The sequence below is a fragment of the Onychostruthus taczanowskii genome, unplaced genomic scaffold (assembly GCF_017590055.1).
Source record: "Onychostruthus taczanowskii isolate IOZ18803 unplaced genomic scaffold, ASM1759005v1 scaffold63, whole genome shotgun sequence".
In the NCBI taxonomy this organism is placed as follows: Eukaryota; Metazoa; Chordata; class Aves; order Passeriformes; family Passeridae; genus Onychostruthus; species Onychostruthus taczanowskii.
In genome coordinates, this window is record NW_024504012.1 from 4,695,708 (window position 1) to 4,972,834 (window position 277,127).

General features: G+C 50.6%; 13 protein-coding genes across 31 annotated transcripts in view; 10 read left to right on the forward strand and 3 right to left on the reverse strand.

The window, feature by feature from the left end:
• The first annotated feature begins 2,281 nt into the window (after positions 1 to 2,281).
• LOC121344340 (nitric oxide synthase 1 adaptor protein) lies at positions 2,282 to 44,337 on the forward strand. 8 transcript variants are annotated; one of them, XM_041420211.1, is made up of 13 exons: positions 2,357 to 2,414; positions 12,041 to 12,112; positions 16,104 to 16,228; positions 30,995 to 31,087; positions 31,469 to 31,542; positions 32,123 to 32,231; positions 32,412 to 32,553; positions 33,768 to 33,907; positions 34,452 to 34,619; positions 36,494 to 36,659; positions 37,216 to 37,365; positions 42,246 to 42,498; positions 42,598 to 44,337. In XM_041420211.1, the coding sequence occupies exons 3-13, from the start codon at positions 16,226 to 16,228 to the stop codon at positions 43,088 to 43,090; spliced, it is 1,791 nt and encodes a 596-aa protein (XP_041276145.1). In that variant the 5' UTR covers positions 2,357 to 2,414; positions 12,041 to 12,112; positions 16,104 to 16,225; the 3' UTR covers positions 43,091 to 44,337. The 8 variants fall into 8 exon arrangements, with proteins under 8 accessions (XP_041276141.1, XP_041276142.1, XP_041276143.1 ...); XM_041420212.1 differs by having other exon boundaries at positions 2,358 to 2,414; positions 31,484 to 31,542; XM_041420207.1 differs by lacking the exon at positions 16,104 to 16,228 and having other exon boundaries at positions 2,282 to 2,414.
• A 414-nt stretch (positions 44,338 to 44,751) lies between these two features.
• UHMK1 (U2AF homology motif kinase 1) lies at positions 44,752 to 60,196 on the forward strand. The gene is made up of 8 exons (XM_041420215.1): positions 44,752 to 45,161; positions 46,152 to 46,444; positions 49,156 to 49,347; positions 50,115 to 50,209; positions 51,192 to 51,268; positions 54,599 to 54,697; positions 55,558 to 55,646; positions 56,110 to 60,196. The coding sequence occupies exons 1-8, from the start codon at positions 44,870 to 44,872 to the stop codon at positions 56,254 to 56,256; spliced, it is 1,284 nt and encodes a 427-aa protein (XP_041276149.1). The 5' UTR covers positions 44,752 to 44,869; the 3' UTR covers positions 56,257 to 60,196.
• An 885-nt stretch (positions 60,197 to 61,081) lies between these two features.
• Positions 61,082 to 68,448, forward strand: UAP1 (UDP-N-acetylglucosamine pyrophosphorylase 1). 2 transcript variants are annotated; one of them, XM_041420179.1, is made up of 10 exons: positions 61,082 to 61,413; positions 61,490 to 61,694; positions 62,390 to 62,565; positions 62,789 to 62,961; positions 64,039 to 64,232; positions 64,599 to 64,742; positions 65,056 to 65,244; positions 65,679 to 65,726; positions 67,600 to 67,666; positions 67,889 to 68,448. In XM_041420179.1, exons 1-10 carry the CDS (start codon positions 61,107 to 61,109, stop codon positions 67,979 to 67,981), a joined length of 1,596 nt encoding a protein of 531 aa, XP_041276113.1. In that variant the 5' UTR covers positions 61,082 to 61,106; the 3' UTR covers positions 67,982 to 68,448. The 2 variants fall into 2 exon arrangements, with proteins under 2 accessions (XP_041276113.1, XP_041276114.1); XM_041420180.1 differs by lacking the exon at positions 65,679 to 65,726.
• Positions 68,449 to 70,457: 2,009 nt separating this feature from the next.
• Positions 70,458 to 83,129, forward strand: DDR2 (discoidin domain receptor tyrosine kinase 2). The gene is made up of 17 exons (XM_041420200.1): positions 70,458 to 70,554; positions 74,021 to 74,124; positions 75,954 to 76,056; positions 76,176 to 76,407; positions 76,491 to 76,638; positions 76,776 to 76,881; positions 77,245 to 77,428; positions 77,499 to 77,742; positions 77,862 to 77,924; positions 78,051 to 78,181; positions 78,670 to 78,880; positions 79,359 to 79,582; positions 79,693 to 79,829; positions 80,201 to 80,392; positions 80,561 to 80,789; positions 81,318 to 81,467; positions 81,887 to 83,129. Exons 2-17 carry the CDS (start codon positions 74,031 to 74,033, stop codon positions 82,022 to 82,024), a joined length of 2,586 nt encoding a protein of 861 aa, XP_041276134.1. The 5' UTR covers positions 70,458 to 70,554; positions 74,021 to 74,030; the 3' UTR covers positions 82,025 to 83,129.
• A 517-nt stretch (positions 83,130 to 83,646) lies between these two features.
• On the forward strand, positions 83,647 to 90,586 carry HSD17B7 (hydroxysteroid 17-beta dehydrogenase 7). 3 transcript variants are annotated; one of them, XR_005953820.1, is made up of 9 exons: positions 83,647 to 84,068; positions 84,460 to 84,663; positions 84,773 to 84,865; positions 85,705 to 85,819; positions 86,278 to 86,472; positions 87,365 to 87,469; positions 88,503 to 88,559; positions 89,099 to 89,423; positions 89,614 to 89,684. XR_005953820.1 is itself a non-coding variant. In XM_041420198.1 (9 exons), exons 1-9 carry the CDS (start codon positions 83,800 to 83,802, stop codon positions 89,707 to 89,709), a joined length of 1,233 nt encoding a protein of 410 aa, XP_041276132.1. In that variant the 5' UTR covers positions 83,648 to 83,799; the 3' UTR covers positions 89,710 to 90,586. The 3 variants fall into 3 exon arrangements, 2 of the variants coding, with proteins under 2 accessions (XP_041276132.1, XP_041276133.1); XM_041420198.1 differs by having other exon boundaries at positions 83,648 to 84,068; positions 89,099 to 89,197; positions 89,614 to 90,586; XM_041420199.1 differs by lacking the exon at positions 83,647 to 84,068 and adding an exon at positions 84,317 to 84,366 and having other exon boundaries at positions 89,099 to 89,197; positions 89,614 to 90,586.
• Positions 90,587 to 103,059: 12,473 nt separating this feature from the next.
• Positions 103,060 to 117,011, forward strand: OLFML2B (olfactomedin like 2B). Of its 2 annotated transcripts, none has more exons than XM_041420016.1 (8): positions 103,060 to 103,315; positions 104,400 to 104,663; positions 107,995 to 108,102; positions 111,005 to 111,175; positions 112,820 to 113,048; positions 113,968 to 114,453; positions 114,912 to 115,088; positions 115,375 to 117,011. In XM_041420016.1, exons 1-8 carry the CDS (start codon positions 103,172 to 103,174, stop codon positions 115,974 to 115,976), a joined length of 2,181 nt encoding a protein of 726 aa, XP_041275950.1. In that variant the 5' UTR covers positions 103,060 to 103,171; the 3' UTR covers positions 115,977 to 117,011. The 2 variants fall into 2 exon arrangements, with proteins under 2 accessions (XP_041275950.1, XP_041275949.1); XM_041420015.1 differs by having other exon boundaries at positions 103,062 to 103,315; positions 112,820 to 113,057.
• A 290-nt stretch (positions 117,012 to 117,301) lies between these two features.
• On the reverse strand, positions 117,302 to 191,837 carry ATF6 (activating transcription factor 6). 3 transcript variants are annotated; one of them, XM_041420018.1, is made up of 16 exons: positions 191,677 to 191,837; positions 191,514 to 191,578; positions 189,771 to 189,858; positions 189,357 to 189,451; positions 188,752 to 188,881; positions 188,300 to 188,506; positions 185,589 to 185,809; positions 180,058 to 180,243; positions 179,571 to 179,662; positions 167,854 to 167,997; positions 165,978 to 166,097; positions 164,554 to 164,656; positions 163,127 to 163,191; positions 159,043 to 159,154; positions 135,243 to 135,327; positions 117,302 to 119,473 (listed from the first exon to the last, which is right to left on the reverse strand). In XM_041420018.1, the coding sequence occupies exons 1-16, from the start codon at positions 191,744 to 191,746 to the stop codon at positions 119,265 to 119,267; spliced, it is 1,992 nt and encodes a 663-aa protein (XP_041275952.1). In that variant the 5' UTR covers positions 191,747 to 191,837; the 3' UTR covers positions 117,302 to 119,264. The 3 variants fall into 3 exon arrangements, with proteins under 3 accessions (XP_041275952.1, XP_041275951.1, XP_041275953.1); XM_041420017.1 differs by having other exon boundaries at positions 159,043 to 159,157; XM_041420019.1 differs by lacking the exons at positions 189,357 to 189,451; positions 191,677 to 191,837 and having other exon boundaries at positions 159,043 to 159,157.
• Positions 191,838 to 192,454: 617 nt separating this feature from the next.
• On the reverse strand, positions 192,455 to 202,923 carry LOC121344299 (P-selectin-like). 4 transcript variants are annotated; one of them, XM_041420121.1, is made up of 12 exons: positions 202,831 to 202,923; positions 201,420 to 201,507; positions 198,123 to 198,512; positions 197,918 to 198,025; positions 197,628 to 197,810; positions 195,469 to 195,654; positions 195,151 to 195,336; positions 194,190 to 194,375; positions 193,834 to 194,019; positions 193,572 to 193,691; positions 193,153 to 193,183; positions 192,455 to 192,952 (listed from the first exon to the last, which is right to left on the reverse strand). In XM_041420121.1, exons 1-12 carry the CDS (start codon positions 202,915 to 202,917, stop codon positions 192,898 to 192,900), a joined length of 1,806 nt encoding a protein of 601 aa, XP_041276055.1. In that variant the 5' UTR covers positions 202,918 to 202,923; the 3' UTR covers positions 192,455 to 192,897. The 4 variants fall into 4 exon arrangements, 3 of the variants coding, with proteins under 3 accessions (XP_041276055.1, XP_041276057.1, XP_041276056.1); XM_041420123.1 differs by lacking the exon at positions 195,469 to 195,654; XM_041420122.1 differs by lacking the exon at positions 193,834 to 194,019.
• A 6,085-nt stretch (positions 202,924 to 209,008) lies between these two features.
• Positions 209,009 to 211,548, forward strand: HTATIP2 (HIV-1 Tat interactive protein 2). The gene is made up of 5 exons (XM_041420124.1): positions 209,009 to 209,230; positions 209,307 to 209,414; positions 209,501 to 209,638; positions 210,404 to 210,465; positions 211,044 to 211,548. The coding sequence occupies exons 1-5, from the start codon at positions 209,069 to 209,071 to the stop codon at positions 211,267 to 211,269; spliced, it is 696 nt and encodes a 231-aa protein (XP_041276058.1). The 5' UTR covers positions 209,009 to 209,068; the 3' UTR covers positions 211,270 to 211,548.
• Positions 211,549 to 215,743: 4,195 nt separating this feature from the next.
• Positions 215,744 to 227,228, forward strand: RGS5 (regulator of G protein signaling 5). Its single transcript, XM_041420127.1, has 5 exons — positions 215,744 to 215,899; positions 220,942 to 221,052; positions 223,333 to 223,394; positions 223,523 to 223,689; positions 224,188 to 227,228. Exons 1-5 carry the CDS (start codon positions 215,856 to 215,858, stop codon positions 224,347 to 224,349), a joined length of 546 nt encoding a protein of 181 aa, XP_041276061.1. The 5' UTR covers positions 215,744 to 215,855; the 3' UTR covers positions 224,350 to 227,228.
• Positions 227,229 to 228,755: 1,527 nt separating this feature from the next.
• RGS4 (regulator of G protein signaling 4) lies at positions 228,756 to 235,722 on the reverse strand. Its single transcript, XM_041420125.1, has 5 exons — positions 235,543 to 235,722; positions 233,058 to 233,162; positions 232,010 to 232,071; positions 231,119 to 231,285; positions 228,756 to 230,626 (listed from the first exon to the last, which is right to left on the reverse strand). Exons 1-5 carry the CDS (start codon positions 235,584 to 235,586, stop codon positions 230,375 to 230,377), a joined length of 630 nt encoding a protein of 209 aa, XP_041276059.1. The 5' UTR covers positions 235,587 to 235,722; the 3' UTR covers positions 228,756 to 230,374.
• A 28,736-nt stretch (positions 235,723 to 264,458) lies between these two features.
• Positions 264,459 to 274,013, forward strand: LOC121344274 (regulator of G-protein signaling 18-like). 2 transcript variants are annotated; one of them, XM_041420083.1, is made up of 5 exons: positions 264,459 to 264,782; positions 265,465 to 265,566; positions 268,559 to 268,623; positions 269,651 to 269,817; positions 272,056 to 274,013. In XM_041420083.1, the coding sequence occupies exons 1-5, from the start codon at positions 264,664 to 264,666 to the stop codon at positions 272,308 to 272,310; spliced, it is 708 nt and encodes a 235-aa protein (XP_041276017.1). In that variant the 5' UTR covers positions 264,459 to 264,663; the 3' UTR covers positions 272,311 to 274,013. The 2 variants fall into 2 exon arrangements, with proteins under 2 accessions (XP_041276017.1, XP_041276018.1); XM_041420084.1 differs by having other exon boundaries at positions 268,562 to 268,623.
• Positions 274,014 to 274,118: 105 nt separating this feature from the next.
• Positions 274,119 to 277,127, forward strand: part of RGS21 (regulator of G protein signaling 21) — an 11,238-nt gene continuing 8,229 nt past the window's right edge. For both annotated transcript variants that reach the window (XM_041420085.1, XM_041420086.1), the window contains exon 1: positions 274,119 to 277,127. This exon is cut by the window's right edge and continues 310 nt beyond it. The gene's annotated coding sequence lies outside the window, so the exon portion shown is untranslated.

Sequence of the window (277,127 nt, forward strand, 5' to 3'; positions counted from 1 at the left end):
GATCGCAGGGGGGAAAGAAAAGAAAAAGAGACCCCGCTGATTTTCGTAACACAAGGAGAAGGCGGAATCGCGTGGAGTGCTGCAGGTGCCCTAAGCTGCCTGTGCGAATGGCTGGAGCGCTGCCTGACGCAGTATCCCCGGTCACACCGAGCCGCCAGGCAGCTGGCTTTGGGACAAACCGGTCACAGCACAGCTGCTGTGCCCCCACGCTACTGTTTTGCCTGCCCGTGGTGCGAAAGACCCGCGAGTAACTGCAGAGGGAGCCTTGTCCCTTGGTCCAACCCCAATGTTTTAAGAGCTGGCTCCAGGCACTGCAGCAGGCAGTGAGAACAGCTACCACACTGGGGGAGAAGCCAGAGGAGCAGGCTATGGACTGCCCATGTCAGTCAGGGCAGTCTGTCAGGAATTCCAGTGCTGCCAGGCAAACCCACTAGGACTGGAAGGAGCTGGTTTGTTCCCCAGGCTCCGAAGGCTTTCCATCAAATGCTCATGGCTGCACCTGGGGGAACACCTCCCCGAGGGCACGATTCACTGGAGAGATGCTAGCAAGCCCTCCCACATGGAATTCAGTTCTTCCCCAAATCCACAGGGCTTTGGAAGGCTGTGGAAATTCTACAGTCTGCAAGAATGTGTCTGTAATCAAATTTAGCACAGGAACAGGGCTCCAGAGAGGCTGTGAGATCTCTGTCCCTGGGGATACTTGCAATATGCCTAGACACAGCCCTGAGCTGCTGCTCTAGTCTCGAAGCTGAAACTTACCCTGCTTGGAGCAGGCGTTGGACGAGAGACTCTCAGGGGACTTATGTGGTGTCTGTATCATTCCCAGTGCCTGTCAGCCAAACCGTTGCTAAACAGAAACCTTCAGCAAGACCCATGGAGCAGATCCAGGCTCAAGAATGTTCCACGACCACCTTCTGCCTGCCCCAGGCCGAAGCGAGTTCAAGCAGGTGTTCAGTTCTCTGCGTTGTTTTCCCCCATGGATCCCTGCAGGTGCAGTCACAACTGCAACAAACAGCACTGATCCCCTGCCCTTTCCCAAAACCAGGAGTAAAAGGTTTCAAGAGCCCAGGGCTCGCTTGTGTCTTGCTTTCAGTGGGAAGTCATCCCTTGATTCACTTGTCCAAGTGCTGACAGCTCTGTGAAACCCACCCTGGGCCTGGCACAGGGAAACTGGCAGCATGACAGCTGTTCACATACACCTCTCATGGCACAACGGAGCACAGGGATTTCTCAGCTTGTCATACAATTGTCTGTGCCCAGACTGTCAGCTGAACCCCGGGGGGTAGGGGGAAGCCCACTCCATTTTGACTGTAACAATACATTTTTCAGATGTGGCTGAGGTGCTGTGGCTGGCACTGAACTGTGTTATAAACCCAAAGGAAGTTTCACTGCATTGATTCAGGCTGAAAAATCAATGGTCCTGGATCTGTTCTGCCCAGGGAAGGATCAACAATCAGTGCTGCTCTCTGCACTGGAGTCATTTGGAACCCTGAGGGAAGTGGGCTCTGGCTGTAGGAACATGCAAGCATGGCAAGGCAAGGGCTTTGGGAATTGTGGTTCTCTTGTGGAAAGGAGTGCCTCTGGGGCCCGTGTTGGTTCTTCAGGGACACTGTGGGGAAATGAGCTACGCAGCATCCGTGGGTATCCAAACACAGAAGGATGGAGCCCTACCTTAGAGTGCACTGTGCGTGTGAGGGTAAGGGATGCAACAGCCTGGACCTGAGATCAGATCTATGCGAGTTGGTCCCTGAACAGCTGGGAAACAGCTCTGGGCTGCTTTCGGTGGGTGGGAAGTGTATTCACAGCTTTCGGGAGTTTGGAAAGGGAGGGCCCAGTAGGGACGGGGCCTAGTCTCAAGAGCTGGTCTTTCTTTAAGTGCAAGACTGAGATTTTCCACTTCCAGCGTGCTTGGTTTCCACCTTGTCCGGCGCTGAGACACAGATTTGCGTGCGGCGTTCCTTGGCGCGGCTCCCCAGCCCGGAGGAATGCGCGCCCGCTCCCAGCGGCCTCGCCACGTGCTGCCCGGGGGGGCGGCCGGCGCTGCCCACCCTCCCCGAGCCGCTCCCGAGGCATCGTTTCCCATTATCCCTTCTTTGGTTTTCCACGTATTTGAAGTTTGGCGGCGGGGCGCAAGCCCGGCCCCGCGCACTAGGTGTCAGCCGCTGCCGGCCGGGGAGGGGCACGGAGCCCCACGGCCCGCTCGCTCCGGGCCCGGTGCCGGTGTCGGGGCCGGTGTCGGGGCCGGCCGGGGAGGGGGCGCGGAGCCTCCGCCCCCGCCCGCTGCAGGGCTGCCCGGCCGCGGGGCCGCCATGCCCGCCAAGTCCAAGTACAACCTGGTGGACGACCGGCACGACCTGCGCATCCCCCTGCACAACGAGGACGCCTTCCAGCACGGCATCTGCTTCGAGGCCAAGGTGGGCAGCGGGCGCGGGGGAGCCGCGGGGGTCGCTGCCCGGCGCTGCACCCCGGCGCTCCGGGATGCCCGGTTTTCCAGCTCTCTTTTGGCATAGCTATGGAGGTTTTCTGCTTTCCCCGGAGCCCTTCCCCTTGGCGTTGCCTGGTCTCCCCTAAACTCAGCTGCGGAGTCGGGCGAGGCTTCCCGCCTGTCCGGTAGGGATGCCCAGACTGTGGGATGGGTCAGGCTGGAGTGGGGTCACCCTCCTGCTTCACCCCAGCATCCCTCCCTGGCCCTGCATCCAGCCAGGGCTCCGCGTGGTGTTGCTCGGGGACGCTGGCCCCCAAAGCGGGGTCCGTGTGCATCTCACCAGGCAGGGAGGAGCAGAGGGCTCGGGCTGTGCTCTGCGGCTCCAGCGCTGTGGGCAGTGCCGGAGCGCCGCTGGGATGGGGCACGGCTGCCTGGGGTCTGCAGGGTGCCTTGGACCCTGGTGCTCCTCTGCCGTGAGCAGCCGGATGAACTGTGTGCCATTTGCGGTGCAGGCGGTCAGGGACACGCACCCGAAATAAACGCTTGCTATTTCTCTTTACGCATATAAACCGTCCTTGCTAGTGGATTTGGCATGGAGCGCTCTTGGCTTTTTATCTTTTCTTTTCCGTTGGGACTTTTCATTCTCTTGCTCCACGTCGGCTGTGGCTTCCCGCGGGCTGGCGCTTGCCATCTCGCAGCAGGCTGGCAAAAGCCAAGCTACCGAGCAAGGCATGCTGGCCAGCAGGAAATTGGGAAGCAGCTGGCCGGGAGATTTGGAAAGGGGAAGCAAAATTCTGCCCCGTTTTTTCTTTTCTTGGGGAATACGAGTATCATGCTGCCAGAGGTACTCAAGTGAGGCTGACCTAGGAGAGCAGCCTGGTGTAAAACCTGGTGTTTTGAGCGGCAGGAAGGCAGGCGTCTGTCACGCATTGTTGTCTTCGGAGAACATGGGCTGTCAGGGGAAGAAAATTTGGTATCTAATTGTGTGCGATGCCCTCGGGGCAAAGGCTGGGGCTCGTAGGAAGGTGTCAAAGTGTTATTTTCCACCTTTTCTCGGGGCGAGGCCATCACCTGCCCCATGGCACCCACTGTGCTGCAGGGAGCAAAACAGTTGTTTATGGAGCAAACTTAAACCTGCCTTGCAACTATTTCCTGGAAAAGGCTGTTCAAGCTCAACTTTGCAGCCTTTTGCTCTTGGGTGATCGGAGCTGGTTGCTGTTTTACTGCCAGCACTTGCTCACCCCCCACCTGCGGGGAGGCTGCAAAGCATCTCACCTTCTAAATCCTGTGTGCCTCTTCCATGCCAGCTTTGGGTGACCCGGCTTGGAGGCTTGGCAGTGGGACAGGGCATCAGCAGCCCCTGGGTGTGCTCATGGCTCATCTCTGCTCCACGCTGCAGGTCTGGCTGCATTAATGCAGTGCTGCGTATTAGCCTTTGTTAGCTCCTCTTTCTCTTATTTGGTATCCGGTGGCACGCGCTAACGCCAAGCACAATCCGTACGAAACCCAGCCTCCGAATTCCTGGGTTTCTCCAGCAGCCCTTGATGCCAGATACAGAATGCAGATGGCTGAGGCAATTACTCTATCATTTTATTAGATTGCTCAAGATTAATTAAATGCTTACATTCCTTCACTTCCTTTTATCCCCAAGAATCCCAAGTGCTTATACCCGCACAGCTCTTGTTGCAGCCAGGCACCCAGCATGAGTCACAAAAATGTGGAACTCTGATTTAGAGCAGAACTTTGGGGGAAGATTAAACCAGAAAAATGCTCATCTGGGGTGTCAGGTCTTGAGTGGCTGTCTCCTCAAATCCTCCTGGGATAGCTGATAGTGCAGGCAGCAGGGACCTGGTGTTACAGCACCGGACCAGTGCTCTTTGCTCCAGCAGCCTGAGATTCCTGATGAGCTTGCTTGGGGCTCACTGCAGGGGGTAGTGTGGCCCTGAGACAGTGTGTGCTGATTTATTGCTTTAATTTTTAATTCTATTTTTACACTCGGACCTGCTGGTGTCTTTAAGTGGCACATGTGATGGGTGTAGTGCGTGTTTTGGTCCATCTGTAGGAGCAGGCATCAGTGCTGTTGTTCCCCTTGTCCCTGACCTGAGGGAGTCTTGGCATCCCAGGTGACTGGGTGGCCACAGGCAGTGAGAATTTGAACCTTTGTCAAGCAGAGGGTGATGGACTTGATGTGAGGCGAGCGGTGCTGTCACTTGAGCTGTGACACCAGCGGGAGACCTGTGCCTCTTGTCCCCACTGGGGCTACTCGCAGCCGTATGTGCTGGCACGGGTCGCCGAGTCAGAGCAAAGTGTCCCCTAAGGATTATGTAAATCCATTTTCTGGAGATAAATCCAAGAGATGGAAAATCCCCCTCCATCTTCTTAAGAACAGTAATGCATTTCACACTTTCGGATCTGTTTTCATTGGCCGCTTCTCTTGGCACCACCCCGCTGTATCCCAGAGATGCCTTGGTCAGGCTGCAGGGAACCAGAGGAGCTGGCTCCAAAGGGAGGCAGGATGTTTGTTTTCTTCTGTGTCTTGCAGTCTGAATTGTTGATTAAAATCAAAAGCCTGGCCTCTTGGGTTAGCTGGAACATTTGGATGAAAGAACTGGGAGCTGCAGCATAGTGCAGGGGAATGGACAGAAATTCCCACTTGTGCAGTGGTTTTCTGGTTAAATAAACGGGGATGTAGAGAGGAAAGACACCTCCTGTTCTCCTCCACCTCCATGAGAAGGAGGAGGTGAGCTTTCTCCTTATCTTCCCAAAGCCCTGGTGCTGCAGGACAAAACCCAAGGGCCACCTTGTGCAACACCAGCAATTCTGTGTATTCAGAAATTGTGACTCAGGCTACCCCAAGGCCTCCAGAGAGCAGCAGGCAGAGGGAATGGAGTGGGGCAGTGGAGCCTGGCACTGCCACACCCTCCTCTGTTGGACTGCTGGGTGCTGCTGGGTTTGCTCAGGGAAGTTGTTACTGTCCCTCTCCTGGGAGCTGGTCCTGGGCTGGGCTGGGGTTTCCTCCTGCTTCAGAGGTCTTGTGGTCCACAGCCAGGTCCCACCTACCGAATGCCCATTGTTTGGGAACAGCTGTTACCCCTTCAGTCCCATTAATCCCTTGATGTACATGGTTTCCAAAGAAGGGGCAGGTGGGTGTGAGGACCCTCTCTGCTGCTCCCCTGTGTGCAGGCACGGGGAGAACTGGGTGCCCAAACACATCTCAATCCTTGGTGCACCCAGTGCCTGTGGTCTGGGACTGCCATGTGCCTGGGCATCCCATGTGCTGAAACCTTCTGTTCCTGATACCAGACCTGCTCACAGGTAAAGGTGGGACTGGAGGTTCGGGAGGGTTGCTGTTCTTCTATGAAACACGTGGGGTTTTTGTGTTTGGCTGGTGGGGTGGTTTTTTTTCCATTAAGTGGTCTTGGCAACCAGGCACTTTCTCTCATTTTTGTCAGTGCTTTTCTCTGCTTCCGTGCGTGGGAAACTGAAGTTGAACTGAGCATCTGCTGCTGTCTATGTTTGGAGATGGGACATGGAGGAGACTTGAGTCTGATCCGTTTTGTCCCTTCCTCTGAACCTCTCCAGCCCACCTGCCTGCCACCTTCCAGGGGCTGCAGGCACTGGCAGGCACTGCCAGTTGTCCAAAGCAAAATCCTTTATCAGGAAAACTATTATAGCCTCAGGTGAGCACTGAGCAGGGAGTACATGTGTGTTTCCACTTGTGTGTATATTTTTATGTACATAGGGGCTGCAAATAACAGCACTGGAACTGAACTGAATTGCAGTCAGCCCTGATCGAGGAGTTCAGTTCTCCTCCACTGCTTCAGGCTCCCTTGCCAGCAAGGGTCCCTTTCCTGGAGGGCTGGGAACCAGGAGACAGGTTGTGTGATGCTCTGCACCAGTCTGGCTGGCTGGGAGAGAGTTGGCAGCTCTGTCTGGGGGCTGTTTGTATTGGCAGCTCTGGTGTGCTCTCTCGGGGCTGCTCAGCCCAGAGCAAAGCTGCAGTGAGCCTGAGCCTGGGATTGCTCACCCCAGGCTATAAATAACCTTCCCAATTCTACAAAGGTTCTCGTCTGAAACAGTGGCATATTTCTGCCATGCTTGTTAAGTCGGTTCATGGGCTGCTCAGTGGAGCTCTTAGCAAAGAAAACTCCGTCTGGCTCTGGCAGAGCCGTGTGTGCCCAGGCTGTGGGGCCGGGGCACGTGGGCTCTGCAGATGCCCAGAGGTCCCGTGGGAGCAGCAGCGGGGCTGGGATGCTGCCAGCCCTGCTTTCTGCCAGCCCTGCTTTCTCTGGGCTTGCACAGCCCTGATGTGGCTGCGTGCAGGTGCAGGAAGCTCAGGCCCAGAGTGGGGACAGCCTGCCTGGAGGGGGTGGAAACACGGCGAGTGGACAGTCCTGCTTCACTGGCGTGGAAAAACTTCATCCCTCAGCACCCGCTGGGTCTGGGCCCTGCTGCACTGTCACCTGCAGCACAGGTGTCTCCCCTTTTCAGGTGAGCTTTGTTTTGGCTGGTGGGAGGGGAGAGTGGGTGTGGTGTGTGTCCTGGAGCCCCCAGAGCTGTGTTGCTGGCACCTGAGCCCTGGGGCAGCTCCTAAGCAGGGCAAGTGCTGCTAGGATCAGCAGACTCGTAAGCACAAAATCGAGTGAAATCCATCTGAAACCACCCAAAACTGAATGAAAACAACCCAAAATGGAGTGAAAATGACCCAAAATTGAGTGAAACTGACCCAAAATCGAGTGAAATCCACCCTAAATTTACTGAAACCCATCCAAAATTGAGTGAGACCACCTAAAACTGACTGTCCTTAAGGGCTCTGCCTGCCTGCTGGCAGGTGCCTGCTGTGTCCATGCCCAGTGTCCAGCTGCATGCTCTGACACATTGCCTCAGGCTACCTGGCTGCTGAAGCTGTGTTGTCCTTGGGATGCAGAGCCCTGCTCAGGGAGGAAGTGGGCAAGGCTAAGGTGCCCAGCTTGGCAGAGCACCCATGTGCTGGACCCAGAATAGAAGCCAGGGCCTTTTTCCATTAAAGTTGGCTGGCATCGTGAATTTTCCATCCCTTTTGGCCTCTGAGCCTGCACCACCACAGTGTGAGTAAACTTCCCCCTTTGCAGCCAGCAAGGCAGCGTGTTCCTGAGGTGCAGGGCAGAGCTTGCCAGCCTTGGCTCCCCGCGCTGAGGCCACGCCTGGGCAGCTGGAGAGCAGGAACAGTGGGACAGCCAGAGTCCTGGGAATGGGTTTCTGCCTGCTTTCCCTGACAGCAGCAGCCTGGGGAGAAACCCTTATCAGACAGACTGCAGGCAGGCTGGGTGTTCCCCGGGTGCTGGAGGAGTAAGGAGGTTTCAGACTGGTGCCCGAGCACTTTGTCCCTCACTTTGTGGCACAGCCACGTGTGGCAGGGTCGATGTCCCAGTACCTGGTGCAGCCTCACGCCACCCTGGACTCTGTAGAAATCTGGGGACCCTTGTGCCCTGCATCTGGTGCCTCCCATCTGGCTGCTGGTACCTCTGGTAGCCCCTCCCTAGCTCGGGGGTCAGACAGGGCTCTCCTGGCCTGAGGCTGGTGCCAGCGTGTCCCCCCGCCCTGCTGCCTGCCTGCAGCTCCTGGAAAGAAGCAGTGGCTCCTCATCTGTGGGGTCTCTGGCTCGGGCTGGCTCTGGAAGCTGGGAACCGGCAGCCAGCCAGTGCAGGCTCCCCTGTAAGCTGGGGATGATTCAGCCCTGACCTTTGCACGCCGTATCGGGCTGTTGGAGCAGCAGGAAGGCTTTGGCTGCCCACCTCTGCCTACCACCGATCTCATCAACGCCCCTTCCAAGGTGTCCCCCGGCAGTGATGCGATTGGCCTTCAGTTTTCCAAAAATATCTGCCACCTGCTGTCACAGAAAAAGCAACTTCTCAAGAAAATTCATTTCTGACGGAGCAGAAAAGGAGCAGTATTCAACAGCCTCGAGGAAAAATGAGAAACTGTGCAAACAGTGCTTTGGCAAAGTGCTCCCCTTTGTTTTCTGTTTAAAAAACAAATTTTTTTTTTCCCCCTGGCATTTCCCAGAACTGGGCAGATCTTTTGTAAGCCGTGGGCAGAGGGTGCAGTGGTGTAGGCTGTGTGCAGGGACCCCTGCCCACTGAGAGCCTGTTTGCACTGGGAGAGGACAGCAAGCAGAGCCCCTGTGGCTGCTGAGAAGCCTGATGGGTGCTGCCACCTCCCACGGTGCGGGGAGGGACTGCCCTTTCTGGGGCCCTGGAAGGATGGATCCCATCATGGGGATGAGGAGCAGCAGGGCATATGAAGGACCAAAAGCACCCTACAAAAGAGGTGCTCAGCGCTGGCATCCCAGCCTCGGGCAGCGCTGCCCCTTGGCAGTGTGAGGGCTGCCTTTGTGGGGCTGCCTGTGGCACCAGGGACCCCCTTGGCTGCCCATTCATCCAGCGGATGGCCTTTCTTCTCCTGATTGGGCTGGGGAGGAGGAGGCTGCCCAGGACAGCCCGTGGGGATTTGTGACCCCCTGATCACACTTGGCTCTTGGGTGTGGATAGGGGACTCCAGTTCTGTCCCTTCATCCCTTGGCAGGGTGGTGGGGCTGTGGATCTGGAGGTGATTATTTGGAAAAGCCACATCCTGCTTGCGTACACATGTTCTCCCCCTTGGTTCACGGGGGCTTGGGGAGGGCGAGTTCTTTCACGGGTTTATTTTCTTTGTCAGCTCTTTTGCACAGCTTTATTTTCTTCCCTTTTGTCTCGGGCACCTTCCTTTCTCCTTCCCGCCTCCCTTTGCCGTGGGGTCAGCTCGCTGCCATGGATGCTGGCCTGACCCTGGGAGCCAGGACAGTGGCCCCTGCAGGGGCCGGGACCACCACTGCCTGCCTGGCACCTCGCTGGGGACACTTGTGTGTTAAAGGAAGGCAAAAATCTGTGCCTGGGAGTGCCCGTGCTTGGGGGTCTCTGAGCTCCTGCCCTGGCCGAGAGGGAGCTCAGTCTCAGGGGTGAGGTGAGTGGGAAGTATTGCACTGGGGAAGCTCTGGCTGCTTTGCTTATCCTTGTCTTTGCCTCACCTGCTTGTTCCCACACCTATTCCCATAATTGAAATTGGTGCTGTGAGTAGGAGGGCTGGAGGAGAGTGGAGCAGGAGCAGCCCTCGTTGCCTGCAAATCATTGCTGAATATGGATGGTTTCTCAGACCATCCCCCAGCTCGCCTGGGAAGTTGTTTAGCTGAAAGACCAACCCCCAAGTCCACATTTTGAGGGAATATTCACCACATTGTGAAGGGTTACCCTTCCGCAGTGTACTTGTCACATGTGATTTCTGCCCTGAAGACAAAAATAATCTGGAGAGACTTTGTCCATCTGCTGAGTTGTGTGAAATGTGTAAAAAATACCTGCCTCCAGAGTGGAGGGAGAGTGGGGTGTTTTTAGAGCTGTGAGCATGGTCATTGTGAGCAGTGAGCCTACACTGGGTGGATATGCCATGGGCTCTGGTGGGAGCACCCACAGGCTGTGGGATACAGCAGGATGCTCTGGACCAGGCTGGGGAGCAAAGGTGAATCCTGCAGGCTTTGTGACCCGTGCCCCTCGGTTTGGGGGCATGTGGACATGAGCTGGAGCACAGAAAGGACAGCATCAAGACAACCCCACTGCTGATGCTATTTTTCAGGAGACCAATCCAAGGAGGCGGTGCCTGGCCCAGGGTGGTGTCTAGTTGTGCTTGCAGGGCACCCCAGCCGTGCCGGGCTCGCACACCCAGTTGTGGCCATGAGGTTGTGCTGAGCAGCCAGGGAGCTTGGCATGGCTGCAGTTCCTGTGGCCATGGAGCCTGCTTTCCTGCCCAGCTGGCACTGCCTGCCCTGTCCTTGGCCATGGCTGTGTTCTGCACCTGCCTGGGCAAGGAGAGCACAGGGGAAGGAAAAGGATTTCCAGGCAGTGACCTCATGCAGCTGGGAATAGCTGGAGGAAGATGAGCTTCCTCGGGCTGCAAAAGTCTGCCCTTCTCATATAGGATAAGAATCCTGCTTCCCCAGGTGATCCCTGGCAGAAAAGTGATGTGGGAAGGCTTGGTGGGGAAGTACAACAGGAATGTTTGCCTGGCAGAGCAGGATGGGGAAAGGCTTCTTCCTTAGGTCCTGCATGGTGACTGCAGGTTCAGGGCTCCAGCTGCCTCTGCCCTCCTCCTCAGCTCCTGCTTTTTCCTGATGGTTTCCAGGCCGTGCCTCAGACAAGGGGATGTACTGATGTCTGAGATGCCTCTCTCAGATGACCTGTCCCTGTGCAGGGGATGTGACAGGGCTCGGAGCTGTGTGCTCCCAGCAGGGCACTGAGGGGCTGGCTGGCCTGGGCTGTAATTCCTGGTTACGTAAGGCTGCCCTGCACCGTGCAGCCTGCGCGGCACGTGATGGACATGCCAGCTGTTTGGGGTTATTTTTATATCCTCTCTCTGCACATCTCTTGGCACCAACTGCCCTGGGCTGGTCACTGGACACTGCCTCTGTGTCCCCCAGGCAGGAGCTGCATGCCTGCGGATGGCCTGGCTGAGCTGCCGGCTTGGGTGTGGGGTCTTAGCAAGGAGGGCTCTCAGAAACACGGGGCTCCCTGAGCTTCTGTGCCAGAGGGCCCTCTGGGGCAACTCATTCACAAAGCCCAGGCGTGGTTGTGCATCCCCTGCACCGTGCCATCCCTCCTTAGAGGTGGCGATCGCAGTGCAGGCAGCTGGAAGTCTTGCAGCGATGCTGGGAGAGAAATAATCCCTTTCAGCAGCCTCTGGCTGAGCACTCGTTCAGACATCTAGGCACCCATGTCGGTGCTGCTGCTGGGAACCAGCCACCTGGGCTTTCCTGGTGTCAGCAGAGGTTGTGGCCATGTTCCCAGGAACACGTAGCCCTGCTGGGTTTGGTGCCCGTGCTGCGCTGCCGAGGGTTACGTCAGCCCTCGTGTCGAGATGAAGCGTGGGAGCACAGAGGGCCAGTAAATAGGCTCAAAATGCTTTTCTTCTAACGACACGTTTTTAGTGCTCAGCATTGACTCTTCATTGCTTGTCTGTTTTCTGATCCTTCTTCAGAATCTGCCCTCTTCCATTTTATTTTTAAAAAGGTTTTTGTTCCACATCTCTCCGTGCTGGGTCGCAGTGGCCCTGCCTTTGGTCCCCTTTGAATAGCAAAGCGGCTCCTTTATTCTGTAGGCTTGGCCTGGAGGCTCAGCATTCCTGCAAAAACAGCCACGGGTTTGGCAGAGCTGCAATTAAATAATGGAGGGCCTGTCACCGGACAGGTTGGTCCGGCTATTTTAGGGATATTCCAATATCCAGGTCTGTAATAGATGACTCACTGCAACCGAGGGGATATTTGCTTATACCTGTGTGCTTTGATCATGGCCTAGATGAGTGAGTCCTGCTGACCTGACGGCTGAAGTTATTTTATCGCTAGAAAAAGGATTTTTGACTACTTGCAGTGGTGTGGTGAGGGAGCAGCTTCATGGCTGGAGGCATGCTGGCATTCAGGTGCAGCAGGCAAAATGCTGCTCATTCCCCAGAAGTGACTCTGGGTTCCCTCTGTGGGTACCACCGAGGCCCTGGTGGGACCATGGGGTTTCCAGGGCTGTAGGAACTGGACTAATCTCCTTTCTTTCCTTGCAGTACATCGGGAGCCTGGATGTGCCGCGGCCAAACAGCCGCGTGGAGATCGTGACGGCCATGCGGCGCATCAGGGTGAGTGTGGCCAGGCTGCTCCTTCCCCTTCCCATCCCAGGGCCTGGCCTTCTCCTCCATCTGCACCTGCAGCTTTGTCTTGCATAAATCCTGTCCTCCAGTGTATTCATAACTCTGTTTTTCATTGTCCCTCTCTCCTCTGCCCTCTCCGTTTCACCTGGGCACGGCGCCTGCAGGCTGAGCGTGGCACAGAGTCCTGTTTGCAGCACGGCTGTCCCCGTGGTACCCGGGCACCCTGTTTGCCCTGGCTGCAGCTGAGCAGCAGCAGGGCTGTGCCTGTGCTCACCGTGCTGCATCCCGTGCTGCCAGGCAGGGATGGGCTGGAACATGGATGTGGGATGTGGCACCCGATGTTAACTGTAGCGTGCCCATGGTTGGGAGCGTTTCCTCGTTTGTCAGACCCCACAAGCTACTTGTGCAAGAGGTTCCTTAGGGTTTTACTGCTTGTGTAAGAGTTTCAGCAGCGTGAAAATTCAGGTGCTGCCTGGGTATGGCAGCAGGTTAGTGCTAAATGGCAGTGTGCAAGGTGGAGTGCAGAGTAAGCTCTGAGGCTGGCCAGCAGTGAGCTTGTTTCAGGCTGAGTAGGTCAGGGGGTATGATCTGGTAATGAAGTCATCTGGCTTCCCAAAGCACTTGCAGCCAGGATATGGGACACCCTTGCTGTATAATGCTTGGCCCATAACCAAGAGAGGAGCTTTTCTTCTGCTTCCCAGCCTCTGGCCAGCACAAGTGCAAGGTGTTCAGAGGGGGCTGGGAGGTGAGCAAACCATGCACCCCATAACTTGCTACCCCCAGGCTGAAAAAAGCAGGAGCTTGACTGCTCTTCAGCAGGGGACAGCCCTTGGGGCTGGGCTGGCCCTGTCTGTGGTGTCTGCAGGCGCAGGTGGCTTGGTCTGTCCTTGGGCCACAGCAAGGAGTGTGCCCTGTCCTCCAGAGATGTCTCTCTCCTGGGAATAGCACCCTGAACTGGAAGGGCCTGGAGGCACTCATAGGGACATTGGGTGAGGAATGAGCTGACTTTCTGCTGGTCCTGTGGGATCCCATAAGCTGCTCCTGTCGCTGAGCAGCTGCACCTGAACTCTGCTCCTCTCAGCCCTTCATGCAGACTCTTGCTATAATCTCATTTTCTCTTTCACCAGAGCAGGAGAGGGGGATCATATCCCGAGATAAGGAGTTCAAAGGACTGACATTTCAAGGCTCTTCTGTTTCAGATTTTCAGGGTGTAAATCGTTTGTGGGCTTTCCTCAGCAGCTTTCCTACCTGTTCTCCTGTCTTCTCCATGGGGGTTAATGTTGTGACTGGGACATGAGATGGGAAGGCCTTTATGGCATTAAGTTTGCTCACCTTGTGTCCAGACAGTTTGGGACAGAACAACTATTATGTCACCAAGAGCTCTCAACAGCAGTTTCCTTCATTGCCTTTCAAAATAAGACTTTTGAACAAATGCACTTCCAGCCCCAAAATCACAGAACTCCACCTCAGTGTGGAAGGACTGGCACACCTTGAGGATTTAAGTAAACCCTGGGGGAAAAATAAGAACACCAGAACGTCCTTGTTGATCAGGATAAATAAACTCAAGCACAGTCTAGAAAATTCATAGTTACAGCTCTGAGTGGCAGTGAAAGGACACAGAACAGGGTAAAATAATGGTTTCTCATGGTGACTGATGTGTTTGAAGCATGTGCTCAAGCTTTCTTCACCTAGTGTAAGACAGGAGAGATGCAAGTCATGAAAGGCCATGACTTTGCAGATCAGATCTGCCAGAGAGACTTTGAATGTCTGTTTATTTGTCAGGAGGTGCTATTTGTGAGCAGGATGCCAGGATGGTTGGTTTGATGGCTGTCTGCATGCAAAGCCCTCCCCTGGTGTGCTGTGTTTTGCCCTGGCTGTGTGCCTGGCAGCAGGAGGGACCACGGCATTGCTGAGGACATTTCTGGCAGGGCTGGGTGCTGGGGGCTGCTTTCAGCTTGGCTGGGGCTGAGGTAACGCATGTCCTCCTTACAGAGCACAGCCACCCTTCTGCTCTAAGGCATAAAATAATCCCATCATACTGGCATGGGGAAACCAGAGGAAGAAAAACGTTTATTTGGGCACAGAAAGCAACAGTGGGAGATCATCAAGTGCAAGCAGCAGCTGTTTTATGTGTAGGGTGTGAAGCAGCTGCTGACCCTGAGGTTTGTGTGGTTTTTAATGCAGTCCCTGGTTTAGGGGCAAGGTGCTCTGTCTCAGTTTGTTCCAAGTTAATCACTGCTGATGAAGGTGGGGGAGACCCTCACCATCCCCTCTGCTGCCTCAACTCCCCTCCCTCAGAGCTACCTTTGTCATAGCTGCTCTCTGGGCTTTGCCTCTATTTACGGAGTGATTTAAAAAATGACCCTGCAAAGAAATGAGGATGCTGTCTGCCTGAGAGTGGAGATCCCAGTGGGGAAAATGCCCTGGAAGTCCCCCGTGACTGCCTGTGCTGGGTGGGAGCAGGGAGGGGCTGGGACAGCAGCATCATCATCATCCCCTGTAGCACTGCCTCCCTTCTACTCCCCCACACTGGTGAGTGCTGGCTTCCTGTTCAGATGGAGAGCTGACCCTTGGGGGCACGGAGGAGGACAGTGCATGGCTGACATTGCTGGGATGCCTGCCCCAGGCAGGCCCCCGGCGGAGCAGAGCCATGGCTGTGGGCAGGACAGCTCCACCTGGGCAAGAGCGGGAGGTTGAGCCCAAAGCTGGTCCCTTTTGTGGGTCAGGGGTGAGAGGAACTTTAAACAAGGGGCTGGTGTTGCAGGCCATCCCCACAGATGCCATCCCCTTCTCCCCACTGCTGAAGGGCTGGTGGTGCCATGGCCGTCCTCATGGTCCTGGCCAGAGGGAGTTTCTGTCCAGAAGCAGGAGAATGTGGAGAATTCCTGGGATTCTCACAGCCCGGGGTGAGCAGGGAAGGGGAGGTGCTCAGCTGACTGTCTCTGCTTTTCCTTCCTGCATGGGCTGGGCTTGCTGGGAACACAGCCTTCTCTGCGCTGCACCTTGATGTAAATCCCTGGCCCTGAAATGACTCGGTGGAATGGGACATTAGCCATGCTAAAGATGCACTTGGAGAGCAATTTTGTGAGCATCTGCTGCAGCTTTCCTCCAAACCCTACATGTCTCCTGCAGACCACTGATGGCTGCATACACAATAATTACAGTAGACTAGGGTTTGTTTCCTGGGCAAGCAGGGGGGCTTCTGTTAGTACAACTGGCTCCTGTCTCCTGCTCATCCCAAACTGGGTGACCCAGTCCATGTTGCTTCATGCCCTGAACTGCTGGAGTAGGTTGGCTTTCCAAATGCTCCTTGGCTCCTCGGGATACAAGATACAAGGAACTGATATGTAAGTCCAGGAAGTCACCTGAGCATCCAAAAGCCCCAAACTAAGAGTGGTGTGTCTTCCCAACCATAAGATTATGAGCTGTTGCAGATTTCAGTTGAAAGTGCCTGAGCAGGTGGCAAGATATCTTTTTCTTTCCCCTCCCTTCCCAGTGAGCTCATGGGCCCTAAATGACAATGACAACTGTGTATTTTTTGCGTTGTCATGATGTAAATTCATGCAAGTGATTTCCTTTCCATGCCCCTGGCATGTCTCCAGCACAGCCAGTGCTGCCTGGCTGGAGCTTGGTGCCGTGGTTCTAGAGAATTTGGAATCAGCCCTTTTGGATGCAGCTTTGATCCAGGTTTTCTTTGGAGCCAGAAAGGATGAAAGCCTATATAGGCACTTCTTAAAAGCTGTGGAAGTCTTCTGCAAGGCTGTTTCTGGGAAGTGTCCAGCTGAGTTTTGCAGACTCAAAACAGGGATGCATTCCAAGCACTTGAAAACCTTGCTCCTCTACACCTCCTACTCTGCCAGGTACATCTGATTTTGTGGGACTTCTGCTGCTTTGCATAGCTGAGCTCAGTTTTAGCAAATTGGCAGGATTGCTGAATTTCTACAAGCTTGTATAAAGCAAGATTTCACATCCTCTGCAGGCCACAGGTGCAGTTGGACTGGTGTGAAAATTGATGTGCCTGGCCAGTTACTGGTGCAGAGCTCCTGGTGTAACTCTGAGCTCGTTTAATGAGAATATTTCTCAGCTATCCCTGCTCCTGCCATGGTGAGTTTTTAAAAGTGTGCAGCCATTTAGAGTGATGCCTTCCTTCTTTTTCTTCTTTTCTCTCCCCGTGCATGGGTGTCTCTTCTGTAAAATGGAGCAGGATTTGGGAGCAAGCTGACCCTGCATGTTTGGGACCGCCCACCCCTGTCTGTCTGTGAGGATCAGCACAGTGGGAAGTGGGCTAGCCAGGAGATGCTCAGGTTTTGGCCACATGAAGAGCACAGCCTGCCAAGTCATGGCACTCGGTGCAAGGTGAATTATTGGCAAGCTAATGACTTGATGTGGTTATCCAAGATGAACAAGATTATGTTGTATTAGATCTGGGAGGAACTGAAGGGATGTTTGTAATAATTTCAGTTGCTCCTTTAGTTCTTTGACAGACACAATAAAGGGGTGAAGCCTTCTGGACATGCTTGTATTTCTCCTGGCATCACCACTGCCACTTAATGTCATAATAAAATAATGGCTAGTCCAGCTACCAGCATGGCATTAAATGCACCAGGATCTCATCCTGTGGATAGTATTTAATCAATAAACTGGTTAAATTAGTACCCAGATTGATTGGAGCAGCTTTTTGTCCAAGACTGCCCACGTTTCCAGGAGAGCTGGCCAAAGCGTGGTGACCGTGCTCTATTGCCATGTGCCATGGCCAGGACAGGGCAAGTGCCTTGCAGTGAGCTGTGGACTCCAGTTGGGCAGTGAGTCCTGTGAGATACAATGCACACACAGTAAAATGAGGAGTTCAGGGAGGTAAATGACTCTGGGCAGAAGACAGGCATCTGGCCTGTTGAAGAGGTGGAAGTGTGAGCTATTAATGCTGGAAAGCAAGGACTGAGCCCTGGGGGAAGGCAGTGAGGGATGGGGCTGGGGCACTGCTTGCTGGAGATGCTTCAGAAAGGCCCCGAGAGTGCTGAGAGGGGAGCAAGCCCTGCCTGTGCCGGCTGTCTCCTGAGCGTGCTGGCTCTTGCAGGAATGACTGGGCTCAGCCAGACTTGTGACCCCATGGGTGCCGAGGAGGCGAGGAACAGGCACGCTCCTGGTCCCTGCTAGCTGGCTGCATGAATGAGTCGTGATAAGCTCATTGCCTTTCAGCTTCCAGCAATGCCCTGTCCAAGAGTTCTCTGCCAAACCTGGGACAGCAGCATGTCCCTTGTGGCCAGGCTGGGGCAGGAAAGAGCAGGGGGCTCCCAGCTGGATGGACAGCACGGTCATGGAGCCAGTGAGGATGAAGGAAACCGTAACCAGGTGGGGAGTGTGGTTTGGGAAAGCTCCTGAGCCAAGAGCCGCAGCCATGTGTGGTCTGCCCGCACCTCCTGTGTCCCGGAGGAGCTCAGCTCTTCTGCTCTGGGCCAGTGTCCCGCAGGCAGGGCTCTGGCAGGACACAGCAGCTGGCGCTGGTCGTGCCAGCACAGGCAGCAGCGTTCCTGGTGGGTGATGCTGGTCTGGAGCCAGCCCAGTGCCTTGGAGAGGACTGGAAGCCAAGTAGGCACCAAGCCCAGGGCAGGACTGGAGCTGCTGGCAAAAAGCTGGGAGGCAGTAGTGCCTTCTCTCCTCTTCAGCCTGTCATGCATCCTGTGTGCCTGGGCTGGACTCTGCTCCTTCTCTGGGAGCCTGGGGTGTCTCCCTGTGATTCATGTCCCTCCCTGCCTGGGGGCTTTCCCCACGGTGCTCCCACTGAGTCACTTCTCTGCCTTGCTGTGCCACTGTCTGAGCCATCAGCAAATGTCCTCAGGGAGCTCAGGGGAGAGGTGGGGAATGGTGTCTGCCAGGCTTCCTGAACGTGGTGGGAGGGCAGACCTTTGCTGTCACTCCTTCCCAGCCAGGGAATGCTCTGCTGGCCCCCACCCCTCTCTAAGTTCATGGCCAGCATGTAAAGCCATTACACCAATGTCCGTCCTCTGTGTGTCCTTGTCCCTCTTCCTCCTACTTCCCACTCATTCTTCCCCAGAAATGGTCCTTCAAGCATCTTTGAAGGACTGCAGTGGTGGGTTGCACAAGCTGTGGGGCACAGCATGCTGCCCAGGTAACCCTGGCTTTCCTGGCTCTTTCCTGTGTTGCACAGATGGTTCTGGCAAGGCAGCAGGCTGAGCCCAGTGCCAGGGCTCAGCTGCACGAGAAGCAGGGGAATGTGGCATTGCAAACCCTGCTCCTGGAGCCCAGGCACACGAGCAGTCTGTGGGACTGCAGATGCCACAGGAGCTGCCGATGGGGCTGGCTATTCCTCTTGTCTAGAAAGAAAGGATGTGTTGCACACTCTGCCTCCCAGGCATGAATGGATTCAGCCTGGCTGTCAAGGAGAGGAGGTCTGCAGCTTGTTCTGGGAGATCTGGGTCATGTTAGCACTGGTGATTGCTGTTTGCGAGGGTTGAAGGGTTCCTACAGAAGCCACCATCCTCTGTCACCTTCTGCAAGGTGACAGAGCTGCCTTTGATGGCCTGAGTCTCAGGCTTGCATAAACCTCTGCTGAAGGTGTTGTTACTGTGGGAAAGGGCTGTGTTCAGTGTCACCAGCTGTCACACACCCAACTCAATGCACAGCAGGTGCACAGCAGTCCACCAAGAGGGGACAGTCTCTCCTGCTGCTGGAAGATTGCTGGTGAAGATAGCCATCTGCACTTCCCTTTGCATTTTGGAGTAAATTTCTAACTGTGCCTAGGAGTAAGCTCCTGGCTACCTGAGAGGTTGTTGATAAGAAAATATAGGTTTGAGAGAGTTGTGCTGAGGTTTGGCTGATTTCAGGCTCTGTCACTCATTCTAGCATCTCTCAGCAGTATCTGGGCAGTGCAGTGAAGAACTGGACCTTCTCCCTGAGTTTGTGTCTCCTCTCACCCTTGGCATTGCTATTGTTTGGAGGTTTTTTCCCTTCTTACTTAATACAACATGGAATTTTCATGTGTGTTTTAACAAATCAGTGCTTTCATCATTTTCTGCCATCATGGCAACATTTTACTCTCGGGATGGAGTGGGACCAAATGCTCCCTGGTGCTGAGTGCTGATGCTGCAGGGGTCTGAGCAGGAGACATGCAGGCAGCCTTATTCTGGGCAGCCACATCTTCCAGCCAGGCTGTAATGTGTCCAGAGACAATACCTCACTCCTGCTCCATGGTTAAAGGGAGAAATAACCTCCAAAAAGGAGACCAAAGAGTTACTAAAGCTCACAAGCAGGGGTTGAGCAATGTTTGGTATCCATTTTATGGGTGAGAACCTAAGGCACAGGGAGGCTGTGTCTTGTCAGACTCCTTCTGAGGGAGACATCCCTGTGCAGGGAACTGGGCTGAATTAAAGTCAAACCAAACTGAAGTCAGCTTTGAATGCTACTCCGGTGTATGATCCTTTCTGCTCTTGTGCTTCCCTGCTGGTCCTCAAAGGCCAGGGATCCTTTAATTTAATCTGTTGTGGTATTGTCTGCTGCCTCACCTCAGAAGAGAGACAAAAGCCTGGGGCTACAGCCTTCCAAAAAAATGCCACGTGCCCCAGTTTCTTCCCTGCTAAAATTAATTCTTGGTGGTTTTGGCTCCATGCAGCAGGAAGGTGTTCCAGGGGATGCTGTGCCCTGGGGAGGTGCAGAGTCAGAGCCTGCCCCGCCTCCTGCAGCAAGGCGAGAGGGATTTGGGGTGTCACTACAGCAAGGCAAGAGGGATTTGGGGTGTCCCTACAGCAAGGCGAGAGGGATTTGGGGTGTCACTACAGCAAGTTTTTCCCCCAGCCCTGCACAGAAGTGAGCCCTACCCTGTGCAGGAGCAGAGGAAAGCAGCACAGCTGGTTAAAAGGAGAGGTTCCAAAATCTATTGTGTGAGCTGGTCTGTGGAATGGGAGTTTAATTAGGGAGTGGGAGGAAAGGATGTATCTATTGTAGGGCAGCAGAAGGAGCAAGCACTGGCCAGGACAAGGGAAAGGAGAGGAGGAGGCTGGAGCCTACAGAGTCTGCTGAAATCCCTGGAGACTCCCTGCCTCCTCCTGCCTGGTCACCTCACAGGGAGGCTGCCAGGGCCGCACAGGGCTGCTGCTCCTCCACGTGGCACTGTGGCCACGGCTGCTCTGGTGTCTCTGCAGACAGTAGTTGGTAGGTGATCTGCTTCAACTGGGATTTTTGGAAGGCACGGACTTTCCCATCTGGAGTAAAGTCTACCCAGGGCAAAGACTCTAGACAAAGAATTTTCAGAGTAGAAAATGATTCCTTCTCAGGCCAGGCTTCGCTGATGGAACACGAGGATCCCAGTGATTCTTAATCTCTCGCTTGGTTTTCAGCAGTAGGAGTGTAACACGATAGGGAAAAATCCCCAGCCAAACCAGTTCCCCATGTCATGGGCTTGCATGGAAACTGCGCTTCTGTTCCAGCAGAAGCTGCAAAAGCCAGCCTGAAGTGTGTATTTGCCACAGGAAACTTCAGCAGAGATGGTTAAATTTCAGCTTAACTCTTTAAGAGGAAACAGCCAGACCTGTGATGTTTTAGTGTTGTTGTTGGATTGCAGTAGTGATATGTATCTGAGAGAGCCATCTCTTTCTTTTTCTCTCCAAGGCCTCCAGTTTTGTTTTAGCATTTTGCTCCAATGACATTTTCTTATTCCCTCTTAACATGATGGATGGGACTGGTCTGTACTCCTTCAAACAGTCCCTGATCCTTGGGAACGTGGGGGATGTGTGTGTATTTCCAGCACAAAGAGCACATCTGTGCTGACCTCTACTTACATGCTAAGAAATCCACGTTATCTAAAAGGAGAAGAGAAATCCAGAATAACTGGCCAAAGCAGTTGGTGAGTGTGACTTGGGGTGCAGGTCCCTTTGAGCTTTCTGTGAAAAAGACCTGTCTTTCTGTGGTTTGAGTGGATCCAACTTCAACTCCTAGCTAGCTGATTTTGTGCATTTGCCTAAAGCCAGAGCCTTGATGTGAGAAAGCTCTTCCCAAGTCCCACGTCTGAGCTGTGGACAAGTGCCCACCAAGCCTGCTCTGTGGATAAGCCGAATGCAGAGAGTTTGTTTTAACCTCTGGGATGTAGGAGTCTGGGGAAACTGCCTCATGTTCTTGTTGATTTCTCTGAACTGTTTTCTGTTTCTTCTTTGAAGTGTGTTATAAAGCAGAAGATGTTCTGTAGGAATGGATTGGCAGTGATTTCAGTGGTGCCACGGTCTGAGATAATGCCACCTTTCTGTTTTGCTGCATGTTGCCCAGGATCACACTCTTTTCACAGTGCCCTCTGAACTGGGCTGACACCTCGCAATGCCTCCAGGGTCTTTTTAGGATACATTTCTGCATCTTGGCAGGTGCAGCTTCTGTTCCTTTTTCCTGTGAGAGGCTGCTTGGCCAATGCCATATAAAATCATCCTGAAATGAGTAGATGCCAGATTCTTGTGCACTTGGCCTGGATAGCAAATGCTCTTTTTTTTTTTTTTTTTTTTTTTCCCCCAGCCCTGCACAGAAGTGAGCATTGCTGTGCTCTCCTCACAGGGGCTTCCTGGAAGCACAGTGGCATTCTGTCCTGTGTCTCTTGTTGCTTCATCTGGGGCTCTGCTGCTGAGGTGGATTTCAACCCCTTTTTTCTAATTCCACCTAAAATCCTGATACTTTTATTACTTGGAAATTTTTTCTGTGATTTTGTCTAAATCACTCTGAAGGACATTATTCCTGTTGCCTTTAACATGTAGAATTTAGTGAATGGGTTTTAATACCTGCATTAGTTGTTTTTGAAATAGGAACTGTAAAGCAAGAGTGATATGAATAATTACCTCTTTTCTCCAGTTACAACCCAGAAACATTGCTGAGCACCACCAGCATCTTAAGAGCCCCACAGGGCTGCCTTGTTTCTGATGCACCGAGAGTTTAATGCTGCTGCTCATTCATTCTTTATTAATTGTCTGAATTTCATAATTGCTGATTTAGTTACAGTATTACCAGCCTGCCTTCCTTGGCGTGTCACTGCTTCTCTGCCTGGCTATTCTTATTTGCCTTCTCAACTGATCTTACTCAAGCTTTTTATGCAACAGTGGGAGAGCAGCTCTGTGGTGAGCAGTAAAAAAAATACCAAAATAAATCCTGTATTTCACAACTTGGAGCGTAAATATCACCATGCTGCAATTTGTCTCACTTTGCTGAGCTGACACCTTTCTGAAGTGCTGTGTGGGTATCTTCTTAGGCTGCCCCTTGCTTTGTCACCTGCCCTCAGGTAGATTTGGGATGACTTTGTGCTCCTCTACAGTATCAGCCCTGCCTTCGACCCATCCATGTGGGCAAGGAGTACCTCAGCTGCCTTGAGGCAGGGTCTGTCTTTGAAAGGGTGCATTTGGGGGCGAGAGCTAATTTTGAAATAGGAATTTTGTTTTCCTTCTCAGATGGAGGGAGGTGCTGGGCTGGACATTGCCTGTACTGCTCAGCCCAGGGGTCCCTGAGGCATCAAGGCTGGCTGGTGCTAGAGAGAGGCAGGAGTTTATCAGGGCTTACTGTAAAGGGGCATGATTGAGCTGCTGCAGATGGCAGTGCTGCTCTTTAAGCCAAGCTCGTTCCAGCACAGGGGCTCAAACCCGCTCTGGGCTGGAAGAACAGAAGCCATTCCCAGGCTCTTGCAGTTCCTCATCTTCTTCAAAGGGCGGTTGCACCAAACAGTTTGTGTCGCCTCTGCCTGCACAGGTCAAACCAATGCACGTCTAATTAAAAATACCACAAATTCCAGTCAGATGTGGGCTTTCCAAGGAATGCACTTCTGCTTATTCTAGCAGCAGGTGGTAAATATTAAAACGTGTACAGCTCACTTCTTGTGTTCTCCCTCCCGGGCTGTGAAAAGCAGTGCCTGCAGATGCACACAGAGCCCATCCTTGTTTTCCTTGATTGCAGGAAGCAGCTCAAAGCCCGGCTGTTATTTCTATAACCAGTTTGACCAGTGTCCCCGATGCACCCACGCACCGGCTCATTCACACCCTGGCGTGGTCACCAGGGATGGCAGCGTGTGAAGGCGGTGGGGAGCTTGCCACCTCCCACACAGGTCCAGCCTGTGCTGTTGTCACTTCCTTGGATTTCTGAAAGGAGTTTGGAGATGTTTCCAAGGCTGGGGGATAGTGTGTTGCAGGGTCTCCACTGCCCTTCATGCCTGGCTGAGAGGTGCTGGTTTTCCCAGCCCGTGAGCACTGCTCCCACTCAGAGTTGTCACTGAATGTGCCCAGGCTGGAGGAGAAATTATATGGCTAGGCTGGAGTCCCCAGCTTTCTTTCATAAGCTTGGTATTAGTCAAGCCCCCATGGAGTGAACAGAAACACTTGCACAGGGACCTTGGTGGCTTTGGTGAGCTGCTGGTGGAACTGAGGGATGAGGCTGGGAAGTGTGCTCCTGCTCCAGCACCTGCATCCCTCATGACACAGTGCTGCTGCTGCATCCCCCGTGGGCTTCCGTGGCACACAGCAAGCTGCTGGTGTGCCTCAGGTCTCCTTTGAATCTCTGATTTAAGGGTGTTAAAAAAAAAAAAACCAAACTAACAGAGAGGTATGGAATGCCTGAGGATTTCTTGTAGGGAGGTAAATCATCTTGCAAATGGAAGTCTTCAAAAGAAAGGGTTAGCATAAGTTGTTGCTTGTTAACTTTCTCCATTTAACCCTGTGACTGATAGTGATTTAATTCTTACCAGTTCTGATTTCTCTGAGCTTCCTGTGAAGCTGCTTCTCCTGCAGATGGCTCATGAGCGTGTCCCAGTTTGCCACCTCAACTTGTGAAACTCGGAGGTAGTGAGGGGAGGCTGGAGGAAGCGGATGGAGGCAGCTCTCTGGGAGGAAATAGCAAACCGAGCAGAAGGCATTTATTGTGAAGCATTTGATGTTATTGGAAAACATATTTTGTGTGATAGATGGGTATGCTGCAATCCTGGGGTGGTTTTGAAGCAGCAACCTTAACTTTGCTCTACTGCTCTCACAACACGGGTATTTTTAGCCTGATTCCCATTTATACCCATTGGTACGCACAACCATCACAGACGGTTACCAAAATTAAACCTGAAGTTGGATGGGAAAATAGGCACTGACCTTGTCAGTGCAAACCAAAATCACATCTATTTCAGACAAACACATGTACCTCAGAGCTGCATTTCCCATATGTGCAAATGCAAATCCAAGGAACTGTGGAAGAGTTTTAAAAAGCATCATTAAGCCCAAGAGCAAGCATCCACTATTTCAGTATTCTTCCTCTCTTCCAAATTACCGTGGCCCTAAATTTAAGTCCAGCTCATGCTAAAACCACCAGCAGTCCGGTGTAGGCAAGAGGACAGGGGGAATTTAATCCTGAGGAATAGTTTAAACCCCAACTATCAGGATAGCAGAGGTGTCCAGCATGTTTGGCCATGCCATGCTGGCAGTCTGCCAGTGGAGTGGCTGAGAACCGTCATCCTGGCCCCAGATATCTCCATGTTTCTGTGCCCCACAATGGGACCCATCCCTGCTCCAAGTGCGAGTGCCACAGGCTGGTTTTGTCCTCAGATTTGGTGGCAGGAGCAGGGAGCCCAAGCAAAATGACCACACTGAGGAGATCCCCAAATTTCCCTGCTTTTCTCGTCTTTTTGTATCCCAGCTCCTGGAGGGAGTAGGGAGGTGCTGCTGGCATCCCATGGCAAGTGCCCTGCTCGTGTGTGGAGCATGGGCATAGTCATGGCCAGATTTACAGATGCACAGAGGAGTTGGGGTGCAGTGAGAGCCCACAGTGAAGGGCGTGGCAGTCCTCAGACACAGGCAGCAGCACAGCGCTTTGGTAGGACGGCTCTTAGCAGTGTTTTAAAAATGGCTTCCAGTCCTTTCATTGCTGATCACATTAGTAGGCTAAGCAGGTATTTCAGTGTGCTCCCCTTCAGCAAGCCTGAGTCCCCTGGGGGCATAAAGTACAGCCCAGAGCAGTGGACTGTCAGATACTGTGCAGCCTTGTTCAGAAATGCCTTTTGGATGAAGCTGTCTGCCCTCCTGGGAGGTGCCCTGCTTTCCAGCCATTTCATCCCCTCACACCAGCTGCTGCTTCCCCAGAAGGGCCGAGGAGCCGTGGGCCAGGGCAGGCTGGCAGGTGCCTTTCTGTTTTGGGGGCAGCAGGCTGCAGCAGCAGGGACTGATGGATGCTGCATGGCTGGGGGCCCCTGGCAGGACTCTGGCTGTCTGTTGCCCTACCTTTGTGACCCTGGGCTCTGGGGAGAGGCCGTGCTGCCTCTGCTCCCTGCCCAGCTGGCTGCTGGACACCACACAGTATCGCAGCTCGCATGGTTGCAACTCTTCTACCTGCAAGGCTGCTTCTGGCCAGGTTACATCTGCCTGCTACTTTTCAAATCCAAAGCTGTATCTAAAATCATTCCCTTCTCTCCAATGCTCTTTTCTTTCAGTTAACTGAAAGGCACACTTCTCCTCCATTTAACCAGAAGAAAAAAGGAAGACAAGAGGTGTCCTGACTGCAGTCTGCTCCCGGTGCTTTGGCAGGACCCCAGCGCTGAGCCCGGGGTGTTGGTTACCCCACAAAGGGCTCGAGGGAAGCTGGCGCTGCCTTCCTGCTCCTCTTGCTTTCCCTGCCCAACCCCAGGGTGGCTTGGCACCCCGGCCAGGAAAAAATGGCCTTTTCCTCGAAGGGTTCCCATTCCTGCACAGCCCACAGGTGGCTTCTGAGTAATTCCAGGGCTCTGGGGCTGCTGCCGTTTCTTTGTGTGGTTCAGTGAAGCAAAATCCTCCTGCCCTGTACAGAGCTGTGTTTGCCATTCCTCCCAATTATGGCTCTTAGGATCCCAGCAAGGTTTCTCAGGCTTCCCTCCTGGGAAGCTCCTGGAGGGTTCTGAGGTTTGCTGTCATTCCCCATGTTTTCAGCAGCAGGAATTGTGAGGTATGTGCCTCCCCCGGCCGTTAATTCCTGGCGCCGAGGAGCCTGTGCCCATTGAACTCGATCCCGGCTGTCATTTTGTAATGAGTTAATTCTTCACCCGGAGCGCAGCGCCACTCCTCCCCCCGAGTGCTGGGGAAGCGGCGCTGCTCTGCCATTAGCCCGGGCTGACCCGGGGTTAAAATCTAACTCGGCAGGTACTTTATTCGGTATTTTATGAGCTGCTGTGCCAGCCAGCTGCAGGAGGAGCTGGGGGCACGGCCGGGGCAGGGCAGCTCGGGGCTGAGGGTGCTCCCGGCAGGTCCTGCCCAGCCACCCCTCTGCGTTCGGCCTCGGGGGACCCAGCTCTGCTCACCGTCCCACGTCCTTTCTGCATAAACACACAGAAATACAGCTTTCTGGCAAAAATTACATCCTCTTCTGTGCTTTTTCTTATGGCAGATTTTCATCTCCTGCCTCCCATCCTAGCAGAGCAGCATTGAGTTTTGTCGGAATTGCTTTTTCCATGGTAATTGAATTCTCAAAACACTGCTCTTTCCCCAATACAAGGTACAAGCTTGTAACGCTTTTCCTCTTTTTTCTTTTTGTTTTGTTTTGAGGAGGGGGATAGAGGGTGGATGGGAACTGGGGCAGCTCGATGCACTTAGACCAACTTCATTAAAAAAATATTGGTGTTTTGTATTCTGCTGCCACAAAGTGACCATAAAACATTCCTGGTACCTTCCCTTACTTACAGACAGTGCTAGTGGGCAGAGATAAATTTTACCTGAGGCAGTTTAGATGGGCTGGAATGAAATGAGGACATTTTAATTCAGGTTAACATTTTTCAGATGCTTGTGAATGTGGGGGGATGATGGATCTAGAAAGACATCATCTCTCCTCCTCAGTGCCTGATCTGCCTGACCTTGCGTGCAGTGTGTGGTTACAAGTTTGCTCACACTTCTGCTGTATGGAAACAGCCTGATAGGGATGGGTAGCATCTTTCTAGGGATGCTGAGTTTTCCCTGCTTTTCACACATACCCATCGCTCTCGGATTCATACATAATTTTACTCCAAGCTGACAAGGTTACATGCACTCTCTATTAAGCAACATATGTTAACTCAGTTCTCCAGAAAGGGCAATTTTAATACTCTGCCAGTAGGAGTGCGTTGTGCAATGATGCATACACCAGCTGGCTTCTTTTCCTTCCAAAGTTATTTAAATACTGAACTCTGCACAAAAGACAGATGTTGAAAATAGCCTCCCAGTAACCTGAGGTCGATGGGAAGGCTCCTGTGCTCTGATGGAATAGATGTTTCTCTTCCGTTTGAAAAGATGAATGTGGTTTTTTGTGGCCAGGGTAAAATCAAGGGATAATCTTTATTCACTTAGTTGGTTGGATTTTATGAGTGATCTTGTACTTCTTTTGCATTACTGAGACCACCTTTGATTTTCTTCTCAAATAGTTGCAGGGCTTTTTAACTGATGTATCTCAGATGTCCATTTTCAGTCTTTCCTCAAAAATTTTAATGCAGCTCTTAGAGCTTCAGTGGGAGACCAACTGTGGAGCTGTGCAAGTCTGGGAACAGATGATTTTGTTGTTTCCTTTTCCATTTTCTGTGTATTTCCCTGAAATGAATTCTTCTCTTTCTTCTGGCATTGTCACATTGCTATAAACAAGAATTAGTATAATTAACCCAAGCTTGTAGTATTATTACAGCTATTTAGAGGTCCAGAAACACACCCAAGATGGGCAAAACGGCTGGGTTGAAAGCTAAGAAAGCTCTTTTGTTATGGCATTTAATTGGTTATAAGTAGTACAGTGAAATCCTGCATGGTGTGAAACCAGAGGGGATCATGGGAATGCTGTGCAAATCCTCTTTCCTTTCTTGATTTCAAGTTGGATAATTATTTCTGTATCAGTTCTTTATTGAGCCGTAGGCTAGGATTTGGCTCTCCAAGAGGGAGCCATGGGTGGCTGAGCTTATCACATATGAAATGTGATTTTTCTCCTGGGGCAGTCACCAAATCCCAGTGCAGTGCCCAGCAAGTGTGGGGTGAATTGCTGCCACCCAGCTGCCTGCACCCAAATACACAGACGCTCCTATTGCACATCTTTGGGAATGCAGGATATACGCCCAGCAAGGATTGGGTGTTATTTCCAACCATGCCATCATCACCTCTGCTCTTCTCCCAGCAGCGAGAACAGCTAAATCCTAAGGCTTTGCAACCCTCTTAAGCTTTCTCTCTTTGTTTTGCAGCGGAAGGAGGAATGTTGACAAAGATGGGCAGGCACAGCAGATCTCTGTGCCTGGGCAGAGTAGTCGTCAAGAACGGCTCCAAGCCAGGGAGGTCCTGATCAGTAGCACAGAGATGTTCTTCCATGGCCCCATTAAGTAAAGGGTTTTGGTTTCAACCCCTTGCAGTCTCTGTGGTTCAGAGCTCACTCAGAGGAACTGCACAAAGCTGACACTTCCTTAGACCAAATTAGGAAGCCCCTCAAAATCAGCAATGGCATCTCCCGGCCAGTGGGACTCAGCGTGCTTTCTGTGCACAGCCCCGGGATGTGAGAAGCAGCTGGGCTGAACTGCTGTCCTGTTGAATGCTCCCCCTGGCTGATTTGTTACTAAATCACGGTTAGTGCTGCATGGGAGCCCCAGGGGGCCGGTTCATTAGCGTTCTGCTGGCTGGAACTGCACTGCGGAGCGCGGGGAGCCGGTCCCGGAGAGCCACGGGCTCGCTGGGCTGATTGCTCTAATGAGCCTGGATGGGCAGCAGCGCTCTGAGCACATGGCTCAGGCTTGCAAAGGAGCTTGGCTCTGCAGTCGGTGTCAGGATAAAGGCCTGGATTTGTGGAAGAGCTTAAAAAAATCTGTCTGCTCGGTCCTTCTCAGAATTTGACTTCTTTGCTTCCAATGGGTTTTGCAGTGACCCGGGCACTAGGGGGCTTTGGCTTCAGCGTGGCACAGGCTCAGCAGCTCTTCCCACAGCTCTCCCCAGTGCCAGGCTCAGGGCGAGCCTGGGCAGAATCCCTTGCCTGCAGCTAGGGATTGTGGAAGGCTCAGCAATGAGCTCTGCATGATTCTATGCCTGAAATGTGCCAGAACTGGGTAGCATCTTTGCTGAAACCTCCTGGCCTGTCTGCATTGCTGTCCTCGGGCTGTTGCTCACTCAAAAAACATACTAAAAACAGTCTGTCTTACCCTGAGATATTTTTCTCTCTTCCAAGCCCACATCACTTGCACTTGGGGTAGCCCAGAGTAGAAACCCCACAGCACCAGGAGTTCCAAAATGCAAGTGGATGTGTATAGTCAATGGTTGTTAGAACCAATAAATCAGGCATCAGCAGCCAAGGTGCCATGCAGTCACCCTGGATGCTGCAGAGAGCTTCCAGATCAGCCTGCAGCTCCTGGAAAATCACATGCAGAACCTCAAAAAGGACTGGGATAATTACTGCAAGGTAGTCAGGCCAAAGCTCACCTTTTCAGGGCTAAATCAAGAAATTTCATTAGTGTTAGGTACCAGGCACTGGTCTAGTGTCCTGACAAGACACAAAGAAGAGGGTCTTGAATGCAGTTTCATCTCTGCTGGTAATGATAGGGATGGCACTTGGAAGCCTCCACCTGGGGGTTCTTCGGTGAGACCCTTCTCCATGAGGAATAAGCCATGCAAGCAGCATATGGGGATGTGCTGGGGGCTTTGAGGCTGACCAAAGCCATGGTGGGAGCCTGACCTCTGCTTTCTCCAGCCCACCACCATGGCTTCAGCCCCAGCATGGGTGGCTTTGCCTGGTCAGTGCTCAGGGGAGGGCGGAGATGCATTCCTCACACTGTTTCCCAAGCCTTCTGAATCTCCCATCCCCTTCAGCCACTTTAAATGGTTTTGAGGAATTGCGCTTTCGGGTCTTTTATCATTTGATCACAGGTCAGGGCCAGCAGCTTTTGCTGCCTGCTGGCTCTGGCTGCCAGAGCTGATGCATCACGCGGTGCTGGAAATGTCACAGCGAGGCTGGCGCGGGCCGCAGGCAGGGCACCGCTCCCTCTGCAGAGACACTGCCGAAATGGTGAGAGGATAAATCAAATCCTCTGCCTCAGGCAGGCAAGGAGCAGGATGCAGGGCTTTTTCTGGGCACAGAGGGTCTGTCCCCATGGCTGTGCACAGCTCCCTGCAAGTGGGACCAGCATATCAGGTGCCTGATGTGGCTGCACCTGTGGCAAAGCAGTCGTGGGACTCCTCAAAAGTCCCACAGCAGGATCAGCCACAGCAAGTGGCTTATTTAGCCTACTCCTCTGCCAGCTTTCTCCCCACTTGTAACACTCTAAATGCCAGGGTGGGTGGATTTGGGAGAATCTCATTCTCTCCCCAGGCCAGAGCAGAGCTTTGTGTTTAGTCACTGATCTTTGGAGGTTCCTGTTGGGATTTTTTCCTGTCCAATGACTTCTAATTGAGGTGGGTCATTGCATTATCCCATCTCCCCTGGAGGGTTTACAGAATCCTCAGCAATCATCTTCAGTCTTATACTGAGCCCAAAAATACCCAGCTCAAAATGGCATTTCACTTTCCAGAGCTCAGCAATGGCCACAAGCCAGCGGGGCAATCGCAGGCAGGCTGGGGATCCTTGGGGGCATGGTGGTCCCTCTCTGGGGAGGCACAGCCCTTCAGAGGAGCAGACCAAGTGCCTTTGAAATACGAGCTAACATTCTCAGCAGCATCCTGAACTGGGTAATGCATTATCCACATCCAGGGACTGGATTGCTTTGGTGTGTGCTCCTCCAGATGCTGGGCACAGGAACACTGCAGGGCAAAAAGACCCCTTGTCCTGTCCTAGCATGGATGTACAGGTTGATGTGGGATCAGGAGAACCTGCCCCTGTCCCTCTTGCCCCTTCCTACCATAGCCTCTTCATCCCTCCCTGGGGCTGTCCTGGCACAGGAAAGCTAATTCAGGTGTTTTCTGCCATCTCCCGCAGTATGAGTTTAAAGCCAAGAATATCAAGAAGAAGAAAGTGAATCTCATCGTGTCGGTGGACGGCGTGAAGGTCATTCTGAAGAAGAAGAAGAAGGTAGGCAGCACTGGTCCCTGGGGCAGCAGTGCCTCAGCAGCTGGACCCCTCCCTTCATGGTGCAGGGACCTTGCAGCATCCTTGAAGTTCTGGGAAACTCTGGTGGGCTGGGAAAGGGAGGCATGGGCTGGGGTCAGCCTTGTGTGAATCATGTTCCTGCAGGGTGGCTGAGCCAGTCTTGGTGTGGTGCAGAAGGAGCTCAGGGGGCCCTGTGGGAGGCGATGTGGGATGTGGCTGGTCCCCAACAGGACCTGACCCTTGGCAAAGGGTTGCAGGGGAGCAGTAGCAGAGCTGTGACACGAGCTTCCCAAGTATGTCCCTGGACTGTCTCTCTGCCCTGTCCTTGTTCTCAAGGACAGCATCTGACGTACTCATTTTCAGCTTCTTTCATTGCAGAAAAAAGAATGGGCCTGGGACGAGACCAAAATGCTCGTCATGCATGATCCCATCTACAGGTAAGGCTGTTGGGTGAGGGAACAGAGGCTTGCGTGGCTCTGCTGTGCCCCTTACCCACACCACACAAGCACCGTGCTGGGCACTGGAGAGGGCAGCTCATGGAGCTTCCTGGAGCCTCCAGCTCTCCTCCTCCATCTTCTTCCCAAAAGCCAAGAGCAGGGGTTGTCTGTCCCAGGGAGGCCAGACTGGAGTGAGAGAGGCCCCCAGCCATGTTGGAGAGGGGGTGGCAGGCACCTGGGCAAGGCATCCAGCTCTGTGAGCAGGCCAGGAGTGGGGTTTGCTCTTCTCCATCCCTGGAGGGCTCCTGGGCCACTGATGCTGTCCCTTGGGGCTGAGCAGAGAAGTCCTGTGCTGCCTTTGCAAAGTGTTTGTTGCTGTTGAATCAGCAGGCAAATTTTCCCAGCTGAGGTAAAACCACTGCCAAAAAAATTTCTAATGGGCTTTAGCAGTGATGTGCTGCAGACGTTGGGCATCTGCAGCACCCCGTGCCATGGGAAGCATTGGTTGTGGCCTTGGCAGTCTCCTGGGCGTGTGGGTAATGTGTATGCTTATATCCTCCCTTCCATTCTGTCCTTGCAGGATATTCTACGTATCTCATGACTCCCAGGACCTAAAGATCTTCAGCTACATTGCCAGGGATGGGTCTAGCAATGTCTTCAGGTGCAATGTCTTCAAGTCCAAGAAGAAGGTAAAGATTCCAGGATGCACATCTCATGCTGGTGTACTCCAGGTGGAGCAGCTGGGGCAGGACCCCATGGATCTGAGATCCTGTGGCAGCACAGAGACCCCTGAGAGCTGTTCCAGCCTGGGGGGTCACCATGCAGAGGCAGCTCAGCTGAAGTTCCATGTCCCCTCCTCTCGCCGGCAGAGCCAAGCCATGCGCATCGTGCGGACGGTGGGGCAGGCGTTCGAGGTGTGCCACAAGCTGAGCCTGCAGCACACCCAGCAAAATGCCGACGGCCAGGAGGACGCAGACAGCGAGAGGAACGGAGATGACCTGGACGTCCCAGGTATTCCACAGAGCTGGAGGTGTGGGGATGGCGTGGGGCCCCCAAAGCCCGGCAGATGTAGTTCACAGAGGCACTGTCTTCCCATACTGCGCCTTGATGGCTGACACCTCTGGGCAATGGATTTGCACAGCAATCTGGCCTGCTGTGCTCCAGGCTCAAGCTGGGATCTTGCCCAGCAAGGAACCTTCTCTAGGTGTTAGCCATGATCCTCTCAGACATCCCCCTTGCTGAGAGCCCATTAGCAGTGCCCAGGGCTCTGCTCTGTGCTTGGCTGCACACACTGCAAACGTTCCCTCGCTGTTTCCGCACAAGGGGCCCCAAGCACATACCTTCCTCCTGTCCTCTCTGCAATTCCCAGAATGGACATAGCCGTGTTTGTGCTCTCCTATCGAGCTGTCAGGACTGCAGGCAGGCTACAGACCCAGCTCCTTCTCAGGCCTGTGTGTAGAGGGGGCAGGGATGCCTGGCTGGGGGGGCTCCTGGTCCAGCCCCATCATCCTGAGCTGTGCAGGGTCCCAGGGAGCAGCCTTGCTCCTTGGCACCGGTGCCTGTGCTGGAGGGGAGGCAGAAGTTCTATGAGAGGTTAGTCAAACTCTTCCAGTGCCAGGTGGGACACTGGCAGGTCCTGCTGCCTCTCTGTGTGTGGATTCCCTGCACTGCCCCGCTCTGTCCCCCACTGCCATGCTGTGGGCTGGATCCCCCACATCCCAACAAGGGCAGCCTGGGCTGGGCTGCGGTTTCCTGCTTGCCTCTGTAACCAGGGCTGTCCTGATGACCTAATCACTGGGCTGCCCTGGACCGGTCATTGTTTGGTTTTCCTCCACACAATGTCCCGGCCACAGTATGCAGCTCCCTGGGGAATTCAGAGCATCTGTTTTTTGTTTTTCTTTCCCGTAATCTCTTGTTTACCTTTCTTCAGCTTTATCTGTGTTTTCTGTTCTTGGTGGCCCGTTTGTCCCACATCAGGGCTTTTGGCTGCCCTTCCCCAGGTTTGGTGTGCTGGGGCTGGGTGTGTTTTTAGCTGCAAGCCTCCTCCCGAGCAGCAGCAGGAAGAGCAGCCGTGTCTCTCTGTACCTGCTTCCCACCAGGGCTGGAGGGTGGGCGGCGGGAGGGCGGTGGGACCCACAGTGGGCATCGCTGCCCACGCCCCGGGTGAGCCGTGGTGAGCTGCAGGGGCAGGCAGGCCGTGCCCTGCCCTGACCCTGCTCCCGCAGCCTGTCGCCTCTCCGGCGTGGAGAGAGCGGCCGCCTCTGCCGAGGAGACCGACATCGACGCCGTGGAGCTGCCGCTGCCCGGAGCCGACATCCTGGACTTCAGCCGTGGAGTCACTGACCTCGATGCTGTGGGCAAGGAGGTGGGTGCCACACCGAGCCCAGGGTCCTTGCCCTCCGCTCTCAGGGGGTGGCACGGCCACAGCCCCACGACTCTGCATCCCGAGGGCCCCGGGGTCAGGAGGGATTGTGCAGCATTCCTCAGCTCCTGGATCAAAGCCATCTGCCGCTGAAGAGCTGCCCTTTGGCTGGGGCCCAGGGGAGAGCACTGTGCCGAGGCTCAGCTATGTGCAGCCACACGGAAAGGGTTTGGGGCAGAGCTGATAGGGACTTTTTTCCACCAAAACCACAAAAATAAAAGACTTTTTTGATACAGTAGAAATTCCCATGGGAAGCATCAGCCTTTTCGGGAATTTTCTACAAAAGTATGTGGGTTGTTGTTGAAACTGAAAAAGTATTGTTTTCAAAGGTTGGAAGCACCCTTATAAAAGTGTACATTAGCTGTGAATGCAGCTTCTTCTTTTCTGGGTATTTAGCGTGGCTGCTCTGTGCCAAAGCTCATGTGTGTCCAGTGGCTTTCTGAGGTGAGTGCCAGGGCATCACATCTTCAACACTGGTGTTTTGCAGAGCTGCCTCCACCCTGAAGATATCCTGACAGCGTCACCCAAGATGCTGCTGCCCTCATCTGCCCAGCTGCCTGACCTGGGAACACCCCTCTCTGCCCACCACCAGATGCAGCTTCTCCAGCAACTCCTGCAGCAGCAGCAGCAGCAGACACAAGTGGCAGTGGCACAGGTTCTCCCCTCCATTCTTTCCCAGTGGCAGTGGCAGGGCTGGGCACACTACTGAGCCCCTTGGTGCTGCAGAAGTCTCCTGCCTGGAAGCAGCATTGAAGGCAGGCAGCTCCATGGGGAGGGAGCTCCATGAGGTGCTTGCCACCAGGTGTCTGGGGCCTTTGGCCCCTGTCTGCTCGCCAGTGCCCTGCCCCAGTGACTGGTGTGCCTGGACTGTGCAGCTGGCAGCTCATTCTCCGTGCAGCTATTTCTCCTTGAAGCAGCTCTGGCTGCTTTATCCAACTCATTACCTGAGCTTTACTTGTTCTCTGACCCTGCACGGAGCTAGCTGCAATTCATCAACTTTTTTCATGGTCCCAGGCAATGGGCTCCAGCAGCCTTTCTGTGCTGTCCCATAGCTTTGCTCCTCTTGCATCAGTAAATCAGTATTTGTTGATCAGTTCTGGCTGAGCTGCTGCCTCCAGAGCCCACATTCCTTCTGGGGTCACAGACTGCCAAGTTCCTTTCCCCTCTGGAAGAGGGATCTGCATTATTGGGGAACCCTTTGTGTCTGTCCAAGTATAGTGTTGCTCACAATCCAAAAGGCTCCATGGTGCCTGCTTAAAGTGTGAAATATTGCACCCCTTGCTCTTGGTCTGGCTTAGTGGAAAGTTGTAAATCCCAGTCCTTTGCCTGGTCTCCTGTCATTCCGAGGCTTGCTGTGCTTTAGCTCAGCTCTGCCAAAGATGCTGCTGTGCCACCTTGCTGACCACATTTGGGCAGCAGCTGCCTGCTGGCACAGCTGGCACTGCCTCCTGGTACCCACCTGTGGGGACAGGTGGCCCGCAGCTGGGCAGCTTCAGGGGCCCTGCAGCAGCAGCTCACAGCTTGGCAGGTACAGAGAGCTTCCTCTTCTTCCTCAAGGTCACTTTCTGGGCCTCAGTAAAATAGCCTTTTGTGTTTGATGGGGATATTTTTGTTTTCGGGTTATTTTTTGTTTGGATTTTTTTGAGGGGTTTTTTTGTTTGGTGTGTTTTTTTTTTTTTTTGTTTAGTTGTAAATCTGTGCTTTCCTGGTTCTAGTCCTTGCTGGAGCAGTTGTAGGAGCTGTGGGTGTGTGCCAGGAAGAGGTGCTGAGCCAAAGTGGCCCCCAGTTCACTGCTGTTCCTTTGTGCAGTGTATGTTTCTGGTGTTCTTCCTGCTCAAACGCAGATCAGAAAGCTGCCCTGGGCGGCAGCTCTTGGCTGTCTGCCCTCGGGGGCATGGTTCTGGGGACACAGATGTTTGCACTGAGGTAGTTGTGCTGAATGCAGTGGTGGTCTTGCCTGTGGGCTCCCCACAGGCATTGCTTCCCAGAGCCAGGCTGAGCAGTCAGCTCGCACCTGAGAGCCGGCCCCTGTCAGCATCAGCCTGCCTTCTGTGGTGCTCCAGCCCCTCCTTGCGACGGAGGCCACTGGCTGGGGCCTGTTTCTGGGGAAGCTGCTCAAAAAGACAGCTTTTCTAGGGCCAGCTCCGCTGCACGGCTGTGCCCTCGCACACCCGTAGCACCATCCAGTCGGTCGAGCGCGTCTCCTCTGCTGCATCCATCTGGCTCCTCCTGGGCTGCCCTTTCCACGCACATCTGCAGCTCACGTGCACCACTGACAGTTCAGCCAGTGCTGCCCTCCTGGCCTTGAGCTTTTCCATCAGGGAGGCCAGGGGACGATGTGCTGAGTCCTGGTGTGACACCACCCACACGCTCCCCATCACATCTGCAGTACCTGCAGGGAATGGCTGCTTCATCACATCATGGGTTGGGGTGCTGGTGAGCCCTGGGAGATGGGCAGGGATGGCCAAAGTTGAAGCCCTCAACCCTCGAGCAGCATCTACCCATGCTCACCCGCTCTATCCTGTCCAGGTCCACCTGCTGAAGGACCAGCTGGCAGCAGAAGCAGCAGCACGGCTGGAGGCCCAGGCTCGTGTGCACCAGCTCCTGCTTCAGAACAAGGACTTGCTGCAGCACATCTCACTCCTGGTCAAACAGGTGCAGGAGCTGGAGCTGAAGCTGGCGGGGAACACGACTAGTAAGCGCTGCCGCCCATTCCTCTCCCCTCGCAGCTAGGCAGTGCTGTGGGGGACATGCATGCGGGTGTTTTTCTGGGGTTTTTTTGTGCATTTCCAGTTACTTTGTTCAGAGGGATATTTGTGCCCTTCTGGCCTGGCTTGTGTGTGTGCAGCAGGGTGCTTGCATGCAGTGTGGGAAGGGGCTTGGGGAGGGCTGTATGGACAGGTAGTCACCTACCTCCATCAGCTGTATGTCTGCTTTCCCCAGTGGCTGCATGCTCCAGGCCAGCTCCATGCCTGCCCAAGAGCCCCTGTTTGACCTTCCTCTCCATCAGCTCTCTGCAGGAGCTGGGCTGGAAGATAGTTAACTTCTTGTCCTGGAAAATTTGGCCTTTGTTGGCCAGCGACAGCTCCTGGCATTAGTGACACCAAATAAGCCCTTTAAAACAGCAAGAGTGGAGAGGTTGACACCCAAATGACCCCAGATTGTCCTCCTCTGGCCAGTGTGCAGCCAGCCGTGGTGGCCAGGGGATGCCCAGGCAAGCTGGGCCTCTTAGCCGTGCCCTTCTCTTGCAGCAGGCTCCCAGGACAGTTTGCTGGAGATCACCTTCCGCTCCAACGTCCTCCCCGTCCTCTGTGACCCGACCACCCCGCAGCCCGAGGACACCCACCCGCCGCCGCTGGGCCCCAGCTCGGCATTCCCCAGCGCCATGGGCAGCCCCATAGGTAGGAACGACTGTCTGGTGAAGCTGGAGTGCTACCGCTTTCTGCCGGACTCGGGGCCGCCCGCCCCGGAGCCAGCCCTGGGCAGCCTGGAGCTCATCAAGTTCCGCGAGTCGGGCATCGCCTCCGAGTACGAGTCCAACACGGACGAGAGCGAGGAGCGCGACTCCTGGTCCCAGGAGGAACCGCCGCGCCTGCTCCACGTCCAGCCCAGGCAGGACCTGGGTGACAGCCTGGAGGATGAGATCGCGGTGTAGGGGTCAGCAGGAGGTGGTGCAGAGCAGCCAGGACCTGCTGGAGCTGGGAAGGACCCTGGCCGCAGCCCCATGACCCTGGCAGGGACGGGACAGCCCAGAGGGAGGGGGGCAGAGGAGGGAGCAGGAGGATTCCAGCGCCCAGTCGGGAGTGTCTGGAGGTGAGGATGGAGCCGTGCCCAGGGCGTGCCGGGCGTGCTGTGCTCCGGCACGCGTGGGCTCGTGTGCTGAGCTGCAGCATCCCTGCTTTGCAGCACACAGAGCTGACAGCTCCTTGTGCTCCCCCCTGGCCCTGTCTCCCTTCAAACTGTGCGTCAATGTCAGGCAGAGGTAAGGGACTTCTGGATTAGCCTCTGCTGCTGCTGGGGAAGCAGTAAAGCAGAGGAAGGGTTTTACTGGGGGAATGGGAGAGCGGTATAGGGCAATGAGCAGGGACAAGAGGGACTGAGGGGGCAGCTCCAAGGTGGTGAGCAAGGACAGAGCAGCTGGTCTAGCTCTCTGTGTGGTGGGCAGGGTGGGGGACAAGTACAGGGCCATGCTAAATGAGGGTTGGTGATGGTGCCCTGTCAGAGTGGGTCTGCGGGTGAGAAGTGAGGCACTGAGGGACAGTGGGGATGAGCCTGGAAAGGATTTGAAGGGGTGACGTGAGGTTGCACAGGCTGTCCAGGTGCAGGTAGTGGTTGGCAGGGGGATGTGGTACTTTCAGGACAGGGTTTATCTGTGCCAAGGCAGGTGGAGGGTGTGCAGGCAGAGCCCGCTCCTCTGCCAGGCTGTGGAGCAGAGAGGAAGGCACAGCACAGTGTGGAGCAGGGAGCCAGGGCATGCAGCATCAAGCTGTGGAGTGTCCTCCCCCTCATCATCTAATCCTTCGGTTCCTTGGCACAGCTGCCAGGTTTCAAAGCCTTTTTCATGCTCTCAAGTCACATTTTCAAACACTTCCAATCACCACAAACTGCCTGCTTTGCTTTATAGACAAACCCTCCCATTTCCAAACAGTTGTTTTGCCCCACACCAAGGCTGAGAGCTGCAGAGCTGGCACTGGCATCTTCAGGGATCAGCACACTTCCAGCCCTCAATGGGGAGTGAACTGCTGGTGTCTGCAGGGGTGCTTCATCATACCTCTGGTTTGCACACTCTGGAAAAGTGAATCCAGGATCTCAGGGGTCCCCTGCCAGCCCTTGAAACACTTATGGCTGAAAGCCATCTGTGGGTGCCTCCAAGGGATCCAGAGCTTGTTCCTTTTCTGCAAACACTTTTATCACCTGCCTGGTGCTGAGCCTCTAAGGGGCCAAGATTGGAAGGGGTATGAACCAAAGTCCTGATGTCCACCCTGCTTCATGTGGAAGCACTCGATGAGGTGGGGATTTGGCACAGTTGTCTTCCTCCCCATCCTCCCTCCTATCCTGCTTCTGCTTTGCTTTATTGCTTCCTTACTGCTCTCACCTTTGCCAGCTCTGTCTCTGCTCAATCTGGCTGCAACTAACCCCTGGCTGACACCACCTCTTGCTCTCCTCCAGGGCTTAGCCTGGCTGCTGAGGAAAGTCCATGACTTCTCTTTGCCCTGGTCCCCTTGGGACTGAGAGCTGCTGAGGAGTGTGTGGATGCGACCCCCAGGGTCAGCACGAGCTATGCTATGCACCTTCTACCACACGGCAGGACTGGGTGGACTTGAGGAGCTAAGGGTCTAGTCGGAAGGAAGGGACATGTTTCAGTGTCTCCAGCAGTGCCCTGATGTCCATGGGAGCTCTGCACCAGCCACAGAGCAGGCAGAGTGGGAGAGGGTGCTGTTTGGTACTCCTGAGTGGTGCTCCTGTCCTCTAGGCACCACTGCCTCCATACACCCTGTCCCACACGTCTGTGGGGACAGCTGTGTGCCAGCCCCTCTGCTGGAGACCCGACATGCCACTGCCAGCTTGCAGCAGTTGAAGGTGAAAGCAAGGGGGGCGAGGTTGGTGCAGCTAGGAGGAAGAAGTGGGCATGACAGCATGTGCAAGGCATGGCACTTACAGGGTAGGGATGGTTGAGCTTGGACAGGGATTTCCATGTGGGCAGAGAGATCGTTCAGGGGAAAGAACAGCAGGAGCTCATGGGGCAGATGAAGGGAGAGCCTGAGAGGAGCAACAGCAGGCCAGAGGTCTCTTCCAGGCTGGGCTGCCTCCAGAAGCAGGTTGGGGGAGCCATCTGCTGAGCCACCCAGGAGATCCTGAGCAGCCAGGTCCATCCCTGCTGCACACACAGAGCTCAGTCCCGTGAGGAGCTGTCAGTACCAGATGTGGCCTCGGGCTCCTGCCCCACGCTCTGCCCACAGGGAATGGGGGGGTGCTGCCGGGACCGGGTGGGAACCTGCCAGCCTCATGCTGCACCATGGGTGTACACATGTAAATGACCCCTCCTAAATCAACGCTGCCTCCAAGACTCCTCTCTAGCCTCTCACTTTTGTTATGGACCTTGACAGGGGTTTTATAGCTATATTTTTTGTCCTTTCTTTTCCTACAACTGTCATATTACTAACTGTTGACTCAATCTATCTGGGAAGCCAATCTGTCAATGTAAGTGCACTTAACCCTTGGGTGTTGTCATTAGTCAACTGGCTTTTGCTAAATAAATCTTTCTATTTCTCAAGGCTTTCTGTTGTCTCTTTCTTCTCACTGACTCTCTCTTTCTCTACTTCCTTCCCTCTCCATGCTGGGTGCCAGCACCAGCGGTGGCATCCTCTGGCCTTGTGGAGACCCCCTCCAACCTAAGCTTCCTCTCCTGTGGGACCCCTGCTTGTGGTGCTAGCCACAGGATGCCCACGAGAGCAAGGTGCCCAGAATGTTGCTGGGAGTAGAGGTGTTTCAGTCTTGCCCTTCAGCCACTGCACAGCACAGGCTTGTCTCAGGGCTGATCCAACAGCTGGAGGGTGCCAGGGGCTTCCTGGCATCTGCAGAGCTCCCCACAGAGATGCAGAGATGCTAATCGGCACTTCCAGGGGCTTGGGAAATATTTGGCAGCTGGAGAAGGAAAAATAGGGAAGAGCCTTTCTCAAAGGATGGCAGAAGTGTTGTGTAGGCAAAAAAAAGCAGTGCACGGGCAGGATCTGACTGCTTCTGAAACAATTAATTCTGCTGCTGGCAGGAGTGATGGAGCAGTGCCCTCCCGTGGCAGCTGCCTGGCTGCTGGGGCTGCACGGACACCCTGAGGGCTGCAGCCTCCTGTGCCTTGAGCTCCTGCTCCCCCAGGACCTCGGGCCTGCAGTAGAACCCCTTGCAGCTGCAGCCCTCCTGGGAGCTGTGCTGGATCTGAGTCGTGAGCAGCCACAGTGTGGGGAAGATGGGGCAGCACAGCATGCACTGGTAGCCACGCTGGATCACAGGCTGGCACTGGGAAGCAGTGAGTTTGTCCTGGACCATAATTCTGGCTCTGCTGCTGGCCAGCCTGTCCCTCTCAGGGGCTGGAAGTCATGTGAGGAGCCAGAAGAGAGGTCTTCAAGAGGTTGCCAGGTTGCTCACACTCCTGAGAGCTGGTGTCCAGGCTGGAGAAGAAGCTTCCCATGCACTGCTGGGTGGCTGTCTTGGTGCAGATGAATAGCTGTGGGATGAACCCCAGGGCTGGTAGATGCTGCAGGTGCAGGCAGGGAGCTGTTCAGCAGGACTGTGGGCCCTCAGAATGCAGAGAAAAGGGCCTGCAGTGAGTTGGAGGTCCCTGTAAGAGTCCAGCCCCCCACGAGATTGGAGCAGCACTGAGAACCCTTCCTCTCTGCCTGTGCCATGCAGTGTGGAGGTGGTTGTCTCTGTCCCAGTATGTGACCCCGGGATGCAGAGGTGGAGTTGGGCAGAGGATGCTGATGGGCAGCGAGGCCCCAGAACAGCACCAGGCTCACCCAGGAACTAGCTGGAGCCATCACACAGACCCAGTCTGACATGGAGGCAGCCATGGGGGTTTGAGCTGGCACTCCTGGGGGCAGACCCCACAGCTTCAAGGAGTCTTGCTGGGAAGACATGGTGGAGAAGCCAGTGTAGCTCATAGGTGGGGTTTGATTGTAGAGCCCTTTCCTCTGCAAGCACCTGCTGCCACCCACCACAGAGACCCAGCCTGGGCTGAGCTGAGGGAGCCATGGTGGGGTGGGCAGTGCAGAGCCCACACCGTGGGTCTCCCAAGAGAAGGCCCTGTGGCTTTACCAGGGTGTGGCTGACAAGGGACCCACCCCCATGTGAGTCCCATCTCTTCAGGCAGCATGACATACCTGAGCAGGGGGTTGGCAACACACCTCACCTGGAAGGGACAGGTGTGGAAGGGACAGGCCTCTTCCCTTGCCATTCCCCTGGTAAATGCTTGCTCGCTCTCTCTTCTTCCACAACCTGCTTCCCAAGTCACTTGGTGTCAGGTAAGAGAAGCTCTCAGTGTGTTGCCAGTGCCGAAGTGGGGCCCTGGGCTCACTGCTACCCCCTCTTGCCCCACAGTGGTCCCCTATGTATCATTGCCCTGTGCAGCCCTGGCATAGATCCTAGCTGCCCACAGCCTCTGCAGGGCTGTAGGAACATCCTCCCAGTCCCCAAAATTGTGTTCCCACAGTGCTGGTGGGCCAGCCCTGCTGGGATCACCCCTCCAGCCTGACTCACATCCTCTCTGTTCCCTTACCCCTTCCAGTGGACCAGAGCATGTTTGAGAACGCCAGCGCTGGCACAGCACCCACGCCACGGGCACAGCACGTCACCCTGCTCCAGCCCTGCCGGCCCGCTGGCAGCCAGCACCTCCGCAACCTGGGCAAGGCTGTGGGCGCCAAGGTGAACGACCTGCTGCGCCGCAAGGAGCCGGCCAGCCTGCCTGCCGTGGGAGCCATGGAGGTGAACGCCAGCGTGGGTGCTGTGCTGGGCACGGGACAGCCGGCTGCTGAGGACGGGTGAGTGTCCCCGCAGCGTGTACCCCGTGCCAGGGTCGTTGGCGCGGGCTGGAGGGGCCCGGCATGGGGCTGTTTGCAACTGTCCCTCTGTGCTTGCAGGGCTGTGGGGCTGGATGCCTTTCCCCGGCTGGACCCCCCGCCCGCCATCACCAAGAAGCGGACACCGCGTGCCCTGAAGACCCCCCAGGACATGCTCATTGCTCCGCAGCCAGAGAGGACCAGCACGAGGAGTGGCACTGATGAGCCTCCCGAACCAGCCACAGCTCACCCTGAGCCCACAGAGGAGCAGCTGGGGATGGGGGACCCGTCTCCTCCAGAATGCCCTGGTGTCCTCAGTGTGACGGGTGCCCTAGAGCCCAGCGGGGACCAGCCCACCAGTGCCTTACCCGTGCCTGACCTCATCCATAAGGGCAGCCAGGAGAGCCAGTGGCAAGTGGGTGAGAGGGCCACTGAGATGTCACCCAGCACAGAGAAGACCTCACGGAGACCAGGGCTGGAGCACGAGTCACCAGGGAGCACAGGGCGGCCAGAGCCACGTACCCCTGGCTGGGAGGTGGAGGGGGCCCATCCCGACCTACTGTCCTTCGAGTAGCAGTGGGTAGCTGTGACAGGGGTGCCATGGGGGCTGGCTCTCCCAGACTTGTCTCTCACTGCCACTTCCCTTTTTTGGGATGATTATTTTGGAAAGGGGGAAGCCTTAGAGTGGAACAAGCCATTTTTTCCCAGTGTGGGCTCTGGGGAGCCATGACAACCTGTTTCTCTCCAAATTCCCAGGAGGGGCACGGCCTGTCCTGCCATGGCTTCTGCAGCCCCATTCTGGCCCCCTATTCACCGTGGTCAGTGCCACTGCCACCCTGTCTGCAGCCAGGAGCCTTGCTGAACTGGGAGCCAAGGGGATGCGTGGGGGTAGCAGTGCCAGCCTGTCCCAAATCCTCTTGGCTCTGCTGGAGCGAGCATCCTGTGAACATCCCACAAGCGCCACAGAGGATTTCCCAGCTTACACCATGTGCTTGCTGAGATACCCCATCCTGAGGTACCAGCAGGCTCACCAGCCCTGGTTCCTGGTGAGCCAGGACAGCAGATGTGTCCAGGGCCTTCTCCAGGTGCCAGCCTTGTGGTGTTACTCTGCTGAGTGCCATCTCCTTGCAGCAGAGCTCCAGATGCAGGAGACCTGAGCTCTGGCAGGGTGAGATGGAACTCTTTGCTTAGAGCTTTTGTGTACATCCTCACCACAAAGGTGGTTTTCAGAGGAAAAGCTCCAACCCAAACGTTGGGTTGGAGGAACCCAGGAGCTCATGGATGGGCCTGCTCACAGCTCCTTCTGGGCCACACAGGGTGGTTGGGCTGAAGAAGTGTCTTCCACCACCCAAAGCCATGCTATCCCACTGAAGGAAGGAAGCTGCGAGCATGGATCCCGTTGCCCTCGAAGCAGCCACCAGTGTCCTTGGTGTGGTGATGCCACGGTGGCACTGGGGCCCTGCAGCTCTCCACTCTGGGAAAGAGTGAAGGGACGCAGAGTGGCACAGAGCCCATGTTCAGTGCTGAGGTGTGACACACCCTGTGACAATGTGATCACGCTGTGCATGGCCACCTCCACCCTCAGATACAGGTGTGTGTGTGTGCTGCCCAGGTCTGCACTGCAATGTAGGTGTTGATGGAAACCAGCACTTGTAGCCCCTCTCTGAAGAACCAGCGACTTCAATCGCTGTGATGCCAAGGTAACTTTCCCCTTAAGGGAGGGTTGTCACTCACAGCCGGTCTAGTCCCTCTATTTATGTTATCAGGGTGCGTGTGTGTGGTTTGGGACAAGAGATGCAGATTGCACAATAAATTTTTTTTCTTTTGTACCCACTGATGTGTGGCATCCCCTTGATGGGAGAGGACACCCTGCACGACCCTGGCGCCATGGCGTCATCCTGGTGGGGAGCCAGGGGGCAGAGGGGGAGTTTGGTGGTGTCCAGATTGGGGTGGAGAACGTGGCTGCCGTGCTGTGCTTGGTGCCACTGGGTGGCGGCTGGCCGCGGGTGCAGGGGACCGGATCCCGTGGGTGCTGTGATAATGGGAGCCCGCCGGTGCCCGGGCTTAGGGGGTACTGGGGAGGCGGGACCCCGACGGAAGCCCTGGTTGGTGTCTGGGCTGAGGGCCTGCGACCCCCGGCAGTGCTGAGGGCGCTGGAGCCCGCCCGTACGGGGGCAGAGAGCACCGGACCCGGGTGTACCGAGGGCCCCGCCCCGCCGAGGGCGGAGCCGGCGCCGTGCCGCCCCGTTTCCGGTGTCATGGCGGCCGGAGCGCGGCGGCGGCAGGGGCTGGGGCCGGTGCCGGAGCAGCGGCGCGGCGGCGGCGGGACGGCGATGTGAGGCGGCACGGCGCCATGTCGGGCTGCGCGTGGGGAGCGGCGCCGCCGCTGCTGGAGGCGCTGGGCCGGCTGTGGGAGGTGCAGGCGCCGCTGGGCAGCGGCTCCTCGGCCTCGGTGTACCGGGTGCGCTGCTGCGGGGACCCCCGGGCCCCCCCCGGCGCCGTCAAGGAGTTCGTGCCGCCCCCGGGGCAGCGGCCCGGGCCCGCTCGCCGCCCCGGCGCCCGCCCGCCCGCCGCCGACTGCGCCGAGTACGGGTTCCGCAAGGAGCGCGCCGCGCTCGAGCAGCTCCGCGGGCACCGCAACATCGGTAACGGCACCCCCGCACCGCGCCCCGGCAGCCCTGCCCCCCGACCCCAAACACCCCTGCTCGGGCACCCCTTGTCCCTAGAGCACCCCCCAGGGCAGTCTCCCCCTGCCAAACCGGTGTCTCCAGACCGCCCTCCCAGCCAGAGAAGGGAACTCCCAACTCCTTTGGGAATACAGGCAGCCTCGCCCCCAATACAGGCCAGTGTGCCCCTCGGATTGGCAGATTTGAGGGACCCTAGCCTGGACACCCCAAAGCAGCTTCCCTGCAGTGGGTGCTCCTGGGTACCCCACCCCTTCCCTGAGTGGGAGCTCTGCAGGTGACATCCCCAGGGTGGGCAGGAGAGATGGACAGAGCGGGTTCCTGCAGGCAGGGCACCCCAGAGTCCTCCTTTGGGCAGCGTGCCAGAGCACCAGCAAGGACTGGGTTCCCTGTGGGACAGCCGTGGGACGGTGTGTTCCCACTGTGCTACAGCTCGAGGGCTGCCTTCCTGGGAAGGGAGGAAGCCTGTATGTCAGAGGTGATTGCTGGAAATGCCAACGTTCACCAACCACTGATATTTTTTGTCAGAGTGAGATACTTTTCAATGCCATAGTGTGCCTGGACACCCAGACAGCACCTGGGTTCCCACTTTGCAAAGTTTGTCTGTTGTGGGATGAGATTGACAGGTCTCTAAAGAGTGGCACTGTGTCCTGTTTGCCCACTGGGATGTGCTTATCCATGTCCCAGAGACTGACCTTCTGAGCAGGAGTGCTCAGCCCTGTCACTTTAGCAGAGCCTGGGGAGTGTTGTAAGACTAGCCTGTCCTCTGAAGCTCGTGGCGTGAAGTGACTGCTTTTCCCTTGCTTCTTCTTTCCTCCCTGGTTCTCCATCTCTCTGAACATCACCCGTTAAAAGCATCTGAGCTGCCTGCCGCAGCTTTTGTGGTGTGGAGCAGTGGAAGGTGCTGGCTGCGTGCTCGTGACCGATGCCTGTCCCTGTGTCTCATTGTAGTGACGCTCTATGGCGTGTTCACCAACCACTACTCTGCCAATGGGCCGTCTCGCTGTCTGCTGCTGGAGCTGCTGGACATCAGCGTGTCCGAGCTGCTGCTGCACTCCAGCAACCAGGGCTGCTCCATGTGGATGATCCAGCACTGTGCCCGAGATGTCCTGGAAGCCCTGGCTTTCCTGCACCACAAAGGCTATGTGCACGCAGACCTCAAGCCACGCAACATCCTGTGGAGCGCAGAGGAGGAGTGCTTTAAGCTCATTGACTTTGGACTTAGCTTCAAAGAAGGGAATCAGGTTTGGAATGTGCTACTCTTGAGGCAAGATGTCTCTGTGTTGTTGCGTCGCTCTGTGATGTTTTCCAAGTGACCTGATCAGAGCAGGAGCTGAGCTGGTGCTGAGGGTTAACTGCAAAGGCTGAAATTATGTCTGCCCCAGACACTGAAGCTGTTTCCATTCTGCTTGCATGTCTCTGGTTTCTGTTGATGTCTTAGCCTTTGTGCTACAATTTCCAATGTTAATTATGCACTGAGAAAAGTGGCGTCTCAGCTTCCTGGAAAGTTTGCTAGTTTTTATGTGGTCACGTGAGTGGGAGCACCCAGAAATGTAGAATTCCCTTTTATCATCCCTTACCGTGTGTCATAGTAATCCAGGCTTTGCCATCAGCCTCCCTAGCCAAGTGTGTTATCTCTGGCAGTGTCCTTGTGCTTGCCTTTACTTTCACCCTATCTTCAGCAGCCTCCCTTCCTTGGGAAATCTGGATGTTTCTTTCCCACATGTATAAAAAGTCCATGATCTGGTCCTGAGTGGGCAGTATCTGTTCTTTACTGACACAGACAATTTCTGCCTGTTCTACTCTTTGTCCCATTTGCTCGTCTCCTGCTCAGTCTTCTTGCTGTCACTGTTGTTTTGGTGATACTGTGTTGTTTGTCCTTGCCCATTTTACTCTCTTCCATGGCTTCTGATGGAAGCAGAGAGCCTCAGGAGGTTCTGGTGTTGGCTTGATAGATCTTCCTTTCACTTCTCCCTCTCTCAGTAGTGACCTGTGAGGAGTCTTAATAAAGCTTTTCCATCAGGTAACCTTGTAGCACACTTGCCTTTAGTCAGTGGGTGATAGATGGTAGTTTTTTCTGTGCCTTCCTACAGTGTCCTGGTTTGTCCTTATTCCATGCACTTTACCCACTTAGCAGTTTTAAATTTATTTACTTTTTTACTGGTTTACCTGATATTGACAGCACAGCCCACTGATTGTGAATATCAGAGGGTTGTGTGGGTGACCTATCTCTGAATTCTTTGGTACAAGAGTTGTTTTCAATGTTTGGACTTCTTAACTCCCCCGTGTTGTCTTCAGTTCTCCCACATTCTTCGCTGAGTTTCTGGTGGTAATCTGTTGCTGTCTATCAGCAAAATACCCACTCTTGGTGTCCTGTGTCTAAAGCAGGTATTTTTATTTAATTCTGGTCTGTGTTTTGCTGCTTGCTATGTGAGTTGCCTCATAATAGTTGATGGGGTTTTATTTGCTTCCATGGTTTCTTCCAATCTGCTTTCTTTGGGCTGAGTTTCCTTTGTCCTTTCTCAAAAACACACTGGTTGTATGGGTGAGCTTTCTGACCTTGCTTTGAATGTGCACCAGGTACCAATATCCCGTCCCCACCCCTGACTTGGGCCACAGCCTACATGTGTAATTTCCTTATCTGAGTCAAAGACTATGCTACTTTTATTTATGACAGGCCTGCCAAGCTTATCCTTGCACAAAATTTTCTGCCATTGCTGTTTAGCAGGGAATGGTTGTACACAGAGCAAGGTCTCAACCACTTAGAGCTCTCAAAATGCTTTAGGTGGTAAGAGTGAAATTCCCTCTCTCTCTTTTTGCTGGTGCCATTGATCACAGTGTTTTCTCTATCTCTAAATGTTGTTTGGGGCCCTGCCAAGTTGCTGCTATTGCCATGCTGGAGGTTCTGCTCCCTACTGATAGGAGGAGGGACGAGGATGAGCAGTTTGTGTATCATTTTTAAGTTCATAAACCACTTTTGAGCTCTGTTGCTGAAAGATGTCTTCTGTAAACTTTATTTTCAGTCACAGAACCACATATTCTTGGTCTGAATATATTCTCGTGGTAAGAATTCCTAATCCTATGCCTTATCCAGGAGGAAATAGGCTTGCATATTCTTCTGTCATTCCTTGTGTTGCATCAGTGCATCTAAAATGAGCCCCCACGTGTTAAAAAGACCCAGTGTGCAGTTTGTCTTTGGACACTTAGAAGGCTTGGCTGGACAAAGCCACAGCTGACTGATTGGGTATTGCCTGAAAGCAGGAGACTGGACTGGAGCCTTCAGAGGAGCCCGTCCAACCAGTACTGGTGTGATTCTATAATTCCCTAACTTCTTTGGAGCGGGCAGCATGTGGGCATTTCCTCTCACTGTGCCAGCCTCGGCAGCTGGGCAGGTACTGATTGTGCAGCACTTGAGGCTTCAAGGGGAGATGGAAGAGGTGCCTTTGATGGGAAGTGCCTTTGGTGATTTCCTTGTCTGAGCATTTTAGCTGCCTGCTTCCAGACAACATCAGCACTTGAACAATGGCAGCAGCTCCTGATGCTCACTGCTCACACAGGGCTGTCTGTGCTCTCGGGCAGCCGATGTGGGAGCGTATTGGGGGTGTCCAACCCTTATTCCAAAATTTCTAGCATCGTCTGCATGTAGGAGAGGTTCAAGGGCCAGTCCACAGGGACATCCAGCCCCTTCCACCCAGCAGTGCTGTGTTTCGGTGGTCAGATGTTAGTGCTGTTTTGCTGGGAGATGTTTTTCTTCCAGACACTCCTGGTTTTCCCTCAGCACAGCAGTATAGGAAGCTGAACTGCCTGCCTTGCACAACTGGCTCTACAATGCTTTCTGTCAATTTAGCAATAGTATTTTGGGGACCCTTTGAAGGCTATCAGAACTGATTTAAGGATAGAGTGGAGAACCTGAGTGTGGAAAATCAACTTTTCCCCTGTGTTTTGTCTGCTGTAGGATGTGAAATATATTCAAACAGACGGGTATCGGGCTCCAGAGGCAGAACTGCAGAACTGCCTGGCGCAGGCAGGGCTCCAGAGCGAGACGGAGTGCACCTCTGCTGTGGATCTGTGGAGTCTGGGAATCGTTTTACTGGAAATGTTCTCAGGAATGAAACTGAAACATACAGTCCAATCTCAGGAATGGAAGGTGAGACAACTTCTTGCACCAAATGAATCCTTCTGCTTCTTGTTCATAATCTGGATTTGCAAGGTAGCACCGGGCAACTAGGTAGTGTTTCCAGGATCTTTATCTAATCCTATTGTCTTGAGAATTAAGACTGTTGAGCCTTAAAGACCCACCTGCCCCATGGGACTGGCTTGTCTGAATGCTCCTTGTGTTCAGGTTCCTGAAATAGGAGTGTTCCAGGAGTTTGGAGTCTGTGTCTTGCGTAGATTTGGTAGGTAATGTGTGCTGGCTGTAGTTGTGGCATAGGAAGAAGAATAAAATGAGTAGCTCATGACTGTCAGCTAGTTCAGCAGCACAGTGGCAGAGGAATTATTTGCTGGGTTTAGTTTAATGTTAGCTGTAATTTGGGGATCTTCTTGTAAGTCTGTATCCTGAGAGAACAAGAGGAAAGCTCTGTATTGTGAGCCTGGAACCTGACCGTCCTCTGTTCTCTGTGAAGTAACTTTTTGTGCTCCTCTTCCCAGAAAGAGTGTCCTTTCAGCATCAGAATCTCCACAGCAACAGAAGTTCCTTGCATGTGGAAACTTGCAGCTTTTGCTGGCAAATGGGAAAAAGTAGACTTGATGTGAGCCTGCTAGTTTAACATGTGAGGCTTGGGCATTGGGGATCTCTCACCAAACCCCAGAGAACCACAGCCCTCTGCATCCACTCTGCAAAACGATGGCATGTTGCAAGCTTTGCACAGTCTGGTTTGTACCTCCCTAATCACTGTTTCTTTTTCTTTCCAGACAAACAGTTCTGCCATCATTGATCGCATCTTTGCCAGTGAGGGGGTGGTTAATTCAGCCATTCCAGCTTATCACCTCAGAGACCTTATCAAAAGGTACTGCAGCATATTTGATAAATGTTGCTTACAGATGTGCTCTGTAAAGTCAAGCCTTGCTCTTAGCAACTTAGAGCCCACACCTAACTCCTTTTTCTTTTCTTTTCCTCTTCTCTTCTCTTCTCTTCTCTTCTCTTCATTTTATTTTTTTAAATTTTTTGGTTTCCCACTGTGCTGGTAACAAGTGCAAGCATTAGCAGAGATGTTTCAGTTCCTCTGATTTTGGCACAATTTGGAGTAAGCACATAGAGAGCGTCAGTCATGGTGTTGATCATTTGCTGCTTCAGTGCTTTGCACTTGCATCAGAGAGATTGCATTTGGAGAAAACTGCACACTTTGCTGCTTTTGGGGATTGATATCATAAAAATGAGAGAAGGGGCAGAAAGTGCTGCTGTCCACTGCTGCCAAGATTCAAAGGCACTTTTGCAACTCTCCTGGGGAGTCTGACAAGAGGGTTGTTTTCACTGTCTTGTGACTGTGCTCCGAGGCTACAGAGGGAAGAAGACACAACTTGGCACAAATAGCATTGGGAGCCCCTGGTAAAGCCAAGTTAGGGATATTCTCAGGCAAGCTCTGGGTTTTCACCTGCTTTGAATCCCATTTGAGAAAAGCTATGGGAGCACCTTGCAGTGTGATAACTCTTATGAGACTGCATGTATGCCTGAAATGTGGGATGAATGGCCTGAGGATGTGGAGCTGGAACATTCTGTGCTCCTTTTAGCTTTGTAAGTGGGCAATTTTCATTGCTTGGTGCTGAGAGACATCAAGAAGGAAAGCCTGCTCCGCCATCTACGCAAAATGCTTTCAGGGGATCCTTCTGGTGCACTTCAGCTGCAAATTGCAAGATATGCTTCCCACTCTTCTCCTTGTGCCATAAGCACCCCAAAGATAGGGTGTTCCTCTATGCCAGCTTCCAGCCTGAGTGGAGTGTGTCAGTGCAGGAATGTCACATGCATGAACATAAAGGTGTCTTCTCTTACAGCATGCTTCATTGTGACCAAGGAAAACGAGCCTCTGCTGAGAAGGCTTTATGCAGCCCATTCTTCAGCATTCCCTTTGGTAAGCTGTGGCTGTGGCCCCTGCTCAGGACTCTCTCAGCATGTGCTGGAAGCAGCACAGAGGGCAATTAACTGTTGTTGTTGCTCTGGCCTTGTCGCTGCTCCTCTGTGGCACTTGCCAGCTCTCCGTGGCGTCACAGGAGGGAGGTCAGAGTGATGCCTGTGCTCCCAGTGCTGCTCTACTCCTCCAGCCCCACAGGCTGTCACTTTTTCCTAGCTGAACTCTGATCAAACTCTGCCCCCAAGAGTGTATTGGCAGCAGCATTCATCTGAGGGCACAGAAATAACCAGGATATTTACCTAACATTCTGACTGTTGAGGTGCATTTGAAGAGTGCAGTGCTATTTATGGTGAGGGGATGGCTTTTCTTACACCAGCTGTTTCCCAGTTCAGAAATCACCAGGAATATGAGCACCTTGGGCCTGGGCTGATGGTGGCATCTGCTGCTGCCTCTGCACAAGTGGTTTGTGGTGGCAGCCTGTTTCTGCAGTGACTGGCCTGGCTGGCCTGCAGTAACCTGTGTGGCAGATCATGGACAGATGTCACTGTCACTTTCATCTAGTGCTGTCCCTTTGATTTAACAAAATAGTGGTATTTCCTCAAGACCTCCCCATGTGCATTGCAGGCAGTCAGCAAGGATGGGCTGAGACGTCCCTATTTAGGCTTGTGTCCTTCCCTGTTTTCTGTTCCAAATGCAACTGAGTAGCATTCTCCAGAGCTTGTCTGCTTTCAAGAGCACCAGGGAGGAACTGTGCATCCCGGTTTTCTGAAGCATAAATTAATGCTTCAGGATGAGCTAGCATTTCCCCCTGAATCTTAGCCCTGCTTTTCTTAAGCTCCTTGGTGCACCTTGCAGGCAAGATTGTTAAGTATTGCTTCTTGTAGATACTGATATTTCTGTATGTCAGGCAAAGGTAACAAACTCATTCCTGTTTCTAAACTTCACATGTGTCTCAGAAGCTGGAGCTGTTCTAATCAAAGCTGCCTTCCATGGCTGAACCTTGCAGCCAGTACTGCTTTAGAGCAGAGGGAATTGTATATTGGCAGTGCTTTCTGGGCTGGTTTTAAACACACAGACCTCTAACTGTACTGAGAAAGGTGCTTCTGTGGTTAGTGCTTGGAGTTTTTAGAAGAGCTTCCATTTTTCTTAGTTCTCTTTGCTGCTTCTTTGACAGACTTGCACATATGCTTGTCTGCACAAAGAAGCATTTACTGCTGCTTTCCCAGCAAGTCAGAAAATGACCAGTCATTGCCTTTCACTTGGACACAGCTTTTCTGTTTAGAGCAAAGACAGCTGAGAATAGCTTTCCTTGTCATATACAGCTAAGTCCTGACTTTCCAGTTCATCAAGCTCGTTCCTGTGTTGTCAGTGTGATTGGTGTCACCTGGCATTTGCAGAGGAGCTGGGCAGAAAGTACCTCCTAGGGCAGAGGGGGATTGCCAGAAATGTTTTTGTCACTTGGGTACAAGAAGACCAGGTGTCTCAGTTCTAGGGGCTAGTTTGTCTCCCTCTCTCGAAAAAGACATATGAAATGAAGGACAGATTTACTTTAGTGTCTGTCTTTTCTCCCATGTAGCAAGTAACAGGAGAAGAAGAAACAGCCTCAGGTTGCCCTGGAGGAGGTTTAGATTGGTTGTTAGGAAAAATTTCTTCAGGGAAAGGGTTGCCAGACATTGGAACAGGCTGCCCAGAGAAGTGGTGGAGTCACTATACCCATTAAAAGATGTGTAAATGTGTCACATCTGGGGACATTGTTTAGTGGTGGGTTTGGCCATGCCAGCTTGGAGTTGATAATTTAAAAGCTCTTTTCCAACCTAAACGATTCTATGATTCTGCAAATAAAAGGAGTAGCATATAAGACCATGGTGACACTTAAATGTTCTTTCAGTCTTCAGTTCATCTGATGTGTCTTGGTTGCAAATAGTCCTATGGAGGAAGTCCTAGAGGTGCACTAGGGGCTGGAACATGCCTGGTTATGTGAAGACAGCACCTTTCTTCAATGGGCTGCCCTGAGAACTGTCTGGGCATCATCTCTACTGATAAGGCCTTCCACACTCTGAGCTTTTCCTAACGGCTCTTCCATGACAGGCAGGAGATTTACAGCATCTCTGCTTGCCTTGCATCTCTTCCTGCACTGTGAGATCAACATCTGACTGTCAGCTCCCTCACAGGCATCGTGTGCTTAGCTGGGAAAAGCATTTCGTAGAAAATAACAGCTCACTTTGCAGGCATGGTCAGAAGGCTCAGACTGGAGAAATGAAGCCATTTCCCTTTTCTCTCCCCTCTCACTGTGAAGTGGCAGAGCTGTGACATCCTGCTATTTATGTTCAGCTGTTGTAGCTGCCAAGACAAACAAACACATCAACACTCTCAGAGTACTGCAAGTTGGGTGCCCAGATCTTAAATTCATTAAATGGCCTGTCACTAGTGTACAGGAACATGAAATCAAGCTTTTTTTCCTGTAGAAGTCCCTGTGGCTTTAGGTTTCTGGAGGGCTGATTATCCTCCAAATGTGACTCTCCTAGCTTGTCATTAGCCTTTTCTCCTTGCCTGTTGCCTTCTCCCACAGTGGCATCTGTGCTACCCTGTTCCAGGCCATCCTGGAGCTGCTTGTTTTCTAGAGCCAAGTGCCCCATGCCCAACACCCAGAGGGTTTTATTTCTGCTCCTGTGAAGTCCTTCAAGGATCACTGCTTACACACCTTGGGACCGTGCCTGATCCTACAGCATTGCATTGTTTAAGTAGCTTAAGTATGGGGGTCTTCAAAACAGTGGATTACAGCTGGATTTTGGGGGGAGGAGGATTTAGATGGTGTTCAGGGAAGAACTAAAAGCTATTCTACGGAGATCTGAGGCCCATGCTGTAGCAGAGCTGAAGAATTGGAATTAGGGAAGCTGGCCAGCCTGTTTTCAGCTTGTCTGGGAGCAGTGACAGGAGAGGCAGTTGCAGAATATTCCTTTGATCTTCTCACATCTCCATATATATGGGGTAGTTTGTTCAACTAGCATAATTCTTGAGGTCACATCAGTTTCTGAGACTGGGCTAAGTAGACACAATTCTAGCTTTAATTTGAAAAGCAATTTCAGATGCTAGCCACAGAATAATTGCAGAGTGCACTGAACCCTTTGGAAGTGTCTCTCAGTGCACAGGTAAAGATAGGCTGGAAATGGAGAATTCAGACTATAAATACAGTTAATAGTGGAGAGAAGCAAAACTGTAGTACAGAGAGCAGTAAGTGCTTGAGTATCACAATGTGTATTGAGTCAGCTTCCTCTTTGCTTGCCCCTTTGACATTGACTTTGTTTCTTTAATTCTGTGGGTGTCAAACAGCTCCCCATATTGAAGACTTGGTGATGCTCCCCACACCTGTGCTGAGGCTGCTAAATGTTCTAAGTGATGCTTCTCTGCAGTGTGAAGAAGAATATGAAGGTTGGTGCAATTTCCATATAGCAATATTGTCTTACAGACCTTGTTTTCTGTGGCTCTGGGGATGTGAGAGCAAGAACGAGAGCAATTAATAGGCACAAGAACAGCAAACAGCTGCCCAGCTGAGCTTTGGTTGCAAGGGGTCAACTGCACCAACAGAGAATAGATTGAGACAGAGAAAAAGCAGAGCTTGTAGGGAATTCTTGAAGAATCCCAGATTTTAAAAAAAAAAATTATTTTCTTCTTTGGTTAGATGCCCACCGAGTTCACAGTGTGTCTGTGGCTCTGAGCTTCTGCTGGATATGTACAGGACTCGGAAGCCCAATAGCACAGATCCTTAAAAATTTGCTGATGAACTTACTCAAGATCTCAGCAGAGAACTAAAATTTCTCACTGGAGTTCCTAAAGTGTGGTGGATGGAAGGCATGGTGGTGGGATTTGTGTTTCTGCGTGCTGTCAAATCCACGTGAGCAGCACAAGTGAGAGGGCTCTGGGGACACGAGCTGAAAGGCCGAGTTCTGCTCACACAAAGAAGGGATTGTGCCAGCTCCTTCAGTTCCCCTCCTCCAAGTGCCATGGCAGGCACTCCTAAATCCCCAGTGTTTTAGCTACTGGAACCTGCTGCTGGAGGTTCACTGCCTGTGGGTCTCTGTTCCTGAGCCTCAGTTCAGACACTTCCATCTCATTACATGGCCATCAGTCAGTGTCAGCTTCTGCTGTGTCACCTGGTGCTTGTTTATTTTAAATTGAGAGGAAAGCAATATTTGTTGTCCGGGCTGTGTTCATGTCGCCTTCGCTTGTTTCTTGGCTCAAGAAACAAGTGGTTTGCAAAGTGAAAGACAACCAGCTCTTTCCTTTCCCAGATATCCTGGAAGACATAAAGGAGGAGTGTCAGAAATACGGACCAGTGGTTTCCTTGCTTATTCCAAAGGAGAATCCTGGTAAAGGCCAAGTAAGTGAATGAGGGGAAGGAGCTTTGTGTTCCTACATACACTCCATGCTGCAGGACTGCTGCTCAGTGCCTGGAAATCTCCTGGCTGATGGCAGTGCTAAAAATAAATGACTGTTTTGAAGGACAGCACAGGTTCCTTCCTGGTTATGTAAGGTTACCTAACCTGGGAGGTGCCTAGTCAGCTTTAGCATGAATAGAAGGAATGAAGAGGAGAAGCCAATGGCTGGGAGAGGAGCTGTGGAGGGTATAGACCACCAGCATACTTTCTCCCACCTTACTAAATGGAGGAGCAGGAGATGAAATCCCAGTTTAGAGATTCAACTCTTACCTCCAGTGCTCTCTGTTCAACCAAGGGTGGAGGGGAAAAAATCTGTTTAGGAATGGTTTCCTCCATTGCAGAGGTGGAAGGGGGCGAGTGGCATGGTGCACTGGAAGTCCTACTTCTCCTCTCTCTCTCTTTCAGGTCTTTGTTGAATATGCAAATGCTGGTGATTCCAAAGCTGCCCAAAAAATGCTGACTGGAAAGATTTTTGATGGCAAGTTTGTTGTGGCTACGTTTTACCCACTGAGTGCCTATAAGAGAGGATATCTGTACCAAAACTTGCTGTAGGCAGTAGCAACAATCAGGAGAGTTGTCTTGCTCCTCTTTCTCACGTGTTTTACGACTGAATGTGCAAAAGAGCTTCCTAGCCCTGCTTCCAAGTCATCTGTGAAGGAGAGGTGCAAAGGACTTGAATGGGCTTTGGAACTTTACTGCTGCTTTGTGATGTGCTGAGGAGGCCGGGAGGCTTTCAGCGCTGTGTGTGTGCTGTGCTTGCTCATTTACAGGGGGTGTGGCTCTGCCCGAGGGCATCTGGGGGGCAGGAGTGGGGACAGGGGGAGCCCCGGAGGCCGAGCAGATCCTGGCAAGGGCTTCTCAGTGATTTGAAGCGAGACCAGAGTCTTAGCCTTAGTGCTGGGCTTGGCTCCGCGGAGAGGATTTCTTTGTTAAGCTTTCCTGTAACCAAATCCTCCTCTCCAGTGTTGGAGGAGGAGGAAGGCTTGCCTGCTTTTTGTTGATACCTGTTATAAATAGAGAAGCAGAAACACCATCCTCTCTAAACCAGGAGGACTTTTGAGTCTTCTCCTCGCATAGAGCAGAGGAAGGCAATGAAATTGGATCTGCTGAGCCTGTGGGGTTACCCTGTCCTCGTGACCTGAGCAGAGCCACGCAGCTGATGCTGGGCTGGGCAGTGACATGTGGATGATGCTGCCTGTGGGGAGCTGAGCTTGCTTGTATGCCTGGGGTGGGCTGGGACTGGTGGTGGAGACGTGGTCAAAGCAGTGCCAGCCTCAGTTCCAACACAACCTGTAAGCACTTTGTAGCCTGAGTAGATGTGAAAACCCCGCCGCGTGGATTCATCTTTCTAGCACGTAGCCTGTGCTGGCCCTGATGCTCCCTAGCTCTGATGCCAAATGATCTGTGATGTGTAAGCGTCTTTCGGTGATATTTTTGGAAAGGAGTGCTGCAACACACAGTATTCTTTGTGTCACAGCAGGACTCCTGCCTTGGGAGTCTTATAAGAACAAATATTTGTCTGCTGTAGGTCCCACGCTTGGCTTTTCTGTGTTGTGCGTTTTGGTTTTGCATTAACCCAGTAAGACTTGTAGATTAGAAGCACTGACACTTTTGGTCCTTCAAAGGTTACAAAAAGGGCTTGAGGCAATCTGAGATCCTGTAGGGAAAGGGCTTAATCAGTCATCAGGCTGGACTGGCCAGGAGAAGGGCTTTCACAGTGTCAGGGACAACAGCCACATGCCTTTGGGGAAGATACTGTGGTGAGCAGCATCACTTCCCCCAGAGCACGCTCTGCTCCTGTGGCTTCAGTCAGCTGCTGCCAAGGGGCAGGCAGAGGCTCTTTGCCAGGGATTTCCAAACCCATGCACCCGGCAGAGCCTCTCCCTCCAGGGTGGGCACTCTGCTCCTGATGGGCACAGTGTGAAACAGCCCTGTTTAGAGAGTCACCAGTGTGACTGGCTTGTGGTCTTGGCCCAGTTTTAGTGAGGAGGAAAGCCTTCCTGAATTCTTTTCTCCAGATGAAATACTTGCGGACAGCTGCCAGAACCATCCCTGACCTTCCCTGGAATACCTGAATTACCTTGCAGTTTACTGTTTGCATCTTGCTGATGCTGGACTTGATGGAATCCTGCACTTAAAAAGTTCCTCTTGATTTTTTGCCCTGTGTGTGGTGTGTCAGGAGATCCAATGTCTGTAGCATTTCATGAGTCTGAGTTGCTCTCTGTGCTGGTGTATAGTGCTTTCTACTGTGGCCCTTACCAAACTCCCTCAGAAAGGACCAATCTCTGAATTCTTCTGTTGCCTTTGAGATGGTGGGCTTGCCAGGGAAAAGAAAAAAATAAAATTCCACAATGAGTTTTAAGGTGTGATTTGCTGATGAGATTTTTCTGGGAATGATGCTGCTTTGGTGTACATAGCTGTTCAGCAGCCTTTGCATAGGTGGGGTGTGTGACTCGTTGCTTTTAATTTAACTGTCCTGTGAGTGAAGCACCTTTTAGTGTCTGGGAGGAATTGAATGGTAACTGGGTGAGGGTTTCTCCTGTGTGGAGAGCCGTGTTTAAAGTATGGTTGGGTCTTGGCTGACTTTCTCAGCTCTGCATTACTGCTGTCCCTGGGGGTTGAGCCAGGGATCGGAGCGCTTTGGTGCAGACATGCACGTGTTGAATGCTGCCATGTCAGCAGCACTGAGCTGGCAGGAGCAGCCCAAAGCTCCTGCTCTGCTGAGTGCCAGCCCAGGTGGGGCCACAGGGAGCTCCCCTGGGTGCAGGGTGTGATGTCTGTCACTTTCAGCAACACTGGGACAGGGAGATGCTGGGATGCAGGTGTGGAACTTAAATGTCTTCAAAGTTCTCACGTGCATTTGTCTAGGACTGTGAGCTGCTCTGTCATCTTTCAAGCATGACTTTCAGTCAGAATTCTTTCATCTAAAGATAGAGCCGTGCCAGGATTGATCTTCGGAAAGGAGCTACAGCCTGTTCCTGCAGCATGGCAGCTCTTCCCACCAGAGTTTGGCTGGGGTTTTGTTCAGCTTCTTTAACAGAGGCTAAATAAATCCTCATGATGCAAACTCCTGCTACTAGACATTTTTCTCCAGATGTTCATTGACCAGGCTTGAGCACTGAGCTGGGTAAAAAACCCCAAAGCTGCTTTTCTTTATATTCCTCCTGGCGAGAGCTGAAGATGTTGATCTCTGTCCTGTCACTGGATCCACCCTTCTGCAGGCTGTGGGCTGCAGGGAGGTTTAGAAGCATTGTATTGTTACTTCTCACACTCTGCCTTCAAAGACTTATTCTATCAAGATGAAGCTCACTTTGGTGTCTCAGTGACCTGTTGGTGTCTTGGCATAAGTTTTAGCCCTGCTAAAACCTTTGAGTTCCTTAACTCTAGATTGTGTCTGCAGTATGCATGGTGATTCGGTCCAAGGCGCCTGTTGTGTGTCTGGGATGGGCCTGGCTTTCCTCATCTCCAGATTCCTGCTTGCTTGAGGTGCACAAGTGTTGAGGCTTTCCGCTCACATGCTCGCTGGGTTTCCTGGTCTGTGCTGCTCCCCGCAGTAACCCTCAGTGTAGCACCGACCTACATAGTCCTACCCGAGTTGTAGGGTAACTGCTGTTTAAATCACTGGCCAAAGCACAGGTCAGCTCCAGTCTTAGCTCTATTCCTAATTTTGTTCTCACTGGTCTTCAGCCTCGTAACAAACATAGCCTGAGCCCCGTGCTGTAGCCAGGTTCTCTCCAGAGGGTTCAGTACAGGTGCTGCTGCTGTGCCGGATCCTGTAACCACGTGCCTCCCTTCGGGTTCGATGTCAGTCGTGGTATCGCGTCACGCACCATTGCTGAGCAGTGTGCTTGGTACAGGTGATTAATAAACGATGCTTCAGTACGAGGTGGTTGTCCAGCGTGCCCTTCTTGTGGGACACTGAAATGTCGTGTAGCTGAGCAAGTTCTCTGTCACCGAGCACCAGGGCCTCAGTCTGGGGGACAGGACTGGGACCCGGCCATGGCAGTGTTGGAGTTTGTCCTGGGAGACCATGGCTGTCAGAACTTCCAGTTCCAGTGAGGGGTGGTCGTAGCTTGGAGGCGGGGAACCGTGGGACGGAGGGGGCTGTTAACATTATTATTAGGCTTTAACGAAGTAAGTTCATCGAAGGAGGGGAATTTCACCACAGCTATTGGCTCAGCAGCAGGACATCTTCCCCTTTCTCCTGTGGCTGGAAGGGAATATGCAAAGTATCACCTGCAAAGTACCATCGAGTTCCCCCTCCCTGCAAGGGTTTCCACGGAGCCTGGACGTGCTGTCTCCACTCTGCTTCCTCCATGCTCCTTAGCATGTGTCTGTATGGGCAATCACCTCGGAATACGTTTCAATTCATGCCAACTGCATTCCATCCAGTAATTGTGCTTTACCCTGTAAAGCAGTAACTGTGATTTCCTGTAATTTCCATACTCCTGTTATAACTCCTGTTAAGACACTAATAAAAATCTTCACATTCCTCTGGTTGCACTCGCAGTTAGCTGTCCTCAGCGTCCCGGGGCAATCTCCCCAGCCCCACACGCCGGGGTGGCCTCTGCGTGGCCGGAGCGCACCGTGTCCCCTCCCGGGCACTCGGGGCTCGGCTTGCTGCGGCAGCCCCGCTTACCCACGCCCCAAGGGGCACGTCCCACCCTGGCGCTGGCGTGAGGGTTCCCCGCACGATGATGTCCACAGGCGAACCGCCTGGTGAGGCAGAACGTCCCCGGGAGAGCTGCGGCTTGCACAGCGCCCGGGGCCGCCGCCGGGGCCCGCGTGGGCCGGGGCGGCGGCGGGTGAGCAGTTTTTTGGCTGCAGCCCGCTCTGACACTGGCCCGTCCCGGCACCGAGCCGGGCAGAGCTCCAGGGGCTCCAGGAGCTCAGGGTGCGGCTCCCGGGGGTGCCCCGTGCAGGGCCGGCAGCTGGACTCGGTGTCCCTGAGGGTCGCTTCCAGCTCAGCGCGTCCTGTCATTCTGGGGGTACCACGGGGCCCCGATGACGGCAGGAGCGCTGGTGCGTGTGTCATCGCTGCTGACGCCTCAAGGCTGCCGGGCCTGGCCGGGCTGACTCCTCCTCCGCAGGGACCTCGCCGGCGCATTTTGGGGTGGATTTGGGGCTTTTCCCTCCCCTCTCGCCGCCCCCGATCCCGCCGCGGCCGCGCGCTGACGTGGCGCGCGTTGCCATGGCAGCCAGCGGCGCGCGCCCCCGCCGGCGCAGCAGCGGCTGCTCCGATTGGCGGGGGCGCCGCGAGGGGGGCGGGCCGTCCCGCCCCTCCCCCGGCGCCCATTGAGTGAGCGGCGGGCACCACGTGGCACGGGCCCCGGCCATTGGCCAGCGGGGAGCTATAAAGGGCGGCGGCGGGCGGCGGCGGCCCCGCGGCGACGGCGGGCGGCATGGAGGCGGTGGCGGCTGAGGGGGACGCGGCGGCGGAGGAGCTGCGGGAGCGGCTGGCGGCGGGCGGACAGGACCATGTGCTGCGCTTCTGGCCCGAGCTGGACGGCGCGGCCCGCCGGGCGCTGGCGACCGAGCTGTGCCGCATGGACGTGGCTGAGATCAACCGGTTCTTCCTCCGCGCTCGCGGGGACGGCGGCGGAGCGGCGGCTTCAGCAGGGCTGGACGCGCGCATGGAGCCGGTGCCGCGGGACGTGCTGGGCAGCGCCTCCCGCGACCGCGGACTGGTGCCGCGCTGGGAGAGCCGCGGTAGGTGCGCGGGGCGGCGGGGCTCGGCGCGGCGCGGAGCCGGCGCGGAGGGCCCCACGCGTGTCTGCTCCCCCAGGGCTGGCGGAGATCGCGGCGAGTCGCGTGGCCGCGCTGCTGCTGGCCGGCGGGCAGGGCACCCGCCTCGGCGTCCCCTACCCCAAGGGCATGTGCGACGTGGGGCTGCCCTCCCGCAAGACCCTCTTCCACCTCCAGGCCCAGCGCCTGCGGCGACTGCAGCAGATGGCGGAGGAGCAGCACGGCACTCCTTGCCACATCCCCTGGTGATTCCCGGTCTCGGGGGGACAGGGCTCGTGGAGTGGTGTCGGCGGGGTCCGGCTGGCTCTGGTGGATCAGGGTCCTGTAGATAGGCATAGCCCTCTGGGTGTCAGCAGCCCGCGGTTTTCTGGGGTGGTGCAGTTCCCTTTGGCAGCCCGAGGTTAGGCTGGGTTGGTGCAGAGCCCCTTGGCAGCCCCTGGGTTGGTGCAGAGCCCCTTTGCAGCCCCTGGGTTGGTGCAGAGCCCCTTGGCAGCCCGAGGACCATGGACTGGCATTGCCCCTGTGTTGGTGTCAACACTTTGCAATGGGCATAGCCCCTTAGAGTGAGTGGTTTCAAGGCTCAGGGTGGCACTGACGGGTCCCACATTGTCAGACTCAGTCCCATGGCCCTTTGGGAAAGGTTTTCATGTCCCCATGCAGGACAGCAGCCATGAGGTGCTGAGGTGCTTTGTACACAAGGCACGAGCTGGCCACTGCAGCTGGGTGTCCCATGCACGGTGTTGTATGGTTTTGGAGATACGTGTTGCAAGGAAGGGTGAAACCCTTCACTGGCTTGTCAAAATGGTGGGTTCACAGCAGGTCACATCTTCTAAGTGTGGAGTAGGGGAGGCATGTCCTGGGTGTTCTCCACATTTGGAATGAGGGGTGTGAGACCCTGCTTCTCCTCCCTGCTCATTGGGTGTCTTCTACTCTGCAACAGGTACATTATGACAAGTGGCCGCACTATGGAGTCCACCAAGGAGTTCTTCCAGAAACATCGGTATTTTGGCTTGAAGAAGGAGAATGTAATCTTCTTCCAGCAGGGCATGCTGCCTGCCCTGGGATTTGATGGGAAAATCCTGCTGGAGGAGAAGGGCAAGATTGCTATGGCACCAGGTTGGTGGCCAGGGGTGAGGCATGGTGTTGGGGAGCAGCTTTTGGAACTGCTGTCTTCACTGTGACCTGGCCCATGGCTGACTCAGGCTGGGAGTTGTCTGTGTCTGCCCTGGCAGGGAGGACCAGGGTGGGGTATGGCTGGGCTGATGGCCCTCCACATCAGCCCGTGGGGAAGGAGGATGAGCGTGGGTGGCTGACAGACAGTGGGGCGTTCCCTCTGCAGATGGCAACGGGGGCCTCTACCGGGCCCTGGGCTCACACGGCATCATGGACGATATGGAGCGGAGGGGGGTGCAGAGTGTCCATGTCTACTGTGTGGACAACATCCTGGTGAAGGTGGCTGACCCCAGGTTCATCGGGTTCTGCTTGGAGAAGGGAGCAGACTGTGGGGCCAAGGTATGGTTTTGGGAGTAGGCAGGCACTGCTTCTGCACAGCTGGGTGGGGTCTGTCCTGCTCCTTGCCTGCCTTCCCTGACTTTTCACCCTTCGTTTGCTGGCTTGCCACAACCAGGAGGGATAGCTAAGTACCTGGAGCTCGCTGGTGAAGTAACACGTGCTGCCACAGTCCTGCCTGCCCCTGGCATCCTGCTCTTCTGCCTTGCACAGGAATATGACACCAACAAGCCCAGGGCTTGGAGGTGCCCCTGGGGTCAAGAGGCTGCTTGAGAGCCCTGTGTAGCTGCCTGGCACACACTCAGATGCTGGGCAGCTCTTCTCTGGGTGGCTGTGGCTAGCACAGGCAGACAGGATCCTTGCCATAAGCTGCCAGGTGTCCCCAGCCTGACATCCTGGGCACCAGCCCAGGACATGGGTGCAGCTGACACAGAACCCAGCCCCATGTCTTGTGTATAGAACACTGCACACTTAAAGCTTTACTTAAAGACTGACAGCCAAATGTTTTGTTTGCATTGGGCTCGGCTCTGGCAAACAGGCGAAAGGACTTACTGGTCTTGCAGCTTTCAGAGGGTAAGCTGAGAAAGGGAAGGCAGTTTCTTCTCCTGGCCTGCATGAAAGAAAGAGGAAATAAACCTTAGCATGCAGAAAGGAGAAAGTCCTGTGCCCCTGCTCTGTGGTGACAGCGGTGGGATTTGCTGGGGTATCTCATAACCCAGATGGAGGTGTGTGAGGTGCAAGGAGGAGAGGAAGGTCAGGGGGATGGCTCTGCTGAGCCAGCAGCCTTCTGGTTGTGAACAGCAAGCTGACTAAAAATATCCATGCCTGCTGCCAGCTGCACGTTAGCTTGGTGCCACATCCTGCTGTGCCCTCTGGGTGTGTCTGACACCTGTCACCCAGCCCTGCCATCAAAGCCTCCTCTAATCCCCACTGCCAGAAGCACCTGGGAAGGGAGAGCTCCAGCATCACCATCCCAGCAGAGGAAAAAGCCTTTCTAAGTAGGGCCCTCTGTTTCCAAGGGAGTGTGTTTGAAGCGTGGGGCTTTGGGTGCCTTTCCCTGACAGTGCTTTCCTTGGGCAGGTGGTGGAGAAGACCAACCCCACGGAGCCGGTGGGCGTGGTGTGCCGGGTGGACGGCGTGTACCAGGTGGTGGAGTACAGCGAGATCTCCCTGGCCACTGCCCAGCGGCGCGGCCCGGACGGGCGGCTGCTCTTCAACGCGGGCAACATCGCCAACCACTACTTCTCCACTGCCTTCCTGAAAGATGTGGTCAAGTAAGGGCCTGCTGGAGCTCCAGAACAGGAATGCTGGCGCTGAAGTGCTGCTGCCGAGCAGAGCTGGCTGTGCCTTGCTTGCTGCTGGTTGAGCTCCAGGCGTGCTGGGATGAGGCCCCTGCAGAGCTGGTCCGACCCCTACCTGTCTGCACAGCCCCTTCCTTGAGATAAGGGTGCTCTGGGCCGTATCTGGATGCTGCTTCCAGGGTGCAGGCATGTGGGGCTGTCTCCTGCTGCTGTGGGGATGAGCAGCCTGTGCCTTGGGCAGCTGGGGTCAGAGCAGGGCAGCCATCCTGCTGCAGCCGTGTCTGAGCCGGGGATGTGGCTTGCTGGGACAAGTGACATCTCTGTCTTGGCCCGTTGCAGCACTTACGAACCGCAGCTGCAGCACCACGTGGCTGAGAAGAAGATCCCACATGTGGACATCACTACAGGGCAGCTAGTCCAACCTGAGAAGCCCAACGGGATTAAGATGGAGAAGTTTGTCTTCGACATCTTCCAGTTTTCCAAGTATGTCCTTTGCTCTCCATGGGGAGCCTCTGGGGTTGTGCCAGGGTGTGCCCACTGGCGATGCCCCGGGACCAGGATAGGGTGGCAGCTGGAGGCATGGGTGTTGCATGCCTCTTGCTGGTCTGAGCCCTGCTCCTGTGCCAGAGGGACATCTGTTGACCCTACAGGCCAGGCCCTCCCCTCCCTCCTGCATGGCTGTGGAAACAGCCCGTGGGTGTGGGCTGGGGGAGGGCTGTGGGCCCAGCTCAGTCACCCTGGCAGGAGAAGCAGGCACAGTTTCCAAACCTGACCGTCCCATGCTGTGTTCCCGCAGGAAGTTTGTGGTGTACGAGGTGCTGCGTGAGGATGAGTTCTCTCCCCTGAAGAACGCAGACAGCCAGAATGGCAAGGACAACCCCACCACAGCCCGACATGCCTTGATGTCCCTGCACCACTGCTGGGTTCTCAATGCAGGGGGGCACTTTGTGGACGAAAATGGCACACGCATCCCTGCCATCCCTCGGTGAGTTGCTTCTCCTGTCACTTCTGCTCTTTTTTGGGCTGGATATTAAGCACAAGGCAATCCCAGCACTGATAACAATGTCACAGAAGCAGCCAGCTTTGGGTCCCCTCTCCTGGGTGATCTGTGGAGCAGAGCTGGGTGTGAGCTCTGTGGTGACAACAGGAGTGGTGCTCAGTCAGCAGCAGCTTTCCTTCTCAATTCAGCACCTATGAACTGAATCCTGTCAGCCTCCATTGCACAGCCAAGGTCGCCTCTGCGGGGAGGAAGTGGCTCCCTAAAAACAGAGCACGCCAGCGGGTCCATGCAGCAGCCAGGCTGGCAGCAACGCATCCCTCAACCACGAGACCTCCCACCACCCTCTGTAGGGATCAGTAGACCCCAGACTCGTTTTGCTGTTGTTCCTCCCTTGCTAACCCTTGTTTATTCCCATGTAGCATCACAAACGGAGGGTCAGCTGCCAGCCCAGCAGATGGCAATGACAAGTAACTATCCATGTCCCAGGTGCATGGTGGCGGGGCTGTGCTTAGGGACTAACGGGCTGCGGGCGGAGCGGCGTGCCAGGCTAACGGGGTGGGGGGCGCATGTGGGCGGTGGGGCATGTCACCCCTGGGGACAGGGGATGCCGCTTCTCATGGTGGCGGGCGCAGGCAGCGCTGCTCCCTGCTGGGCTCCTTTCCGCAGGGATAACTGGATGGGGCTCATGCTGTTGGTACAGATGCAGAACGGCAGCAGCCTGATGCCGACTGCACGCAGCCCCCAAAGGTCACCCCGCAGGCAGGGTGCTGTTGGCAAACACCCTGGCGTGTCCTTTGATGCCACTCCCCTGTTTGTCACGGCACGGCAGGGACTGGTCCCGGCCGGTCCCAGAGCTGGGGATGGCTGCCATCTCCCGATGTCCGCCAGGCGTCCAGGCAGACCGAAACGGGATTAAAAACATGAAGCAAACGTCAGGCAGGCTTTGATGTAGCACGCGTGAATCTGAGCACAGCAGCCAGCTGGGCTTTGTGTGACTCCAGCTCTTGAGTTTGGAAGATCCAGAGTGTGACACTAGGGAAAGCCCCTGGCTCAGTGCTTGAAAGTTTACAGGAATACACAGGGAAGTTTTAACTCTTTCGTTGTGTTCTGTAGGCACAGGCATGCTGGGACTTGGAGCTGGTGAGTGTAAATGACTCACAGAGTAAGCAATCTTGCTCCCTTCCCCTCTTTCGGAAGCTTTATCTTCACGTACTTTCTGGTGGAATACAGCTGTTTTATCTCTTTTAATTCCAGACTCCAGGTGTTTTCAGGCTTATGAGTAAGCCATCACACTAGTTAACATGCAGGAGAAAGGCTGCACTTTGTCCCACATTTACCCTTCATTACCAGTTAATGCCAATTTTTTTTTTTTAAACTACTATCTTGAATCTAACGCTCAAGGTAAATACCAGTGTGGGTTGGGATGGGTGAGTTTTATTTACTGACACCTGCGACAGGAGGGGGCTGAGTGACTGCGTGGCAGAGGAAGGAGCTTTGACCTGAGTGAAGGGAGCATTGTCACAGATGGCATCCTGCCATGTCTGCCTGGCTGCTGGGGCCCCTGGCTGGGAAGGGCCAGCACCCTGGGGTGCTGTTGCCATGGCTGCTTGTTGGGTCCACACAGCTGCACCCCCACATTTACATGCCAGCTGGATCCAGGGATCATCCAAGCGTGTCCTATGAAGGCTGGTGGCAGCAGGAGCAGGGTCAGGGACCCCACACAGGCTCCTGCCCAGCAGTGCTGCTGCAGTGGGCAGCACTGCTGTGGTTCTGACATTTTGCTCACCAGCTCCATCTCACAGGCAGAGGAGAGGAGCCAAGATAGTTGGTCTAACAGGCTAAGGCAGGAGGAGCAGACAGTGCTGCAGGGAGTGTTTCTGAATGAGCAGAAGGGCTTACCCTGTGCCCTCAGGTTGTGCTTTAAGCTAGAGAGGGCTTAAAGCAAGACCTCTTGCTTTATGGGAAGGTGCTCTGGGAGTGCATCTCACGTCACCCCAGGGCTGCAGGAGGAGAAGGAACGGGTGACTCGTTTCCATGCAGCATCAAAAATAGCGGGGCTGATGGCACAGGCACTGCTGTAGTTACACACATGGAAAGGCATCATGAAAGCCCCATCTAAAGCTCTTTTCCCTTTCAGTCGCTGGTGGTATCTAAACTTTAGCTGGCACCTCTGCGGAGATCGCGCAAGGCTTCACTAACCCAGGGCAGCTGTGCGCTGGTGGGGTCTGTGTGGGCCCCGGACAGCCCCTGACCCTCCGCCTGGCCTTGGCAGATGTTGGGCCCTATCTGTGTTCCCCCAGGCTGTACCTAACTCTCCTGACTGAATATTTTCCTTTGCAGCTTGAAGGATGCAAATGACCTGCCAATCCAGTGTGAAATTTCTCCCCTTGTCTCCTATGGAGGAGAAGTGAGTACTGGCTCTGCAGAGCTCAGGGGCCCAGCCCCAGGCGGATGGACTGGGCTGGCAGGGCACATACCTGAGGGACAAGCACACAGGTGACTGTAACTCACCGGGGAGCTTTTTGGGGCGGTGCCCCCCAGGTTGCCAGCACAGGAGGGGAGCGGAGGCAGCTCAGCAGGGCGGGTGATGTGCAGTATGTTCCTGATGAGCCACGTCTCATTCCCTCAGGGCCTGGAGAAGTTCGTGAAGGACCGAGAGTTCCGCACACCTCTGATCATTGACGAGGATGGGATCCACGAGCTGGTGAAGAACGGGATGTAGTGGCAGCGTGGTGCCCAGACAGGGCTGCCCGTCCCTCCAGGAACTGGGGCACATGAAGGTTGATAGCTGGGCCTAGCAGGGACTGCTCCTGCTTGCTCTGGCCCTGTGCAGAGGAGGATTTGACCCACTCGGTTCTTGGCATGTTGTATGCTTCTATTTATATTTTAATTTAAAAACCAAACACTATAGATTCCCCTGCCACAAAACACAGCTGTGGTGCTGCCCTTTGCACTCCAGGCTGTGGGTGTTTATTTTTAAACGTGTGTATAGTAATAGTCATTGTACATGCAGAGAGGGGATTTTTATTATATGGGGCCGGGTTTAATCTAGAATTTTTATTTTTCTTAAATCCACATGACTATGTTTTTTTTTAAATAGGGTCCTTGCCATTGCCCATGTCCTCCCTTTTGGTCATCCTTTGTATATTGCACAACTGGAAGCACACAATTAAACTCTTGAGTCGCTCCTGTTTGTCTTCTGGTGGTGTTTGAGTGACAATGACTTTGCACCAAGAGGCTCATGGAGTAGAGAGCTGACTGCATCATGCCAAGTGCTCTGTTCAGTGCAGCAAGGGTGGCTGTCTGGAGTGGCTGCAGACAGGGCCTCTAGCCTGCAGTGCTCATTTGGGGTGTTCCTGGAGGAAGCAGAGAGTTGTACCCTCTTACATTTCTGCCACAGAACAGTGGCCATTCTTGAGCAGGTAGGAACAGGCAGGTGTGCTGCACTGCTGGAGTGCTCAGGGTGAAATCAGCCTGGCACTGAGCCCTCCACCATGTGCCCTCTGCTTTTCCTGGAGGGGCTCTGGCTCCTACATGAGCCCACTGTTGAGGAGTGTTGTGTCCTGACTGCCTGGGGCAGAACAGCTGTGTTGCCCCCACTCCTGTTTGGGAAGAAGGACGTAGAGCTTGGCCAGCTCCTCTCCTGATCCTAATGTGGTCACAGCCTCTTACTGCCCCATGGCTGCCTGGGGAGGGATTTTCCCTTACTGCCCCATGGCAGGCCTGGGAATGGGACTCCCTCTGGGGGAAGTCGCCATGTGCCCCCCAGGCACAAAGGTGGCACTGGGCATCCTAGGCTCAGCCAAGCACTTGGTTCCCCAGGCACTGTGCCTGGGCCACCAGGGCAGTGTGGGGGGTCCTGGCCGGTGCTGTGTCTCCTGCTGGCTCAGTACAGGCTGGCTGGGCTGTGCGTGGCCAAGCCTTTGGGCTTTGCAGACCACTACCTTTGCATTAGGTCCTGGGACAGAGTGCCAGGGTGCTGGCTGCTGCCAAGTTATTTGAGCAGCAATTCCAGGTAGCAGGAGGGGAGTGGAGCAGAGCTGGCTGGTGTTTGTGCTGCTGTGCACGTAGGGCAGCCTGTGCTTCTCCCTGCCAGCTGATCTGGAGCAGCACAGAGGGCACTGCTCAGACCTGCTCCCTGCCAGCCCAGGGGAAGCTGTGCTCTGCCTCTGTCACCCTGGGCAGTGCCGGCTCAGCTGGCGCTGCAGCCCCTCTCTGGTGGCACTGACAAGGATCACCAGGGTCTGCTGGGAGCAGTAGGTGGCTTCCCCTGCCTGATTCAGTTGGTTTATCTGGAGACTTCATGCTGCCAAAGAGTTTTAGGAGCAAGGCTACAGCCCTGGGGCTTTGGGGTGTCTAGTTGGACAGGAAAGCTTTTTAGGGAGTTGGTGGCCTGCTGCCAGGGGTGCTATTTCCTTCCCATAATGTGAGCATGGAATTCACATGCCAAACAGCCAAAACAGTCTAAAAACTTTTTTTCAAAAGTTCTTTAATTGTGGTTTTTGATGTTGCACGAAAACTAATGTGAGCCCATTATTATTAGCATTAGCAGTATTATTATTATTATTTTCTCCCTGCCTCGTTGCGTAGCCAGTGGCCGCCGTGCCAGGCTAGTGCCTGGAAATGATGTCAAACCACCAGCTCTGCGTGGAGCTCGGGGAGCTGGAGCACTGAGCCCGTGCTCTGAGCCAGGCTGGTCCTTTGGCTGCTGTCCTGGCCACGTGTGCCCATGCAGGAGTCCCAAATCATTCCCCCAGGGGCCTGGAGAGGGGCAGCCTATGTGGGACCCTCTGGGCCAGTTCTGGGGTCTTGTGGAGTGTCCCCATCACCCACATTTTGGGGCTGTCCTAGCCGGCCCCACAGCGCAGGACGAGGATCCAGGACGGGTGTGCCGTGCCACAGCCACGAGGCAAGCACTGGAAAGCGAAACGTTGCCTATTGCTTTAAGTTCCCTTGCTGGCCACGGGGACTTTTTTATTTTTTTCTCTTGAGCTATGAATGGGTTTTGCTGTAAATTATAGCTCTGCGCACATTCCCTCGGGCCGAGGAAAATAACCTCTGCCGAAACGCCAGCCCGGATCGCTGACTGGCTCCCCTTCTCCGTTCCCTAATTGAAACCAAATGTGCAAGATGTAGGATTGTGGGATTTCTGGCCGGCTCCCAGGAATCTGCAGAATGCGAGCGAGCTCCCAGAGGCATCTTGCATCAGCCCGGGGAAGTTCGCTCCTCACCTGGCTCCCCCGACCCCGGCGAGGGGCGCGGAGCCCACCAGCCCTGCGCCGCTGCCCCGCTCGGGTGAGTGACCCTCGGCTCTGGGGACGTGCGGGACCCTCCTGGGCCCGGGGCTGGGGGGATACGGCTCGAGTGCGCTCCGCGGCGGAGCCCAGGCAGAGGGGCTGGGGTGCACGTCTGCCTGGGAAGGCTCTGGGGTGCCAGCAGGGCACTGTCCTCACTCGGGGAGGTGACAATTGGCCCCTGTTCGCCGACTGACCCCACAGTGCCAGCGTTTCCCCCTGTGCCTCATGCCAGGCCAGCGTTTCCTGGTGTCCCTCCTCAGCTCCCGCCTGTGTGTCTGCTGGCAGAGCTGGCGGCAGTGCTGGTCAGCCAGGGAGGCCCTGCTGTCCCCAGGGTCCACTAGCCAGGCACCAGGTGACACTGGGAACGGGAGCATGAGGCCACTGCCCTGCTGCTCGTGAGCATCGTGCCCCGGTGCTGGTACTGGGAGCCCACGCGTGGCTGCCGGCCCTGGCCGGGCTGGGGTGATGCTGCGGAGCCCTGCTGGCAGTGAGGCGAGGGCTGGGAGCAGGGCTAGGAGCTTTTGGCTGCCGGGGAGCACTTGCAGGATGCAGCACCCGCAGGATGGTGTCCCCAGGCCCCCAGCTGTGCTCCTGGGCAGCTGGAGCCATGGGGACGTACTGGCTGCTCCTCGCACCCCGGACAGCCGCGATGCCCCGGGCTGAGCCAGCGAGCCCGTGGCTGGGGAGGCGCTTGTTGCTGCAGGAAATGGGGCTGCATCCAGCCCAGAAAAAAGTCTAAAATGGCATTTTTGGAAGGGAGGAGGACTACGGGTCCCGGCATGCTGCGCTGTGCTCCCGCCAAGGCTGCCAGCAGCACGGCATGCTGGGGGCTGTAGTGCCAGCTGGGGCAGGGATCCCGAACCCCCTTATCCAAACACCCTTGGGCCGGGTTCACAGCGAGCCTGTCATCACTCAGGGACATTCCCTGAGTGGCCTTGACCTGTCTCACCCAGCAGGACGGCAGCCCCAGTCCCCTGCGAGGACTGGGGCTCTGTAACAGGAGCCCTAGAAATCCTGGCAGACTTGTGACCAGGACCTGGTGTGCACGAGCGGTGCAGGCCGCTGCCGTCCAGCCCCCTCCCCATGGACGATGCTCCTCCAGTGCCAGCAAAGGTGGCAGTGCCCACCTGGGAAGCAAGCTGGGGACCTCACCCAGCTGGGGGCCTCACTTGGAGCAGGCTGATGGCAAGAGGGACCACGGCTCAGGTCGGGGTTGTCTCTTAACAAAAGTGGATTTAGTTTCTCCCTCAGTTAATTCCTTGGTTATTTCAGTAGAATAAGGAAGGAGGGAAATAAGAAGGGAGAACAACAAAAAAAGCAGCAGCCAAGGGAAACTCAAAGCCCAGGCAATGCCAGGGAGGAGCTCCAAAAACTGTCTGCACTAAAACTTTCCAGTGATTGAACATTTTCAGCAAACATTTTCAGTCAAAGCATTGCAAAGCCATCCCTTTTGCAGGGCTGGTGGAACAAAACTGATTTCCAGCTGGGCTGCCAGTACTGCCCCTGTGCTTGACCATGTGTCCCCTAGCCCTCAGCCTTGTGGCTTGAGTCACTGTCCCCCAGCCCCACAGCCCTGAGGAGCCATGAGCACTTCCCAGTGGCTACGTGGGGATGGTTTCCTTATACCAGGCTAAATGTAAATGCATTCCCTGAAGGAGATTACAGCATGTGGTATCCTGATGCTTAAAGAGTTTACTCAGCCTGAAAGAATAGTAAGGAAATATATCCCTGGATATTTTTTGGAATGCAGAAGGAAATTAAGGTTTTAATGTTGGAGGGGAACTGGCTGTCATCAAACGCAGGAACCTCTTGTGTGTGCCTCTGGGCAATGCAGCTGAAATTCCCAGTTGCAGATGAGTTAGTTGCAGCTAGCTACAATTTCCCAGCTGGGAACAGGGGGGAAAAAGGCAACCACATATGTGCTTTTCGGAAAAATTTAAAAAAAGAAAGTAAAGGGGGGGAAATCATCCCAAGTGCAGGTGTTTACTTGTGCCTCCTGCAGAGATTGTGGTGCTTGGCAGAGTCCCCAGCAATCCAGCAGGGTGCTGTGGGGTGCAGAGAGCTTCTTGCAGAGTGCAGGTGGCAGTTCCTGGGGTTCTGCTCTTCCCCTGGGTGCTCGTGTGGCAGCAGCAAGCCCCGGTCTCGCTCCTGCCATGCCAAGCCCCAGCTGGGGCAGCTACCAGGGCTGTATCCAGCACCTCCCAGCTGGCTTGGTGGGATGTGGGCAGCTGGTTTGGGTGTGTTTAGCCTTTCTCTCGGTGGTGGGGACAAGGCCGTGGGGTGATGCAGGGACACAACCAGGCATTCACCTGCAGCATCAGTGGGGTTGGGCTGCTTCAAGGATGATGGTGGTGCCAGCCAGGACAGACATCCCTGCTGCAGTGGGCTTGGCTGGGATTTACCCCAGCAGCCAGGCCCCATTTGGCCAGGAGCTGTGGTCCCTTTAACCCCCAGGTTAGAAAGATGCTCTCTCAAAGGTTAATGTGCATTTAAACTAGATTAAACCAGCCTTTTTTAATAGAAAGAGAACTGATTGCATCTGGTGCTGGTGTGAAAGTATCCTCTTGGCAGGTAAGGGGAGCTCAGGGAGCCTGGGGCAGGGCTGGTGACATTTAGGGATGTCCCTGGTGCTTCCCCTGGCATGGTGCCACACCCCATGGTGGTCACCCAGAGGTGTGTGGGCACAGAGGGAGCTGCTCGGGCTCTGGGAGTTCCTGGCAGCTGAGGGCTGGCCAGGGCCAAGGTGATGGCTGTGGCGACAGCCCTGACAAAAGGGCAGGTGCGTCCTGGGGAGGTCCCCTTGTCCCCTCTGAGGAGAAGCCCCAGCAGCACCAGTCCTTTTCTCCCCATGCTGTGCCCCAAGCCCCATTCCCACGACCCCCAGGTCCCCTCCAGCCCCATCCATGCTCCCCTCGAGGCAGAGGGTGCAAGCTGGCTCCCACGCCCTCTGTCACACTTTCTGTGTCACACATGGCCCTGGCATCCACTCTGCCGTGGGGAGCTATCCCAGTAAATGCCCTGTAAATCTCGGTGATTATCTGCTCTCCTCTCTCGGAGCCAGCAGGCAGGAAACCGCTCTGGCACCCTGCTATTATTGCCTTATGTGATGGGGTTGTGCAACTTCTTTCAAAGGCAGCCAAGGGTGGGCGGCCAGGCCAGAGCCTTTGTGCCCTGCGGTGGAGGCAGCCAGTGCTGGCCCCAGGCAGAGCCCAGGGAGCTTCCCGCGGCTCCTGCGGCCATTCCATGGGGATGCGGCACACCGTGGCTCCCAGGGGTGCTGTCTGGGATCCCTGTGACCACCACCACCACAGATCTGAGCTTGGGGCTCTGCTCCTTCTCCACAGCTGAGGTGGGGACACGGGTCTGGTGCAGCTCCCACCCTCAGCTGGCTGCCCCAAGCAGGGCTGGTGTTCGCCCCCTGCTCGGCCGCCTCAGCGTGACGAGCCCTGGTTTTGTCTCCGCAGGACTGCCGACATGTCGGCCACCCCCAGAGCGCTGCCACTGCTGCCGCTGCTGCCGCTGCTGCTGCTGCGCCTGCCGCTCACTGCCAGAGCCCAGGTCAACCCTGGTAAGTCAGACAGGCAGCTGCAGGTGCCATAATTTCATTTCCCTGGTCTCTGCTCCTGCCAGATGGCCAAGTTTGGGCTTGCATCGTCTCCATCATCTCTGGGATTTTCTCAGCTCTGGGAGCAGTATGTGATGGCCCCCAAGCCTGCACCTGCCTGGTCACTCTGCCGTCCTGCACCTCACTCGGGCACCAGCAGTGACCTCCAGAGCCCCTCCCCAGCGTGCCACAGGTGCTGTCTGGCCCCTGGCAGCTGGCAGGGTGCTGGACATGGCAAAGCATTACAGCCCTGGGCTCTGAGCAGGGCCCTTGCTCACTGAGGGCTGGAGGCTGCCAGGTGCCATGGGGGCTCACTGAGGCTGGAGGCTGCCAGGTGCCAAGCTACTGTTTTCTCTGCTGGGCTGTGCCTTCTCTGGCGGTTTTGCAGGAAACCAAGGCTGGCTTTGGTGAAGTGGCTTGACTGGGTGCCTGGCTTCTGCTCAGAAACCACGACACTGCGCCGGCCGGCAGCAAAGTGTGTTTAGATGGCTGTTCCTGCAGGGCTCAGCCCCCTCCTGTGCTGCAGGGATGGACAGAGCCCACGTTTTCCCAGGGTTTCCCAGGGAGTCCCTTTAACAAGTCCCTTCAAAGGCTTCTTCCATTTGTGGGAGGAGTTAGCTGGGTCTTGCCTGGAGGTTGCACGGTGCTTATTTAGGAATGCAATCCCGTTTCTCCTGCAGACATCAATGGCTGGCAGAATTGGATTTGCCTGGCCAGGATTGTTGTTACCAAGACAAAAACACAGGGCTGGCTCCATGTTTGGCAAGAATTAAATGGGAATTCAGTGGGAGCTGTGCTCTGCAGAGCATCACGAGTGTGAGAGCAGGAGACAAGAAGAGATGCTCCCACTGTGCCAATGCTGACGATGAAGATGCATTCATTCCTCTGCCTGATGCAGGATACGGTCCCTGGGTGTGGTGTCCTGGAGATGGTGACACAATGGGATGTGGGTTCTTTGTGGGTGCAGTGCCAGGCGAGCCAGAGGCTGTGGGGTAGGAGGTGGCCCAGGCACAGTGTGCTGCCCTTGCTGGTCTTTTCCACCTCGGTGGGGGGGTTTGCTCGGGGTGGTGTGTGGCAGGACCGCGGTGGGCTGGAGCCGGCAGCCAGACGGTAAACATGGCCAAACAAGCTGCCCTTTCAGCAGTGCTCTTGGCAGCCAGGCATGAAAAAATAACTCCTGTGAAGCAGTGAGGATGCGGTGCTGAGGGAGTCGGCTGCCACTTGGGGGTGCAGACTGCCTGCCACCCCGGGTACTTTTCCACTTGCAGCCCAGCCCGGAGCAGGGCTGGTGCTGGGAGCTGAGGGGTCATCAGGGAGGACAAGTGCCTGTCTTGGTCACTTCTTCCCCCAGGCAGGGAGAGGGAGCAGCAGGGCATCAGGGCACAGTTGCTGCTGGTGAGGTTTCTGGGCAAGTGGTCTCTGGAGTGAGCCCTCTGGAGCATGGGGACAGCAGTGCCAGCTCACAGCCTCTCCACCGCAGCCAAGATCCTTGCCAGCAAGGCTGAGGAGATCCCTGGGGACAGGGCCTGGCGTGCCTGTCAGCCCTTGGAGCCACCTCCCCTTCTTTCCACTTCACTTGGAGCTGGGCTGGCATCCGCTTCTGGCCAGAGGCTTCACTTGCTTGGGAAGGTGCCTGCTTTGGCAGGACTGTCCCCCTCCTTGCTTCGTCCTCTCGCTGTAAGCTCAAGGATGGAGAGTGAGTGCTGCTCTGGGGCACAGTGGATGTGCCCCAGCCCAGGCCATTGCCACGGAGGGATTCTCTCCTGCTCAGCGCCCTGCTGGTGTCATTGCAGCGGTGTGTCGGTACCCCTTGGGAATGTCGGGTGGGCACATCCCTGACGAGGACATCTCAGCCTCCAGCCACTGGTCTGACTCCACGGCCGCCAAGTACGGACGGTGAGTGTGGGCTCCCTCCTGCAATAGCCACAGCAGGGTCTGGCTGGCATGGAGGGAGAAGGACGACATGGGGCCGGCCTCAGCCGTGTGCAAACAGCTCCTCCACTCTGGGCTCACAGGCTGGACTCGGAGGAGGGCGATGGAGCCTGGTGTCCCAAGACTCCAGTGGAGCCAAATGACCTGAAGGAGTTCCTGCAGATTGATCTGCAAGCCCTGCACTTCATCACACTGGTGGGCACCCAGGGACGCCACGCCAAGGGCCATGGCAATGAGTTTGCCCCCATGTATAAAATCAATTACAGCCGGGATGGCACCCGCTGGATCTCTTGGAGGAACCGTCACGGGAAGCAGGTGAGGAGACGGGTGAGGGCTACATTGGATGGTGGGTGAGGAGGCTCCTCCTGCCCATCCCCACTGTGCTTCTCTCTCTCCAGGTGCTGGATGGAAACACCAACACCTACGACATTGTTCTCAAGGACCTGGAGCCGCCCCTCATTGCCCGCTTTGTCCGCTTCATCCCCGTCACTGACCACTCCATGAACGTCTGCCTGCGTGTGGAGCTGTACGGCTGTGCCTGGCTGGGTGCGTGGTGCGGTCCCGTGCCTGTCCCCGTGTCCCCAGCGCCCATGCTGGGGTGCTGGCCATCCCAGTGGGGGCTGTCTGTCCTGCAGCACCGGGATTGGCAGGGTTTCCATGCACTCACCCTTCCCTCCCTGCAGATGGGCTGGTGTCCTACAACGCGCCGGTCGGGCAGCAGCTCATCCTTCCTGGGGGCACCGTCATCTACCTGAATGACTCAGTGTACGATGGGGCCTTCGGGTACAGGTGAGGACGGGGTGCCATGCTGGGCAGCGGGTGAGGGGCATGTTTCTTCCCTGCATTTTTAGTCTGGTCCTTAGCAGAGGAAATGCTTGCGGTGCCACGGAGGTGGGGGACATGGCCAGCCTGGGAAGGCTGCACATCATGAGGGGGTCAGTGTGATGGGGGAAGCAGCTCCAGCCCTTCCCTTGGATTTGCTCTAGCTGCACCACATGTTCAGTGCCCCATAGTCTTTTCCAGAGAGAACATCAGGAACAAAATCCCCCCGAGTGTCCCGGGGCCCATGAGGAGCTGCTAGGGGGTGCTGGGTGGTGCAGTTTTGTGGGGCTGGCAAGAGTCACGATCCTTCTGTCCTTTTGCACATGCCAGCATGACAGAGGGCCTGGGCCAGCTGACGGATGGGGTGTCGGGGCTGGACGACTTCACACAGACCCACGAGTACCACGTCTGGCCAGGCTATGACTACGTGGGCTGGCGCAACGAGAGCACGGCTGGCGGCTACGTGGAGATCACCTTCGAGTTTGATCGCATCAGGAACTTCACCGCCATGAAGGTCCTCACCCCCCCCGCCCTGTCACCCTCCCCGTGCCCCTCGGTGGCCGTGCTGACAGGCTGCCCCACAGGTCCACTGCAACAACATGTTCGCCAAAGGTGTGAAGATCTTCAAGGAGGTGCAGTGCTACTTCCGCGCCGACGCCAGCGAGTGGGAGCCCAGCGCCGTTTCCTCGGTGCTGGTGCTGGATGATGTGAACCCCAGCGCCCGTTTCGTCACCGTACCTCTGCTCCACCGCATGGCCAGTGCCATCAAGTGCCAGTACTACTTCGCTGACACCTGGATGATGTTCAGTGAGATCACCTTCCAGTCAGGTACCTGTCACCATGAGCCCCACGGGGGGACCAGGCTCTCCTGGGTGGGAGGCTCAAAGAGATAGCGGGGCTGTGGGGCATCCACGTGCCCACCCTGATGTTCTCTTCTCCCTGGCCAGATGCAGCCATGTACAACAACTCAGTGCCCCCCGCCGAGGCACCCGTGGTCCCCACCACTTATGGTAAGCATGGGAAGCGTGTCACCCTGTGCTGGGTGGGCACTGTGCTCCCATCCCACAGAGGAAAGGGGCAGGGTGTCTCCCCACGCCCCACTGTGAGTGGCCCTCTCTGTCCCCTTCTCCGTCTAGACCCCACGCTCAAGGTAGACGACAGCAACACACGCATCCTGATCGGGTGCCTGGTGGCCATCATCTTCATCCTAGTGGCCATCATTGTCATCATACTGTGGCGGCAGTTCTGGCAGAAGATGCTGGAGAAGGTGGGCAAGCGTGGTGTGGCTGGTGATGTGCCTTGTGGTGGTGTGGTCATTCTGAGCAGGTTCTTCTGGGACCTCAGCACGCTGAAAACAGACTCCATGCAAAGGCTGATGCTCCCTTTCCCTCTTCAGAAAGTCTGTGCTTTTCACCCATCTCCAAAGCAAGGGGACTTAGCTGGGCAGGGTGGTGACTTTGGGACTTGCCTGTTTGTCCATCCCTCTGTCCTGAAGCTGATCTGGGGAACAGGAGCCTGGGTGTCGAGGGTCCTCACTACAGCCACCACCTAAACAAGGTCACTCACAGAACTGATGAAGCCAAACCTTTTTCCATAGAGGCAGACAACAGAAGGGGGGAATATGAGGACAAACCCAGGCAGAGGTTGCAACCCAGGGACGAGGCACTAGAGAGGAGGTTTGGGCACACCTCTGGTACCATCCTGCCCATGCTGTGGGGAACCCCACCTCTCTCCTCCCTTGCCCCGCTGTCACAGGCATCACGGAGGATGCTGGATGATGAAATGACCGTCAGCCTCTCCCTGCCCAGTGAATCCAGCATGTTCAACCACAATCGCTCCTCCTCCCCCAGCGAGCAGGAGTCCAGCTCCACCTATGACCGCATCTTCCCCCTGGGACCTGACTACCAGGAGCCCTCCCGCCTGATCCGCAAGCTGCCTGAGTTCACCTCGGGGGAGGAGGACACAGGTGAGAGCCAGGACACCCTGCGTGCTCACAGCCATCTCACAGGTGACAGCCAGGACACCATTCACTGAGCCTGCTGCAGCCTCCCTCTCTCCAGCCCCAGCTTTTGGCCACTCTCCAAATATTTTGTCACAGAGGGGAGAGGTCACATAAGTCCCCATGCATCTCGCATGAAGGTCACACAAAGCCTGTGACTGAGAGCCATCACCGACGTCCACTAAGCTCTGTCTCACTATCATCCTTGGGATGCTCTGGCACCTCTTCCTCAATGATCTGGAGGTCAGGCATCGATCTCTGCTCCTCTGGTGCTCGGGGCTTGACTGGTGTGTTTGCTGTTGGTGGGGAAGGAGTGGAGCAGCCTGTGCTGCCTGCAGGAACGTAGCCCTGTGGGGGCTCTGGGGCAGAAGGGACAGAGTGTGGGCAGCCACCAGGGAGCAGAGGGTGCAGGGCAGGACACCCACGGCAGGGTGTGTCCCCCCAGGCTGCAGCGGCCCCACCAAGCCACCCCAGGCCAGCGTCCCCGAGGGCGTCCCGCACTACGCCGAGGCCGACATTGTGAACCTGCAGGGTGTGACAGGCGGCAACACCTACTCAGTGCCAGCCCTCACCATGGACCTGCTCGCTGGCAAGGACGTGGCCGTCGAGGAGTTCCCCAGGAAGCTGCTGACCTTCAAGGAGAAGCTGGGGGAAGGCCAGTTTGGGGAGGTGAGTGGAAACTGGGCCTGCTCCGAGCAGGGCTCAGGCAAAGCTCTTCCCAGCTTGCAGGGGCTGTGGAAAGCTGTCAGCGAGGTAATGGCTGCCCCTTGCTCCCCCAGGTTCACCTCTGTGAAGTGGAGGGGATGGAGAAGTTCACAGGGAAGGACTTTGCCCTGGAGGGCTTGGATGGCAGCTCTGACCACCCTGTGCTCGTGGCTGTGAAGATGCTGCGAGCAGATGCCAACAAGAATGCCAGGTAGGGGCTGAGGGGGGCACACACCCCAGCTCTGCCCCCATGCAGAGCCTCACCAGGAGAGCTGGGATGCTTGGAAAGCATTCCCTCTCTCCATCAGCCATACGCTCAGTGCAGCTGCAAGGACCATACACCCGAGCTCTCTGGGGATGCTGGGCTATCACATGTCAGGATCCTTGGTCCTAACCAGCTCCCCAGTGCCTCTCTGCCTGCTGAGCCCACCCTGCAGCTCATCTTTTCCAGTCCCAGGGGAAGAGACCCACAGGTCCCTCAGGAGGCTTGGGTGGGCGGGTAGCACTCTTGGCCAGTCTGTGCTCACCTTTGTGCCCCTCTGGGTCTGTCTATCCCATCCGTGTGGTTTCTGTTCCGGAAAGGAATGATTTTCTGAAGGAAATCAAGATCATGTCGCGGCTGAAGGACCCCAACATCATCCGGCTGCTGGCGGTGTGCATCACAGATGACCCCCTGTGCATGATCACCGAGTACATGGAGAACGGGGACCTCAACCAGTTCCTGTCCCGCCAGCAGGCAGGTGGCCCCGCTGCTGCTCATGCACCCACCGTCAGGTAGGGCTGCCTGGGAGAGCAGGGACAGGCTGTGCTGCTTGCTCCTGGGACACCCTGCCTGGAGCTGTGCACCTTCTGGCTGTTGTCCTTCCTTCCTTCCTTCCTTCCTTCCTTCCTTCCTTCCATCCTCCCTCCCTCCCGCTCATTCGCCCCGTGTGCCCCCGACAGTGACCTGCGGTTCATGGCCACCCAGATCGCCTCGGGCATGAAGTACCTCTCGTCACTCAACTTCGTGCACCGGGACCTGGCCACGCGCAACTGTCTGGTGGGGAAGCACTACACCATCAAGATCGCCGACTTTGGGATGAGCAGGAACCTCTACAGTGGGGACTACTACCGCATCCAGGGCCGGGCGGTGCTCCCCATCCGCTGGATGTCCTGGGAGAGCATCCTGCTGGTACAGGGGGCCTGGGCTCCTCTGATGGACACTGACAAGGCTCTGGGGATGCTCACTGCCCTGTTTCCTTGGGCCGGGGGGTGCAGGAGGGATGGCGAGGTCTCTGCTCACTGCAGCCCAGATTTGGGGTGAAGCATAGGGAAAGCGGGAGTGGTGGCAGCTTTTCGAGGCAGGCTGGGGGGACTATGGTGATTTTTGATGTCCAGTGCAGGACATCCTTTAAGTGGGATGCTTGGCATTTCATCCTGGCCATGATCAGGCCTGGAAGAGGGAGCAGTGTTGGTTTTTACCTTTCTCAGGAGCTGGGTCCTTGGCAAGCCCCAGAGCAGTCACTGCCAGCCAGATCTGGAACTCACCAGGCTCTGGCCCCAAGCAGAAAGCAGGTCTGTGGGGGGCCAAGCGCCTCTCTGGGACCAGATCTGGATGCTGAAGCATCCGGAATGAGGTTTTGATCCTTGAGCACCTACAGCTTCTGGAGCAGGATGGGGTAAAGCCCATGCCTGACCCTGCTCTGCTCCCTCTGGCCAGGGCAAGTTCACAACAGCCAGTGACGTGTGGGCGTTCGGAGTGACACTGTGGGAGACCTTCACGCTCTGCCGGGAGCAGCCCTACTCCCAGATGTCTGATGAGCAGGTCATCGAGAACACCGGCGAGTTCTTCCGGGACCAGGGCCGGCAGGTGGGGACGGGACAAGAGGAGCAGTGGTGCACCTAGGACATTAGGGGTCTGGGGAGAGACTTTAAGGTGACCACACAGGGAGCTTGGCTGTGAGGCAGCTATGGGACAGGAATTCCTCTGGGATGGAATCCTGGTGAAGGGCCCATGGTAGCAAACACTGCACTTTACGCAGCCCAAGGCATTGCTTGCTCACTGACCCCACTGCAGCATTCAGGGCCTGGGGGACAGAGGCAGGTGTCCCCAGCTGCCTCACTGTGCCATCTGGGAGCCACCTTGCCCCTGGGCACACGGCAGCGCAGCCCCCACCCCGGGCCATGGAGAGATGGGGCACCCTGAGAAAGGGGGCTCTCCAGGAGCAGTTTGCACATCGGTGTCTGTGGCACTAATTCTCTTTGCCATTTCTGCCTCTTGTTTTGCAGACCTACCTTCCCCAGCCCATGCTATGCCCTGACTCAGTCTATAAGCTAATGCTCAGCTGCTGGAGACGGGACACTAAAGATCGTCCCTCCTTCCAGGACATCCATCGCCTTCTGCAGGACTCAGCCAACGAAGAATGACCCTTGGCTCCCACCTGCCCTGGTTCCCATCCTTCCCTGTTCCCAGAGGAGCCCCAGATGCAAACCGAAGCCACTTCACTCAGACTTAGCCATAAACCCTGAGCAGCTGCTCGTGTTCCCATTGTGCAGTGAGGCCTCAGAGGAGACCCCCAAGGACAGCAAAGCCTCACGGCGTGGGACAGCTCAGACCTCCCTCTTCCTGCAGACCTGAGCCCGGCAGCAGCGCGGGCCTGGGGAGGGTTATTTATTGGTGCAGCGATAAGGACTGGTGACAAGGACTGGGACAGAGCGGCTTCTCTTCCCTGGCTGAAGGGGACGAACTTCAGCGGGACTTTCTCTGTGAGGAAGCTCAGCCCACACGCAGGGCAGGTGCCTGGGGAAGGGATGTGTGCAGGTGTGTGCCCACTGGAGCAGGGACAGACTGGCAGCCACCACTGCTTCAGGAGGAGCAGAGCTGCCTCTGGCCCTCAATGGGTTGTGCAATCAAGGGGTGAAAACAAAGACTCCGCGGACATTTGGGGCTTTGGACACACCACATGGAGAGGCAGGAAGCGCCCTCCCTGCTAGCCAGCCCCAGCTGCACAGGGCGACGGCTGGGGGTGCTCCAGGCACCTCACCCAGCTGCTGGAGCGTGCAGCCAGGGAGGAGCGGGCATCCTGTGCCGAGGGGACATTCCCACACTGACCACAGCCACTCCAGGGCAGCTCAATTGCCCAAGAAATGCATTTTGGATGCCCCACGGGTGATGCATGGCAGCTGGCAGCAGGATGCTAGCACCTTTTAGTTCCATGAGGAAATCTCCAGGTCCTCCTCCCCCAGGGTTAACCCACATCTTCATCTGCCAGGAGAAGAATGCATGCAGCAGAGTTTCATTGGCAGCTGCCCGCTGCCCATGCCTGCAACAAGGCCACGGGCATGGAGCAGGGTGCTCCAGCTCTCCCTGGTTCTCAGACTGGGGTCACGGTCCAGCTGAAGCACCTGAGCTGGGCTCTGCCACCCTGAGTGTCCCACAGCATTCTGGCACCCGTCCGTGCTCCCAAAGCTGCCAGCATCCTGAGCAAACCGGGCAGGTGCCAAAGCCACGTGCCCTGGCAGGTGACCCACCACGCCCCAGACTTCAGCATCTTGAGCAAACCGGGCAGGTCCAAAGCCACGTGCCCTGGCAGGTGACCCACCACGCCCCAGACTCGGACCCTCCTGTGGCTGGGCAGGAGGAACTGCGGACTTGGAGGGTCCACGGAGCCCTCCACACTTTTGTACGCACTAGTTCAGCACCAGCAGGCGCGCGTGGCGCAGCTCCCAGTATCCCATGGCTAAGGCATGTGTATATTCAGTAGATGCACCTATGTGTAGGGGCCAACCCGCTGAAGAGACACTCGGTATGTGATGTGGCTGCATGGTTTCCTTGTGGCGCTCTGCAGGCAGCTCAGCTCGCCTGCCCCAGGGCACCCCGGGGCTCCGTAGCTGCACTGTGTGCCGGGATGTGGTGTGGAACACAGGAAACAGCCTGAGCGCTGGAGCAAGGATAATCAAGAGAGCAGCTGGCTGACCCACGCCAGCGGGTGGGAGGGAGGATGCTCGGAGGCTTAGCATCCACGGCAGCACACGTCCTGCAGCACGGCCGGGGCAGGCCCGCGGGTCGGGAGAGGGGAGGGCAGGGATGGCGGGCTGTGCCCCGCAGAGAGCGGCTGGTGTCCCGCGTGCTCCTCCTGGCTGCGACAGAGGATGGATGTCTCATCCCTGCTGAGCGTGCAAGACGAGGACGGGCTTTGTTCATGCCACGGAACCCGTGTCCCTCTGCCTGCGTTGTGGCCCATCCCAGCGGCGCCTCTGCAGGCTGGGAGCACTGGGGCACATCTGCAGCTCCCACTGCCCGGGCACTCCGCACGATCTGCACGGCTGGGGGGTCTGGGGGGCAGCTGTGGGGTCCGGTGTGTCCATGCCCTGCTCCCGCTGGGACCCCGCCAGGTCTCCCGTTGGGGTCTGCGCACCCAGACCTCCCCGCCAGGGAACGGCGGCCGGCTGGGCACTTCTGCCTTCCTCGGTGGGGGGCTCTCTGCGGAGGGGGCGGGCCCTGTGCGGAAGGGGCGTGGTCAACACGATGTAGGCGTGACCTACGCAAGTCCCTGGGGGGCGTGGTCACGGGCGCGTCCCTGTGGCCCCGCCCCCCGGACTCGGCTCACCATCACGCCACCGGCGGCATTGGCCCCGCCCCCCTGCCGCACGCCGATTGGCTGCGGGGCCGGGCGGGGCGGGGCCGGGCGCGCGCAGCGCTTATAGGGTGGGGGCGGCGGGCGCGGGGCAGTGATGGAGCGCGTGGTGCTGGTGACCGGTGCGAGCGGGTGAGCGGCACTGCGGGCCGGGCCGGGCTGGGCCGGGCTGGGCTGGGCCGGGCCGGGCCGGGCCGGGCTCTCTCTGACACCATCCCGTTGCAGCGGTGTGGGGCTGGCGCTGTGCCAGCGGCTGCTGGAGGAGGATGGCCGCATCCACCTGTGCATCGCCTGCCGCAACGAGCAGAAGAGCGAAGCCACGCGGGACCTCATCCTGGCCACCCACCCCGCCGCCCAGGTGTCCACCGTGGAGGTGGACCTGGGTAACCTGGCCTCCGTCCTGCGGGCCGCCCGTGAGCTCCGCTGCAGGTATGGGGTCTGTGGGGTCTGCCCCCATCGGACACCCCCTGCCCGCGCTGCGCCCCACCGGGCACTCGCACCCCCTCCGACCGCCGCTCCTGTGCTCTTCTCCACGCAGGTTTCAGCGCCTGGACTTTGTCTACCTCAACGCTGGGATCATGCCCAACCCGCACGTGAACTTCAAGGCTCTCTGGCACGGTCTCCTCACCGGGTAGGAGATGTGGCCGGGGCTTCCAGCCCCGCCTGTGGCGGGCACGGGGTGCTGGCACCGGCGAGATGTGCCCGTGGGTTCCGTGCTGAGGAGCCTATCTCCCTCCCTGGTGTGGGACAGAGCACATCCCTGGGGTGCACTCTTGTGTGGGGTGGGTTTGTCGGCTGAGTGCCGTGCTGGAGTGGTGCAGGGCACTCGGTGCCGCTTCTGCTCCCTGCTGTGAGGCCCGCTGGGCTCGTGGGGAGGGCAGGAGGTCACCCAAAGCTTGCAGCCCCTGCCACTGCATGGGAGATGCTGCTGTGGTGAAGTCTGGGTCTCCTTACTGTTGTTGTGATGCCAGCGTAGGTTTCTGTAGCTGCTCATAGCTGTGGCTCCCAGTATTTTGTGAAGCTCGTGGTTGGTGTGTAGGCAGCACGGGGAGGCTGAGCTGAGGAGCAGTGACCTGGGTGAGTCTAACAGAGCTGCTGGGCTGTTGAGCACTGGTGCCAAACTGGTTTCCTTGCCTGCATTAGGCATGGCCTGAGGGCTTGGCTCAGTGCTGGAGCTTAAGTTATCTGAGCATGAGATGAGGCATGTGTTTTTAACAGTACTTGACCATGGGAAAGTGAAGGAAGGGATAAGTCTTCTCTCGTCTAGTCAGTATCAAGGCACTTGCAAATAAAGGGCCTGGGATACTCTCTAGACCTTTCCCATCTATTTTTTTCATGGTTTAATGTTGCCCTTGAAGGTGAAGCTGTGCAGAGCCCGTGAGGTGAGGGCTACTGCTGAAGGGCTGAAGTGGGGGAGTGGTGGATTCCCCCTGGCAGTGTTCCTCACTAACTCCTGTTCTTGGCTTCCAGGAAGGTGCTCCACATGCTGACCACTGCGGAAGGCATCATGACCCAGACGGACAGGCTGAATGGAGATGGGCTTCAGGAGGTGTTTGCTACCAATCTCTTTGGACACTTTATGCTGGTGAGGCTTCGTGTGAAGATTGAACCCTCAGTCTGATATTTGATGCGCGTAGGGATGGATCTGGGCAGTACAGAGCTCACAGGTTCAGATGCTGATGGAGGCTGCAGCCTGATCGATAAAGAATGACAGGGCAAAGGCCTTGACATTTGTTGAAATAGCAATAAATGGTAACTTTTGTTGCAAGAGTTTATTATAATTTTGTGAGCCAGAAGATAGAAGTCAATCATATGTAGATCTCCATCCAGGACAAATCATAAGGGTTGGCTGTATTAAAATTCTGAGGGGCTCAACTGAGCTGTCCAGCAGAATGACAGCTGCTCATACAAGTGTCTGCTTTTGGTAGTCTAGGAAAAGCTGGCTGAGAGAGCTGAGAAAAGCTCACAGTCTTAGGTGCTGTAAAGTTACACCCTAAGACTGGGAAACTGCTGTGTTAAATAAGTTAACAATTCCTTTTCCAGGTTCGTCAGCTTCAGTCTCTACTCTGTGGTAACGAGAAGCCCTCACGACTCATCTGGACCTCCTCCAGCAATGCCAGGGAGTCTGCCTTCAGCCTCTCTGACTATCAGCATGCCAAGGGGCAGGAGTCATACAGTTCCTCTAAATATGCTACTGACCTGACAAGTGTGGTTCTGAACAGGAAATTTAATGACCAGGTGATGATGGGGTTTGTGTTGCAGAAACCTAATAAGCTGCTACTGTTTGTAATTAGCATGACATTGTTGTTACCTAGTTGCATTCATTCCCTCATAGCAATCTGATGCATTCCTTAGTGCACAGGTAAGAACTAAACATGGCTGAGGTTGAACTGGTGGTGTAGGGGGTAGAGAATCTGGCAGAGAGATTGCCAGATTCTGGAATTCTTGCCAGAAAAACCTCCCAGAGCGGGAGATTGTGGGAGTGGCGCTTACCTTGCAAGCTGTTCTCTTTAGATCAGAATTGATGTTAAAGAGCAAAGGGCCTCTGCTTTTTCAGGTTCCCTGCCTGTCAGCACGGGGCTGCTCTGGCCATGCTGCCTGCAAGCACTGGAGCTGCAGGCTCTGCTGATGGCTCTGTGCTGTGGCTCTGGTTTGCCAGTGAGCTGTACAAGCAACCTGCCTTCCCTGTCCTGGGGGATTGATGGCTTGTGCTGGCAGCTGCAGCCCTGGTCCAGCAGTGGTTTTGCCATTCTCAAACACTTCTGGAGAAAATGGTTTAGTCCTAAAAGGCTGAGCTCTTACATATTAAAGAAGATGTAGTCTTTAGTCCAAGTGGACTGTAATTTGTGGAATATCTGCTGTGGCTGCTGAGCTGCTTGGAGATTACACCAGGAGGCTGCATTTTCTACCCTGGGGGTTTGTAATGGGCTTGCATCTAACACAAACCTTTCCAATTTGGACCTCTTAAAATCACTACCTCTAATTGGTCTCTGCTCTGGTACTTAGTGGAGTATCACAGTCTGATGTCTGTGCACACCCTCTCTGGCTGAGGAGTACTGGGAGGGAAGGAGCGTGACCCATTCTTTTAACTGTGGTGTAATTGCACACTGACTTGGTTTCTTCTCTGCAGGGTCTATATTCCAGTGTTGTTTGTCCTGGGCTCGTTATGTCAAACATGACATACAGAATTTTGCCTGTTTTTCTGTGGAAGCTGCTGATGCCCATCATGTGGTTGGTGAGTGGATATCCTGGCTGGTTTTGGGCTGTGACACGCTTCACTGCAAGTGATGTACAGCACACTTCTGGCTCCTTGCTGCCTGTGTTGGTACAGATGTCTTCCTTCTGTTGGGCTGGGCAGGCTGGGCCCTCTGTAAACCTTCTCATCTTGGGGCCCCAGCTTCCAAGCTGAGTTTGGAGGTTTGGTGCTGGACTCTGCAGAGGGGCAGGGTTAGGCCCTTCAGCTGCAGCAGTGTTTGTCAAAGCTCCCCTTGGAAGGCTGGCCAGTTCTGTTTGGGATTGTGAAACACCATTAGCTTGCTGGCAGCAGAGCTCAGGATGTGGCCCCAGCTTGGCTCCTGTGCTTTGAGGTGCCGTTCATTTCTAGAACAACCAGTTTTCCAGTGTGTGCTTTTCATTCCTCTAGAAGGCAGTGTTGTTTTTTTGATTTCCAACCCTATGAAAAGCAAAGCTTCCTGCTCTCTATTGCCTCTCCTTCTGCTTCCCAAGAAGTTTCCTTGCCTTTCCTCCTCTGGGCTTCAGCTTTTCAGGTTCACTGCAGTTCTGTCCCTGAAGGCTGCCTGCTCTGAGCCTTGATGCTCTTGCTGCAGGAGTGGCCTTTCATCTTAAGCTGTCCCAGTAGCAGCAGCTGATCCTGGTGGATCACATTTCTCCTGGCAGCAGAGAGGCAATGCCTTCTCAGTTATCCTCAAAGCTGGCAGTCCTGCAGGTCCCCTCTGTCTCCTGCCATTCCTGCCCTTGAGACCCTTCCAGAAGAGGCACCTGCAAGGTGTGTGTGGCCTGTTGCTCCTGCCTTGGGGTGAACTCTGTGTGGGACCATGGAGTGACACTTGCTGACTTGCTGGGGGGCTCCAGAAAGCAGTTTGTGGTGATAAAGGGATGCTTTAGGCGGTGTGCTGTGTTACTTATTGCCCAGTCTGAGAAGCATTTGTACCTCTGGTAGATTATCTGGAGTGTTTGGGCTCCTCAGGGCTTGCCAACAAACATTGGGCCACAGTACAAACTCTGCCATGTCCTTCTTTTCCCCTCAGATCCGATTTTTTGCCAAAACTTATACTCTGACACCCTATAACGGAGCAGAAGCTCACGTAAGTAGTTCATAACTTGATTTTCACATTGCTTCCTTCTGAGTAGCTTCTGGGGTCTTGTGGCTGGAGCAAAGAGCCACTCAGCAAGGCTGGTGGGTAGGAGCTGTACTTGACCCCCAAATACCACACAGCAGTGAGTGTGGGGAAGAAGCTGTGCCCAGGGCTGCTCAGCCACATGGAGCTCTAGGACCTTCATCCAGTACCCATAAAATAAATGATTTTGGGAAAAAACATCCTGACCATGGAGAATGATGTGCAGCACAGGGGATGGAGGTGGGTGATGGGGGGCACAGCGTGTCTCAAGCACAGTGGGAGCAAGTTCAGCCATGCTGAACTGCTTCAGCAGAAACCTCCATTACTCTTGGCTCAGGTGGGTCACATCTGAAGGAGCCAGCCCAGAACTTTACATATCACATCTTCCCCTGCTTGGTGGGAGCACCTGTGGTGTCTTCTCCCGTGCTGCTGGCAGTCAGGTCTTTCCCAGTCGTGGCTGGGACAGTGTGTGCTGGACTTGTACAACTTTGTGCTGTTCTTCCCAGGTGTGGCTGTTCAAACAGAAGCCAGAGTACCTGGATTCTCTTGTCAAATACCACAGCTGTACTTCTGGACTGGGAAGATGCTACGTGGAGCCTCGAAAGGTCAATGGAGAGGGAGCTTCCTGCTGCAGGGGGCTTGGCTGGGGGTCTGCCATCTGCTTTGTGTAGGAGGGCTGGTGCCAAGGGTGTCGTGTGCCTGGAGTGGAAGGAAGATGCTTGTTGAATGCTAAGTACCAGGAAGGGATGTGGGGTTATCTGCAGTGTTTCCTAGAGTAACTCCTGGCTTAGGCTGGAGTCTGGAAGACAATGGAAGTGATGATCAGAACAGGTTAAGTGTGTAATGATACTTCCCCAAAATGTGTTCTGGCTTATGCCCTGGTGACAGATGTCTTTAGCTGGCTGTTTGTGAAGGTAGAAGCTCTGGAAATGCACCGTGCTTATCCCCAGAGCTGCCCCCGCTGTCTGCACTGGCTACCACCGGGGTGATGGTCTCACAGTGCTGTTTCCTTGCCTTCCAGATGGATGTGGATGAAGACACTGCTGAGAAATTTTACCAGAAGCTGTTGGAACTGGAGGAGCAGACTCTAGAGAAATACCATGATCTCTTAGATTAAGTAAAGCTGGTCTCAGTGGGGTGAGAGTCTTGTATCAGTAACGTGGGGTTTCTTCATTCTGGTGCTACCTGTGTTGCCAGCTGTTCTGCAGGCACATGGCTTCAGACACAATCTTCCTTCTCGACAGAAGGTGAACAGTTCCTGAAAATGGAAGTGTGAAAACTGAAGAGAAATACTTAGACCTTTTGCTATGGGATTTTTCTTTTGGCGTAAAACTGGAGACCTCGAGCAGGCAGAGTCTGTCTTAACACAGTTGCAAAGCGGTGTCTTGCAGAAGCATGACTGAACTGTGTGTGGTTCAGGAACAGCCTCAGAACTTGTGGTTTCCATCTGGCTCAGTGCAGTAAAGGCAGCAGTCTGGGGTGTTGCGCTGCATCTTGGCTCTGCTGGTGCTTGCAGATGGCTCAAACACATCACCTGTGGCTGATCCTGATGTACTTGAAGGCTCACCTTCAGCAGGGCTGCCCTTACACTTGTTCACCAAAGCTGGGCTGGCTCTACAGACCTGCTCAAAGACATTGAACCTTACTGGCAGGCAGGGTCTGCACAGCAGCTGAAGCCAAGCTCCTGAAGAGCTGGCCTGAGAAGCACACACCTGCCTCAACTGTGAGAACAGATGCCTTACTGTCCCCTGGGTATGGGCACTTGAGGGTTTTAACCATGACTGGCTTGAAAGGATGCTGTTAACCTGGACTCAGGGCCAGTCTGCTCTGTTTAGGGCAAGAGTGAGAGGTTACCATCTTGTTTTATCTATTTAACTCTTTTTATATATATCTATTGTACCAACCATTCTTCCTGTTGTTTATCTGGAGACCTTCACCATGTACCTGCCACCACGTAACTTCAAGTGCTGTAATGAATAAATGACTGAAATTGAGTTGTCCTTGATGCAGTGGTGTTTTTACTCCAATACTCATCTACTTTTGCTTGGAGGCTTGGAAGGAAATTTCATTTGTTGCCTTGTGCCGTAAATCTGTGCATACCTGGGAAGTGTGGAGTCTCTGTGCCACAGAAGAGCTGTTAACCACCTTTTTGGCCTATTTCTTTAGTTAAGGAAAGACATGAGTGATTTCTGAATACTTCAGTGTGGTTTTGTGTGCTGAGCACCTGTGGGAAGTCTATTTCCCAGCCTTAGGCTCTTGGGAGATGTCTCTGGTGCTGTGTCATGCCATGACGGGGTTGTTGCTCCCTGGCAGGGGAGCCGGGCGCTGCCCTGGCGCTGCTGGCGGGAGGCTGTGCTGCGTGCCAGCTGCTGCCTCCGCCCAGGGTGCCCACAGAGGGGCTCAGGGCTCTGGTGGGAAACCTGCAGGGCTGGCAGCAGACATGTCTCAGTCTTGAGTTTGGGCTGAGGAGACCCTTCCAGCTCAGCCTGGTGTGAAGACCCGAGTCCACTGGCGCTGGTGTGGGTAGGAATGTACGGGGTTTTGGCCTGGCGGTAGAACAGAATGAGGAGCTGGCCATGGTGGGGTGGTGCTGCCCTCAGCTGTGGCTGGAGCAGTTCAGAGCTGTGAAGCAGACTGGGCTGTGCTTATGTGGGTGTTAATTTAAAAGCTGGTCCCGGCACCAGATCTGGATTCTGTGGCTTTGTTCAGCTGTGTCCTAAAACACCCTGGGACCCAACCCCTCTGTTTCTGGTGGAGTGCCTTCCCTTCTCCACAGGAGAGTCAGTGGCTGGTTCTCTTCCCCACACCGTCCTGCAGCAGTCCTTGGCTCCTGGTTCTGGAGGAGATGAAGCACGTTTCCTTGGTTGCTTGTAGATGAGTACCTTGAGCTTTGCTGTGCTTCTGCCCTGGGCTGTAGCAGGTAACATTCACCACCTCCACCTTTAGGATTCTCCCCTACCCCAAATGCAGAGGCACTCATTCATTTGCTATCCCTGCCTCATTTTCTCTCTGGGCTGAGATAAATGAAATAGCAAGTGTTACTCAGAACAGTCTGACACAATGCTTCTGAGCTGAGTGCAGCTTGGTGGGGAATGGGAGGGGCAGGGCTCTTATGCCAATCTGATCACCTGTACTGCCCTGTGCCAGCTGGCACTGCAGCTCTGCCAAGCTTAGGATTTGAATGCAGTGAGGTCTGGAGATCCTAGAAGAGGTAGCTTTGCATAATCTAGCATACTTAAGGAAAATAAATGTTTTCTGATATATGGGTTTACTGGTTCTGTTGGGATTTTTTTCTTAAAGCTTGGAAAAAAAGGGGAAAATTTCTTGGATGGGCAGAAGTTGATGACAAGAAGTAGGACCTTTTAGGTTTTATCTCAAGTGTGCCTGTAGGATGAAGTTAGACATTTAACAGGAAAAGTAGGGATGGGATGGGACAGGTGCTTTTTGCCTATGCAGCATGCAGTGGCTGATGAGGGGAGGGGATGTGTGACCAGTCTTTATCCATGACACTGGTGTCAATAAAGCTATACATTTGTTTCTGGTTCATCTTAAAAGCTCTCTCTAGCTGTCTCTTGGGATTTGCACCTCAGGGTTAGAGCAGACGTGTTTTTCTGTCCTGCTGTGAGCTCAGCCTGCTGCGTGGTTTAGCTTCCCCTTGGTTGCTGTGGTGGCACTTGGTGCACTGAGATGTGTGTTCCATCCTGGGAGAGGCACCTGGGGGATTCAGGAGCAGTGAGGGATCAGCTGCAGCCCATGGTTGTGGGTGCAGAGCGGCCTCTGGAGACCTCGAGCTCAGCTTCCTGATCAGAGTGACATAAAGAAGGAACAAAAGGTGCTAAAGCACAAGCTGAGCCCTGGAAAGACCTGGAAAGATGGGATACACTTGTGATTTCCCACAAGTTTGGTGCTGCACAGAGCTGGAGAGGCACAGTCAGCCCAGGTGTCTCCAGAGGAATGCTATTCAGTGGGAGGAGGTGCCCCACTGTTCTGGAGCCCTTGTCACAGGTCCCTGCTTCTCTGCAGGAGTTCCTGCCTGCTTTTGTGACCCCAGGCATCATTGTCCACGCCTTTCTGTAGAAAAAAAACTTGGCTGTACTCAACCTGACTTTCTGCCCCCTCCATGTGGTGAGAAGCTGGATGTTGTTGCAGCCAAAGGAAGGGACTGTTTTGTGGGGTGGGAACCAGAACCACCTCCCACATTTTTTCTTTTGTCCTGAAAGCACAGGTAGGAGCTGCATCCCTGGAATAGGGGCTTCCCAAAGGGTGGCTCAGGTGTTGGCTGCTCCCAAAGTTTGGCTGTCCACCCCCCAGCTGGCTGTGAGAAGAACTGGCCCTTGCTGTGGATGTGCCAGTCTGCAGGGGAGGATGGCTCCTCGTGCTCTGCTCCAGGCTAGCAGATGCCTGTGCATGGAGCTTAATCCCTTTCAGCTGGACCCAACTCCTCTGTGCACTGAAAACAGGTCCTGTCTGGAGCACAGGGCCCTGTGGTGCAGGGTGGTGAGAAATTCCAGCTGGGATAGGGAAGAGCTGGCAGTGGCAGCCATGAATCACTGCTAACACAGGAGCTTGCTCTTTGTGATCCTTGGATATGGAGCTTTCCAGAGAACCTCCAGGGCAGGTCTTCAATGTGAAAACTCATTGTGGTTGCTCTGTGAAACCCTGCACAACCAGCAGCGTGGTCTGATATCTCACAGCTGTGCCTCATCCTGAGCCACTGGTTTTTCACCTTTGTGAGCAAACACATTGCCTTGCTCCAAACACAGCTTGAGTTCTCCATTGCTTTTCAGCTCAACTGGCTTTCAGCTGTGTAGGGCATGGATAACAGGAGGGTGGGTGGAACTGAGCCCTGGCCAAGGGAGGAGAAAGCTTGAGATCGGTGTGTCAGAGCTGAAATCCCACGGCTGGGTGACCTTTGCCTCTCCAGGAGGGGAAGGGAATGGGATGGAAGAGAACAAGGACTGGCATGTCCCTGTATATAGGTGGGTGTAATACAGCCAGGCTGTTTGGAAATATCTGGGCTTAGTGGATGGCAACTTTGATGTTGAAAGTCTTGGGAGCTGCCCAGAGTGGGGAGAGGAGACACATAGCTCTGAAGGGCTGGGTGAGAAACAGGGAGCAGAAGCCCCTCTGAGAGTGTTGCAGCAGCATGACCTGGCTGGCTGGCAGGGAAGAGACAAGAGGGACCTGGATTTGGGTGGGTTTTGCTGAGAATGGGCAAACTGTAGAGTCAAGACTGCCTCTAGAGTCAGGTAAGATTGTCAGCACTGCTTCGAAAGATGGAGCTGTGCTCAGAGGAGAAATCAAAAAGGGAGCTGGCAGATGAGTTCAGGAACGACTCATGAGAAGAATCAGAATGAGTGGTAAATTCCTTGTTAAGCTCATCAGTCAATGCTCCTGTGTAAGAGCAGAGCTTGGAGAGGCTGTGATGGTGTAATTAACATTTTTGGCACCAGTGCTCAGCAAGAGGGTCCTGGAAAGGCTGCCCTGCCAGAACCCCTCTGCAGACTCAAGGGTTTGTATCAAACCAAAGTGCTAGCAGGGGAGACGACAGGGCAGGCAGATGGCATTCACCTCGAGGCAGAGCAGCTGAGCTGCTCACTGTGCATTCATTTATCCCTTCAAGCTGCCTCAAGCACAGCAAACTAGAGTGTGGCTGGCTACCCAGCCTGGGTTCAGGCTGTGCAAGGCAGCACAGATGCTGAACGTGTGTGTAGGACCCTCTGGTGAAGGAGAAGCTACTAAAGACAAAGATGGTGTACCATGGAGGCACAGCTCCAGACTTGGCCTTCTCTGTGTTTCTGTCTGTCTCAGCAGAAGCTGTGGTCAGCTCAGCTGGGCTTTGTGGGACTCGTGTCCCTTGGAAGCTCCATGAGTCACCGTGGCTGGCACCCCTCTGGGCAGCACATGGCAGGTGCAGCAATATTTTGTGTCTTTGTCATCGGAGCAGAAGGTAGCTCATTCCTGGTGAGCCAGCAAAAGCCAAACTGCCTGCGATGGTTTGGGTAAGTCACTTCCAAGCAGCAGTGTGTGAAGGCTGTAGGGATGCTGCCCTGTCCTGGCTGGCCTGTAGAGCCCTGGGATGTGTGAGCATGGCCTGCAGGTGCCAGGGGTTTGTTGATGGTCACTAACACCCCTCAAAGCAGAGCAGAGCAGATCCTCACTCTGCCTCCTCATGCTCTGCCTGGCAGCAGCTGCCACAGCTCGGGGTTCAGGAGGGCTGCACCACATCCCTGCCTCAAATTCCTTGGATACCTTTCAGCAGGTCCTGGCTTCCTTGGCTTTGGGCAGCTCTTGGGTTGACTCAGGCTTTTCCTGCTGTGCCCAGCTCATGATGGGGATTCTTGTCTGGAGGGGAATGTGTTGTCTCTTGTGTCTGGGCTCTGTGGATGGGAGCAGGCAGAGCGCTGCAGGAGGCACGACTCAGGTGCATGTGATGGCAGAGATGCCAGAGAACAGAAGGGCTGGAGGCCAGCTGTGAGGATGGCTCCTCCTCTGAGCCCTGGGCTCGCTGCCAGGCAGTGGCAGAGGGCAAGGTCAGTGAAGCTGGGGAGAGGAGCCCATTGCAGACACGTTGCCTCATGTTTAGGCTGGGAACACTGGAACAAGGTCAGAGAAGATGGAATGGCAGGAGCAGTTGGCAGCTTGGGCACGGCTCTGTACACAGGCACTGGGTCACATCTGCAGGTGTTTTCTTACAGCCTGTGGTGACATGGGCTTTGGCAGTCCCTGGTCAAGGATGTCCCTCCTGGGGCAGGAATAGACAAAGCATTAATAACCCACCTCTTGGCTCCCCGTAGGGCCACAGGGTGCTGGCCATTCTCCTGCTCTCCTTTCATGCCTGAGCTGTGAGGGTTCTGTGTCCAGGGGTTTTATGTGCTGGCCTTGGGCACCTGAGGGAAGAGGTCCATCATCTTAACCATCTTCTGCTATAGGGTGAGCTGTCTCCAAGAGGGACAGTGTGTGGGGTTAGTGTAGCACTAGAGTGCTCAGCCACGATTGAGCTCCCTGCTCTGCACGGGGTGGGTGCTCTGGCATATACCCTGTCCCACAGAGGGGCTTTGGGGGACTCCTCTGCCATATGCAGAGAGCCCAGAAGTCCTGCTAGGACTGAAGCTTTGCCTTTCTGAACCCCAGGTATGGGGCCAGTGAATCAGCCAGCAGCAGGACAGCCCAGCAGGGCAGCTCTGGCTGGATGCAGCCACCTCATGGGCATAAGTGGCTTCCTCCCATCCACGTGGTGATGGCCTTTGGCATTTCCATCACCAACAAAACCCTTCCGGTGCTCCTGGTGTCACAGGCACAGTGTTTAATGAGGAGGGACAATGAGGGTAGGACATTCCTTCAGGAAATGTTGCTCCTCCATGGGCAGTTATTCTCTGTGCAGTTTGGGAGCTGGGTCCAGCTTCTGCTCTTGTCTCTTTCCCCAAACCCAAGGACAGCACTGTTGGGGTGCAGAGCAGCAGAGTTGGCAAGGATATAGGGGAGAAGGGGGAGCATGAAGCCAAGGTGGTGGGGGTAGAAGCTGGTGTTATGAAGGTGTCCTCTCCAACACTTCTTGGGCCCCCAAAAGCCCATGGGATCTTCAGTGAGGTGTGGGCACTGACCATGGCAGAGTGACCTGCTGTTGGTATCCCATGGCAAACAGGGAGCATATTGGAACAGGTTCCATAGCATCATAGAGTTGGAAGGGACCCACAAGGATCATCAAAGCACAACTCCCGACCCGGCACAGGGCACCCCAAGAATCACACCATGTGCCTGAGAGCATTGTCCAAACACTTCTGAAACTCTGGCAGGCATGACCACTTCCCTGGAGAGCCTGTTCCAATGCCCAACCACTCTCTGGGTGAAGAACCTCCTAATATCCAACCTAAGCCTTGCTGGACACAGCTTCTTGCTGTTCCCTCAGGTCCTATTGCTGGTCACCAGAGAAGAGACTGGTGCTTTTCTGCTTCCCCTTGTAAGGAAGCTGCAGACTGCTATGAGGTCTCCCCTCAGTCTCCTCCAGGCTGATCAAGCAAAGTGACCTCCCTGCTCCTCGCATGGCTTCACCCCCAGGCCCTTCACCATCCTCCTTTGCACATGGACAGGACCCCCAGGTGATGCTGGGCAGGTTTGGTGACGCTGTTGCCATCTCCGGATGTGCTGCCCAGGGCACCTCAGTGGCAGGTGCTGCTGGTATGGTGGTGACTGCTGGAGAAACCTGTCCCAGCACATCCCACTCCATCAATCACCTTCCCTGAATGCTGCTGGTCAGGCTGGTGCTCACAGATCCCTGCCTGAGGAGCTGAGCTCATTCATTCCCCAGGGACATGTCAATACCGTCAGTTGTGACACGGGCTGCTGTCAGAGAGAGGTCATGTTTTTATCAGGACTTGCTAATACCTATTTTCTCTCCACCTTTTCCCCCTGCCCATGCATCCTTCAGTGAGGTGTTCATCAGGGATCTGATTGCTGCAGGACAAAGGTCAGCATTCCCAATGTTTATCAGAGCACTGCTGCGTGAACTGTGGGTCCAACCATGGTGGCCCAGACACCTCAGAAGTGCCACATGGAGCAGGACAGGCTGTCCTGGACCTGGCCCGTGCTCATGTTGCCAGCAATGCTGAATGTTGACCTCCAGCAGCCTCTGCAGGGGCTGGCTGGGGTGTGCAGGCTCTGCCCGGGTCTCCCTGCACATCCCCTGACCTCTCAGGTCCATGGTTCAGCTCAGGAGAGAGCAGAGCAGGATAATAACAAGGGGGACATCCCAAGGTGGGTACCAACACAGCTGGGAGTCGTGTGGGTCAGCCAGGCTGGTTTCCCTGGAGCCAAAAAAACTGAAGCCAACCAGTCCTCAGAGCCTCACTTTTGTCCAAGTTGGAGGCTTCCCCAGAAACTTCTAATGGGGTTTTCTGAGAGGCTGAAACAGAAGATTTTGCTTCCTTGCTTTGTCCCTGAGCAGTCCTATGACTACCACAAGCCCCTGCTTCCCTTTGAGGGCAATTCTTGTCCCCTGCCCGGTCTTGGCAGGGCTGCTCTAAGGCCAGCAAGGAGACAGGGGAATGTGGAGGGGTTCCAGGGAAGGGGGAAGGCGTGTGGACAGGGCAGGGTGCTCCAGCCAGGGCTGCATGGAGAGATTGCTGTCCTTCTGCAGCAGCACGGTAAACCAGGGCTTGTTGGTAAATCAGGTGCTGCTGGTTGTGTGTCGGGTCCCAGTGCTAGCTGTGCAATGCGCACAGGGTGCTGGTGCAGCCGCCGTGCCAAGGGCAGCGAGGGCACACACGTGCAGTGCCTGGGCATGGCACTTGCCAGCGGTGAATCCTCTGCACACCCTTCCTGTCACAGCCTCCCGCTGAAGGGTGGGACGTGCAGACAGAGAGCAGCAGGAGGACATGCTGATCCTTCCCAAATGGCCCAGAAGCCAAGAATCCCCGCATGTCCGAGTGCTGATGGAGCAGCCTGGCAGTGTGTGGGTGTGCTGGAAGTGTGCTGCGAGGCAGGGCACTGATGTTGGCTAAGTGGCCTCAAAACCCAGGGACTGTCTTGCACAGCCCCACGCGGCACAGAGGGCACGTGCCTGATGGAATGGGATGTGTGTGCTCAAGGAGATTTGTATTTTGAAACACAGCAAGGCAGAATCTTGCCTTGATCACAGGGGCCAGGGTTAATTACAGTGTAAAGTGGGGATGGGTACAATCCGCTGACATCTCAGGGAGGCTGGATGGAACAGCTGCACCCCTGAAGGTGCTGGGTATGAGTTAGGGGTCAGAGGTATGGACACACCCTTATATTTACCTACTGGATTTCTTTGTCATCTTCTGTGCTCTTCTGTTCAAACCAGGACTAATAGCCAGAGCTCTTTTCCTGGCTGTGCCATGCATGGGATAGCCATGGAGCAGGGGCTTCCATGGTACTCTGTAGGTACCAGTGCCAGCATGGGACAGAATGCCTTGATGTGTAGGAAAGCCCAGGTGAATCCCAGAAGTCTTTGACACTGGTGGGAAAATATCAGGCCCTAGCATCTGCCACGGTTTGGTGAATGGGAACAGGAAGCCAGGAATTTCAGCATAACATCATTATAAGGCAGAACTTGTATGAAGTCCCACTTTCCTCACACTGCAGTAATCTGTCCTGAGCTTTGTAATCAGTGCCTTTGCAGCTCAGCTTAGTGCAAGTTCTCCTAAACCCAGCCTTAAGCTGCTCTCATAAGCTCTTACAGAGGGAACAGACCTGCCTAGGAAGCCTGGGGCTCATCCCAGCCAGCTAACTCACCTGACGCAGTGCAACTCACCTGGCCAGCTCCTGGTTTTAAATACCGTTCTTGGAAAGTTCTGTTATAACTGCTTTTAGGAGCTGAGGAGCTGAGCTCATTCATTCATTCCATATTTTTAAATACATTTTTTGTTGTGGCTTGGACAGGCCTCCTCCCCCTGCACAGGCGCTCTGGCAGAGGAATGCTGAAGGGTCAGGCTTGGGGCAGTTGTGCCTCCTGCTCTCGTGGACATCCCGGAATGGTTTCCGGAGCATGTGTCTGCTCACCCAGGTATCATTTGACTCACAGACATAAACAAAAATCTCACTGCTGAGGTCAGTAGGGAAACCTCTCAAATTGCTGTGCAGCTCAGGGTCATGTCACGAGTTTTCCTGCCTGGCTAATTCACTCCATGGGATGGACTTCCTCCTTCAGCGGATGGACGTAGGAGGGAGCTTCCCTCACCCTGTGGCAAGCCTGTGTGGTGGAGCTGTTGCACGAGGCGCTGCCACTGATTACTGTGGCCTCCTGCCATCCCAGCCACAAGTTGTGTCAGGTGAGTGGCAGCTGCTGTGTCCACCTCTCACTTCACACATTCACCTGTCTCCTTGGCAGCTCCAGAAGCGTTGCCTTCAGGAGCCCTGGCTGCTGCTCGCAGCTGGCACGGCACTGCGGAGCCCAGGAACGTGGGAGCATATTCCACCAGCCTCTCTCTGTCTGTGACCTCTGGTAGGCACACTGCCTCACGGAGTCCAGCGTGGCAATACAAACACCACCCGCCTCCTGAGGCTTTGGTCTCTCTCAGCAGGATGTGGTGCTAACACCCAAGGCCATGGGACCAAAAGCCATATGAGTTGAGGCCACAGACTCTGGAAAGAGCTCCAGCACACACCAGGAGCACGCAAGGATCAACCACAGCCTGTAGCTCAGCTTGCTCACCTCTGGGCCAGATAAGAAGGAAGATGATGTGTCCCATCCATGTGATACTAGGGATCTTTCAGGTTTTGACCCTAAGTTATCTGACATGTGTCCTTTTGGACTGGCGGGAGTACCTGGCAAGCCAGAGGCTTGGTCTGCCCTGCAGAGACAGGCTGGGGAAAATGGGGTGACAGGGACCTCATGCAGCTCAACACGGGGAAGGGCAGAGTCCCACTAGGGACAGGAACAGCCCCTACACCAGTATGTGCTGGGTCACCCAGCTGGAAAGGAGCTTGGCAGAGAAAGCCCTGAGGGTGCTGGCAGGAAACCGGCTGGGCAGGAGCCAGGAACACACCTTGGGAGGGAAGAAGGTGGATGGTGTCTGGGTGCATTAGCTGAGGGCTGATAGCAGGCACAGGGAGGATCCTTCCCCCTACTCTGCATGGGTCACACCTGGAGTGCTTGCATGCAGTGTGGGGCTGGCCGGCAGCAGGAGAGACCCTGGAGAGCTTCCAGTGGGGGTCACTGCCATGGAGAAGACACTGGAGCATCTCTCCTGAGAGGAAAGGCTGGGCGCGCTGGGGCTTGTGCCGCCTGGAGGAGGCTCGGCGGGTCACGGGCAGGCCAGCACGGCTCTCTCGCCCGGGCAGGAAGCGTTTTAATCGCGAGGAGCTGAGAGGAGCCCGGCTCCGAGCGCCCGTGTGTCCGGGCCGGGCGATGCCGCGCGGGGGAGCTGCGGCCCCGCCAGCGGGACGGGCGGGCACGGAGCGGCCGAGCGCCGGGCATCCCGCGGGGTCCCACCCTGGGCATCCCCCGGGGTCCCATCCCGGGCATCCCGCGGGGTCCCACCCTGGGCACCCGTCCGCAGCCCCCGGGAGCCGCCCCGGGGTGCCCGGCAGCCTCAGGTGTCTCCAAAGGGCAGGATGTGCCGCCTGTGCCGTCCGTCTGTCCTGCCGATCTCAGCACGCCGCGGCATCGCAAGGAACGGCCCCTGCATGCCGCACCCACCGCCCACCCCTGGCCTGGTCTGACTCGCAGTGTCCCCGAGCTGAAGGGCCCCCTCGAAGGGCACTGCCCTCGCAGGGGCCCAGACAAGCACAGAGAGGTGAGGCACCAAGGACGTGCTTCCAGGGGGCACGTTTTTGCACTCACAGCTTCAGGCACAGACACGCTCGTTGCCTGTCTTGAGACTGTTAAATTCCCTTTTACCCAGACCTGGTGGTGTTTGTTCTTGTTGCACTTTGAAGAGCGCTGTCTACCTGCATCCTTGGGCAGCCCTGGCTTTGCTCGAGCCCAATAACATAGAATAGGGTCAGGTATGGGGATACTGGGGCCTCCTGCTCTCATCAAAGTTTGGGCCAGTCTCCATCAGCGAGACAGAAAAGCCAGAACCACATATTCTTGCTCTGCTGTCCTCCTCAATCTGTGTATTTTTCTCCTATGTGGCAGGAGACCACACAGGCTGGCAGGGGCCTCCTTTTCTTGAAGGAGGAATATTCAGACTCTAGAGATGACTGCTCTGAACCCAAAGTGCCTGTCAGTTTCTCTCCTTGCCTCCAAAGGACAGGATTAAACCCATCTTTAACCCAAACTAAATAGCACCAGAAATGCTTTCTTCCCCTTAGAAATAAAAGAAATTGGCAAGGTATGTCAGTAATATATGAAGTCCTTCCTTTTAGTTTTGAAATACCATGGTTGATTTGTTTTCATTATGTTTTTCCAGCTTTTGAAAGTGAAAGCCTTGAAAGGAAAAGGCCTCCACAGTTTTAGATGCTGTTTGCTGTGGCAGCTCTCCGGGCTGCTCTCACTGCCAGCCCTGGCAGTGCCATGACTGCATGGGGGTTGGGTGCTCTGGGCCAGCTGGGCACGGGCTGGGGACTCCCGAAGCGCTGGCCTGGCAGCCTCAGGACAGATGGGGTAGCTGTCCTCAGGGAAGCTGAGCCATGGAAACAGAAGTGAAGGAGCTCAAGGGACCTATTATCCTTGAGAGAGGCTGGTCGGGGGAGGCTTTTAGAGGTGCCTTTGCCTCCCACTGCTCTCCAGTTGCCAAAGATTGACCGTCCTTCTCCTTCCAGCCTCCCTGGTTGCTTCCCCTCCTGCTCAGCTCTGCTCAGCCCTGCTGCAGGGATGCACACGGCCCTACCCCTGCTCCGCAGGCTTCCCTTCCCAGGGAGGCCAGAGAAAAAGGAGGCACAGCGCCATCCCACACGAATCCTGATGTCAGCATCGTCCGCCATCCCCTGTGCCACAGCCGCTTCCTCTCTCACACGAGATGTTTTCTTTGTGTCTGGCAGCTCAATCCCTGCAGAGCTACTGTGGGAGAGAGGGGTGGAGGAGCTGGAGTCTCCCTAAGGAGAGTGCCTGCTCCCACGGCTGCAGGCACCAGATCTGGGGTGGTTTTGGGACACGTGTGCATTAGGGACAGGGGGTGCTTGGATTGTGCACAGCCTTGCTTCAGCAAGAGCTTACGTGGACTCTCGTGCCACTTGCTGTGCGTGTGCCTGTGACCTGTGGGCATGTTTGGAGGAAACGTGGGTCTGTTCCATGTGGGAGATGGTGCTGGCCTGCGTTGGTGTGTTTATAAGGGCACCTCACGTTCCCCTCAGTGTCGGTGAGGCCCAGCCATCGTCACGGCAGTGCAGACCGCTCTGCAGTGCAAGATGCTGTGCCTGTGGGTTCCCTGGGAACAGCGTGTTCAGAACATTTCCGTTTGGCAGGAGGTGCACAAGGATACAGGACTGCCAGAGCACAGCCGCTTCCTGACGGCATCAGCCTGAATTGCAGTGAGCACACAGAGGTCCGCACTCCTGGCTGGGAGCCTTTCTTGGAACACGCTGCCCAGTGTGGGCAGTGCGACTGAGAGCCGCGGTGTGCCGTGCCATGCCATCGGGACCACTTCCCTGCCACACAAAGGATGGAGGGTAAGAGCCAGGCTGTTCCCGGAGGTGGAAAAGGAGCCAGGCAGGCCGTAAGGACGTTTCTCCATCTGCCCCAGCTCCCTGGCACACGGCAGGGATGGGATGATCAGGTTCGCCGGGTGCCGACCGGCAGCACAGGCCCTTTCGGGAGGTGGGTGGCGGCTCCCCACAGCAGCCCCGCGTGCCGGGGCTCCCCGCAGGCTGCTCCGGGCGGGCGATGACCGAGTGTCCCGCGGAGCCCCCGGGAGCAGCGGGCTGGGGCTGTGGGGAGCCCCCGTCGCAGGTGGGAAGCGCCGCCAGGGACTCGCTCCGCCGCCGAAGGGGAAAGGACCGCGGGAAGAACGGAGGGAGGAGCGGAGGGTGGGAGGGAGGAGCGGGAGGGAGGGAAGGAGGAGGAGCGGGGCGGGAGCCCGGGCCGATCCCGCCCGCCCCGCCCCTCCGCACCTGAGCGAGCAGCGGCGGCTCCGCGCCGGCCCCGGCCCCGGCCCCGGCCCCTCCGACGCCCGCCCATGGCTCGGCCGCTGCCGCTGCTGCTCTGCCTGGCCGCGCTGGGCGCCGGCTGCCGGGCAGGGACCCACCCCGCCAGCACGGCCGGGCCCTCCGCCGAGCCGCTGCAGGACGAGGCGGACAACCAGGAGAACATCCTCTCGCAGGTACCGCGGGGGCTGCGGGCACCTCGGCGTGCGGCTGGGCGCTGCCGGGCGGGGCTGTGCGCGCCCCGCGGGGCGCTGGCTGCTGCTGCGTGCTGTAGGTGCTCGACAGAGCTGGGTGCTCCTGAGTGTAGACTTCTCGGCAGCGCTGGGTGGTACTGTGCACACTCTCAGTGATGCTGGGTGTACGCTGTCGGTGGTGCTGGGTGATGCTGCGCACGTCCTGGGTGATGCTGGGTGAACATTCTCGGTGGAGCTCAGTGATGCTGTGCACTGGAGGAAGTTCATCACGGGGGGCACAGTGAAGTCACTGAAGCCCATCAGGGAGCACTACACAGACTCCATCCTATCATTTCTCCAGGGGGACTCAGAAAAGGGAAACTCCTTGAGAGGAGAGCTGTTGGGGCCTCTTTGTGTGCTGAGGGGAGGGATCCGGGCTCTTTCCCTGCCAGTGGGATGTGGTGGAGGTTTCTGTTAGATTTGGCTGATCAGGCAGTGTGTTATTATCTGCCCTCGGAAATGGCTAATGCAGAGACTATTGCAAATGTACCGCCAAAGTTATTTTTGTGCTTGGGCTTCCAGAAGCGCTGTCTGCAAATCTCCGTAAAGGAAATTCCTGGCATTGTATAGGGCTAATCAGAAGTACTGCTTCACCACCAGGTTACGCCGCTTATAGGGTGGCTTTCAGTCACTCTTCCAATGTACCCTTGCCCTGTTGTCCTGTGTGAAACAGTCTTGCTCTGGGTAGCAGGTGGCTTATTCGGTCTTTTGCACACAGAGCATTAAAAGAAAGCAGAAAAATTAAAAATTCTTGTATTTAAAATTCAAAGTGGTGTTCTGCACACAGTGCAATAAAAAATACCCTTTTGAAAGAAGCCAGGTTTTATTCCCCTTGCAGGTAGTGATCAGCTCTGTGCTCTCTAGAAAGCTCCTTGGCTTGGCAGATTCTGGAAGAGCTGGCCAGTTTCCTCGAGACTCAGGGTATCCAGAGTGTCCTTGTTTGCACCTTGAGCTCTAGGCCTTGCTTGTCCCTGGGCGTGCAGACAGAGGACGGGAGGTTTGCTCACTGCTGGTGACTTGTGCTCAGCTGCTAGGTGACTACGACAAGGTGAAGGCGGTGTCCGAAGGCTCCGACTGCCGCTGCAAATGCCTGGTCAGACCCCTGGGCCGTGGCGCCTGCCAGAGGATTAACGAGGGCGCCTTCAGAGCGGAGGATTTTTACACGGTGGAAACCATCACGTCAGGACCCAGCTGCAAGTGTGCGTGCGTTGCCCCCCCCTCAGCTCTCAACCCTTGCGAGGGCGACTTCAGGCTGAAGAAGCTGCGGGAGGCAGAAAGCAGCGACCTGAAGGTAGGAGAGCAGCTTCAGCTCCTGACTCCTTGGGGACGTGATCATCTTACGAAGCCTTTTTTTTTCTGAGCTTTTTCTGAAAAACCCTCTATTTCCTAACCTTTTTTCTTAAACCATCTCCTTGTTATATTTATATCTGCATGTTTGATATAGAAATCAAGTTCAGCTTAAGGGATTGAGTTGAGCAGCTGCAATGGATGATTCACTTGATTCATGCCGTGCTGCCCGGGATCCACCATGGCTTTCTGTGCTGAGAACCCAGTAGGGACTGGGCTGCTCCCTGCCCTCTGTCCAGCTCCAAATATCCCTGGAGGACAGCTCTGCTCCGCTCAGCAGCTGCCAGGTCTTTTTTCTGTTGCAGACAGGGACTCCCAAGGACCCACAGAAAAAAGCTGATTTGGCTTCCATGTGCCAAAAGCTGCTGATGTGTCAGCATGAGGGTGTGATACACAGCTGGCTGAGGCAAGATGGATTTGTTGTTTTAAATGCTGACACTTCTCTACTATTTAGTATTATCTCTCTAGTAATATATCCCTCTTTTCCAAAAGTGACAGTGTGTGTTCTAAGTACTCCTGACTTTTACTGGGTGCTTCCTTTTGCTGGTGTAGCAGCTGGCAGCAGACCCTGCTGGGTTTTCCAGTTTGCTTCCAGTGTAGGGCAGCAGAACAAGCCACTGGCTTGGTCCAGTCCTGGCGAGTCCCTGGAGTGGCAGGTTGAGTGCTGGTGGCACTGGTGTCCCTAAATCGCTCTCAGGTGGGAAGGGGGGTGGCGTGCAAGGTGCTGTGGGGCAGCTGCCATTGAGGCCACCATGATGGGCTAGTTCTAATTAATTTGGAGCTTGAGGATGTGTTTCATCTTGTCCGACTGCAGACAGTTAGCAGCTTCTTGTCCAAGCTCCCCTGCAGCTAGGGAAGATAAATAGGCACAGGCAGACAATCCATCATTCCAGGGGAGGAGGAGTCCCAGTCTGGAGTTGTTTGGTGGTCCCTTGTGTGGGGAAAAGCCAGGAGGTCCCACGTGGCCTTAGATGAGAGTCGTGAGCTCTCTGTGGTTAGGGGAGGGGACACCCCCGAGGCGACAGAGCCACCCCTGTGGTCCCTTGCCGGGAAGCAGGCAGAGGTCCTGCACCAGCAGCTCCCTCCTCGTTCTCCTCCAGGAGGAGCAGAACTGCCTGGCTGTCCCTTGGCTCCGGCTGCGCTTCCCCTTGGGGAGCAGCTCGCAGCCAGCTGTGGTGTGAAAGGCTGTCCTCTAGGAACTGGCCCCGGCTCCCCCGCTCGTTTTGCAAGGGCTGGCGGCCAGGCGGTTGCACAAGGTTTGTCCAAACCCACATACACGGGGGTTTTCTCTGCTGCCAGGCATTATCCCTGGAGCTGGGCAACAGGATTGCCTTCCCTCCAGGCACAGAGCCCCTCCTGGGGTCGGGATCACTGGGAACAGCCCTTTCTTGTAGGAGAGGCTGGGAAGAAGGAGAGGACACAGCTCCAGTTCTTAAGCTACTCATGAGGAGCAGCTCCCACAACTCATCAGTGAGTGAACAGCACAGCTCTGAGGAGCCCCAAAGGGTTTTACTCTCTTTGCTGGTCCAGCAAGCGTTGCTCTTGCCTGGTCCAGCAGCAGGAAGGGCACAGGGTCATTTGTATGTTGTGTTTTACCAGACTTTCTTATGAACTGACCCAACAGCCCTGGGTACTGCATGTGTGGGAGAGCCGTGGGAAGGTCCCTCCCTTGGGTGGGCTGGAGGATGAGTCCCTGAGGGAATGGTGAGAAAGAGAGAGAAATCCAGGCAGCAGGAACACAGCCCATGGCAACCAAACTCAGTCGAATGCCTGCACTGGGCTTCCCAGCTGAAGGTTTCAGTCCCATCTGTGCCTTTAGTAAGGTCCAGTGGGAATTTGTGGACCATCAGACCAGTGGGAGCCAAAGGCCACAGTGGGTGAAAGGAGGGAAACGGTGAGTTGATAGGAACATCAGTATGGTCTTTGGGGAAAGGTCAGCGTGGTGTTGGCAGGGAGTAGCTTTATCTCAGATCTATTTTTGTGAAATGGCAGCATGCTGCCTGCAGGCACAGTGTGAGTTTTGGGGGTCTTGGTGCAGAGTCAGTGCAAGGAGGCTGTGCTCAGGATCATTTGGAAGGAGGTTAATGCAGTCTGCAACCTTTGTGCATTGATGGAAATTCTCCAGCCTGGAGGGAAAGTGGTTGTCTCCAGTGGCTGTCTGGCAGGCAGTGTGCATTGTATCGGTCGTCTCCATCCAGCTCTCAGTGGAAAGTGGATGCACAGCCATAAAACAGCTCTTGTCTCTTAATGCTGTCATTTTATCTGGCCCAAAAAATCTTTCCTTTGCTGTCAGCTCCACAGGGAGGCTGCAGAGGCTGGGGTGGAAACTCCAAGTGCTGCCAGCAGTGCTGCCTGCGATTCTCCCATGTTTATGAAGCTCTGCTGACCAGTTTGTAGCTGCTGGGAGAAAATGTCACTGCTCTGTAATAATTCCTATGCACTGAAGATCCTGCTCAGCCATCGGGGTTGTAGAGTCTACAGCACCACGCTGGACATGTGGGGGCACATGGGGACACGTGGGACCAGGGGGAGGTGGCCCAGGAGCCCTTCCCACTAGCTGTGCCATGCTTAGCACTGTCCTCTGAGGCGCAGCACCAGAAACCAGACAGAATGCAGAACAAGGGCTCTGCTGTCCAGATCCCCAGGGGTGACCAAGGGCTGATGCTGGGCAGGACACAGGCACAGGGGTGTCTTAAATGCAGGGTGTCTGTGAAATGGGTGGCTGCAGGAGAGAGCAGCATCCCTCTGATCAAATTGTTTGTCAGAAAGGCAACTGTTGTCAGGCTGGCACTGAATTTCTATTTCTTCGCTCTTGCAATTTGAGAGTATTTTAAAAATTTTTAACAAGTTTCTTCTTGTTCCAGGAAAAAGAGCACAGGATGGCACAAACTCAGAGTCTGACCTCAAACTGAGCTGCCTTTTTCTTGTTGCCTCTTGCTGGCAGTCACATCACTGGTGGAGTGGTTAAGCCTTTGGGCTTGTGGGAGAGCCTGCCTAAAGCTGGCAAAGAGCATTTTACCTTGCTCTGCTACTAATCCCCAGCACCCAAAATGTGCTGCTGAAGCCCTGAGGCTCTGTGGAGGTAGCAAGTGTCACTCTGCATGCCGTGCTCTGACCAGGGCAGCAGTGCAGCAGGGCTGCGTAAGGAAAAATTTGCTTTTTAATCCAAATTCTTGCACTCAGATGGAGTGCACTTGACTTTTCGGCTGAAGAAGCTACATGGGTGTATGTTACAGCAAGTGCTGCTGCCTGACTGTTCTCCCCTTGCCTTGTAGCTCTCCTCCATCGTTGAGATGCTGGAAAGTGCCTTTTATGGCTTAGACCTTCTGAAGCTGCACTCAGTCACGACCAAGCTGGTGGGTCGGGTGGAGAAGCTCGAGGAGGTGAGTCCTGCTCTCCTGCAATGTCCTTGCCCTCGGTGGGACTGGCCTCCAACCGAGTTCCTGCTACCTTTGGTACATTCAGAGCCACATTGCTTGGGAAAAAATGTTAATTAACTATTTGGCTTAAACCAAACCAGACCAGACTTGGATCTGAACCAGTCGGGATCACAGGCAGTGCTCAGTGCATCCCCACCCCATCAGCCTTGCCTGACCCTTTCCAGCTCTCGCAGTCCCTCGGGGCTCAGACTGGGAGTTGGATCCCAGCTGTGGCCTCAGCAGGAGCAGCATCTCCTTTGGGTCAGAAGGCCCTGCTGTTAAGTTTTTCCTATTCTCAGTTTTACTTGTGATGGTTGCTCTCAACCAGGAGCTTTTGTGCTGTTTGATGTGGGGGCGAGAGGTTCAAGGCTGGTGCAGGGGTACACTCCGCAGGACTGTGGGGAGCCAAGGAGCTCACATTCCTGAAGGACCAAGTTACGTCTTGGCCTGTGTTAAAACAGAGCAGAACTCTCAACCTTCCATTTAATTTTAGAGCAGCCTTCCAGTGAAATAATTTTCACTTCCATACAGTTTAATATTTCTTTGGCTAGCACAGCGTAAGGTTTGCAGTTTAAGCTGTGCTCGGCTATGTAGCAACAGGTTGCCAGATTAAATACTGGAGTTTTCTCCCGTGGTCCGTATCTGGGACAGTAATTCTACATTCTTGTCGGAGTGGAGCAGTCCTGTTCGTCTGCAGCCAGGAGCTGAGAGGCAATGATTTATAAAGCCAAAATTCCACTTGCAAAGTGTTTCGGGAAGGCACAGCGTGCTCCATCCTGGGGTCAGGAAGGAGACTGCTGAGGGGAGCACGCTTGCCTGGAGGGCTTTGAGTTTCCAGCATGGAGATTGACCCAAAAGGGGTTTTGAGGCCTGAAAATAACAAAGCACCAATGTTGCTCTTTGCAATCCCACCCCCTTCCTGTGGTTTAGTGTGTTCTTCGTTACTTGGGTTTGCCAAGGGATTGTTTCGGTGAGGTTATCACTGCACTCTGCTCCAGTACCAAAGTGACCCTGCCTGCCAGCTAGTTTCTGCAGGGGAGTTTAGAGCCAGCAGTGCTGGTGGCACGTTGGGCACATGGGGTGACTTTTGCAGCCTGGTCACTCTGCTCACAGCCTGTCACAGAGAGGCAGATGGCAGAAAGCTGCGTAGAGCTGAAGGAGTTTGGTCTGGGATAGAGCTGTAGAGGTGTAGGAGCAGGGAATTCATAGGGGCCTCTAATTTCCCAGAAGTGAGGCTGCAGGATCATGTAAAAGCAGCTGAAGCTGCCTGCAGGCACTTGGACAGGATGGAGAAAGGCAGGAGAGGCCTTGGTTAGAAGGAGTTTGCTCAGTGCTTGGGGCAGAGCCGAGCTGATGCAGGCAGCAGGTGTGAAACGCCTCTTGCTGCTGGCTTAGCACGAGAATTCCTATTGAGAGGATGTGGAGAGGCTCACACCCCGCGCCAGCCGTGGGCTCTGACAGCACGGACAGCTGAGATGCTGAACTGGAGCCTGGCATGGCTTCAGAGCATCCCCCACCCAGGCGGGTGTGCTTTTGGCAGCTGCTCCCCTGTGCAGCAGCTGAGCAGCCTCAGCAGCATCACAGGGCAGGCTTTGGTGCTGCCTCTCCTCTCAAGGGGATTTTATCCCTAAGCAGGTCATAAGCCAAACGTTACAGAGGAGAAGCAGTAAGGGCACAAGGCTGTTGGAATCAGTCATCCTTTCCAAAGGAGGATGGTGTTGAGAGCTGCTCCTGTGCTGCTCCTGGGAGAGCATCGTGAGATCCCCTGCTCCTCTGCTTACTGCAGCAAAACGCTTGCTGGAGAGTCCCTGTGTCATTGGACTTGGCCTCAAAGTGTCCTGGTAAATCTGTGACTCACGATTCTTGGGTAAAGACTGGGAATTCAGATGCTGGGGGTTAACCCCTCTGTTTTTGCAGAGGTTGGAAGGTTTCATGAGTTCTTTGCAGTACAACAAGGTGTTTTAGACCAATGGTGTCAGTAGAAGGAAGGAACCCCCAATTCCTGGTCCATGGAGTGCTTTCTCTAGTGAGGCAGCTCCTCTGCTTTGTTTGCAGCTCACAGCTGTCGCATCAGCTGGCAATTTTGAGGTCACAGATGGAGGTCATGGTGGGTTTTAGGAGAAATTAATGACAGAACAGATTGAAAATGAATGATCAGGATAACCACCCCCAGTGCCTGTGCTAAAGTGCTTTGACTGATGTGCCACCCATCCAAAGCAGTGGCTGTTTGAAGTGTAGAAGCCCACGGAGTGATGAGCAGAGGCTGCAACAATCCCTTGGGCACGGGGTGTGCCTGTGGCTGGGGGACTGAGAAGGGTGAAGGGTTTTGCCTGCTGGGTGAGTTGCAACCTGCCCCGGCTCTGTCCCTGTCACAGGACAGCTCTCTGACAGTCACTGGCTCTTGTCCTGTCCCCAGATTCTCAGATTCTGTGGGAGCAGAGGGTGCTGGGGAGCAGCAGTCCCTGAGTGCAGGCACTGTGTGGCCAGGGCAGGAAAGTGAGATTAATAAATGCAAGATGAACTTGCTGCCACAGGCAAAGGATACCAGGCTGACTTTAAGGTGTTTCAGCTTGTCGTTTCCTCTTCCTTCTGTGAGCTGGTGAATGTGGCTGAGGGTGGGGGTTGAAGAGCCCCAAGGCCACTCTCTCACTCCATGGGAACCTGCAGCAAAGAATGGATATGTACACCAGGGATGGGGTTCCTGGATCCCACTGGGGTCATGGGCATCTTCTTAGCAGCTGAAGTGCCTAGCCTCATGGAGAAGCCCCAGCTGTGAGCCCAGGATGGCAGCACAGAACTCCAGGGCTGTGGTTTGGGGGCCACAGAACATCCCTTGTCGTTGAAGTGTCCTCTCTTACTTTCCTAGGGCATGTCCAAGAACTTCACGCAGGAAGGCCAGCGGGCAGGAGCCAGCGGGGAGGAGGGTCTGCAGGATCCCCCTGGCAGGGAAAACTGCTCTAGGCTCCTCACCAACAGCCTGGCCGACATCGAGAGCTCTCTGCAGCGGGACGCCGAGGCTGCCTACGCTCACTCAGAGGTACAGCTCAGCGTCACTGCTGCTGCTCGCGCTGCCCCGCGGTGATTTTCTCCTCACCGGAGTGACCCTGTTTATGCACCTCCGACTCCAAGCCTGGGTCTCAGCACAGCCCAGCTGCTGCTGGGACGGGATGTAGGTGGAAGCAGAGGGAGCTTGCTCCCTCGGCCTCCCCCCTTCCCACGGGGTTGTTGGTTTTCGAGGTCAGCGGTGGCTGAGCTGCTTGGAAAACGTGATGTCATTGCGGGGCTGGCTGGGAAGCGCTGGGAAGCAGAGCCTTTGATTAGCAGGGCTTGGGGCTCGGTGGAGGGACAGCCTGTCTCCTGCCTCCCCTCCCTCCCAGCCAAGAAATTACCCCTCCACCACCAGCCCCTGAGCCTGGTGGGCTCTGGGCAGGGGCTTGGGCATCCCCCTGGTTCTGGCACCCAGCACCAGACTGTGGGGGTCCCCATGGGTCTGCCCAGCGTGGGGACATCCTTTGCCTGGGGGAGCAGTTTCTGTGCAGCCGCAGAGAGATGTGAGCGGGGTGTTTTGGGAAAAGGTCTGTCCAGGGTGTCCTGAAGTTCTTGCTGCTTCAGTGGTACTATCTAGGATGGCCCCCGCTCCTCTGATCCCTGCTGGGCAGCTCCTGGAGCATACTGCCCTCACCCCAGTGTCCCTCTGCAGGGCAGTAGGAGGTGTCTGGCAGTGGGGGGAACAATTAGTTAATAATTTCCAGCTCAAGCAGGGGTGCTCAGCTGCAAAGGATGGCAAGAGCCTGTGCTTGCCTTCCACCCCTGCTCTGCAGATCCTGTGTGGGGACGGGCTCCCCAAGCCCCTGGGGACAGGGGTGGGCTCCCACACGTGCACTGTGTGTCAGCAGGTAGGGAAACGACACCAAGTGTGCTGTGCCAGTGCTCCCTGCCCCAGGGAGAGCCGTGCCCAGCAGGGGTGTCCGGCCGTGCTCCCAGCCCCACTCCCCTGCTCCCCACACCATGAGCTGAGCAGCTGCTGCCTGCTGGAGAGGAGCCAGCCCCGGCCAGGCAGGGGAGCAGAGCGTGAGGCTTTTATTACCCCGAGTGACCTCATTTCCCAATATTCCCCTTTTCTCGCTGCTAATTGCAGCAGGGCCCATCTTGTCAGCCAAATGGGCACCGCTTCAACCCTCAGGCTGGCTTTTCGATTTTCTTTAATGAGATGAAATCCTTCAGACCTGAGCTATGGCAGCTGGTCCCTGCCCGGGGGGGGTTCCTGGTCCCTGCCTTGGGAGGTTCCCGCTCCTGCTGGGAAGGTGCCTTCAGCCTCTCTGCCCTGTGAAAGCTCAGGGCACATTGCACACTCTGCAGATCAGCTGCTGGAACCAGCCCCTGGCATTCCAGGGAGTGACCCTACTTCTCCTGCCTGCCCTGCATCCCACAGCATGTGCCTTATAGAGCTCTTGAGTCCCAGAACTGCAGGGTGGCACCAAGGATATGCAGGAGCAGTGCTGGTCTGCCACCCTGCTGTGTCCTGAAGGGTTTCCCATGGCAGAATGGACTGAGGGAGACCCTGAGGAAGGAGGGAGCTCAAATCCTCCTGCCCAGCATGGGGCTGTGCAGCCTGACCTCCCTTTCACCAAAACATGGCATTTCTAGCCCATCTGGTAACAACCTCCTGTGTCTCTTCCAGGGAAGATATGAAGAAAGATTCCTGAAGGATGAAACCATCTCCCAGCAGATCAACTCTGTGGAATCCCTCCCAGAGCTGCACCTCCCTCTGGAGGACAAGAAGCCTGAGCAGCTCTTGCAGAGGAAGCTGCGGGTGAGGAGCCGGCCTCCTTCCAAGCCCACTATTGTCCGAGGGGTCACCTACTACAAAGCCCAGTCCACCGAGTCAGAGAATGACATCGAGGAGCAACGTGAGTTGGGTATGCAGACGTGCTTGGTGGGATGGTGGCTGCATCCCGCAGCAAAGCCAGTGCCTCATCCCCTGCAGTGTGGGGGCAAAGTGTGTGTGAGCAGCAGTGGGAGGAGGGACAGCTGGTACCTCACCGCTGCGCAGCCTTTGAGCTGAGTATGCGGGGCAATGTAGCATTGTTATTCCATGGAAAATCCCTGGTAGCTAAGGAAATAGCTCACTGCTTTGGTTCAAAGCACCCAGCATCAACACCTTTCCAGAAGTAAATGGAGGTTTAGTAAATATGCTTGTGTTTCAAATCCACCTGCCCGATGGCATGCTGGGAGGTTTGCGCAGTATTTGCTGTGGTGGAAGGCAGCTCAGGGCTCATGGCCCTGGCCGTGCTGGGAGCAGGGGATGAGCCCTCACGGACCAGCGGAGCGGTCAGCACGGGCAGGGCAGAAGGACAAGTGCCCTCGCTGTGCAGACTGGCTCAGCAACGAGGACGTCCAGCCCTGCCTCTGGGGGTTGTGAGCTCCTGGAGATGAGGAGGGGCAAGGGGTGCCTGTGCTGCCTGGGGAATCCCACTGATCCCCATGCCCTGGCTGAGGCTCCTGCTTTGGCCTCCTGGATTAGGTGAGTGGGATCTGGTTTGGAATGCAGCTGGGTCTCCATCCTGTCCAATCTCTGGGAGGTGGCAGGGCAGAATTGATCTCCGTCACCTCCCGCTCTGCCTGGCCTGAGGTGGTGGATGTCACTTGATGAGGCCTCACTCACCTCCTGACATGGGCACTCTCAGCCTCTGCAGTTCTCTGAGGGGACATGGGCAGGGAATGCAGGTGGATTTAGGACCAGCCAGCCTGCAGCAGTGGCCAGGGAGCCGGCTGGAGGGGCCTGACTCTCCTGGCTGCAGGGCTGACACCTGTGCCTGTGTTTGGCAGCGGACGAGCTGTTCAGCGGGGACAACACGGTGGACCTGCTGATAGAGGACCAGCTTCTGAGGCCCAGCAGCAGGGCAGGCGAGCCCATGAGAAAGCCCTCCCCAGTGGGGTGGCCGCCCACCCCTGGCACAGCTCCCACCACCCTGCCAGCTGCTGGCACTGCTGCGGCATCCATGGTGCCGCTGTCCCCTGCCACACCAGACCCCACGGCCGTGAGCTTGCTGATGCCCACCCCGGAGTCCGTGACTGCCCCGGCAGGGCTGGCAGAGGAGGGGACCCCACAGCTACCGGCAGGCATGGCCAGCACCGTGGTGGCCACAGCCACAGAGAACTTGCTCGTGGCCACCCCCGCTGGAGGCTGGAGTGACGTGGAGCACAGCCCAGGAGCTTGGGTCCAGGCAAACACCCCCGCAACGCCGGTCAGCCCGGCCATCCCTGCCACCCCAAAGGAGGGCCTGGAGGAGGAGGACATCAGGAACATCATTGGTGAGTGCCTGCAGGTGCTGCACCCATCCAGCTTTGTAAGGGGGGGCTGGCTTGTACCCGCAGGGCGTCCTGCTAAGCACAGAACACCTGGATTTGGTCACAGGAGGGAGGTGTCATGGAGATGGCAGCTGGACAGCACTTCACTGGGGTGCCAAGTTTAATAATTAACTCTGGAACCTAGTAGTTTCCTCCCACCTTTAGGGGCTGGGCTGGGCAGAGCAAAAAGAGATGGGACCTGTGACAGTCAGCAGCCTTAGCTGGAGCAGGGACATGGCTGAGGCTGTGGGGAGATGTTTGTGGGGTCTGGCCAGTCCTGCTGGGCCTCACAAGGCTTCACCAGAGCCAAGGTTGCAGGGGGTACCTGCTGGGTGAGCAAGGGGCTTGGAGGGGGGTGATGCCTTCAGGGAGAGCACGGCCACCCTGCCTCTGGCCTCACAAGCCTTTCCCTGCCCACGCAGGGCGCTGCAAAGACACGCTGTCCACCATCTCGGGGCCCACCACCCAGAACACCTATGGGCGTAATGAGGGAGCCTGGATGAAGGACCCCCTGGCCCAGGAGGAGCGGATCTATGTCACCAATTACTACTATGGAAACACCCTGGTGGAGTTCAGGAACCTTGACAATTTCAAGCAAGGTGAGTTTGCACTCTCTCTGATACCATGCTAGCCACCACTCAGCTGATCTGAGCAGCATCCTCATTCCTGGCGATGCTGCATCACGGGGGGATGATCTGCCTGCGGACCTTCCACACTTGGGTGCTGGCACCCGGTGTGTGGGGTACAGAGCATGGGACAACTCAGGCTCGGGCTGGTGGCCAGGGAGGGAGTGCAGGCAGAGCTGTGGGCAGAGGGTGCTGTTGGCATGGCCACTCACCCCACAGCAAAGGGAGGTCTCAGCAGCCAGGTGTGTCTGCCCTGCAGGTCGCTGGAGCAACTCCTACAAGCTTCCGTACAGCTGGATTGGGACAGGGCACGTTGTCTACAACGGTTCCTTCTACTATAACCGGGCCTTCACGCGCAACATCATCAAGTATGACCTGAAGCAGCGCTACGTGGCCGCCTGGGCCATGCTGCACGATGTGGCCTACGAGGAGTCCACCCCGTGGCGGTGGCGAGGCCACTCCGACGTGGACTTTGCCGTGGATGAGAACGGCCTGTGGATCATCTACCCAGCCATCAGCTATGAGGGCTTCAACCAGGAGGTGATCGTGCTGAGCAAGCTGAACGCGGCCGACCTCAGCACTCAGAAGGAGACCACGTGGCGGACGGGGCTGCGCAAGAACTTCTACGGGAACTGCTTTGTCATCTGTGGGGTCCTGTACGCGGTCGACAGCTACAACAAGAGGAACGCCAACATCTCCTATGCCTTTGACACGCACACCAACACGCAGATCATTCCCAGGCTGCTTTTTGAGAACGAGTACGCCTACACCACGCAGATAGACTATAACCCCAAGGACCGCCTGCTCTACGCCTGGGACAATGGCCACCAAGTCACCTACCACGTCATCTTTGCCTACTGAGACCCCCCACCACAGTGGGGCACTGCAAGCCAGGGGCCACCAGCACCTTTTATTATTATTTTAATTGTTATTATTGTTATTTTGTACAAATTGAAGAGTGAATGATGGGTTTTGTTTCAAGCTGTTTTTTTATGGCGGATTGTAGATCAATCCCCAGGCCAGAAGCACCCCCTTTGTCTTTGCTGTATCCTTGCTTCTGATTTTCCTTCCCAGGGGAAGGAGCTCCTCCTTTGGAAGGGCAGGCCCAGCTCTCCTACCCAGCGAAGAAGAGGTGGCCCAGACACCGTCCTCCTGAGGATGTTTTCAGCTAGAGATGATCAGCAAGACATCCTGAACCAGTGCAAAGTTGCACGCACCAGGTCCCAGTGGGAGGTTGCTGCCTGCCTGTCCTGGTGGAGGACCTGCATGTCCCATGGGAATGTCCCGTCTCTCAGGACCATCTTCCCAGCTGACGGCTAGCAGGCCCCTTGGAGATCCTGCTGTACAATGGGGCTGCGAGCACAGCTCCAGCAGCCTCTGGTGCTGGTACTTATGTCGAAGACTGTCCCCTCCAGCCGGGCTTTGCTCTCTGCAGGCTGCTCTGGGGGGCTGGGCGCACCCCGAGCCCTGACTCATGCCTGGAGGGAGTTGGCGGCAGGAGGGGGGGTGCTGTAAATACTTGTAGATGGCTTTTGTTTGTTCATTTTGTAACCCAAATAGTCCCCCTTGGCATTTGCTGGGTGAAGGCTCTGCTCAGCTAGGTGCTGGGCTGCCTGGGCAGGGGCTGGCAGAGCCCTCGCTGCGCCACTCCACCTCCTACATTCCCTCTCATGCCCATGCCAGCCGTGGTCCTGACCATCAGGATCCCCTCAGAGAGGCACAGCCCTTGCCCTCCTGCCCATCAGCATCTTGTATTTACCTCCTGTCAGTAATAAAGGATCCAGTACCTTCGCAGCTGTTCGGGGCTTTCTTTGGCTCTGGTTCACCCTCTGGGTGCATGAAAATGCACAGGGGTGTTTTGGGTGGCTTTTGGTTGGTTTGGGGAGAGCCAGTTTACACAACAGATGGGGACAAACTCCAGGGGGCTTTAGGCTGCTTGGGACTGGTACTGGAGCAGGGTGACATGCCATGTCCAGCCCTCATGGGCTCCTCTGGCAGGCTCTGGGTGAGCAGCTCGTGGAGGGTACCTGCTCTCTGGCAGCAGGAGAGGGACAGGGTAGATGTGCCATGGGCACTGCCAGCACTGTGCCAAGCAGAGCCACACTGCAGCCCAAGAGATGGCAGACCAGGGCAGCCATTCCAGTAGTTTGCCTAAGGAAATGTAAGTACAATAATGAAGTTATTAATAATAAATAAAAGAAGGATTTTTACTGCCTTCAGTAGTAGGGACACAGAGAACAGAATTACACAGGATAAGAGATGCTCTCTACCACTAGAGCCCAGGGGTGCTGCCTGGGGAGGATGTGGTGCTGCAGCAGTCCTGAGCCCCCAGCCCCCACCAGCAGCCCTTCCCAAGGTTGTGCAAGCCCAGCCACCACCCCAGTCCCCTCCCCAGCTCCCTGGCAGCAAATGCCCCCACAGCAGCCAGCAGCCCCTACCCATGGCTGCGGGGGAGCCATGTGCCTCTGGCTGGGGCACCGCTGGAGTTTTTATTTCTGACTATTGTGAGTTGTGAGCTGGCCCACAGTCAGGTGGGGCCAGGCCAGGAAAATGAAGTGGTGCGAGCAGCGCAGCCAAACCCCGGCCAAGCCCAGCTCCCTCCCAGCAGCGCGAGCGCCGCGAGGACGGGGCCTGCCTGCGCCGGGGACGTGGCAAAGGACACAGCTTCTCCAAGGTGTTGCAAGGCACATACTTCACAGGGGTGCACTGCTCCTCATCCTCCTCCTCACTGCCCCTGGAGCTGTTTGTCATGCTGCGGGATCAACCTGAATTTCCTAACGGCCACACACATACATGAATACTAATAATATAATAATAATTAATAATCAAAAGCTCCGTGTGAGCCAGTTAGTGCTCAAACCACGAAGGAAAGGTAGCTGGCTGACACAATGAAGCTCATAATCTTCTTTGCAAACTGCACAGGGGAGAAAAAATAACGTAACAACATGCTGAAGTCATTATGCAAGGCTGATGCTCTGCTGGCGGCTCATCCCAGCTGAGCACCAGTGTGCTGGAGCTCCTGGGCCCAGCTCTGGCCTGGGGCTCGGCTGACAAACACAGCAGCAGTGAACAGAGCTCCACTCTGGAATGGCAGCAGATCGCTGCAGCCAGTGTTTGGGGCAAATGGAACGTTCCCCCGCTGCCCGGCGAGTGGCTCTCTGTGCTGGTGAGGCACAGGGGTGCGTGGTGCTGAGTGCGTGTGACACGTGTGTGGCTTCAGGAGAAGGTGCTGGGGCTCTGTCCCACGGAACTGAAGCATCCCCTCTGCCCCAGCAAGGCCAATGCTGCTCCACGGGCAGTTGTTAGCAGTGAAAAGTATTAAATAGCACACACAAAAAACCCACGCAAACAAAAACCAGGAAGAAAAAAAAAAACAAAACTCAAAAACCCCAAACTTTACAAATGCATCTGCTGCATGAAATCACTTCCTTTGGGCCAAGCCTTCAGCCGTGCAGCCACGTGTGCTGGGGAAGGCAGCAGCAGGATCCTGGAGAGCCAGGCAGGTGTGGGGTGGGCAGTGCCTCACTGGGCAGCCCAGCTCCACGGCAGTGGGGTTGTTCTGCTTGTAGTGCTTTAGTGGTGAGTGTGGGGTCCCAGCACCCTCTTGAGGGTCTGGGCTGGGCTGCTCCACCACACTGCTGCATCCCAGGGCTTTCTGCTGAGGGAGGCTGCACAGGCAGGATTTGGGAGGGAATGATGAGGAGTGGGGCTGTCTGGTCAGGCACAGCACCTGAAGCTGGGAGCTGGACTTCCTCCAGCTGCCCAAGCACACTGCAGGGAGAGCGGCCTCATGCCAAGTGTGGGTGTCTGCTGCCTCGTCTCTGGCTCATCAGCCCACCTCTGGTAGCCTAACAGGGACAGAAATGAAAAACAACCCACAATTCTGGACAGCACATAAGTAGCAGTGATGGGCCATGTCCCCCACGTTGTGTGGGGCCCCCAGGACTGTCCCTGGCGAGGAGCCAGCTGAGCTGCATTGTCCCCGGGCAGGATGCAGCCATTGGGTAAGGTCAGGCACAGGAATGGGCTAAAGGGGGCTGTCCCTGCTGTGCCCATGTGCCAGGAGCCCCAGGAGCTGCCAGAGAAGGGGCTCAGGCTGGTGGCAGGACCTGCTGCATGCCGGCGTTCCCCTGTGCGCTGTCACAGGAGCTACTGCAGGGATTTGACAATGGCCCTCAGGGCATGGGGCATCTCTGTGACGGAGGGGGACGAGCTGTAGAAGGTGTCGGTGTGATTTCTGCGCTGCTCTCGGAGGTATGGAGGGACAGATGAACTTTTGATGTGGAGGATCCTGGTGTCCATCACTTCGCAGTCAATCTGCATCATCACCTCGTAGTCCTGCCCATTGATCACATTCTCTGCAAAAGTAAGGATAAAGAAAACCAGGTCAGAGTTAGCTCTGCAAGCTAGGGATCCAAGAGCACTAAAAGCAGAGCTTTATGGACCATTTTTTGTCTGGAGCAGGAGCTGCAGTGGGGACCTCCCTTTCTGCAGCTGCACACATAGAGCTCCATCTCACACAGCAGAGCCCCAGACTGCTCACGACACCTCGAAGAGCCTAGACCACACTTAGCATGTGCAGTCACACCTAGAAATTAATGTCTTTTATTTCCCCTTCTTCATCTGCACATCATTACTGACGGAGTTTGCACTGTGTAACATTCATTACGGAACTGTTGTTCTTGAGCCACTAAAGTATGGGTGTGATTGAAAATAAGGTTTATTTAAGAAAGCTGAATGTTTCACTTTCTGTAATCCTCTTGACACTGGGGATCTTGAGGAATTTCTTCACCAGTTTATTAACAAAAAACCCCTAAAATGTGATCTCTCAAAAGAATAACTGTGCCTCATTCCCATCTGACCTGGCTGTTGTACTTGAGTGATGTGGTGACACTGGACAAGGCCACTCCCCTGACAGAGCCCTGGACACAGGAAGACCTTGACCAGCACCCGGGACCCCAGTGCAGCCCCCAGCCCGTGGCATCTGCTGCCACAGGAGCTGCTGGGCTTACAGGCTGTGCACATGGCTAGCATCTGCTGCCTGGATTTAAAGGTGGGAGACTATTCCCTGCATAGACAGTGTGCCCAGGAATGCAAGATCTGAGATCGGATTTCCAGGCAAGACCAACCCTTTCAGAGCCAGAAGACTGCCACTGGCAGGGTTTCCTTTCTGTGCTCAGGAGGATGGAAGATCACCTAATGGAAAGCATATGGACTGGAGGAATGCAATATACATTACTAATTTTTACTGTTCTCCTGGATTAACTCTGACTCTGGATGACAGCTGAAGACCACGGCCAGACCCTGTTGTACCCCACACCACCTGCAGAAGCCATTAGATCAACTGTGTCTGGTATAGTAATGAAAGGCAGGAGCAAACCCTTGCTAAGGGGGCTGAGAGCCTGCAAGGGAAATCAAAGCTTGCACCTGCAAGGAATGAAATGGTAAAAGCTCTGTATGTGCCACCAAGAGACTGAGGCCATGAGCAGCTGTGCAAGTCTCTGTGCCACTGACCCAAACCCCCAACAAGCACCTCACCCCTCCTGGATGCTGCACTGCTGATAAAGCCCCGCTGTGACATAAGGTGCTGTGTCCTTAGCTGGGACCCTTTCAGAGGCCATCCCTCCAAGTCACCCCTTCTCTCTGCCTTTGGAGGTGCTCTTGGCTCCCACCCACAGGCTCAGGACCAGTCAGCAGAGGGGCCTGGGCTGCTGGTGCCACTCAGGAGAGGGGGCTGGAAAGGGGAGCAGAGAGGCACAAGAGGAAGCTGAAGGGCACAGAGCCTGGAGCCAGCAAATGGGCACAGATGGGCTCCCTGTGACACAGCAAGCAGGAAACAGCTCCTCAGCTCTCATGCTGCAGTTGATGGAACCCAGTTATGTGAGAAACAGTGCTCCAAAGCCACAAGTGGGTGAGGTGGGATGGGACGGTGGCAAGGGCCAGGAAAACATCTTAGTAGTGCAGTGACCTTCCCTGCCTAGTCACAGCCAGCACAGAGGGCTATCATTAAGTTCTGGGCATTGCACAAGACAGAGGAGAACAGCAATCCCAAGGGCTGCCCAGGCAAGGCAGGGAGCTGTGCTGTGTGGGTGGCACTGGGGAACCAGCCCAGCCCATTCTGGCCAGCTGGGATCCTGGTCCTCTTGTGCTGACAAAGCTCCCTCCCAACAAAGTGTGCCAGGATTAAGTAAGCCACAGTTCTGCCACCCCATGGCAGGAGGGTCTGTGTCTGAGTCCACCACAGCGGCAAGAGCTGGGAGGAATCGTGCTCATGATGAGCTTCTCTGGCCAGCAGGCACACAGGGGATGCACACCTCCCACACAGACATTCACAAAAAGTACCCAAATCATGCCCTCAGCCTGTGAGTTAGCCCAGGAGTTAAAGTCAGGTTTGAAGCTGGCATCTGATTCTTTCCCTTTTTGGGGTGAAGGCATTGAACTGCTGCAGAAAACCTCTGCAAAGGCTTTGATCTCACAGGGGTGAGGGCAGCAGTGGGAACAGCTCAATGCCCAGGCATTTCCAGCAGCCTTTCTCATTACCATTAGCTCCAAACCGACACAGAGGAGGAGGTGAGATGTTCCTCAAAGACAGGAGTTACTGCTTGGTGCTGCTGCCAGGCACCTGGACCAGCTTCATTCTAAGGAGGGGTCTGAAAGTGGTGGCAGCCCCGGGACACCCTGCCCACCCCAGCCCAGGGTGGGGCTGATGCTCTGTGAACACCCATGTGATGGTCTCAGCAAAACAACAGGCAAACATGACCTGAGCACAGCTGGCACAAGCCCCTGTTTGGGAAGACTAGCTCACTGTCATTGCAAAAAATGATTGCACATGGCTCCATCCTGAGCTCGATGGCATTAAACTGCTTCATGAGCTGGATGAGCAATAGACAGCATACTTAGAAGATTTCTGGAAGATGCTAAACTGGAGAGATTCCAGCAACCGTGGAGTGTCTAGATTGGATGAGACTGCAGTTTTGATAAAAGAGAGAAGCTGTCCAACATCTTCAGAATGCATTTTCCCCACAGCCAGAGCTGGAAAACATGAATAAAAATGGGGCTGGGCAGAAGTACTACAGAAAAACCTTGAGAACTGCAGAGGATCACTGTGGATAAGCCAGCAGAATGACAGGATTAGAAACAACAGCTTCACTGCAAGAGAAACATATTTAACTTTGACCAAGTTTCTAATTGTAATGAAATACAAGCCCTGGATGAAAGTACCTTGGGGAGATGAGAGGATCTCCATGATGAAGAGTTTTTAAGGAAAGGCTAGAGGAGCAGCTGCCCATCAAGCCCTTGGGTACCAGAGCTCCACAGACACGCATTCATTCGCTCCTGGTCCCTCTGGGTCTGCCCCTCTGTGAGCTGCAAGTCCCTGCTCCTGACCAGAGCTGTGGTCAGCACCTTCCCCAAACGCAGCACCTCAAGTTGTGGGTTCTCCACTGGACTCCATGGTCTGATCTGATTCTCAGAACAAGCAAACGATTTTGCCTGCTGATTCCTGTGTCAGATCACTCCTTGTCAGGCTTTCTCTCCTTCCCCTCCTGTGCAGTACCAACATCTGGAGGCACCAGTGGGGCAGAGGGTGGGTTTCCAGAGGGGCTGTGCCCAGCACTGAGCTCAGCAGCTGCGTGTGGCCGATCCCTGGAGGGGTCAGCATGTAACCAGTGCTCAGGCCAGCGTGCACTGCCCTGCCTGAGCACACAGCCACCACCCCTCCCAGTGAGGCACAGGTAGCAGGGTGTCTGTGAAGCAGAACTGACAGCCCCAGGCTGCTGCCTGCTGCTCAGGTGCTGGCTGCAAGGTCAGCACTGCCAGCATGCGTTACACAGGGCTGCCCAGGGGCCCGCAGCAACGCTGACACACAGTGATCTTTACTGCACTGAATTACTTATGACTGGTGTTCTGTGGGATTACGTAAATGAAAACACAGGAATGGATCTCCTGTAGAGGTGTCTGGATTTATAAATAGATTTATTGCTCCTCTTTGAAGTTCAGAACATACAGTTTTTCACACAGTGCAGACTCAGGCTTAAGAAGCCATCCTTGCTGGGCCAAGAGCCTGTGCTGGAGTTAATTATTTGTTAACAGGTTTAAAAGCCATGCTTCAGATGACTGACTATTTCAAATTAATAGCAAAGGTAATTGTGCCAAGCATTGCAGCTCTGACTGCACTTTCCCAAAGAGCCTTGATGGCTCTTTCAGGCTGTACCAAAGCAGGCTGAGCTTGGTCTAAGGAACAGAAACCTAATTCCCAGTGCTGCTCTCCCTCAGAAAACAATCATGGTGCAAGATCCAACAGAAGAAAGCTGAAGTCTGTAGTCCAAACCAAAACCAAATAGGTCTGAGGGCATCAACTACTGCTACAAATTACTGAGGATGACAGAAGATTGTCTTCATATGTGAAGCACTAGATTTTTAAAACTGTATTACTAAAAAGGCCATAAAACCAAAATCCTCCTTGCCTCAGCAGCACTGACATCCATCAATCAGTTGGCTGTTCAAATGTCTGTGAGATTGAGCACCTACTTCTATGGGAGAAGTAGAAAGGGAGAAGACAGGCAGAGGGCTTGAAAGGCAGGCAATGAAACTTCTGTTCTGCAGTTAGTAAGAGCAAATGGTGATGTCAGCTGTCTCCACAGACTTCAACGTTACACATATCACATCAGGCTGTTTGGCCCTATAGACACATCTGTCTTAAAGAAGATGTAATTCTGATAATTTATCCTTTTCTAGTTACATCTTCCCCAAAAAGCTCTGCTACAACACATGTTCATTGTGGAAACTGGTGTCTGCAGAGAAACTGAAACAGAGCTCCCCTGAAAGGTGACCTGAGCTTGCTGGACTGTTTCAAACACCATGGAAAGGCTTTACAGCTTTCTGAAGGTGCACTCATGCCATACGTATATTTATAGAGCCTTATTCTACCAGAACTATGAATTTTACTTTACTCTGGGTAATATCACAGTGTATTACCAAAAAAAACCTCAGTGGGACCAATACTCTATCATTCAGTGAGGTTCTCAGACCTCAGGCCCTTTTCTAAGGCCCCAGCTGCCTTTGAAGCAGATAACCCACACACCTACTTGCTGTTTTCTGAGTAGGTGACTTTAAAATGGTCAGAACATGCCTGGCTCTGTATCTGCTGTGCTCACTGACTACACATTTAAGGTGCTGTCAGCCACACAGATCTGGACTACATGTCCTTACTCCTGCTAAGGTACAGGGAGGCAATCACTCACGCCATCCTTACTTTAACTACCTGTCTTTGTCAAGAAGGCACGTGAATCATCCCCTCCTTGCGGGGGTGGGGAGCAGAAGGTTTTTGCTATCCATGGAACCAGTTTAACTGATGCCAAAATAGGAGCCAGCGAATCACCCCTGTTGTAAGGTGATCCAAACCCACCAACTCTTATCAAAGCTATCTTTGCTGAACAGCCACTCACACTCTGTACTTTCCACAATTCCTTCTAAAGAGAAAGTTTTCAGTCTGTGTCAGCACTAATCTACACTTGGAGCCCCTTCTGCAGGCCCATCTCTCACAGCAGCAGAAACCAGGGCAGCTTTCAAAGAGCGACTAATGTGTTCCAGCACCTGGGTGCTTTGTGCGAGCTGCGCCAAGCTGACAATGATAAAGTTCAGCTTTAGGAATGATTTAGCACCTAATTATCAAAATAGTTATTATTGTAACCTGCCCTGGCCCGATCCAGAACTTATGTTTAGGGTAGCAGGGCTCAGAAGGCATGAGCTTCAGGAGTTGAAGGCACCAGCTGTGCTCTGCTGCACTGGCCTGCTGAAGGGCTGCAGCTGTCCCCACACATAACTCACAGGGCTCTCTCCACATTGCCACTGCAGCAATCTTCCTTCTCATCTCCGTTGAGAAGCCCCGACTGTCCTACCCTGCACATCTGGACAATGTTTCCATCTGAAGGGTTGGTATACACTACCAAATAAGTATATAAATGAAGCAGTGTTACAGACTAAAAATACGCTCGCTGCAATAACGCAGCAGGATTGCTAAAACATTTACAGATTGGATTGTTGGACAAGATTGTTTGAAGCAAAGGATAAAGTTAGAGTCAAATAACTTCCCTTTTTAAAAGTAAATTCCCACTTGGAACTACTTCCAAACAGAGCGGTTGCAGTGGTCTCACCTCTGTGAACTCAGCTGTCCTCAGTCCTGGGCACAGACTAAGTGAGATCCTGGCATTTCAGTCTCCAGGTCTCCTACCACCTCTCCAACTGTGAGCCCAGCACCTCTAGGAGTACAGAAACTCTGGATCCACACTGTCAAACTCACCCTGACAAGCCACAAGCTGACAGCAGGAGACAGGGTCCCTCTCTTCATGCCTGATCCATTGGAGCAGTGGCGTCAGGGATTATCCAAGGGAGATATGCACAGGCATGAGAGGTAAGCTAGAAAACCAGGGGAAACAAGCTCTCAGTGGCCTCTGAAGTAAATAATGGAGCCACCAGAGAGACTGGCACTGGCTGTGGGTGAGGAGCATCACCTGCCCTTAGCTTACACCACTGTGTGGTTTCTTGAGGAGGCCAGCAGCACCTGTGAGCAACACGGTCAGCGGCCAATCTGTGCCAGATGGTGCTTTGCAGTACCTGCTCTAGATGGGAGGTCTCAGGGAGGGGGAAGGAAAGTTGGCTCTTCCCAGGGACAATGTCCCACTGGATTGCCCACCTCCCTTTTCAATCTTCTTTCATGCTGCACCACTCCCCTCTAAGAGAAAGAACATGAGCTACTGAGGAGATGGCCCAGTGTGGACTTGGTGTGATTGCTCTTGTTTTGGAGAAGGAGCCAATGGTCACCTCGGCAGGAGAAGACCAGACTCACCAGTGTTGACCCTCGCAGGCACTTGATTTAAAACTCCCTCAGATGGAGCATTTCTCGGAAAAACAGAGACATTTTTGACAGCTCTGGCTGTGTATATGTGTGTAGTTGGCAGGGAAGCATTGCTGCAGGATGGCCCTATTTAAAATCTAACCATCTGTGACAATGCTAATGACAAGAGGCAAAAACCCAAAGAGAAAACAAAAGACAAGGGTAAGGAGCTCTGCTGCACAGACAACTCTTGGGAATGAAGGAATGAGGCTAGAGGAAGAGCAATTCTCTTAGTCAGAACCATCCCATGCCCACTTGGGAGGCACTAAAAAGATAAACAAACTTCCCACACTGCCTGCAAATCCAGACCTACCAACTTTACAAGACATAAAACTGCACACAGGAGAGTAGCGTAGAAAGGCATTCCAGTAAAGGCTTCTTTCAAGAACGAGGGCTGGAGGGCTTGTCCTAGGACCAGGGCACTGCTTCCTCTGAGTGCAGGAGGGACTGGGAGCCATGACATCTCCCCAGCATGGACCTGTGTATGAACCTACTGGTAACAACCCCTTCACTGCAAAATGAGACAGTCTGTTTCCTCCTTTTAGAGGGACGCTAATCTGTGAGTGAGCCTTCCCTCTTGCCTCACAAAAGCTTGCTTCCTTTCAGCAGTCTTAAAGAACCACCTTTTTCCAAGGTTTTTGAACTCTCAGTATGTTGCGGTGCTGAAGGGACTACCCTTATCCTCACTCACTCTCCCTCTGGGGCCTCCAATGGAGCACCAAGGTAGGGCTTTCCTCTGCAGGAGCTGTGCTCTCTTCCCAATCTGTTGCATGTGCCAGGACACGCTCAACTCTCACAGATTCTGCCGACCGGCGCAAAACTGAGACTTCAGTTGAAGTCATTTATTAAAAGTTTGCCTTATTTGTCACCTGCCTGATATTTATACAGCCTCAGTGGTTAATACCAGCACAAGAACACTTTACTCCTTCCTTCTGCAGTGCTGACTTCCAGTTTAAGTACTCCTTTACGCCTTGGTCCTCCACAGGCACTAGAGATTCCCTGGCAGGCTTCCTCTCAAAAATATTTTTACTATTTCTTTTATGCCTCAGGCATGCTGTTGCTCAGTATCTTTTTCTGGCTTAACTTCTTATGGTTTGACATTTAGTCTGCCAGAAATTATCCTCTTTTTTTCGCCCCCCCCCACCCCATTCCCTCATTTGGCTACAACGTCTGTTGTTTAAAAGATATCTTCTTACTTCTATGGATTGACTTTAACGTGTTACTTAACTTAAGCCCATAGTATTTTTTAGTCTTCTTTTAAAGATTTTTGCAGTGAGATTTTAATCTTTAATTGCCAGCATTTTAACCCCACTAGTTTTTCCTTTAATGTTTTCCTGTTTTATTTAGCCCTTACCTTTGAACTGTGGCATTTCAAGTTGCAGGCACTTACTGATAAAATTAAATTAACTACTAGACTTAATTTTTATTTTCAAGAGGCGACATCATGTTTGTATTGACATGGACCTTGCCTATTACCCAGTATCACTTGTATCCTGGTGTTGAAGTGTGTCACTGATTTAAAACTGAAGGCTGGTGAGAGCCTGTATTCCCTTGACAGTTGAAATGTCTTTACAGCTTGGACGGTATCCAAAGAGTGAGCTGAACTTTCCTGTCTAACTTGGGTACATAAAGTTACCTCATTTATTTAGATACTGCAATCAGCTCTTGCTCGTAGAAGTGTATTTTTAACACCATCTCCTGTCTGTGTGGGGCGAGTGCTCTGCTGCACATGAGCTTCTGTGACCCAATGCAGGTGTCAGTCAGCGATGAAAGCACTGCAGAGCCCGTCTGAGCGCAGCGTGCTAATAACGAGAGACGGCCCTTGCAAACATTTCTGCCTCCCAGCTATAGAAACAGCAGATTACAGCTTTCATGTACAAGTCCTACTCTGATACAGGGGTGCCTCCTTTTCCATGGAGAGGCACAGCTGGGGCTGGCAGTCATTTCTTCATCCACATTCACCCAGAAGGTGTTTGTGCTAGACGGGGATATGGCACAGCCTGCTCCTCTGGAGCTGCTACAGACTCAGGCAGGATGGAGGGAGATGATTTACTTAATAAAGTGGAGAATGAGCAAAAATGTCCTTCAGGAACTCAGGATGTGCTTTTCAAATACTTTCCAAGCCCAGAAGATGCCCAGGAAGCCCAGCAGGAAGCACCAGGGGTGAGGTGGGCTGTATGAAGAGGTGAGGCAAGTGCAGCCTGAAGGACAGACCCAGGATCTGAGGAGCAGGGAAAAGCCTCCCAGCCCTGCTGGCAGGAGTCTCCTTAGAGACTAACCCAAACACTCCAACAGGCCCTCTCAGACCGCTGTTTTCACCCGTCTCTAGGTTTACTCCAGTGATGTTCTCAAGACAGAACTCATAAATGTGAACTTCCTCTACTAGCTCTGTTGCAGCTTTTTGTGTTTTTACGGGGTGAGCTCATTATGGATAATTATGCTACAGATCACTGCAGAAATAAAGAGTTACCAGAGTTGGCCCATGTATCACAAACATAAAACTGTTTGCCACCTATAATTTCACACCAAGAGGAATTATATAATCTTCAATTTACAACATTTGAAGATACATTAAGGCAGACTAACTGGGCTAGAGGCTAGAATTACAACATGCTGCACACAGCACAACATAGCCAGGATGGCAACAGTAACCTCACAGATTGGGGTGAAAGTTCCCTCTTTGCTTTGCAGCACAGCTCTCAAGCACAGTGCTCTCTGTGAACCTCACACATGTCCACAGCAGCACCAGCATGCAGGGCTAACAAACATCCAGGAGACACACACATGCTCAGTTCAAACCAACTCTGCAATTCCACACTGGCATTCGTGCTGCCAGCCTATGGCACTAGCTTCTTTTTAATTATACTTTGTGAATTTTACAGAAGTGTGTCATTCCTATGGAAAAAAAAAATCTGCTGTAATAACTCGACACTGGCATTAGAAATACTAAGTATGAAGTCCAATTAATTTATGACTAATTCTCTGCCCCCTTGGTGAAGCAAAATGCCATCTGCAGCAGCTACCCTGTCTGCATAGCGAGCACCAGGCACACTGGGGCTTGGCCTGCTCTAGCAAAACCCCTGAGATACTCTTTTCTGTATTAATTAAGGGCCAAAAGGACCAAAGATCCTCTGAAGTAACCTTCCTGTTCTTTTGAATGCATAAAAATAGATTACTCATTTAGTAATTTAGGTAAACAGCTCGTTATGAAAAGTCATTAGGGAATAAGCCTTCATGATTTCATTTCTTGTTCGTTTCCTGTCTAAATAAATAAACATGAACTCAAGTGACACAGATTCCGTTACTTTTGCACACAGATTCTTGAATGATTTCTTTCTTACTTTTTTGAATAATTTAATCTCCTCCTTTCTGTCAAAGACAACATATTAACAAACACGGCTGGGGAGAGCAAAGTCTTCCAAAGGTAACAAAAGCAGTTGAAAACTTCTATTTAGGACTTGATCTAGGCAATAATCAATTCTGACTTAAAGAAATGTAGGAAAGTTTGAGGGAATATTTTGTTTTGACAAACTGCACTGCTACTTTGAGAACAGAAATGTGAATGGCAGCATCTTGCAAGATTACTAAAATCTGTTCTTAAAATTCCTTGTTAAACAATGTTCTGCCATCATTTCAATCCTGACCTCTGCAGTACAGCTTTACACGAGCACGGGAGCAGAAGTGCATCTCTGACATTGGCAAATCCTCCTAATGACAGGAGAACCACAGTAATGGTGCTGGCCCATGGCTGCACACAGGACACTGCAGGCTCTCCCTCTGTCCCAGCCCAGGCTCAGGAATCAGCTGCTGCAGTGAGGTCTGATCACGGCTCTGACTCTTCCCTCCTCAGACTTCACCAAAGAACTTTTATTCCTCAACTGGCAGCTCAAGAAGCAAAAGAATGGCAGTTTCAAAATGACTGGAATGACAGCATTGGAGACATTCTTAGATGTATTTCCCTACATCCTGTTTAGAGAACTTGACGGACTCCCAGTGACTTTCCCAAAAAACTGTAGCAGTCACCCTTCTTTCATCTCACATCCAGCTTCTAATCCCATGTACACAACTTCCAGAGCCTTCTGAGGCCGTGCTGAGCTCTCAGCACCTTCTGTTAAATGCAGATAAAAGCAGAAACACTGAGGGAGGTATCTCTATAGCTCATGCTTGTGCAGCCAAGAGATGTGTCCTCTATACCTAGCAGAGTGGCATGAGCTTCCCAGCCTGGTGCCAAGGACAGCAGCTGTGAGAGGGAGCCATGGGTACCACGACTTGGCTTTTAGGCACAGGGAGAACAATGAGGGACAACTTAGCTAGGATAGCAGGGACCATCACCCTCCTGGAAACTGCTCTGGAACTATCCAAAGCGAGAAAGAGGCTTCCCAAAATGCCAAGCAGTAACCTTCAGGGAAGGCAGCTGCTGTTCAGTCAGATACGTGTTGTTTTAGGCCTTCCTCAATGACTGTGAATTCGGTTTCTTGCTCTGAAAAAAGGAAACAGTATCTTTTGTTTGCTTAACCCTGAAAGGCAGAGGAAGTTGAAGACTTTATTTATTCAACCCTAAGACATGGGAACTTACAGACCATTGTCACTTCCCAAGGAGCTTTTGTTTTCATTTTTCTCCTCAGCCTGTGTGGGTTCTGTTTGCCTTACAGATTTTTCACAGACGGTTTGCTACCAGCCTGGGACATCTGTGACTTGCTTGCACATGGCTGTCAGTTGAAGGGAGGTTCTTTGTAGTTGCATGCAAATAATCATGCTGCTTGATGGCAGAAATCACCCCAGTTTTGATCAAAAAGCCTTACCATCAGATCTGTTTTCCACCTTTTTTATTAGAACGTATATTATTTCAGAGCACTTTTGAAGTCCGTTACATCAGTATGATGATGGATGGCGAGAAGGAAAGGTGATGGAACTGCTCACAAATCTGAAACTGGCCAGCACAACAGAGCACATGGACTCTGCTGAAGTAGGCACTCCATTCCATTTCTGCCTTTGGGAGATTATTTTGCTGTTGGATTTCATGACAAAAAGCAACCCTCAGGAGAAGAGGGCTCCTTAAGAAGGTTAAGGAGGGTCAGGTTATCGAGGGTCACACAAACAGCTATCTGAAAGGCAGACTGAAGACAAGCCCAGCTGGGCTCCATCAGACTAAGGACCTAACCAGAATATTTATAAAAAATTCAAAATTCTCTGTCATGACTGCTAGTTCCAAGAAAATGAGCCTTACATTTCACCAGGGGCTTTCTCATCAGGTCTCTCACTTTTGTTTTGGCCTAGAGCACAGGCACCAATCCCCAGTTTAAAGAAAGTGAATGATGGAAAGACTTCCACATATAGGAAACTGTTTTGCACTGGGATCCTAAGAAGAAAAAAGACCTTCTTGGTCTCTGTGTTGCTACTAAGGCCACTGGTGAATACACACCTGTACAGACACTTGGAGCTGCTCCTACCAAGAGCAAGTCCAAGCTGTGAGAGTCCCCCACCTAAACCCAGGGAGAAGTGCATTCCTGAAAGGGGCTTCTTGGGCCAAACATTGAACTGGCTCTCTGGCACTGCCTGTCCTCACTCCTGTGTGCTGCACAGAGCAGCAGTCCTGCTGGGCTGTGCTGGGCTGCAGGGCTGCTGCAGACAGAGAAGGCTTGTGCCCAGGGTGGGGAGAGCGGCTCAGCTATGTTATTCTCTATAGGTTACTTGGATCCAAAGATCCATGTTGCAACCCGCTGCAGTTAAATAAATAGAGGGCTAATGGCAGATGGTTTCACTTAAACTTCAAGAAAGGCACCGCCTATATGTCAATTTGGAATTGGTGTAATGAGCCAACAACATTCTGAATTAAAATAAAAGAAAATTTAGGAATGAAACCTACTGGAGACTTAACTGGTCTCAAGTGCATAGTTAGATTTCTAAAGTAATAGCTGCAATCCAGCATAACAAACATGACTTGCTTGAAAACAAAAGCCTGAGTTAAACTGTAGATTGTAGTTCATTTTCATTCCCATGAGAAACTGCAAGATATTTCTTCTTGGAGTAACTTCTCAGGAAGGCATACCAATGGTGCCTCCAAAACCACATAGAGCGGGACTAGGACTCCCCAGTTCTGTGTTTTTCCTTCCACGTTTACCAATGCTGAGGTCCTTAGGTACCATCAGACAGATTTTCTGTGAGTATTGCATGTGGTCACAAATGCTGGTGCTTTGACACTGGGCAGAGGCAGGTCAGAATTTGTCATGGCTGGCTGCAGGGGGCAAGGGCAGAGCTGTGCCATGGGACAGCAGCCAGAAGGGACATGGCACAAGGGGAAAGGACTGCCAGAGCATCTGGGGAGGCAGAAAAGGAAGAGCTGCCAGCAAGCATTGATTGTGAGCTGGGGCATGGCCCAGCAAGCTTGGAAAGGGGCTATGACCAGGGGGGAAGAAGGAAAAGGGAGTAGGAGGTGGAGGATTAACATGTAACAATGTGTAACAAGTTTCCATACTTAAAAAAAATTAAACGTAAACATATTTAACATATTTTAACATATTAAACATATTTAAATAGGCAAATCTGTTTCTGTGCACCTGCACAGTGAGGATCTGGTTCTACCCTAATGCTCTTTGAGGGGCATGGGTGATTTAAGCTGACCGTGAGAAAGAGCACATGGCAAGTTACAAGATAATGGCTGTTTTTACTCTTTTCCAGCATAGAGCAACTGAATACTTGAAAGCAAGTTTTTATGTGGAAAATTAATAACATACTGCTATTGCCTTGTACAAGATCTCCTTTTAAACTTCGATCTTATTGACTGCACACACACGCATGTGCACATCAATTACAAGATTGTCTGCTGACATTTGTCACTACCTCGCAGCACAAGGACTGCCACCTTCCTCCCAGAAAAACTCTTCAGGCTCTGCTTTGTACACTCGTGAAAACTGCTGGATCACCCATGCAGAGCCATGTAGGACAGCAGTGGATAACTCATTCTCCTCTGTACTCATTGTCCATACCTGTTCTCTGTCCCTGCAGCCAGTGGGGGGAATGGCTCAGGCCAGCGAAAGGCAGTCTCTAGTGGGCCTCAGAAGGCACCAGAACAATCTAAGTGTCACCAGAAAAGGATGACTGTCTGCTGGGAAAAGACTGTCCAAGTAGTTCAAAGGGTTGGTTCTCAACTGCCCTTGTCAAGTATTTCATCTTTGGAAACAGTGTCATGGGTAAACTTTAGTACACAGTAAAACTTTAGTACACACTAAAAGACCCTGCAGAAACAAGTCTGAAAAAACTTCAAAACTTCAAAACAAAGACCCCTTCACTTGTATTCCTGTCATCTCCTCTGCCAGGGCTGTGGCAGTAAAAAGGAAGGGCAAGGAAGTGGCAGCAGAAAAGGTTTCCCTTCTTGCACAGAGATCTGGCTCAGGCACAAGGAAAGAGGGGACAAATTCTTAAACTGAAAGTTTTGCCAATTTCTCCAAAGGAGACTCATCCTTTTCCAGCAGCCAACTCTCTGCAGGTGCACAAAGAATTAAGGTGGGCTTAAGAGAGCTGGGAGGAAAGCTTTGTTATCAGCTAACTCCCAGATGCTTGTGCAGATCGTCTCCAGTCCGCAAAGAGGCAGAATAGGGTGGAGAAGCAATTTTCTCAAAGGACAGAAATGGCTTCTTCTCCAGACAGAACATTTTAGGGAATCATTTCCTGTGGTTATCAATAGTCAAACTGAAAATTAAGCCAAGTTACCTACTGGCCCTTGTGTGTCTTGTAACTTTTCCCCCAACACCTGGCTGGGTGCCACAGAGGAATCCATGTTTGATGCCGTTGTTTACTTAATGCTATTCTTGTGTCTCATCTGTTTCGACATCTCTGCCCAAATCCCTAGACATTTTTTTTATTTCCTGGATTATGCTGATGTTCCAAAGAAAAAATCCCAAAGAACTGATGAAAATATAATTTCACAATGTTTCATTATTTATGGATAAGATTCGTCACTGGATTCTGATGCATATCTTCCAAATTATATTTACTCCAGCAAAAGAAAAGTTATTTCAAGTAAGAACAGGACTCAGTAAAATGTTAAGAAGAAATAATTTGTAATTTAGAAATAGTGTTTGTACTTCAGTGATAAAGTGCCCACTTGCATGTGATAATTCAGGTCAGCCAGAAAAGGATTTTTGTAACAGACATAAAAAGGGAGGTTCAGGCAGATAAATGCCAAAAATAATTCTGATACATCTAATAAAAATTCCCCTAGGACAGCTGTACAGATTATCACACTCGGCTGCACTGCATGGGAAAGCGCAATTATCAAAATGCTGAAAGCCTGAACTGATTCTTTTTTTCTTAGTTTATGGAAATTCGCATCAGCAGATAATGTTTTCAGCATGCTGGGATTTTACAATAACATTTGGGTTTATGATTCACATGTACTGTAAAACACAGATGTTTTAAAAAAGCATTATGCGCACAGTTGTTCAGAAAGTAAAGTTTACACTGCTCCAGGGTTCTCAGTGCATTTGATGAATGTGGCAGTGACCCTGTGTCCCAACCTGGCAATTCCTCACCATCTGAATTGATATATTTGTGCAGGTCATGTCCTGTCTCTCGTGTGGGACTGAAATGCTGACCCAGAACATTTCTGTGCTCTAATGAGCCCGTGCCCCAGTGCAAAGCTGTTTTCTCTGCTGTCCTGCAGCACGGTAACGTGATGATTATTAATCCTGACCAGGCAGTGCTGAGAGGTCCCACTCACACTGAGTGTTGTATAACAGCGTGGTAAACAGCTAAGGAGGGCCAGGGAAGGCAGTCAGTATCCTGACAAACCAGCAAGGCCGAGGAATTTGCCCTGCTAAGCAAGCATAGGAGGAACCCAAACGAGGAGATGAGGACAGTCTCCATGGGCTCTGTGAGCCAGCACGTTAGAGAGGTTAAATCCCATTCATGTAACCCTTAATCAGCTGGGTACAAATCACCAGGACTGGATGGCACCCTCCCCGTCCTTGAAGGAGCCAGAATGCACAACTGCTGGCCAAGTCCCCACCTCTCCTCACAGTCTGGGTGACCAAGCATGGGAGATTTGCCAGTACTCCAGCTCCAACGGGGACCCTGGCAACTAAACCTCAGTAATGATCGGTTTAACTTCTTTTGCAAAGCTATAATGAAAGACATTTGGCCTAAGTTTGCTTTTCATGTACGAGTCAGTCACATCTCTTTGTATCTGTTCTGAAACTGTTCCCTTATCGTTCCCTTTCTTCTTTTGCACTTACCATTGATGTTTACAGCTGGCAGCACTATAGACATTTTTGGTCTCCTGGTCTTGTTATGTGTGGTGGCTGGCAGTAGCAGGTGGTCCTGGAAAACAGCAGAAAAGATGTGTTAAATCTACTCTCAAAGCAGAGAGCTGGGAAAATGCCTTTCCACTCTCTCTTGCTGGCATTCCACACTGAACTGTTTACAACAGCTCAGAAAATTCATATTGTTGAGGGAGTCTTCCAAAAGTCACAGCAATTGCTCATGCTGTGTAACCAAGAAGAAATCCCTATTGCATGAAGCAGAATATGAAAAAGCCTTGATCATGTGGAAAGAGATGGAAACTACTATTAAGCCCTCATTCAACAGAGTGCTTATGTATATGATTAAAGTAATTTAACTTGACTTCAATGATATTTAAACATATGTTTAAGGACCTTGCTGAATTGAAGCTTTTACTTGCACAGCTGTTTACTTTCTATGTAAGCTGTCTTGCTGTCTCTGTGAAGCTTTACACCACATGCCTCGTGCAGCAGGACTGCACTGCCCAGAGCGGGGCTGGGGTGTGAAACACAAGCTCTGCTGACAACACCTTCCAGGGAAGCCGGATGGTGAAGATGTGCTTCGGTACCTGATCTCTCCTGGGCGCTGCTGGAAGGCAGCAGTAAGTGCCCTGGCTCTGACAGTGGAAGCTGCATCTGCAGGAAACAGACCTGCTCTGGATACAGACCTGGCCTGCAAGGAGGAACACAGCCTTTCTTCAGGGTTCTTTTGCTGTTGCTGAACTCAAGCTGCTTAACTTGCAGCCTAGAAAAATATGGTTCTTCCCTTATCAATGGAACTTAAAAGCTCCGATCCAGGCATCTCCCATATTATTAAGCCAGTCTGATGATCTCCTTTCATGCTTTCCCATGCTTTTCCCATACAAATATCTCATACTTTTGGGCAAGGTTATCTTTTTGGCAAACTGAATTAGACTTCCTTCAGGATACATTAATTTATTAATGTCAGGGTAACTGCAATTTTGCCATTTTAAAATATAAACACTACAGTGTTACATGTAAGATCAGGGGAAGTGAGTTACATACAAAGCTGGGTGTTAAATATGTCAAGATATTCTGTAGATTCATTGCAGTGATATCACTTTATTTCTCTTTTTTCCCCATCAAAAATTTCCCTCCCCCAAAACACCAAATGACACACAGAATGAGAAGAAAACATTACTTAAATAAATGTCTGCAAAAAACATCTTGGTAACCAAAATTACAAAACCACTCTGGTATAATTCTCAGATCACACATGCAATTCCCATTTCACTTTTGAACCGCTTAAGATCAAGACAACATTCACTAAGACAATGAACCGTACATGAAAACTCTTCTTGAAATCCAACGTTCCCAAAGGAATAGGCCTAAGATAAGATGTCCATTAAATTACATTTTGTAACAATGCCCTTGCCACAACTTGATGACTATTTTTAGCAGACCTTAAGAAATGCTTATACTGTTTGGTTTTTTTTTCCTTTTTCAATGCTTCTGAGAGTCCATCCCTACCCACTAAACCACAAGTACTGCACAGAAGATCACCTGAGAGTGATTACAAGTAGCAACTGCTTTTTGCTAACCTATCTGAAGACTGATGCATTAATCTATGCTGCCTTATAATGGCACCTTTATTTACTGTATATAAAAATTGTATTAAGAGATACCACAAGGATTTTACAGTTGCATTCAAACGTGCTTTGGAGTTGCTGCACAAACTCCCAGTGATTCAACACCAACTCTGGAGAAAACAGACAAACAAAAAGCCCTAAACCCAGATTGCCACCAGGAGCTAATGTGCAAGATGCACACATTGTCTGGAAGCTGCCCATCTACACAGAGACATTTTATAAATCTGGAACTGGTAAAATTTATCCATCTCTCTAATCATTTTTATCTTTCATATGCATTGTGGCAATCAGTGCAAACTTGCAAAGTTACCTAACTACCCTCATTCTTCACTGAAGTCAAAGGGTATGCTGTAGAATATCACATATTCTGACCAGAGGTAGCAACCCACAACATTCTCAAGCCCAAAAGTCTTCAAGTAGTCCAAACCTTTTATTTGAAAGCAAAACATAATTAATTCTATGCCACAGAAATGAGTGTACAGATCAGTGATTTGGAAGATATCAGACATTTAGAAGCACTGTTTGAATGCATTTCTAAAATTTCTTGTGTCATTCTGAAGGATGCTGAATTGCACCCCAGAGGGGGCTGTGACACTATCACTCATCCCTAAGTTTAAACAGTAGACAAAAAAAGAAAAAGCCCAAACCTAAATTAAAATACTGTTTGTGATATTAACACATGGTATAAAACTGAAAATTAATAAAAACAAATTTTGCAAGTCAGCATCTGGCTCAGGAGCATGAGTGTCAACCAGAGGCAGAATAAATCAGAACTATTACCCAACAACAGATGGCTTTGGCTTGGAGCAGGAACTGCACTTAGACGACAGTTTAAATAGACAAAGCAGACCTGAGACTGCTGGCAGAATGACTGGAAAAATATCAGCCTGGAAAGAATATTTCAAATGAGATCCTTGCTTCAGCATTCTCATTTTGGTTTTGATCATCTCTGCAGTTCTGTGATACTGAAGCCAGATGAGATGGACAGATAGATATAGACACAGATACTAAAAATCCAGCCACTAACACGTTACCTTAATTTAATAAGTCTCAACAACACATGGGACTGCAATAAGGATTCTGAGGTTTCTTGTGTATCAGATCAGTGTTATCAGGGCTCCAGCAGGGATAAAGCTTTAGAGCCTCATGTATCTCTAACCTGACAGCAAATGGCAATGGAAATCCTGTCCCACTGTGCTAGAATATTCCAAAAGTCCTGCTGCTCCTGCAGCTTCAGCCTCAGTCTCATGACATGTGGTTTGGTACCCAAAATCCCTCCTACCTAGATGCATGCATACATGGAGACGTTTTAGCTTTCATTCTCATTTTTTAGTTAAAAAATTGGTTTCAACTCTCATAGTTTTAAGGATGTAAACGAAACATCATCACTGCATACCATGAGGTTTTATTAAACAGAGTCAAAAAATGCTAGGCATGGGTCTTTTTGATTTAGTTTTGTTTCTTTACCTATCACCACTTCTAAGCTGGACTCTTGGCTTTTAAATTAACAGAACTGGCAACAGTGCTTGTTTTGGCTTTTGCAATGCATATTCCATCAGCCACAGCACCTCCCAGGGAGCAGTCCTGAACCTCCTCCATTCCCGCTTCATTGTGTGACCGAAACACATTGGAATTAATCCTCGCAGTATGCCCACGACAGAGGAAAATATTCCAGGGAACGTTTGGAGGAGAGGTGCAGGCATTTCAGGGAAGCTCACATGACACGGGACACAAAGGAGCTGATTTCCAGCCCCGCAAGGCGCTGCACTCTCAGCATGAGCTGTCTTTCCTCCTGTCCCAGGGGTTTATCTCTGTCAAATCAATTCCCCCAGATTTTCTTACCTTCTTAGTTGTTGCGCTTAGGTATGGATAAGTATTTTTCAAAAGGCTTTTCTGAGGTCTTAATTAAGGACACTTGATTGAGATGTGCTTTGTTAGAGCACATTTAGCACATCTGCCTGTGTGAACACTGCTGGTCATGCTGCTGCCGAGCCCCGGACCCCTCCGGGCGGCTGGGAGCACGTACCCTGCAAAGTACAGATGTGATCCATGCGGGAGCCAAGGCTCCAGGAACACAGCCCCCGCCCGACTTCCCACAAAGACTTTGTCAAGACGTCCCAGTGAGCCCTGCTCTTCATTAAGAGCTTCATCTCTGACAAACCGAGGATAACCTTTTGCAAAAACAAGCGACATTTGTTGCTTTACAGCAATAAAAGCTCAGAGGAGACTGGATTAAAATACCAAAGGAAAACTTTAATGTGCTACTCTGGTGGTAATTTGCCTTGATGAGGAGATTTGATCTTTACCATGGCCTTGGAGACCTGCTCTGTGCTAGAATGTTGCAACAAAGGCAGTTGCCAGAGTAGAGGGGGCAAGGGGAGCCAGGCGTGCCAAAGGGCGCTCCGTCATTCCATCCAGCAGCTTCCCAAGGCTTCTTACAGCAAACAAGCACTGGAGCTGGGCATTTTTTCATCTCTGTTTATGACAAAGAAGTCTCCCAGGGAATTGTGTGCCTCAACCTCTTCCAGCCTGAATCTTCCCGCTGTGGTTGCAGGACCACATTACAGCCGCTGCTGACCCGGGCTGAGCTGATACCTTAGGTTTTAGCTTTTATATTTTTCATATTCTGTACTGTTTTAGTGTGTAGTTCTGAGCTTCCTCTCTTCACAGAGCAGCTAGACAAAACAATTCCTTCCCTAGCTTGGGACCAAGGACAATGACCCAAATCTCAGGCCCAAGAGGACAAACAATGTCGGCTGAAGAGAGAAAAGCAAGAAGGATGGGACTGCATGGGCTAAAGCTGGAACTGGACAATTAACTTCAATATGCTAATGGACCAGAACTCACAAAGTGAGAGACCTCATGACCAGTCATCCATTTTTGTGACCATTTTGGGTTCACCTGCAGTGTAGCCCTGGCTGGGCTCTTGTGTTGCCCAAGGTGGATCTATTGAGGCCTTTCAATAAATCTCTGCTTTAGCTCTGTCTAGCCTCTGTTCTAGGTCAGCCTTCACAAGGCATCAGAGGAGCTCCCCACATCCCGCGGAGGGGCTGTTTTTCTTTAATGGCACAACTTCTGGCAGTCTTCAACACCTCCTGACAGCTTAAAACCTTATCTTCTCACTATCTGACCACACCCAGTGAATGATCTCAAGATGAAGCAGATAGAAAACAAGTGCTTTTTTGATGATACAAAAATTGTGCCTCAAATCCATGCACTGTCTTTTGACCCTATTTTTTCTGAACAACTTCAGGGATTTAGAGCCTGATACGACACTGGACCTTCTTTACAGGTATGCTTTAGACAATACAAAGAACGTGCAACAAAAATACGTTCTACCAGGCCCAAAATACTGCATGCCACTTCAGAGACTGATTCACAGTACAAATACTCCAAGGAACTAGACTTCTTAAACCCCTGAGTTGACAGAGCCCCTGAGCCAGCTTTTTTTTCCACAAACTACAGATTTCACATTTTTTAAAAATTTCAGGATCATTGTTACCAGCTTTTTGCTGTTACCAGAGATGAGATGTGTCTGCCCTGTTCTCCTCCACAGGTCACTGACCTGGCCCTGAGCAGCATCCCAGCCTTTGGCACACAACTCCTGTCCAAGAAATGGTACCTGAGAATTTCATTCTCGGGAATCCAGGGCTGGATGTCAGCAGCTCTCTGAACACGAATGGAGGCTGTTCCCCAGGGAAGAGAACTCACCAACATGCACTCAGAGCCAAGACGCTGATCCTCATCTACCCCAGCAGTTCCCAACACTGCAAAGCACAGAGCAGGATGTAAATGGGAGTCAGGCCTTGGCATTTCTGGTTTCCTCTGGCATTTCAAAAAACGCGTGTGTGACAGTTTACAAATATGTAGAGGAAATGGCTGTGTAATTTCATTATTGATTCATTTGGGGGATGGCAACCATACAGTGCCCTGAGGTTACACCACACTGGATGCAGCATTGGTCCATCTGAAAATGCCAGAAGTTCCTGAAACACTGCCTTCATCATCAGTGGATGTTAAACTGGGCAGAAATGGAGAGGGCAGGGTGCCTCTGGAAACATTTCTGACCCTTATATCTGAAAAACATAGGCATGTTTTTGAGAATAGAAAAAAAAAAAAAAAAAAGAGAGAGGAAACCAATTAAAACCTCTGCACAAATTGTGACTCATAGCCACCACTCTTGCTCATCATACCAGGAACTTAGTAAAGCTGGCTTGTTTTTAAAGTTGATCTGTTGAGTTTTTTTGTTTGGTTGGTTTCTGAGAGTTTTTTTAAAGGTAGATCTTAGAAATCCAAGATCACAAGGTATCAGACTCTCTGCAGCAGCTCTTGGCAGCCCATCCTGAGAGCAGCTTTACCACTTTGAGTTTAACAATGCCATTTAACTTAATTTGAAGTTGTACCAGTTCTACCTATGTTAACCTTGGTGTCAGCCAGGACACATTAACACAGTTTGAGTTTGCAGCACATTTAAAGAAGAGAGTTTGTAATTGGGAATTCAACCCCTAATCATAGCATCTAACTACTTTTCTAGGTTTTAAGGGATGGGGAGAAGATCGTCCCAGAACAAGAAAGCTCCAAAAAGTAGTGGGATTGTATAGTGTGTTTCTGCTTTCATTTTAGCCAGAATTGCTCCTTTTCACCTCAGTGCTGTTTCAATCCCTGTATTTCTGTGCACAGGTGGTTTTTACACTCTATTCTTTGTACACAGTGATGGAACGAAGTGATGAGATATGATTTTTATTTAAGTGTTTTACCAGAAATAGCTCAAACCCACAGTCAAAAAAATGTCCTCTAGTGTAAGATTACACCTTTCTGCCATTCCCAGACAAATTTTCATCCATAAAACCTAACTGCACTTTGGAACAACTTCTAGTCACTGTCCCTGCAGAAGAAGGAGCTGCTATCCAGTTTAGCTCCCACATGAGAGACCTTTTAATAAAGCAGTCTTTAGTGCCTTTTATTGTAAATTGTGCTACTGCCAGATGTGATATGGGCTGGACTCCAAAAGCAAACTACCTGGAAAGCACCTCACTGTGAGTCAGAGAGCCTTGTGAAAATCCCAGAGACCTCAGAGGAATGGAAAATTCACTCTGTCACAAACCTCCTTCGGAGGAGTCTCCCCTGTTCCATTCAAAGGCAGCTTGTCCACGAGCAGGGCTCAGCTTTGGGGAGTTTTCCCGTGTAAAGGAGAACCAGTAGCAAAGGATCTCTCCTGGATTAAGATCCAGAAAGGTAATGGAGACTACTAAGGATAACAGACACCTGCTGGGTTCACAAACACGCAAAGCATTGTGGAGATGCACAAAAGGCAGCTGCAAAGCAGGTGTATAGAAAGGTGAAAAATATTGACATACTGTTCAGTTTTTCTATTTTCATGGTTTATAATCCCTTTGTTCAACATACAAGGCTGAAGAGGAGGAATTATGCCTTAAAATAACACTGAAATATGCTGGTAATCAGCTATCTATAGACTCTACCCAGTGGGCCTCTGGGAAGGCACCATGTCTCCCTCCAGGAGGTGGAACACCAGCGCACTTCCAAAGACAAGCTCATCAACCTACTGAAACATCTCTCTTTAACATCACCCTGTTAAAGTGACACCAGAGCAGTAAAATTACCAGCTTCTCTCAAGCTTCCTGTTCCTCTGCAATCCCTCATTCTGGAATTACCAAAGATGAACCTAACTCATTTCTATCCAAGCTATTTCAATATCATTTTTGACTTGCAAGACATCCAAAATCAGAGGCACAATATACCATCATCCTTGCCCTGTGGATAGGGAATGCCCCAGGAAATCATAGTTTTCAGTAGCTTGAATAGGGCACACCAATACCAGTCCAATTGCAAGGGAGAATGAGGTGAAGGAACCCCATTTGTACTTTAATTCTCTGATAAATGTATTTTTCCTTGTAGTTTTGTCCTTTTCGATTTGAATAGGAAGGAAAAAGGCCATGTGAACGTGAAGGGCACAGGACAGAGACTGGACAGAAATCCTGCCAATTAAACTTGCCTGCAGAACTGCTGTGCAGGGCCAAAAGTAAAGAACAATGCATGCATTTGCTATGATGTAATTTTGGTTTGGCAGCAGATTAAAAAAAAAATTCCTAAACGCAAAGTAAGAGGATGTGAGAGACAGAATTCTATGTCTAAGTGAACAGTTTTGGTTAAAATTGTATAGGAAGGTTATAAAGCATTCTTGAAAATGCTTTGGTAATTTGTGTGCGTGTTATTTGTGGAAATTATCTGGGTTTCAAAACAAGCTGAAAAAGGCATGTCTAGCTGACTTGGTTCTGTGCCTCAGTGAAGAAAAAAGAATCCCAGCTTGTACTGGTGGAAAAGTTCCTCCATTATGTTTGATAAGGATCAGGTTTTCTTCTAAAGGCTCTCTCAATCTAACTAGCATCATAAAATTACAAATGTTTGCTTCAAATTATTTGAAAATTATGTTTCTCTGCTATTTTCTGTCCTTCCCAGGGGCTACAGAAGCACGGAAATGCAGTTCATCTGTAACTCCCAGCTGAGCATGTCAATTGTCTTTGCACATTTTACGAAGTTGTAAGACCCAAAAAAGGAATTAATTGTTTTATTACTATTACCCATAAAAAGAAATACCCCTCCTTCTATAATTCACTGCAGCAGAGCTCTGCTTTTGCATAGCATCTGCAGGCTATTAGTTTTGCAACTGCAATCTGTAATTGCAAAAACATGTAATTTAGATAGGGCATGTGAATCCAGTCCCATAAAATCAAAAAAGGATATAATCCAGATTCTTTGCTTCTCTCACAAAACATTAACTGAAAGTTTCTATACTTGTCAGCATGACCTCAGGTCTTCTACAGAAGACAAATCCTGGATTCCCAGAATTGCTGCTTTGCTGGAGACTGCCCCAAAAAGCACACACAACCCCAACTGTAGAGGAGAATGCTCCTATCAGCAAACACGGTTTTTCTCCTCTTCTGCCTTTTGCAGCCCAGCCACACAAGCACAGAGGTAGCCAGTGCACAAAAATGGTGCAGTTCCATGGGCACACTCCTTAGAGGGGAGTGTGATCTCTTCAGATCCCATTCGCATGAAACAGAAGCTGCATGGCTAAAAAGAAATTGATGCCAGGCTTTCTCCAAATGCTGGCTCAACGTAACACTGTTAATCCATTCGCTAATACAGCTGTCCTCTGCTTTCTCTTCCAGCTGACTTCAAAGGACAGTGAAATACTACAACACTTTGATCTCACTTTGTGGTGAGATCATCCTGAGAGCTCTTCAGAGCCCACTTGACAATGCCACAGCCAACTCACTGTCAGCAACAGCCTTCTTCCACACAGGAGGCTGGACCAGAGGGCTCTCCTAAGCAGCATTTCCAGCATCCATAAGGACCTGGGCTCAAATTTTCAAGTCTGTCAAGATCATACTTCTACCTTGCCTTTTCCCTGACTTGCTGACCCCTCATGAAAAGACTGTATGAGAAAGATTTTGATAGTAATCAGGGTTACAAAGATATCAAAGACAGCAATCAGGGTTAAATACACATGAGAAAACATTCAGGAATAGCTACACAAGCCCAGGACAGGTCACACAGCCTGTGACTGAATGCTCTTCTGGCAGAACAATTTCATTTCAAGGCAGGAGAAAGGATGCTTTCTTACAGTGAAAAATGCCCACACATGCAGGCAGCTGGGGATTCAAGAGAACTTTAAAATGCTAATCAGAAACAACTGCTAAGTAGAGTCAAGACTTCAATTTTCTTTAAATCAAGGCAATTAATTTGATCACAGTGTGTTCAGTCCTACACACATATGGCACAAGAGCCAGCTCTAATCTGAAATTACTGTCTTCCTGCCTTCTGCAGAACCAGAAAGAATTTAAACCTCCCATTCAAGTTCCATGCTATGCAAGACAGCTGCAAGCCAAGAAGTAGAGCACCTGCAGTTGTCAATGCAGCAGACTCAGCATCTCGGACAGCTCAGCTAAGGAAGCTGAGACAGTCAGAATTTGGACACAAGATGCAGGATTCAATCTGAAGGGCAACTTTTATTGAGTGGATCCAAACACATTCCCATGCAAAGAAAAATTATATATATTACTGGTATATATAGGTGAATATACAGTTAAAGCTTCAGGTAAAAATACTACTAGATTGCAAAACTTCATTTTACAGAAGCTGTTAATTATTCTAAAAAGTGTGCACAATAGGCACATTTGGCACAACAGGACCCAACTGCTCATTAGCCCAAAATCTGAGCCCATACAGATGCATTCTTGAGTTGAACACTTGGGATTTACCTTAAAATATGTTTTACTGTCTTCAGAGAGAGCACACACGTCCTTTGCAGCCATAACATCAGGTACTGGATTCAGATCTGGTTTGAGGGAACTAAATGACAACTGCAGCTTACATCTGACAAGTCATTGCGACTTTCTCCCTTTCCTGATCCATCCACTGATCTGTGATTGTTGTCAACTTGCTGGAAATATATTCATTGGGAGGGGTAAACAAATTGAAAGCAAGGCTAATGACAAGAGAGAATAAAATAAGTCTAAATTAAACTCAGATCAAACCCACTGGGAGCCAAACTCAGGGTGCTGAGTCCCTGCTGGGACAGCCCCAGCTTGCTGCTGATTGCCTGTCCTGGTTTCAACTAGGAGAGACTTATTTTTCTTCTTAGCAGCTGGCACAGTGCTTGTTTTAAATTTATGTTGGTAACGCACCAATTTTTTGGCTGTTGCTGAGAGTTTACCCCAAATCAAGGACTTCGGGCTCTCCCATGCTCTGCCAGCGAGCAGGTGCACTTCTGGGAGCCCGGACAGCTGACCCAAACTTTGTCCAAACTGGACAAAGGCATATCCCATACCATGTAATGTTGTGTGCAGTACACAAACTGGGGAGAACTGGCCAGGATTGCTTCTTGGGACAGGCTGGGCATCAGTCAGCAGGTGGTGAGCAACCTGTGCATCATTTGCTCCTCTCCTCTCTCCCCTTTTCATTTTAAATTATAATTATTATCATTTTTAATTATAATTATTACTTTTATAATAATATTTATTTTATTTTAATTATTAAACTGTTTTTATTTTACAAGGTGTACTTTTTTTTTCTCCAGTTCTCCTCCCCACTGGTGGGGAGACAGGGCATGAACAAGTGGCTGCATGGTTCTTATTTACTGGATGGGGTTAACCCATGGTACTGCCCAAGAGCAGACAGTGGCAGCTTGATTCACATCTACAGCCAGAGAGATGCTGCTTCTGAGAGCACAGCAGATGTACAGGAAATTAGCAACAAATCTTTCCTAATTGTGGAAGTTGCATCAATTACACAGAAATACATCAGAGGACTGGAAAGTCTGGGTTAGAAGTGCTTGTTGTCCCTCAAATTCTTGGAAAAAGCAACTGACCATGAGTTAAATTTCTGGGGATCTCCTCCTCCCCCCATCCTTTAGCCTCATATGCTCAGGGTACCTGAATCTCACTCTAAACCTCTATGAAGTTAACTCCAGTGAGATAGAGGTAATCACCTCCCAAGCAGCAGCAAGAAATTATGTTTTAGGTCACCATGATGATGGTCACAGGCAGAAAGCTGTTTTATAAACAGAGGCAGTACTTTTACTAAACTGCCTGGTTTTAAAAACACAGGTCTCATTTGCATCGTCAGTACCTGCTGGGTAAAGCAGCTTTGGAAGCACCTTTCTATGGAACCTGAAGAATTGGGTCCTCTGATTTCACTGCTGAAAGTGGTTTCTCCTTCCTTGCAAATCATGCCAAAGCTGAATAAAATAGTATCTTTTTATAAATATAATCACCCACAATGCAAATGCCACTGCCAAACCCCCAAGAACAGAGCAACATGGGACTTATTAAGGAAAGAAACACACACAGATAACACAGAAACAAACACTCTCCTCAGTCACCAGTCGGTTGCATTTTTGCCTGAAGCCCTCAGCTTTACCCAGAGCTCTGCAATGACTTCAGCTCAGAGCTGGGTGGGTCTCTGCACATCCTGGCAGCAGGGACAGGCAGAGTTCCTGGGCTGCCACGGTTGGACAGTGGTCTGGCACACTCAGGCCATGGCTGGGGCTCCAAAGCCAAGCTGCCTTCTGTTTCCCTCAAAATGCTGGTGCACAGACAACAAGGTTTTATTTAATATCAGGATGCAGTGGGCTGAATCCAAATTTGATGGCAGCATTTTAAGCTGTGCAATGTGTATTACATTACAGCTGCTTGTTGGAAAGATGTTTCTCATTCTGCAGATCCCAGGCCATCTGTATGGCTAAGGATTCATCAACTATTAATAGCTTCTTCTAATTAAAGAGATATTCAATATAATAACGTTAAAGAAGTTATTGCCTCTGTCAGTAATAATCTCAGTTAAGACAGTATGAAGATGAAGCTCCCTTTCTTTTTTTTTGTCCATTGGTTTGTATTTAGCCCAGCCCAATGAGCTTCCTTCTTTTCACATTTGTGTTTCACTTCTAGAAACGTTTCACTTCTAAATCTCAATTCTGAGTCCAGACTTTTTGCCAAAAGTCTGCTCTGTTTGAATTTCTAGTCTTGCTGAGGAAGGCATAAATCAGTTTTTAGAAACAGAGATCATTTTATAAGTGAAAAAGGACTATAAAAAAAAAAAATCAGCATTTTCCCCTAAAAAGAACCCCTCAAACCAAAACAGGAAAACAATCTGATGGAAAATAGTCTTAAAAGCATGTATAAGGTGCATGACTAACTCATACTGGGAAGCAAAGAGGATGCCTGACATTGAGGATTCTTTGTTAATCATCCCCGAGCTACCTGAAGTGCCTTCAAAATGGCTGGGAACAGTCTGAGCAATCTGATCCCCGTGACCACCTAAAACAGGAGGGTCCCTTCTCCTTCCCTGCCAGGCTCTGGCAATTGTCAGACTCTTCTGAAAGTGCCCTGAACTCCTCAGGCTGTTTTCCCACCAAGATAATAAAATAAAATGGCCCGAAGAGAGACCTGAGAGTACTCACAGCCAAGGAACTGGCATGGACAACAGGAACCCTCCTTTCTGGTGCTGATAAACCATGTGAATGATTCACTGATATTTACCCTTAGAAAGTCCTGGGGATCTGCTCATGTAGCTAGGGAAGAAAAGAAATCATCCAGTTTTGAACAGTGTGAGAATACTACAGTGCTGTACAAGCCACCTGCATTTATCCATTGTACAGCTGGTAGAAAACAGCAGTTTCCACAAAAAAGCTTTCTTGTATGACAATAGTTTACTTGGATTCTGCTCTGAAGCCTGAGAATGGAAAAAAGAGATGTAAACTGGTGCATGAGCATGAGACTCCTTGTCCATGTCCTGACTGCATGTGAGTAACTGCTTGTCTGCCACAGCAATGGAAATAGCAAGATCACAGGCACCAGATTAGATAAAAGAGAGGGAAAGGTCAGCTTTGGGAAGATAAAAACGTGGAGATGCTTGCTTGCTCGCCACTCAGAAGACATCAGGCTATCTCTTTCAGCCTGGGCCTGTCTCTCTTCCTGCAGAGCAATATGTTTTCTTCTATCACTACTTGCCAGCTCTCCACCACATTAGAACATAATAGCTCAAGCAAATAAAAGCCTTTCATCTCCCCACTCAGGGTGAGATTAATTTTTTCCAGCTTTAGCTGTCTCACAGAGATGTCTGGGCTCCTTTTAAAACCTACAGAAGGAAAGGCACCTCTAGAAGGAAATCCAGTCCATGCAATGGTAGGTGTTTGGGACAGGTGGGAAGAGAGAAGAGCTTTTCTGCCTCCATTTAGCAGAGAAGGAGCCTTGAGTGGTGCTTGAGAATTTGTGGTGCCTGACAGTTCATAAAGTAGCAACAGCAATCTGTGAAATTATTTAAGAAAGAAAGCCAGATGCAAAGAAATTAAGGAAGAAAAACAGAAGTATGAAAGGAACACTGCAAATTAAGCAAAACTTTATCAGTGCACCTCTCACTTGACATGTGCCAGCAGCATCTAGAACTACAGTAAAGGCTTTTGCCTTCAACTGTTCTAATTAGGTACATTTTGCTAGTGGAAGAAGAAGTCTTGAATTAATTTCCACATTTTCTGCAAACATCCTGCAAAGTATGATGCAATCATATCAGAGAACCACAGAAGCTCTGTTTTCATAAATGTGGGTTTTAAAAATGAAATGCCCCATTGACAACATTTCACCAAGCTACTGGAGTTTCCAGCTTTTTTATTTCAAAATATAGGGGACTTTCAGGTCAAAGAAATCTCTACCAGAATTCTAATCACAGAATAAAGATGTGAGGAATGATGCCTGAAAGGTTTTAGATGAGTACAGACATCAGTGTCCTCTTAGACACTGAGGGTACAAATAGCATGGCAAAATAATTGATTTCACTACATGGATAGTATCAATTGCATGGACACTTTTATAACCACCTAAATTATGCTTCCATATGAACCCTCCTCTCTTTTCTTACTACTGTACTGGCTTTAATTCTACACAAAACAACTGAACATCTTGGACTCATCATGACTTCTGCAAAACATCAGAGGTACTGAGCACCCTGAAGGCACCAATGCAAATCTTTTCTTCAGCTTGCCATTAACCAGTTTAGTATGTGTAGTCACTACTCTCTTCATTACCTAAACTCATCAACAAAAATACCTTATCAGGCTCTTAATGTGCAGGTCTACAGCCCAGCAAGAGCCTGAGGCTACTTCCTGCTGCTGGATGTGCTCCCTTTCACTTCCATTCCCTCCTGCCCTCTCAACCTCTTGTGGCTCTGCAGAGCTACGCCTGACGCACACAAAGGCAATGTGAACTACAGGCAGTCCCCAGAGTGCAGATCATTTCCCCCCGTCCCTCTGATCCCACACAGATGTGTTTGTAAGCACACCAAGAGCACACACAGCCCTGTAACAACTGCACATAAGATCACTGGGAGGGAAACCCAGAGCAGGAGCAGAGTAACACATCCTCCGATGGGCCAGATTCAACACTATAACTTCCTAGTTCCAAGCCCAGGCACTTGCACCAAGGCTTTGTCAGGACATTTTCAATCAAAAAAAGCACTGCAAGCAGCTGAAGGTGATTTGTAACAGAACTGGACAGAAGGTGCCACAGCTGAGGTACAGGTTTTTGTCTTTCAGTGCACACTAGTCTTGTTCTAAGACGCCTGTTTCCTAGGAGTCACTGGAAGTGACTTTTATAAGCAAACAGGTCAATTCTCAAGTCAACCATCAAGATTTGGAGAGACTAAGTCATACGGGTATCAATTTTGATTCTACTCTGCTGGACAGTGCTGGTTAGAAGAGGTTCTACTCTGCTGGACAGTGCTGGTTAGAACTGCCAGGAGAGCAGAGGAGGGATGGAGTGCTGTAGGGAATTAAATGGTCATTATTCAAGAACTAAGAGGACGTCAAGTTCTTCTCTCTGGCCTATCCTGCACTCTTTACAGGCACATGTGTGCATGACAATGAGACTAAGGGACAGACATGCTTTTTACAAGCATTTCTTACATCCCTTTGACAAGTGCCATGCTGTGGGCAATATCCTCCTCCTGCACTGCCATACCAAGGCAACACCAACCAACTCTACCCTGAAATGGATATACCTTGTCACAACACTGCCATTCACCCAGCTGGCTTCACACCCTTTTTTCAGCATTTGTAGTACCACACCTGTGTTTAGCCTTAACCTACAGTTTCCTTCTGGTTGTGTAAATGTAGTTCTTTACATTTTCTTTTATTCTCCTAGAGCTGCAATTACCTGATTTTGCTAAAATTTTACACCAAGCAAACTCTGCATCTGTCGCTTTTCTAAAAATGACAGCATGTTTATGTCTAGTTTCATTTTTGTACATGTTTTGCTATGCTGGCACTTCGGAAACTGAGTGGGAAGAAGGAAAGGAAACTTCATGCCTGGATTCTATGCAGCACCTCTGCTGCCTGCTGGAGAGTTAAGGCTTACAGCTGGTTAGCAAATGCCAAACATATGGACGAGCAAAAGGAAAGAGAAACCCACAGTGTTATTTCCTTTATGTTAAGGAGATGCCCTTCTGGAGATGCTGGTCCCAGATCACCTGAGACAGCAGATTGGTTTCTTTTCAGCCACCTTTTCCAGGAATCACCTGCCCACTGATTACCTGCTGAGTTCCTGATGAAAAACTGCAGGTCTAGTGCTCAGGACTGTTCTTAGAGAGAAGAGCTCCATGCTGATTTCCTAGAAAGGAGATTAAACAAGGGCTTCCGAGATGCTAACAAGTGACTCAACCTAAGAATCTCCATGCTGAGGAACAGCTTGGAAATGTGCACTCCTAGAGTCTCAGAGGAGAGCATTGTTTAACACACAGGAGCCTGGCAGGACTCAGATCCTGAGAGGAAGGCCTGTGCACCTCCCCACACAGCACAACTTCTCTGAGCACAGCTCAGACCACTTTCTTCATACTGGATATAACCCTCTTTGAGACAGCTGACACTTTCAGCCTTGTTTTGGATAGTCACGAAACCAAGGAACAATAACAATCACTTGTGCAATACTTGGTGGCCCTTTGCCAAGCAGCTCCAAGGGCAGTGGCCCATGGCATTTAGCAGGCAGGCCACTCCTCCACAGCAGCCTCATGCTGCAACACACTGCTCGAGCTGTGCACATGTGCCTCCTGCACAGCTTTGCTTTCTCTCCATGAAAAACACTTTCAAGTGCCAGAATTATTCACAGGCACATTTTAACGTTTGCAATCAAAACACAAAGAGGATTTCCTGAAGAGTGGCTTCCAGTGTGAAGGATCTCTTAGCTTAGCCCACAGCATTCTGAATTCTTAGTCACTAACTCAAAGCTTGACAGTCTCTATCAAATGTGCTGGCAAAACTGGAGTTTATCCAACTGCAGGGTGAGGAGCAAGCCGTGCCAGGCATGAGGCAAAACGATCTCTTCTCACATCCATCACCATTCCAGCAGATAGACCACAAACAACTAGGAGACTCAGAAGATGAAAACAAGTTTTATGTTCCATTTTCAAGCAGTTTCAAAGCCAGCTTAAAGATAAAAATGTACAGTGAATTCTACCACACTTCTTGTCCTAGGAGTGTCAGCTATTTAAAAATAAAACCTGGAAGCTGCAAGAGTTCTCTTCGGTCCAGTGGGATGTGATGATAATCTGCACACACTCATAACAGCACCTGGGCTCTGACTTAATAAAATAAGTTTTGTGTGCTGTCCAGCTAAAAATCTGGCAAAAGGATTAATTCCAACTGGAAGCAAGTAACTTCATCTGACCAGAATTAACTCTAAATGTGTGCCTAATCTTTTAAATAATGGTCTCAAATGTAATACCATAATGATTAATATTTGCTAAAATGTAGGACACTAATGAAACCAAACCCATCTCTATTATGCATGCTTGACTTTTATACAGACCCTAGAGTGCCAGATATAAAAAAAGAAAATGAACAGAAAAATATCACTAGCCCAAAGACGCGGAAGTGTGAATTCAACTAAGAAAGCAAGCATGGGCACTTTAAAGTGCTCTCTGCATGTGCTGTCATTCAAGGCAACAAAGCATCAAGAAGGTAATTTTTCCAAGCAGTTCATTCCTACCAGATTCAAGTCAGTGTCTTACTGGCTACTGCAGTTCCACAGGTGAAGGTATAATTTATGTCTCTGTACAGTTAGGGCCCAGTCAGCATCGATCCCATAATTAAGTACTGCTACAGATCATAAGCGAGAGCCCATCATTTCCTTCTGGGGAACTGTTCAGAATAATTTGAGTAAAATTTTCTTCAATTAATACCATGCTATCAATAAAGAAAGATATATTATTATCTGGCATAAGTATTATTAATGCTTTATTGAACTTGGGTTATTTCCTGAAGGAAGAAAACTGTTTCAGAGCTCCATATTTTCACCACCTGCTGTGACTGAACACTAATTAATTGTCTGTGGATAAACTTGTGCTCCTGCTTACTTTGTTGGTAGCAATTGTCTGTTCTGTACTCTTATTTGTGCTGTTCTGTACTCTCATTAAGTGAGATATTGCTATCATTCCTTTACTGAGACAATTCCCACTGTATAATCACATCTTACTCCCACGCTTCCCAATTATACTTCTCTAGCCAATGTCCACACCAATTTCATAAGCAGTGGGTCTTTTACAGAGGTTTTTCAAACCCAACAATCTTCCTTTCCTTCTTGCCCACAGCTCCTTGCCTCTCAAGCATGCAGCACATTTTAAATACATGTATGCTATTATTGGTCACGTCTCCCTGCAACCGCTTTGGGTTCCGGAGACATTTCTTGCAGCAAGTTTTATTTTCACAATAATTATCTGCAGTGTATGTTGTCCTTCCAAATACTAGTTTAAAAATAACAAAGTTAGTTAGATCTGGGACCTGTAAAGAAATTCAGTGATGGCATCAATATGATTCATGAAGTTCCAACTACCATGGAGAAGACAAACGAATCAAGACTATACACACAAAATCCAACAGGAGCTTTTGCTTCATGCCAGACATATTCGAGTTGACTTTCCTGCCTCTGCTTATACATCTGTCCTCAACACCACATCAATTCTTGACTTTATTTGGAGGACAGTGGGCTTCAAAGGGACCCAAGGAGATAAAAATCAGAGCAACTAAGACTTTGCTTCCAAAATGCCTTGGAATAGATTCCCAAGTAGGAGCAGCTCTCCAAGCAGGAGTGAAGAACAGAACAAAGGAAACAAAACCCCACTTGCTGGGACAGGCATTACTTCCCTACTCAGAAACACCATTCTGCAATGCTGCTCTGGTCCCTCCTACCCCCTCTTTGCACCTGGTTGAGCCAGGAGGCTGCAGGAGATGCTGCACTGCAGCTGCCACTCGTGGCTGCTCCTCTCTGGCTTCCACCCCCACACATCTGGGATGTCCCACTGCCTGCTCCTTCTCCCTCTCCTCTCAGGCTGATTCTCCACAGCACACACACAGCCTTTGCTGCTTCGCTCTGCAAAGGATGTCCTCAGTGACAAATGATGACACAGTCAGGTTTTCTAGAAAATAGGAGAACGTGTTGACAGAAACACTTTTTAAAGAACTGCTGTCCTTTAGCTGCAAACCTAAATAACTTCTTTTGAGTGTCCTTTTACCTAACTTGCAGCTGGACTCCATTTTAGATTATTAGATTTCTCTCTGGAGGTTTTTAGACTAAGCTCTAAGATGCTACCAAAAGCAACATCTCCCCCAGCTGAATAACAGAAAGAGCACAGAGAAACCTTCTCCCCACCACCTCTCCATCCCCTTGAAAGTCACCTCTACCTCCTCCCCACCTACCTGAAATATTCCGTATCAGAAAGGAAGACAGTTCAAGAAACACCAGAAAGAAAGCTTGCTTCATTGTTTTCATACAGACACCAGGGATTTGGAAGGAGAAAATTCCCCGACACAGAAAGAATCCTAAGTCTGGCCAGAAAAGACGGAATTTGTAACAAAGAATACAACAGGGCTAGACTTAATTTTCACTATCGACACTTAGATGGAAACAGGAGGTTTTCATAATTGATTTTCAAATCTGAAAGTCAAATACAGCTGTAGTTTGACAGAGGCTGACTCACTGAATTTCAGGGCGTACTGAAGCACAATCACACATACTGTTTGCTTCCTCAAATCCTCCCAGAGAGGCAAGAATCAGCTTCACAGAGAAGACAGGCTAAAGTGTGACCTCTGCTTTGAAAAGAACAGACAATTTTATCATGGATACTATGCCCTAAGCCTCAGTTTTTTTACCATATATTATTCTCAGCATATTTATAAAATACAGGACAAGATCTAAAATCCTTCAGTTCTGGGATAAAGTAACCTTTTTCCTCTGAACAGCTACTAAGGCTCCACAGGAAAAAGAGCAGTTTGTAAAATCTTTCAAAAATCTGCATGTTAACTGACAGCAGTTGCAAATCCACAGAACTCAAACGTACAGAATGGCTGCTCTGTCTTTAGGGGCAGCAGGACTATGTGGGTCTAACCAATTCATCTGAATGAAACACCAAATTACACATCCCAGTCTGCAGAAATCAGCAAAAAAAGTCAACAGCAGAAAACTCCATGCTCAGTAAAAACCACCCATGGTCAAGTGCAACAAAGTAGGAGGAAAATATATGCTAGGACAGAATTTCTGGCTGTGAAACATCATCTGAAGCCAACTTCTTGTAAAGCAGTTTTCCCTGCAGGATGTCAATGGCATCAGGAGTACAGTGAATTGGAACCTGCCTCATGCTCTCCGATCCACTCAAATTATTGTTGCCAGCAGTGTGTGCTGAACAGCAAACGGCTGCTGCACAAGCATGTCAAAGCCAGGCTTTGTAATATTTTGCTTCCTGAAAGTGACAGATTATCCCAAATACAATTATATAATCTCAAATACAATTAGCACAGCACAGGCTTATTACCAACAGAAGCACACCACAACCTAGACATTTCTATTCCTAGCAAACAAAGAAAGAACAAAAGTTCTGATTGAAATTTGGCTCAATCATTTCAGCAAAAATTTGTTTGCAGAACTTGAAAAGCTGTTAACTGCTTACTGCAGATGTTTGCTTATAGGACCAGAAATTTACTTTCATAATAAGAGGTTTCCCTGAAGCTCTATGGTTTATGCCAACAAAGCAGAAATTTATAAAGCAAATTCCTGCTCTTACAGAAGTTGGTAAAGGCTTTGCCATTGATTCCCATAGGGCCAGAATCACTCTTGCTCTAAGAAACAGAAACCATTTAATATCTACTTTTTACTGCGTTCTACTGTGAGATAGTCTATATGCACTGCAATAAATGCAAGTGGCAAACTTTGATATTAGGAGACATTTCGGCTTTGAAATAGTGAAAGTAGTGAGAGGAAATGCCAGAAGTCCTCTGAATTTCCCAAGTGAATTAAACTTTAAATTGTGTTTTCCTTAAGAACAGTAATTGCATTCTTACCCTAAAAAATGTCACTGTCCTTAAATAAGCCTGCAGAGATGTCATCACTGAGTGAACCTTTCCAGGATGGAGAAATTTACTGCTTAATCACTCGAAGTTGTGAGGACTCTGATCCTAACCACACAAGGGTGGAATGATCCGAAGCAGCATTTAGAGGCCAAAGTAAATTGGATGGGATTTGTTTTCTCCAATGATTTACTTAATTACTTTTCAAATTAAGCTAGCTGTTCAGGTAATTCTAGAAACAATCGCAAGGCCTGAGTACTCTGTGGCAAACCAGATGTGAGGTCTGATAGAGAGCTGTGTGGGTGCCAGGCTCACACAGAGGCAGCCAGGTGTCTCTTCACTGCTGACAAAGCACCTCGGATCCACCAGCAGGGGTTTTGTACCCACACTCCACTGGGCTTTTAGGACACATCAAGCAGACCTGTATCACAGACATTACAGAGCAGAAATCAAGGGGGTGGGCAGAGCAGCAGACTCATCTTGTTTAAAATTACATTACAGATTCCCCTGATAACAGCAACAAATTAATTTCTTTAGACCCAGAGCAAAAGCCCAGCTTCTTCTATGGACTCAGCTGATCCAAATGCTACTTTATTTTCCTCTCTCCTCCTTAAAAAGGAAAAAAAAACCATGTAAACTTCAACTGTAAATATGCGGACCTGCAAGCCTTCCAAGACAAGGAGAGAAAATAAAATTGATTAGATCATGGGAATCTCAGTCTTACAGGTAGCAAGCATCACCAGAAGAACATGCAGTGTGCAAGAGCTTTGCTTCCCAACTCTGCACTTCCAGAAGTCTTGGCTGAGTCCTACCATGTAGGGGTAGCCCTAGCAAATCCCATTCTCTAGAAAATCCAAGGAACTCGGGGCACAACTCCTGCAGTGCAAGTGAGGACACACAAAAAATGTTCCATTTTATCACGTGCATCCAGGAGAAATGCTGGGGTTTGTGAGGCTACAGAGCAGGAAATGGGGACAGAGCATCCAGGGACATCAGGTGGAAGGGAACTCCTGAGATCCACAGTCGTACTTTCCACTCGGAGCACTACAACCAGAACTACCCATTCCCTGCAACTTTTTAACTACATGATTCTTGTTCTGTTTTTTTTATGTTACAAGGCTGTAACAGCTTATTAAGTGAGAGAGGAGAACAAAACATTTCATCTCTAGGCCTTGGCTCCTCACTTGGACAAGCGCACGCAACACAAGTGAAGTGTGGGACAGGACTGGGGAGGAATCAGTCCCCTCACAGCTCCTAATCAGTAGGGAAAAGGGAGCTGTGGTCCAGAGAAAATGAAGTCAGTAATCCCCAGGAGGAGGTGAAAGGGCACTTCCTAGGCTGGGGCCCTGCTGACGGCACCCCTCTGGCTGTGCAGGAGTCCTTTCTTCTGCACTCACAAAAGAATCTAAGCAAGTCATTGAAAAGTGCCTCAGGGCAGAGCTGGCTGCTAGATCAGGTTTGCCCTGTTAAAACCATAAATGAGGTAATGCATGAAACTGCCTTCTATTTGAGGACACTTCATTCATAAAACAGAAATACCAAAAGTTTTGCAACCAAATAAACTTCACAGATGCGTTTAAAAGGCCCCTGCACCTCTCCCTGCAAGAGAGCAGAGCAAGCTGTAGGGATTCTGTGGCACAAGGCACACTGTTTCCAAGGACAGCTCTGCAACTTGAAATGAGAGCTGACAACTTCCAGGTCATTAACCCAACAGTGTAAACAGGACCTATGGACACATACATGCATTCAGGTGGGCTGGAGCAATGGCCCCAAGTGCAGAACTCTACAAACACTACCCAGCTTTGTGTTCAGAGTTTCCAGGAAAACTTTTATCCTCTGCTGCCTTCTCCTCATTCTCAGGATAATGTGGAGTCTGGTCCTGGCTGTATTTGTGTTGCTAGCTGAAAGAACAGCAGAACATGCCAAGTATTTAATAACAAAATTCCAGCCTTGTGACACAACCCAGTAATCCCAAGACTGGAAGCTAACCTCATATTTCTACTCAGCATAAAACATTAATACTAAGAAGAGCACTGCTATTTTTATTTTGCCTGAGCCTTTTCTACAGACGTGCATCTTCACAAATTAAGAAACTTGCTGTGCACCTGGTGGAACAGGGCTGTATTACCTATGTACCTATGGCATCTATAGATTGGTAGCTATGACAACATAGGAACTGCTTAAACTAGCTGTACTGATCTGTGTGCTCTTAAACAGAGCTGGTTTTAGCTGGGTGAGCTGCTGTCACGGCCACTACTGGTGCCCCACTACCTTGGGACCCCTCTAGGGACGCTCCTATGAAAAGGAAACAAACAGAGCTTTGCAGGGTCCTGGGAGGATTGCAGCTGGGTGTGAAGATGCACAGAACAATTCTCATCTAATACCTCAGCTGCAAAACGGCAGGGCAGGAGACTCAGCAAGGCCCAGGGTCAGGGAAATGTGCATTACAGACTTATCTAATGACTTATCAAGACCTCTGCAAAAGAGAGGGAAGAAATTGCTCCAACTCCAGGCTGGTGTTTCAACCACTGTCTGTTTTGATCATTTCCATCACCAGATCCCAACCAGCTTCTCACTGCTGCAGCTGTCCTGGCTTCAACACCAGTCAGGTTTGCAGTGCAGAAAGTGTCTTTAGACACCTGAAATTCCATTTTATGACAGCTTTTACCATCACTAACTGTGCTGCAGATGTGAGGCTGTGCCTGACAAAGCCACAGCACAAGCCTCTGCTGTATCTCAGCACAGATAGCAGACCTGCTCATCTGCGTCAGTTTAGAAGTCACAAAACAGCAAAAAAAATTGTTGCCCTGCACACAGTCCTGTACAGCTGCAATATGTGACACATAAAACTGCAAATGCAAGAGTTATAGGGGAAGACTGTACTGTGCTAACAATAATAATTTAAGCAGAGGATATATTTGTTCCTATACCCAGAAGCACAGAAGGTTCGTACCCCTATTAAGTAGCTCTAATGTGTGTTTAGCCACACGTTCATGCAATTTTGGGCTGTGTTGCCCTGGCACTACAATGTTTCCTGCAGTGTTCTTTCCATTCCCAGTGTGATGGGCATGTTTTGCAAAGACCATGATCTGGCCATGGTACTTGTAAAGGACACAGAGAAGCATAATTTCAGAAGAAACAAATTTACCTTCAATCTTGACTAAATCATCTTTGGTATCTCTGCTAGAAACAGTCTTAGGCACCCGTGTAAAAGGCCAGCATCAGCCCCTGCTGCACTTACTCTGCGGAATGACACCACATAGAACGTATCTTCCCTTCGGTGAATTGCTTCAAAGAAGTCTTGATAGCTCCTTGGAGAGGCATAATACACTTGCAGCTCATTCCCTGAGTTCCTGCTGAAATAAAGAAGGGCAAAGGTAATTATTTTAGACAAAACAGTTAATTTCAGTGAGACTTTGAAGACCTGCTTTTTAAAGGACTGCAGCTCTTCATCCACTGAGAGAAGCTTGAGGAACACAGAACACAGGGGTAGACAATGAAACTACTCAGTACTTTCTGAAAGTTCAAGGTGCTTCAAAGGTCTTACTGTGGCAAAGTTTTCCGTATTTGTTTTTGTTCATGCTTCTGAGGCCAGCAAAAACCCGTTTGCTAGCTCAACAGGAAAAAAAAAGTTTCAACCAAAGTGTCTGAAAAATTGTGATGACTTCTGAAAATAAATTTAAAGATAAAATATCATTCTGAAATAAAATATCAAACTATTTAGTAATGAAATAATTTTCTTTTACTGCTAAGAATCCAAACCACTGAAATTGAAAGAAGTACAAAGTTAAGCATAAGCAGAGCTTTTAATTTACTGTGAAATGATAAATTCACCTTCTTTCTCACCCACCTTTCTCTTATTTTTTTTCTGCTGTGTCCTCTGGTCAACTAAAAATTTTTCCCCTGGTCAACTCCAAGGTTTGCTCTTGATTTCAATTTAGACAGAGGAGCAAAAATAAGATATTCACATAAATCTGGCTTATTTTTTCCATGGTTCTCATCTTACACATAAGAGACACAAGGAGAAGATGCTCTAAACCATTTGAAGCCAAAACACTGGCAAGTCCTACAATCACGGTACTTATCCACTGTTGATCTTGGAAAGGTGAGAAATTCCTAGCGTATACTGCTATCATTTATACTTCCCCAGTCCCATTCCAAAAGAACTTATTTTAATCACACGGGAAAGCTGTACTCAGGGAAACCATCAGCTGGACCTCCAACCATTCTAATGTTCTTCTGTCATTCTAATTTCCTACACTTTAATAGAACACTGTGTTTGTGGCAAGCACACTGACTGGGCATCCCTCCCCTCCCAAGTGTCATGTGCTGACCCAGGTTTTGAACTAGGGAGGCTCATTTAGATTATTTTAGTACGTTTATAAAATATAACAAGGCACAAATCTATCATCAAGAGATTTTCTCAAGCAGCAGTAATAGCAGGCTGTCACCATCTTCTCTTCCACTGCTAACCGAGTCCTGTTGCAAGCAGAAGACTGCAGCTGCCAGGCCAGCTGCCTTTTCATAGGACTGGGGGGGTAAGTCCTGGGGGATCAGGAGCAGGCAGCTCTACTCTACACACCCCTTCCTGCAGAACTATGCATCAGAGTGATCAGCTCTTGTCCTTCACACACAGGAAACAAAGACTGGAGCTAATCTGAGCTTGATTACCCATCCACAAAAATATGCAGGTCCAGCAAGCCCCTCCTGAGATGGAGCACTGGAGCTGGGCTGTGATGAAAGGCACCACATCTGAGATGGAGCACTGGAGCTGGGCTGTGATGAAAGGCACCAGCACTGGACCTGGCTGTGATGAAAGGCACAGCACTGCTCATACAACACATCCTGAGAACTGACATGGGGCACACAGAGTTGTGTGCTCACCCACACTCCAAAAGACATAAGACCTGAAAACCAGCCAGAGGACAAAACTGCCCAAAGCACTTGGAAACCACAGGACCTTTCCAAAGCTCTCCTGGTCATGTAATACATTGAACATCAGTGATTCCAGGGGACTATTGTAGGTACACAGTTTGTGGTAACTGGGAATGGGGCTGTGGCCAAGCCTCATCCCTAATGGTTGAAAGCAATGACATGGAGTGCCCAGGTGTACTGACCAATCACAGAAGGGAACAGAGGGCACACAGGTACAATGTGTGAACAATGAGGGGTATAAAGGGTTGAGCTAAAGAACAAGAGGGGCAGATGCTTGCAGCCTTCTGAAGTGATATGATGCCACTCTGTATGGGCAGACAGAAGCTTTCTGATGTGGTATGGTGTTACTCTGTAAGGGTTGAAGCTTTCTGAAATTGTATGATGATACTCTTGTGTATCATGGCCGCCTCAAATGCAACATATGCTGTGGTGTATGCTGTGACACATTACAAGGCAGGACATCCATTGCATCTGCTGATAACTGCGATGCACCGCTCCATCAAAGGGAGGCAGTAACTCCAGAACCAAAGCCAGGTGCAAAACTATCAGTTGTTTTAGCAACACCTTTGCATATTACAAGAAAGCACCCTATTAAATTGTGTATCCCAAACAACAGTGCTGAACCAGGCCATTTATTGGGAGATAAAGAGAATTTTTGTTTTAAACTGCTTTAAAACTCTGAAGGACACTGCATCACAGAGTGCTGGGATGTTGCACACAGGCTTGTTTTGGGAAGAAATGAGGCAAGACACAGTGCTTTACACATCAAGAACCACAATCTTAATAGTCAAAACTTAGGAAAATAACTGGAGAGTCTCATTTTGATAGCTGAAGCCTTAAGAAACACTCTTACATAAGCCCTCAACAAAATCACCTCTGAAGAAAGCTACACAGACTATAAAGAGATGAGGGGTGTTGATGATTTTCTTTGAAACCATCTTAAATTTATCTCCTCCGCTGCTTTGACTTCCCTGAAATTCTTTTCAATCCTCAGCTTCCTGATGGAGATTACAATGGAGATGGAGACCATCCCTTCTAACAGAGACATTCAGTAAACCTGAAGTTACGCCTACTTTGAGTAGGACGTTGGACTAGAGATCTCCAGAGGTCCTTTATAACCTAAACTACACTGTGATTCTATGATTTCATGGAGCACCTAATAGCTGGTGGCTCCAAGAGGAACTGGAAATCTGTTATATGTTCTTAGCAGTTCCAGGACAGTCTCAGCATGCAGCTGCCATGACTCACTGGTCCTGTTCATATAAACATCCTTAATCTGAGAAAAAAAACCCAAAAAAAATCTCACTTCCTTTGGAGCACAACAGATGCATGATGTTTCACACTTTTTCCAATAATCCAGATGATTTTTTTTCAAGAGCAATGCAAACATGTATATTAAACTGCCTTATGGCACGAGGCTTGCTCATGAGTGCTCAGTTGAAACAGCTATCCTTCATCTGCCTGTATAACTCAAAAAGCTTTTTCTTTTTTTTTTTCTTGTAAATCAAGATGTATCAAAATTTGACAGCCTATTTTCCGTAACATTTGCCTACAGCTTGCTCTTTTCCCCCAGGCTGATCCTGCTTTCAAAACAGCAATGCAAACAGAAAGGCCACAGCTGTCTTACTTCACACAGCACCATTTCAGATGGTGTTCTCACCAAAAAGTCCCCTCCATACTCCATCCCGCTCTAACACTCCTCTTTGGCACTTCAAAGCAGACAGCCTCCAAAACAGTTTCACACAGAGATCAGGAGAGAGAAACTTTGTTTCTTAAATCTTTTCTGTCCAGTATTTCCTGTCACCAGGGAAGAGGGACGGGATAGTTATGAGGAGGGGCGGGCAGGGGACATCAGGAAACTATCCATTAACATGCTCCAATAATCACCAGAGAAAAGTCAGCAAATGGAGACAAAGAATGCAAATGAGATACAATGGTACTTTAAGTTCATCATAATAATTTGGTGCTAGCTCTAATAGCTCTACTCTTGAAGATAATGAGAGAAACCTTTCCCTTACCAGACTCATGGCTCTTTGAAACCGTCTTATAAAATAACGACTCTGTTCTCAGAGTCCAAAGTCAGTTCCCCCTGTTTTTCCCTAAATATTTAAATCTGTTTAGAAAGGGATTCTGGAGAGCAAAGCAAGGATTTTCTTAAAATTCATAGCTAGAAAAAAAAATTCATAGCTTAGAGTGCAGCCGTGATACAGGGGTCGCTTCAAATGTAACATAAATAATTAGAAGCAGTTATTTGTTAAGAGACAGAACTAGACCAAGAAAGGTGGCTGTATTTGGCTTAAGAACAACCCTGAGAAGATGAAAATGGGCATTCTTTACCAACTGCTGGTGAAAAAGTAGAAAGCAGTAACAAAAGAGCTGTTCTGCCTTACCTGAGACTGGTGTCTGTGTAAGGCATGGCCATTAGCTGGGAATCTGCCTTGTCACTGAGGGAGCTCTGAAAAAGGGGAAAAAAGAAAAGATGACACAAAGTGAAACCAATAAGCAATTCCTTGGTTTGCCACTACATTAAATATAACACACAGAATGGGGGGCAGAGGTCAATCAGTGCTCTGCACCAGAAACGTGCATTTTTCCACTGAAACATGAGAAACTGAAGTGGTCATCAATCAAGCTGGAACAACAAAATCAGCAAGATTTTAATACAGCCAAATTTGAAGTCAACATTCAGAGACATGAAAGGGAGCTTGGCACCATAGACAACATTTCTAAATATAGTACCATTCTGCTCTGGACACCGGTGAGAAGTACCTGAAGTTTAATACACAACACTTCTTCTCTAGAAAACTCCAGTCTTTCCCACACTGTAATGCTCAGTTCCTTTAAAGCTGTTACTATGTGGGTGCTGGAGAACCAACAAAGGAAAAGCTTACCACTCTCCCCTGGAGGGCCAACCCCTGAGGTAATGGAGAGAAAGAAAATTGCCCCCAGTGCCCTCTGTGACTGTATGCTGATTTCTTCTACCCCACTGGCCCTTCCCCCTTGCTCCACCCCAAGCCCTCATCCCACTGGCCCTGGTGTTCTGTCCCGCCCCCCCAGATCCCTATATAAATTCCTGCTTTCTCTGCCTCACTGGCTCTTTGTCCCTGCACTCCTTTGAGGAAGCAGCTCAATAAAGGCTCTCCTTCTGCATCACCTGGATCACAGAAGAGCTGAAATCACTCAGGGTGAGCACAAATGTGCCTGCGCCCCCCAGGTGTCTTTTTCAAGACACTTCTTCGGGAAGGTCACGGCACTCTGGACAACCGCCTGCTGCAACATTACTATGACTAATCAATTTAAACACTTTGAAAATTCATTGTATTAATTTTAGCCTTGATATAAGTATGCCATCTAGACAAAAGGGATTTTAAAAAATGGGAAATATGAGCACAAGTCTCATAATTATGTAGTTGTTAAAAAAAATCCTTCTAGCAAAATTTAAACAATAGAAATATTTCAACAAAACAAATCAGCTATCGCCCTTAACAGTGAGTCAGATGAATGTGCTATAGGGTTGTATTTCTCTCCATTAAGCAATTGCTTGTCCTTACAGAGAAGCTGTAAAAAGGATAATGATTGATTTAATTTTAGAAAATGCTGAACATATTTTGATGGCTGCTAAAAAATTTCAAAACCCTGAATCCAAGAGCAGGAATGGAAGAACAAATCTGACAATGTAATAATCAACCAAACACAGCAATTTAAAATGGGATGTGTTGGCTGCCCTAATTATAGGCACGATGGCCACTTTTGTCTATGATGCCAAGTGCAAGTGAGGAGGAAGAGTGCTCCATGGAATGATTTTTTGACCATGCACCTGCGGGACTCGTGCTCGCTGCTGCTGGCTGTTGCTCAGCCGCCGGGATCGCGTGCGCTCCACCTCGTGTCTGTGCACCCATCCTCTCAGCTCGTGGGTCAGCCTAGGAAAGCACAGCATCAGCACAGACTGCAAACAACACTGGCACAACAGTTTAGAGTTGTACAGCAGCTTAGCTGCTATATAGATGATGCCTTAGCTTTTCTATTTTTCATATATTTGTAATCCTGCAGTTCTTTAGTGTATAGCTCTAAACCCCATATAGAGTGTTAGCTACCGTCTTCACATTTTGGTCAGACACACCAATTCCTCTCTAGGCCTGGCAATAAAGGACACCTCACTGCCTCAGGCCCTGAGAAATGTAAACAAAAGTGAGTTGTGGGGAAGCAAACTTGGCGTAAATTACTTCATTACCTGAAGCTGTAATTGGAAGATTAACCCCCAATATGCAAATGGACCAAACTTACAAAAGTGTGAAAGCCCATGACCTATCGTCCATTTTTGGGTGTAGCCCCTGCGTGGGCTTCAACTGCCCAAAGTGTACCTATTGAAGGCCTTCAATAAATATCTGCTTTTACTCTCTTCTCTAGCCTCTGTTCTAGGTAGCCACTACAAGGCATCATAGACACTGAAGATTACTATTATTTCACCTTATGATAACTTATTTTTAATACCACAGGAAGAAAATACAATTTTAGATTTATCTATGAAGTATTAGATTCATGGGTGTTCCCACATAAAATAGATACAAGTCCTTTCTTTTGCCCAACAAACAGTAATTTTGAAATTACTGGAAGGACTACTGAAATTTTAAATCAAAAGTTGATCAATTCGAGAAAAATTATTGATTAAGGATAAATTTTGGCCAATAAATCTGATAGAAAGAATGGACAAAGAGAACGGAGATAAGGTTAGTGACTCATATCTACAGAAAGAGTGGAGCTAGGTGTTTTCTAACAATGAACAAAAAGCATCTGCAACGTCAGGTTCAGCCTGCTTCTATCAGAAGCTGAAGAATAGAAGACCATCTCTTATACAATCAGTTGGGAAAGGCTTTTAGCTGGACTTGATTTCCATATCATTAACACTTCCACATATGAAGTGATTTCTTTTTCAAGTCATGAAAACCCCCCAGACAATCAAAAAATTGTTATTTGGTTATTGCAAATGATCGGTATGAAAAGAGAGTGGTGAAAATCATTACTAAAATCATGGAAAGATTACAAAGCTCCAAGTGGATCTGTCCTTATGACAGCAGGCATTGGTGAGTGCAGACACTTAGGAGACACTGGTCCACATACTGGATAAACACCATGAATGGACAACAGCATCATCCACAGCTGTCCAGCAGCACTCAGCCAACACAGAGTTGATATATCAAGACCTAATAAACTGCAAATGCTCACAACAGGTTGTTTTCTCACCTCAGTGACTCTGTCCTGTTGATCAGAGGCCGGCAGGGGGGTGGTGGTGGTGAAATATATAGCAGTGGTTCTTCTGAGACTATCATTAGTGCTTTGTTATCAGATACAGAACGGTCATACCTGGGAAAAATCAACAAAAGCACAACAAGAAATCCCTTAAAAAACTTTTTCATGACCCTTTGACCAAAGCCAGAGAATGAGCACTATCACCAGCAGAGCCATGAGTGTTACAGCTGCTCCCGTGAGACCTCTGAAACAGGTGAGTAACAATTCCTATCAAACATCCAATGTTCTTAGTCAGTCCCTCAAAGGGGGCTGACAGCTCTCAATGCAGGGCAGACAGATGAGCACTAGCAGATGTTGGGTCTCTTCCCAAGAAGGCCAGATATTGATAGAATATGTAGTCTGTAAAATATTCCACACAGTATGCAAACTATGTGATCTCTGCAGACACAAAACTTTCTTTTTCATTCCAGAGCTGTGCAAGACTTGCTACAGAAATACTAAATTTATTATCCACTAAAACCATGCAGAGAGAAAGACCATAACCTATATAATAAATGAGCAGCCACAAACTATATTACAACTGAGTGGAGAGGATTTGCATCCCTGTCTTCAGAAACTAGCTTAGTTTTGATAAAAAGAGAAAAGGAGCATGTATTTCTCAGTACAAAAATTCATAACACTCTCAGCAATTCCTGAGGGGTTAACTATTTATCACCAAATACCTAATGTACGTTTCTCTCTTGACAGGTTATCAATATAACAGCTTTAGTCCTCATGATTTTGACAGACTTGTAGCTCCTGAAACTCAACTTCTTTCTGAAAAATCAGGTATAAGAGCTCATGAAAGCCTTATTCATAGTCCCCTCCCTTTCCCAGCTTTCTCTCCAACTTCATGTCTGCTTCTCCTCTCCACTGCATCTAGGACTGATAAAGAATATGCAGCAAAGAGCTCACAGCTTGCCAAACCCAGGGTGAAACAGTGAAAGAAAAGGAGGTACAGGCACAAGCACATGCTCCTAAGAGAAACACTCTACTCTTCTGTCCCACAGGTCATGGTCTGAAACACAGCACGTAGGATACAAAGCCCTCACCATGGCTACAGCCTTAAAATGCTCCTGATTTATTGCCTTCTTTTTGCATGGCAAAATACATTAGGGCTTTCTGCACATCTGTGTCTGGCTTTGTTCAACCAGCCAAAACACTCCGCTGGAAAGGGACAGTCTAATAGGACAGATCTTGTAACGGGAAAACATGAGCTGTATTAGCCAGACTTCAATCTGGAGGCAATTATATGTTCACTTATGCACTGCATGCTGGGGATCTAGAAAGCCTGAAAGGCAGTATTTAATTAAATAATGGATAAGTACAGGGATGGATTCAGATGGACTTTTTAAAATGAAAAAGACACTGCTAAGTGCAGAGTGTGTTCTTACTCATGAACTTCCCCAGTCTTCTCTTGAGCAACTAATAAAATAAGTACTCCAGCTTGAAATGTAAGAAGAGATAGAGAACATGACAGCTATCACAACTATGCAACCTAAAATATAGATCAGAGGAAAAAAGCAAACAGCTGAATTGAAGAAGGTCCTGAAAGTCTTGGTGACAAGCACTTGTGGATAAGCTCTTTTCCCTAACACCATGCAGCACAGCCACATGCACACTTCTGAAGCTCTTCATATTGGGTACTCTGGGAGATAAAACATCATATACATTTGAAAAGCAAACTGAGAAGCTTTCAAAACACTGTGTTTAGAACTCAGGTACTCTGTAAAAGCAATAAGAGCAGCGGCCAAAAGGTGAGCAAGGCAGGGAGGGATAAAAGCACCAGTGCCCTCTGCCACCCAAAATATGTAAAAGATTTTTATCTCACCTGTTACTCTTCTCAGAAACGACACCCTCAGGTATCTTCTGAGCTGTGCTGGACTCCTGGTGAGCTGAGAACTCCAGAAGATTTCTGGTTCGGTGGTTAGAACTCACAGTGGAATCTACTCCATTGGGATCCTTTTCAAATACACTGGAAAACACAATAAACATAGCAAAATGTATCATACACATAAGAGGTCTGCAAGGCACTTTTCTGTAAGGCATTAAACACTCAGGGAGAGAAGTTTCTGGCTGCTGTTACATTACAGGGATAAGGTTCATGTCATATCTACTGTAAAAAACTGATGTGTCATTATAACATCATTGTTCAAAGCAGTAGTAGTCAGAAAAGTGTTTCTGTTCTCTTTTTCAGCATTAATTTTTGAAGGATTCTGATGCTCTAGTTTTCACATTCCCTCACACAAGCTTCACCTGCTGAAACTAAGAACACTCTGCTTGTAACCCAGGTCTCCAGATAATAAGAAAATTATCTACAATCAAACCAAAGCACGCCTCAACTTCAACCTTCTTCAGCCTCAAAGTACAATCTACACAGTTTATATGAAGACAACATGTAAAGAAAACTTAGATAGCAAATTCCATGCAGCTGCAAGCCTGGAATGTTATGCCAGACATCTACCAGGACTGTACACAAACCTAAATATGTTCAATTCTACTTGGATTTAGAACAACTGGCAGGGCCAACAGCCCCATGGGCAGCAGGCCACGGTGCCAGACACCCGGATCTGGGGTGTGCTGGCATGGACTGAAGGATCCTGGCCTAGAGGCTGCTCAGCCAGCCAGGAGTATCTGTGCTGCTCTCCATGCAGAGAGGGAGCAGCACTGCACACGTGAGCAGGCAACTGCTGTACCAGACCTGCATCTTCAGAAGGGTGAGCTACAAGGGAGAACTGTCAAAAGCACAAAAGCAATACTTCAATGTCTCCTCTCCAGAAGCTGGCTTTCCTCTTTCATAACATGGTTGCTTCCTGGAATATGCATGTTTACAAGCCCAAGTCCTAACCTTCTCGGCTGCCAACAGCAGAGCATCACCAGCAGCAACACAGTGAAAACATAAAAATGCAATGCAACAAGCTGCATTGAGATGTCCGCCATTCATGCTGATAACAGTTCACAGAGTGTATTTTAACTCATGCCCCACCCCTCCTGTCCAGCAGAGCATTATCTCTGCAGGTGAGTATTTCCTGGGCATCACTGTGCAACAGGCAACAAATACAAATAGCGACAGGCAAAACCTAGCAAGGAGGGCAGCTTAAATACTCCACAAATAAGGAGAAGGCAGACAGAATTGCCTAGAAATTCCCTCTCTTTTGCCAACTCTTCTGGACTCCTATTAGCAGTAACCCTGTGAGCAACTGTGTCATGTTCTGAACCAGAGGAGTCAGGACAATCCTAAACTCGGGCTGATGTTGCTTTGATTGCTTCCTCTCTTCCAGGTTTCTAGGCAGCAGCATGGAACGAGGGCAGCAGAAATGCTACAGGCTCTGCTTTCACTTGTGCCAATGGGCAGAGTTTCCTTACTCCCTTTGTACACTGTTATCCACATGTGTCATTGCTCCTACTGCACAGAAAGCTGAATGGTTTATTCATAACCTCCTATCAGGCAACACCAGGCCTATCCAATTTTACAGAACCAATCCCCACTACCTACTAGGTTTTATGAGGTTTATTCATAACCTCCTATCAGGCCTATCCAATTTTACAGAACCAATCCCCACTACCTACTAGGTTTTATGAGATCACATCTCTTCTCTGCCAACGAAAGCATCAGTACAACTGGCAGCATCTCAAGCCCAAGAATCAGAGCTCAAAACTAAGGCTGATGCTTAAATGGATGTCTCACATTCCTGCTGGAAGCCGCTCACCTGTGAAATGCCTTACTGTACTTAATCTGGAGTCATGACAGCCAGAAGTACATGGTACTTTATTCATTAGACCAAGAATATCCCTCAGAAGATCTGATAGTTGTTAACTCTTCTGCAAATTCTTTCTCCACAGCCTGAAGTGTATCCACCATCCAGTGTGCTGCTGGACCTCCTGGATCTGGTGTTTTAGCCTATCCTACTTCTCTCCTTTCCCATTCAAAATGACACACAGAACGAGAGAAACTGTCCATGTAATTAGTTAAAGCTGAGAAAAAAACTAAGCAGAAGAACTGCAACAAACTGGTTTTTTTCCATGATGCTTCTTCCTTCCTATTTGTCTCATTCTGCAAAAGCAATTCTTGTTTTTTCAGGTTCCAGCTTGGCAAGGTGAAGTGTCACATACAATTCATTCCTATTGCATCCCTGAACTCTGAACAACAGAGACAAATCCAAACCAAAGATAAAGACACACACTGCTCCACAAGCACAGCTAATCTTCCTTTCTGTGATTTAGTTGTTTTAGCTACACACCCATTCTAAACCACACACACCACATTTACTGCATCAGCTCTAGAAGAGAGGAAATGTTTATTTTCCTTCTACTCAAGCCTAAAATGTCTGTATCTTTTCATCAGCTGAGCATGGGATGTTTCAACCTGAAAGAAGATACCTTCAAAAGCAAAAGACAAAGAAGGAAGTGAACAGTATGTTTTGCCATCCTTACAAGCATAAACCATGGTGCCCACTTCTGACAATGTGCACACAAACTTGAGAACAAGACATGATATCAGGTTATTTTTTCCAATGCCCTTTCCTTCATCAGGATTGTTATTTTCCTTTTGAAGCAGAGCCAGCAGCAATTTCTGCTATATGGGCCACTTTTGCATCCCCCCTTTCCCATGCTTTTTCTAGGACATTGCATATGACTGTTCCTTCCCAATGTCTCAGATATGTCTGAAAAAAAAAAATCCCCTTTGTTGCTCTTCTGGTTTGTGGCAATGACCCAAAACCAAAATAACTTTAGTTCTGGATAAGGAAAAGCCCCACAAATTAAAATCCTGCCCCACTTCCACCTTGTAATTACTTGGGGAGTTTTGTTAGTTTTTCCCCCATGTGAACATAAGACATTGTTCTGTTGTATCATTTCTTCCTCTTCCCTTCTCCCCAGAGGGAAGGCCAGTGAAGCTTGTCTATAAGTAGGGCTCCATCTTCAGGAAACAACTAGGACAGGACGCGCAAGTAATGGTCCATGTCCTCCAGCTTCTGCAAGGCCTTTCCTTGGGTGTACCTGAGGGTCTGAGGCTATCAGAAATATTCCTCCTTTGACATCTCAAATTAATATGGGGGAAAAGCATAACTTAGGAGCAAGGGATCCCTTCAAGCAGCTGGGATGATGATGATGGACCTGTCCTGCAGAGCTGCATCTGGAAACATCTGCCGACCTCAGGCACGCTGAGCTTCACAAGTGCCAAGCAGAAGAGCAACAATACAAGCAGCAACAGCAAGGGTCTACAGAACAGATCCCAGCACCATGACACTGAAGAGGAAGTAAATATTGGGCATTTGAAAGCATCAGGCAGAAGAGAACAGAAAATGTGAAAAAGAAAGGTAGAAGATCCCATTCAGAGGGAAGAAAGCTTCAGAAAAAACAGTATTTTCAACTAAGACATCAACAGTTGGTTTAAGAACTGGTTTAATATGACAGATAGCAAAAGCATTGACAGTTTCTTCATCCTGTTGAGCTACAAGATGAGAAGCTAGAAAAGGAAGAGTACTTTGGCATACCTGCCCTGTGCAAGTCCTGCTCATTGCAGGAACTGAGTTACTGCCCCACATTACAAGTCAAAAAAGACTGAAGCTAAGAATTGGCTTTATTGGGCAAGACAGTCTTTTAGAAGTTGGAATCTTTCCTGTTTGGCTCACTCACACACCTGGGGTGCCTAGCAAAGCTTTAGAGCCTGCATTTGGACATCTCAGATACCGTGAGCATGAAAGGGTTTTCATAAGCCACACACACTCTGTCCAAGCTGGCTAAGCTCTTGGCTTGTTTCAGATGCAAAACCAGATCCAAGTGAAAAAAGAAAGAACCACTAAATACTTCATGCAGATGTTTGTTACGACGTGTAGATAAATTTGATTATAAGAGGGAAAGAAAAGCAGCAGTCCTGCCACGGTTTCTCCAGGCATTCAACGGCACCTGATATTTTAGCTGTATTTTTACTTCTTTGGTTTGAATGTCAGTTTGATAAATGTGAAAGCAAGTCTTGCCAGGAGCCCAAACTAAATTTCATTTGTGCTTCTGGCTGAACAAATCCTGGGCACTTCAAGTTTTGAATACTGACATTTAAGTTGTACAGTAATTTGCAGACGAAAGCCAATAATGGTATCATAACAAAGAGTTTTCTGGGGACAGAACTCTGAGTATGAACTGGGAAGTTTCCAACAAGCTAAAGTTGACATTGCAAGGAGACACCAACCAAAGACCTTGTCCTCTTCCTAACTGATTCCAGACAAGGCTGCCATAGTGCCAGACACTCTCTGGAAAGTATTTCTCATTTCTAGTCCCGATGAGTGCACCGTCTGTTGACAGCAAGGCTCTGCCTTCTCCTGAGGGCTGCTCCACAGCTGCCCTCTCTGAGTGCTGGGCTGGAATGAGCAGCCCAGCCTTCTTCCTCTGCAGCGGAAGAGGAGGAAAGCAACCCAAAGTGGAGTTTTTGAATATTTTTGTTGTGTTTTGCATTCTTTAAACAGCAATTTTTTTAAATAAAGCCTCTGAAAAAGAAAGGAAGAAAACAAATATTGACACCCAGAGCACTTTTTTTTTCTTGCTTGGAAAACTCTGTATCATGATCTGGCCTTTACTGCCAAAACTCGTGGCTGTGATCAGCAAAGGACAGAGGAAGGAATCCCTTCCTGTTCCCAGAGTTGTAGTCTGTAAGAAAGCCAAAGATATCCAATTTTATTCAAGCATCAACCTATCAAGAGAGGTATTGAAAGGTCTGGAACCTAGACCTATGTCCAATTCACTCAGCCTGTCCTTTTTCTCTCGATTTCTCTCTCTGTCTTCAATAAGAAACTACAACACAAGACCAAAAGTGCGCTGCAGAAGCAGTTTTATATCTTTGGGCCATCTCCAACACAAATGTACACTCAGCTCAGCACTGAAACATGTTCTTTCAGTGTCACAAACATTATATTAAGTTTCCCGTACTACAAGTGTTAAGAGCCTCAAATGTCTTCTGATGCTTCTGCTGTTTCTGCTCAAACACCCAGAGGGCTTCATCTTTACTTGGTAGCCAGAAGCCACAGGCCTGGCTAACATGGCACTCTTTCATGCCTCTTGCAGCCTCCTGCACTCAACTCACAGTTTTTTCTTCACATTTCACCAGTTCCTCTCTACTAGTGAGTACAAAATTAATAGGCATTTGACTGTCATAATTTTTATGCAGGTTTACTATACATCACATTTAAGCTTATCAGCTTCCTGAAGACATATGGGAGGCTACAGAGGCTTGCAAAAAGCAGAAAACCAATCTTTTCTATCCTTCACCAAGTGCAAAAAAAGCCCAGGAGTGGATGAACTGAGGAAAAGAAACTGACCCTGAAGTACAGCCCATGATCTGCATGCAGCTCTCTGCTCTCAGAACACCTCTTAGAGATACTTCAAGCAGACACTGTGAGTTTGGGAGTTCCACTCCTCCTGCAAGCCATCAGTGGTTCCAACCAACCTGCCCCATTTTGCTCTGGAATGGGGCAGGAAGGAGCACACACAGAGTCCAGGAAGAACTGTTAAGGAAACAAACAATGTAAGGCCAAAAGAATGCTGTTTGAGCTGTTGGTCACTGCCCTTCATGTTGGGCAGGTGCCAGACACATGGCTTTAGCCTACTCAGCACATGCTACTCAAAGGGCTGTTGGGATGTTTTTGAACATGCCATGTCACTGCTTGGGGCCACCTGCCAGGGCAGCACAGAGGTGACTTCAGACCACACCAGAACCTTGGCCTGGCAGCTGTGGGTGGGATCTGCACAAACACACAGCTCCCACATCTCTGCAGCAACACCACTTGCTGCATGTGATGGTATGAAAACAAGACCAGCTCCTTTGCCCACACAGAAAATGCTCCCTGCTGGCACTATTCCTCTAACTTTCCAACATCCCATCACTGAGGTATCCCTATGCTCCTGCTGACCATACAACGGGTCTGTTTCTTTAATCAAGGAGTCCAGCATAAAGTCTCAAACAAAGCAAATTCGCACAAAAACACTGCTGAATGCACCAGGCACCAGAATAATCCTGCTCTCCCACACACCAGCTCAAGATTGCTCAGCTTGGGTAAGGGCACTAGACCACAGTGATACCAACAGAGGTGTGCTCAATGGATGGTGCTGTCAGCAGCCCAAGTTCTTCAGGCTCCAAAAGCTCAGCAGACCCCAGTAGTGCTGACAAGCACACTGCACACTCTAGGTGGGATGCTAATCTGGGTACTGCTATAAGGGACTTGTGTTTTCATTACTTTATCCCCACAAACAGAAGGTCATGGTAGCTTGCAAGCTGAACAATCCTTGGGCAATTTCCTAATTTTCAGTAAAAGATGATTAATCTTAGCACTTGTGGGGTTTTTTTCCCTGTTTGTGCTACTAATTTAAGAAATCAGACACACCCCTAAGTCTTTCAGGAATCAAAAGTCACTGCTTCTTCATTTGCTGTAGTCTATGACAACAGCAGACAAATCACTTTGCAGCCAGCCAGACCAATGTCTTTATTTGCAACTGCTCAGTGGATCTAAATTTTTAATAGATATTCAGTTTCCAGGATAGTCCTGGAAAGTAGAGGAAAATCCATGAGGACACCCTGGAGAGGAGCTGCAATGAAATCTCTGCTAAAGGCCAGCCATTCTACTGCAGCTGCTTGAGGTCAGTGAGACACAAGAGGTTTTGAAGCAGCAGCTGAACATCAATCACCACCTCAGTCATCCTCCACCACAAATACAGCTTTCTGCATATCCCCAAGTCTGTTTTCCAGTTTGAAAGGGATTCCAGCCATACAGAGGCAGCCAACTTGTAAGAAAACACTAAATTACTAATACTAAAAAACCAGTATCACACCATCCTCTCAAACCTCCTGTTCCCATCTCTTTACAAACATACCTTTCCTCCCTCCAACTTTGTCTTTTTGTTTTCTGTCCACTACATGGCTAAAGCGGTAGTTAGGACACATTTTGGCTGGCTGACATCTTAATAAATGCTCTAAGACTGCTGCTAGGTGACAACCACCATGTAAGCTTATGCAAACTGATTATGGGGAAAGAAATAACTAGGTGAACACTTTTTATAGCCAAAAAGATAATGCTACAGCCACCAGCTTACATGCTTTGAGGCTATGGTCCCAAGAAGAAATGCAGAAAATTTATCTTTTGCATCTTCTGTGACTGTTCTCCTCTCCCTGCTTTTTACATGTGACTTGGGTTATTTTCCTGCATATATTTTACTATCATATGTAGGACTTGCGTTAAAAAAAAAAAAAAAATCAAAACAAACACACAAGATAATTTATATTGAAATGAGAACAGAGAAGAGAATCAAAATAAAAATATTCCCAAAATAAATACATGGATTGTTTAGACTAGAACATGTGCTTGGTTGCCGTTTGTTTCAGCCTTGTTTGTGCTTGTTTAACACATTTTCAGATCTGTTTACTCTAAGGCATAGTCCAACACAAATGTGGAAATGAAAGGAGGAGAAAAAGGCATATAGGAACTGCAATAACTTGAAAATGACCAGATTTGATGTTGTAAGTGCTAAAAAACCAGCACAGCTAATTAGCTGTTTGTCAATGCCAGCAGTCAATCAAGTCTCAGGTATGCCGTGCCAGCTGGGAGTGGGACCAACACCGGCTCCACAGAAAGCACACAGGGAGGCAGGAGAGCCTGGCTCCCAAGACACCTGGCTCCAGATGCCCTGGTTCCAGCTCCCAGCCCTGCTGTGGCCAAGGCCTGTGTGCTCACAGCCTTTGGGCAAATGCTGCTGGTTGCCAGTTCCTGCCTTGCACCTCATGGAATACAAGGCTGGGGCAAGGGGATGATCTCAGCAATGAATTGAACCAAAATGCACCCTTTTCCCTCCACACACCTTACCAATCACTCTTAAATAATAATAAAAGGAAGTTTTTATATATCTTGAATCCAAATCCAAATAACTCACACAGATTACAGAATAGTTTACTGACACACACAGATGGGAAATTCCTGGGCGCCTCTCTTCTCATATAAAACAAACAGATAAAAGAGAAACATTAATAGAATTCCTGCTAAATTAGTTCTGCTTTTAATAACTGAAAGCTTCAGTTTTCAATACAAAGTAACAACAAACCTAAAGAATGTAGTAACACAGAACTATCTATTGCAGAGTGATCACTAACTCCACACAAGCCTCTTCCACGTCCTCAAATTGCACTGGCATTCAATTTCTATATAATAAGACTTGCATTCTTTTCTTAGAGATACCATGGTGCTGTGTCAAAGACTGAAGGATGTTCTGAAAGGCTTGTCAGTAATTAAGCAGATTGGGCAGCACTCTCCCTCCAGTATTTTCAAACAGACTTCTTGTGTCAACAGGCCAACTTCCCTACCAGACTTTCACCCCCACCCCCAAATTCCCAAGTTCAGCATTACAGACTACCCCCACCCTATCTGTCAGCATGAAAATCTGTGTCAGCAGAATAATTTTATCTGCTAAACTTGTTTGCCAAGGGCTGTCACATCCTGGACTGCTTTCCATAATCTTAAAACAGCTGAAGAGCAGTCTCAGAGTCCTCCATGAAACATTACAAACATCTCACTACACACACAGGCAACAAGACTTAAGACCGATTAAAAAAATTATGTGTTAGTCTTTATTAGTGCAACACACATCCACTAATGCAGAGGAAAACAGAACTAACTACACAGCCACCCATCCAGGTGGGATTGTTCTGTGGGATGCTGAGTGCCCAAACACTGCATCTTCACTGATCCACTGCAGGCTATGGAGGCTCTGCAGGACTGTCTGTTCTTCAGCCTCACATCTCCAACCCTGAACAATCCAGCTGTTTTTCTGCTCTCTCTGATTAGACAGAAAGAGGTAACCTATACATCTGCCCTTTTGTTTTACCTCTCGTCTTCAAAAACTCCTACCACTTCCCACAAGAACCTAAGAAGCATCTTACAATAAGGCCAGCTAAGGGAATTTCAAAGTCTACTACTGATTTTAGGGGGTGAATTTCCCATGATTTTGCTTTTTTGGATGTCACACTCTCTTTGCAATGGTTCATTGGTTTTAAGTAACAAAATATTCACTGCTAGTATGCTTGGATCAAAACATCCTGAGCCCAAATGCTGGCACACCTCCATTCAGGTGTGGAAGTGAAATGACTTCTTACATAGAAAAAATGGCAACACAAGGTTTCAGAACATATTTACCTCCAGCTAACCACTGCATGGAAATTAGGGATTCCACAGTTAGCTAAGTGGGGGAAAATAATGTTTTTGCTGAACTAGCATGGATATTATAAGAAAAAATTACTTATTTCTGTAAGAAATTGCAGGAACTGAAAAAAAGGACATATATTGGAAGCTTCTGTTGTTAAGGACTAAGCAGAACAGCAATCCTGTCATGTTCATAGAGCTGCCATTCAGTGACACCTTTATAAAAGGAAAGAAATGTGTACGGGAGGAGTGAAATCTAAAGAAATGGTCTGTATATCCCACATTCTGGGTCTTCTAAAGAGTATTGCACAATCAAACATTCACACCACCTTGATATAGCCTAGGATTTTAATTGCAGTGTGAGCGTTTCTTCTGCTAGGGAGGACAAAAAAAAAAACCCAGGAAGAGTAATTCCTTGCAAATTTGCAATTAGGTTTCTTTTCTTTGCCTAAATCCAGCGCTGATGCAAACCACCTGGTTCAGGCACAGCTGTTACACTGGCATGCTCAGCTGTGTACTGGCCAGGAACAGTCAGACATCCAAGGATTTCTTCTTGCTTTATCTACTTTATTAAGCATCAAACCTGTCAGGAAGTTAATGCTGTCACATTCCTGCAGTTACTGAGTGCTGCAAAGACATGAACACTACACGACCTTCCAGCCCACTCGGACAGCAGTGCCTTACTGTTGTGATAAGACACGAAATGATGACACAGACACTGCTGCTCTCGAGGGGAACAAAAAAGAAGCACCTTTATTTTCTAACTCCAACATTTATAGTTTTCCAAAGGTGACAGTGGATTGGAGGGTGACAGTGCCACCTCTCCAATGCCACTGGACAGACCAAAGGTCCATCAATTCTCTCCACCTCCATGAAAGAATGCAAAACTTAGGTTATTTACAGAACTGTGTGTGAGAAAGTTTGTTGAAAGAATGTAAACATCAGAAGGCTTAACAAAGTCTTACAAAATCAGGACGACACCTTACCATTGAGCTCAACACCTTGCTCATTCCTGGGGGTAGGGAAGATGCCACAAAACTTGAGAGCGCTGTGGTAAAAGATTTTCCACCATCTCCCTGTGTTCCCAAGCCTTTCATCACTAACAAGAGTTTCATGCATTCCATCATCTCACTGCAATGCAGACACAAGTACATTTCCCCCAGCTTCAGAACAATGACTGGTTCTAGTAATTCTCAACCAGCGTCTCTCTCAAGTGAGCAGTAATGCTTCAAATGCAGATGGAATGTACAAATCAATCCCTAAGTATCTGGAAGATTATTTTTCTGCCTGATAGTCAAAAATCACAATACAAATCCTAAATACACTAAGAAATGGTCTAACTTAACCTCATCCATATCAAAGCAAAATTATCAGCTGTATTTCACTTCCTGACATAATATTTGCAATAAGTGCAAATACTTCAGAAGTCATTTCAGCTTTAGCAATTTTTATAATACTAAAAATACAAACATCACTTTCTAAAAATTTATCACAGTCAGAAACAAAGTCTTCCTCCATATTTATCCCATTCCTTTAGTTTGACTGGGATTTTGAGAACAAATGCAGACACTGCTGACTGGGATCCCACTGAAATATTATGCCTTTTTGAAAAAATGAACAGCTCAATCTAAAAGATCTTTACGTTCCAAAGCCAAGTTAAATAGACAGGTATGTGCAAGAAGTAATTCTTTTTATTCTCCTTTCTTCCACAGATTTTTTTATAAAGTGTCTGTCAAGTGATGTAGCTTTTCCCTGCTGCTCTCTGGCTTCTACGCCCTACTGATAACAGTTCAAACAAGAGAGGTTTCTGATTACCACTTCAACTAACCAAGGAGAGGGAACAACTTCTTCACCAGACCTGGGAGACAAGGGCATACTATGTAATGAGGGAGATTGCAGCTGGACACATCTTAAGGGTGAGGACTGCAAGGCATGGAATGTACAGCAAGATTTCCTGAGTATTTTGAGTACTAAAGCAGCTTCAAGTCATAGCTACTGAAATTAGCACAGGTATGAGCAAGCAGATAAGCTCTCCAAGTCTGACTTTTTTTCCTAAAAGGATTCTAAATGCAATTCTTAAACTCTGCAGGTATAAATGGAGCAGACAAACTGCTGTATGCTGGCGCCGAATAAAAAAAAATGCCAAACCAGGAGAAATGAGATGTAAGAGATCCAGCCCTTATTGCCAGAAGGATTTCAAAAGAGGAACCATTATACAGATGCATCTTCCCCTAAGTAGGAGGAGAATAAAGGACAGATTTCAGATTTCAAGCTCAAGGCTTTAAAACACAACACTGGCTGTTATCAATGATTCAAAAAAAAAATCTCAGGACAGTAAACTTGCTAGGCAAAGAGGAATTTCTAAGCAGCTTACCTCAATGGACCATAATTCAACATTATAAAGACCAGTATCACCATCACACACAGTGTCCTTCTCTTTGGAGATGATACTTTGAGCTTCTGGTTCTAGACAGAGAAAACAGAAGACACTGAGTAGAAGAGGGTCACACATATGCAGGCATATGTCAGAAGCCAAGTACACCAAATTATACTTGATTTTTAGATTTATACTTGTGTGAATACATTCCTGAACTACTTAAAAACAAAACTTTGGTTTATACACTATGATCAGCTTCTATCCAGTGAAATATTCAGAAGCACCATGAAGTAAAGAATGAAAATCTACCAGATAATGTGTCAGCTATCCTGACCTAGAGTTGGTGAAAGTCATGCTTGGACTGGGATACTGGGCTAGAAACCCTCAAAGGTCTCACAGTCAATATTTCCCCAACTCTGTTGTAGCACCTTCCACCTGAACAGCTGTTTTCGTATAAAATCAGACTTTCATCACTGTCTCTTACCTCTAATACCACTTCATCCAGCTGCCTCTTCAGCGTGCTGTTTTCTTTCTTGAGTTTCTCATTCTCCAGCAGGGCTGCCTCCAGCCTGGCCTCCAGTCCCAACATGTATTCCTTCTTTTTCTTGCGTGACTGAAAGGCTGACTCACGGTTTTTAATCATGCGCTGCTGCCGCCTCAAGACATTGACCTGAACACACAATACACAGGCTGTTAACAATCCACAAGTTAAAACTGCCTACGTTCCACACAGAATTTCTGCCTCTCTGCTTTGTCAAAGGTCTGCACACATAGCTTCCCATACTCTGCTTCAAATGAGCTGGAATGGTCTGCACAGACACACCTCAGGATCATGGTACACCTAAGGAAAAAACAGGTCTTGAACTGTCTCAGTTTTCTTCTGTATTCTCAACATTCTATATGCAGGGATCATCAAACATATACTCAAGTTTGATTTGATCAATCAAATCACAAAGACAGAAAATACCTATCTTCAGGTCTGCAAGGCAACAAGAATATCTTTCACCTTGACTTCTCCCTGCACCACTTTACAGGCTACAATCAGTCATCTGCTTTCCTAACAGAAAATTTCTAGGGTTTTTCAGTCTGCTCTGTATGGAAGTATTTCCACACTGATTACACCTGCTTCTGTACCTTTTCCACCTATGCTACACAGTTTTTGAGATTTTGAATAGTGTTGCTGATCTCAGACTGCACATTCTATGTGTATCAAGCACTTACACGACAGTTTAAATGCAGTCTCTGGGTGCATCTACACCAACATCTTAATTCAGATTGGGAGTGTGGCTTGGGTTCACATTTCCTGACTGTCCCACTAAAAGTGCTTTGCTTCACATCACAGAACAGTCTCTGAGAGCACACAAACCGGATTCCTTCAGGATGAAGCTCAACCAGCAAACGTATTCCAGGAGAGCACACAATCCATTCTAACCACTAGCAGGCATTCAGTCTGCAAGACCAGACTGGGACAGCTCAAAGCAACTCCTCCACATCCTCCAACAGTCCTGATGACTGATTTTTTTTTTCCCAAGCAAGAACACTCCATCATCTTTTACCACTTACTCATTTTGTGGTTTGCACTGAGTGGGATGACCCAGACCAAAAGCATCTCACTGCCAACAAGGATAACAATGATGAATACTGCAGAACTATACAAAACTACTTGAAATCCTAAGTTCAAACACTAGGTTGTTGATTTCCTCTCCCTCACAGATTAGCAACTCTGTTTTCATTAGGAACAGAAGACTTCCATCACATTTTTAAGCTGCAACTGGATGTGCCTCAATGATAATTACACTGACAGATAACTGAATGATCCATCTTACGCAGACCTGAATATTCTTCAGTACCTACCAGCACAGACCCTGGTGTAATCTGTATCTCTCAGAGCAGGAACATTAAAGAAAAAAGATGAGAACTATTCCAGAAGTATTATTCTAGGGAAATAGTATAATCACAAAACAGTACCAGTAAGTAACTCAGATTTTGAGTTCGGCTATGTGAAAAACCTTAACCACAGCTTTTCAAGTCTCTCCTTGTATCTACCTGCACACAGACAATATGTTGTTCTAGGGCACTGGCATCTTCAACAAAAGTGGCCACAAGCTGTTTGAAGACACCACTCTTCATGATGCTGCAGTTTGGTGACAAAGATGAAGAAAATGTGTTACAGTGCACTAAAGTTCTGGGTTGCCTCCATGTTGGTCTAACTGTTTTTTATGAAGATCGTTTATTATATGTCTAGTCTGCTTTCACCAACCAAGTCTGTGAAAGTGAAGTTGTTTGTACTTACTCCAGTTTCTCTCTTTAGCAGGGAGTGGAGAAGGAAAAGATTTTAACACATTTTCATTAACACTAAGCTTTGTCTTGAATTTTTTAAGTACAACATTTAACATAAAAAAACTTCTGCAGACATATAAAAACTGGACCAAAAAAAAATATTCAGGCTAGCCAAGAACTGCAGTGTACAGAACACACCAGTCTGGGGCCAGGATCACTTAAACTGTTCCGAGATGAAAAAACAAGGCATGAGTTCATGCAGCAGCTTTGGCTCAAGTTGTGTGCTATTCCAAACAAGGAGTTATATTCCCCTTTTCAAAAAGACGTTCTGCATCATGAACTCAGAAAAGACCAAACTGTTTACATCCATTCTTGTTTGCAGACCTGCTCAGGATTATTCATTACTGGACAGCTTTTAATTATATGTCTGGAACCTCTGGCAAATCAACATGCTTCCCTGAAGAAAATAAGGTGTTAGAGCACCAGCGCAGTGCCTCTACACTAAGAATACATCCTAACGTACATCTGTCACTGTTTCAGACACTGCCATCTACATTTTATGTGTTACTTATCCAGATTGCTCTACTTTACTCACAGTTATCCAAATGCTGTGAGGAACAGCAGCTCTGCCCTAACCCTGATTCCAGGTACTCTGTGCAGTACCTGCACTTCAGTATATGCCTCACCAACTACATTTTGACTAATTTTTAAACCTTGCTAAAATGAAATCCAGTATTTGTGTCCTTAAGTTATTTTGTTTTAATTTACAATTCTTAAACAGTTTAAGGTCCTCCTTGGGCAGCCCTCCAGGTCTTGCCTGGCTTTTCTCAAGGAATATGCCACAACTGCACACCCAATCCCACCTAAATGTGATGCAGGAAACGGAAGGAGCTGTGTGAGCGAAGTGGTACGGGAAGGCTGAACCTGGAAGCAGTATGGTAACCAGCATTACACAGCTGGCCTAGCACCAAGGTAAACATGCCCCCTGCCCAAGCACTTTGATACTCAGGAGTGAAAGGAACTAATTTATAATGTCAGTCTGCTTCAGCAAACTGCATTTGCTTTGCACAAATGCTGAACCAAGGTTAAAGGTAGCAAACACTTCTGCTAACTTCTTTTACAGCCTGCAACTTTTAAAGTTCCACTCAAGATAACAACTCCTAGGTCTAAGGAAACACAGACCGTAGAGGGAGAACACTGGCCTTAAAAACAATCAGTAATCAGTGATGCAACTTCTGCTTTCTAGCTTTGAAAACCATATCACCACTAGCAGAGACACACACAAAAACGCTGTAAATATGGAGAACTGGCAGGTTCATTACAGACCCTTGCTTCAAACAGCACTAACCAGATTCAGATTGTCCTCTGTCTTCAGAGGTTTTCCAGAGCCATGCACTTTACAAATAAACACTGCTACCTCAATTTACTTCCAAAGAAAACTCAATTATGAGCAAAATTTAACCTCCCTTCCAACACAAGCTGTACTTCTAGAAGCAAGAATGTCTCCCATACTCCAAAGAGTTTTTGTACATGTGCTGGGGAAGTGAACAAAGAGCTGGAAGTACAAACCATTCAACGGAGCATTAGCTGGCTTCTAACCTCACCTTATGAAAGCTGTCTTTGAAGATGCATCTTTGATTGCAGGAATACAAGACATATGCAAGGTGGTTTTGTTCTAATGGAAGTTCTGGGTTTTCTTGTCTCTAACTCAACAGAACACAACTTGCTCAATGAGTTTGTTACACAAATATTACACGATGCACAGCACAGAAATGAGGATTCTTCAAACAGAAATCCACACTTATGCTGAAGTTATTTTGCATAATTAAACTTTTTTAGATTTTCTGTATTCTGGCACTTCATCATGGCTGGCAGGCAGCACATGTGCCACCAGGGCCTCACACCTACAGCCTGCCATCAGCCCATCCCAGTGTAATCCACTGGCAGTCTGAATGTTAAGCTAACAGTTTATCCCACCTAAGCCCACAAGAAAGTACTGCTGTGTTTCTTTTTATCCTGCAACATTTGCTCAGATTAGCAAACAATCACATGTGTTACAGAGCTCAAACGACAGCTCAATCTGTGCAGCCCTGAACGCCGCACACGGTGTCCAAGGCAATCAGGAGATGTTTTAACCCTGCTGGCCCCAGCTGAATCCCAAAACATTTGTTTCTTCTCAAAGCACTTTTTCACAGTATGTGCCAAAGAGCAGCTGCAATTTTTTTTCATGTTGTAACAAACACAGGTAAAACGTGCAGCATTTCACAAGTCTTAAAACTGCTTCCCCAAAATGGCTTTGGGTGGAAATACCAACACCACCACCACTGGAAACCAACACCTGTTTGGTACCCCAGCACACCTGACTCCTGATGTCATGGATATATATAGAGAATATGATAACAAGAAGGGGGTTTTGTCATTAAACCTTACATTCAGACAGTGGCAAGATGCCATGCTAGCCCTGCTTACTGGGAGTCACAAATCTAGTGACTGCAGGTCATTGATTTGTGGTCTCTTGACTTAACTTTGCATGACAGGGAATTATCACTAAAAAATGCAGTACACTTAACTGCTCTGCCTACTACAGACCTTTGCTTCCTGCACATTGAATATCAAGTTTCCACTGTACTATGGCTGCTAAACTACTGGTAGCACAATATTTCCATTATAAAACACAGCCCACACACAAATATGATTAGTGAGAAAAAGTTACCATCAAGCCTGAGTGACAGCCCCAGACACCAGGAAATTATACAGCAACATCCCTCCAAAAAAGCTGAAGGAAGAGGCTTCCCACTGCTTTTGGGAAACAGTGACCTGCACTGCTAATAAGCAGGTGCCTATACAGCAAAATTCCACGTGTTTTCACCAGTCTTTTCTCCCTTACACTGAGATGTGATAGGACCCTCAACTCGCAACCATGCTTGCAATACCACACTGGGCAATGACAGAGTTTTGAAGTCATCAACAAGAAGCTTTAGTCCTTTCCACAAGCATGTCTTCTTTGGAAAACAAAATGCAATCAAAGCAGCTCCAAATTACTAGAAGCTACATCAAGTTAACACCCAGCTGGTTAAGATGTCACAGATGAAGGGGAAAAAAAAGTCCACACACATCTCAAAAGCTACTGTTTACACCTACCGCTTACTGAGAGCTACTATGGAAAAACTGACTTATTCACACTGTAATTGTTGAGAGCTTAACCCTCTTCTATTTATTCAATAAATTATCAAAAGGGAGCCTGAAGAGCTTAGGATCATATGGAACTCGGTAACTGAAGCTTCTAAAAATCATGAGTAAAATCTAGAGAGATAAATGGGGATTTCAAGAGGCATTGAAATTTCCAATTAATCTGCTTCCAAAGAAACATTTTTATTATATGGATTAGAAAAGTGATTTAGCACTAATCAAAAATCAGATCTATCCAATCTTCCTGTATGTAAGAGAGGTCCAGCCACTGAGAGTTTGCATTTGAGAAGACAAGTTACAGAAAATATCAGTCAGCACTGTCTTCTGCCACTACACTTGCACATCTGGTCTGCAACTCCAGGCAGGCCAGCAGATATTGAGCTGTTCTTCCCTGTTCTGTGCCAAGCTGCTAAATTCCCTGCTCACAGCTGGAAATCCTGTTAAGAGTTTTCCTGAGACTCTGAAGGGACCATTAGGTCCCACATGCAAGTAACTGAAAGAGGTGCACAAGCCTTGGTTGGCAGCTATCACAGAGTCAGAACTTACATCCAGCCCCATGGCTGGGGAGCTGCTTTGGAGCAAGGGCTTTGCCACCGGGATTTTGCCGCTGCTGGAGGTGTTCCCAGCAGCTGGAGACAACGCCTTCACCGTGTGGTTCTGAAGTGCTGGGGCCCCTCCAGTGACTGCAATGACTGGTTGGGAGGCAGGAAGCACCCCAGAAGCCTGGAGCTGTACCACAGCAGGCTGGGGCAGCACCACAGATGGACCTGGAACACAAGAACAGCAGCGCTCAGCATGGATGAAATGGATTTGTACATCACCACTTCGTAGGGGCATACCCTACGGGTATCCTCTCCTGCCCTGCACGGCTGATCTCAAATCCATTAGTATATTGCACAGAACAGGATTGGAAAGAAATTGTTCCAAAGTTTACAGGACTCTTAATCCATCTTGCAAACCAAAACTGCAGACATTAAAGGAATCCAATAAACCAAGCCCTGTCTCAAAAGCTCTTCAAAGTTAATAAAATTCAACACTTGTTATATACATTACTCAGTATTGCTAATACTTGAAGCACTCTCAACAACCTTTTCACAGAATTTAGCCAACTTACCTCAATCCTCCTTCTCCCTTTTGTCCATAAGTACTTTATTGCTGTATTCAATGGAAAACTTACTACACAGAAGTGACTCATGCCACACAGATAAAGTCAAACTAGCAGAGAGATGGAAGATGAACAAAAAAGAACAATGCAAAGCCTTCAAAACTTACACTGAAGCTTCAATTCACACTAAGAGCATTTTTCTAGAAAAATGTCTTATGCAAGAAAGTTTATACACAAGCTGAATCGAGCTTAAAGAAAAGCCAGCAGAAAAAATGAGGTAATTTTGACAGAGTTTGAAATGGAATTAAAAACAGTCACTTCCAAGAAATTTCAGTCCAACAACTACATTTAACTCAAGCAGGTGCTTGAGTAACATTTTGTTGTCTGAAAACACATTAATGTCTCTCTAATCCTTCGTAACAGGATGACCTTGCCAGCTTTCAGAAAGAGCACATTCCAGCTGAGCATTCCAACCAAAATGCTCGACAGTGGATTACAGCACTTATCCAGCCTTCTGGAAGGTGAAAAGTGAAGTAACTTACCTAGTGCCAAGATCTTACACAGGGGGTAAAACTAGACCTTTTTTTTTTTTTTCCAGACACAATCTCAAAGACATCATAACTTAGTATGACCCTGTTTAAGAATCTTAAATGATGAATTTGAGACTATTTCAATTTTTTTTTAATGTATAAAAGAGATGATGCTCTAAGACCATGCTTTCTCCTTTAAGCTTTTATAAAAGGGGCTGTGAAAATAAAACTTCTCATGCTTCTTTGAAGATAACGGCACATTTCAAACCGGTATTTCCAACTTGTCATATGCAGGGGATTTAGACTGATGAGAAAAGATCCTTATGGTTTTTGTTATGGAAGCTCCACAAGAGACATTTTAAACATACCATCAGATAAAGGAAAGCATGGACATGCTTTCACAAAAGTATTTCCTCTATACTGTCTCACAGAAACTACTGTCCTGACTTTTCTTCGGGCAAAAGGAGAAGCTGTTCTTCAGAATACTAGACTTATATCCAAAGAAATCCATATCCCCAGCATTCCTTATTCCAGATGGTATTTTATCAGCTGGAACATCAGAAGGAACAAGAATTAGGTCACGTTGACAATGCTGACCTGTGTTTTAAGCAGTCTAGCAATCTTAGGCACGTTACAACAAATGTCAGCATCTTCAGATTTGGCTGAACACCTGATGGAAGAGAAATCAGTAATGGAGAGAAATTTTTCCCAACTGCAATAATTTCTAGATATGTGCCCTTAAGAATTTGTCTCCTTTTCCTTCCATGCCTCAGTGTCTATGAAATCAACTGCAAGGGACTGTGGCCATCAGCTGGTGAAACGAGCAACTGCAGCTGGCAAGTGCTGCAAGGCAAGCAGTGTCACTCCGGCGCCCGCTGCAGAGTGAAATAATGCTTTGGATCCAGAAATGAAAGCTCAAGCTACTTCAAAAATCAGTAACAGGGTAACTGAAGCAAGGAAGAATTATCCTGGGGCAGGTAGTCACTTTTCTCTTGTTAACATCAGCAACTTTTCTAACCTTTGACACAGCTCTCAATTTTTTGCAGATTTCACAACATTCTATTTAATGCTGTTTAGTGAACTAAAAAGCCATAAACCCATGCTCCCTCCATCCTGTGGAAGTTTCATGTGAGTAAAAAAAATGCTTCTATCACTTCTCCCAAGCTTTCCAGCTTCCTTCAAGCCATGCTAACTAATTCTACTGGACCTTCCTTCAGTTATGACAGAACAGCACTGTAATCACCTTATGCACCACCTGACATTGCAAGCAAAGCAAAGCATCCCTACAGAGCAAAGCATCCCTATAGATCCTTCCAAATCAGCAGTTTTATCTCAACAGCTGCCAGTGTTCAGCACAGCTGCTGTCTTCCATTCCAAATAATGGAATTATATAATGCAGTCTTCCATTTTACACCATGCCCATGTGAGTGCTGTTTCTCACAGGACAGGACAAGAGGAGTAAGGCCATCTTCTCAACCTAAAGCTTTTCCAGCAATGCATGTAGAACTCTTTTTTCTCCTATTCCTCCTCTTTCACACACCAAACCTAACTCCATTCTGTCAGCCATCCCAAACAGACAATGCTACCAACAAGACCTGGCCCAGTCAAGACACTTCACCTACCTTTAGGAGGTGCTGGCTGGATGTTAACAACTGGCTGATTCTTTGGCAGTGGCACAAGCGTGGGAAGAGTCTGAATAATGATGGTTTTAGCTGGGATGCCAATGTTAGCCTGAGCTTCAGGCACAGCAGGCAAAAGGGGTTTGGGTTGTATCAAAGGCCTGGACACTGTCTGACCACACTTCTTCAGGCTCTTCGCAGAATTATTTGCTAGAAAAGGAAAGAGTCAGAACTGGACCAAGAGGTATAAAATACGTAATTCAAGCAATAATGAAGTAGATTTTAATATGGGGTTTTTTATCTGTCTATAATATTTGTTGAAAATAAACATATCTGATCAAATATCCAAGTCATAAATGATAGGACATCTAGTGTCTGTTAATTAATAGCATTAATTTGGATGCAAGACAACACGCATATTATCTATAGGATAAAAGTAACTTTTTCTCTCATACCAGATCGAGAAGAGATGCTCACAGCAGGCTTCTTCCCTCCATCTCCTTCAGGGGATGCAGGGCTTCTGCAGCTCTTGCTGTAGAGAGAGATGGGAGACATCTGGGAGCTACAGCTGAAGTCCACATCATCCTGCAGACAGAAAGTACAGGAGATTAACACTTCAGAAACTTAGAGCAGTATCTACCAGCAGTTCAGATTTCTGCTTCTCATCACATCTGTGTTGCTGCTGCAGCCAACAGGAGAAAGGTTTTACTCTGCAATTTGATGCTGGCCAATGCCAAGTGCCACTAAAAAAAAACCCCAACAAGTACTTGTCCCCATCAGCAGAGCAATGGGAGGCATAGACCAACCTGCTAGACCCAGAAGCCTTTAGAAGACATTTTGTTTGGCAACAAAGCTAATGAACATAGCTGAGGAAAGAGAGCTGAACATGTTCTTATTTGAATGGGTCACAAAGAGATAAGAAAACACCACTGATGGGTTTTTGCAAGGGTTGAGAAAATAAGCTGTTTCCTCTTATGCCATGAATTTGGTCAGAGGAGTAAATCACAGGGCTTTTGTTCTGTCAGAGCTGTTGCTGTGTTACATGGGGGGTTTCGCATACAGGCACATTCTGCACTGGAGAGTCCACAGACGGTGGTGAAGGGACCGAATAGCTGGAAGTGGCTGGTGATAAAGGTTCTGTCTTCACATTCGCATCTGCAAGAGGCAGGTAAAGACATTTCACTGCACAGGTTTGTAGCAATGGGAAGAGTAGAGAACACACTGTCCTACACCAGATATTTAATTCCCAAAGCAAGGCATAGCAGAAAATGTAGGGAGATTTAAGCTATTATACAGCTTGGCTCGTAGGGCAGCCCTTGCCAGCTGCACCCATCCCTTACAGAAAGACAGCCAAATTCCCATCACAGAGCAAAAGGCTGTAGGGCATCAAACAGTTCCACATGAGTTTTAAGAGCTCAACCTTGTGGGGCAGGAGGGGAAGAGCAACAGCTGCAAAATATAGGAGGTTAATTACCTGCATAAGCATGGCCTGTAATATTCCAAAGGTCCGAGTCCCAAGACATCAAATCCAAATCAAAATGAAAGTTATAGAGATCATTTTCCTGAAATGAAAGTTCAGAAAAAAAGACAAGACAAAAAGAAAGATGTTTTGACACCATCAGCCATTATGTTCACATTCTTACAGCTCCAGAAAACAAAACAAACAGCATAACTATCAATAACTTCAGGTGCCTTAAACGTATGCAGAGATGAAAGTCCTTAAAGGAGAAATTCTCAACTGATACACACAAAACAAGACTTCTTTTAAACTTACACCAGTAGGAAGGGGCAGGTCAGTTTAAGATCATCACTAATTATCGTACTCTTCTTTGTAATTTGCAAAGCAAAAGTTCTAAGTTCATTGAACCATCTCACAAAAAATACAAGTCTTAGGAACCTGGTGCCAGCCTTTCCTTCATCTACCTTGAAAAATTTCTTTAATGCTCTTCCACCATTACATCTCAAAGCACTTTACAAACAAAAGCAGCACAAGGACAGTAGCAGGAAAACAGACACAAGATTGATTTGCCCAAGACCTGATTAACGGTATGTGTTAGGTCTCCCTATACTTGAACACAGTGATGTCAACATCTAAAGCCAAGGACATCAGTTTCCTTTTCCAACAAAAATCAAAACAGGCTAAAATCACTCCACACATATTATCATACGACCTTTAAAACAACAACTGGCATTTTTATCCATTTATCCTGCTTGAGCATCTCTAAGTCTCAGTTTCCTACACAAATGTGGCCCTTAATGAGCACTTGCATGAAAAATACAAACATGACCTACCCAGCTCATACAAATATACAACAAAGATTTTCCTGAAAACCATACTGCAATCATACCTTCCCTTATACTCTCAACTTGCCCTGTGAAGGGAGGCTCAAAAAGCCTGCAAACTGCATGGATAATGGTACTTGCAATCAGAACAAAAAGAAAGCTCATCAGAGCACATTTAAAGGAAGAATGACCAAAAAACCACAATGTGAGCTGTGCATGAAGAGCCCTCACCCAAGCAAGTAAGGCTGACCTGCTAACGAGGAATACCTTTCCCTTGTACAATCAGTCTGTTCCCACATTTTCTCCAGTGACTGGTTCTACACATGTAGGAATGCTCTTAGGACATGGGGTTTACATGAGATGATAACCCAGGCTCGTGCTGGAGGTGGACTGGGACACAGCGAGCAGAGACACGGCTGGGGAAGAACATGGAGAGGAGAATCCACGAGGTAAATGCCCCGCAGTATGGACAAGTGGGCAGTGAAAACAACAGGGATTAATGCAGAAGGTTGCAAGCAAAGGTTTTTTGAGAAAATCCTACATTAAAGAAGAAATCAATAAGTAATTCAATAAGCAAAGGGATAAAGAATAGTCCGGGTGGATGGCGGTGTAACACACCCACCGTTCTCTCAGGTAGCCCTGAGCCAGCGCTGCCCCAGCACTGCCCTGCGGGGTTCACCTTCACCGAGGCAGTGACAACGCCACTCCTCCTCGTCGGCGCCTCGCACCCTCACCCCAGCCTCCCTCCCTGGCACCCTCCGCTCCGCAGCCGTGCCCCGCAGTGCTTCAGCCATCGCTATCTCCAGCGCTGACGCGGAGTGCAGGCCGGGCGGCCACGTTCTCCTGCCAGGCTGCTTCGAGGCCCCCCGAGCCGGGCAGGGGCTCTCACCGTCGGCAGAGCGCGGACCCGGCCCCCGCCATCCCCGGTACTCACGTCGGGCTCGTCCTTCGGGGCCGCGGCGCCCAGCAGCTCGCTCAGCTCCTCGCCCAGCACAGCCTCTGCGGAGAGAAAACGGGCTCAGCGCCGGCCCGGCCCGGCTCCGCCGGAGAGCTTCGTGCCGTGCCGGCCCGGCCCCGGCCCCCGGAATCGCGCTCACCCCAGTCCAAGCCGCCCCCCGGGGCGGGCAGCAGCCCCGCCGGCTCCCACTCGGCCTCGGCCGCCGCCATCGCTTCCCGTTCCTCCCGAAACACACGTCTGCTTCCGGCTGGGCCGGGCCCGCCCGCCACGGCGGCCGCCGGCGGACAATCGGCGGGCGGGCGGAGGCAGCGCGGCCTCGCTCGGTCAGTGTCCGCGCTCCGAGCTCCGCAGAGAATCACAGCTTCAGCTGGGTTGGGAAAGGGCTCTGAGATCAGCGAGTCCAGCCCATGAGCCAGCACCACCTTGTCACCCAGACCATGGCACTGAGGGCCGTGTCCAGCCCTCAAACACCTCCAGGGGCGGTGACTCCACCACTGCCAGGGCAGCCCCTTCCAGTGTCCAGTCACCCTTTCTGTGTAGAAATTCCTGTGAATGTCCAACCTGAACATCCCCTGGCACAGCTTAAGGCTGTGTCCTCTTGGCCTCTCAAAAATAACCTGGGAGAAGAGGCCAAACCCGCCCTGGTTACCAGGCTAAACAACCCCAGCTCTCTCAGCTGCTCCTCATCAGACTTGTGCTGCAGCTCCTTCACCAGCCTCTCTGGACACACTCCAACACTTCAACGTCCTTCCTGAACCGAGGGGCCCCGAACCAGACACAGCGCTCCAGAAGTGGCCTCACCAGTGCCAAGTGCAGGGGAAGAATCACTTCCCTAGTTGTGTTGGCTACATTATTTAATGAAAACTTCCCCCCCGCCCCAGGCACATAGGAGGCATTAGTTAGACAAAGGTGTTTATTCAGACCCCGATGACACAAGCTCATTGATGAAAGCACGAGTGGAGCAGCTATCGGGGAATGTCCCAATTCCCAGGGGGAGAATGTCCAAGGGCTGGGTGGCAGGCTGCCCCCAGCACGTGGCTCTTGGCCCATGGTGGGTCTCCAGCTGCCTGCACTGGAAGCAGCTCCCCTTCCCAGGGGAATGCTATACACGCAGCATGGTGGCAGTGTGCAGGGGCAGCTGTGGTCCAGGCTACAACCACAGGCATGGAGTCCCTCTGTGCTCCTGCAGCAGCTCCTGCTGGGCCTGCAGCCTTGGGGGTTTCAGTCTCAGGCAGGCTGGAAGCACTGGAGAGATGGAGCTGGTGTCACCCACTTCAGTCCCAAGGGGTGTCCCCACCCAGGAGATGGCCACCCAGGTGAGTTTTGAACAGGGTGCTGCGAGGCTCTTGCCGCCCTCACCTCACAGGTTGGCATCGTATGCTGCATTGGTGAAAGTTCCCGGTGCTCCCAGGTCACTGGAAGGCAAACACAAGGATGTCACCTTGGGGAGTGCAGGAGTGTGTGAAGGCCAGGGGTTAAGCACAGCCCTGTCAGCCCTAGAGATGCTCCCGTAAAAAACCAGCCTCACACAGGCAGATCTGGGTGTCAGCAGGGTGGACATAGGGCTGTGACAATCACAAAGCAGAGCCACCCTCCTGCACAGCACATCTCTCACCTTGTGGGTTTCAGGAGCTTCTTCTTCTCCTCTGAAAACAGTGTTGAAATGTCCATGGCGATAAAGCACATAGAAAAGAAATAACCAGATCTGTTTAGTGAAGGTCACAAGAAGCTGCAGCAGCAGCATCTGAAATTGAGTGGAGTTTAACAGGCATGAGGTGGAGCTGCCTTAACAAGCATTTGCTGCCTTCTTCAGAGTGATGATGTTTATCTGGCTCTGCCCTCTAAACCTGGCTGCTGACATTTTCAGCTGGGCCAACTGCCAAGGACCCAAGCAACTCGGCAAATAAAACATGTAAATGGAGGCAGTCACACTGTTAAACTCTTCTGATCACCTCAGCCTCCCCTGGGACTTTCACCACCTTGCCTGAGAGCCCTGGCCAAAGTTAGGGTGGGCTGCAGGAAGCATTTCTGTACCTCTGTCACTGAGCCTCTTCGCAAGAAGGGCAATGAGCCCCCCAGAGAGCACAAGACCAGCTACTGCCAGGGCTGTGCCACTGCTGTAAGCCAGGACTTGCTTTAGGAAGGCACTGTCCTCTGAAAAAAAGCCACAGAGCCACGCATTAGAAAGTTGTCACTTCACAGCCCTTGGGGAGAACCCCTGCACCACATTCAAGATGTGCTTGGAGGAAAGCTGGAAGCACTGCAGTGCTAGAGGAGCTGGGGGGTCCTGCTGTACCTGCACAGACAGGGGGATCCCTGGTCCAGTTCCCCATGGCCTCACAGCGGAGCATCTCTGCTCCCATCCGAACAAACCCCTCCTCGCAGGAAAAGGTGCACGTGGAGTTGTAGGTGAAGTTCCCATGCACATGAGAGCAGCTCAGCTGTCCTCTGCTGGGGGGGGACAGCACTGGGCAGCTGATGGCTGCAGATAAAGCACAGCAGGAGCATCAAGAGGACAGGACTGATAGCAGTGAGATGGGAACATGTGGGCTGGCAAGCCAGGGGATGAACTGACATAGTCCAGGGTGCTGGGGAGAGCACTCTGCTACAACAGAGCCCTCCCAGACATGTGTGAGATCACAGGATTTTTACCTTTGCAATGTGTGGGGTCCCCAGTCCAGGTCCCCAGGGCTGTGCACTCACGGCTCTCTGGCCCCATCAGCACAAACCCCTTCTGGCAGGAGAAGGCACACGTGGAGCCAAAGGTGAAGTTGCCATGGAGATGGAAGCAGGCAGCCTGGCCCATGTTGGGGGCAGTCAGTGCTGAGCATTTGATGGCTGCAAGGGTAAAGAGGCACAGCTCAGAAAGGAGCCTGGGAGACTGTACTGTTGGGACCAAGGGGCTGGGGACACATCACAGAGTAACCCCACATAGTGACACCCTGCGCTGTGGCAGTAGCTCTACCTTCACAGCGTGGGGCATCCCCTGTCCATGTCCCCGTGGCTGTGCACTTGTGACTGTCTGACCCCTTCAGCACAAACCCCTTCTGGCAGGAGAAGGCACACGTGGAGCCAAAGGTGAAGTTGCCATGGAGACGGGAGCAGTTCAGCTCTCCCTAGTCTGGAGCTCTGAGCACTGGACAGGCAATGGCTGCAAGGACAGAGAAACATTTTCAAGCTGAAAAGTGGATACTACAAGGCTAGACTGTTGAAAGACCAGGACCAAGAGGGTCCTCTAGCAAACCTCCCATGCTCACAAAAGGCTTGTGACACCTTGAGCAGCAGCAATACCTTCACAGTGTGGTGTGTCCCCAGTCCAGGTCCCCAAGGCTGTGCACTCAAAGCTCTGCAGCCCCACCAAGGCAAATCCTGTCTGGCAGGAGAAGGCACACATGGATCCATAGGTGAAGTTGCCATGGAGGTGAGAGCAGTGCATCTCTCCCTGGTCAGGTGCACTGAGCACTGGACAGGTGATGGCTGCAGGGCAAAAAAGCACACTTCAGGCAGCAGCTTGGGGACTATGAGGCTGAATTCTTGTGATGAGAGAACTAAAAAGAGAACAAACATCCAAGAGTCTGCCCAAGACCTGTGACACCTTGAGCAGCAGCTCTACCTTCACAGCGTGGGGCATCCCCTGTCCATGTCCCCGTGGCTGTGCACTCACTGCTCTCCGGCCCCATCAGCACAAACCCCTTCTGGCAGGAGAAGGCACACGTGGAGCCAAAGGTGAAGTTGCCGTGGAGGTGGGAGCAGTTCATCTCTCCTTTTTCTGGAGCACTGAGCACTGGACAGGCAATGGCTGCAGGGACACAGAAACAATTCAAGGAAGAGGCTGGGAACTACAAGGCTAAACTGTTTTGTCTGAGAGACTGGGGAAACCCTAGAGTCACCCCACAGGCAGTGGCACCCTAAGTTCTAGCAGCAGCTCTACCTTCACAGCTTGAGGCATTCCCTGTCCAGATCCCTGTGGCTGTGCACTCACGGCTCTCCGGCCCCATCAGCACAAACCCGTTCTGGCAGGAGAAGGCACACGTGGAGCCAAAGGTGAAGTTGCCATGGAGGTGGGAGCAGTTCAGCTCTCCCTGGTCTGGAGCTCTGAGCACCGGACAGGTGATGGCTACAATGGGAGAGCAGAGCTCAGAGATGGGATAAATGAGGTTAAATCTAATAATTCAGGCTGAATCCAAGTCAAATCTCACCCATACTCATCTCTTCAAAACTGTAGTTGGTGCAATGATTTTTCTGCCCTACAAGTGATTTCCTCATGGAGACACAGTTGCTGCTCTGCCAGAGCCCTGTTTATCCCTTTCACTACCCTGGACCAAAGCCCCTGCGAGGAAGGACCACAGCTCCCATTCATCTCCCTCCTTTTACTGGAGCAGAGACCAGCCTCTGTCCTTGTCACAGTGGCAGGAGGATGGCTTTGGGACTATAAAGCACTGCAATGGCTAAAGAGGTTGTGTACCTGCCTCCCCTGCCTGTTTCCAGGGTGTGTTTTTCTGCATGCCAGGGTGATACCCAAGGTTTTCTGGGGTGAGTGGCTCTGCTGCCTGCGGGAGCACCAAAGGTCAGTGCCAGCAGGGCACTACCACCACCCAGCCCAGCTGAGACAGACTGCATTCGCTGCATCTTCTGCTCTCAAACTGACACCAAGCACTTTCCTGGGGAGACTTGTCCTTTCATAGCTATTTTACAGGCAATTCTGGTTTTCCAGTCTCCAGAGGTGCCTGTTGGTGAACATGCTGTGTGGGTGGGAGCAGCTGACCCAGCCCCTTTGGGGGGCAGCCAGCAATGGGCACACAATGGCTGCAGGCAGGCACGGGGCAGAGTTTGAGGCAGGGCAGGCAGCCTTGCCCTGCACAGTCCTTGCTGCACCACCAGCCTTGCTTGCAGCCTTGCTCTGCTCATTTCTGGAGTAAGCCCAGCTGGCAACGCTTGCTAACACCATTTTGTTATCAGCACAGGACACCAACTGGCTCATCTGATTGTTTGTAATAAAACAAAAAAAATCAATCATATTACAGCCAGCAGGAAAAAAACAACAAGCTGGGAAAGCAAGCCCCTGGGAGCCTGAAAAGTCTGGAGCACACAGGCTCAGCCCAGCTTGTCTGTGGGGATTTTTGCAAAATTGGGAGCCATTTCCTGCCCTTGCCCCTGCTGGGGATACTGGTTACAGAACAGTCACATCACATCTCCATGCTTGTTCCCCTTAACTGCAGACAGTTTTGCTGGTCTCAGCTACCTAAGATCCTGGCTTGGACCACAGGCACAACCTGCACAGGCAGCAGCAGCACCACCACTAACTTCAAGGCAGGCTTCTTTTAAAAGGAATATACATATACAAATTTCTTCCCACTCCCACTCCTTCCCAGTCCCAGTTTTGTCCCATGTCTGCTCAAGTAACCCCATCCTTGTGCAAGGCTGCAGGTGTACCACACAGGTGGAGGAAAGGTGGAGCAAGGCTCTTGCACCCCCAAAAAAGCCTGGCAGTTCTCTGGGATGCCTGGTGCCTAGCTGCAAACCCTCAAGCCACTGACAGGAAGATTTTCTCCTGCAGCATAACATACCACAGCTTTCTCTCCTTTGTGGTTTCCTGCCACACTCTGTCCCACCCAGCTTGTATCTAACCTCATTTCATGACTCCTTATCCCTGTCCAAGGTGGCCCACCCCTGCCAGGATACACTCTTCCCCTGGCTGTGGGACAGCAGCCCCTCTTTTCTCTTTCCCAAGATGCCAAATGCCTTCCCAAGGCAGATCAGGGTGGGCTAGGGGAGAGAGACACTGCCACAGAGTTGACAGAGGAGCCAGAACACCATCCTGACCCCACATTTGATGCACACAGGGTGCTGATATCTGAATGCAATTCAGTGCAGTAAGCATGGGCACTGGGACAGCCAGACAGAACAGGGCCTCACAGCTCACAGCTGCTCTGCCCATTGCAGCCTCCTCAGGGAATCCCACCCCACGTGCAGCACCAGGAGATGCTTCCACAATAGGTAAGGGCACAGCAACACTTGTCTGCACAGGGCTGATTCCCCTAAAGCATCAATGCTGCACCCCTGAGAGCCCCAGCCCCTGCCAGGCCCTACCTGTGCAGGTGGGGATGTTTGCTGACCACTCCTGGGAAGGCAGGCATCGCAGCACGCCCGCCCCTCGCCGCTCAAACCCCTCGTGGCACCCGAACTCACAGGTGGAGTTGTAGCTGAAGTCTCCGTAGGGATGGCTGCAGTTCATGGGCACTCCCTTGGGCTCCAGCTTGGCACACTGCACAACTGGGAAAGATACGGTGCCACAGCCCATCAGGAGCACCAGAACTCTGCTTTGTCACCAGGGTTTGGACTCTGCAGGAGGGAGGAAGGGGTGGGGATGGATGTCTCACCATCCGTGCACTCAGGGCCGTGGAAGCCGGGGTAGCACTCGCAGTGGTAGCTCCCAATGGTCTCCACGCACTCACCATGCTGGCTGCACGGGAAGGGCTGGCAGGAGGCTGCACGCACAGGGGACAGTCATCAGGAGCTGCTGACCACCCTGCCGAGGTCCCCAGCCCACCCAATCCAGCTCTGGTCCGCAGTCCCCCTGCTCACCCTGGTAGCACAGCGCCTTCTTCTTCCGGTTGCAGGGTTCGTCATTCCACTTGCCGGACTGCTCCGGCCGCTGGATGTAGATCTCCACACAGTCCTGGTTGGAGCGGCGGTTGTTGGGCTCCCCCACTGCCCAGTTCTCTGCCTCCTTGGACAGCACCTTCCCCGTGCCCACCCAGGTCCAGATGCCGCCCAGCTTGCGGATGCCAATCCAGTAGTAGCGCCCGTGGTAGGGCAGGCTCTTGTTGAGGTACTCGATCTCCTGCTGGTTCTGGATTGCCACCAGGTCGGTAAAGAAGGTCTGGCAGAAATTCCTGGCCTGCTCCCACGTGTAGTCCCCTTGGTCACTGTAGTGGTAAGTCCAGGCACCCACCTCCACCCACAGCACCATGCCTGTGAAAGAGGATGAGGTCTGGGATTGATGCAGAAAGGATGAGAGCTGGGTCAGGGGTGGGATCCCTTGGGACATGAGAGTGGGCTAAGCCTGACATCACGGCCAAGAGATGCCAGGGATGGGCTGAGTGAAAGGATTGGATGAAGGGATGAGTGTGGATGAGAATGGGACTCCATGGGTACACAAAGATGTGGGTGGGTCAGTGTCATGGTTTGACCCGGAAGTAAGGTTTTGGGAAGTTATGGTCAAACCAATCAGTGGCCAAATTTTAGATTGGCACCTGGTGTGGCCACTGGGGATGTGGATATGCCTCTGAGAACACACAGGGGTAAAAGCAGAGCACTCCCAGAGAGACTCTCTGAAAGCATTCTTAAAAAACCTAAGGAGTAGTTTGGATCCATGGACAGTGGTGAGAGCACTGGACATGGAAGGGAGACGGTCACCATGGCAGATTTCTCTTCGAGCAGCTGCTGTGTGTGACATGGAAGCACAGAAGTTCTACTGTGTTTCCAGGGGGAAACCGATGGCGAAAGAGGGAGACTTCTCTCTCTCCTGATGGACTGGGGGGTGCTTGTGTGAAAGGAGGGTATTGGATTGAGAATTAATGTGTTAGAGGGGATTTGAATGTTAGAGGACTGGGGGGAGGAGGAGGAGTGTTTTGAAAGTATTCTATTGTGGATTGTTGTGTGTATGTAGTTTTCCCCTTCCTTTTTGTGTCTACGTAGATTAATAAAGTGTTGTCTTTTCCCTCCATTCCCAAGTTAGAGCCTGCTTTGTTCTGTTCCCGGGTCACATCTCACAGTAACCATTTTGGGGAATACACCTCTCATGGGGGCACTGGCACTGTGCCAGAGTCAATCCATGACAGTCAGGCATGGCAGAAGGAGCTGAGGACAGGGGGGGATGGCACAGGGATGACGAAGGTGGAGGTGACAGGGTAAAGGCTGAGATGGGGCAGCACGGGATGGGGCAGGCAGAACACAGGAAGTAGAAGAGCCCCAAGCAGTGATGCCAACCCTCCTCCGGCATAAGGATTGAAAACTCAGCCCTGTGGCCCTGTTCCCCTGCCCACAAAAGCTTCCCAAAGAGGAAAGTCACACTTCAAGACGGTTCCATAAACACAGTTCCTTTCTTGAGTGCAGATGTGCATACTTCAGTTTTCTTGCTTTACCCTGGTACATGAGAGCTAGATTGGAGCAAGGCAGAGCAGCCGATATGCCCTCACCCCCAAAAGCATTTGGACCCCAACCTGCTCATGTGAGACAGAGATGGTCTAGAGTCTTGTAAAACTCAGTGTTGCAAAACAAGGCCTTTCAAAAACAAGCTCATGTTATGGTCATACCCGGCAGGCAGGGCAAAGCCAGAAAGTGACTGGCACCCACACCCAGAACTGAAGGGCACTTCGCTGAAACCCTGTCCTTATTTACAGCATTTCATACCACAACTTTATGCAATCAAAGGGTTTTAGCCACAGAAAGAAGCTTCCTCCATTCTCCCCAGGAGCAGCTATCTCCACAACTGCAGAAAGTGATGTTGGAATATCTTATCCCCATCTGTGCAGAAAGCAAGATGAGGATCAAAGTCTGCTCCAAACAACCAGCCTAGTTTACGCTGTATCTCAGGAGAGCATTTTATCACGCTGCAGTTGTGCAAAGATCCGGGCAAAGATCTGCAGATTAGATGCAAATACACATCTTCTAAAGTCTAATTAGGGCTGTACTTTGGTCCATTGTTGTACATTTTCGTAAGTAATTTCCCATAATTTGTCTAGTTTTTCTTGTGAAAGAGGAAACTATTCTCTGAAGCTGAGGAAAGTGTGGTTCACTCTTTACCCTTTGGGAATTTGGGGCTGCAGGACAGGAACTCAGAGCACCTTCTGGGAGCCTGCCCTATCCACAGCTCCCACCAACCTCCTCCTGGCCCCTGCTGCTCCCCAGCATAGCTCAAGGCAGCTGCCTGCTACCTTCACACAGCCCATCCCCAAACTGAGAAGGGCCAAAGTTCGACATCTGCTCCATGTCTGTCCTCCCCATGCTCTCCTACCTCTTTCCTCCAGCTCCACCAGTTACACCCTCTCTATGGCACAGCTCATCTCCCCAGTCTTATGCTACCTCTCCCTGCCCCACCTGGTGCTGAGCCCCCAAATGAGTGCTGTTTTCCTGTGTTTTGACCCCTTGGCTCCCATGGCAGCCCTGATACCTCTTCCCAGGGTGGTGCTCAGCACCCTCCGCAGTTGAGGTGCCTTTGCCTTTTTGTTTTCTCTCACAGCCAAATCTCAGCCTCCTCCTGACACTGCACTTACCTCATTTCTGTTCCTTAGCTCAGTCACTAAGGTTCTTAGGAAAATAATTCAGCTCACAGAGGATTTCCAGGGACAGAGCAGGCACCAGTAGGTTTTGCTCTGTGCAATGCCAGCATGTGAAGGAAATACCCTACAGGCAGCAAAACCAAGTCAGTTTCTATACTCCTGATGTCAATTAGCAGCTCTAATTCTGTGTGGTTCCGCCCCAGCTGTGCTATGAACCGTTACACCCATGGGTGCTGTGACTCCATCCATGCCCAACTCCCCAGCATGAGCATGGGTGTAGGCAGTGGGTAGAGCTCCCCTGCCTTTCCCCGGTTCACAGTACAGTTCACAGTACCAGCTGCCACGCTGCATTTGGGGAACCAAACATCCTGCAGGGACCTCAGCCATGGCCTGGCCCTTCCTGGGGGAGCACGGTCTGCCTGGAGGGAGCTCTGCACAAGCAGAGGCAGCCCCCGCCCAGCCCACAGGGATCCAGCCCTGGGGATGGGCTGATGAGCCCCCAAAATAACAATGCTACATTTCTCCAGTTTCTCAGACCCGCAGACTCCTTGGCAGCAGGGTCACACTGGACTTACTGAGTGGATGGTGGGTGGCTTACCCCATGTGATGGCAGCGATGCCCAGGTAGGTGCCAGGAGAGCCCAGAGTCCGTGTCCTCCCAGCAGATTGCAGTCCCACAGCAGTGCCCTGACAGAGAGGGAGACATGAGCGTGCACATCCCAAGGGGTCCACACGTGCACCCACACTGCTACCAGGCAGTCCTGGCTCACACAAGGGCAGAAGATTGTGGCACTGGCACTCAGGCACACACGGTGCTCCCAGCCAGGTACGGCTCTGCTGCAGGAAGGACCCCTTGCAGTGAGGCATTTGGGGGGAGCACTTCACTCCTGGGGAGCCTTAGGTCCTGCGTCCCCCGAGCCCCTTCCTGCCCAGCCAGGGCTGGCATCTACCTCTGCAGTTGCTGTGCCCTGTGTGCCTGGCAGTGTCTCATGAGCCTGGGGTCGCTCGGGCAGGCTGTCCCCAGGGCAGCCTGCGTGTGTCCCACAGCCCCCAGCTGTGGTTCCTGTCAGGGCCTGCCCACAGCCCTGCCCTCCCCTAATTCCCTTGTCCAGGCAGACGCCCAGTCATCCCAAGGAAAGGAGCAGAACTTACCATGTTGGTGCCCGTGACAGCTGTCCCTTGGTGGGCAGTGCTGCTCACGCTTCCTCTGAGCGTGCAGCAGATCTCCCCTGGCCTCTTCCCCTCCCATCCCAGCCCTGCTACCAGCCCACATCCTGCCCCACAGCCCCACCTCCCCTGCCACAGGGCTTTCCAGCCCCAAGAAACCCTTCTCTGAGCCCGGGGTTGGAGGCAAACAGTGGGGTCAGCAGTGGCCACGGTCCTCATGGACCCAGCTTGGCAGCAGTCCCATGGCATAGGAGTTGGCTGCATCCCCACTGCCATAGGGACATGAGAGCCACAGGAGATGACCCACATCCATTGGGAGATGACCCAAGCCAGGCTTGCCTGAGCACCCCAGAAGGAGGAGAAGGGTCCCCTGAAAAGTGTTCAGCCCCAGTCCACGATGCCTAGAGCACTGAGACCTCTCTGACCCACTGTGCCCATGTGGCAGCACCTACACTGGTGGAGGACAGAGGAGGCTGAGGTGTGCTGAGGTCCCTCGTAGGCTGAGTGGGAAAGTGGCTCACAACCTCCCAGCTCCCATGCCAGATGCTCTCCTCACATGCAGGCATTTTGCTCTGGCTGTGAATCTTCATATACCATTTATAAACAGTTACACAATGTATTTTTCTGTCTTTGCCTTTAAGTCTTTATGAGAAAGGTCCAGGAATATGCTAGAGGAATTTCCCCCTGTCTTACTAACATCCTTTAGGAACTTCCACCAGTGTTTCAGGAACATGTCTAATTGTGTCCACCGCCCCTTGGATCATTATAATCATTATAAATCTTTTCTTACTCTATCCTGCTCATAAGTAGAATTGCCTTGGCCAGGTTTTCTGCAGAACTTACTCTGCTCACAGCTAAAGCCAAACAAGAGCCATGCAGGTCACATGTATTTTCCAGTTCCAAAGAAATTGATGCTGCTCCACAGGACATTCTAGACAAAAGGAGGAACCCATTCCACAAGAGCCATAACCCACTACAATTACTTTATCATTGGCAGTATAAATGAACCTTGTTTCCTGTCTTTGGATATCTTCCTTGAAAAATGATTTAATGCAGTTGTCTCTTTTTATGGAATTGATGAATCTGTATGTCCAGTAATTCAGGAACACTTGCTTTCTAGCAGCTTCTCTGCCAAGAGTAGTCAGTTATGGGAAGGGAAGGAGCAGCCAGGCAGGCAGAGAGGCTGAGGGGCAGCTGCTGGTGAGGAGACCAGCGCCAAGTGCTGAGGGTCACCTGGGCAGGGCAGGAGCTGCCTCTCTTACTGATGAGAACTTCTGGGACTCAGAGGGATGTTCATGGGTACACAGTCCCAGGACAGAGCAGGGTGTGCCCCTGCCAGTTTCACTTCTGCTTGAACCCAACACGGTAGGGCAGAGTGGTAGAAAAAAAATACTCCCACCTTTATTTTTGTAACTACAAATAGTTGTTGGTATTGCTTTAAAAATGGAATCAAGGTGTCTGAGATGCAGAGGCTGTTGCGCTGCAAAGACAGTACGTGACCAAGTTTGAGCTCTGTATGAAGGCAGGTGCCCCATGCCTGTCCTACATGGCAGGATGGATACTTGGCATGTTGGAGGCTGACTTTGCAAGTAGTAGAAAAAGATACACATGATAGGAGGGAGAGAAGACCCGAATCATTTCTGCTGGGAGGTGGTTAATCACAAGGAGCCCTTTCACATCTCAGGTTATTTCCAAAGTTGGCTTCCTGAAAGGGATTCAGGATGCTGCAGGGCATCCTCATGCTGGATTCCTGCTGCTCTGCTCACCAAGGAAGGGCTTGAGCACTGTGGGGATTTCCCAGGTGTCAGGATGGTGCATCCTATCCCCCAGCCATCCCTCTGAGGACACAAGGCAAGCTGCCAGCTAGGGCTTTGCTCAGCATGGGCTCAAGGGAGCAGATACAAAGACATTTTCCTGTGTCACCTCCACCCTGTCCCTCTGGACCCAGGCACAGGAACGGAGAAGTGCCTCCTTTGCTGTGCCCCAGTGCTGAGCACCAGTCGGGGCGATGCTCTCAGTGCCGTAGCGCCGTGCCGCAGGCTCTGCCCCTGGGGAAGGGGCACGGACGCGCGTTGTTTAGGGCAGAGGCTCCCGCCCCAGGCTGCACAACCTGTTCCCCTCCTTGTGCAATGTCTCCGCAAACCGCAGAGGAAGCGAGTCACCCGGCGCTGCCCGGCCGGCTCGGCTGCTGCCCGCGATACGGCGGCACCTTCCTGGGAGCCCCGCTCGCCCCGGGGAGGGCTCAGCAGCCCACTGGAGGTACCCGATCCCGCTCGTAAGGGCTGTGGGCTGCTACCGGCGAGGACACACACGCCCGGGTGCAGCCCCGCTGCTGCCATCCCTCCGTTCCTCCCTGGGGACACGGGCGGCTCTGCCTGACACTTTAGAGGCATCTCCCGAGCACGAGCAGGAGATTCCCTTCCGCCACAGGCCCCCAGGAAGTGCTTGACCCAAAAGGGTATCTCTGAGCTGCAGGGTGCCCTTGGGCAAGCCTGCCAGAGCACAGCTCCAGCAGCCGGAGCCTCCTCCTCCACACTTTTATCGGCTGCTGCCCCGCCTCAAGCAGCATCTGATAAAATCTTTCTCACAATTTCAAAGCGTTTGGACACAGGGAGACGCATTAAGGGTGCTACCCTGGCTTGGAGGGACTGAGATGATTGCCAGGATTAGCCAGGACCAGAAGTCCAGGGGCAGGTACCCCGTACCCCACACCCACAGGGACCTTGAGGCACTGGGACAGCCCTGGCTGTGGAATATAGGGATAATTTTGGGCAAATCGCTCCTGCCCACCTTATCCAGACCCTCTCAGAGATGTTTCTTTGACCTCAGCTGTAGGACAGTTCTCTGCCTCCTGCCTTTCACTGCGAAGCTGGTGCTGGAGAGCCTTCTCACTGGGCATCACTGCCACACAGCTACCCCTGCTGGTGCTGCCTGCCAGCTCCCTGGCACCTGGCAGCAGCCACATGTGCACGGCACAGATAAGGGTTTGCCAAACAGGATGCCTGGGGCATAGATAACACCAACATTATCTCACTGCTTGAGTGATAGGGAGTAAACAAGTGACTCTACCCACCTGGGGAATCCCAGGCAGCACCTCTGCCCTGCCAGCGAGCTGGGGCACAGGGTGGGTACGGACTGCTGGGGATGTGCCACATCCAGGGGCAGCCCTGAGTGACAGCCAAACCACCCTGCCTACAGCTCCTAGGAACTGTGATTGCTCTGCTTCTGCCCTGCCTGGTGCTCCATGGCACTGTGCATCCCTGGAATGCTGAGACAAGCCACTGACTCACCTGGCCCTGCCCCAGTAGAAGCCATCCTCCTGGCAGGACAGTGGTACCAGCCACAGTGGCTTGGTGTGGGGGCAGCCCAGGCACAGGAGACCCTGGTAACCAATGAACCAGGCCACCCTCACCCTGGACACCACCAGTGCTTTTGTAGTATGTCTGCTTTAATGCAGAGATTTCAACCTTCTCCCGTCTCACATAGCAAACCCAGAGCCAGATTCCTCTGCCTGTCACCTCTGTCACCCGCTGTGTGCTATTGCCTGCTCCCCTCCTCAGGCAGCAGATGAACAGGCTCAGCACCACGAGCCGTGTCTCTAGTCAGGGCTAGCCCCTGCACAGCAAAAGACATCCTCTCCTCTCGCCAGGAAATCCTGTGGCATCTCCTCCAGCTGTGCCCAGCTGTGTTTCACCTGAGACAGAAGCAACTTTGAGGGCATTCTTCACTTCTGGCAGGCCAGGATTGAGCTTTCCTCTTCTAAAAGTTCCTCTCTCTTTCTGACCTCCCTGCTTCAGCACACAGCCTGTCTGGCTCAGCTGCTGCCAGTGTTGCAGCAGGCACTCTCCTGGGTGATGATTTCTCCCCTGGGATCTTGGTTACCTTTCTGCTCCAAGGAGTTATTGTGTTGTCTATTTGGATTAGTGAGTTATTAACTGCAGATAGGGCAGGCACTGGCACAACATGTTTTAAAGTCTTTTTTATGCCTCAACCACCTTGCTTTTGTAGAGCTACAAAGTGCCCTGTCTGTACTGCCCCAGCTGTTGCAAACTGCTGGGCTCTGCCCAGTGCAGCATCCCTTGGTGCGTGATCCCAGGGACAGGGTAGCTCCATCTGAATCACTGCCCCTGTGGCCATCCAGAGCTCCATGCACAGGGTGGGTGGCCCTTGCTGAAGCTGGCTCTGCCTAAGAGTCCTGATTTCTGGGGAAAGCCCCTGCAAGAAAGAAACAAAACCTAAAATAATGAGGGGAAGGATGTTCCTAGCCACTTGTTGTTACCTTTGAAATTAATTCTTACTCCTGTGACCTCTTGCAGCTCTGCTTTAAGAGCAAGATGGTCACAGACAACAATTTAACAGTACTTCATCCATGAGCAGAAGGGTACAAGCTCCTTCACATCTAAGCAGCAAAGGCAAAAGCTCTTTTCTCCACTTTTCTGACAGGAAATTGCAAGGCAACATTGGCTGTGCTTTCCTAGCTTCTTTTTATTTTTATTTACCCTTAAGGAAAAGGACTATTTTGCAGAGAGGCATCTTGGGAGGACTCACTGGCCCGACGGGAGGTGAGGCAGGACGTTCTACTCCCACCAACCCCTGCTGCCCTGTGGGACTCAGGTGGCCCAGCCCCGTTCCAGCACCGTACCTCGCTTCCCAGGGCAGGGCGCAGCTCCCCGGGCTGCCCGGCTCCGGCCGCAGCCGGCCCTCCTCTGCTGCCTCCGCGGCTGTCACACCATCGTCACACGAAGGCTTCCCGGTACTCTGCAAGACCTAGAAACCCGCTTTTGCCCTCCAGGCGCTGAGGCCCTGCGGCAGAGGCGCGGGGCCGGCAGCAGTGTCCTCCCCGAGGGACGGCGGCGCGGGCAGCGCGCGGAGCTGTGCCGGCCGCGGCGTCTGTCCTGTCTGCCGCGGCGGAGCCGGGACGGTACCGTGGGGGTGCCGGGGCCCGCTGTGCCGTGTCCATTGGCCCGCGGGCCGTTGCTCTCCACGATGAGCCGGAGAAGGCCTGCGCCAGGGAAGTCCATAATGACCACCCCCCAGCGCACGGGCTGCCCGCCCCGGCGCCGCAGATGCTGACAGCAGCGGGGATTCACAAAGCGGGCCACCTCCTCTGGGCAGGTGAAGAGCCCATTGCCGGAGCAGAAGGTGAGGTACATGGTGCTGGGGTCTCCGCCGGCCGCCTTCTCCAGGTGCCGTCGCGCCCGGGCCCACTTGCGCTCCAGTGAGAGCACGTTCCAAGCGTCGCTGATGCTCAGCTTCTCGTAGGGGATGCCCAGCACCTGCCGCGCCAGCGCCTCCAGCACCACTATCTTCCCGCGCACCTGGCCCAGCGTTGGCACCTCCTCCCGGCACCACACGCAGCCCTGTCCCTCTTCCAGCAGGCAGCGGTGCAGCTGGGCAGCGAAGCCGGGCCGGGAGAAGATGGGCAGCTCCTCCTTGATGCGCATAAGCACGGCCTCGCCGGGGTGGGCGCGGAGGAAGTGCAGGGTGCGGCGCAGGACGCCGCGCAGGCTGGCCCGCTGGAAGGTGCAGAGGTGGTAGATACGGAGCTCGCCCCGCGACAGCTTGCAGCGCACATCCAGGAAGCGGATGCCGGCCGCCAGCTGGGCCTCCAGGCCCCAGCTCTGGCACCGCAGGCGCCGGCCACCGAACAGGCTGAGGGAGTCGTGGGTGCCAGGGATGGAGAGGTGGGAGAGGGGCAGGGCGTCGGGGAGCTCCGCCATCCAGTCAGGGCAGCAGGCTGCTGGCTGGGGCACGCAGTCGAAGGCAGCGCTGCGCCGGGACCATGTCTCCATGCCACCAGGAGAGCGGGCACCGTGGCAGCTGGCTGGCCCCCCAGAGCCCTGCCGTGGAGGAGAAGCAGACCATGAGTGGTGGGAGCATGACCCCATGCGTCCTGATCCCACCCTCCCCAGTGGTATCCCCACTGTACCATGAAACCCTGGAACACACCATACCCTATAACATACCACATGCGCCCCATATACTTTGCTGCCTGTACTTCTGTTGCACTGTACTGTTCCCCTGCTACTCTCAAGCCCCCGTCTCCGTCCTCCCGAGCCCTGGTATGCTCCAGCCTCCCCCTCATTCACCCACCTGGGTCTACCTGTGGCTGTGGAGCAGAGCCCAATGAGCAGGGCACAGCCGTGGGTGCCGGCGGCACACTGGCAGGTGGAGCGGGATGCCAGCCATTAACCCGGTGACTGTCATGACGCGCATCCTGCCTCGCAAATGGCACGTGCACCTGGGATTCATCCTCAGCCCTCGGCCAAGGAGCGCACTTGACAGACGCACCAGGCTGGAAAACCCCCTGGCTGATCCCGACAGCAGCCATTCAGGCCTCTGCACCTCCCTCCCCAGGAATCAAGACAAACGGGATCATGGTGCCGCGGGGCCCCTTGATGCTGCCCACGGGAGTGGCTGTGCAGAGCCGCGGGGTGCCTGCATGCCTGCTCCAGAGCTATGTCCCGGTGGGACCTGGACCGCCCCGGTGAGGATTGGCGTCGTCCCTGTCAGAGGGACAACGCAGTGTCCTGAGCGGGGGTCTGTGCCTGCCAGCACAGCCCAGGACCTGCTCAGCGAGAGCTCCTAAGGAAGTGGGCTTCATCTCATTGCTCTTCGGGCACCACGGACTGCTTCACACTGGAGTCACTGCAAGGCTGCCCGGCGGGGAGTGACCCACCTCCTGCCCAGGGGACAGAGCTGCCGAGCACTGAACCCAGCGGGGTTTGGAGAGGAGCCGCCGGAGAGGTCAGAGACCCCTCCGAGCATCCCTCCAGCTCACATCCTCTCCGCCTGAGCGGGGCCGGCACAGGGATCCTCGGGGGGCGTTCGGCTCTGCCACTGCAGGAACAGCCGGCGGGGACCGGCCAAGGGGCACCTTCCCTGCGCGCTGGGCGCAGCGGCCGGGCTGAGCGGGGGTCCCCGGGGCTGCCCCCGCCCAACAGTCCCGCCCTGGCCCCGGCAACAGCCCCGGCTCACGTCCGCCCGCGGCTCCCGGGGCACGGAGCGCCCCGCCCGCGGAGCCGCAGCGCGGCGGCGCAGCCGCTCCCGCCCCGGCCCGGCCCCGTCCGCTGCTCTCGGCATGGCTGCGGCGGGCGGCGGAGGCAGGAGCTGCTTCGTGCTGGGCGCCTCCGGGGAGACGGGCCGGGTGCTGCTGCGGGAGCTGCTGGCCCGGCGGGCCTTCGCCCGGGTCACGCTGATCGGGCGGCGCCGGCTGAGCCTGGGCGAGGCGGCGGCGGCCGTGGTGCGCGGGCCGGGGACAGGGCTGGCCGTGGTGGCGGGGACCGCGCCGGCGGCTCTGACCCTCGGCCTCCCCGCAGGAGCAGGCGGTGGTGGACTTCGAGCGGCTGGGCGAGCACGCCGCCGCCTTCCAGGGACACGACGTGGGCTTCTGCTGCCTGGGCACTACCAGGGCCAAGGCTGGCGCAGTGAGTGGAGACACCCTGACCCCCGGCGAGCAGGGTCCCCTCCCCTGCCCGCTCCCTGCCCCGCCGACCCTCCTCTGCCCCCGCAGGATGGCTTTGTCCGTGTGGATCGGGACTACGTGGCGCAGGCAGCGGAGCTGGCGCGGGCAGGGGGCTGCAAACACTTTGTCCTGCAGTCCTCCCGGGGGGCAAACGCACAGAGCCGCTTCCTCTACCTCCGCGTGAAGGTGAGGGGGCTGCTGGGGTGGGCTCCTGATGCTCGTGCAGGAGTCATGGGATACCGGGATGCTCGGGAAGCAAGCAGGAGCTGAGGTTTAAAGATGCAAATGGCTCGGGGAGTCCTGTTGCTGCAGGACAAGAGAAGGGCCTGGCTGGACAGCTACACAACTGTCTTCTTATAAAGCAGCACAACCCCTGCATGCAACGTCTGCCTCCCTCCAAAAACTCTAGAAACATCTGCTGGGGTTGTCCAGCCCAACAACAGTTCCCCAGCCTTAAGCTGGGATGGCTTCACAGCTATGTGGGGAGGCTCAGGGCCGTGTCCAGGTGAGAAATGAACTATCCCGCGATGGAAAGCCTGCAGGCTCCCCAGGGAGGACCACGCCCGTCGCAAAAGCTTTTTTCTCCCTATGTTGTGTGCTGCCACTCCCAAAGCCTGCTGGACTCAGAGCTGCCTGCCAGTGTCTTGTGCCGCCTGGATCCATCCCCAGGCTGGATGCTGAGTCCAGATGCTCTCTGGAGCAGCCTGTTGCAGTTTAGTGTGATGGTTGCAAGGGCGCACTGCTGACCTGTGATCTGTGTCCACCACGGGCCCTCGCCCCGGCTGCCTGGCCCGGAGAGCTGATCCCTGCCTGGTTTGTTCCAGCCTCACGCTGGCGTTAGTGCTATCCTGCCCTTGGCTCAGCAGCCCTTTCCTGCCTGTTCGTGGGGTGGCAGGGATGGTGCTTGCAGTCATCCTTGTCTCCTTTCATCCTGCCTGGCTGCTCTGACAGGGAGAAGTGGAAAACCTGGTCCAGGCTGTTGGCTTTGATCACTGTACCATTCTCCGGCCAGCGTGAGTAGTGGTGGAGGAGGGAGGGCGCAGGGTGGAGGGTTGCCAGGACAGCAGGGAACTGCTTCACTGGGAGATGGAGGAAGAGAAAGGACATATGCGGGCAGGGCTCAGGATGGAAGTGGAGAATGCCAGCAGCTGCAAATGCAGCTCATGGATGAGCAGAGTGCTTCCCAGTGCTGCAGGGAGCAAGCCCTGCAGTTTCCTATGGCCCATCCCAATGCTAGTGCCATGTGCCATGCAAGGACAGGAGCCTTGGGCTTAAAAACACAAGTTGAGGCACATAGGTCAGAGCTTAGCTCCAGATGGACCTTGACCTTATGCAGAGGGAGCACTCACCTATGTCCTTTCAAGTGTACTGTGCTCTTGCCACCTAGGAGAACTGGAATTCTGCTTTTGTCAGCACAGTGGGGAAAGGAGTTTAGTGTCCAAGGGCTCAGCTCTGTCATGTTCCGTGACCCTGCCAAAGCCCATGTCAGTTCAGGGAGCTTGTCTGGGTCCTGGTGCAGCTGGAGAACTCAGTCTCTAGCTTTCACCCTGCATTGTTTCATGATGACCCACCTCACCTCCTTGCTCTGCAGGGTGCTGCTGTGCAAGCGCCAGGAGTCCCGACCCATGGAGTGGATAGCCCAGCAGTTCTTGGGTGCTGTGGCTCGGCTGTTCCCCACTGCTTACTCAGTGCCTGTGGAAATGGTAGCCAGGGCTATGGTGGCCTGCGCTCTGCAACCAGGAGAGGGGAAGGTAAAGGTGCTGGAGAACAGGGCCATCCATGAGCTGGGAAATGCAGTGGCACAGCAGGGCACATAGAGCTGAAGGGATGGCAGGCAGGAGCTTGGTTCATGCTTCAGATGCTCTCTGGGCTGAGGATGAACGCATGCATGGGAGAGGTGTGGGGTGCTTGCATGGCTGATGTGGAGCCAGAGGTACATCCACTTCTTTGTACTTCGGCTCATTCTGTCAAGGGATCAAACATGCAGGTGCTGGCTGTTGGATGAGGATAAACAATGTGCTCTGCTGCTTGGATCCATAAAATGAATACGGGTAAAGATGATGTAATCCAGGCCTTGAATAAAACCCTGTGACTGATCTGGTTGTGCCGGCTTTGTGTTGAAATAATGTCTGCCACCCACACACCAATAACCCAGCCTCAGCCTCATGTGCTCAGATCATGTCACATCAGGGAATGCTCACAGGCAGGTGACAGGCACAGGAAAGCAGAGACAAGGCACAGCTGCCTGTGTGGAGGCTGCATTGACAGAGCACATGGTGGCACCAGTGCTGCTTGGATAGCAGAGCTCCTGGATGCTCAGCAGCAGCTGCTGAGGTGCCAGGAGTGGTGGCTCTGCCTGCAGCAGGCCTGTGCAGACACTCCTGGCCTCATCTGCTCAGGGTGCAGAGCTCTAGGGACACTGCTATCCACACCTGGCCTGCCACTTGGTACCTGTAGTCACAAAACCACTATGCAAATATTTGCAAATGCCCATCCCTCTGGGCTTTCCGTGCAAGCACAAATGAGCCCGAGTCCAGTCCCATTTTCCCAGGAAAGCTCTGGATGTGCAAAAGTTCAGGTCAGCCCTGTGCACACCTTACAGGGGGCTTGCTCCTGCCCAGGTGCCAGAAGGGGAGCAGGTTCCTTCTGTGGGCGTGGAGCAGGCACGAGGAGCAGGCACGAGGAGCAGGGCAGTGTCCCAGGCGCGGCCCCGGCTGTTCTCAGGCCTCCTGCTCGGGGTCGAGGAACTCGGTGGCTCCCCACATGGGATGCAGAACATACGTGACTCCCAAGTTCCCTGCTGGCCCGAGTCCCAGTGCTCGGGGTAACACTGCTTTCCAGGATTCTCTCTGACCTCCCCCACGGCTCCTGTGTCAGTGACTTGGATGTGGCAAATGGAAGGAGCCTAGATCTCATCTCCTCCTTCTACACAAGCATTTCCATCGTTGCCTTGGGCCTCAGAAAGTTGGTGGAGGCAGTGAGATGGTGTAGGCCTGCACCTAGACAATTCCTCAGACATGTGAGGGGCTCAGTTCAAAGGGGCCACAGAGCCACAGCTACTGATAAGACTGTCCCAGTGTGAGCAAAACAACACCTTTGGAATAGTATTTAATGCACAAAGGGAAATGAGAGGTAGCTGGTCAGCATCATGTAAATATGAGGAGCACAAAGGCTGGTCACCTGCAACACTGGGTTACACAGGCATGGTGCACTCAACGCTCAAAGAGATTTTTTTTAAAGGGCTTGTGCTTATACAAGGTAGTGGAAATGAACACCTTGAAGTGATACCACCTTGAAAGAAGTGAAAATTGAGATGAGAGAATAAAAAAAAAAAAAAAAAAAAAAAAGAATTCAAGCTCTGGAAAGTTACAGGTGAAAAGCAAGCCACAGAAGATGTGAGAAAGCATCCTAAAGGCATAAACCTGAATTATGACTATGTGAGAAGCAGAAAGTTCTCCAGGGAGGCTCAAGGACAGGATGTGATCAGGCTCTATAGGAAGGAATGAGCCATCACAGAAAGCCTCACTGTGTTACTTGCATTGCCCTTTGCTGTTAGAGAGCTCACATTACCATCATTCCTTAGGGGACACACATGTGCATGACTGTCCCAAAGCATGCAGGAGAAAAAAAAAAATTAACACCATTTTTAGAACACATGGTTAAAAGTCTGCCAGAAGGAGCACTCAGATGAATGGCTAAATACTCTCCTGGGTGAGAATTGCAGCGATCCCTTTACCAAAAGGTCAACATTGTTAAATATGATGCTAGTTCTTAAAAAGTTCCAGTGGGAACCAGGAAACAGCAAAGAAGCTAGGCTACCTTCTATAAAAGGCACGTTGCTAGAAAGGATAATAAAGTCTGGAAATAACAGGGCCAAGGATAAATTTGGTGTAATGGGAGATTCCAAGTGGCTTTTGAGGGGGCAGTTGCAAGGCACAAGTCTGGAGCCCTTTTGGAGGAAACCAGCCATTGTGTACACAAGACAATCTGCTCCTCAGAGTGCACTCAGCTCTCCAAAAAGCTCTCCCAGAAGGGCTCTTAAAGAAATTAAGCTGTCGTGAGAAGATGAGGAAGGTCTGTGTAGTTTCTTATTGGAAATATTTTCTTAGCACTCCAAAGCCTTGAAACACACAAAACAAACATTTCTTGCTGGACAAAGGTCTGTGGAAAACACAAGCCATTTCCGTGTAACCCTTGTTTCTGCTCAATGGTAACAGTTTCTTTTTCAGTGTTTCAGATAAATCTGTGTTAAAATGCACAGCTGCAATCCCAACACACAGTATAGCTTCCTTATCACCCTTCCACATGGAGTGTCCTCACACACTTTGGACCTCAGTTGCCCAGTTTGCTCTGTGCACTCCTTAAACCCCCAGCCCAGAGCTTTGGAAGAGATTTTAGACCATTGGTCACTGAATTACAGCAGAGAGGATTTGCCCACCTAGGGCTGAAGGAGGTGAAGGAGACTAAAGTCTGTAGGAAAGAGACCCAGTCCCTCCAGGGGGTCTCACTGTGGAAAGCTCCATGTTCCTCTGAGCAGCAGGAGGTCTGCAGAGATGGAGCAGAGATGGAGCCGGGATGGAGCAGAGATGGAGTCCTTGGCACGCCGGGCTAGGCTCTCGGTGTTCCAAGGGCGCGCAGCCTTGGCTGCAGCCGGGGGGAGAGCGGAGCAGGGAAGGGGCTCAGAGGCTGCAGGAGGACAGCAGGCTGCAGCCAGAGGGCAGCATTAACAAACCACCTGGTCCCCAGAGCCGCGTTCTCCTGGGATTCCCACGGTGGCTTTATTACAGCAGATTCACGATGAAAGGGTCGCTGCGTTCCCAAGGGCTCAGCAGTGGGCGTTTCCCAGGAGGTGCCACAGTCCCGCTGTCCCTCCCAGCCCTGAGCTGTGAGAACCGCCGGTCCCTTTTGCCCGACCCATGCTGCCACTGCCTTCCCTCCGAGCCAGGGGCTGCCTGAACAGCCGGCAAAGCCTCCTGCAAACAGCACCACGCTTCGAAGGAGCTCTTCAAAGCAGCCTCTGAGCGGGCACTCAGTGCCATCCTGGTGACATCCCTGCTAGCAAATGCGTGGCTCTGATGAGCTCTCTGGCCCCAAGGGCACTGGCACAGCCCAGCAAAGGTGCAGCTTGCAAGGCTATGTTCCTCCAGGGAGCAGGGGCTGCACCCCAGCTGCTGGGAGATGGGGCCACTGAGCCTTGTGCTACTCCTGATTGGGGTGAGGCACCTCCAAGCCCCTCCTGAGTCCTCTGGGAGCAGGGCAGAATGAGAACAGCCTGGAAGAGTAAAGGATCTCTGCCCTCTGTTGGTGCTGCTCTTCCCTTCCCCACTCTGTGAGACACGAGGGAGGCTGGTGGGCACCTCCATGCCAGCAGAGGAAAGGGCAGCCGACCACACCCTGGCTCTGACCCCTTGCCTGAGTACATCTTGGGGGTTCTAATCAGCCCAAACCACTCTTATCTGAGCATCTCATCCTCTGAAATTGCCAGCTGTACTTTTTTTCATTCAATTTCCACTACAAACCAGTACAAAACCAGCCCAAGCTCTCCAGGGAGGCACAGTTTCCAGCAGACTTCCAGCTTTCACTTACTGTACTCAGACGCCTGAACATAGGCAGTGAGTGTGTTGCTGCATAATCCCGCAACAGGCCCAAAATCCAGCCAGAAGCCAGAGGCAGGCAGGCACATCTCTGACACAACATAAGGGAAAGGGGACCAAGAGCTGAGTTTAAATGCAGCCCTGGGTTTTAACCAGGGAAATGATGGTTGTTAGTGCACCTGGGTGTGGACAGCCAGGTTGGGAGCAAAGTCCCTGTTTCCAGCTCCCAGTGTTAAACAAAGCACAGAGAGGCACATTTTCATGGTCACCCAGGAGCTAAGGTTTGAAACAATAGTCACTGACAGCCACCACCACTGTTGAACCAGTGGATATTCTGACATTAGCCTCAGCCTTGAAATCAACAGCAAGACTTCTCATAAGCACTTTTATTTTTCTGAAAGTTCAATTTTTCACTGCAAAAATCTCACTTGAATGAAGCATTTCTACCTGGCTCTTCTAAATACTGACCTAGAGCCTGACTCATCATTAAAAGAAATGCTTTGGGCTTCCTGAAGCCCCCTAAACATCAGCTTGGCCCTTCCAATTGGATTACCTGATCTCACCCCAGCAAATCCACATTTTTCTTCCCCCTGTGTGAGCTTAGAGAGAAGAAAACAAAACCCAGAAGCCGCCGGGGCTGGGGCCAGCTGCAGCAGGCCGGCCGGCATTGGATACGGGGCTGGCGGGGGTCCAGCTCCAGCGCTATATAGGAACGAGGGAGGCAGCTGGGCTGCAGACGGAGCCTCTGCTGCCCGCTTTGGCCATCACTCACACTCTTCTCACGGCCGAGGGAACTACAGCCTGCCAAGATGTGCAAAGGACTAGCAGCGCTGCCCCACACGTGCTTGGAGAGGTGAGAGCGGCCGGGATGTGTGGGATGCCAGGGGCTGGCGCCCCACAGGGCTCTGCCAGGCGGCTGGGGGCACAGGGGCTCTTCCTGCAGCACATCCCCAGGATGGGCATCTCTCATGGGGACTGGCATTATCCAGCTCTGAACGGGGAGGGAAGGGAAGGGAAGGGAAGCTTGCTGGGGGTGGTCCAGTGGGTGCTGCAAGTGGCTGAGATCCTTGGCGGGATGAGTGCTGATTCGGTCTGAACTCCCCACTCTGCCCTGGGGCTCATTCTGCTGGGTGATTTTGGGCTGCTCCAAACCCAGCCCTCCACCGTTCTGGGCAGGAGTGCTTCATCCTCAGTTCTTAATTTCTGCAAAACACGGGGAGGAGAGGAGGAAAAAATCAGGACAGAGGTTTTGCCTTTCTGAGGTGGAAACAGCCCTGTCTCCGAAGTGCCTCACAATCTTCTTTTAATTGCCTGCGTGTCACTCACACATGGAATAGCCAGACCTGACCCCTCTCACAAGGCTCACCCCTGTACAGAGCATCAGCTCTGCCCCCCTTGTGGCACCCATCCTCATCTTCATCCCCATCCACCCTGGTTCTCACCCCAAAACCTGCCCCTGATGGTGGCAGAGGCTCCTCTCAACCCTTTGGGAGCTCAGGCAGTCTCCAGCCCCTGGCCATTTCCATGCTGATTGGAACCCATCCTCTCCTCTGCTCCCACGGGCTTTGGAGGGCGTCCAGTGAGAAGCAGAGGTGCAAAGCACCTGAGGTCTCAGTGCAGCATCAGGGCACTCAATGCTTCACCTAAGGGGGAAATTTAGGAATAGACTCAAGTGAATCCCTCAGTAAGGGTTCCCTCACACCTGCAAATGCCTTAGCACTGGTTTTTGGATGAGTCTGACAGTCTGAGGGGAGCTCCAGAGAAGTTCCAGCTGAAACTGTGCCTCTGGGGGCTGCTGCTGCTTGCCCAAAAGGCAAATTGTCACCACAGGCACAAACAGGAGTGCAGGCCTGTGATGATTTTGTTGTTGGAAACCTGTCTTTCTGCAAAGCTCATGAATCCATGCTGACCTTCCTGCTCCCCTGCAGTCTCCTGTGCCATGGGCAGCCAAGAGCACTCTTCCAGTTTCATGTGGGTGATCCACATGTTTCTGCTCTGTTATCACCCATGTTGCTGCTCTTCTGACACTTTTTAACAGTAAATTTTCTTAATAAAGATTTTCTCCCACTCCTGCTATGCTGATGTTTTCATCTGCTATGCCCTCAAATCCTCACTCTTGAAAGCTTCATTCACACTTTGACATGCAGAGTCAGAACTGCATTTGTCCCCTGTGCATCACATTGTATTGAGGCTTTCCAGCTGCTTCACTGCTGTGTCACGAGACCCTCCTGCAGCTACTCACAGCTCGTCCCCAAGTGCCACGCACGGGACTGCGGTATCTGCTGCTCGGCCACTGGCCCTCTCCCAGTGCCTGTTGCTCCCGGCTCGCGTTCCCCCAGCACCATCCCCAGAGGTGTGTGCTACCTTTCCCACACTGGCATCCATGGCCTGACCTTCCCCTGCAGCTGCCTGGGGTCTGCAGAGCCCATCCAAGGTGTCCTGCCGATCCAAGGAGCTGCTCCCCCGGCTCTCCCCACAGCACGTGTTTTCTGGCCTCTTCAGAGAAGGATGATAGGTTGAAAGGAATCTCTTCCTAGGGCCAGAAGAGCCTTGACTCCTCTCCAATAGACCATATTTGTCCATGTGTCCACCATGGGTCTGACACAGCTGCCACTGACATGCCCATACAGCATCACTCTTGCAGCTTTATCGCCCCTCAAATCCCCTCGAGAGGCTTTTGCATGTGAAGGGGCATTTCCTCTGGCACCTCCCTGCCCTCAGGCACAGCATCACCTTTAGCTTTCAGCTCCTTTGAGCTTCTATTTTTGTTTTGCTTTTAAAGCTGGAGTCTCTCCTGGCCCTCCCCAGCAGCCCTTCTTGTTCTTGGTATGTTTGACAGAACCCATATTTTCTATTAATGCTTCTTGGAAGCTATTTCTCAGACTTTTTCTTGGCTTGCTCCCATATGTTCTCACAGTTGACCTTCCACCCTTTACAGTCCTCTTGTTTTTTCTCACTTGACCAGGGTTTTTTTTTTTTTGGTTTTTCTTTTTTTTTTGGTTTTTTTTTTTTTTTTAAGATGCCTTTTTTGTTTATAGCTGCCTTTTCCCCTCTGCTGTTTAGCCTTCTCTGAAGCCTTCCTTGATAGCTTGTAATCCATCTGCTGGAGGACGCCAGGATGGTGTCTTTAAATAGCCCTTCCCTCCCTCAGCCTCAGGCTTTCAGCCCGCTCCTGTACTTCCTTGCTTCCTTTTAACAACCTTCCTTATCTCTGCTGTCTCTACAGATGTCATGAAGGTCCCACTGCCAGGGAATTGCTCTGGTGCAGGGGGGAGGCTCTTGATGCTATCCCCACACCTACAGGGCTCCAGGGGTTTCGGCAGATACTGGGGGACCCTTGGCAACACCACGGGATGGAGCAGGATGGGACTGAGTGTCTCTTGAGCCTGACAGCTCTTGGCCATAAGTCACTGCCAGAGGATGGGAATCAGAGAGCAAGGTTTTGAGACAGATCTGAGCACTTGTTGTGTGAAGCCACCATCAATTGCACCTACCTCGTGTAGGTGTTGGCCTCATCTGCAGCAGGGCATGGAGTCCCCAGGTGCTGCTCTGACAGCAGCAGAGTCCTGCTCCTGTCTTCCCAGCTCCTTGGGTCATCATGGGCTTAGTTTGACTTTCGATCCCCTGCTAGCAGCACAGCACAGCACAGCACAGCAGGCTCAAGGGTCTCTGCCTGCTCAGGAACTCCTGGTGTCCACTGTCCTTGCTTCCCAGGTGGGCAGTCCCACCCAGTGGGTGCCTTGCTCTTCCCCCCTGCTCCTGCTGGATGAGCCGCCCATGATGTGACACGTAGTCCAGTTGCTTGGAAGGGACTGTCCCTGCTGCACAGCACCTGGCACTGGCAGGGGCTTGATCGTGGCAACATCCTGACTCATCCCTCTCGAGCACTGGGAGAGGGACAAGGTGGCACCCAGCATTTCTGCTCAGCCCTTCCTGAGAGATGCTCCCTGAGCCCATGTGTCCCCTTCCTGCAGGAACCTGTGGCCACAAGCGCAGATGTCTGGGAAAGGAGAGTCAAGGGAGAGGACAGCCTGTCCCCTCAGCTTTCCTGTGGCTCCCTCTGCACCCACCCACTGCTTTGGTGCTAAGGGGGCTGCCCACTTCACCTGCTCACTGTCCCTACAGCTGTGTCATCCCCATGAGTCAGGGCCATGCCAGGTAGTCCCAGTATAGCAGCACTGGCCAGCAGGGTGCCAAGGGGCAGCTGAGGCTTGCCGGAGAGCTGGCTTCAGGACATCAGGAGCCAGCTCTGGCTTGGAGCACTTGTCTGCTTTTCACCTATTTACTTACAGCAGGATGAAGGGCAGCATCCCTGTCCCAGACGCTCCGTGTGGGAGCATGGTGACCTTGTAACCATTTTCTTGTGGTCCTGAGCTTTCCAAGGTTCAGGTTTTCTCAGAAGCACTAGCAATGGAAACTGTCCCTGTAGCTGCTGACCCCGTCCATGAGAACAGCTGTGTTTCTGGGTGTGCGCTGCCCTATGCCGCACGCCCGCTGCGGGCTGTCCCTGCAGCCCCAGGCTGGGCTGCTCTCTCTGCCTGGTCCTGCTGCCCACCTCCATGCAAGGGTGGCTGCTCAGAGGCAGGTTTCTGCAGCAGAAATGGGAGACAGGGAGCAGAGCAGAGCAGACACCCCTGTGCCGGTTCTCCAAATGTCACCCATGGGGACTGGCGGGTGGAAACCAAAACACAGAGAGAGAGTTTTACAAGGAGGGAAAAAATCAAAGGAATTGAAATGAAATAGCAGACATAGCAATGGAGTGATCTTCCACAGAGGGCTTGTGAAAATAAACAGCAGAGAGGAAAATTGCAGGGAGCCCTGAAGACAGAGAGCTGCAGTCCAGCTTAGCCAGCCATGCTGAAAGCTCAGCCCAGTCAGCCTGTGAGGAGCAGTCTGTCCCCTCTCCTTCATCTCCTGTGCCAGCAAGATAACCTGGAAGCCACGAAATGTTGCTGTGCCAGGGAAAAGCCCTGCCCTGCAAAGATGGGGATTAGGGTGTGTGTGTGTGTGTGTGTCTGTTTTCACCCCTTTATTTCTTCAGCCTCACACAGCACACCTGAGTGTTCCCTGCAAAAGCTCAGCTTGCTCTTGCTACCATCCCTGAGCTGCAGTGGGGTAGGGGAGGGGGCGGGGGGGGGAGCCTCCTTAGCAGTTTTAGATGCTCAGAACCTAATTACTACTTGTGTTGCATGAAAGGGAACCTTTTGGGAGACAGCTGGGCCTGCTGCCAAGCCCCAGGACCCCCTGTTATCTCTGCATCCTCCAAGTGCAGGTGTGGAGCATGGCCTTGGTACAGCGGGAAGTGGTAGTCAGCCTTTGGCAGTCTTCAGCTCCTGAAACCTTTTTTCCCCTCTCTGCCCAGAGAAGGCAGCATCCAGGAGGTGCCTGTTTACAGGACCCTTCCCATTGCAGATATAAGGCTTATATATTACTGACAAACATGCTATGTACGGGCTCTGAGTGCTGTCAGCAGTGTGGGGCTGGTGGCACAGCATGGGATGGCACCATGGGGCAGGTACCCTCCAGCACAGTACCCGCACAGCATCTTCTCCAAAGGCAGATCCTTCACCTCCGCACCAGCCCTTCTTCAAGCTCATCTCTATAGAGACTGAGTGCTGCACACACGCCCCTAATTCAGCCCCAGGGCAGCCTGACAGCCCTGCTGATACAATTATCCTGGCCACAGATGGGGACAGAGCGAGGAGATCAAGATCAAGAGCTGCCGCTAATGCGCAGTGCCTGTTTAGAAATGCCGCAGACAGGCACAGCCTTTGCAGCATTAGGGTCCATTTGTTCATCTGGAGCTAATTACAGAGTGGGTGCAGGGCAGGGACTGTGAGTGTCCCACTGCTCTGTTCCTTTGCCTGACCTGTCTCTGTTCCTCCTCTGCTGCAGGGCCAAGGAGATCAAGACGAAGCTGGGCACACTGCTGCAGAAGCCCGACTCAACCATTGATTTCATCATCCCCTACCCCGAGAAGCCGGAGAAGACACCCAAGGCCCAGAAGTGAGTACTGCGCTGGGCTGGGCTGCAGCGGTCCGTGTGCCCAGTCCCTGGGGTAGATACAAGCCCTTTTGGGATGCAGAGGAGCTGATCCCTGCTGTGGGCTGGCACAGCAGGCTCTACATGGCAGGTAGCTTGTGGCACGTTCCTCATGACCTGCCTACCAGGTGCAGGCTCAGGAAGTTATGTCAGGGCAGCGTGAGACATGTCAGGCAATACAGCTCTATGGAAACTAGATTTCCCATGGAAACTCAATTTACTTTTGGTGAGATTTCATGTTATTCGATAAAGGTTTTCCCAGAGGCATATGGCACTTGGACTTCTCTGAGTCACCTGCCTCAACCCAGAGGTGCCAGCCTTTGCAGCTGTCCGGCTTTGAGGTGGCAGCATGTCCCTGAGCTGCGTGCACAACCTCATGGCATGATGTCTGGCTCGGGGCAGCTTCATGGTGACAGGACCTCCTCACCCTATGGTCTTTGGCTTGACCATTGCTCCCCAGCACCTAGCTGGTGTATAATACTGGCTTATCAACATTATTTAAAGCACATGAAACATTAATTATTTTGCCTGCCAATCCAGGGTGCGGGGATAACATGCAGGGGGACATTTGCCAGCATGGTGCCTGCCTGACACAGCACTCCCCAGCGAGAGCTGCCTGTGCCAAGGAGGGCTGGCAGAGCCCGGTGGATTTTGTGGTTCTCACTCCATCACTGCCATGCCCCAGATGCCTCTGTGACAGAGACACATTTATCTCCATTAGCCATCCCCACAGAAAGCCAGAGAACATCTCCAGTCCCCGCTCTCTGGAGGAGCTGTTTTCTCCTACACTTCAACACTGTGTAGCCCTGGCATCACTCACCTGTCAGCATCTCACTCGCAGTTAATATCATCCCAGGGACATTCAGATAATGGGAAAGTGAATTTGGTGGTTTCCAGGAAATCTGGATTGTGTTAGGTTGCTGCAGTGATGCTCCTCCTCACTGGGGTGAGAAGTCACCTGACAGGGACATGGGGGCAGGGATAGCTTTGATCCTTGACAGAAGTGCAAACTGTGTTTGTTCAAGATCCAGAGAGTGAAGGATAAGAACACCCTGTCATGGTGCCTACTGCTGATGGTTTGGTGACAAGTGAGGGCTGGTACCTACCCCTGAGCAAGCCTGGTATTCCTGCCTCTCCTCTCCCTGCTGGAGCCACCTGGACAGTATGACATGGCTGGGCATCAGCACCTGTACTTCCCCCAGACCCACCCCTGGGCACCCAGGACCACAAAGCTCCTGGGCCCCCAGGACCAGGATAGGCTGTTTTGCCCACTCTCCCTCCCTGCTCCAGGGATGCTCTGCTCAGACAAGGGGTTTCAGCCCCCATGTGTGGCCCCTGCAACAGCAAAACAAGAGAGTGCAGCACTGCCTTCAAGGAGTGGAGAAGGTCTACAGCCAGCCCAGCACTCAGTGCCGAGCAGGGGGGCTTCCCTTGCCCTCCAGCTAATGCTGGCAGGGATGCAGGGAAGGAGCTGGGAGCCCAGGGCAGCTTGGTCAAACTCCTCCGGGCTTGAACAAAACAACAAAAAGCCACAAACAACAAACAACAACAACAACAACAACAACAAAAAACAAAAAAAAAACAAAACAAAACAAAAAAAACACCCACAAAACGTTTCAGTCTCACTGCAAACATCACATTGAAAAATATATTAAAGAAAAAAAAAGAGGAAAAACCGTGCAGATGGAAAACACTGGAGTTTTCCAGTGGGAAGGGCGCCGAGGCCAGTGACCTGGCCCGCCGCAGGGCGTGGGAGCGGGGCGGGCGGGCCGTGGGAGCCCAGGGCCCTGACCCCGGCCCCAGCAGCACGGGGCCACTGTGACCCAGCCCCTGTGGCCAGCGGGGAGCATCTTTCCTCATCCCAGCAGGAAAACACAGGGATGCTTCCCAGCCGCCCGCAGAGCCCCTGCGCTGCCCGCCTGTGTGTGGGCGCTGGGGCGAGGAGGAGCCCTGTGGCTGCAGGTAGGACTCCATCTGCAGCTCAGCCACAGCTCTGTCCAAGCACGGGGGATTCGCCTTCCCCACCCCATCCTCACCCTCCCTGCACTCGGCTATCATCCTCCCCTGTACTGTGATGCAGCAGCATCCCCATTCCATCCCCAGACCGCTGTCTCTGCTCTGAAAGTCTCTGCAACTTGTTATTCCATTCCTCCCCATTTTTAAAGGAATTATTAAAAAACCTGGAGCCCAGACGGGGGCTGTGGGGTAACCATGGACCACCTGGGCTTTCTTTACTCTCCTCAGGCCCTCTCTGGAGGAGATTCTGCAGTGGCGTGATTCCTTGGAGAAGCTCCTGCAAAACCCCTGTAAGTTCACATCCCCCTGTGGTTGGTCACCTCCCCTTTGTCCACGTCCCCTGGGGTGCTCAGTGAGGGCTTGGCCCCCCTGCACTGCCAGTGCTCAAGCAGGGGCTCACCTCCCCCTTGCTCCCCAGATGGGCTCGCCAGCTTCCGCAGCTTCCTGCGCTCCGAGTTCAGTGAGGAGAACGCCGAGTTCTGGGTGGCCTGCGAGGACTACAAGAAAACCAAGTCTCCTGTGAAGATGGCAGAGAAGGCCAAAAAGATCTATGAGGAGTTCATCCAGGCTGAGGCACCCAAAGAGGTCAGTGGCCATGGGGCAGGAGATGGTACTGGGAGGAATGAGGCTGCAGCCCTGTCAGCCTCCACCCCGAAGGACAGCGATGGCTGCAGGGCACCTCATGCCATGGCTGAGGGGCTTGGAGGGCTCTATCTTTGTCAAGGGGCAGCCCCATCCCCACGTGCTGCACTCCCATCCTTCACAACCCTGGAGCCCCTGTTTGCATGCTCAGCCTCTGTTGGGTACCCCCAACACATACCTGTCTCCCCCTTCCCCACAGAGGCATGCCATCAATCATAAGGGGTGACAATATAAAGTAACCTTCCTCCCCAAGTTAGCTTTGCAGCAGAACAGAGCTCACCCTGACAGCTTTGCCACCAATAACTCTACCAGAGAAATTAATCTGCTTCAGTGTCTCCCCTCACCTTTTGCGTGATTGTTGGTGGGACAGAGCAGGCAAGGGCAGACCATCACTCAACCCTCCAAAGGCAGGCTCCCATCCCTCTTACACTCTCATGACAGGTGAACATCGACCACTTCACCAAGGCTGTGACCATGAAGAACCTGGTGGAGCCATCACCAACCAGCTTTGACATGGCCCAGAAGAGGATCTTTGCCCTGATGGAAAAAGACTCCCTGCCCAGATTTGTGCGGTCGGAGTTTTATCATGAGTTAATCAAGTAGCAGTGCGGCAGGGCTGTGCAAGGCATCCCCGCTGCTTCTGTCTAAACACCTGCCCCTTCTCCTGCAGCTGCTTTGCTTTCTCGATACCACCTAGAGCACCCAGAGGTCTTGCTAAGCACCTCCCCCCATGCTTTGGACTGTCCGATGTCCTGGTGTTTCCTCTCTTACCATCTCTTTCCTCTCCCACAAAAGACCAATGTGCAGAAACTCTCTGGAGTTGGGACCCAAAAGGGTGAGGGAGCAGCCCCAGCTCTGCAGTGACCAGGAGCCACGTGGCCAGCTGACACATCCCTGGTGCAGCAGAGCTTGGCATTAGCTGGAGGCTCTGAGGTGCTGACTTTGCCTTCTTAGGACTCCTTAGAATATGACAATTTTTCTCACAGTGTTGCCCATATTGCGGGCTTGGCCCAGGCTGGCTCCCTTCTCCCAACTTCTCAGGGTGCTGCTGAGACCGCACAGGTGCTCTGCAGGTGCTCCCCTCCCTGGCCAAGGTGACGTGAGACACATCCAGTGCCCAATTTGCATCACCTTCCTTCCAAAAGCAGCCAATCAGCAGGCACAGTGACAGCCGGCCAGGGATGGGGGCACAGCAGGGACACCAGTGACACTGACACGTACAGCAAGGATGGCACTGTGACAAGGATGGCAGGGACCGCTGTACGGCAGAAACAGGTGCCGCAGGATGTGCCTGGCTGGCACCAGGGTGAGCAGAGTGAGCCTGTGGCACCGCTTCCCCAGCAGCTCCACTCGGAGTCAGCCTGTTTGCTTCCCTCTCATTCCAAAACAAGAGGATAAAATGAGACCTGTTGGTCCAAAACACTGGGACTGCTTAGCAACCCAGAGCTCCTGCTCACTCCAGCCTTTGCACGGCACCCTGAGCTGCCAGGGCACATCCTGTGCCACATCTCAGTGCACAGCCCTCGTGGTGTGCTGGGATGCAGCTCCGGGGGCTGCCACAGGGCTCTCTTGTTTCAGTTGCTTCTCTCTGCGGTAGGCACGCCAAAGCAATGCTTCTGCACAAACCCAGCATCTAGCACAGGAGGAAGGGAAGACATGATGGGGGAAAAGAAAGCTGAAATCCCAGCTGTTCAGATCCAATTTGAAAAAATCCAAACCAAACACAAACCCATCATTGGAAACATAACCCCATGGCTTCCAGAACAGAGTGTAGACCCTGCTGAGTTTGTGTAGCCTGAATCTCTCTCTCCTGTGTCCTCCTATCTGACCAGGCCATGTGTTTCCATAGGCTATCTCTAAAAAGGACTAGCTGCTTTCTAATGATTCAAAGCCAGCCCTCTGCTAACAGAATAAATCACACCTGAGGATGGGGCAAGGGCATATATGAAAAGCAGCCCACAGGGTCTCATTTCAGCCTTGAGGGAAATGTGATAAACCCCTGCTCCACGGGGCCTGAATGGTTCATCCCTGTGTTGGTTTCCTTGTGCATCATCCACAGGGTCATGGCTTGCAAAGAGCTGCTTCAGCCAGCAACCTGACAGGTGCCAGCAAAACATCCATGGCCCTGCTGTTCACAGGCATCCTGGGCTGCTCTGCCTCACTGCAAGTCATGGGACTCTATGCAAAATGTAGTAATATAAACAATGGATTTGCCAGCCTGTTCAAGACTTTCAAAATCTGATCAAAACCCCACCAGCCCCAAATATTTACAAGTTGTCACTATGGCAATGAAGAAAAATACATCCCAAGCTGCAGGAAATGGGCTGTGCTTTCCAGGCAGGAGAGAGGAGTCAGGGGAAGGATGGAGGCGGTCACAAATATGACTCTTTTTTTAAGCTCTGGAGCAAAAGGCCTGGGAAAGTCGGTGCTGGAACAGCAGGGTCGATGCTTAAAGGCATTCCCCTGGGGTGAATGCAGAGGGTGGCTTGGGTGACGCTAAAGAGGCCAAGGGAGCCCATGAGCAGCAGAAGGGTCCCATCAAAAGGGCACAGGACCTCCCCAGCAGTGTCCATTGTTCAGGTGGGCAACAAGGGGGAGGCAGAAGCAGGGCTAGGTGCAGGATGGAGGGCTTGGGCGGCCCCTCTGCTGCAGGGTGCTGCCCCCACCTCTGCCTGCACACGCTCCCTGCACCCTCCCAAAGTCTCCATGAAGTGGTGTCAATACAAGTGGGTTCAGCATGTTCAAGTTCCTCATTTACAGCGTGACTCAGAAATGCAAAACCGAACGGGCTTCCCTGCAGGAAGACCTGCTTTCATTTCTGCTTAATCCTTTGGCAGCTATTTCCAGATTCCCTCACAAGTTTCACAGTTAAATGCCACAACCACCACTGCCACAAGGTCGGGATGCTGCTGGAGGCTCTTGCTATGCGCCATCAAACCCTGGGACGTCACTGCTGCAGCAGCGACACATGGGGCAGGGAGAAGGTGTCTGGGTATGTATGTGCTGAAAAGAAAGGTGCAGGCTGGATCCAGGAGAAATGCGACAGCTCTGTTGGCAACCCCTCCCTGGCTCAATTTCTGTTAAAATGCTAGAAGTCTACTCTGGCGGCTGCCCGCGATCTACTGGGTGGCCAGAAAAAGTGGTCACTGAAGTGTTTTGGAGCTCTAGGGAAGTTGTGTTTGTGTAGAAGGGCCATTTGGCTAATTACTCGAGCAGACTTGCCCAGAAAGGTGGCAACACCTATACCAACCCTATAGCCCAGCTTTTCACCAGCCCAGAGGTATTTGCTATTGGGCTGATGCCAACCATCATATTTCAGGTAGGAGATACTTCACGTATTTTATCACTCTAGCTCTTGTGAAATTTGGCATATATAGCAGCATATAAACGCAACATGTACATCTGTATTCCTGTATTCATACATACATGTACACACACGTATATACTTGTAAGGTGGGCATCTTGACTCCCTGAGAGTCAGAGAGGCAAAAAACAAAGTTTCTGGATGTGGTGCTTGGGGTCCATCACAGAGAGCAGTGTGCATGGGTTTTGCATTGTTCCAGACCCTCATGAGGGAAACCGTGGCCATCCAGCTGAGCGAACACAAAGGTGCATCCTTCAGGATCACCTTGTACCCATGGCCTCTGGCACGGGCACCTGGCACCTGGGCTGGTGCAGGAGGCAGGTCTGGTGCCCCCGAGGGACCCCTATCTCTGCCGTGGGGCAAGGCAACCCCATGCTGCAGCCAGGGGCATGGGGCACCAGGCACTGCCTCCACGCCACCCTGGCGCCTGCTCCCTGCCACAGGCACATGGAAAATGGCTCCCTGCAGCTGCATATTCCAGAGGAACACCAGAGGATGGTTTCATGTGTTTTCAGCAACCCTGGGTGACTTCAGCAGTGACTTCAGCAACCCTCAAGGAGGAGCCTCATCAATCACAGGGTGAACCACCCAGCTCTTGCCCTGCGTGCTGAGGCTGGGCACCACCAGGAGTGCCCAGTCCCAGACTTGGGCACTACCAAAGCCCAGTGGCTGAAAGTGTCCCAGAGCTCTTCCAGGCTCCCCTCAGGCCTCGGTCACTCCCTGGAAGGTGCTGCACACTGTGCCCAAGGGCTGGAGCAAAGGCAGGAGTGCGCATGAGCTCCTCCCACCCATGAGCTGCAGGTTTTCAGTCTGCGGCTCTCCATGGGATTTCCACTGGAGATACTCATGTGGGGAAGATGAGAGGTGTGCACTGAGGAGTTGTGTTAACCAATATTCATGTACCACTCAGTAATCCACACATAAACATGTATTTCTGCTACTGTCTCAATGGGCTGTTCATTTTGTCTCTTTGTTCTGAAGGTGCAGCACTTTATTACCCTCTACAGAGCACTCCCAAAACTTGTGCCCAAAAGCCTCTGGGAGCTTCTGCTGCAATGATGCAGTGGTTTCTCAGTGAACTGGAAGGGGAATCACCCCAGGGAGTGCTGATCAAGAAGAAAGACCCCCAGGCCGGTGCAGCACAGGCACCCATGCTGCCTCTGGCTTTTGCTCCCAGGGTCAGCTCAGGCTCCAGCAGCCGGGGCACCCCAGGGGCTGGGGCTGAGCAAGGGCCAGCCCTGCTCTCTGCACCCACAGGGCATGGGCCAGGGACAGGCTCAGCTTTGAGATAAAATGTATTCTGTCTGCTCAGGGTTGCAAAGCATCTGCATCAGGGAAGGGCTTCTTGATGTTTCCCACTCCAAAGCTGTCAAGGGGGGCCTCACACTCACCTCAGACCCTTGGTGAGGATGGCTAATCCCCATGCTGAGCTGATGGTCAGGCAAGGCATAGACCCATAAAAACCCCGTATCTCCCAGGCTCATGGTGCTGAAGGTGTCTGAAGAATATAATTGTTATTGCTTCACCTGCTGTTTCATCTTTCTGTGACTTAATCTCTGTGAAGCCACTTATAACTTTTTAGAGCAACCTCGTCCAATGAATTGGATCTCTGTGCATTTTCTTTTGTTCACATAATAGCATTTTAGAAGGGACTAACACAAACATTTTTATTTAGACTGCATTCATCATTATTTAAATATTGATACAGTTTTTGCAATAGTTACCAAGAGTTCCCAGTACCAGGGGAAAATAAAACATAGCCACATGCTTGGCTATGTTCAGCGCTTTAGCAAGCCTCTCCATCTCTTAGCTGAGCATGCAGGGTGATAGGTGTTATTACATTGAATAAATACAAAATAAAGCACATGTTAAAAAAGAAGTTTCTCTATGGGCCTGGAGAGCCACAGCCTCCTCCTGCCATGCCAAAACCCCAGTGTGAGAGCTGCTGTCTGGACTGGGATGCAGAGCACAGGGTACACAGCGGCCAGAGCAGCAATACCTTATGAAGGAGAGACCAAGGCTGGAGGATAGTGAGACACCTGATGCTGCAGCTCACAGCAGCAATCCTGCAGCTGCCTCCTGTGCTTCCCACTGCGGGTGAGTGCCAAAGCCCACAGCAAAGGCTGTGTCTCACCACAGCAATTAAAAAGTCAGCTGCCTTCTGGCAAAGCCCCGGAGTAGTAATGAGATAGACACATTCGTCCTACCATCTTCAGGAAAAGTAAGCCATGCCACTACTGAAATACGTAAATAACACCTTTAAAAACTCCAACATTTTCAAGTACACCCAAGCAGGGCCTTTCCTCCTCAGATATGGTGGTCCTATTCCCTCACAATCTGCTTCTTACAAGCCAGGACAGGCAAACCTGAAATGGCACTCCCAGAGTCAGGAATATACACCTCTCTGGGAGAGAAGGAACATGTTTCTGTTCTGCTCTGCTGGACTTTTTAACCTGGGAGCGTGAAGGTCGCAATTAATAACATAGGAAATAATGAGCCTCCCACAAAGTGACAGCTCTGCATAGCCCTAGGGAAGATCCTTGGCCAGCATAAATGGGGTGCTACAGAGGGAGCAGCAGGCAGAGGGAAGAGCTTCCCATGATGACCAAAGGAGGCTGAGCTTCCCTGTGACTGTGGCTGTGATGATTGAGGGAGGCTGTCCGAAAAGTTTTGGTCTCCCTTCAAGAAAGAGTAGGAGCTCTTCCTATTGATACTGCAATGTATAGTGCCTGATACTGCAATGCAGCACAGCCTGAGCTCTGAGCAAACACTCCTGACAGCCTGGACATTTGTGAGTTATGAACAGCTAAGAACCAGAGCCAGCCCTTTTCACCTAAACCTTTGCAGATTAGAAAGGGGAGATCACAGTCCCCAGCACTTCCTTTGGCTTCCTCTCTGCCCTGCACCTCACTGGGTGTCACACGGTGACCTCGACAGTCTGGTCCCTCCGTGGGCAGAGCCAGGGCTGACCGAGCTCCCAGCACCCTGCCGGGCTCGTGGGGCTCGCAGCGCCCGGCACACGCAGCGCCTGCCCCCAGCTCCTGCCAGACACACAGCCCAGCGCTCCTGCACCGACCCATCAGAGGAGGGTTTGCTACACACACTGAGCCTGGATTGGGTTACAAATGCTGGCTGCTGCATGACATGGGATACAACTGGAACACTAGACAGCTACTGGAGACAGCTCTGTTGCTTCATGCCAATGAATGCTTTTGCTGCCATATATTCTGCAAGGGCCCAGCCCACCCCTGCCTTGCTGCAGGTTCAGGCACACTGAGAGATGATGTTGGAGTTGCAGTCTAAGCTGTGAGTGTGGTTTCTTTTGCAATTTTCGGGCCCGCAGCCAGCACCAGGTGGGCTGACCAAGTCCAGGTAGTAAGGGGACTTGAGGAAGCGACGGTAAGAATCCTTTTCCATGAGGGTGAATATTTTTCTCTGAGCCTCATCAAAACAGGACAGTGTAGGCTCCAGCATGTTGTGGCTCGTCTTCTCCCGTGTGCATGAATCCAAGTTCACCTGTCAAAGGGCCAAAGGGACAGTGTAAATAGAACCTGTCCCAGACGGGGCATAGGAAAGGGAAAATCCAAGTGTCTCTGTAACATGTGTGCTTGCTGAGCAGTTGTCCAAAATTACTATTTGACACCCTGTAGCCTCAGCAGAATCTGTGCAGCTGGGTACCAATGCATCTCTGCTACCAGAAGAGCTGTCAGGGGAGACTGACACATGTCCCTCTGGGATGCAGCTAGCCAGGAAACTTAAACTGCATGGAAGCAGCTGAAATATTGGGAATCATAGTCCTCTTGGGCTTCTCCCATTTCAGTGTGCCCATGGAATGGCCATGTGGTTGTAACTAAACACACTTTCTCTCTATCCAAGTTTAATATAAAATCAATTAAAAACCCACCATGTCCTTGCTAACTAGCAGAGAAGCAGAAGCCTTCATCTCTTGTGAAACTGGTTTGGAATTTAGGGTGGTGCCTTTGCCCAAGGAATGTTCAGTGCACGTACCTCTTTTGTGGCCTGCACTGAGATGAACTCATCATAGATCTTCCTGGCCTTGGGGCTGAGCTTGGCTGGTGACTTGGTTTTCTTGTACTCCTCACAACTGACCCAGAACTCGATGTTTTCCTCACTGTACTCAGATTTGAGGAAAGCACGGAAAGCAGCCAGTCCTCCTATGGATTATTCAGAGGAAAACCAGGTCAGGCAAGAGTGTTGGTCCCCGAACAGTCGCACCCCCGAATCCCAGCAAACAGTGACTGTGGGTTCTCCTTCCCAGAGCTGAATGAGGAGCTGCCCTGGGGCTGGCCGTGGGGAGCTCGTGCGTGCTGGGGAGGCTGGAATGCAGAAAGGTTCCATGGGGATGTCACACATGGGGCTCCAGCTGCCTGTTCCCCCACTGTGACCTTGTGTCCCTGCCAGGGGAACACAAGCAACTTGTGTGTTCCCAGGAGGCCTCGAGGAGAGAGCCAGCATGCTCCACAGAGTCTCAGACCATGGGAACAATGTAAAGGAAACCTCAAGGACATCCGTGTAGCCCACAACAGATGGGAAGACAGTCTCCCATGGGTTCAGCTGCAAATAATATCTCCACCTTTTGGTTCTTGTTTAACCCACCACTAACTGTGTGTCCCTCCTCTTGCACAAGGGCTAAACCAGCTGCTTTTACAAAACAGACAGCTCAGCAGTAGGCCAAAACCACACTCATGATGTATTGGGATTGACCCTTGTCTTTGGATCTGAGCAAGAGGCTCCTTCCCCACCCTTCCCAGAGGTCTGCATGGCCAAATGAGCTCCTGTGTGCCCCTAAGAGACAATAACATAATGTCCTGTGTCCCCTCCCAGGGCTGCTCAGAACACACATGCTCTGCAGGAAGCATAAGAGCCCTCTTCACTTACTGTCATGATGGATCAAATTTTCCAAAGAGTCTGCCCATTTTCTGACTTCCTCTTGGCTAAGCCTAAGAAGTGACAAAGGGAGAAACACAGGGCTGAGTTAAAGAGAGTACAGGAAGGACAAATTTGGGTTGTTTCTCAACATCACTAGAAAAATCTTTTTCCCTGATTGTTGTAAGAGCATTCACAAGAGACTGAGAAGGAAATATGAGCTTGTTTTACAGATAACCCCAGAGATCCCAGATCTAACCTACAGAAATTTTGGTTTGCAATCCTCATCACCAGCCACGGGCTAGAAATTAATTTTTCTGGAAAAAATTGCTGTGGAATTCATATTTATTTTGTGCCTGGCTGCATCTCCTGCTGGAGCACAGACCTGGAATCACTCTTACAGGTCATATCAGTGAACTCCAAAGGTTCCTTTAACCTGTCAGGGGAACAGCAGCTATGTGGAAGAAAGGAATGTGGGAACTGGAAGCACATGGGGAGCACATCCTGCATTCGTTCCCTCTACCACACTAGAACACCCTAGGGCTCATCTGTTCCAGTAGCAAACCTTGGCTCTTGGAGCCCTCTTTGGAGAGAATACTGTCTCCTTGCAGGCTGGGCAGCCCTGACAGGCTGCTGGCTGGTTTGTGTGCCTACACCTCTGTGCAGCCATGCAGACCATTGCACAAATCCAGCCCAAAGAGGCATGGCATGCTGATTCTGCAATGTGTCCAGTTGCACTGGGTCTGGAATGGAGGCATTCCCCTGTGCAGGACACTGTACACATCCTCCCCTGTGCTCGGTCATGTTGAATCATGGAAGTGGTGGCAGAAGGGACCTATAGTTCAGCATTCTTCATGGAAATTGAAGTCCTCAGGTGTTGATCGTCAGCTGACAGGACTATCAACACCTGAGGGCTATTGCTACACTAGATTCAAGCACAGGTGTTCAGGAAGAACTGGGAAGCAGCAGCAGAAACACTAATGGAGTCCAGCTCAGTGAAGGAATAAACAACATGTTGCAGCCAGTCTGGGATTAACTGGGTGACAGCACCTGCTCTTACCTCTGGCTTGAAGATAACTTCTCCTTCTTGCCCTGGGAAGAACTGTAGTCACAGGAATCTGACTTCTGCAGCAAGAAGCCCAGACGGTGCTTCATGTCTTTGGCACTGAAAGAAAAAAAATCAAGGAGGAGATGAAGACAACGCTTTGTGCTCCCTCTGCAGCCTCCTCACTGCACAGGTTCTCCAGCATTACTCAGTGACACAAATGCAGGTCACTGACAGGGACTCCAGTTCTGATTTTCCACTCATTGCATAATGCACATTTTTTGTTCTAGACAAACACAACAATGCCAAATAAGTAATTTTTCATGTTCAACCGCATCTTGCTGAGAAGGTCATCAGCCTGGAAGCAGGTGGCAAAGGGGGAGAAGCTGCTGTTTTCCTACTGTTTACAGTAAAAATATTGTGATAGAAAAGCATCACCATGCTGTGTGTGTCACCTCTTCTTGAGGTGATTTGCCCAGCTGCCAATGTGTGGTTCTTACACCCTTACTAATCCCTTCCTGCAGCCCCTGCCATTTCCCCACCTCATCAGCTGGGCCATGCAGGCCACCCCCACCAAGCCCATGACACAGAGGGAAGGGAGGAAGTTAATGGCTTGGAGCAAGACTGTGGGGTGAGGTCAGGGGATGAGCCAAGAGCTCCACCACAACCAGCCCACACTGGCTGCAAGCTACTCCCTCGCTCTAAAGCAGGCTCCTCTGAAGATTCATCCTTAATTCTGTTCCACCTTCCAGCTCAGGACAGTTCTTTCTTCACAGCAGCTTCTAGATATGCAGCAGATACTGGTCTTGGCACCTCTCTGGGTTTCCTTCCAGCTTAAGAATGAGGGGTGGGTAAACCATGCCTGCTTGCTCAGGGGTGCAAGCCCTGGCCTGCTCCAAGGTGCAGCGATGGTGTAAAGCAGGAAATTCTCCTCCTTCTCCTCATATCTGAGCCTGGAAAAGAGCAAGAGGCTATGCTACAGGGCTGAGCTCCGGTAACTAGCACTGCTCTCTGCTCCAGTGCCCTGTCAGGGGTCCTGGCCACACCTGATCTCACTGCTTGCCTCAGAAATGTTTCCTTAACAGCTCCAGCACTTGGAGAGAGCAAAGGGAGCTCATAGCTGCTTTAGAGCAGGGTGTCTGTGGCCAACACCAACACCCAGGCTGTGTCCAGGCACCCGTGGGGACTCTGGACTGCCAGGCTTGGGCTGCCTGGTGCTGTCATGCTCCTTGCCCAGGAGAAGGAGACTGCTCAGGTCTGCAGGAGGGTGGCAGCAGGAGGAAACAAGACACTGCTGCTTCCAGCCAGTCACACAGCTTTCTGGAAAAGATGGATTTTGCTGGGAATCCTGGACAGAGGTGTTTAAAAGATGTGAACTATTTTTCCTTGCATTTTTCAATTTTTTTTTTTTAATCCTCATCAAATGTTCCTGCAAATTGGAAGTGTCAACATTTTTCTTTGCATTTTCAGCACCTGTTTTTAAATCCAACCGTGAGCAGGAAGCTTTATTCTCAGATAGGAGCCAGCTGAGTCTCTGCTTGCATTTTCCCAAGGCACTGCACTGCTGCTGGGAAGCAGCTCGGGAGTGCTGCTGAAGGATGGGTGGGCAGAAAGGCAGCACTGCACCAGCAGAGTTTGGATGGGCTGGATGAGAAGGGAGAATTGTGCCTCCCTCCTGTGCATCTCCAGACTCCAGAGCACCTGAAAGGGAGTAACACCCCTCCAGCAGGGCTCATGCCAGCCTACAGACCCCTCGTGCTGGGCTATGGGGCAGACCATGATGCCAAGGGCACATCTGGGGTTGTGCAGGCTCTGCTCTGCTGATCTCACACACCAGGGTGCAGCCAGGTCCTGCAGGGCTACAGTTCAGCCCGTCCTGATTGGCACCACACGGCAGGGGTGTGACTAGCCCCACACCAGTCCCACGGTGCCGTGCATTGGGGTACAGCCTAACCTGGCCCCTCAGCATCACCCAGGGAACTCAGGCTGATCCTGCACCAGCTGGTGCTGCATCCACACCCACCATGCCCCGCATCCCTGCCTGCTGGCACGCAGATCTCTGGTCCTGCCAGGCTGCAATTCTGCATTTGAAATGGATTTCAGGGGATAATCCTTAATTTATATCCTGTCTGTCTTGCTTTCCCCTCAAAAGAATCAAGAAAATTTAGTAGGGAGGAGCCAAAGGAGAAAAGGGGTGCAAAGACTGCAGCAGAAGCAGCTGACAGGAATATCAAAATATCGCAATGCTAAAAGCTGCTGGTTTTGATGATGGGGATGATGGGAAGGAAGGCTTTAGAGTTCCCCCAGCTCCGTACAAAACCTTTCTGCAGTTCTGCTTCTAGCTGAAAAACGCACAAAAGCCTCTAAGCAGTCATTTGTATCTAATCTTGCAAAATAATCAGAGCCAAATCCTTCCTCCTGCCTCGGACACAAAGCGCAACGCATCAGCGCGTCTCCGGGCTAACGAGACCATTACCAGATGCTCAGAAATAAACAGTACCTTTTTAAGCAAGTGGCTGGCAGCGCAGCGAGTCCCTTGCACATCTTGCTCCCGAGGTCGGATCAGTATTCCAGGAAGAAGGAGAAGGCAGGAGGCGGCAGGGGCTGCGCTCGGTCCGGCGGCTGCGGCTGCGGCGCTGCCCCGGCTCTCCTTTATAGCCCGGCCCCAAGCCCGGCAGCGCTGGGTGACCCAGTCAGGAGTCAGCACAGCAGCAGCACCCGTCCCCTTTCTGCCCACCCAAGAGGAAGAGGGTGACGTATAAAACCCAAAGGAGTGAGAGAGATTGAAAACCTTACCAGAAACGAAGCTCTCTGTCTGCCTGCAGAGGGGGAATCTTTGAAAAAGGCTCGAAAAGCTTCAGGGATTTCCTCTATTGCAGGAAGTTGGAATGGTGCAGATGAAAAGCAGATTTTTGCGGGGGGACACAGACAGTAAAAAGGGTCAAAGAATCAGTTCTGAGAAGTGAGATGAGCTTTGCTGGTTCCTCTGTTAATTTCCTTTCCTTTTCTATTTAAAGTAACCTGGATCAAGAAAGGGACAAGAATTTTAAACAGAAAAGGTTACCATAATCCAAATGAATGCAGAAAATAAAGCTCTTAAGAAAAGAAGAATGTAAATTCACCAGGGAACTACCCAGGCAGATGAGACTTTCCTGTTTTATTCCAGAGTCATGTGAATATATATTTTTGGTGAGGCTGCAATGAAAGCCTGGGGGGGTGCAAGGCACTATTGGAATATCAAATGTTTATGTCTCAGCACACAGATTTGAGGACAGCTCACGTATATGTGTGGAAAAAAGGAATTTAGGAGATTGGCAGCACATCTGCCTTAGATGTGGGTGTCACTGCAACACCTTCTCCATTTGCGTTTGCAAAATGGACTGGGGACTCTGGTATTACAAAGGAAAGATGGTTAATTAAAATAAAAGGCTTAACTGTGCCTGCCCAGAGAAGTCTTTGAAGCAGTTCTGAGGGTACTTTATGCTAAAGAATGAACCCATGAAACACCTGTTGGGGTGCTGTACTGCCCTGGCTCTGCTGTAGTTCCAAGAACAGAATGACTTCAGCTACTTGTCCTCAGCCCTTGGGGGGTGCAAAAGGCGTTTCTCTCCCTGCCCCTCTAGGGAGAGAGAGAATTGGCTGATATTTATCGAGTTTCAGCTCAGCACAGCCTGTACCATCCTGATCAAAGAGGAGAAGGCTTTGGGCAGACGGAGGTGCATATGGGCTACTGCATTTTAAGTCCTGCTCCCCCTGTGAAATAAAGGAGCTTCTGATTAGCAGCAGGCTGCACGCCCACACTATCCACTGCTGCATCCCCTCTCCCAGAAACCTTTCAGTGCTTTGCTCATGATCTGCAGAAGTTGCAGGATGAGCCTTTCCCTTCTGTGTCTCTAGAGTCTACAGCCAGCAGCATCGAGTCCAAATCCCCAACGAGTTTACCTGCCTCGGCATACTGCATTCTCTCAGATGGTTAATTGTGCTGAAAGGCAATGCTCTAGTTAACTGTAAAATTCTTTTGTACTGTCCTGCTCCCAAACCTGAGGCAATGAGCCTGCACTGTTTGGACTAAAAGTCAGCTCCAGCTCAAGGCAGTGTAAAACTTGTGTCCTGCTCCCAAACCTGAGGCAAGGAGCCTGTGAGTCCTGCACTGTTTGGACTAAAAGTCAGCTCCAGCTCAAGGCAGTGTAAAACTTTACCTGAGTGAATGCCCTCATCCTTTTAGTGTTGGTGAGTTGACAGTGCTTGGTGGATCTGTAAGAAGCAACTGAGCACTGGCAGAGTCGGTGCCTAAGCTCTGTGGTGTCTTCTGTCTGGGGAGAAGTCAAAGGGCAGAATACAGCCAACAGAAAAAATGTAACTAATTATTTACAAAATATCTAATTTAATTTGACTATCAAACTTGTGCAATGTTACTGACATTCAAACAATTCAAGAGCTCATCTGGCTGACACAATCAAGGTGTTTACAAGCTCTAACCTTGCCCCTCTCTCTGGCAAGGTTGGAGCTCTGGCTCAGGCAGGTCACAAAGGCTGCTTGCTATGGAAAGGAACTTCTGTGCAAAACACAAAAATTCTGCAGTTTATCTGCAAAATGTTGTACAACCAGATTTAGGAATGTCACACTTCTCTGTGGATTGCAAGCACATTTGCTGCATGGCTGTAATGGCACTCAAATGCTGGTGTTGTCAACATCAGGTCACCTTCTGCATTCCCCAACTTCTGTGTGAGCAGGCTGTAATCAGGAATTTCCAGCACTGCCATCACAACAGCCAGCCTAAAGGGCTTTAAAATTAAAACCATCCTCCCTGGACGGGGCATGGAGACTCCTAGAAATGCTGTAGCTGAATTTTCCCTTTTTCCAGTTCATTAACACTGACTGGCTCTGCGTGGACCCCATGAAAGCAGTTTGGGCTTGTGCACTGTTTCTCCTCTAAGCTGTGTTTTCCAGCTCTTGCAGTTTAATAACCTCTCAGCTGCCCCAGCTGGTCTCCAATCTAAAGTATCCCTTCCATCTCCCACCATCACAGGCAGGCCTCTTCTCCCAGGGTACAGACTGTGCTGTGCTCAACACCAAACTCTCCTGCTCCTCCTCCTCCTCCTCCTCCCTGCCAGCTAGCGAAGCAGCAGCTCACGCCATGTTTTACGCCTGACACGTCATCCCTGGCTTGCTTCACCTGCTCATGGAGAACTCAGCGGTGGAGATCAGCTTGGGTGCAGGGCCGGGGGTGGGGCTGGGCCGTCCCTGGGCTGTGCAGTGCTTTGGAGGCACCCAGGGGCTCTCAAGAGCCAGCACATTTGCAAATGTCTGTGGTACGCACCGTGGCATCCCTCGCCCCCACACTTCATCCCTGCTGCATCTCGAGCAGCTGGAGACGGCTCTGAACAGGAGCTTTCCCTCCCCCAGTGCCAGGGAAGGACGTCACACACGTGTGCTCATCCCCGCACACGAGCGCGTGTGGGATGTGTCCCTGGGCTCCCGCAGCCAGAGGCAGCCGTGGGAGAAGGCAGGGAGCACTAGGAGCGCCTCTGCTTCCATGGTGGTTGTCCGGAATTGAGCTGCCCCAGGCTGTTGCCCTCCTGCCCCAGTCCCATCCCTTCCCATCCCAGAGCAGCTGCCGTGGGATGGGAGTGCACCGGGAAGATGCCGCTGCTTTGCGTCACGGGGAACAGGCAGGGTGTGCCACGGGCTGCGAGGATGAGCTGCTGGGCCGGGGCTGCTCCTGCCACAGCTGCCTTCCCCAGCCTGCCTCACAGGGGCTGTGAGCCACTCCTGCTCCTCTGCCATCGCCCACGGAGCCAGCCAGGCACCTTGGGAAGGGGCGAGCAAATGCCCAGGTTGCACAGTGGACGCTGGGCAGGGCACAGCACATCTTTCCCGTGGCCATCCACATCCAATACATGTCTGGCAGACAGTACTGGTGAGGAACTGGAGCAGCTCCCACACAGCTGAGAAGCATCAACGAGGGTGGCACTGGTCCCCAAGCCCCCAGGCTGCAGAAGCCCCCCACATGCAGCCACTTTGGTGACATTTCTGCCCAGGCGAGTGGCCCCAGTGCTGAGCCCTGCTGTGGGGCGGGGGACCTGTACACCTGTTAGCAGGTAGGATTTCCTTCCAGCACTGAGGGCTGCATCTTACCCATGCAGGCATGTGGCTTGAGCAAATTAGAGATAATGAGCTGGGAGCAGAGAACCCTGGAAGGACCATTGGGATCTGAGCTTGGATGGATGAACTCAGCTGGTGTCTGAGCCTGACACTGCATGCAGCCACATTTCCTAACCCAGGGCACTGACTGCAGCCTGACCTCCCTAAGAGACACACGGAGAGGCCACACTCATCCCCACAGGGTCCCCCAGCTAGCGCTGGGATTCCCAGAAACAGTGTCCCACAGCAGAGTCTGAGGGAATTGTCCTTTCCCATGGCTCTGCAATGCACTGTGTGACTCCACGTGTGACCATGGCCCTGGCTCTCATGGCCAGCCCCTGGAGGCAGCCTGAGGAGTGGCCATCTCCTCCCAGCTCAGCCCTGGCAGGAGGGATGAGTCACCCTTCTGCAGTATGGGTCATTTGCTGCTCACATGGACAATTTCTTCAGCGCACGGATGTACCTCCAGGCTGACCCAGTCCCCTTCTGCTCTGCATGCACGAGGCAAAATGGAACTCTTAAAGGGAGAGCAGCTTTAGTCTGCTCTCATAGTTTCTTGATGAGCCTGCTCTACCCTGAAATTATGCTCTGTAGACGTTAGCACGTTCATTTGGAACCTCCCTTAGCTCCAGCTTCATGCAGTTCATACAACCAAATACACAATCCAGACAATTTCCCCATGCTCTCAGTTGTTTCCTACTTATATGTGCACCTACAAGAGCATCAGTGGCCTTTTGTCATTTCTAAGGGCTTGGAAGTTCCTAATCATTTTGAGGGAGTGGTGGGAGTCATATTTTTCTTTGCTTCAACTCCAAGGTTTTGGGCTGCCTACTTGTCCTGTTACAACCCAGAAAAATATATTTCAACTTGTGTCAAAGGAAGAATTTTGTTCAGCCCAAATGGACGGGTTTTTCCCCTCTCCTGGTTTGGATTTGCAAATGAAATGTGTTGTTTTTTGTATGATGGGAGCCGGGAGCCGCGGCAGGGCCGAGCCCGCTGCCCCCTGCCCGGAGGTGGCAGGGGGCCCTGCAGAGCGGGCGGGCAGCGCGGATCGCCGAGCCCCAGCAGCCGATGCCCTGGAAGCAGCAACGGCGAAAGAAGGAACCCGAGCCCACCAGTTTCTGCGGGGGAGCCACCAGAGGAGCTAGAAGCAGTTTTCAGCTTTGCCCGAGCTCCACATCCCCCAAAACTGCTTTCGTCAGTTCTGTGATCTCTTTCCTCGGTCTTACTCTGTCTCCCCTCACTGCTCCTTCTCCCTAACTCCACCCTTAATCCTCCCTCCCCTTCACAAACCCCCAGGAATCCACTCCGTCCTTCTAAACCCGGCACAGCAGCCACACGGCTAAGCATCAATATTTCGTTGAATTGAAAATTCTACTTTATGATCTCCTTCCCCTGATATTCCACAGCAGGATGATATCCTGAGCTCCACATCCCCCAAAACTGCTTTCGTCAGTTCTGTGATCTCTTTCCTCGGTCTTACTCTGTCTCCCCTCACTGCTCCTTCTCCCTAACTCCACCCTTAATCCTCCCTCCCCTTCACAAACCCCCAGGAATCCACTCCGTCCTTCTAAACCCGGCACAGCAGCCACACGGCTAAGCATCAATATTTCGTTGAATTGAAAATTCTACTTTATGATCTCCTTCCCCTGATATTCCACAGCAGGATGATATCCTTCCCTGCAATCCATACCCTCCCTGAGTATAGGTAGTAGCTGAAGGCAAATTCTTTTTTTTTGTTTTGTTTTTCTTTTAACGACCTAAACCCGGGGGTCTTCTGGGTTAAACCAGTTGGAAGGTGAAAGCTGTGGTAAAGCTCAGATCCAAGAATGAGAATCTGAGGCTGCAAACCTGCCTGGAGTCCGGGTGGCTCCAGGTGATTCCCTGTCCCTGAGAGGGGGAGCAGAAGTCGGCACCTCAGCCTAAAACTGGGGGCTGTGGTGGTCTGAAAAGCCAGTTGGAAAAGGTTAGGCACCGTTGGGCCAGTCACGCTGAAAAGGGCAACCCCAAAACTCTCACATGAGCTTAGTGCCAAAGGCTGTAGCCCTTAAGCACTTGCCCATGCTTTAAATTAGTTTAAAATCTGCAATATGGACCCACATAACCCATTTATTACAACTAAATGCTCATTTTATCTTTGCTGCCTACCACCAAAAGCAAACATCAAGTCAAATGGACTGTTTAGAACATAATCCTCACTGCAATTGTATTTATTTTTATGCTGCGAAACTGTGTAATTACAGCTTCATTTTTTTAGTTGTTAATTGTCATATTTCTCTTTATCTTTTCTTTCTAACGAAAAAAGGGTGAAATGTGGTGTTGCATTTTAGTTAAATGGTATGCTCTGTCTCACCCCTCGATAATGTGCGGTTTATTCCAAGCCTGTGAACCTCACCTGAAGTCTCATGTATCTGTAATCCCATTGGCCCAAGTCTTATTCCATGCCCACTTTGAATCTCCCTGTTAAGCTGTGTGAGGGAGACCAGACTCTCTCTTGGCCCTTCTCTCCCAAGGCTCTCCCTCTCTCCCCTCCCTCCCCTTTCCCCCGCTTTTTCCCTCAAAAACCATGTTGCTCCCGGGGGTGGGACCCCCAATAAACCCTCAGCTAATCAGCATCCTCAGAAGCCATGTGGAGTCTCCTAGCCTGCTGGCTGATACCAGTGAACACACAGCTCAGGGGGCCCTCCAGGACTTCTCAGAGAGCCCCCTCAAACAAACCGCTACAGTATGATGGTTTTTTGGTGGGGATTTTTTGTTTTTTGGTTGATTGGTTGGTTGGGTTTTTTTGGTCGTGGTTTGATTTTTTTTTTTTTTTTTTTTTTTTTTGTCCCTTTTTTGGTTGTTCTTTTCTCATGGCCATCAGACCACAGGAAAATCTATTATTTGAGTAACTTGCCTTCCAATTTCCCAAATCTCTGTCTCCTCATCCATTTTGATTAACAGGTCCTTAAACATTTCCTGTTAATCACTAAGACAGTTTGAATAACACTGCGCCACAAACCAGTCAACATATGGCTGTTCATTGATGTTTTCTCATACAAAAATCACTTCAAAATGTCTCATTTAGCCACTTGTAATGCATTTAGTATGGATTTTATGACACTTTAAGCTAAATATTGATAGCACGTCATATTCACTTATGAATCTATTTCACCACCATAACTTCCTCATGAAAAAACTATTAAGCTCATTAGAAAAGGTCTATTTTTCCATTAGATCATGTCAGCTGGTATCAATGACATCACCACCTTTTCCAGTGTGCCCCCTATTGTCTGTATTAATAGTGCTCCTGAACTCATCAACAGGTTAACAGCTGTGTGACTGGACAGCTCACCCCTTCCTAGGGAACCACTTTAGTCATGAGGACTAATCATGAAGAATCATTAAGGTTGGAAAAGACCTCCAAGATCGGCAAGTCCAACCTTTCACCAAGCACCTCCATCCCAACTAAGTCACAGCACTGAGTGCCGTGTCCGGTGATGGTGACTTCACCACTTCCCTGGGTAGCTCATTTTGATCCTTAACCACCCTTTCAGTGAAGAAATTCTCCCTTATGTCCAGATTGAACCTCCCCTGGTGGAGCTTGAGGCCATTTCCTCTCGTCCTGTCACTAGCTGCCTGGGAGAGGAGACCAAACCCCACCTGGCTCCAATCTCTTTTCAGTCAGTTGTAGCGAGTGATAAGGTCACCCCTGAGCCTCCTTTTCTCCAGGCTAAACACTCACAGCTCCCTCAGCTGCTCCTCACAGGACTTGTACTCTCCAGAGCCTTCGGCACCTTCATCGTCCTTCTCTGGACCTACTCTAGCACCTCAGTGTCTTTCTTGTAGTGAAGGGTCTAGGACTGGAAACAGCACTTGAGGTGTGGCCTCACCAGTGCCCAGTACAGACGGAACAATCCCTTCCCTAGTCCTGCTGCCACACTATTCTTGATCCAGGCCAGGATGCCCTTGGCCTTCTTGCCTGCCTGGGTGCAGCTGGCTCATGTTCACCCACTCTTGACCAGCACCTCCAGGCCTTTTTCTGCTCAGCAGCGTCCCAGACACTCTGTCCCAGCCTGGAGCATTTCCTGCGATTGCTGTGACCCAAAGGCAGGACCCAGCACCCGGCCTTGTTGAGCTCATACAGTTGGCCTTGGCTGATGGATCCAGCCTGTCCAGATCCCTCTGCAGACACTTCCTGCCGTGCAGCAAAGCAACACTCCCACTCAGCTTGGTGTCTGTGAACTTGCTGAGGGTGCGCTCGATCACCTCTGCCACATCACAGATAAAGATATTAAACATGACTGGGCCCCACAGTGAGCTCTGGGGAACTGCACTGCTAACTGACCACCAGCTGGATGTAACTCCAGTCACCACTACTCTCTGGGCCTGGCCATCCAGTCCTTAACCCAGTGAAAAGTGCACCAGTCCAAGCCCCAGGCTCCAGTTTCTCTAGGAAAACACTGCGGGGAAAATCAGAAAGCATGGCTTTCCAATTCCAGTACTGTTTTGTTTTTAAATGAATGGAAAAGAACCACTCTTTGTCCTGAGAGCTCTTTGGTCTATTACTCCAAGAATCCTACTGCAAGCCAGTCGCACCTAGCTGATGCGAGACTGTGTGGATCACTCCCAGGGCTGTGTAGCCCCAGGCAGGGAGACACTGCTGTCTTTACAATGGACACTGAGCTGCTGTTTATTTAAATACACAGTTCTGTGTTCCTTCCTGCTCTTCGTGAGCTGTTTGCACTGACTGCTTGAGGTTTACTGGGAAATCCCCTTGAGCCAGGAGCTGTGATGGGTGGTGGTGGGACTGCCGAGAGTGACCCTGTGGGGCCCGTCAATCACTGTTTGCTCACAGTCAGTGGCTGGCACACACCTCATTCGTAGGCCGATCGCTTCACCCTAAGGTATAGAGTAGGAGGAGGCATCAAGGGAGGCAGGAAGAGAGTTGATGCATCAGAAATTAAGATGTCTTTATGTACAGTGTGCAACAAAACCACTTCTTGTGCCTTCTGCACCCTAGCAACCCATCTGTGCAGCGGCTCCTGTTCTCCAGCTTTAAAAAGCCCAACCCTTCAATGTGAGTGAGCCATCTTCTGCCTAGACAAGCACTGCAGGATGAGAAGTTACAAGCTACAAAACGAAGTCTTTCATCTCTGCAGATGTAGCGAGATCTACTCTCTTAACCTCAAATGGACCTTTCTTGCTCCCTTCCCTCTTATCTTTGCAGTGGCAGCTTAGCAAGATTAGAGGTGCCATACTACCAGGCCCATGCCAGGGAACAAAAGCTAGAGCTTTATTGGCTCGTGAAAAGCCTAAGGGACGTTTTGTCAGTGAGGTCATGGCTCTGTGTCACAAGCACGTTGCTTGCTGCTCCTGTCACAGTTTAGTTGTTGAGTTCTCTAAGGCAGCTCACAAAAGGCAGCTTGGAAGCAGCAAGCATCTGTCAGTGCCTGTCTCAAGGGTATGCCTATTATTTAAAAGGCAACATCTTACAAGCCTGTGAATGGGGTGGCAAGAATCAGGATTTCAGGCTAAAGAAACACAAAAGCAAGGACAAGCAGCTGCAGCAGAGAGACAGCACCTTTTCAAAGGCACTGCGTGATGCCAGCGTGCTGCATACAATGACTGGAGCAGAAGTAAAAGGTCTTCATGCGGCCCCATCCTGAGGGACAATTCTAAAAGGTGCCAGGTATCCAATGGATCAGTCGGCTCTGAGGCCCTGATGGGCAACTAGTTCAAACCTCACAAACTGAGAGAAGAGGAAACGCTGACAGCAGTTGATTCTTGCCTGAAGTTTCTTGACCTCTGTATTGGAGGTGGCTCAGACAAATTATATTGCAAGTGACAAACATCCAGTGTAGCAAAAAATGTGGAATTGCTACAGTGGGCAAGTGTGAATTGCTGCAGAGACTGGTTGCACGGGACTGCATACCCTGTATAACAGATATACAGAGGCTTCTGGAAAACAGACACTGCTTGCTGAGCCCTGTTTTGTCAGGATATCTTGCTATTTAAAATTTATGTTGCAGGAGTGCTGAAAATCTGGGCAGACCTGAGTTTCACTGTGCCACAGAGAAAGATTTTAAAAAAGGATAGAGAAGGAGCTGTGAGTAAAATGTATGACACTTGGCTGTGCCCAGCAGCTGAAGCTCAGAGGGACAACATTCAACGCCTTATCACTTCTGCTTTTTCAAAAAAAGAGGAAACAACTGTTTCATGTTGTTTCATTTTATCCTTCTGAACTTCTCAGCTGGATGCAGGTGCCTGAGATTTTAGTATCTCTTATGAAACCAGCCTTTCTGGTACTCCAGATGCAGGCTGGATGCTAAAGACTGCAATTAGTGGCTCAGCAGATGAGCTTCCAGTAAGCTGCTATCCCAAGGCACATTCATGCTTTGGTGTTTCAGCTAGAAATAGGTTTTGAGGAAAAAATATGGGCTTCTACACATGTTTTGAATCAAGCCTCCAGTGTATCCATAACTGGCTCATCTAACACAGGATCACTTGGATCATCCAGGAATCTGACCAACACTTACTGCAGCAATCCTAAGTGGTCATCCACAAGGGACTTGTGGTTCTAAGGATGTAATGCAAAAAATCAAAGGAGATACTCCATTTGATAACATTATAAATGGAGCCACAAAGGTACATTGGACTTCCTCAGATCACATATGTTCAGCTCCAGGACGTGTCTCTGATCACTGGAGAGACAAGTCAGCTGTAAAGACATGCATCACACTGAAAGGAGCAGCAATGCTCAGTATTGTCATGGTATAAATCATGCACAGAGAGTTTTATACTCCATAAGTACAGAGTGTTTATCTTATTTGTTCATCATAAGAAATTGCAGTTTGTGACAAATTGCATTTCCCCATTTTGTGAAATAATGCTGCAGTCCCAGTCAGTCCAGCTAAACCTCACCCACCGAAATCTAACATGTTTAACTCAGTTTAATTTCCCCAATGGAGTTGTCCCACCTGGAAAGGATTGCCAGACACAGGCCCTGGGTTGTTACACTGAGCACTAGACAACCATCAAAATATGCCAAACATCCCATCAGCCAGGAAATCCTGCCTGGGCATTGCATGTCCTCTCCCCATGTCACGGAGACAGCTGCACACCATGGCCATGCTGCCCTGTGCATTCACCTCTGCTCCATGGGCCATGTCCTGCCCTTGTGCTGACACCAGACACCAGCTGTATCTCTCCCTTTCCTGTGAGCACCAGCATCTTGTGGTGCCTGTGAAAGGAGGGCCAGGCTGAGAAATGGGATGGAGACATGCTGCCTGGGAATGGGAAAGGCTGGGGTCATGAGAGCTGGAAAGGGAAAGAATAGCCAGTGATGTACACAAGGGGCAGGAAACTCTGTGAGGAGAGGCCCTGAGATGAGCCATGGGAAGGAGGGGGACACAATCCCACAGCATCTGGACAAAACAATCCTTGGGAACACTGTCCAGCAGCCAAGGATCTCCAGGGACATTCATCTGTCCCTGGAGGAAGCATCTGCATGTGCTGAGTGGCCTTGCTGACCTGCAAGGGGGGTCACGGTGAGCTGAAAGCAGCACTCCAGTGCTTTAGGACAGCGCAGTAGGATCTCTAAGTGAACTGTGTCACATATGAGCTTCAGAATGATTCTTCAGCTCAGCAACACCCAACCATCTTTACTGTCATCTTGTGCTTGAGATGCATCATAGAGAATCACTTATATTCAGAGTGGGAGCAGCTAAAAATAGTGCTAATATAACAAGGATGAGAGATGAATTTCAAAATGGAGCAAGAAAACCCAGAAGCCTCTCATGGTCATTATATACTCCCACAGCTTTCAGACATGCTTTGAACAGCAAATGCTGTTGCTGTTTATTAGGCAAAGAGGCAAATTGCTTGTGACAATGGCAGATGCCTGGAAGTGATTTCGTTTTGCCCTCTCTTCCTTCAACATACCTTGTTGCTCTCCATCTTTTAACCCTGTTTCCTTCAACCAAAATATACGGGGCTGAGCTGCCAGCAGGCGTGTGGAGCGTCTGGTAAGCCATCACATCAAACCTTTCACTGGCACAGAACAGAATGGGCATCTGTAATTTTCTAAGTCGGCATCAACAAGGCAACTCTCCCTGTCTTTTTTCGGGCTCGCCCTCAGGGTGCTGCAGTTTCTGCCACGTGCAGAGGGTCTGTACCTTCTGATGTGGGCTTGTGCATCTGCAGCGCGATCTCTGAATAAGCACTGCGGATCTGTAAAGTCTTTAAGAACTTGTTGATGAGAGACAAGCAAAAGGCTCAAGAGTGGAAACAGCCAAGAGCTCAGGCTGCCGTGATACCCCGATCCCTGGTGCACACTCCTTCAGATGGTGCAAAAAATACTCCTGGCTGCAGGAGGAGCACACATGACAAAAATCTACTTGCACCTCACCGGATTAGCTGCCTAGAGACTCTCAAAAGCTGCAGGATCCCTGAGTTTAAGCCTTATCTTAAGAAAAAAGGTAATTTCCCTCCCTTGGTAGGAGCCCCTTGAATACGGTGACCCCTGGTGCTGTCTCTCAGCTGTCTCACACACATGCTGGCTCCTGGCTCCCCCCACCCTCTGCACAGCCCTGCACTGCCCCTGAGCAATCCCTGCCCCCTGCGAGTATCACGTAGAGGAAGTGGCTCATCTAAACTCTGAATCGCTCCGGGAGCTTTAGGGGGTGCTTACCCCTCCTGTTCTTGTAGACAAGGGCTCCAGGGAAGCTACTTGAAACCCGAGCTCTATTTAGAGAGACAGGCAGCTGATGCAAAACAGGCACAAAGGCAGTTCGGAAAAGATAAATTGGGTAGAGAGAGGCCTGGCTCACCCCTCCCACAGCCGCTATAAACTGCTTGATGTGTCCCTTCTCTGCACTTGATCACGTTCCTGCTGCCTGTGTTTCTTATTATGCAACTGATTGAGCTCACAAGATATGAGAACAGAGCGTCTCCTCGCCCTGCTCCCTGATGTGTGCTAAGTGTGTTAGACTGGAAGGATGGAGCAGAAATCAAAACAAGCCCCGAAGCTGCCTGGTTTCCCTGCTAATCGCTTGTGCTCAGATCCTTGTGCTACAGTAGTCTGAATGCACCACCCTGAGCATGTTCCACTGGTCTGCAGAGCTGTTCTGCTGCAGCTGCCCAGTGAGCACTGGGATACTTTATGTACCGAGAAAAACTGTGCTCAAACAGGACTTTTCTCTTTGAGGGTTAATGAGCACGTCTCGGAGCAGACTCTGCTCCGTGAGATGTGCAGGAAGGCAGCAGGAGGCACAGAGGCCAGCTGTCTTGCCAGCTCTATCCCCATCACACAACGCTGAAGTCACAGGGCCGTGGCCAAGGGCACGACCTGCTGAAGAAGTGCCCTAACCCCTGAGGCATGGCTCAAGGCACTTCTCATGGAGGCTCAGACTGCTCCCATTCAAGAATCCACTGCCCTAGAGCCAGCATATCCCACTGCAGCATCTTCAGCCTGGTGCCAGCTCCCCAGGGATGGTCCTCAAAAAGCATTTGGCACCATGCTCACACTAGGAGGGAACAGGAGCTGTCAACAGACGACACCCACATTGTGTACGCTCATGTCCAAGGTACATCACTGTGATCTTGCTGAGCTTCTCACAATTGCTTTGCTGCTTGAAATCTGGTGCTGACAAGAGTGGGTTTGCTGCTGTATTTTTCCATTTTCCTACATCCAGCTGTGGATTGCCTTTACTTATAGCTCCTGGATAACAGAGGCTGACCCCACTGTGCTTTTTAAATTCTCCTGTATATGCACACTTGGTCCAAACCCCATCAGCGTTGTACAGGAGGCAGAATGGACTCTGTCAGCAGCAGAGACCAAAGTAGGCTCAAATTTTGAAGAAATTATCTCTAAAATCCTGCTTGTCTGTTCTGTCTGAGTCACACAAGGTAATATGCAGTACATACGGGACAGGGAATGGGGGCAGCTCTAAAAGCAGGATTTTTCTTCCTCCACTGCAATTTCCCTCTCATATATTGCCTAGAGTTGTTCAGAAGAGGGCAGGATGTTCTGCCCTCAGCCGTAGACCAACAGTCTTGCAGCAAATAATTCAGTCAAATGCCTGCTTAGTATTGTTTAAAAAAAGAGGAATGCAATATGATATTGGCTTTCACATTTATAGATATTATTTTTTGCATTTGCATTGTAAGTATTCAGATATAATATCATGTACACCTTTATTTAGCTGTTTGTCAGTATAACAAAATCTATAAGTTTAAGTATGTAATGCACAGCTTATAGAAATAGTAGTAGAGTGAATATACTATATTATAGACCTTAGCTGAACACTAGGTGTTCAAATACCTCTATGTAACCAAACAAATGCTGTAAAGTGATCATGTTCCCCTTTCTGTTGACTGAATCCTCCAAGTAATAAGATAACCGTGACACAAACTAAAGCACCAGAGGACAATTAAAGAATACCATGTTAAATTTAAGGAAGACATACAAAAATATTACCAGAGGATATGAAACAGCAGGATGGAGACACAAGAAGAAATAAAATATATTGACCTGACACACAGGATGTTATGCAGATAAGCCAGAGTGTGAAGAACCCAAACAAAGAGTTCCCAAAACATCAGAAAGTTTACAAGAATGCTTGAATAATGTATGAAACACATGAATATGCATGTACCTCAGGTGATGGCATGTTCTTTGGCTGTCCACCAGGAGCACCCCAGCACTGGACTTTTGTCTCTTATTTTATCCCTTAATAAACTTTACAAAAAATCTTTATCTCGAACCCTGTTTTTCACAGTATCACAAAAAACCAGTAACAGACCTGGAGCACAAAATCAGATATTATTATATAAGGACAGGGAAATTATTCCAAGCCAAAACTCCATCAGATTTTTATCCAGCTGTTCTGTGTTCTGCAGCTGCTAATGCGTTTTCAGTTAACCTGTTTCTGTACTGGTGTAGAAACATGACTATCTCAACCAGCCTCCACTGATGAACTAACTGGCCTAACTATCCAGGGTTTGCAATTCAGTGAAGCAAATACTTTGTGTAGCAGCAAGTACATCTGATCAAACCCCCAGGGCTTGTCTGGAGACACTCGCACCCTTTCCAATCAGTCCAGAACCCCCAAATATGCAGCCATGGAAGAGCAGTTGTGAACCTAGCAGGTACAGAGCTTAGCAGCAGTTTAACTACAGACTGAAATGAGGAAAAGCAGGGAGATTTAGAACATGAGCAATCCTGCAGAGGGAGCGAGGCGGGGGGAGAGCAGAGTGTGCCATGAACACAGACAGGCTGCTGGAGGTCAGTACAGGATGAACGGATGAGACACAGAAGCTTTCAATCAACTACATGGCTAAGCAGACAATTTTTTTTTCCCAGGAGGTAAAAGGCTACCAGGCTGGGACCATGCTGCCAAGAGCACAGGACAGTGTGCAGAAATGGAGCCTTAAACTGTGGACAGTGCCCTTCCTCTACCAACAGCACAGGCTAAACTCTTCAGATTTGAGGCTTATCTGCTTCTCCTCGTCTGGACACGTTTGCTTTCCTGGTGGCCCATCAGGAAATGCAGTGGTGTGTGAGTTGCCATTCTCTTGATGGGACGTGGGGTCTTGTGATGCCTTGTCTGTGCTGTGATCTGACCAGACTGCAGGTCTTTTGGTCATGCTATAAACACATTCTTCAGTTTTGCAACCAGGAATGGCATCCTAGAAACCCAGTTCTGGGAGCAGTGCTCTACCTTACCAGTACAGGTCATTCATTTAATCCTCACCCTGCTGCTTTTTCCCCATTCTTTACACACACTACAATTCAGGCTTCACTTCAACCTTAGTATTTCTTTTACAAATCTCTTACACACCTACATGTGGGATAATCACAGGGCTCTGCCTCCTTCAGACATTTGGTAAGAGGCTGCAAGATGGATATTGCTCTTCAAGGAGGCTGCAGACTGACTGGAAAGAGCCCAGAGTGCAGACCTAAAAGGTAAGATGGAAGAATGAGAGTTTGTTCAATCTAGAAGTGGGCAGACCAAAGGGACGCGGGGTAACGATACATGAAGTACCTAAACATCACAGCCATAAAAGGCTGCAGTTATGGAGAGGAAGATGATAAACTGTTAGTGTGTCCATGCTGGGTAAGGACAAGAAATGTTTGCCCTCAATTACACCAAATAAGGATTAGATTAGGCAGCAGACAAGATTTTTCCAGCCGTAAGATCATGAAGTACTAGACTGGATCATCTGGAGAAGGGCTTTTAACACCACTCGAAGAGCTCCCACTAAAAATATAATTTATCTGCCTCTGCCTTGGAGCTTGATGAAGTTCTAGAGCTTGGTGAAGCTCTTTCTGCATTCTTTCAGACAGGGTTTATGGGGAGATGGTAAAACAGGACTTTAAAGTTCAGCTTTGGTCTCCAGGTTGGTGGAGATTTGTGGCTGAATGTTGGGGGCATGGCATGTCCTGATCCCAATGATCCCACCTGGATGCCTCAGGGACAAAAACCCAGCTCTTGCTGAATATCAGGGACCCACTGTCTCTGTACAATCCTGACCTTCCCATTCTTCCCAAGCTTTGTTACCCTTTGACCACTGCCATAAACCAAGCTAAGCTGCGTCATCAAAATGGTTAATTTTTAATTTTTTTTAAGCTAAATGGATTTCCACCTACTCTGTGACCCTGGGGGAAAAGGAAGTTGAATTTCTGGCTGGAGACAGCAGTTCAGAGTGACCAGTCGCAAGGGAAAAGATGATATCAGTGTTTCTGAGTTTCCAGTTAATTGTGTTTACTGAAGAATACATAGCATTAGAGTGCCTTGAGCTTTGGCCAAGTCTGTAGAAGTAAATAAAGACAATTCCAGCCTAATGTTAGAAAACTGACCCTTGGATTATTTCTGAGCTCACTTCTTCCAAGAGCCAGAATAAACCCTGATGTGTATATGATATGTGAAATAAGGAGCACCAGACCCATACCTTATTATTTCAGCAAAGAAATGTGTTTGCTCTAAGGAGAAGGCACCTCTCCTCCAGGTAACAGGCCAAAGACATTTTGCAGTCCTTTCCTCCCAGGGCTTGCCTGGTGACCCCTCTGCAGCTCAGCAGACTTCCAGTGACCTTCTCAGGAGGATGTACTGTGTAAGGAGGCAGCCGCAGGGGAGATGCTGCCCAAAGGGAGACAAGGCAGGAGCCCAGGATGACCCCAGCATCTGCTGTGTCCTCACTGAGGCACCATCCCACAGCACCTGAGTAAAGCAGCTTACACAGGGACCAGCCAGTGGCCATGCACAGCCTGGGATGGGTCAGAGCAGGGGCCATTTAGAGAGGCCTGGCAGGAGATGGCGTCAGAGACAGACCAGCCTACAACAGAGCTTGAGAGCTGAGTTTAAACGGAGCTCCTGGTCCATGAGCAGAGGGTGCGGGTGGGAGCCCAGCTGGGCTGGTTGGGGCAGCTAAGGCCTGACAGTGCCCTCAGGGGCTCAGATACACTGTCCTGCACCCTGAGCCTGCTCCCAGACGGGCAGAGCCATCTCTGCCCTCCCCTGGGGAGCTGTGCTCTGCCCAGAGGCCATAGCAAGCAGGGGGTGCTGGCCGGTTCCTCTCTGATCCTTTCCAGCCCCTCCTCCCCCTAGCACACCACGCCATGCCAGCCAGGGTCCTGATGACTCCTCCTGTGCTTCATGAGCACACCTTGCAAATTGCTCACAGCAACCCCAATGTGGCCATTCCTGCCCAGTACAGCCCCATTAGCCAACAACTCTCTCCTTGATCTTTAAATGATTCAAACCACAAAGCCATTTGTCATGTTACATCTTCTTTCCCAGTGAGTAAAAGTCAATTAGTGTTTTCAACTTTGCTCTGAAACAGCCTGGCTCCCTCCTGCTTCTTTATGCTACCAGGAAACCATCTACAATTATGACTTCCTTGGATGTCTAGTGCTATGTTGCAGTGAATTACAATCTCTCTAAACTTCCCTCCCTGTGTACCAAACACCTTACACAGAAGCCATGTTTTGCTGCCAGAAATTCCATGATGAATTGGGTTTTGAACCTGTCATATGGCTGCTTTTTAAATTTTAATTTTTATGGTCAAGAAAAGAAATACAATTTTGGCTTCCAGACCTTATTTCCTAATTCAAACATGTAATTCTTAATCCTGCCTTAGTAGAGAAATAAATTATTGAAAAACAAATGCTCCAGAAGATCTGCAGAGTCAAAGCACGTGGGAATCCTGTGGCTGTAAGTGAACTCTGGTGACCTGCTGTCACCCAGGGCCCTGGCCAGCACCTGGTCACACAGCCCAGGCTCCTTGTGAGTGGCTGGCTGCAGCCCACAGGAGCTTCAAACAAGGGGCTTTGTAGAAGCAAATCAGCTCCAAACACAAGCTCAGAGTCTCTTGTATTTGTCAGTGCTAAGATGTAATAAGGCATTAAAACTTGACTGGCCCTTGATAATTGTATTAGAGCTGCAAGGGTTTTAAAGTTAAAAGACAGTAATGTTCCTGAAATGAAAAATTCAAAACTAGTGTTTTCTATCATATTGATATTTTGATTTGAAGGAATAGCCATTAATCAGAGCTAATTGAAATTAAATAAGATTTTAAAAATGAAATTATTTAATCGCCTTGCCATTTTTAATTAAAGAAAGCAATTCAATTATTAAATAAAATCAGATATGCTTAGGTTCATTGCTGGCCAGCAATGAGTTTATACATCTGCCTAAATTTCACAGAATCAAGCAATGGTTTGGGTTGGAAGGTTTGTCATACCACCCTCTTGTGAGCAGCAGATTCACAGCAGGTGAGTGACATCCCTGAGCTCCTTGACTGAAGTCGCCTACCCCACCAACATGCCAGCATCCTGCCTTCCACATTGTGGAAGAGCTGTGAATGTCCTTCTGTTTGCAAATATCCCCTCTCGGGCAGGTTGTAGTGTATCACCTGCCTCAGAAAGCCCACACAATAATTCCTGCTCTGTGGCTAATCAACAGGCAGAGATGTGGGCTGGCCTTTGAGTCCATGGCATCCCTTCTGGCACCTCCTGGGGCAAGTTCCATGCAGTGCCAGGCTCCTGGTGCTCTGCTGAGTATGCTCCCTGGCATCCACATCTCCTGGCTCCATGAGGCTTGCCCTGGGAAGCAGCACAAAGCAGAGCCTGAGTCACTTCTGGGGAGAGCAGCCGCTGTTCAGATGGGGCCAGGCACATGTGCAGAAAAGTGTTTGGGAGGGTTCTGCTCATCTCGGATTCAGCCTTGAAAGCAGCTGGCAAAAGTCACCAGGCCTGGCTTCAGGCCCAGCTCACACAATTAGAAAAGTATTAGCTGAACTTAATAGGAAAATCAACATTAAGCAGATCGGAGCTGGTGCAGTTGTTAAAGACTATGTTGTGTTTTTCCCTGGCAGAAGCCCAGCCTAATGGAGGGCTTCCAGCACCCAGAGCAGCCTCCAAATGAAGGCTTAATTGACCTCTGAAGTCACTCATATGATTACAAACACTTTTAATGAAGGATGAAAAATATAAGAGCCTAGGACTGGAACATGGAGGGAAGAAATCACCTCACTCATTTCAGAAAACAAAGCAAAGCTGCTTTACTTTCCTCCTCACACTGAAACCTTTCCAGCTCCTGCCTGGCCAGCAGACTCCTGTCAGGTGCTAAGGGCAGCGCTAAGACCGAGGGGAAATCTAACACAAGACAAAACTCCTGCTTTCTCCAGGCTGTAGGGGACACCCCTCCAGGCCCCCCACCCCCGGGTGGATCCCCTCTGGGTGGACACCGGGATGGACTTCGACTGCCCACTGCTGGCGTGCACAGCACAGACCTGCCTGCAGCAATACCGCTGATCTGGCAGAGGATTTATTGCTTGATTCTGCTGTAACTTCAGCTAAATGGTCCCCTGATATCTCTTTAACAGCTGCTCCTTGGAACACAAGCCTCTGCCCATTACTCAGGCACAGCAGCAGCATCTGTAGCACCTGGTTTAGCCAGAGCCATGCACTTTCCCTGCCAAATCAGGGAGCTGCAGCCCCTGGAACATGTGTCCCAGAGCAAACTGGTGGAGAGCCCAAGGTACAGCTCCTCAGTTCCTGTGCTGGGTCGAGGCAAAGATAAGGCGGGGTTTGTGTTGGTCTATGATTTTCTGGTTGCTGGGGCAATTTGTTGGCTTGTTTGTTTTCAGGAAGACACTCAAGTCCTACTGACAGAGTACCTGAGGTCTGGAAGGGAGTCAGAACCCATCTGGTCCAACACTCACAAAGAGCAAGGAGAGATAGGACATCCTATATCCTTTCTATAGATCAGGTGCCACCTGGTCCCACCAAAAGGAAACTTCAATCAGGAATGTTAGGAAGGATCCACAGGCAGTTCAAGTTCAATCAAGAAGGCTTCCTCCCTGTACATACGAGCAAAACAGCTGTACCAGCACCACACCCAGCCTTGTCCACTTAGCCATGCCATCATCCCGGCTAATTAGCCTACTCAGAGCTTTGCAGGGCCACAGGAATATTGCTTATTCTTTCAGTATCAGATCAGATCAGTTCAGATCACAGTTCAGATCACACTTGTATTTTAACTTATATTTTACTTTATATTTTATCTTATATTTTATCCCAGTGTTTATCACTAAGGCCAGGGTCAGGAGCTGTGTGCGTCCATCACCCACACCTCTGTTGCCAAAGCTCACAGCTGCTAATGCAGGGAGAGGAAAAATTCAGGAGAAAAATTACAATAGCGGCATATGGAAGGTGAAAGGATGGCACAGGGACTACCAGGGCTGCCAGAAGGGCAGCAAGGAGGCAGCAGTCAGCTCTGTACCTGCTGTAGGGTAGATAAACACCACTGAGCATCACTTTGGTGCAAGCTGGTTTTCACCACACACCTTGTGGGATTGAAGACTCATGGCCCAACACACATCTTGGCCTTCCCTCTTGGACCCTGCGTCCCTTTCTTTGGGAGCTCTGGTGCTCATTTCCCATCTGCCAGACCCTGCACAGTGTCCATACAGAGCCACTGAGTCACTCAGACCAGGAATGAAAGAGAGGAAATTTCCATACTCTACAAGAAACTGATTTTGGCTGGACTTACTCAGCCTCCTGTCACTGCTGTGGCATTCATGTGCAGTTACACGCTGAGAGATAGACACTGGTCACTGGACCACAATTATTTTCTTATGACTAACATCGTTTGCTAGGAAATTGTGTCCGAGAATTCTAGCCCTGCCCAGGCCAGACTGTGTCAAGAAATGCTGCAGGATAATCTCACACGTAGTATTTTTATCTTAGGGGGCACCAGCCAATCTACTGAAGCAGAGTGTATTCAAGCAAAGGGAGAGCATCCTCTCCCACCCAGGAAGAGGGTGAATAACAGCTACAGTTTCCCTGGCACAACCTGGACACAGTCAGCCCCAAAGCAATGACTTTTTCCTTGGCTTTGCTGGGTTTTACTTTAACAGCTAAAATGCTAACATTTGATCAAATCACACCTGTCATGAGCTTAACTGCCCTCAAGTGATGATAAGCAGAAAGTGCAGATAAATAAGGCACCTGAAGAGGAGCACGTTTTGCAGCAGCTGGAGTGAGACTTCAGAGAGGCTCACTTGTGCACAGGAGGCTTTCCCTCACATGTCCTAGGCACAAGCCCGGGATTTTGCTTTGAAGTATCTGCTCTGGCTCTGCCCTTAGGGCTTGCTGGGGTTCTTTGTTTTCAGCTCTGCTCAGATAACCATCACACCAGCTAAATGAGTGCAGCATGGCAAGCACTGGGGCAAAGCAGTGCCAAATGATCCTTCAGCAGCCAGAAAAGGACCCCAGGTCCCAGCCCACCTGGTTTTTTTACAGTTGAGATGACGTGGGTTCCCGCATGCACTCAGCTGTCAGATAATGACTACAGGTGCAAACACCAAGAGAACAGTTGTGTCTTTGGCCACGTCTGCACAGCCCTGCCACAAAAGTAACAAAAACAGGAATAAACAGTGCCTGTGCCATCAACACCAAAGAAGATTTGTCATTGATGGGTCTGGCAGCTGTCAAGGATCTTCACATCATGGCACATGTCTGGGATGAGTTGGTGTGAATCAGGCAGCAAAACCGCATATACAAGGGAAGTCTGAAAGGAGGTTGGGGCCAGGTGGGGTCCAGCCTCTTCTCCCAAGCTACTTGTGACAGGACCAAAGTTTTAAGCCGTGCCAGGGGAGGTTTCAGTTGTATATTAGGAAGAATTTCTTCACAGGAAAGATGATTAGACACTGGAAGGGGCTGCCCTGGCAGTGGTGGAGTCACCGCCCCTGGAGGTGTTTAAGGACTAGACACGGCCCACAGTGCCATGGTCTGGGTGACAAGGTGGTGCTGGGTCAGAGCTTGGACTCGCTGATCTCAGAGTCTTTTCCAACCAAATTGATTCTGTGTGACGCAGCAGGGATCTGCTGGAGGTGTGAGATGGACACACGGGGGTACCAAAGCTGCTCCTTCTGCTGGCTGCAGGTCTGACCCTGCTCACAGAGAGCTCTGAACCTCGGGGGAAACCCCAGGCAAGCTGTGGCTAAACTACATCTAGAGAAGAAAGAGAGCGTGCCAATGAAAGGGAGGAGGGTAGGAGGGCCGGGAGGAGCTGTGCCCAGGGCGACACCGGGGGCTGTAGTCCCGCACCCTCCATGGCTGTGCCTCAGCCTGTGCTCTCTGCTGCAAATCAGGCCCTGTGTTCCCTGGAAAACCTCAAACAACTGACTTCTTTCACCAGGGAAGCACCTGGGAAGAATATTTCCAAAAGGTCAGACTATTGCACTGATTATTTCTTAGTCCTTAAGAAAGGCTGCTCTGTTCATTGCTGCTGAACCAAGACCCCCTCACCAGCATGAGCTGGGGAGGATGGAAGATACCAGCAGCAGAGGGACACAGCACACTGCTCTTTTGGGTTTCACTGGAGAACGTGTGGGATGTCGATTCCCAGGCAGAGGTGTTCACGTCCTTGCGAGGGAGAAAGGACGTGTCAGAACTTTTCCAACAGAGGGAGCACCGGGACAGCCGTGGCTACAGTTAGCCACCAGCTGAGGTGCCTTATTTTGGTGCTGGAAGGGCTGGATGCCCATATATCCATCCTCTGGGCAACATGTATCTACACTGTCAGGATGAGACTGGAATTTGATAATCAGAAAGCAAACGTTTTAAACTTGGAGATCATTCTGGGTTGAAAAAAAACCCCCAAACTTACTTAGACTCAGTGAAAAATCTCTAAATTAGGATTTGAAAGGTGCTTGTGGATCAAGTAAAGCAAAGGATCTCCTGATCTGCAGACCTTCCCTAGGAATTGCAAAAAATGGCTTGTGGAATGGAAATTGTTTTATACATGCCACAAGGACACATTTCAGATCAACGGTCTGTCCTCAGGCAATCTAGAGTGATCAGCAACAGATGAGGTGCAACATTTGTATTAGATTTGGTGGCCACAGCAATATCAAATTTATTAAAGATTCATATTTATCAAATTGACAGCAGAAGCTGATAAATGATCGCCTGTTTTCACTCAACAGAGAGACTAGAATAGCTCCCTTCCTAGTATGCATACTGTAACTGCAAATATCATGCTTCCTCTGTTTTGAGGAAGCATTTTTGGCAAGTTTTGCAAAACTTATTTTTGTGATTCCAGTTATTCTGGCTGTGGCAGAAAAACACAGAGGAGAAAGACAGGAGCAGCAGATTGGGCCTGATGAAAATCTGGTGTGAAAACCAGAGGTCACCAAGGACAACTTGTGCAAAAGCTAAGAAGTGTATCATCAAACCCACAATAATCATGAAGCATGCCATGACTCAGGCTAAAAGCCTGAAAAGTTTGAGGAATGGATAGTGCCCAAAATGGCAAGGTCTTTTGTCATGGTAATAACAGCACAGGGTGACAGTGAGGAATTCATAAAATCCATCCTGCTGCCTAGCAGAATGAAGGATGGGTTCAATTGTTTCTGCTGTTGCTGCTCACATCTGCTGGGTCCCAAAACGTCTCAGATCTTTGCCAGTTCACACAGTCTCCAACACAACTCTGCGAACGAATCAGATCAGATTTCTTGCACGACTGGAATTAAACATTCACACAAGGACTTTACTAGAGCAAAGCCTTGTCTCTGCTATGCCTGAAGCTTCCCTGAAGGTTCTCTAGGATTCACAGCCCTCAGCCTCTCACTGTGTTAGGTAACCAGCAAGTTTTCTTGAGGGTTCCTGCAAATCTGAAAAAATTGGATAGCAGTTTTGGGAAAGCTGGTACCCTGATGCCTGGTGGCAGAAGGCTTTTGTTGGAAATTCTGATATTAGCAAAGAAAAAGAGAGACTATGACTGACTGGTAAAGGATGACAAAGAGTGTCCCTGCCTCAAAGCCAAACTCCTCATTAGATTTCTAAGTTTGGAAGGAGGAAAAGAAAACTACAACTGCAAAACTTCCATAATCTAGGAAATAAAGCTGTCCTAGCTTACATTTTTGAATACAGCTTTTTTCAATCCTCAAAAATCAGTTGAACCTTCCTGGAAAATTTCTCAGTCATTCTGAAGATTGTACTGAAATGTGATGTAACATTATTATTTTTACCTAATTTTCACGATGAACGCCTTTGGGTAATTACTGAACAGAAAGATCAGACTGACATGTAGCTTTTATATCTTCAGATGCTGTCTTCTTTTGACAGACTTTGAAGATAATATATTTACATATTCATATGGAAATTTAGCTATATATTTTCAAGTTTTTTGGGGACCAAATTTTACTGCTCTGATGGGAAATCCACCATATCACTTTGTAAACTGTTGGACTATTTGCCTCACTAAATTCAGGACACAAGAACAAAGTGTTATCAGGAAGAAGTAACAATAAAATATAATAACATATAAGCTGAAAAAAGATATTGCAGAATAGTTGTTTGACAATGCCTGCCCTGGTAGCTCAGCCTGGGCTGCAGCACCCCGAGATGTTCCTGATACTCTGACTGGGAAAGCAGAGTAAGGACATGCCCAGCATTAAGCATGTTGGCTCTGCTTAAACCACCCAGTAGTTCAGTGATAGCACACTCAGTCCTGATGCAACACAGATTTTATTCCCTTGTGTTCTGTAGGGAGTTTGATATTACAGTTAACAGTCAGTGGACTAGGAGTCACAGCCCTCTTGTGCATGACCAAGCAACAGTCCCACACCTTTCCCAGAACGACCAGAAAATTCTCAGCCAAATACTTTCCACTGTTTGCTCCATTGCCATGGGTTGATAAAAATCTGTCTTTTTTAAAAAAAAAACAACTTTAAAAACCCCCAAGAACAGGTTGTCATGTGAGGAGTCCTTCTGGGTTTCTGTAAGACAGAAATAAATCCAGTAGTGCAGAACTGCAGTAGGAAGGATATTTTGGGCAGGATTTAGAGAACATTCCCGCCTTCAGCATTTCCAGTGAATAGCACAAAGAAAAAAAACTCTTTTAAAAGAGGCCTGTGAGCGTGGAAGGTGAGCCTTTCCGGAAGCTGGTCATTAACACGCCATTGTCTAATGAGCACTGATGTCAGAGATGGCTGCGAACACCGCAGGGCTCAGCCGAGGAAACGACTGCCTGAAGATTAATGGTGACAGTGATGCATGTCACTTGTAAACAGCACTAACCAGAGATGCCGGCCGGGAACCGCTGGCCAGGCAGGAAATGAATACAGCTGAGAACTTTGCAGACTCACTTTCTTATTCTGACCTTTCAAAAGACCAAATAAATTAATTCCGTTTAGCACGGATGTAAACACTTTCCCCCGCAGAAGTTCTGATGAAGCTACAAAGACTCCCAAGCCTGTGCCACTCTTGAGTTTTTATCAGGGATGGTTTAAAAAATCCTTTAGCAATGCCTGGCTAGCAGACCCCAAATGCAAAGCGTTATGTTCCTGTTGCCAGTGCTTCATATCTGAAACAATGCAATTTTGTTTCCTTCCTTTTAAGCAGCAGCAATAAAGGAGAAAAACACGTTTTTCAACGCGAGCTGTGTGCAGGCATTGCAATGATTCTCCTTATCTAACTGAAGAATCCCACACGACAACCTCCTCCCCTGGGATGCATCTTTTAAGGGCACCACTAAAAAAATTCCCTGAATGAGCAGACAGCAAGATCCTCTACATTTCCAATAGAACTCTCTTCCTTCTGGATTTGCTTCATGGGGAAGAGATAAAAAACCAACCATGACTGGGATCATATTATTTATCAAATTTTACACTCAATTATTGTTTCCAAATAGGAATAAACAACAAAAATATTGAGGAGTGATAAATTGGTCAGAAGTGACTGAAGAGCAGAATTATTAATTAAAACAAAATTAGTTCAAACCAGACAATTTTAATTCCCAAGTCTTCAAATGTCTTTACATGGAAATGAAATATGGAAATTCATGTTTTCAGCCCATGCTCTTCAGTGAAGTTTCCTTCCATGCTTTTTCCTTCCTGAAAGAAAAAACAGTAAAAACACTATTGGTTTTGGTATTTTGTTTTTATTCTCATAAATATTGCTTCCCTTCAGCAGAAACTTAACCCAGCAAAAGCCATACTGGTAAGATTGGATTTGAATAAGACCAGTGCTGGAGCTTGGCTGTGGAGAAGCCCGGGCAGTGCCAGAACATGAGAATGGAAATGGAGGAGGCAAAGTTTGCATTTACCTGGGAAGTAAGGAAAACAGCTTTGGAGAGAGATGCTGTGGGATTACTGACAAGGGAGGATTTCCCATTGTGCTCCAGCTCTTTTTGCTGAGCTGAACTGCTCAGTCAGGGCTGCACTCCTATTCAGCTGGACTGAAAGCCTGAATCTCTCAGAGACTCCCTGTAAAAAGAAAACATGACATTCTCAGTGTACAATACCATGGCCTTGTTGCTAACACTGCCAGTCAAGATTTCTTTCACGGAGGGCAGCTACTGTGTCTATACAAGTCAAGCATGACCTGATCATCAGCTGTGACAGGACCTTACCAAACACAATCAGAAACCAGTGCAGACACTTTTCAGCCAAAGAACAGGAAGGCCCAAAGGATCAGGACATCGACTCATCATCCAGCACTTTATTCTCTATACAATTTTACTTTTGTGTCACATGAAGGTTGTTATGAAAATACATTTAATATTCATCTAACCATTGAAAAATGTATTTCTGCAAGTAATAGAACATTAACTCAATATTGTTCTCACCTTTCAGAGAGAATCTTGATTTGAGAGCTTAAAAATCAGTAGCCTCCTTCCCAACATTTTTCAGTGGTTAGAGAAATGGCTGGGAAACAGGACATTTAGTTCTCATCACAAATTTTTTTTGAGCTTTCTAGATCTCTAGTCATGTCATCAACATAATATTCTGTGTCTGCTTTATCTGGTTTTAAAATAACTTATTAATTTTCCTGTATCGTCATCTTGCAGCACCCAAAATGGCCCAGAAGCATTTACAGGGTCATTAATACTGTTACTATAACTATTGCAGCTTACAATTCAAAACAGGGATGCTCATTAGCACCAGCAGCAGTGCTGACAAAACAGAGACTGACTTGGAGGCAATTTGGCTACTTCATGGCCTAGATTTATTATAAGCTTTCTATTAATGGGGGGAAAAATGTGGGTGAGTGGGGGAAAGATTGTATGTGATTCTTCCCCCCCTCTCCACACTCCTTCAGATTTCCAAGTGAATTCTCAGGAGGTGTACAGCACACTGCTGCAGTCAGGACTGACACCATTGCTTGCAGTGTAGTACAGGAATAATTCAATCATCATGGCTGGTGGGTGCTGAAAGAGGGACACAGCTGCTCATCCCCATCTAGAAGCTGCCTGGCACAGTGGCCCCTCATAATTCACCTCTGAATTATATTCCATGGTCCAAATCTTTCTTAAATCAGCTTAGATGGAATGTGGAGGCTACAATTACAAATTTTTTCTGGGAGCTGAAATCAGCAGGTAACAAAATTATGGCAGATGAGCACAGTATTTTGTACACATAACAGGTAAAAAAAGCTCATGTGACCACTACTATTGCAGAAAAGTGAAATAAAGTCATGCAGTCTGTATTTATTTACTTATCTGTAAAAGGCAGAATAAATTATTAAACACAGCTGCAGTTAAAGCCATTTTAAAATATGCATGATATGATGCATAAGCCTTCTCTGAAATTGAAAATTAGATTTAAACTGTAACCCTGCTTCCTAAAGTCCCTTGGGTTACAAAAGGCAGTTTGCACTGTTTCCCATTCAGTCTGATTTTAAAATTTGTATCACACATGTAGCACATGAGAGTTTTTCAGTTAACTCTTAAAAAAAATCATGACAGATTACATCTTATTCTTCTTTTAATGCTTCACAAATTTGGATTCCTAGCAGAGTTGGTTTTTTTAAAATTTCTTTTGAATATTAGTGTCTCCCATTCCCATCCTCCTCAGCTCCACAAGAAAAAGGCCACAATGGAACTCTCACCAGAAGTACCCATGTAAGTAAAACACAACAAAATTATGGGAGGTAATGAGGTCACGTCTTCTCCTCAAAGCTCAGTGTCCTACCTGAGAAATCAAAATGAGACACTGCCATTAAAAACATGAGAACTATTAAATGCTTAATAAATTAACTACTGCAGTAATTTTAACCCTTTCCAGTGCCTCATTCAGCTAACACTGAAGATGTTTCTTTATTAGATGTATTGTTCCTATGACACCTCCAACAGAAAGTGAACTTAAACCCAAGAAACTTAACTGACATCAGACTTGTATGTGAAGAGATAACCTGTGCTGATGAACCTCAAAGATTAATACATTTTTACCGTATGCAGACTGAAATGAGAAGTTTTGGGTTATTTAGTAACAAAATAAAATTTAAAAAAACACAGATTTTTTTTTTTTTTTCTGAACTAAAGACTTTCTGTCTTGTGTGGGAGATTGCAAGTAAAAATAAATCCACAGTCAGAGAAGTGAAAGAGGGAGCATTTAGTGGACAAACTGGAAATTAGAAGTGAGTGGTTGTAATTTCTGAAGAATGATGCAAAAATTAAAATATCTGCTTGCAAAATGATTGATCAGCCAAAGCTTGGAGGAGACGCAGAGAAACTCCGAGTTTGAAGTCAGGGTGCCGTGGATGGAGCTGTGCGCAGCACATGGCACTGAGGCTGCAGAGAGCAGCTTAAGGGCGGATGGAGCGCCTCTGGGGGCTGAGGAGAAGGCTGTATGTTATTTCATGTGGCATGACTGTCATTGAGGTTAATTTTAGGAGCCTAGGGCATGTACAGGTGTTTGGGAGCACGGGTTGGTGTCACCCTACCCCGAGCAGGAGCTGAGCAGCCGCAGCTCTGGGCTGTGGTTTGCAGCGTGAGCCCTGCAGTGTCACTTCCCCAAGGGACGAGGGCACAACCAGAGCTGCCCTCAGAGCCCAGCGTGGGCACAGCTGCAGAGCCACCTCCTGCCACCACCTCCTCTGGACACAGGGCTGAGGCCGGCCAAGGCAGCATGTGAGAGCCCCAGCCAGCCCGCTCCGGGGGTGAGGGAGCAAAGGGAACCTTGCCAGGAGCTTCTCTAGAGGAAGATGGAGAACCCACTTCTTTTATTCCCCCAACTCAACATTTCTGCTTCAAAGGATAAACCCTATTACAAAGTCACAAAATCAACGATTAAGGAAGAGCCACACAAGGCAAGCAAGCCTGGGTAAGTGTTCAGGTCATGCCGACCCTCTGCGTGTTCTGTTTCCATGGAGGATTCTTCTAGCATAGTTTGTGGGGATGAATTTAGGGCACGGCTAATTTCATTTTTGACATATATATGAGATCTCATGAACTGCAATCCTAGAGATGGTGTAAAATATGTGTAAAATATTAACTCTTTTTAGAAGAGTTATCTCAAAGTACTCTCATTTTTTTTGAGGACAAGAAACAAACCAAATTAATGATCTAAAAATACTAAGAAAAAGAGGTTGCAAGAAGTTCTGAGAAATGCTTCTCTAAAGCCTGATTATCATCCGGGAAAGCTTTTTTCAAAAATTTCAAATGACAGGAAGCAATAGTTCCTTTTTTCTTTGTGAAACATTAAAAGTAGAAGACGCTGAGCCAACTGTTTACATTCTCTAATGGGAAGTTTGGCCCCTCATCTTTAAAATAAATTAAAAGGATGCTGAAAATTAAAGGATTTCCATTTTTCTTTGCCAGTGTAAAATATGTGCTAAGCTATGAAGAAAAAAACATTAACATGAATAATACGTGTAGGAGAAGTAACACCAACATTACTGTAAGCGAAAATAGGGAGCTGTATAATGGAGAAGCAGAGAATGCTTGAGAGGGAAAAACCAACTTTCTACAATGGTTCTTGAAAAGCTACTCCAATTCTGTCGTAGAGCTAAGCAGAAGAGAAATAGGCTGAGCCTGCTCCTGCAGAAACCTGAATTCCATGAAAGTGATCACCTTGGCAAACCTGGAAACTTGACAAAAGCAGCAAGGTAAACACTGTAAAAGACTGGGTTGGCTGGGGATTCTCTCCACAAGAAGCACCTGTGTGACTCAGGATGTTTCCTGTACCCATGTGTGTGCATTCAGACTGGGCAGAGCAACACTGAAAATTTATCAGTGTAACCCAAGAATGCAAACACTACAGAATTACCTGGTATGTATCAATGTAATCAGCAGTGTTTTCACACCACTTGGTCTCCATACACTTGCAGAGAGGTTTAAACCTTGTGCCAGCAGCCTTGGTACGAGTCCACTGATTGTACAGAGCAATAATCCACTCAGAAATGCAGCTGGCAGGAAAATCATACAGCTCCTGGCAAAGCAGGTTTTCCAAAGACTTCTGTGATGTACAAATGCCATAGCTGTGTTAAATAGTGAATGCAGAGTTCCTTAGTAACTGCAGTAATTGGGTGAATACTCTTGTCTCCAAAATTCATACACTCTGGTAGTATTGTTCCTAGTATTTACCATAAAGATGCATGCAGGGTACAATCTTGGGTTTACTGACTTCCACAAGAGTTTAATTCCTCACTTCAGTGGAGTACCAAGAGGTCACTGCTATATTAAGAATTGAATTTGTAGGTCCTGACTGAGAAGAAGGAATATGTAGAATTCTACAACACTGTGGCCTAAAATATGTATCGGCCCTTTCTTTCCACCACAAATCACTCCAGAACACTTCAGCGCTTACCACGGCCTTTTCCCTTGTTCCAGCAGTCCCCACTTTCCGGACCAAGCTGCCTGTTTTGACCACAGCTGCTTCTACAAGCCATTAATGTGCTAATTAATGAGCACGAGGTCACCTAAGGACCCAAACTCTGCTTCTAGAACGCATAGAAGAGTGGCTGGGGAGGGGGTATCTAAACACTCCCACCAGTGCATCTGAGTAACCAGGCTGTGTTTGTTGCTCATGCTTTGAGATACCCTGGCTGCAGACATGTAAAACCATTCTAAGATTGCATCTGTAAAGAGAAAGCAGAAGCAGACAGTGCTGGGTGGCTCATATACCCCAGGTATTTAATACAAAGTACAGCCATTCACTGCATTCTTACAATCTGCCAGACAGCACTTTCAGAGCAGTAACAATTCTCTGAAGAATTTCTCCCTTTTAACATAATTTCCTCATTCAGCCAGCTGTCTTTTACCATGTTACTCTCAGCTGGTGTTTTACTAACAGAGATTTGACTGTTCTTGTACGGAAGAGAAACTTGTAGATTTTTGCTGGTCTTATATTTGGATTAAAGTGACAATTATATTTGTCAAAAAATTGAAAAAAACAACCAAACAAATTTACTCTTTTTTCAAATAATAAAGTGAGATAATAGTTTGAATTTTATTAAGTGATTTACTTAGGTTTTATGATTTCCATTTTTCACACAGAGTTACTAAAATAAGTAGAAAGAGATTTTAATGAAACATTGCATATGGAAATTGGGGCAACAGCAGAAAAGTTAATTAATCTGTTCATTTAAAAGTTCACTTTTAGTTGAAATGTCAAACCATTAGTTTAAATTATTTTCTTGTCATATTTAGAAAGTGGCAAAGCTGAACAAATCTCAGTTTCTGTCTATTATTGCACAAACTCTGCTGCACTCAGGTGTTGGGGGTCTGTGAGGCTCCCGGGTTGTTGCAGATGCTGAAGGAAAAACAAGAAAGTCACAGTAGGAGTTCCCAAACCCAGCAAAGGAGTTTCCAAAACTCCAGCATTTCATGCCTTTGTGAACTGAGTATGTGGTCTGAAGTCATAAGGCTTTATCTTTCACTATGACCAAAATAATTTCTGTAGGTACAGGAACCTGCATTTCAGAGAGTTCACGGTACTTTCTGTAATTCTCATAACTAATGAACGCTGGAAGGGAGTGAGGTCTCATTTTCCCTGACTCCAGAATCCCCCTGCTTTCCTGAATTTCATTTCCCCAGCCTTTGTACCTCTCCTCACAAACTGCTTTCTTCTCCCTAGTTAAAATTTTCATTCCTGCAAGAAATGACTTCAGCTATGAAATATGTGACACCTATCAAAATTAAAAAAACAAAACAAAATGCCTCATTACAGGCTTAAATTCCTTACCAAAGAGACTGGAATTTCCTTTCAACTAAACTTCACATGCCTCCTCCCTGCCAAGGGAACCCAAACTGTGTAAATCAGGAAACAGAACAGCGAGTCTTGATGAGGAAGTGGGATCATATTCCAGAAACGTTCGCTCCATAAGAAGTTGATCTGATCAACTAATCCCAGACCTGTCACTTACTGATACTTTCAGTGTCCTGTGATTTGTCCTGGAATGAAAATGGTTCTAAACATTCACATCCACAAAGCAACTGATAAAAACTGGGGGTTTTTCCCCCCTTTCTTTGCTGTTTCCTAGGGCAGATTTTTCAAAATTGAAGTGAAACTTGACATGCTTGATGAAGAACATGAGGAGTTTTATAAATGAGGCACAGTGTCTCAGAATAACATGGCATGTTTGTGGTAAACAAACCAGACTACACACGCTATTGCCCTGTAAGACTGACACCTAAACCATATTGCTACAGTTTTGTCTTCAGGCTACAGAATTCTGCATATTTCATTAAAAGAAGACTGTGGTAACAGCCTCAGAGTGAATATATTCAAAACTACATCTCTGCATGACTACCTCAAGTTTAAATAGCTGACAAGACCTACTTCCCTTATGAGTTTTACCATGCTACGTGGTCTCAATTCCCTTAAAAATTAGTAGGACAACACAAATACCACAGCAAAAAGCCACTGCTCTATGTTTTTATAAAAAGAGAAGTATAATTGCAGGAAAAAAATGTCAAGAGTGAGTTAAAGCAAATGTTCCTGAAGCCCCTAAGAGAATGATCTCGCTTAGTGAGGTTATCTAATCAAAAGCTTTGTGGAACAGTCCTGAGCCACAACAGTGACAGTTAATGTGTGTTACACAGCCTCCTTAATGCACAGTATGAACAATTCTTCAAAACTTCTTTCTGTTTCTTAAGCAGTGTGTCTCCTGAAGAAGCAGTGAAATGGGGAGAGTCTTTTGACAAACTGCTTTCTGAGAAAGGTCAGTAGTTTTTTCTCTCTATGCAGACTGTTAGGATGGAAAATTGATGGTAAAAGATGGAAAATTATAAAATCCAGTTATGTCCTTGAATAGACATGGCAGTTACCTAAATTAGGTATGATGGGTCATTTACGGCAGCATGTGTTTCCTGCTCTCCTTGTCTTCTTCAGTTATAGCTCGCTGTCAGCTTGTGAAAATAGTTTAAAATAATTTTTGTGCTTGGTGTTTTATTGAACAAAGTAATATAGCAGACAGCAAAGAGTCCCTTCAGCAAACAGGAACATTTAACCGTAATATTGCTCAAATATTCCTGACTGCACATGCTCCACGTCCTTAAGAAAAGACTATGTCAGTCCTGACAGTTTGTTTCCAAGACAGTGACTGGATCCAAGCTGGCCATCATTTGAGAGGCCCTGCTGCTCCCATCATTATCAAATGCACATATGTCCTGCCTTCATTTCGGAGAGGCACACGTGTTTCAGCCACAGTGCTGGACGCTGTGGGCTCTTTGAATCTGTTCCTTGAACAGTTCATATCCACACAATTGCATTACTTCCACATATGAAGCATGCTTGACAAAGAAAATATCCTCAGCATAACAAAAGCAGGATAAAGCAAATTATAGAGATGCTGAAAGCCATCAATTTTAAATTGCTGCTGAACAGTGGTTTACTTATGAACAAAGATTCAAATAGTCTTTGGATCAACCTGTATTGATATTCAGCTGGAATAAAGTCCACCACTTCCACATACTCCCACACGTTTTGCTTAATGTTTTTTTCCAAATCTATGAGATCTTGGTAGCATTTTTTTACTGATGCTGAGAATTCTGTAAGGAGAGTTGCAGGATCATAATGGAGAAACTGCACTTATTTTAAAGCAGTTATGTATTCTAGGATAATTATCTGTAATGTGGTATTATTCCAAGGGAGCAAAACATATTTTACTACCTTTCACAGACTCTTTGAAAGAGTAACTGTCTGATAAGGATATATTTTTTAATGCAATTCAACTTTCCCTTTTGTAGCTGGGCTGGATGCCTTCACAAAGTTTCTGAAAACTGAGTTCAGTGAGGAGAACATCGAGTTCTGGATTGCCTGCGAGGATTACAAGAAAAGCAAAAGTGCACAGGAACTTCTGCCAAAAGCCAAGACCATTTTTGAAACATTCATACAGAAAGATGCTCCAAAAGAGGTAGACCTTCCTCATTATACACAGTGCTTGATTGACACAACTGCATCTGGTGAAACTTTCTTTTAAGAAGTGCATGCCCAGAAGAAGCTTCCAGAGCTAAAAGTGCAGTCCCCTGATATAAGAAGACTTTCCTAAAAGTCAAAACTCTGGAAGGAGCATGGACTTGATTGACTCCCTCCACCCCTCCACCTCCAATTGTATATCCCTGGTGTGTTACTGTCAGCACAAAATGATGTTGATATGACAGTCCTCACCAACACTAAGGCCTTGTTTTAGTACCCTAAGAATGAAAAAGTTTTCATATTTCCAACTTCTTCATTTTACTGAAGTGTGTTAGAAAGGGTTAATAAATAAACAAAAGAAATTTTTTGCCTGCCCTAAATGGAGATGAACAGGTTGGGAGATCATAAACTTTTTAGTGAAATCACAAGCAGCCTCATGAATAGATCTTTTTGACTTAGAGTTTCCTGTAATTCTATCACATTTGAGCAGATCAAATATGTCACTTGCCAATACCTGTATTTTTTTATTTGCCAGAATAGCAGAAGTTAAACACTAACTTCTGCTTCCTTGTAATGAGGGTGAAGAAAAGTGTATTTCTCATTTTAGTGAAAGGATTGCAAAGCGGTGCAGTTCCCACCTGCAATTCCTATAGATTGCATTAGGATTCCTATCTGCTTTTCCTAGGAAATGCCCACTTTTAAGGACTTATGTCCCTTTCCATTCCTTTTCCTGCTGTGTGCCTTTGGGGAGAAGCAGCCCTGGACAGGTAACAAGTGCTGACACTGTCAATGCTTGAGACTGATTAAAGTAAAGAGTTGAGCAGGAGAGAGCTGAGGGGAGGACAGGGCAGGAAGTCACAGTAATACAACAATTTCTTTCTCTGCCATGCTTGAGTTTGGTGCAGGCAGGGTGGGTGCTGTGGTTCACCTTGGACACTTGGCTTTGGTGTGACTTCCTCCCTTGGGTTCAGCTGAGACCACACAGCTCTGGAGCTTGCACATCTCTTCTGACTCCTTGTCCAGCAAAACTCTTTTACACACAAATTTCTGAGCGTACAGTTTGATGGGATCAGAAAATTTCAGATGAGTGGACCCTTCTCTGATCACTAATTGCCCTCCAGCTCTTAGATCTAGACTGTTTGTTCCAACTAGTTGTATGGAAATGACAGGTGCCTCTCAGGGAGGAAAAGAAAAACATTATAGAAGTCACTTTTTGATTGAGTCAACAATTTTTTTATATATTCTACCTTATTTTTCAAAATAACATGCTTGAACCAGTGCCCGTTACTTCATTAAAATTCTTATACTATTAAATATTTCCCAGGGTGAATGCAGCAGCACATGGAGTAAATAGTAATTTTAAATATTTTCCCAATCTAAAGCCTCGAGACCCATTTAAGTTTAAACAAACAAACAAAAAAAAATTATTAGAATTTTATCACCTTCTCACTACAAACTACACAGAAACCAGAAATTATAACTATTCACTAATATCATCTCATTAGAACAAGTTCTACTTTAATCCCACATGAGAGCAGGGGAGATATGTAATAGTCTGGTATTGCAAAGCTGGGAAGCTGTGACTGGACAGCGATCACTGTTAGAAAGTTACTTTTAGTTTTTCTTCTGTTTCCCCAGTTTTCCATGGTACCAGTGACACATTTGTGGAGACTTTCTGAGAGCCACCACTGAAGGCGAACACACCAGTTCTGTGGTGTTAATATCCTGTTGTATGGGGGATCCAAGGTCCTCCTGATGCCTACTAGAACAGAGGCTGGGCAGGAGCAGGGAAGGAAGAAAGGAAGAAAGTAGGGATTTATTAAAAGGCGTGGGTCATGGGTTTTCACACTTTTATAAGTTTTGGTCCATTTCCATTTTGGGTTAATTGTCCAGTTCCAGCTCCAGGTGATGCAGTCCCACCCTCCCAGTCTACTCTCCTCCATTCCCTGCTGTTTGCACTTTTTGGGCCTGAAGCTGCAGCGGTGTCCTTGGTTCTGGGGCTGGAAAAGGATTGGTTTGTGTGACTGAACTGTGGAGAGAACCTGCCAACACTTTATATGAAGTTCAGAGTTATAAACTAATGCAGTACAGAATCTGGAAAATATGAAAGCTAAAGCTTAAGGCTTCATTCTTATTAGAAAAGTCGTTTTCCAGTGTCCAGTATCAGTGCTGTAGATAATAACACTGGATATGCATGAATGTACGTTAAACAAACACCCTTTTCTTCATCCTCCAGGTGAATCTGGACTTTCACACCAAGGAAGTCACAAGCCAGAGCATGGGGCAGCCCCTGCGCAGCACCTTCGACGCGGCGCAGAGCACGGTGTACCGGCTGATGGAGCAGGACAGCTACCCGCGCTTCCTGCGCTCCGCTCCCTACCTCGGCCTGCTGCAGGCCCGGCCCGCGGCCCGCGCCCCGCTCCGCCGCCGCTCCCGCTCCTTCACGGTCAGCGACTTCCAGGGTGTGCGGCCGGACCTCACCGTGTGGTGACAGCCCAGCTCAGCCCCCCTCAGCCCGTGTCACCGTGCGGTGACAGCCCAGCTCAGCCCTCCTCAGCCCAGCTCAGCCCCCCTCAGCCCGTGTCACCGTGCGGTGACAGCCCAGCTCAGCCCAGCTCAGCCCAGCTCAGCCCGCCTCAGCCCGTGTCACCATGCCGTGACAGCCCAGCTCAGCCCAGCTCAGCCCGTGTCACCGTGCGGTGACAGCCCAGCTCAGCCCCCCTCAGCCCGTGTCACCGTGCGGTGACAGCCCAGCTCAGCCCAGCTCAGCCCAGCTCAGCCCGTGTCACCGTGCGGTGACAGCCCAGCTCAGCCCAGCTCAGCCCGTGTCACCGTGCGGTGACAGCCCAGCTCAGCCCAGCTCAGCCCAGCTCCCGCAGCAGCCCGGGTGTGTTTTAAACCCCAAATCCTCAGCAGGTGTAACTAAGTGGTGAAGCAAAAGGAAATTCTCCTACACCAGGTCAGAATCTCACTTTCATAGAAAACTAGGTGACGTATTGGCAAGTCATAGCATGTGGAGTTTTCATATAGAAATTTTTTTTTGTTGTTGTTTTTGTTTAACTCAGGCAAAGGCTGTGATCAGATTTGGCAGAAAAATTTTATTTTCCTGCTTAAAAAATGTCTCAGTGCCATTTGATATTACCCAACACGAATCCTGGGCCTGTACCATTTAGGTTAGAGTTTCATCACAGTTAAAATCTCTGTATCCAGTCTTTGCACACATTTACGTTTTTGCAGTATTTCCTACACTAAGCACAGAGAATTTGTGGTATTTTCTCATACTGTAAAACACACAGGAACATTAATAGGTATAATGCAAAGTTACATGAATTTTAACTAAAGACACTGCATAATTAGATCTATAATTACAATGTAGCCATTGCCTATTTTAAGAGGGACGTAAAAATATCTATTTAATTTTTTGGGGGTACATTTTTCTTATTCCACATGTCTGTTGTCTATTTTTAAGTTATGATGTATATATTAGCTTTGGCATCAAAGACATGTATTCTAATTTTTTGCAACTAAATAAGCAGCAGCAAAGGGACAAGAATGCTATTTTAACACAATGTGTGTCCTTAAATACCAGGTGATGTCTATGTATATAAACATAAAATATTTCTACTTTTATTTATAAATAGTCATGGTATACCAGCTTTGTTACTAAACTGTATTCTAATTTTTTTTCCTGCCTTTTGTTTTGAAAATGTATCTGAAAATTAACAGCTCTTGGACTCAGGTAGGGCAACTTTCAGTTCCATTGGTCATTAATATCCTCTCTATAGGTTATAGAAGAAGAAGGAAAAAATCTTCTTTTTTATTTCTTTAATATCAAAGACAGACATATTTTTTTATAGTCAGCACACACAGTTATTCTGTCCTTTACTTTCATAGTTGATGCAGACATACCTTGAAGCTTGGGGCAGTTCTTGAAATCTTAGACATTGGTTCAGTTTAGGAAGGGGCTGCAGGATTTATCTGTGACTATGACTTGTATATATACTGGCATTGTTTCTTGTGGAATTTAAGCTTTCTCCCTTTCCCTCCCCTTTCTGTAAGTGGTGAAGGAGAAGAGGTGCAGTTTCTGAGGATGGGACTTTGTGTTCATTGTTAATTTGGAGTGTATATGAACTGCTGGATCTGCAGGTTTCCCTGTCTGCTTTATTAACTTCCAATAAATATGATCTGCTTAAAGAGTTGTCAGGATTTGATTTATCATCAGTACATTGATGAGGAAGATGTGAAGACTTCACCTAGGGTTCAACTCTAGTTGTAATCACTGCCACGTCAATCGAATTGTTACTGTGCACAGAGATCCAAACTCATGTGGAAATGCTGCTGAGGCACTGTGACCCAGGAGCCATCTCCAAGCTCTTACCTTTACCTGGGGAACAGAGAGGAAACACATTTGTAATGATGATCTGTGATGGTCTATTCATCACCCTCCCCTGATCTCAAAACAGCAGGCACAGGCTCTTTCTGACAGCGAAAGCAGTCAGGACCTGGGCAAAGGGGTTTTTTCACTGAAAGAATGGTCAGGAATTGGAATGAGCTGCCCAGGGAGGCAGTGAGGTCACGGTCTCTGGAAGAATTCAAGAGGCCTCTGGCTGTGGTGCTTGGGGCTACGGCTTAGGGGTGACTGTGGTTGGGGAAGGTTAATGGTTAGATTAGATCTTGAAGGTCTCTTCCAGCCTTGGGGATTCTGTGATGAGGGAGTCTCTAGTATCACCAACAATGAATGCCAGTTCTCAGATATTTAAAATGTGCATGTTCCTGTGCCGTGTACGAAGATCTGTGCTGGAGGAAGGGAACAGAACTGAGAACAGCCCCACCCAAACCTTGGCACTGGGTTTGTTGCCACACAGACATAAAACCTGCACACTTGTGGCTAAATTCTGCACTGGTGTGATTACGTGCCTTCATATCAGCAGAGAATCCATATCTTGTGTGGATTGCCATGAAGGAAAGAACTGAAAAAAATACATATATTTAATACTGTTCCAAAATCCAACCAAATTACAAATACAGTACCCTGAGTAAGATATTTTCTTGTTAGCAAAATCCCAGCTGCTAGTCAGAAGGGTCGTAATGATAAATAAAAGTCAGCAGGTGCCCTTTATTTCATTTCACAGACACATGGAAAATTTTGCTTATCTCCAGGGAGGCCTTCCTCAAACCCATCACTCTGTGGTACTGACAGTGCTAGTCCCTCTTATGAGTTTCACAATGAAAACAAACAAATAAGATATTCCTGGTAGCTATTTATGCGTGTGTGTTTTCCAGAGATAATTATGAACCCTAGCTGAATTTACAGCAGACTAGTGCCATGGGAACTACTGTAAAAAGAAAGTTAAGATAAACTCAGAGAAAGGAAGGCAAAGGACACAAAGATAAACCAAAATGACATAATTATCCTGCAATGGTTTTTTTTTTTTTCTAGAAAAGGGTCCTTTTAGTGAGGGAAAATGAGCATCTACTATTTAGTGCTGTTCTGCAGTCCTGAAGATGAAGTAGGCATGGATTTAGCATAAGTCTGTAATGCTGTTCCAGGACTGACCTGACTCAGGAGTGGCCCTGCCCAGTTGGATTTACAGCACAAATCTTAGGGTAGTACCAGAGAACAGAGTCAGGCTTCTCTAGTTTTGGCAGAATCTGTGCCACAGTTATGTAAATCCTCTCATTGACCACCCTAATGCAAATAATACACATACAAAGCCTAGTACTATTATTGGAGATTGTTTTATGTAGCAGCTTTTTATATTTATATATGCCATTCAGGGTTCAGCAAGAGCTCTCAAAATATTCCTCCTGTCAACATAATAATTTACCCAAACACTGCACTTTACTGCTTACATAGATGAAGTCTCAACACACAAAGTATGAGGGAAACAATCTGCTGACTTGTGTGGCACCAAGGTTTTCCTCCTGTTTCAACACTTCAGTCTAATTAGATGCTTTAAATTGGCTGAAGGTGCTGTTGTTTAATTTGAGGGAGGTGGAAATACACAGGACCAAATATTTTCTTCCAGTTGTGGATTTGTTATTTAACAAAAGAAAACTTGACTGATTTTTCAACTGACAGGAAGCAAGAATGAAATCTAAGGTAAATAATCTCACAGAAGAAGACTGATTTCCATCTTCCAGTGAAGCAGGCAATCAGTAACACAGCTCTTACATGCTTTTACATGTTACAACTTTTAAGTGACTCACAAACAGCAGATCATTTTCCTCTCCTTTTGTCCCCAGCTGCTCAGCCTGCCTTAACCAGCTACTGCTTTGAATGCAGCTCCCTCTCCTTTCCACACATGCTGCCAAAGACCTCAGCTGAGAAAAAAATTGCAGAAAATCATCTTCCTCTCATCAGTGATTCATATGCTCATGAATTTACACCTTGCTCAGCTGCCTATCCCAGATCCCACTCTGTTCTTTGCATTTTAGTCAAATGCCTCAATCAAATGCCCTTTAAGCTCCTGTGTGGCTCTGTGCCAAAGATAAAAATGTATTTCCTCTATCCAACACCAAAGCTTGCCTCAAGTTTTACTTTTCTCCTTGTTAATGTGTTGCTATCTTCCATTTGTTGGGCTCTTATCACTTAGGGCTGGTCTCATAAAAGCTCCCTCTGGTTCATACCAAAGCTTTTCTCTCTCATTTCCTAAATATAATCTGTTTGTGTAACCTCCTCCTAATTCTCCCTTATACTTTACAGGAAATTATCTGGACTCCCAGATTTACAATCTAGCCTCTACCACTGCCTTCTCCATGTTGGGTAACTAAAATTAACTAGCAAGAAACAGAATCCTACCACAGCCATTTGAGAGTTGTCAAGCAGGACAGAACATAAGGCTGAAGCCTAAAAAAAGGACAACTCTGAACTCTCATTTCTTCACCATAAAATTTGCTCATAAGGAAGACACTCTTGTTTCTTCACAGCTTAGTGGCCTCATTTTAAACTTCTGCAGCTAATGCTATTCCAGTTTTTCCTGGTTGCACATTTTTTTGAGAGTTGTTTCCAGTTCTTTTCCAATGGAGGTTTGTGATTGTACAGCACTTAGAAATCTTGAATATGAGGAGCCCAGAGCACTGTAAAATATTTTGACAGCTTGTTCTTGAAATCAAAACATTTCACCTGAAGGGCATAGTTTGCTTGGGTAGAAAATAACAGCTCATTTTCTTATGCAAAACAACTCTGCAGCATACTGAAGGTACACAGAGTTATTCACATGGAAAAATATCAATTATTTTGTGAGTTGCCCATGCTGTGCAGGGCTGTGGAAAGGTGGGCATTTACATAGTGCTGTGATTAAGGTG

What these genes read in the sequence shown, in the direction of transcription:
- RGS5 (XM_041420127.1), top strand. Translation starts at nt 215,856, where the DNA reads ATGTGCAAAGGACTAGCAGCGCTGCCCCACACGTGCTTGGAGAG. An exon ending in CCCCACACGTGCTTGGAGAG is followed by an intron (nt 215,900 to 220,941) that starts GTGAGAGCGGCC and finishes CCTCTGCTGCAG; the next exon opens with GGCCAAGGAGATCAAGACGA. An exon ending in AAGACACCCAAGGCCCAGAA is followed by an intron (nt 221,053 to 223,332) that starts GTGAGTACTGCG and finishes TACTCTCCTCAG; the next exon opens with GCCCTCTCTGGAGGAGATTC.
- OLFML2B (XM_041420015.1), top strand. Translation starts at nt 103,172, where the DNA reads ATGGCTCGGCCGCTGCCGCTGCTGCTCTGCCTGGCCGCGCTGGGCGCC. An exon ending in CTGCCTACGCTCACTCAGAG is followed by an intron (nt 111,176 to 112,819) that starts GTACAGCTCAGC and finishes TGTCTCTTCCAG; the next exon opens with GGAAGATATGAAGAAAGATT. An exon ending in CGAGGAGCAACGTGAGTTGG is followed by an intron (nt 113,058 to 113,967) that starts GTATGCAGACGT and finishes TGTGTTTGGCAG; the next exon opens with CGGACGAGCTGTTCAGCGGG.
- UHMK1 (XM_041420215.1), top strand. Translation starts at nt 44,870, where the DNA reads ATGTCGGGCTGCGCGTGGGGAGCGGCGCCGCCGCTGCTGGAGGCGCTG. An exon ending in GCTTCAAAGAAGGGAATCAG is followed by an intron (nt 46,445 to 49,155) that starts GTTTGGAATGTG and finishes TGTCTGCTGTAG; the next exon opens with GATGTGAAATATATTCAAAC. An exon ending in TCCAATCTCAGGAATGGAAG is followed by an intron (nt 49,348 to 50,114) that starts GTGAGACAACTT and finishes TTTTCTTTCCAG; the next exon opens with ACAAACAGTTCTGCCATCAT.
- LOC121344274 (XM_041420083.1), top strand. Translation starts at nt 264,664, where the DNA reads ATGGAGAACCCACTTCTTTTATTCCCCCAACTCAACATTTCTGCTTCA. An exon ending in CACAAGGCAAGCAAGCCTGG is followed by an intron (nt 264,783 to 265,464) that starts GTAAGTGTTCAG and finishes ATTCTGTCGTAG; the next exon opens with AGCTAAGCAGAAGAGAAATA. An exon ending in CAAACTGCTTTCTGAGAAAG is followed by an intron (nt 268,624 to 269,650) that starts GTCAGTAGTTTT and finishes TCCCTTTTGTAG; the next exon opens with CTGGGCTGGATGCCTTCACA.
- HTATIP2 (XM_041420124.1), top strand. Translation starts at nt 209,069, where the DNA reads ATGGCTGCGGCGGGCGGCGGAGGCAGGAGCTGCTTCGTGCTGGGCGCC. An exon ending in GCGAGGCGGCGGCGGCCGTG is followed by an intron (nt 209,231 to 209,306) that starts GTGCGCGGGCCG and finishes GCCTCCCCGCAG; the next exon opens with GAGCAGGCGGTGGTGGACTT. An exon ending in TGTACCATTCTCCGGCCAGC is followed by an intron (nt 210,466 to 211,043) that starts GTGAGTAGTGGT and finishes CTTGCTCTGCAG; the next exon opens with GGTGCTGCTGTGCAAGCGCC.
- ATF6 (XM_041420017.1), bottom strand. Translation starts at nt 191,746, where the DNA reads ATGGCGGCGGCCGAGGCCGAGTGGGAGCCGGCGGGGCTGCTGCCCGCC. An exon ending in TACAGGCCATGCTTATGCAG is followed by an intron (nt 189,452 to 189,770) that starts GTAATTAACCTC and finishes TGCCTCTTGCAG; the next exon opens with ATGCGAATGTGAAGACAGAA. An exon ending in GAGCATCTCTTCTCGATCTG is followed by an intron (nt 188,507 to 188,751) that starts GTATGAGAGAAA and finishes TTCCTTTTCTAG; the next exon opens with CAAATAATTCTGCGAAGAGC.
- UAP1 (XM_041420179.1), top strand. Translation starts at nt 61,107, where the DNA reads ATGGAGGCGGTGGCGGCTGAGGGGGACGCGGCGGCGGAGGAGCTGCGG. An exon ending in TTCCTGAAAGATGTGGTCAA is followed by an intron (nt 64,233 to 64,598) that starts GTAAGGGCCTGC and finishes GGCCCGTTGCAG; the next exon opens with CACTTACGAACCGCAGCTGC. An exon ending in CCAGCAGATGGCAATGACAA is followed by an intron (nt 65,727 to 67,599) that starts GTAACTATCCAT and finishes TTTCCTTTGCAG; the next exon opens with CTTGAAGGATGCAAATGACC.
- LOC121344340 (XM_041420207.1), top strand. Translation starts at nt 2,310, where the DNA reads ATGCCCGCCAAGTCCAAGTACAACCTGGTGGACGACCGGCACGACCTG. An exon ending in CACAAGTGGCAGTGGCACAG is followed by an intron (nt 34,620 to 36,493) that starts GTTCTCCCCTCC and finishes TATCCTGTCCAG; the next exon opens with GTCCACCTGCTGAAGGACCA. An exon ending in CAGCCGGCTGCTGAGGACGG is followed by an intron (nt 42,499 to 42,597) that starts GTGAGTGTCCCC and finishes CTGTGCTTGCAG; the next exon opens with GGCTGTGGGGCTGGATGCCT.
- HSD17B7 (XM_041420198.1), top strand. Translation starts at nt 83,800, where the DNA reads ATGCCACGGAACCCGTGTCCCTCTGCCTGCGTTGTGGCCCATCCCAGC. An exon ending in GGGCACTTCTGCCTTCCTCG is followed by an intron (nt 84,069 to 84,459) that starts GTGGGGGGCTCT and finishes ATCCCGTTGCAG; the next exon opens with CGGTGTGGGGCTGGCGCTGT. An exon ending in TGGCACGGTCTCCTCACCGG is followed by an intron (nt 84,866 to 85,704) that starts GTAGGAGATGTG and finishes CTTGGCTTCCAG; the next exon opens with GAAGGTGCTCCACATGCTGA.
- DDR2 (XM_041420200.1), top strand. Translation starts at nt 74,031, where the DNA reads ATGTCGGCCACCCCCAGAGCGCTGCCACTGCTGCCGCTGCTGCCGCTG. An exon ending in GTACGGCTGTGCCTGGCTGG is followed by an intron (nt 76,639 to 76,775) that starts GTGCGTGGTGCG and finishes CCCTCCCTGCAG; the next exon opens with ATGGGCTGGTGTCCTACAAC. An exon ending in GGCAGAAGATGCTGGAGAAG is followed by an intron (nt 78,182 to 78,669) that starts GTGGGCAAGCGT and finishes CCGCTGTCACAG; the next exon opens with GCATCACGGAGGATGCTGGA.
- LOC121344299 (XM_041420121.1), bottom strand. Translation starts at nt 202,917, where the DNA reads ATGTCCTGTGGAGCAGCATCAATTTCTTTGGAACTGGAAAATACATGT. An exon ending in TGGCTTTAGCTGTGAGCAGA is followed by an intron (nt 201,508 to 202,830) that starts GTAAGTTCTGCA and finishes CCTCTCTGTCAG; the next exon opens with GGCACTGCTGTGGGACTGCA. An exon ending in CGGCCCTGAGTGCACGGATG is followed by an intron (nt 197,811 to 197,917) that starts GTGAGACATCCA and finishes TATCTTTCCCAG; the next exon opens with TTGTGCAGTGTGCCAAGCTG.
- RGS4 (XM_041420125.1), bottom strand. Translation starts at nt 235,586, where the DNA reads ATGTGCAAGGGACTCGCTGCGCTGCCAGCCACTTGCTTAAAAAG. An exon ending in AAGTTATCTTCAAGCCAGAG is followed by an intron (nt 232,072 to 233,057) that starts GTAAGAGCAGGT and finishes GTCACTTCTTAG; the next exon opens with GCTTAGCCAAGAGGAAGTCA. An exon ending in CAGTGCAGGCCACAAAAGAG is followed by an intron (nt 230,627 to 231,118) that starts GTACGTGCACTG and finishes GCCCTTTGACAG; the next exon opens with GTGAACTTGGATTCATGCAC.